This window comes from Scomber japonicus, chromosome 13, assembly GCF_027409825.1.
Source record: "Scomber japonicus isolate fScoJap1 chromosome 13, fScoJap1.pri, whole genome shotgun sequence".
Classification (NCBI taxonomy): domain Eukaryota; kingdom Metazoa; phylum Chordata; class Actinopteri; order Scombriformes; family Scombridae; genus Scomber; species Scomber japonicus.
This window is the reverse complement of record NC_070590.1, coordinates 16753614-16977636: the sequence shown is the minus strand read 5'-3', so window position 1 is coordinate 16977636 and position 224023 is coordinate 16753614. Positions and strand designations below refer to the sequence as shown.

General features: G+C 40.7%; 16 protein-coding genes and 139 non-coding genes across 155 annotated transcripts; 10 read left to right on the top strand and 145 right to left on the bottom strand.

Annotated features, from left to right (window-relative positions):
- Window positions 1–3166: 3166 nt before the first annotated feature.
- nectin1a (nectin cell adhesion molecule 1a) lies at window positions 3167–17940 on the top strand. Its single transcript, XM_053332199.1, has 10 exons — window positions 3167–3218; window positions 11498–11610; window positions 13741–13999; window positions 15122–15239; window positions 15565–15746; window positions 15875–15992; window positions 16165–16316; window positions 16430–16562; window positions 16677–16740; window positions 17613–17940. The coding sequence occupies exons 1-10, from the start codon at window positions 3167–3169 to the stop codon at window positions 17934–17936; spliced, it is 1515 nt and encodes a 504-aa protein (XP_053188174.1). The 3' UTR covers window positions 17937–17940.
- Window positions 17941–22610: 4670 nt separating this feature from the next.
- On the top strand, window positions 22611–30817 carry LOC128371816 (V-set and immunoglobulin domain-containing protein 10-like 2). The gene is made up of 12 exons (XM_053332193.1): window positions 22611–22684; window positions 23891–24267; window positions 24973–25248; window positions 26146–26421; window positions 27327–27614; window positions 27718–27975; window positions 28058–28348; window positions 28458–28817; window positions 29602–29724; window positions 29821–29845; window positions 29967–30067; window positions 30564–30817. The coding sequence occupies exons 1-12, from the start codon at window positions 22611–22613 to the stop codon at window positions 30707–30709; spliced, it is 2595 nt and encodes an 864-aa protein (XP_053188168.1). The 3' UTR covers window positions 30710–30817.
- A 506-nt stretch (window positions 30818–31323) lies between these two features.
- chek1 (checkpoint kinase 1) lies at window positions 31324–36079 on the bottom strand. The gene is made up of 14 exons (XM_053332198.1): window positions 36010–36079; window positions 35832–35897; window positions 35002–35116; window positions 34711–34819; window positions 34185–34249; window positions 34034–34103; window positions 33745–33933; window positions 33116–33220; window positions 32950–33033; window positions 32762–32846; window positions 32520–32688; window positions 32120–32251; window positions 31779–31880; window positions 31324–31502 (listed from the first exon to the last, which is right to left on the bottom strand). The coding sequence occupies exons 2-14, from the start codon at window positions 35894–35896 to the stop codon at window positions 31407–31409; spliced, it is 1386 nt and encodes a 461-aa protein (XP_053188173.1). The 5' UTR covers window position 35897; window positions 36010–36079; the 3' UTR covers window positions 31324–31406.
- Window positions 36080–38486: 2407 nt separating this feature from the next.
- LOC128371817 (complement factor B-like) lies at window positions 38487–47709 on the top strand. The gene is made up of 18 exons (XM_053332194.1): window positions 38487–38634; window positions 38884–39090; window positions 39172–39357; window positions 39475–39651; window positions 40216–40302; window positions 40611–40750; window positions 42211–42355; window positions 42446–42577; window positions 42864–42974; window positions 43082–43219; window positions 44111–44220; window positions 44743–44872; window positions 45078–45216; window positions 45414–45490; window positions 46299–46399; window positions 46554–46680; window positions 46861–46910; window positions 47053–47709. The coding sequence occupies exons 1-18, from the start codon at window positions 38577–38579 to the stop codon at window positions 47230–47232; spliced, it is 2295 nt and encodes a 764-aa protein (XP_053188169.1). The 5' UTR covers window positions 38487–38576; the 3' UTR covers window positions 47233–47709.
- Window positions 47710–47851: 142 nt separating this feature from the next.
- Window positions 47852–54778, top strand: layna (layilin a). Its single transcript, XM_053332197.1, has 8 exons — window positions 47852–50817; window positions 50957–50977; window positions 51223–51520; window positions 52243–52400; window positions 52486–52530; window positions 52644–52706; window positions 52825–52921; window positions 53850–54778. The coding sequence occupies exons 1-8, from the start codon at window positions 50739–50741 to the stop codon at window positions 54559–54561; spliced, it is 1473 nt and encodes a 490-aa protein (XP_053188172.1). The 5' UTR covers window positions 47852–50738; the 3' UTR covers window positions 54562–54778.
- Window positions 54779–55871: 1093 nt separating this feature from the next.
- Window positions 55872–67275, bottom strand: alg9 (ALG9 alpha-1,2-mannosyltransferase). The gene is made up of 15 exons (XM_053331642.1): window positions 67111–67275; window positions 63598–63733; window positions 63289–63423; window positions 63013–63083; window positions 62818–62906; window positions 62375–62510; window positions 62182–62269; window positions 61863–61968; window positions 61195–61317; window positions 60803–60957; window positions 60575–60704; window positions 60336–60483; window positions 59894–60023; window positions 57098–57228; window positions 55872–56680 (listed from the first exon to the last, which is right to left on the bottom strand). Exons 1-15 carry the CDS (start codon window positions 67248–67250, stop codon window positions 56557–56559), a joined length of 1842 nt encoding a protein of 613 aa, XP_053187617.1. The 5' UTR covers window positions 67251–67275; the 3' UTR covers window positions 55872–56556.
- Window positions 67276–68786: 1511 nt separating this feature from the next.
- On the bottom strand, window positions 68787–72349 carry fdxacb1 (ferredoxin-fold anticodon binding domain containing 1). Its single transcript, XM_053331639.1, has 6 exons — window positions 72281–72349; window positions 71835–72004; window positions 71588–71744; window positions 70697–70900; window positions 70376–70534; window positions 68787–70275 (listed from the first exon to the last, which is right to left on the bottom strand). The coding sequence occupies exons 2-6, from the start codon at window positions 71995–71997 to the stop codon at window positions 69027–69029; spliced, it is 1932 nt and encodes a 643-aa protein (XP_053187614.1). The 5' UTR covers window positions 71998–72004; window positions 72281–72349; the 3' UTR covers window positions 68787–69026.
- A 229-nt stretch (window positions 72350–72578) lies between these two features.
- Window positions 72579–77175, top strand: si:dkey-71l1.1 (uncharacterized protein LOC569883 homolog). Its single transcript, XM_053331616.1, has 10 exons — window positions 72579–72724; window positions 73678–73879; window positions 74847–74914; window positions 75018–75110; window positions 75249–75350; window positions 75436–75541; window positions 75811–75933; window positions 76051–76127; window positions 76216–76318; window positions 76406–77175. The coding sequence occupies exons 2-10, from the start codon at window positions 73696–73698 to the stop codon at window positions 76543–76545; spliced, it is 996 nt and encodes a 331-aa protein (XP_053187591.1). The 5' UTR covers window positions 72579–72724; window positions 73678–73695; the 3' UTR covers window positions 76546–77175.
- A 1365-nt stretch (window positions 77176–78540) lies between these two features.
- On the bottom strand, window positions 78541–83161 carry bicdl2 (BICD family like cargo adaptor 2). The gene is made up of 9 exons (XM_053331868.1): window positions 82759–83161; window positions 82132–82347; window positions 81778–81894; window positions 80470–80616; window positions 80140–80286; window positions 79837–79911; window positions 79095–79177; window positions 78889–79003; window positions 78541–78802 (listed from the first exon to the last, which is right to left on the bottom strand). Exons 1-9 carry the CDS (start codon window positions 83002–83004, stop codon window positions 78632–78634), a joined length of 1317 nt encoding a protein of 438 aa, XP_053187843.1. The 5' UTR covers window positions 83005–83161; the 3' UTR covers window positions 78541–78631.
- Window positions 83162–84627: 1466 nt separating this feature from the next.
- On the top strand, window positions 84628–85884 carry mia (MIA SH3 domain containing). Its single transcript, XM_053331936.1, has 4 exons — window positions 84628–84798; window positions 85052–85185; window positions 85360–85470; window positions 85774–85884. The coding sequence occupies exons 1-4, from the start codon at window positions 84681–84683 to the stop codon at window positions 85795–85797; spliced, it is 387 nt and encodes a 128-aa protein (XP_053187911.1). The 5' UTR covers window positions 84628–84680; the 3' UTR covers window positions 85798–85884.
- Window positions 85885–87483: 1599 nt separating this feature from the next.
- On the bottom strand, window positions 87484–88417 carry LOC128371484 (alpha-crystallin B chain-like). The gene is made up of 3 exons (XM_053331814.1): window positions 88181–88417; window positions 87755–87877; window positions 87484–87675 (listed from the first exon to the last, which is right to left on the bottom strand). The coding sequence occupies exons 1-3, from the start codon at window positions 88358–88360 to the stop codon at window positions 87484–87486; spliced, it is 495 nt and encodes a 164-aa protein (XP_053187789.1). The 5' UTR covers window positions 88361–88417.
- Window positions 88418–90785: 2368 nt separating this feature from the next.
- On the top strand, window positions 90786–162825 carry LOC128370906 (cilia- and flagella-associated protein 54-like). Its single transcript, XM_053331090.1, has 57 exons — window positions 90786–90931; window positions 91435–91540; window positions 91687–91836; window positions 92091–92256; window positions 92606–92664; window positions 93010–93153; window positions 93577–93690; window positions 94138–94239; window positions 94682–94874; window positions 94993–95085; window positions 95244–95356; window positions 95536–95650; window positions 95968–96053; window positions 96181–96306; window positions 96614–96761; window positions 96900–96952; window positions 97150–97278; window positions 97466–97616; window positions 97743–97876; window positions 98121–98318; window positions 98435–98527; window positions 98632–98820; window positions 98935–99047; window positions 99142–99289; window positions 99416–99571; window positions 99686–99808; window positions 100294–100416; window positions 100684–100750; window positions 101003–101092; window positions 101170–101296; window positions 101505–101607; window positions 102094–102182; window positions 102310–102507; window positions 102821–102993; window positions 103080–103231; window positions 103465–103674; window positions 103909–104108; window positions 104478–104613; window positions 104732–104849; window positions 105041–105196; window positions 105291–105500; window positions 105627–105714; window positions 105880–106050; window positions 108661–108727; window positions 108865–109050; window positions 109163–109249; window positions 109342–109461; window positions 109832–109879; window positions 110038–110179; window positions 110517–110653; window positions 110770–110924; window positions 111018–111141; window positions 111523–111682; window positions 112013–112170; window positions 161067–161213; window positions 161334–161454; window positions 162641–162825. The coding sequence occupies exons 1-57, from the start codon at window positions 90786–90788 to the stop codon at window positions 162823–162825; spliced, it is 7596 nt and encodes a 2531-aa protein (XP_053187065.1).
- On the bottom strand, window positions 114839–114911 carry trnar-ucg (transfer RNA arginine (anticodon UCG)). Its single transcript has one exon. It is a non-coding gene; the product is annotated as a tRNA-Arg (tRNA).
- trnah-gug (transfer RNA histidin (anticodon GUG)) lies at window positions 119759–119830 on the bottom strand. Its single transcript has one exon. It is a non-coding gene; the product is annotated as a tRNA-His (tRNA).
- trnar-acg (transfer RNA arginine (anticodon ACG)) lies at window positions 120112–120184 on the bottom strand. Its single transcript has one exon. It is a non-coding gene; the product is annotated as a tRNA-Arg (tRNA).
- On the bottom strand, window positions 120319–120390 carry trnah-gug (transfer RNA histidin (anticodon GUG)). Its single transcript has one exon. It is a non-coding gene; the product is annotated as a tRNA-His (tRNA).
- On the bottom strand, window positions 120672–120744 carry trnar-acg (transfer RNA arginine (anticodon ACG)). Its single transcript has one exon. It is a non-coding gene; the product is annotated as a tRNA-Arg (tRNA).
- trnah-gug (transfer RNA histidin (anticodon GUG)) lies at window positions 120871–120942 on the bottom strand. The gene has a single exon. It is a non-coding gene; the product is annotated as a tRNA-His (tRNA).
- On the bottom strand, window positions 121224–121296 carry trnar-acg (transfer RNA arginine (anticodon ACG)). The gene has a single exon. It is a non-coding gene; the product is annotated as a tRNA-Arg (tRNA).
- On the bottom strand, window positions 121423–121494 carry trnah-gug (transfer RNA histidin (anticodon GUG)). The gene has a single exon. It is a non-coding gene; the product is annotated as a tRNA-His (tRNA).
- Window positions 121776–121848, bottom strand: trnar-acg (transfer RNA arginine (anticodon ACG)). Its single transcript has one exon. It is a non-coding gene; the product is annotated as a tRNA-Arg (tRNA).
- On the bottom strand, window positions 121983–122054 carry trnah-gug (transfer RNA histidin (anticodon GUG)). Its single transcript has one exon. It is a non-coding gene; the product is annotated as a tRNA-His (tRNA).
- Window positions 122336–122408, bottom strand: trnar-acg (transfer RNA arginine (anticodon ACG)). Its single transcript has one exon. It is a non-coding gene; the product is annotated as a tRNA-Arg (tRNA).
- Window positions 122535–122606, bottom strand: trnah-gug (transfer RNA histidin (anticodon GUG)). The gene has a single exon. It is a non-coding gene; the product is annotated as a tRNA-His (tRNA).
- On the bottom strand, window positions 122888–122960 carry trnar-acg (transfer RNA arginine (anticodon ACG)). Its single transcript has one exon. It is a non-coding gene; the product is annotated as a tRNA-Arg (tRNA).
- Window positions 123095–123166, bottom strand: trnah-gug (transfer RNA histidin (anticodon GUG)). The gene has a single exon. It is a non-coding gene; the product is annotated as a tRNA-His (tRNA).
- trnar-acg (transfer RNA arginine (anticodon ACG)) lies at window positions 123448–123520 on the bottom strand. The gene has a single exon. It is a non-coding gene; the product is annotated as a tRNA-Arg (tRNA).
- trnah-gug (transfer RNA histidin (anticodon GUG)) lies at window positions 123647–123718 on the bottom strand. Its single transcript has one exon. It is a non-coding gene; the product is annotated as a tRNA-His (tRNA).
- On the bottom strand, window positions 124000–124072 carry trnar-acg (transfer RNA arginine (anticodon ACG)). The gene has a single exon. It is a non-coding gene; the product is annotated as a tRNA-Arg (tRNA).
- On the bottom strand, window positions 124199–124270 carry trnah-gug (transfer RNA histidin (anticodon GUG)). Its single transcript has one exon. It is a non-coding gene; the product is annotated as a tRNA-His (tRNA).
- trnar-acg (transfer RNA arginine (anticodon ACG)) lies at window positions 124552–124624 on the bottom strand. Its single transcript has one exon. It is a non-coding gene; the product is annotated as a tRNA-Arg (tRNA).
- Window positions 124751–124822, bottom strand: trnah-gug (transfer RNA histidin (anticodon GUG)). Its single transcript has one exon. It is a non-coding gene; the product is annotated as a tRNA-His (tRNA).
- On the bottom strand, window positions 125104–125176 carry trnac-aca (transfer RNA cysteine (anticodon ACA)). Its single transcript has one exon. It is a non-coding gene; the product is annotated as a tRNA-Cys (tRNA).
- Window positions 125311–125382, bottom strand: trnah-gug (transfer RNA histidin (anticodon GUG)). Its single transcript has one exon. It is a non-coding gene; the product is annotated as a tRNA-His (tRNA).
- trnar-acg (transfer RNA arginine (anticodon ACG)) lies at window positions 125664–125736 on the bottom strand. The gene has a single exon. It is a non-coding gene; the product is annotated as a tRNA-Arg (tRNA).
- trnah-gug (transfer RNA histidin (anticodon GUG)) lies at window positions 125871–125942 on the bottom strand. Its single transcript has one exon. It is a non-coding gene; the product is annotated as a tRNA-His (tRNA).
- Window positions 126224–126296, bottom strand: trnar-acg (transfer RNA arginine (anticodon ACG)). Its single transcript has one exon. It is a non-coding gene; the product is annotated as a tRNA-Arg (tRNA).
- trnah-gug (transfer RNA histidin (anticodon GUG)) lies at window positions 126423–126494 on the bottom strand. The gene has a single exon. It is a non-coding gene; the product is annotated as a tRNA-His (tRNA).
- On the bottom strand, window positions 126776–126848 carry trnar-acg (transfer RNA arginine (anticodon ACG)). The gene has a single exon. It is a non-coding gene; the product is annotated as a tRNA-Arg (tRNA).
- Window positions 126975–127046, bottom strand: trnah-gug (transfer RNA histidin (anticodon GUG)). Its single transcript has one exon. It is a non-coding gene; the product is annotated as a tRNA-His (tRNA).
- trnar-acg (transfer RNA arginine (anticodon ACG)) lies at window positions 127328–127400 on the bottom strand. The gene has a single exon. It is a non-coding gene; the product is annotated as a tRNA-Arg (tRNA).
- trnah-gug (transfer RNA histidin (anticodon GUG)) lies at window positions 127535–127606 on the bottom strand. Its single transcript has one exon. It is a non-coding gene; the product is annotated as a tRNA-His (tRNA).
- On the bottom strand, window positions 127888–127960 carry trnar-acg (transfer RNA arginine (anticodon ACG)). The gene has a single exon. It is a non-coding gene; the product is annotated as a tRNA-Arg (tRNA).
- On the bottom strand, window positions 128095–128166 carry trnah-gug (transfer RNA histidin (anticodon GUG)). Its single transcript has one exon. It is a non-coding gene; the product is annotated as a tRNA-His (tRNA).
- On the bottom strand, window positions 128448–128520 carry trnar-acg (transfer RNA arginine (anticodon ACG)). Its single transcript has one exon. It is a non-coding gene; the product is annotated as a tRNA-Arg (tRNA).
- On the bottom strand, window positions 128647–128718 carry trnah-gug (transfer RNA histidin (anticodon GUG)). The gene has a single exon. It is a non-coding gene; the product is annotated as a tRNA-His (tRNA).
- On the bottom strand, window positions 129000–129072 carry trnar-acg (transfer RNA arginine (anticodon ACG)). The gene has a single exon. It is a non-coding gene; the product is annotated as a tRNA-Arg (tRNA).
- trnah-gug (transfer RNA histidin (anticodon GUG)) lies at window positions 129207–129278 on the bottom strand. The gene has a single exon. It is a non-coding gene; the product is annotated as a tRNA-His (tRNA).
- trnar-acg (transfer RNA arginine (anticodon ACG)) lies at window positions 129560–129632 on the bottom strand. The gene has a single exon. It is a non-coding gene; the product is annotated as a tRNA-Arg (tRNA).
- On the bottom strand, window positions 129759–129830 carry trnah-gug (transfer RNA histidin (anticodon GUG)). Its single transcript has one exon. It is a non-coding gene; the product is annotated as a tRNA-His (tRNA).
- Window positions 130112–130184, bottom strand: trnar-acg (transfer RNA arginine (anticodon ACG)). The gene has a single exon. It is a non-coding gene; the product is annotated as a tRNA-Arg (tRNA).
- Window positions 130319–130390, bottom strand: trnah-gug (transfer RNA histidin (anticodon GUG)). The gene has a single exon. It is a non-coding gene; the product is annotated as a tRNA-His (tRNA).
- On the bottom strand, window positions 130672–130744 carry trnar-acg (transfer RNA arginine (anticodon ACG)). The gene has a single exon. It is a non-coding gene; the product is annotated as a tRNA-Arg (tRNA).
- Window positions 130879–130950, bottom strand: trnah-gug (transfer RNA histidin (anticodon GUG)). Its single transcript has one exon. It is a non-coding gene; the product is annotated as a tRNA-His (tRNA).
- On the bottom strand, window positions 131232–131304 carry trnar-acg (transfer RNA arginine (anticodon ACG)). Its single transcript has one exon. It is a non-coding gene; the product is annotated as a tRNA-Arg (tRNA).
- Window positions 131439–131510, bottom strand: trnah-gug (transfer RNA histidin (anticodon GUG)). Its single transcript has one exon. It is a non-coding gene; the product is annotated as a tRNA-His (tRNA).
- On the bottom strand, window positions 131792–131864 carry trnar-acg (transfer RNA arginine (anticodon ACG)). The gene has a single exon. It is a non-coding gene; the product is annotated as a tRNA-Arg (tRNA).
- On the bottom strand, window positions 131991–132062 carry trnah-gug (transfer RNA histidin (anticodon GUG)). The gene has a single exon. It is a non-coding gene; the product is annotated as a tRNA-His (tRNA).
- On the bottom strand, window positions 132551–132622 carry trnah-gug (transfer RNA histidin (anticodon GUG)). The gene has a single exon. It is a non-coding gene; the product is annotated as a tRNA-His (tRNA).
- trnar-acg (transfer RNA arginine (anticodon ACG)) lies at window positions 132904–132976 on the bottom strand. Its single transcript has one exon. It is a non-coding gene; the product is annotated as a tRNA-Arg (tRNA).
- Window positions 133103–133174, bottom strand: trnah-gug (transfer RNA histidin (anticodon GUG)). The gene has a single exon. It is a non-coding gene; the product is annotated as a tRNA-His (tRNA).
- On the bottom strand, window positions 133456–133528 carry trnar-acg (transfer RNA arginine (anticodon ACG)). The gene has a single exon. It is a non-coding gene; the product is annotated as a tRNA-Arg (tRNA).
- On the bottom strand, window positions 133663–133734 carry trnah-gug (transfer RNA histidin (anticodon GUG)). The gene has a single exon. It is a non-coding gene; the product is annotated as a tRNA-His (tRNA).
- On the bottom strand, window positions 134016–134088 carry trnar-acg (transfer RNA arginine (anticodon ACG)). Its single transcript has one exon. It is a non-coding gene; the product is annotated as a tRNA-Arg (tRNA).
- On the bottom strand, window positions 134223–134294 carry trnah-gug (transfer RNA histidin (anticodon GUG)). Its single transcript has one exon. It is a non-coding gene; the product is annotated as a tRNA-His (tRNA).
- Window positions 134576–134648, bottom strand: trnar-acg (transfer RNA arginine (anticodon ACG)). Its single transcript has one exon. It is a non-coding gene; the product is annotated as a tRNA-Arg (tRNA).
- trnah-gug (transfer RNA histidin (anticodon GUG)) lies at window positions 134775–134846 on the bottom strand. The gene has a single exon. It is a non-coding gene; the product is annotated as a tRNA-His (tRNA).
- trnar-acg (transfer RNA arginine (anticodon ACG)) lies at window positions 135128–135200 on the bottom strand. The gene has a single exon. It is a non-coding gene; the product is annotated as a tRNA-Arg (tRNA).
- Window positions 135335–135406, bottom strand: trnah-gug (transfer RNA histidin (anticodon GUG)). The gene has a single exon. It is a non-coding gene; the product is annotated as a tRNA-His (tRNA).
- trnar-acg (transfer RNA arginine (anticodon ACG)) lies at window positions 135688–135760 on the bottom strand. The gene has a single exon. It is a non-coding gene; the product is annotated as a tRNA-Arg (tRNA).
- trnah-gug (transfer RNA histidin (anticodon GUG)) lies at window positions 135887–135958 on the bottom strand. Its single transcript has one exon. It is a non-coding gene; the product is annotated as a tRNA-His (tRNA).
- trnah-gug (transfer RNA histidin (anticodon GUG)) lies at window positions 136439–136510 on the bottom strand. The gene has a single exon. It is a non-coding gene; the product is annotated as a tRNA-His (tRNA).
- Window positions 136792–136864, bottom strand: trnar-acg (transfer RNA arginine (anticodon ACG)). The gene has a single exon. It is a non-coding gene; the product is annotated as a tRNA-Arg (tRNA).
- Window positions 136999–137070, bottom strand: trnah-gug (transfer RNA histidin (anticodon GUG)). Its single transcript has one exon. It is a non-coding gene; the product is annotated as a tRNA-His (tRNA).
- On the bottom strand, window positions 137352–137424 carry trnar-acg (transfer RNA arginine (anticodon ACG)). The gene has a single exon. It is a non-coding gene; the product is annotated as a tRNA-Arg (tRNA).
- Window positions 137551–137622, bottom strand: trnah-gug (transfer RNA histidin (anticodon GUG)). Its single transcript has one exon. It is a non-coding gene; the product is annotated as a tRNA-His (tRNA).
- Window positions 137904–137976, bottom strand: trnar-acg (transfer RNA arginine (anticodon ACG)). Its single transcript has one exon. It is a non-coding gene; the product is annotated as a tRNA-Arg (tRNA).
- trnah-gug (transfer RNA histidin (anticodon GUG)) lies at window positions 138103–138174 on the bottom strand. Its single transcript has one exon. It is a non-coding gene; the product is annotated as a tRNA-His (tRNA).
- trnar-acg (transfer RNA arginine (anticodon ACG)) lies at window positions 138456–138528 on the bottom strand. Its single transcript has one exon. It is a non-coding gene; the product is annotated as a tRNA-Arg (tRNA).
- Window positions 138655–138726, bottom strand: trnah-gug (transfer RNA histidin (anticodon GUG)). The gene has a single exon. It is a non-coding gene; the product is annotated as a tRNA-His (tRNA).
- On the bottom strand, window positions 139207–139278 carry trnah-gug (transfer RNA histidin (anticodon GUG)). The gene has a single exon. It is a non-coding gene; the product is annotated as a tRNA-His (tRNA).
- Window positions 139560–139632, bottom strand: trnar-acg (transfer RNA arginine (anticodon ACG)). The gene has a single exon. It is a non-coding gene; the product is annotated as a tRNA-Arg (tRNA).
- trnah-gug (transfer RNA histidin (anticodon GUG)) lies at window positions 139759–139830 on the bottom strand. The gene has a single exon. It is a non-coding gene; the product is annotated as a tRNA-His (tRNA).
- trnah-aug (transfer RNA histidin (anticodon AUG)) lies at window positions 140112–140184 on the bottom strand. Its single transcript has one exon. It is a non-coding gene; the product is annotated as a tRNA-His (tRNA).
- On the bottom strand, window positions 140307–140378 carry trnah-gug (transfer RNA histidin (anticodon GUG)). The gene has a single exon. It is a non-coding gene; the product is annotated as a tRNA-His (tRNA).
- trnar-acg (transfer RNA arginine (anticodon ACG)) lies at window positions 140660–140732 on the bottom strand. Its single transcript has one exon. It is a non-coding gene; the product is annotated as a tRNA-Arg (tRNA).
- trnah-gug (transfer RNA histidin (anticodon GUG)) lies at window positions 140859–140930 on the bottom strand. Its single transcript has one exon. It is a non-coding gene; the product is annotated as a tRNA-His (tRNA).
- Window positions 141212–141284, bottom strand: trnar-acg (transfer RNA arginine (anticodon ACG)). The gene has a single exon. It is a non-coding gene; the product is annotated as a tRNA-Arg (tRNA).
- Window positions 141415–141486, bottom strand: trnah-gug (transfer RNA histidin (anticodon GUG)). Its single transcript has one exon. It is a non-coding gene; the product is annotated as a tRNA-His (tRNA).
- trnar-acg (transfer RNA arginine (anticodon ACG)) lies at window positions 141768–141840 on the bottom strand. The gene has a single exon. It is a non-coding gene; the product is annotated as a tRNA-Arg (tRNA).
- Window positions 141967–142038, bottom strand: trnah-gug (transfer RNA histidin (anticodon GUG)). The gene has a single exon. It is a non-coding gene; the product is annotated as a tRNA-His (tRNA).
- trnar-acg (transfer RNA arginine (anticodon ACG)) lies at window positions 142320–142392 on the bottom strand. The gene has a single exon. It is a non-coding gene; the product is annotated as a tRNA-Arg (tRNA).
- trnah-gug (transfer RNA histidin (anticodon GUG)) lies at window positions 142519–142590 on the bottom strand. The gene has a single exon. It is a non-coding gene; the product is annotated as a tRNA-His (tRNA).
- Window positions 142872–142944, bottom strand: trnar-acg (transfer RNA arginine (anticodon ACG)). Its single transcript has one exon. It is a non-coding gene; the product is annotated as a tRNA-Arg (tRNA).
- Window positions 143075–143146, bottom strand: trnah-gug (transfer RNA histidin (anticodon GUG)). The gene has a single exon. It is a non-coding gene; the product is annotated as a tRNA-His (tRNA).
- trnar-acg (transfer RNA arginine (anticodon ACG)) lies at window positions 143428–143500 on the bottom strand. The gene has a single exon. It is a non-coding gene; the product is annotated as a tRNA-Arg (tRNA).
- Window positions 143627–143698, bottom strand: trnah-gug (transfer RNA histidin (anticodon GUG)). The gene has a single exon. It is a non-coding gene; the product is annotated as a tRNA-His (tRNA).
- On the bottom strand, window positions 143980–144052 carry trnar-acg (transfer RNA arginine (anticodon ACG)). Its single transcript has one exon. It is a non-coding gene; the product is annotated as a tRNA-Arg (tRNA).
- Window positions 144179–144250, bottom strand: trnah-gug (transfer RNA histidin (anticodon GUG)). The gene has a single exon. It is a non-coding gene; the product is annotated as a tRNA-His (tRNA).
- On the bottom strand, window positions 144532–144604 carry trnar-acg (transfer RNA arginine (anticodon ACG)). The gene has a single exon. It is a non-coding gene; the product is annotated as a tRNA-Arg (tRNA).
- trnah-gug (transfer RNA histidin (anticodon GUG)) lies at window positions 144731–144802 on the bottom strand. The gene has a single exon. It is a non-coding gene; the product is annotated as a tRNA-His (tRNA).
- trnar-acg (transfer RNA arginine (anticodon ACG)) lies at window positions 145084–145156 on the bottom strand. The gene has a single exon. It is a non-coding gene; the product is annotated as a tRNA-Arg (tRNA).
- Window positions 145287–145358, bottom strand: trnah-gug (transfer RNA histidin (anticodon GUG)). Its single transcript has one exon. It is a non-coding gene; the product is annotated as a tRNA-His (tRNA).
- On the bottom strand, window positions 145640–145712 carry trnar-acg (transfer RNA arginine (anticodon ACG)). Its single transcript has one exon. It is a non-coding gene; the product is annotated as a tRNA-Arg (tRNA).
- trnah-gug (transfer RNA histidin (anticodon GUG)) lies at window positions 145839–145910 on the bottom strand. Its single transcript has one exon. It is a non-coding gene; the product is annotated as a tRNA-His (tRNA).
- trnar-acg (transfer RNA arginine (anticodon ACG)) lies at window positions 146192–146264 on the bottom strand. The gene has a single exon. It is a non-coding gene; the product is annotated as a tRNA-Arg (tRNA).
- Window positions 146391–146462, bottom strand: trnah-gug (transfer RNA histidin (anticodon GUG)). The gene has a single exon. It is a non-coding gene; the product is annotated as a tRNA-His (tRNA).
- On the bottom strand, window positions 146744–146816 carry trnar-acg (transfer RNA arginine (anticodon ACG)). Its single transcript has one exon. It is a non-coding gene; the product is annotated as a tRNA-Arg (tRNA).
- On the bottom strand, window positions 146943–147014 carry trnah-gug (transfer RNA histidin (anticodon GUG)). Its single transcript has one exon. It is a non-coding gene; the product is annotated as a tRNA-His (tRNA).
- trnar-acg (transfer RNA arginine (anticodon ACG)) lies at window positions 147296–147368 on the bottom strand. Its single transcript has one exon. It is a non-coding gene; the product is annotated as a tRNA-Arg (tRNA).
- Window positions 147495–147566, bottom strand: trnah-gug (transfer RNA histidin (anticodon GUG)). Its single transcript has one exon. It is a non-coding gene; the product is annotated as a tRNA-His (tRNA).
- Window positions 148047–148118, bottom strand: trnah-gug (transfer RNA histidin (anticodon GUG)). Its single transcript has one exon. It is a non-coding gene; the product is annotated as a tRNA-His (tRNA).
- Window positions 148400–148472, bottom strand: trnar-acg (transfer RNA arginine (anticodon ACG)). The gene has a single exon. It is a non-coding gene; the product is annotated as a tRNA-Arg (tRNA).
- trnah-gug (transfer RNA histidin (anticodon GUG)) lies at window positions 148599–148670 on the bottom strand. The gene has a single exon. It is a non-coding gene; the product is annotated as a tRNA-His (tRNA).
- Window positions 148952–149024, bottom strand: trnar-acg (transfer RNA arginine (anticodon ACG)). The gene has a single exon. It is a non-coding gene; the product is annotated as a tRNA-Arg (tRNA).
- trnah-gug (transfer RNA histidin (anticodon GUG)) lies at window positions 149151–149222 on the bottom strand. The gene has a single exon. It is a non-coding gene; the product is annotated as a tRNA-His (tRNA).
- trnar-acg (transfer RNA arginine (anticodon ACG)) lies at window positions 149504–149576 on the bottom strand. Its single transcript has one exon. It is a non-coding gene; the product is annotated as a tRNA-Arg (tRNA).
- trnah-gug (transfer RNA histidin (anticodon GUG)) lies at window positions 149703–149774 on the bottom strand. The gene has a single exon. It is a non-coding gene; the product is annotated as a tRNA-His (tRNA).
- trnar-acg (transfer RNA arginine (anticodon ACG)) lies at window positions 150056–150128 on the bottom strand. Its single transcript has one exon. It is a non-coding gene; the product is annotated as a tRNA-Arg (tRNA).
- trnah-gug (transfer RNA histidin (anticodon GUG)) lies at window positions 150255–150326 on the bottom strand. The gene has a single exon. It is a non-coding gene; the product is annotated as a tRNA-His (tRNA).
- trnac-aca (transfer RNA cysteine (anticodon ACA)) lies at window positions 150608–150680 on the bottom strand. The gene has a single exon. It is a non-coding gene; the product is annotated as a tRNA-Cys (tRNA).
- Window positions 150807–150878, bottom strand: trnah-gug (transfer RNA histidin (anticodon GUG)). The gene has a single exon. It is a non-coding gene; the product is annotated as a tRNA-His (tRNA).
- trnar-acg (transfer RNA arginine (anticodon ACG)) lies at window positions 151160–151232 on the bottom strand. The gene has a single exon. It is a non-coding gene; the product is annotated as a tRNA-Arg (tRNA).
- On the bottom strand, window positions 151716–151788 carry trnar-acg (transfer RNA arginine (anticodon ACG)). The gene has a single exon. It is a non-coding gene; the product is annotated as a tRNA-Arg (tRNA).
- On the bottom strand, window positions 151915–151986 carry trnah-gug (transfer RNA histidin (anticodon GUG)). The gene has a single exon. It is a non-coding gene; the product is annotated as a tRNA-His (tRNA).
- On the bottom strand, window positions 152268–152340 carry trnar-acg (transfer RNA arginine (anticodon ACG)). Its single transcript has one exon. It is a non-coding gene; the product is annotated as a tRNA-Arg (tRNA).
- On the bottom strand, window positions 152467–152538 carry trnah-gug (transfer RNA histidin (anticodon GUG)). The gene has a single exon. It is a non-coding gene; the product is annotated as a tRNA-His (tRNA).
- On the bottom strand, window positions 152820–152892 carry trnar-acg (transfer RNA arginine (anticodon ACG)). The gene has a single exon. It is a non-coding gene; the product is annotated as a tRNA-Arg (tRNA).
- trnah-gug (transfer RNA histidin (anticodon GUG)) lies at window positions 153019–153090 on the bottom strand. The gene has a single exon. It is a non-coding gene; the product is annotated as a tRNA-His (tRNA).
- On the bottom strand, window positions 153372–153444 carry trnar-acg (transfer RNA arginine (anticodon ACG)). The gene has a single exon. It is a non-coding gene; the product is annotated as a tRNA-Arg (tRNA).
- trnah-gug (transfer RNA histidin (anticodon GUG)) lies at window positions 153575–153646 on the bottom strand. Its single transcript has one exon. It is a non-coding gene; the product is annotated as a tRNA-His (tRNA).
- On the bottom strand, window positions 153928–154000 carry trnar-acg (transfer RNA arginine (anticodon ACG)). The gene has a single exon. It is a non-coding gene; the product is annotated as a tRNA-Arg (tRNA).
- trnah-gug (transfer RNA histidin (anticodon GUG)) lies at window positions 154127–154198 on the bottom strand. Its single transcript has one exon. It is a non-coding gene; the product is annotated as a tRNA-His (tRNA).
- trnar-acg (transfer RNA arginine (anticodon ACG)) lies at window positions 154480–154552 on the bottom strand. The gene has a single exon. It is a non-coding gene; the product is annotated as a tRNA-Arg (tRNA).
- On the bottom strand, window positions 154678–154749 carry trnah-gug (transfer RNA histidin (anticodon GUG)). The gene has a single exon. It is a non-coding gene; the product is annotated as a tRNA-His (tRNA).
- trnar-acg (transfer RNA arginine (anticodon ACG)) lies at window positions 155031–155103 on the bottom strand. The gene has a single exon. It is a non-coding gene; the product is annotated as a tRNA-Arg (tRNA).
- trnah-gug (transfer RNA histidin (anticodon GUG)) lies at window positions 155230–155301 on the bottom strand. Its single transcript has one exon. It is a non-coding gene; the product is annotated as a tRNA-His (tRNA).
- On the bottom strand, window positions 155583–155655 carry trnar-acg (transfer RNA arginine (anticodon ACG)). The gene has a single exon. It is a non-coding gene; the product is annotated as a tRNA-Arg (tRNA).
- On the bottom strand, window positions 155782–155853 carry trnah-gug (transfer RNA histidin (anticodon GUG)). Its single transcript has one exon. It is a non-coding gene; the product is annotated as a tRNA-His (tRNA).
- trnar-acg (transfer RNA arginine (anticodon ACG)) lies at window positions 156135–156207 on the bottom strand. The gene has a single exon. It is a non-coding gene; the product is annotated as a tRNA-Arg (tRNA).
- trnah-gug (transfer RNA histidin (anticodon GUG)) lies at window positions 156334–156405 on the bottom strand. Its single transcript has one exon. It is a non-coding gene; the product is annotated as a tRNA-His (tRNA).
- On the bottom strand, window positions 156687–156759 carry trnar-acg (transfer RNA arginine (anticodon ACG)). The gene has a single exon. It is a non-coding gene; the product is annotated as a tRNA-Arg (tRNA).
- On the bottom strand, window positions 156890–156961 carry trnah-gug (transfer RNA histidin (anticodon GUG)). The gene has a single exon. It is a non-coding gene; the product is annotated as a tRNA-His (tRNA).
- On the bottom strand, window positions 157243–157315 carry trnar-acg (transfer RNA arginine (anticodon ACG)). The gene has a single exon. It is a non-coding gene; the product is annotated as a tRNA-Arg (tRNA).
- trnah-gug (transfer RNA histidin (anticodon GUG)) lies at window positions 157442–157513 on the bottom strand. The gene has a single exon. It is a non-coding gene; the product is annotated as a tRNA-His (tRNA).
- trnar-acg (transfer RNA arginine (anticodon ACG)) lies at window positions 157795–157867 on the bottom strand. Its single transcript has one exon. It is a non-coding gene; the product is annotated as a tRNA-Arg (tRNA).
- trnah-gug (transfer RNA histidin (anticodon GUG)) lies at window positions 157994–158065 on the bottom strand. The gene has a single exon. It is a non-coding gene; the product is annotated as a tRNA-His (tRNA).
- trnar-acg (transfer RNA arginine (anticodon ACG)) lies at window positions 158347–158419 on the bottom strand. Its single transcript has one exon. It is a non-coding gene; the product is annotated as a tRNA-Arg (tRNA).
- trnar-acg (transfer RNA arginine (anticodon ACG)) lies at window positions 158903–158975 on the bottom strand. The gene has a single exon. It is a non-coding gene; the product is annotated as a tRNA-Arg (tRNA).
- trnah-gug (transfer RNA histidin (anticodon GUG)) lies at window positions 159098–159169 on the bottom strand. Its single transcript has one exon. It is a non-coding gene; the product is annotated as a tRNA-His (tRNA).
- Window positions 160504–160575, bottom strand: trnah-gug (transfer RNA histidin (anticodon GUG)). The gene has a single exon. It is a non-coding gene; the product is annotated as a tRNA-His (tRNA).
- A 2683-nt stretch (window positions 162826–165508) lies between the features above and the next one.
- LOC128371215 (dixin-like) lies at window positions 165509–177495 on the top strand. The gene is made up of 21 exons (XM_053331474.1): window positions 165509–165622; window positions 166405–166534; window positions 168246–168371; window positions 168732–168963; window positions 169243–169344; window positions 171309–171403; window positions 171494–171597; window positions 172141–172224; window positions 172585–172638; window positions 172794–172844; window positions 172950–173054; window positions 173183–173236; window positions 173369–173440; window positions 173716–173787; window positions 173906–173971; window positions 174365–174511; window positions 174930–174987; window positions 175082–175178; window positions 175450–175558; window positions 175643–175722; window positions 175810–177495. The coding sequence occupies exons 1-21, from the start codon at window positions 165560–165562 to the stop codon at window positions 175817–175819; spliced, it is 1911 nt and encodes a 636-aa protein (XP_053187449.1). The 5' UTR covers window positions 165509–165559; the 3' UTR covers window positions 175820–177495.
- An 825-nt stretch (window positions 177496–178320) lies between these two features.
- dlat (dihydrolipoamide S-acetyltransferase (E2 component of pyruvate dehydrogenase complex)) lies at window positions 178321–186920 on the top strand. The gene is made up of 14 exons (XM_053331704.1): window positions 178321–178713; window positions 180410–180511; window positions 180595–180719; window positions 181204–181354; window positions 182335–182461; window positions 182657–182847; window positions 183002–183140; window positions 183464–183531; window positions 184174–184281; window positions 184555–184662; window positions 184757–184875; window positions 185342–185504; window positions 185624–185760; window positions 185886–186920. Exons 1-14 carry the CDS (start codon window positions 178441–178443, stop codon window positions 186013–186015), a joined length of 1941 nt encoding a protein of 646 aa, XP_053187679.1. The 5' UTR covers window positions 178321–178440; the 3' UTR covers window positions 186016–186920.
- Window positions 186921–189111: 2191 nt separating this feature from the next.
- On the top strand, window positions 189112–193343 carry zgc:165604 (uncharacterized protein LOC792578 homolog). The gene is made up of 7 exons (XM_053331089.1): window positions 189112–189175; window positions 190188–190342; window positions 190658–190724; window positions 191166–191297; window positions 191889–192044; window positions 192904–193026; window positions 193144–193343. Exons 1-7 carry the CDS (start codon window positions 189112–189114, stop codon window positions 193341–193343), a joined length of 897 nt encoding a protein of 298 aa, XP_053187064.1.
- Window positions 193344–197384: 4041 nt separating this feature from the next.
- Window positions 197385–218929, bottom strand: LOC128371237 (pecanex-like protein 3). Its single transcript, XM_053331499.1, has 36 exons — window positions 218411–218929; window positions 217133–217616; window positions 216183–216391; window positions 215979–216084; window positions 215739–215778; window positions 215513–215608; window positions 213461–215206; window positions 209897–210026; window positions 209514–209683; window positions 209183–209240; window positions 208385–208526; window positions 208096–208253; window positions 207693–207846; window positions 207127–207159; window positions 206841–207012; window positions 206512–206622; window positions 206310–206401; window positions 206108–206217; window positions 205856–205961; window positions 205654–205746; window positions 205385–205535; window positions 204639–204783; window positions 204161–204338; window positions 203884–203992; window positions 203591–203720; window positions 203424–203482; window positions 203092–203307; window positions 202271–202524; window positions 201921–202151; window positions 201425–201528; window positions 201182–201329; window positions 200840–201070; window positions 200336–200610; window positions 200090–200259; window positions 199086–199492; window positions 197385–198652 (listed from the first exon to the last, which is right to left on the bottom strand). Exons 2-36 carry the CDS (start codon window positions 217283–217285, stop codon window positions 198500–198502), a joined length of 6840 nt encoding a protein of 2279 aa, XP_053187474.1. The 5' UTR covers window positions 217286–217616; window positions 218411–218929; the 3' UTR covers window positions 197385–198499.
- Window positions 218930–224023: the final 5094 nt, after the last annotated feature.

Below are 224023 nucleotides of genomic sequence, written 5' to 3'. Positions count from 1 at the left end.
CTCCCACTGAGATTAGAGTGATTCTTTCAACATGCTCTATTTAACAAACACATAACTGAGCACTGACTGTACTGAATAGAATGACTACATTTCACCATGTTCATGAGAAAAGTATAGTATTATAGTATAAATGCATATCATCATGGGGTAAATTTGTGTCACCCTAGAAATTTCTAGCATTGTCATACAAATGATGTGCAATGGAGGTGGAGTGTCTCCACCTAAAGGCCAATACAAGGAATTTCAAGTTGTTTGCTGGTTCATTGTCTGCATTACAAGAGGCCAGCTATTTGCTGTCTGTGACCAGGTATGACAGAAACTACTGAGATGACTGTTCATGTAGGATTTCACAACATGGAATCTATTTTCATCATCCAATGTGAATTTGATGAACATGAAGTGTATGAAGTGACGTGAGTGAAAGATGAACACTTGTGACAGCACAGATGGGAAAATGTGAAATATGAAAAAAATATACACACTGAAAAGTTAGGGTTAGGGTTAGAATTCTGTAGAAAAACATGTGGATACTTGTTCAATCTAGTTAACCGCTTCATGATCACAGAAGCATGATAATGCAGCATGAAGAATGCAAGAAAATGACTGGACAGGATGCAATACTTACTCACCACAGGGAAACACATCTTTTTGGTCTGTAGGGTAACCCAATGAAGCCAGAGCATCCCAAAAGAGAAATAAACTTAACACAGAAAGAACTGCAGCCGTACGTGCTGATTAAATATTTAATAGCAACATTCATATTTTAAAATATTGAGGACTGTTGGTTGGCAGGACAGCGCTGGTAACCAGGTGGCTCTGAACACTATGAGTGTGTAGTCAGACACAAGGAGCACAGCATGAAAGAATCCAATCCAACTGATTTGGTTTGAGCATTTAAGATGATTGTTACTTGACTGTTTAGACCTTATGAGGCCCAATCACTGAAGTCCATCTTTCTCCACAAACAAAGGCAAACAAAATATAGCTATACTATTTCAAAGCCAGAAATTGTGTGTGTCGTAAAATAAAATTGCTTAGTATTAGTGTCTTTATATGATATATTTCATAGGAATCATATTCATATGCATGAAACTATTTTACATTAGCACCATTCTTCAAATTATGAAATGCAATTTCCACTGAAGCAAATTCATATGTAATATAACAACAATAATATAAAGATGATGTTATTACATAAATAAACTATTGAATCCTATTGAATGAATGCTTCCTTGAGTACATTTCTCTGTCAGATGTGTCGCTGTGCCCCCTACATTATATCTTTCTGTTTCAGCTTCAAACAGAGCCTCAGACTCTTACTTCCTGTACTCACAGTTTGTTCTGTCATTTCCCAGATTCAGTGTCTGTCTTTTCTCACCTGCCCACATTGGCTGTCTCTGCAGAGCTTCCCTCCAATGACCTAACCCCTGCACATACAGGCCAAACCAGCATGCAATGTCCTTTCATCAGTAGTTTTCAGTGCATGTGGACTACACTCTTTCCTACACTTTAACTTGGAGTGTCCTACATTTTTAGAAAAATATGTGCATATTGATAGGTTCTGATTTTTCAATAAAGAGTGAGAAATACACTGTAAGATATTTGACTTTAGGTTCACAATAATTAACTAGCTACCAGTTGCATTATTTTCACAGCAAGTTAGTGTACCACTTTCACACTAAATTATAGTAAATTGACAACTGTACTGTGACTTCACATCAAATTACTGTGATATATAATTACATATTTTATAATTTACAGTGAATATGTGTTTTTAAGGAATTTAGTTTTTCAATAGGAAAAATACATGGTACAAAAGACTTTTAATAGCACAACTGACACATAGCTAAATGTCCCAATAAGGCCTGGAAACCCCCCATAAATTGGATGTCTGATAACTTTCTTCAACTAAATTCTGTTCATATCTGAGCTTGAGAAACACAGATTCCATAACACACGTTCATTTCCACATGTTTGGATTACTATAATGGTCTCTGTAGTAATCAAAGAATACTGGTGGTGATTGGCTGTGAGCAAAATTGTACAAATAGGGGTGTATTAAAGCTGGAATGTTTTTTTCTACTACTGCTGTGACTGTAAAACAGTAAATAGATTATTTTGAGTGTCACACAACCCCTGCTTAAAGAATTTCATCCACATAATTATATAATAATTATTTCATCCAGTAACATTTGGAAAGTCTAGAAGCTGCACAACTAAATTGTTTTGTCCCTTTTAAAGTCAGCAAAGAGCTAACAGGAAGTTAGCCGACTCAGGCATACAAATCTCTGGCTGTGCATTCAAACTGTGAGAGCGGGAATCAGATGTCAGCTTGACATGAGATTTAAAAACTTCTACACTTCTATACTGTGACACACAGAGAGATTTATCTGGCTGAATCGGCATTGTGTAAACGCATTTGGCAAAGGCTTGAATGTATCATAAATTCATTTAGACCACATGATGCCATAAGACACCCGTTACTCTACATGAGCTCTACATGTGTCAGCTTTATTATTTCTATTTATTCATGTATTATCCTTATTTATTGACCAATTCATGTATAAATCAACTATATTCCTTATTTAAATCATATATAAATCAACTAGCACAACAGATGAGGTGAGAACACAGTGGAGGGGGCGGGGGGTCAGGACAGCAGCACAGGATCACTGGGAGCTCTAGCTGCGCTCCTGTCTGGGCCCCTAATTGCGTCTATTGACTCTGCGCATTCAAAATAGCCTGACTGCGCCTTTTTTGTCAATGTACCGGCTGGTGGTTTGCTCAGCTCAGCCCTCACTGTGACAGATAGTTGTCGGTCGGGTCGGGACTGGGGGGGTAGGCTATCTCGGAAATAATCTGCCCACGCGTTAAGCTGCTTTATCCCCGCCAAGCCTCAGCCGGACGGAGACTGCAGCAGCCCCGGTGCGGGTCAGAGGGGAGACAGCAGGAAAAGTGCCACAAGGTGCGCAGACTAGTTTGAGGTGATAGTTTGTCAATCACAGAAAAGTGATTAAGGTGCGTACATGGAGACCTGACCGGATCCTGACACACAGTCCTGGAGCTGAACCCGCTGATGTGCGCTCAGTCTGGGAGGCAGGAGCCGTCAAACAAGTCCACACTGGGAATTTAACCACAACGAGAAGCTGGCAACGCTGGTTTGGACATGGAAAACGCCAGATTTTGGATATTCCTGATAACAACTGGTGTTATTTCAGGTAGGCTAACTTGCTTTTCTTAGCACCTGTTAAATAATAGTGATGCGTGATAATAAAGTTTCAATAAAAGCAAATAGCCTGTAGTAGTCTAATTGCAGATTATTCTGATCAGTGATTTGATATTTCTGATATTCTTTTATATAATGTGGTAATAGTGTATTATGTTTATTTTATATTGCTATAGTACACTATCATAATATCACTGTAATTGTAGTGTTTTAGAATGAAATGTAGTTCATAGTATATGGTAATTCAACATTACTCACACTTTTCACTTAAATGCATCAAACTCCTCTCATCTTTACATCCAAATGATTGAATCTCAAACACTATGTTGATTAACTCCCTTTGTTTCTTGAGAAGTCAGATCACAGTTTTGACAGGTTTTGGTGTTTTTACATATTTTCCAGCTATCTCACCTGATGTCAACAGGTGTGCTGCAAACGTGCATGTGGTCACCACTGCAGATGTCACTTCTACATCTTTATAGGGTGTGTCTGAATGAATGGGCTTACTCTTGCATCAGTGTAACAGGTGCAGCGGTGTAATCATACTAAGCTGGGGCCAAACATACAGCTGGCATCAGACTTGTGGTTGGGGAGCATGTGTGTGTGGGGGTGGGCGTCGGTACACACATGACGTGATGACAAAAGCAATTGTGGCAGCATACGGATGTGTTGAGCTGCTTTGACATCTGCTGTGATTGCTTTTTTCACTTGGTCAGTGATAAACCCCTATGTGCCGGTTGAGCAGTAATTTACTGGTGTGCATACATATGTATGTATGTGCTAACTGTGTGTAAGGCGGCGCCATGTGTGTGGGATTGTCATGTTGAAGGACAGGGCAGTGGATTAGAGCTGCACAGGGAGCAGGAAGGGTGTAACAACATGATCGCTGCCAAATCCCAGCCTACTGACTGTTGCCGTAGCGTGTCTGTCTTCTCCTAACTGGGCAGACACCTTGGCAGGCCTGTCAGGTGCTGTGCGGTGCTGTCACAGACTAATACTGATAGCTTTCCCCTTCATATTAAAGTTCCCCCAACGGTGGGAGACACAGAAAAGGCTGACGGGGACTGACAAGCAGACATCATCATGAATTTCAGCATAATCCACTGTCCACAGCTGGATCACACAGACTCTACCCTACAGAAATAATCCAGCACAAACACACAGCCCTTCTGTCCTCTTCCTCTTTTGTTTATCTATTTTGTGCACCCCCCACGCCTCTCCAGAGTTGGCCTGTTTGAAGCTTTTCTTTTTTTCCCCCTTTATTGTCTCTCTGTCAGTTGACCTTTCATTTTCTTAATTTCTCTCCATCTTCCCTGTCTCTCTCTTTCTCTGGGTGTATTCTCTTCTCATGTCCCAAAACGCAGATGCAGCCGCGACAGTCATCATAATCCTGTGAGCTGCCCGCTGAATGCCAGCCAAGCGCACACTCCACATTCCCACAGTGCCAGAGATTACACACCCACACAAACACCAACACGCAAACGTACACACAGGCCCCAATCAAAAACAATGAGAGATTGGAATCAATTTGAGGGAAAACAAGAGGAGAAGAAGAGTTTTCTGCATTTCAATCAGTCAAACATAATTTGGTAAAGTGGATTTAAAAAAGTCAGTTTTCATTGTTGGGAAAGATTTTGTTATTTGCTGTGTCGTCTGCTGGTTTTGAGAAATTAGGAGAGTTGCTTGAGCATGGTTTGTGTTTGTGTGTGTCAGCTGGTCTTCTTTCTGCCTCAGGTTTCTCTACGTACATAGTAAGTCACAAGGCCAAAGACACAAACACAGTGCATAATCCCCGATCAATCACAGATTTGATGGCCTGAAAGATTAAACAGTTAATCTGTCCTCTCTTCTTTCTCTCTCTGTGTGTTTTTCATTTTCTCGTCTGCTGCATGAGGTCAGTTTGTTAGTATTTGTTGCCAAGTGCGCAAGGCTGAAGATAGATGTAGTTTGTCTGCCAGTCATGCATAGAAACCCTGCAGTTTAATGCTGGGATCTTTATTATGAAGAGTACCACTGCAGATAAAAATGTCAGCCTGATATTTTTAATACATGTACTTCTAAATACCTCAAATAGTGACTTGGTGTCAATGTGACAGACCAGTTAACTTCATGATTTTCTCTCCACTTTCTTTTCCAGTTTTCTGTTGATTTAGGCCAAACACAGGCCTGTAAAAATGTTTTTAATCATAACTGTGCAGCATTTTCAGATGTAGTTGCCTCTGTTTGAAATTATGAACAGTAAATTAAATATTTTTAACAGATTTATGGCTGCTGAAGTTACAAGGTATTGCCATGTAACTATAACGTCTGCAGTTCAGTTGTATAAAACTTTTGTTTTAGGTTGATCTTAATTATGTCTCCATGGTGATGTCAGTCAGTCAATTCACACTGAAATGTCTCAATAACTGTTGGATGGATTACCTTAGAGGTGTGTACAGATGTCCACAGAACCTAGAGGATATATCTTAATTTGGTGACTTTTCTTCTAGCGTCAACATGAAATTGACATTTGTGTTTTTTTGTGAAATACCTCAACACTCTTTGGATGGACTGCTGTGAAATTTGGTTACAGACATTCATGTTAATTCATCTTCAGGATGAATATCTGCATTATTAATGACTTCTCATCAGCCTCTGCTGCACTTTGGATTAAGTGCTAATTCAGCTAATGTTAGTACAGCCCTGAATCAAAACAACAATGCAACTATCATTTGTAGCAATGATCAAGATGTAAGTAGTAGAAATACAAAGTTCATGTTATGCAGTAATCTAATAGAAATGTATGGTTGCAAGTAAGCGCAGGAGCTTGCTGGATTACATTCAGATGGATGACATTACTGTACATTGCTGCAAAAAAATTGAGCCTGGTTGAGCTGACAGTCAACCCCCATTCAAGTGAATAAGAACCTTGCCTTAGACTTATGGTTTTATAGCTCTTGGCTTGTTTTAAGGTGCCATTTAGGTTTATTCTTGAATGAAGTCCTTCATATGATTTGAATTTTATTTGGCATTTTGTATAATATTTTGTTGTGTATTGATCCATGTTTTATCCAGAACACACAAAAGGTTAAAATTTGAAATAGTATCACATCTTGTATTCGTATTGGTGTAAATCCAAAACTATGAACATAAGAATGAAATATTGGCCTGTCACATGATAAACATGATGATAATGATGGAGGATATGCACTCAGGATATAATGAAGTCCAGCATCATGCTGTGGTGGTCTTTATTTGAATATTTGTTGCACATTCAAGTATGAAACAATACTTCCATTGTGTTGTTAAGTTCCCATGGGCCCTCATTCCGGCGGGCTGCTGTTTATAGATTATTGTCATGCGGACAGCTGAGGCCATTTCCCATACTCTAAACAATAGAAGAATATGAATGGAAAAGGCGAGAGAAGAGGAAGGTGGGAGAGGGTGAGATTTGGGGCAAACAGGATATGAGGGTGTATGCATGTGAGACAGAGAGACAGAGAGAGAGGAAGGCTCTCTGTCCGCTCTGCCCTCACCTAAAGCCCCTAATCAGCTCAGCTACAGAGCTCAGTGGGGGGAACTCTCAGTGGGACATTTGTGTGTCCGTGTATGTGTGCATGAGGGATAGTATCAGGGTCCACAAGTGAAAGGTATTTTACCATCCTGATTTAAAGAACACCTGGAAGAAGTTACAAACTGACATGTATCAACTGAATGCAAGCTCCTAAACAAAAACCTTTGTGTGTGGACGGTAAATGAATGGACACTCATGTACCATTTCCTCCCATGGAATACCTTTTAAAGGTATAGTCCAACATTTTGGTTGTTAGATGAGACATTTTATACCACTCTAATATCTGTAAGGTAAATATGAAGCCATAGCCAGCAGCCTGGCTCTCCCCCGAGGCTACAAAATTAGCCTACTAGCACCTCTAAAGCTCACAAATGATCTCACTATATCTCACATGTTTAATGAGAGCAAATGCTGAAAAACTTTTGTTGGGGGTTACGTATCGTCACTGTGAAGCTTGCCAGGCAACCAGGGAGAGTGGTATTGATGATCTCATCTAACCCTCAGCAAAAATGCGGATGCACGGTTTTTCCAAAATGTGGAATTATTCCTTTGCCTGTGTCGCCTGACAGATTTGATCAAATATACAGTAAATGTAAAGCACTGAACATGTGTTGATCTCTTCTTCTTGTGATATTCATCACTACACTTTCTACTTAACAAACACTCTCTTTGCTGTTCTAGTGTTAGGACTGTTACATGTAATTAACTTTTAAAAGTTCCCCAGTGGATGGGATACTGTAGAGCTACAGAGGTTTTCGGCTTCTTTATCTATCACTTATTATATTGATTTATATCTGCTCATATGTTTTGGAGAAACTGTAATACAAGCAACAGTGAAAGCATAATAAGGTCAGTGGAGTGTTTTACATGTAATTTGACATTTCATGACATGGGTGGTTGAGATGAATCAACACAGACATGGTGCATTTTAATGTTTGCACAATAAAAAAGGTTGTTTGGTCTAAGAATTACACAATAGGAGACATGGCCTATTGTGATGGCCCCAAATTACTTTAAAAGTATGCTTATCAGCATGTGATGGCAAAATGAATATATGTATGTACAGCAGCATAGGGGCCATAAATTACATGATGTAGATTTTAATATCCTAAATGCTGTAATCTACTCCCACTGCTGGCCTTCGCTCTCACCATGACCCACATACACACAAAGAATGGATATAAAAGTGGGCATGTAAGGCATGGTTAACTCTTGGTCTCTAATACAAAACTATTAAACTTATTACTAGAACAAAATCCACAATGTATAGCTGAGGTTGCACTTGACATCATACTGTCTTTGTTTGATTGAGGTCAGTTGGGTCCTAACATCTGTATTTCTGAGCTTTTGTGTGCATGTTGCTAAATGCTTTTCAGCAGATTTATAATGAAAGCCGAGACCAAACAAATCTATTAAAGTAGGGAGTTAATACATTCTCTAATCATCATGATCTAATCGAGGCTTTGTGTTTGAATTTTGATCTTTCAGGTAAAACTGTAGTGGGAATACACTAACATGTCTTTTCTCAGTGAATCACTGCATTTTGTCTTTTATCTTCCTGATTTTAAATTCAAAGCCAGTTAAATCTGCACCATATTCTTTCAAATTGTGCAGGTTTGATGTGGCAGCAAAGCAAACTTGCTGCAGTTTGTAGCATTCAATTGTCTACAGCGTTTTCTTTGATTGTTATCAGATCGAAATTTTAAGACAGCATCAAGCTAGTTGGTAAAAAAAAAAAAAAAACTGTAATTCATTTAAATGTATCAGCCATACATGCAGTCCTGTCTTATGTGTTGTTTTAGGTCCAGAAGGTGACAGACTTCTACTGGTTTTTACCTCTCCTGAGTTATGAGAAGTTAGATGAGATGAATTCCTCTGCTCTGTGTTTCTTCATATTCATGAAATTGGAGGTTTTTTTAGGCTAGGTCACTTGTTAATTGTTATTCAGCTCATTGTTGAAGGATTTTCATATGTCATTCAAGAATATAATGCTATTTCTAACATTAGATTCCATTTACCAAGACTGCACTATCATAATGTTAATGTGATTTACAGTGATCGTCTGCTATTTTGCTACTTATTTTCCCACAAACTCTGTAGTTTGAGATCCCTGAGATTTTAAAGAAGGCTGTTCTGAACTTTGTACCTTGTCTAAATAAAACCAAAATCTATCCTAATCCTAACAGAAAGAGTAGTTGGCAAATGAGTGTGTGTTGGCTGAGACAAGTGAACAAGGTGTTTTCAATCAAGTTGAGATGTGATAAAAGCATGGAACGCTTTCCAAGGTTGAAGGAGAAACCTGAGACATAATCAACTATTGCAACTATTTTTTGCAGCAGATGTAACAGAACAGGGCTGGTTAAACAATTAGTCATATTGATGCGGGGGAAAACTTGGTGAAGTTTATTTTATTTCAGTTTTGATAAGAGACATAAAAACATGGAATTCTGTGGCCTGGAGGGATTAGGTACAAAGAGAACAGGATTGGGCCTAGAATTAACCCCTGGGGCACACCACACATGAAGCTTTGTCTAAGCCTGTCTGTAGAGCAAATATGGGATGATATTGACACTTCTCATGGATAGTGAGAGGGTGAACATGGGTTCAATGGAGGGAAGGAACTTTTTCTTTTTAATATGGCAGTAAGACGTTTTTGTTAATTTTACCTTACCCATATTCACTGAAGCAAACTACACATTACACCATCTCCTTGCCCACTTCAAATATTTCTGCAACACCCAGAAGGAAAATGAAGCAAGAGAGAGAAATAAACATTTAAAAAACTGAAGGAAAGAATGAGTCCCAGATATAAAATGTCTCAAAGAAAGAACCATGACCTCACATCTGCTTGATTTCAGTCAATTAAGACAAACAAAAAATTACGACATAAACCTTCAGCATGTAAAAACTACTGCTCATATTGTTTTATAGATATATTATTTAAATTAAATAAGTAGAGAATGTGCAATAATATTGGTGCCAGTGTCTCTATAATGTACCACAACACAAATATGTTGCAGTATTGATTATATATCCTCCTTTACTGATCACATTTTTGTCAAACTCCACCGTTGTTCAGTTATTGTGTTATAGCACATTACTAGAGAAGCACAAATACCAAAAAGTTCAGATCCCGAAATACCGTTTGTAGGTTATAGCATCATTCCATGAGTCACAAGAGGATGCTGTCAGAGCGAAGAAGAGCTGAATATACTTTTGATGTCTATGCTGTCAGCCTGGGGTGTTTTTAATTGGCTTCTTCTGTGACAGAGACTAGGCTCATCAATACTCTTCCATTAATAACATGGAAATATTGAATATGATGATGAACAATGAACTATGGCACTCCATTATATTTGTTACTTTAAAATACAATATTTTGAAATGTGGAAAACACTCCTGGGTACATATCGCACAGTCATATTTCTATAAAAAGATTTTCCAGTCATCTGGTTTGTAGCATTGGATGTTTGAGAAGTTATAGTTAGTTACCAGCTGAAGTAGTTTTGTGTGTACAGGAAATAATTATATCACATATTGAAAATCTGATTAAAATCCAATTTGTATGACTAAACCTCAGGTATTCTTTGCTGAAATTGATGTTTCTATAATGACACAGAAATGTTTGGCTGTACTGTCACATATAGAAGATATTAGTCTGTATTTCCAAGCCAGTGTGTTTCTTTTGATAGTGCCCTAAAAACCCATCCAAGCAGCACCAATATGAGATTTTTGGGGTGACCTTGGAGAGAAAAAAAGTACATGATCATTATGTTTGTGAGGATAATGTGTAACATTGATTATACTCTGTAGCTGTTGCAAAACTTATATTTTTACATTTTCCCCCTAGCCCAGCAAGTTCAAAGCACAAAGTAATCAAAATGAATACATTTATTAAGAATGACTGAGAATACTTAATATCTTCAGGGAGCTTCAGGGAAAGTAGCAAGTAAATAGTCAACAACTATTTTTCGATGTATTACCATCTTTTCAGCACTTGTGCTTTCTTAGTTTTCTTGGCTTGGTCATGTTAAGAAGAGGGAGAAGGGATTGTAAGTGGATTAACTATAAAAAATAAAATGATTTCATAATAGTAAAAGTCAGTAAATGCATTGGTAAATAAATAATGATTAGATTAAGGATATTTTAATCAAAGATGGCTGATAGTTACTGATTGAGATACAATGGGATACTTTAAGCACATTTGGTTATTGGCATGGATGTGTGTGTGGTGGTGGGGTTACTGTGTTGGTGTATGAGAATGAGAGCTGCTATTGTTTTGGATTGTTTTGTTCTGTGTACTATCATTGTTCTCTATGCTGCATCATGAACAATATGAGCCCACCAGATGAATTATGATGTTACTCACAGAATATCTGACCAACACAAGGGAACACACGTGACTGACGCACACTCGAGAAGTGGGAGGGGTTCTGCTGTGGATTTGTTAAAGGGGATCAGTAAGTCAGTGGGAACAGTCAAACAAATCACACTTATTTATACCTCGCTTTAATCCACCACCTTTGACCTCAGCTCACCCTCACGCTGCTAAATCATGTATCACCTTTGACAGCTCAGCGCACTTTATAAGCTCCACATGCTGTGCTGACTGCAAACAGCTTAGAGCATGCCTGTCTGACACTGCACGCTGTGTGTGTGTCCGCCAAGTGTGTAGATGAAAGTGTTTTATGCCTTTACTTCTTGTGTCTCAACTACAGGAGTGAATGGCCAGTCTGTGGAAATGGATGACGGGAAGTCGGGGTATGTGGGTTCAAAGGTGGATCTCCGCTGTCGGTTCATCAACAGCTCCCCGCCAGTGAAGATCTCTCAGGTACTCATCCACCTGTACAGGTGGATAGCACACAGCTGCATACACAAAATGGAAATCCCATTCCCATTGAGCACACACATCGATAAGGAAACCAGACTAGGGTCCAAATTGAACAACTGGACCGAGAGCAACTGAAAAAGCGGGTCTCCAATCAGGACATTTTGATAATAGATATGATTTTACCTTGAATTGAAAAGCTGAACGACTATTAAATCCATCAGCTGATCATAAACATTTGGTTATCTGGTACTGCAAAGAAAGCAGTACCCGATATGTGTAAGCGATATGGGCTATATCCTATAGAATATTATTGGTTACTCTGGTAACATGAACGTGTGTCACCATGTGAATATGAACATTTTTCCCTGATAAAACAGAAAGTGAAAAGGAGTTAAAGGACCAGTGTGTAGGATTAAGTGGCATGTAGTGATGAGGTTTCAGCTGGCTCATTCTAAGCTAACACAGACACGATTCTTATTTTTGGGTGATTATACACAAATTAAAAAACATACTTGTGAATATTATATTCCATTTCTGTCAAGTCTGTTCCATTAGATGCCAGTTACCCAATACAAATAATGTATGTTACCACACAGTAACTATCCTTTTGTAATATTATTACAGTACAAAATGCCTCTTCTTTCTCTGTTCTTTACTTGACTATCAATGCTCCATAATCAGTTAATTTTTTGTGATTTATTTACCTTAGTCAATTATGCTCTGATGATGCATCTGTTCAATGAAAGAGTCACCTGTCAGTCCACATGACGCTATGCCCAAAAGTTCATGATTCATTGATAAAAACCCTGTGTGAATACAAAACTAACCACAAGTAAAGGCCAATAATGAATACATTTTTATTTTCCTACCAAATGTCAGGTATTAAAAAAGAAGATTCTACAGCCAGACTAGCAGCTCTGTACTTAGGTACAGCTCTACTGTGAGCTAGATGCTAACATCAGCCTGCTGACATGTTCATAATAACAGTGCGAACATGCTGATGGTAAGCAGGCTCAAAGTCTACCATGTTTACCTTGTTAGATAAGCATGAAGCTAATGGGATTGTCGTTCATTTTACATGTATTTAATCATTTTGGACTATTTTAAATTTTGACCTGATGATGGCATTCGATGAAAATTCTGCATCTTTGGGTTGTTGCAGTTTTCCTGAGGGCAATATGACGTGTACCAACAGTCACAACAATGCATTCAAAAGTTGCTGAGACATTTCGCTTAAAACCACAAATGTGAACCTTTAGTGAAAACTCGGAGCTGCTAGTGGCGTGAGAGGAAAGGTCAGTTAAGTCAGTGGACTATTTCTGTCTCTCCAAATGCTCTAATCTCTCTCACCCACCCCTTAAAAAACAAAAAAAACATCATCATATCAAAAATAGGCCTTCTTTGGCTCAATCATGTGGTGGAAGGATCTGACTAAACATAATATTACATTGTATTAGTTACACAACTGCTTCAACAAAACATGCTTATTGGAGGAATGTCAGCACCTTCTATTTGTTGGTCAGTGCAAACAGAAAACACATTTAATTTGCATCAGATGTGGCACAGGAAAGAAAATCAATTACATTTTTTCACATTTAGAGGACATATAGAAATATTGGAGATGTGCATCATTGAGCAAATATTGAGCAAATATTGGGAAGTACATCAGGGACTTTTAAAGCAGTTTGTTTACTAGCTGCCTTTTCAAAGCATTAAAGATCTCAAGTCAGTCCCTGCTCTCAAATGGCATTAATAATGTAACTAGCAATTGTTTACTCCAACCATCTATTGAATGCATTAGTGAGCTGATCCACTACCTGCCAGGAAATTAATTTGTGGTATAAATAATATAATAACATAAATAATAATAATAATAATATAGTATATATAATAAATAATATGCAGTGTAATGGGCTAGAGTCACCAGTGCGGTTTGGTGGAACTGGCACATTGTGGATACTTATTTCACATTCATTTTGTTTCTTTATTGTAAGCAAACTCTTATATAATAAATAATATCTATTACTCATAAACATAGAAATATTAATTTGTCTGTGGTTTAGGTCAGAGAGCTTTTCCCTGTTCTCCATCAATAACTGTTTCCATTTCCATCGATCCTTCCCTCCCAAGGTAACATGGCAGAAACTAGTGAACGGCACAAAGCAGAATGTGGCGATCGCCAACCCATCCCTGGGTGTGTCTGTTGCCCCACCCTATAGGGACCGTGTCACCTTCAAGAATGCAGCAGTGAGGCGCCGAACTCCAACTCTTGATGACACCACCATCACTTTCTCCTCACTACGCCTCTCTGATGAGGCCAGCTACATCTGTGAATACACCACATTCCCTGCAGGGAACAGAGAAAACACAGTAAACCTCACCGTCTACGGTAAGACAGACGTCGGATTATCTGAGCTTTACGTGTGAGAAACCTCAGATAGCACCCTCAGATAGATCTGTCAGAGGATGCTTTATGAACATCTGTTGTTTTGGGGGTTTCTTGAGTGCAAAAGTTCATCCTCAACCTTGGAAACTGACCTATGACCCCCCCCCCCCCCCCCAAAAAAAAAAAACATTGTAACTCACTGAGACTTTAAAGTGCACTTGTCTCTGTTCAGTGGTGATTTTGATGTTTCTTTGGCCATCTACTGATGACTTTCAGTAGACACTTTGATCAGTAATGGTCACAGCACTTTTGTTCAGTGCACAAGTACAGATATTAAGGGAATAGTTGGACATTTTAGGAGAGTCTTGCCGTTATCATGAGGTTGTCAAACAATAAGCAGACAATCCAGAAAGTCACTGCTCACAGCCAAGAATGAATCCCCCCATAAAACACAACTTTACTCTAGTTTTTTTTTATACAAATTAAACAAACGAAATATAATGTGTTAATTAGTTAGTGTTAGAGGTGCAGGTAGATTACATTACCTTCAGACAGAGCTGAGCTAGCTGTTTCCCCTTTTTCAGGCTTTTATGCTAGGCTAAGCCAAACAGCTAAGCCATTTAATGGACAGGGTAGATATGAGAGTGGTCTCCAATGAAAGCAAATGAGCATATTTCCCAAATGTTGAGTCATTCCTTTAAGGTGTTGAATGGCACATAATTCAGTTTTACCGGTGGTCCACAATAGTTTTGCAGTCTGGCAGATTATTTGAAGATTACATTTTTGTCAAACTACTGTTTCCCAAATCAAGAATGAACTTTGACATTGAAAAATACTGTATTCTGTTTTCTGAAGGCAATTGAATACCTGTACATTATAGAGCTCTAGCTAGCAATGTGAAAATGTAATATCTGACATTTTTTATTTTCTATTTTACTTTATATCCTAATATAAATATTAAGTACCAAGTGCATGGATACCACTTTACATATAGATCTAAATTGAGGGGGTACAACTTTTACCTGTCAACACCTTGAATAAGCTGTAATAATTTCAACATTACACTAAATTATCATGCTTTAAAAGAATACAACTCAGTGCTTATGCTTATTTTTATTGGTTCAGTTCGCCCAACAACCCAGATGAGTCTGTCCTCGCCAACACTGGTGGCTCGCGCATCCAACCTGAAAACACCGGTGGCCACCTGCGTCTCTGCCAATGGAAAACCACCTGGTACCATCAGGTGTGTGTGTGTGTGTGTGTGTGTGTGTGTGTGTGTTTTGTGTGTCTAAAGGAGTATTTTCCCTCTTGCCCTTCATTTTTAAAAGCTGAGTTTTACTACAGGAAGTGTTGTGGCTTGCTTTGTGACAACACCCTCCTAGTTATTTTAATCCTACCTAAAACCACCCTCTTTCTTATATCTGCATGCTTCTACTTGATCAATTTCATGTCTTCTGCTTCTTCTTTTCATATGTAGCTTTCCTAAATTAAACCTTTGTCCCTTTGCTATGCACATGCACAGTCTGTATCTACTCTGTGCCATGACACTGATTTCTTAACGTATGCAGGTGGGAGACGAGGGTGCCAGGAGAAGTGACCACCCGGGAGTACAAAAACTCAGATGGGACATTCACCATTCAGAGTGACTACATTTTGGTGCCCAGCAGAGACACACACAAGGAAACGCTCACCTGCGTCACCACTTACAACGAGGAGGTCTACACTGACAGTGTCACCCTTGATATTCAGTGTAAGTCTCTCTTTCATAACATCGCAGGTAGACAGAAGGACAGATGTTTTGTGTTGTGTCATGTGTGCCACAACACTATTACAAGCTTTATTTTCTCTTTTTTTAATGTGTGTGCGTGTGTCTACCAGACGAGCCAGATGTTTCGGTGGATGGCTTTGATGGAAACTGGTATCTGAACCGAGAAAACGTCCAACTGAGCTGCCAAGCTGATGCCAACCCAGCTGTCTCTCTGTATCAGTGGAGAGTGTGAGTACAGTTTGTTTTTGTTTCACTCAAATCCACTATCTAAAGGGAATTTAGTCGGGATACACATGATTTTCAAAACAAACCTCAAAAACTGATTTATTAACTTTGATAAAAATGTTATTTTGAAGAGTTTTGGTTTCTATTTTTGATTCATTTTTCCTGTTTTCTGCAGGATAAATGGCTCCATACCGAGCAATGCAGAGATCCGAGACAATGTTCTTACATTTAAAGGGCCGGCCACATACGATCTGCAAGGTACCTATGTGTGTGATGCAACTAACAGCATTGGCACGAGATCAGCCTCCGTGGAAATCAGCATTATAGGTACGGTTATCTGGAGTCAGTTCATCAGTTTTTCCCTGCCATGACACTGTAAATGACGATGCATGTTTGTTCTAATATTTACTGATACATGCTTATGTGTATTTTCTTTGTAGAAAAGCCATTACCGCAGATCGCAACTGGTGATGTGATCAGTGTAGTCGCCTTATTACTGGCTGCTGGAGTACTTATGGGCATTACCATCACAGTCCTGGTGCTCAAAATAAGAAGTAGAAAAAGCGAGTCCTCGTACGTAAACAGTCCATTTATCCATCTATCCCTTTAGGTCATGTGCATGTTTGTACGAAAAGGCTGTGTATCCTTGAATCGTGTATCTCATACTTTCTCTTTCTTTATGATCAGAAATGACTCTCCGTCCAGAAAACTGTCCCAGCCAATAAGGAAAAGACCAGCAGATGATATTCAGGTACACTATGTGTTGTAATTTATATATCACATGTTAAAGTAAAGCATACTTATGCTATAGCTTACATATTTCATAAAACTGTATACATGGTATTCCTGAAAGTACATTACAATAGTAGAATAACAACAGAATTAATGCTATATTGATACTAATGCTTATATAATATTCTATATTACATTAAAAACATAATATTATGCATTAAAAACATACATAATGGAACTGTTACCAACATAAAAAAAACAGCAATCATATCAGTCATCACAAAAATAATGAAATAAAAACTTCCAAAGCACAAAAGTAAAACTGAATATACTGTATGTTTTATGTTTGGTGATATTTGTGTATCTTCACTAATATTTCTGCTATGATTTGAATTTATGTGTATATACACACATATATATATATATATATATATATATTTATTTATTTTTTGGAAAAGTTTAGTATTTATCAGGAAAACAGTTGTAGACGCAGAGTGTAAGGTCCACCACCATTTATAATAGGAACATTATGGATCTTAATCACTTCATTTTAGTGGAGTTTGTGTTATCAGTGGATTTTACTAGTGATGGAAAAGTAATAAGGCCTCTCATAAAGTTCAGCTTTGTGAATTTTCTTTCATCTTAAGAGTGGTGACCTTTGAGAGAACAGAAAGGCAGAAATGGAGAAAGATGTTAGATTAGTTGATTAGTAGTGGTGTCTCAAAACCTGGTTTTTCTTCTCCTTCCTCTTGTATTATATCACACCAAAACAGACATAACTAATTTTTTCTTTTTCTTTTTTCACATCACAAATTACTAGTCTTAAATGTCAACTTCCACCACTGTTCTTAAGATGCACTTTATTTCTGATTTCCTCCCACCTCTCCACAGCATTCAGCACGATTTTATGAAGAGCTTCCAAACACAGCAGACTATGTGAGCTACAGACTGGCCTGTAACAAGGAGGACTACCCAGAGCCCTACTCCCCTCCCATTAACCCCCCTCTCTCATTTCTGCCCCAACACCCCTACCACTCCTCACAACCCACTAATGCAACCACCAGCAGCAGCAGCAGCAGCACCGCCACATCAAAAAACACCTTCTCCCCTCCCTCACACACCACAGCCATCTTTAAGTACCCCTCCGTGCCGGGCCTGGCTTCTCCTCCCCCTGGGATGGCAGCGTACACTTTCCCCAAAGAGCAGTACGTCTGATTGGACGCCTCCTCACAGACTCAAACCTTGCCCTGATTCAAATTTGACCCTTTCCCAAGAGGACGCTGGAAACTTGTGTCTCACTCCGGACTGCTAGGCAGTTTGTCTGCCCTGTTTTTGCCATTTGAGGCGGCTCTGAAGGGCAAAAGACAATGCAGCTTTTGTTTATGGACTTATGAGATTATGTCCACTTTTAAAACATTTTCTCTCTTTTGTCTTTTACTGTGTTATATATTGTTTGAAAAAAAGGGAAGATTATTGAACCATGATTCAAATGCTTGTCTGCAAAGTTAAGTTTTAGGTTAGAGGAAGTTTATATTGCATGAATGTATTACATTTCACTGGTAAATACTCCAAACTGAATGGATGGGATTATCTCTTGATGTCAGATGTGGTTGACCCCTTACTTTATCCTCTGTGCTATGATTTTATAAAAAAAAAATGCAACAAATGAAAATGAAAAAAAAAAAATCCTACTCTATGTCTAATGCTCACTCTCTCTATCCTGTAAACACTGACCTCACCTTCTTCCTTCTTCTTCTACTTTGTCCCGATGTAATACTCTCACTGTGCTTGTATTTTGTATTATTTACATTTTTATTTACTGAAGACGATGACTTTATGAACTTGATGTTTTTATTCGTGGTATCTGTCAGTTTTAGTACTCATTGACACTGGCTGTCTGATGAACCTTACATTTTCAGCATTTAAATAAAAATGATCATGTAAACTTGTATCGGCGGTGGACTGTCAAACCACTACAAGAAAACCACAAAATCATCTTCTCTTTCTCTCTTATTCTAAACAGTCAATCAATCAATCAGTGCAATGCAGCCTGAATCATAGGAGAAACTTTCTTTGTGACTTTTTAAATAAGCACAAAGAAAAGGTCACATCCTGAAATTCATGAATGAAGAAGGATATGACGTAATAATCCTTTCCACTATCTCAGGAGAGCAGCACTTACTGTATATAGAAATCTTAGCTCGTAAATTCAAGTAAGAGGTGAGTGGGCACTTTCAGTCACACTTGTTTCATTGAATTAATCCCCTCCCCTGCCCCACACAAAGACGTCCACTTAGGCTTAACCTCTTACAGCTTTAGTCAATTATTTATAAGTTCAGTGTTGGTCTCAACAACAACAAGAACATAAGACAGCTGACCCTTAGAGAAGACAGGATGGCTGATCCTTGACAACACAAAGGAACAGCAGCTTTGAACCAAAGATTCTACGCTTACACTTATGCACAGAATTACATAGTGTTGAACTATTGGTTATCTGTCTGCTGCTATTATTGGTTACAGCGTACATGATGAGGAGCCAACAAGTTAATAATAATAATAATAATAATAGGGATAAACTTTACCGTTTGACGCTCCTGATTGCTCACAGTTGACAAACTACTTCATATAAGCCAGGTTTTTTCCTAAGAGGTACATAAAGTTAATTAATTAAATAAGCAATGTTGGTTTGTCAGCCACTTTGGACTAAACTGAAATATCTCAACAACTATTGACTGGATTGTCTTGAAATTTTGTACAGACATTCATGGTCCCCAGGGCATGAATCCTAATGACCAATATACCAATTGAAAAATAATCATTAGTTCCAGTCCTGCACCAACATAAGATTTAGATTTGGACTTTTGAGTAAAATGTCTCAACGATTGCCATAAACTTTGGTATAGATATTAATGTCTCCCTCTGGCTGAACTGTAATAACCAGGTTGCCAAGTTTTGACTTTAGCTTGGAGTCAGATTTGTTCCTATTATTTTTGTTGATAATAAAATGAGAATTATTTGTGGTGAATTGACCCATTACACTCCAGATATTACACATATTTTTCTTCAAAACATAAGTAAGATCTATGCATCTCAGTAAGTCACTCCTATCATCCAACGCTTTAGTCTCTCAGGTCTGTCAAATTAGAATTAATATCTGAATAAATGATTAGCTCCACTGTTATGCACATCACAATCATTTGTAGTTATATGCTTTTGGTCCAAACAGATGACACTGACAATCCATGAAAGATGCTGCCTTAACCTTGTTATGATCTGCACATCAGCCAGTGAAAAAATAATCCTGTTGTTCCATCAAAAGAAGCAAAGATGAAAATTAAGCGTGAGAAAAGGCATGTGTGGTGTGAGGTTGTGAGATCTGTGCCAGTTGTGTGAGTCCCACAGACAAAGCATGAGACTTTGGAGCTAATAATCGCTTTTGATGTCGCCCCATCATCAGTTCAAATTTTGAATGTGTCCAAAACTTTGATTTGTCACTGAACCTTTAAAAACCTGACAACATTCTCATCAGTGTCAGCTGTACTGTGTGTTTAGTACTCATTTGCAAATGTTAGCGTGCTAACATGCTAAACTAAGATCATGAGCACGGTAAACATTACATCAAAGAGACACTGCAGTTTACCAAAGAGCCGCTGACTGAGATTACTCTAAACAGCATGCATGGGAATAATATACAATCTGATAGATTTGCATGTATTTCTGGCTTTGCCCCGCTGTTGGTGTGCTGTGCTGCTCTGTCTTGTCTATCTGTGTGCATCTTTTCATGCTGCAACAACTGAGAAAATGGATGTGTGGCATGAGTGTGTGTGAAAAGTATCAGTTGTGTGAGTGTCACAGTCAATGTGTGACAGTTGGCAGGTCTCATACAGTATGTGACTTAGATTCTGGTATTATAGTTTCAGTCAGTCACCAGGTTGCCCTTTAAAGCTGCTTTTGTGTGTCACTGAAATCCCTGACAATGAATCCCTAACTCTCCACGTAAGCTACTAGCCATAAATCCACTGTGTCCAACTCCCATGGGGTGTTCATTGACTTTACAACTTTAATATTCAGCTTTTAGTTTAGCCCTCATATCCTCTTTTCTTCAGCTGTGTTGAGACAGAGAGACAGAGAGAGAGAGAGAGAGAGAGAGAGAGAGAGAGAGAGAGAGAGAGTGTGTCTTCTGGTCTTTTCCTCTCATGCTTTGCTAACTAACTTCCTGCTTTTTATTGCATGATTTTTACTTACTTACTTCCACTCCATTAAACAGATAAACATGTCTGAGGCCAACCAACTTGTTAGCTGGGGTCATTTTACTCGATGCTGAGATGTATCACCACCTGATGGTGAGAGACTGAAACACAGTGTCTGTCTCTGACAGTCCCGCTCTCCAGGAAGGAATTTTCTGTTATATAGGTCACACATTAAATAGTTTAATGTCAAATTAATTTTATATATTTTTCATGTATTTTATTTATTGTTTCACTTTGAACACACGGTATTCTTATAACATAGTTTATTCATGTCTATGTTAAAATATTGGCTCAACACACAGCATATCTTCCTATTTCCAGCTCTTATTATAATGTTCTTTTTATTTCACTTGATCGCTGTGTCACAACTTTCTAAATGTCTCTTCAGGTTCTGCTGCAATTCAGTCTTCATCTCTGCCAAGTCAGGAAAACTGATCACTGTACTACATTCATTCATGACACACATCTCCCATTACACACTCGCAGTTCCACCTAACAAGCCCCCACTCTTCCCTCTTTTATAAACACATAAACTCACACTGACTTTAAAAGCACAGAATAAGAACAAATCTCACAGAGATAAAAGATGTGTATGTGTAGGATTTGCACCTTATTAAGTGCATACAGCAGCTTTACATCTTTGAACGGTGACCTGCAGCATGTCGAGGTCACGGCATTGTTTTGAGGAAACACAGAGCATTGCTGCAAAATGCCAGATTGCTTCATCTATTTTAATCCTAATGTCATCAGTGCCCTATGCACTTCACATGACCCCTGGAATAAAATAAAAAAAGACTTACTTTTACAGTTACCCAATATGTCTGGGGAAATATGGGAAAATGACCTGATGCATAATAGATGATTGTTTTTACTGAGTTCCCAAATCAATTTTGAATTTGGCTGTTTGTTCAGCATATAAGATCTTTTTGTCTTTAAGCTTGCACTGAAACAGACAAAGGGCAAAGAAAATCTAAGATATAAATCCCCTTTTAATCCTTCTTTTTAGATCATGTGTGCATCCACTGTAGAGTTGGCTGGCTGCATAACACTCATTTTGTCCCAAAATACCACAGGAAAAGTAGAAAAGTAGAATTTTGTACACTGCAAATCTGAAAATGTTTGTGAGATCAGTGTTAGTTATTTTCAGTGTTTCTCTGCTTAATCAGAGGATTTAAGTGCAGATTAACATGAAAGGCCTGTGTGGAGGAATGTCCATGTTGAGACCCTGTGTGTCAGCTATTGGTTAATGTGCAGGTGTGTGCATACGTGCATTTGTGTGTTTGTGTGTGGAAGGCTAACCTGTCCATCTCTGAGCCTGTCGTGTATAATAGATGAGTTCAGTATCACCATGTTATTCTAACCCTGCTGGACAAAGAAAGAGGGATAGAGGGATGGAGAGAAAGGAAAAACAAATGAATAATTGAACTCCAAATCAGTTTAGTGACCCTTCGTCTCCTTCCTACTCTCAGTCTAATGAAGCCAGTGCTTGCAACTGGATTCTCCAAGAAACTACTGGATGAGAGAGAGACCTCAAGTCTTTCAGAGTCAGTTTTTGTGGCGTAAAAGTTTTACTTTTCAATAATCTCAACCACATTTTTCAGGGTGAAGAGCTTGTTGGACTCAGGATCATCATGATACCATGGTGGCCCAACTGCTAGGGCTGGCCTTTCCATTCCTGCTTACCATCCTGTTTGACCTAACTTATGGTAAGGCTTTTCCAGTGTGAATGAATTTTCTATAGAACATGCTTTGAATGGTTGCTGAAGACTTCATGACAAATTAATATTACTGCTATGGCTGCATAGCTGAACCATAAAAAAACAATGTTACCTTTTATAGACTTGAAGTAGAACTGTGTTATCATTTTATGGTCATATTTTTTATTTTATTTCTTTTTCTTTTTACTAAACTCTGTTGTGTAAAGGAGACACAAATTCTAAATGACCATATCTTCAGCAGAGTGCTACCTCAGCCACCCTACAGGTCATTTGCACACAAAAAAACAACAACAACAAAGCAGGTAGTAGTTGATGGATAAATATAAATATTTGTTACATTTTCTTGCTAAAATGTCTCATTACTTATTGGTCAACATACATACTAATTATATGTGATGAGCTAGTATTGGCATGGTTGGGCTTTAATTGTAAGCACATTTTAAGAAAATGTAGCAATGTTCCAGACCTCTGGATTGGTGCCTACATGTTGAATTTGTTCAGTATCTGTATATGTGAACGATGAAGTGCAACAGAATGACAGTGAAAATAGCAATAACACAGTAAACTAGTACACTACCATACACTAGTAATAACTAACAGTAACAAACAATAACTTGTAACTAGTTGTGAGATAAAAGTAACGGAGTAAAAAGTACCATACTCCCCTCTGCAATGTAATCAAGTAAAAGTTTAAAGTATAATTGAAATTGAAATCAAAATCAAATAACTCAATAATTAGATCAAAATTGTACATAAATACAATATCTTAGTTAATGTTCTTTCATCTTTTGTCTGATGTAACTGTTCATTACACTTAATGTCAATTTGAATATTTTATGTGTGAATTTATGTAAGGTGAAAAAATACTATTATAATTATATTCATGTTGTGATACATTTATTTTAACTAAATCAATTTTTCCTAACTGCTAATCTTGCATGGTGAGTAATACGGGAATGGAGAGACAGAGTATGCAAGGAAGCAAAGATGATAGATAGTTTTACTGTGGATGGAAAAATCATTTGAGTAATCCGGTTAACTCTTTTGAAATGCCCCCATTAAACTATTAGAGTGTGCCTGAAACTCACAGTGTAATCAATCCTGTAACTGAACACTGGCACGGTAAATGACACCACCATCACCTCATCTTCACACACACACACACACACACACACACACACACACACACTTATGTGCATTTTGTATACCCTCTCCCTCCTCCAGCGGTGGAGGTCAATCCCAGCTGGGAGGTGGTGTACCAGGACACCAATGTTTACGGTGTGGTGAACAAAGCTGTGATCCTGGAGTGTGGTTCCACCTCACCTGACATGTACATATGGAGCTTCACTAAGCCCGGTACTGAAGCTATAAAAGCAGTGGTGTATGATTTGGGGCGAGGACCAAGGATCCAGCAGCTCTCCCAGAAGCTTGGAAAGCTGTCAATCATCTCAAACAGTGCTGCCGTGAGCATCGAGAAACTGCCTCTAGCTGCACAGGGCCTGTTCACCTGCCAGGCCTTTTATGACATAGACAAGGAGCCCAAAGTCTACTACTACTACGTGCACCTCACTGTCCGAGGTAAGACCTCCTCCAAAGGGGTCATTTTTTGAATTTGTTTTTCAAAGTCACATTGGTCAACATATGGTTATAATATATGGTTACGTCTGTGATCAAATCCAGAGCAAAAGTCATCAAATAGAAAGATTACTGTTGTGACTGAGTAGTATCAGAAAGCAAAGCAAAAATAAAATATTTGTTATATTGCAACTGAAATTCTCTTTAAGACACATCAAATTCCTGCAAATACATCAACTGTAGGTGGCTGCATTGAATCAATAGATGAAGTAGGGACAGATCAGATGGCTCTCTTGCTGCTAAAAGATTTTTTTAGTTTGACATTTTGGGATATATGAGTATTTGCTATCTTATAGAGAATTAGATGACTACATCTACTAGCATATCTAAAGCTCATTATTAACTTGATATATATTTTGTCTTAATCCGTACAAAAGACAGTATAAAAATGTCGTGTTGTGGTTTTAGGGGCAATTATGTGAGGGACTATTTCTTGGCCAGGAGCAGTGCCAACAAGGCTTATTGTGGTTTAGTCTGATGATATTGATGTTAATTCCAGAGTAAAAATCAAACCAGAGTCAAATTTAACTAAAATGTGAAATTATTTCTTTGCAGGCTACAGTTGAAGTAACATGTATGTGTATACAAGACACTGATCTGCATTAAAAAACAGTAAACATACATGTTGTGTGACTTTGTCTTCAACAGTCCCAGTCACGAAGCCCTACCTCCTGGTGAATGATGTATCTCCAGTGGAAGGATCCACCATGTGGATGCGTTGTAATCTTGAAAATGGGACTGGACCGATCCAGTATGTGTGGCAACATGAAACCCGCAGTGGAAACATCTCAACCTTTGCACAGAGCAACACCAGCGTGGTCAACGTGACTGATGTCAACCGCAACCACACCGGCTGGTACCGCTGCGTGGTCAGCAACGCAGTCAACAGTGAGCGCTCTGACCGCATATGGATGGACATCATCTGTGAGTAGAGGGGATTTAGGGAGTTATTTGGGGTTTTTATAATTAAATGTTTTTTTAATGGGACTAATGAGTATTTACAAGTTAGGTAAACACTTTTGAGGCAGCTGGATTCATGAGATCACACGAGAAGCCATCTTGTCAGTTCAATTTATGCGCTTGCGTTCAAACCACAGATAGTTTGGACCAATCTGCTTTCTATGCAGATCCTCACGTGATCTCACGAGTCCACCTGCCTCGCAAGGTAAGACAGTGATAGACAGATAGTTCATCCAATCACCTGCCAAGTATTTTTTGGACATTCTGGACCTTTTCCAAACAGTTTCCAAGGATGATTTGTCAGGTGGCTCTGTGTAACAACCCATCTGGTGCTGTCAGGTTAGTTAAATTAAATCAAATAAATACAAAAAAAGATACAAGGTGAAACTTTTTATCATTACAGACTGAAATAATAATAATAAGAGTTTCCTATGTTTCAAATCCATGGAAACATTTAGCCAAATTTCTTTTTAAAAACCCTGAAATACCTAAACCATGGCAAGAGTTTAAGGCTGCAGTCCTCTAAAAGCACTTTTTGTGGATGAGCAATGGACTTTTCATGTTTTGTCCTTTCCATCTGCTGTGAATCTTTTCTATTGTTTGGCATTTGATGTATGAGTAATCAGTAGTTTGTGAGTAAAGCATCTTCGGCATTTGTCATCTTCAGAGAAAATGTCACCATGTAATCTTGCTTTGAATGACAGCCTTGACAAATCATTACTGGTTCATGTTTTAGTCATAGGTCCGCTTTTGTGGACCTTCTTTTCTCTTGGCATTTGAAAAACATCTATTGTTTCTGCTTTGGCTTATAAATAACCGGTCCATCATAACTTGTTGAGTGTCCATGTTCTTTCTCTCCAGTTGGTCCGGACATTCCTCAGATAGATGTGACTCCATACACTCTGACAGAGCGGGGCTACTCAGCCCTGGAGAGAGAGACTGTTTCTTTACTGTGTCAAGCCCAGTCCAACCCGCCTAGTCAGTACGTCTGGTTCTACAACAACTCGCAGGTCTACACGGGGCCGCAGCTCACCATCACCAAAATCCTCCGCATGCACACCGGCGACTACGCCTGCTTGGCACAGAACACCTACCTCAATACGCGCTCCAAAAAAACCATCAGCCTGACTGTTTACTGTGAGTGTGATCTCTGACCTTTGACCTTGGATGATGCCATGAGCCCTCTTTTGTTGAACTTAAACACTCCTCACCTGTGGTCCTCTGTCTTGATACTACAAATGGCAAGGAGTGTAAAAAAAACAGGATGACGTTTACAGTACAAGACAAATACAGGATCTTAATCACCTTTGATTCTATCTTTATTAACACCAAATCTTTTAAATACAACTTCCCAGTTATTTCAATTTCAGTTGAACTTCTCCTGTTTTCAGCAGAAAGCTCCTTCATCTCATCTGTTTTCCTGTGTTAAATGTTCTCGCTTCATTCATTACATCATCTCTTAAATTTCCAGCACTTTATACTCACTAAGACTTCCAAAACAAACCAAGAGCTTGCAAATGCACACATAGGCTTACACACACACACACACACACACACACACACACACACACACACACACACATACACAGCAGACTGTGGAAGTGCTCCAGACCAATTCTCCTGTTTGGATCGTCGGAGAAGTTGATGGGACTCTTTGGCAGGTACCCCGCTGTGACATCACAGCCATGGCAAGCGTTGGTTGGCAAGAAGGCCAGTGCTTGTCATTCTGATTTCCTGTTTGGTTTTGCTGAGTTTGAGCATTTCTGCCAGTTCATGTGTCAAATCCCAAAAAGGATATAGAGTGCCTACATTAGATAAGACGTTAACATTGTAGTTCTGATTTGACAATCATCTGTTACCCAGCTATCATAAGAAAAGGCTGCAAATTAAAGATGAAGATTTTAAAGCATATTTCTTTTTCTATAATTTGATGATAATTTATACCCAACATCCAGAAAACTGCAGCCACAGACACTTTCTCTGGTCCTGATGACCTCCCGTAACCCCACTTTGCCTCGTTACGCTGTATCCTATCCCCACAGATCCACCTGATGGCTCTCCTTCCTGCTCTGTGGAACCGGCTTTGAATCACACCTCTCTGAGACTGCTCTGCTCTTGGTCTGGTGGATTCCCCTCCGCCTCCCTCCACTGGACTGGAGACCTGAAACATGTAGGACAAAATGTGGCCGACATGGGCAACCAAGCAAATCCACTGAGCGACACTGCCCTCTTGCTGCCGTCTGAAGGCCTGACTTCCAGCAACAGCCTGTATACATGCATGGGCTCCCACCCTGCACTCAAACGGCCAACAGAGTGCAGCACACGCACATGTGAGGGTGGAATTAAAGCAAAACACAGTTAATAAAAACAGACAGTTTCATATGCTGCTATCCAAAATTCTCATATTCAATTCAATCTCCTCTCCTCCACCAGATGTTCCCCCTGCAGAGCCAGAGTGTTTTGCCTATGTGACTAATAACAAGCAATACCTGATGCTGTCCTGCTCGTGGGATGGAGGGGAACCGAAAGCCTTGGTGTGGTGGGAGGGTCCGGGTGGCCAGGGCAAAGGTGGTGAAGAGAACTCCAACATCCTCGTCCTTCACTATGGCACCGCCCGCAGTGAGAAACCCTACACCTGCCATGCTAAACATCCACTTCTGGTCCAAACCAAGACCTGCAAACTCTCACTGGGTCAGTGCATATCGAACAAACAAACTTAACAAGAAGTAGCAGATATTATTTGCTCATTTAACCTTTCACTTGTCACCTGCAGAGGCCCCTGTGTTGCTGACACAGCGCAGAGTTGTGTCTGTATATGAGGGCAGTGATGTCCAGCTGACGTGCAACCTGCGAGCCAACTATCTTCCTGTCAGTGAAATAACCTGGTTCAACAATCATGGCACAGGCGTGGAGGATACATCCAAGTACAAGTTGCTGCGAACATCTGCCTGGGCCAATCTGACTGTGCGAGACACAGAGGAGACTCAAGACAGTGGCGAGTATAGGTGCTCCACTTCCAACGCAGTGGGTGGAACTGAAATCAATGTCACATTAGTAGTGAAGAGTAAGAAACTGATTTATTTTCCATCCTCATATCTATTGTGTTCTGACCAGAACAGATTGTTTAGCTCATGCACAAGCACATCTTTCTATTTGGCCTTCTCTTTTCTCAGGGCACCCCATGCCACCCAACGCTAGCCTGGTCAGAGTGACATACAACAACCGAATGCGTAACGAGGTGGAGCTTGAGTGGCAGATAGACAGTGAAGCAGAGAAAGAAGGCGGCTGGACAGGTTTCATCCTGGAGCACATATGGGTGTCAGAGCGGCCAGGAAGGAGAGACAGCAGCAACGTTTCGAAGGAGGAGGCGGAGGGAAGGATCGGCCCCCCAATCTGGTACCAAAACATCATCCGGGACCCAGAAGTCAGAAGTCATACAATAGGGAGCCTGACACCCACCGTTACCTACCAGTTCCGGGTCACATCTCTCAACTATCGCACTGTCGGACACCCTTCAGCAGCAAGGTCTCCAGGTACAGTAAGTGAACGGAGTGAGCAACATGTGGGTAGATATGCAGCTGTTGAAAGAGAGGGGCTTAAGTGAGGGATGTCTAATCAAACAGATTGATTGAAAGATTAGAAAAGGCAGGAGAAACAATATTGTAAAATTTCAAGGTGAGTCAGGTGATTATTCAAACATTGCTGATGCCAGTGCTTTGCTGTGATTGCTGATACAATCATTGATACTCTGGTGACAGTCTAACATATTTGTTTTTCTTTTTTTTTGTTATCCACTTAGGTGAAAGACACACACACACTCAAAATGCACACAAACATACACACACACCTCACCGCTTCACACTTTTCGTTCATTTCCTCTTTACCTTTCTTCCCTGTGCCTTATCTTTCTCTAACTTGCCCTCTGTGCTTCTTTTTGTAAATGATCGTGTCAGCTGTACTATGTGTAGTAGGATTTGACTGCTCTAAATCCAAGTGATTGTTCAAGGTGCAGAAAGGCTTGTAGGTCAAGGGTCAGGATAGGATAATGGTCAGACCAGTGCTTCTCAACCTGTGTACTGTCAAAGTAGTGCACAGAAGCTCATGTTAAAAGGATTTAACTATACCAGACCAAGAAAGGCTGAAGCAGTAAAACCACTGACCGTATTGAATTGAGCATTTTAATGCTTATGTATTCAACTTTTTGTTTGGAAGAGGAAGAATGTATTGGGTTGAGAATCACTGTGAGACACTAAATGTAACAGTTGTGTGTTGTTAGAGGTGTACTATTTTGCAATGTGTAACTGTGATGTGTTGCAGCCGAACCACGCTTCAATGCCTACCCCGCTGTGATTGGAGCAGCTATAGGGGGGATGCTCTTTGCGGCCATCGTCACAGCGCTGTTGCTCATGTACATAATCCGCAACCGCAACAACAACCCTCGTGAGTCTTGCACACCAGCACCAACATCCTATTGACTGGTACAACTGAACCACTGTCACATGACGTGGCATTAATGTTCTCTGTTGTTTCCCACAGGGCTACATGACATGCTGTTTGGCTCGTGAGTATATCTGTGTATAGAACCAACACAGAAAAACTAAGCAGGTTGTAATAATGTTAAATTAGAGCTTATTATGTGAATAGATATGCCACTAAAATGTTTCTTCTCTTGTTGCACCCAGGCAGCACAGCCAGTCCAGGGAAAACATTAACTTCCCAGAGGACGAGGTAGTTGCTGAGTCTGAGGGAGGAATAGAGGAGATTGGTGGATTGTCTAGTCCAGGTAAGATGAACCCACATTCACACAAACCTTAAGATGAACATGAGCATTTTAACATTAATATTTAGGACAATTCCGTGTCTTTAAAGTTGGTGTTTTAAAGTAGAGTTTGGAGTGTTGGGTGAAGCCCTGTGGTTTGAATTAGAACAAATATCTACTGAGAATGTCTGTGTTCATGATGAAAGGATACCAATGTTTCTAGCTCTGGTTGATTAGACCTCTACTCAGGTTGCAGTTGGGCAGAGCATGGTGTGTGGGAAAAAAAAAGATGTCAATCAAGGCGTTTGTACACACCCACACAGTCCTTAGAAAAGGGCTAATCAGGCAAAATAAGCACCACCTGTGGAAGTGTACCTTTGTTGTAATAGAGATGGTGGCTTTCCACATCTTTTGATTTAAAAGAAAAACTGCCAATTTTAACATTCCTGATCTAAAAATCATATCACTTAAAAAAAAAAAAAAAAAATCTGATTCTGAACATTAATACTTGTCCTTCCAGGTCCAACTCTTGCTTTACCCAGGGCATCTTCACCCCTAACCACCTCAACCCCGAGTGCCCCTCCCACCATTGGCCAAGACCCTCCCCCTGGAGATGATAACGAGCCTGTCAGCGTCACCATCACTGTTAAAGCCACAGGCTCCTAGTTGCATATAATATTCATCATCAGACTCTATTCAGCTAAATGTTTTTGTAAGTGGTTTCAAAGTTTTACATCATCAAGTACAGCCTCTAACTTGGATCTTTATGTAACTACAGTAACAGTTCAAAGCTCTACTTTACAGATCCTTACCTACATAATAAAAAGGGATTCATTGATTTCTACATTAAATGTTTACTGTCCAGCCAACATGAGCTTTTTACATTTTTTATAGAAAATCTTTTTGATAGCTTCTAGTATTTCCTTGTTTTTGTTGAGGTGAATTTAAACAGGAACAGACACTTGCAAAAGTTCATCTCACCTTATACGTAAGCCTAAAATGAGTGTTGAATTCTCCATTATGTACATAACTTGACTTTTCACATACGATGTTGGTCTTTTAATAATTGATTCATGACTTTGGACTGTATCATGTTGAGCATAATCAGAACAAATCAGCTTCCTTAAAAAAGGTAGAACATGGACAGACAGACACACAGACACACTTAACATAATTATATGAAAGAGACATAACATGAGCACCAACTTAAGAAGTCAGCCCTCGTGACATCGAACACTGAACATTCTCACAAGGACACAAATACAAGGAACTTATTGTTGAATTTAAAAGTAACAGCTAAATATATACAGTTTTTCAGCTCATGATCGTTCGTAGACACCAGAGGCTGAGAAGATGTGGCAGTTCATGTGATGGGGAGTAAAATCTTCTGGGTGCTGATGATGTCACCGAGCTTCTGCTTTATCTTCACGAAGAGACGTTTAAACTCCAGACCGTCACCCTGGAAACGCACAGATAGCAGTCAGCATCTCCATCAATACCACATCTTCTCACATAATGAGCTAAATGTGCTCTAATCATCAGGTGTTCAGCAAAGGGATGACTCACAGCTTAACATCAGCTTTATGGGCTTTTCAAATCAATCTCTGTCTGTGCCGTAGAGCACTTCAGATGCACAGGAAGTGCCGATCATTGTGCCAACTGTATTAGTGGTTAGTGGGGATGGTTTATTCATGTAAAAACACAACATATACAATATTCAGGTGCAAAAACCCACCTTAGACAGTCTGAAGTCCAGCAGTACTCTCTGATTCATCTCTAGCAAATGGACTTTGAAGATGAGTTTGTTGTTGCGTTTGTCAAGTGTGCTCACCGTCACCTGTCATCGTCAAGGATACAATTAAACAACTTGCATGAAATTCCCTACTTGTAATTTATATTTGGGATGAACTTAACTGCAAACACATACTCGTTCAGCATCATTAGAAATTACAATCTTTAAGATCTCATCAGTAGTAAACCATTTTAAAAGGCTAATGATTCAAAAATAGTTCTTCATGAGAGTCCCCAAATATTTGAAGGCCCAGGATAACCCTGTATACCTGAGTGCAGACGTACCTGTTTGGTGCAGCTGAGTTTGAAGACAAGTGCCAGGCCCTCGCAGACTTCTTTGAGGGCAGTGAGGGAGGAATCAGCATTTACAGTGGTGAAGAAACGAGTCATTCTCCGCACTAATCTCTGCCATGGTGTCTACACAAAGGGGTTAAGGTGTGAAAAAAAAGCATGACTTGCACTGGTGTAGCAATTAAGGGTCAATGGGAAGAAAAAGAAGTTTGGATTAAAAGACATTTTGAAATAACTATTAAAAAAAAAAAAAAAATTGATATGAGGACAAAAAGAAAATATATTCATGGCTGCTCTTTTGTAAAACTGAGAAAGCATTGCAGAAAATGAACACATATTGCTAGATTTATTATTAAACACAAAATAACAGCAGGTATGTGAAGATGTGAATTACCTGACTGGCTCCCGGTGTTGCCAGTAGCTGACTACCCAGCAACATGTGCTCAGGCTTGGTCGGCTGGGAGAAGCTGACTTGACCGTCAGTTTGACCTATTAACAACATGGCCTCCCAGCCGCCTGCTGCAAGATCAGGCTGGGAGCTGGAGAACTGCATCCTGTCATCACTACAGAGAGAGGAAGGTGTGTTACACAGGCACAAAAACACCAGTGAGTTTAAAACGGACACAAAGCTGTCACCTGTTGGCTCGGGATATGACTCCTACATCAGATTTGAGCTGTTTGTTCCCTGCTGAGCTCAGAGAGGTCGGAGGTTGCTTTACGCCTGCAGGAACACACACACACACACACATACACACATACATACATATCAGTCCAGTGAACACTAAACTTAATGTTGAATTCCAATAACTGATTTTGTGACTTGCCTTGAGTGAACCAGCGGTCTTTCTGTATTGCTGCAATGTCGATGCGTGCGTCTGGACTGGCCAGTAGTAATTTAGACAACAAACCTGGAAGGAGAAGTTGAGAGAGATTTTTATTAAAGCTTTACGACATGGGTGGAAAATGCAGTACTTAACCTCTGGGACCTACTAAGAGGCATTGGCTGTATTTTCTTCCAAGGAGGTAAATACGTTATCTTCTGGAGCCAATCAGAATACTCCTGACAGCTTTCAGAGGGCTGGTCCCATGGCAATTCTAAAAAAGAAGCATCATAAAACATATACAGACTTTATTTATCAGTGTCTGACACATGAAAACGCTGCTGAAATACATGAAGGCACTAAATGAAAAAACAGCAACAAACAATCAACTAGCATCCTAATAATAATAATAATAATAATAATAATAATAATAATAATAATAATACATGATATATTTTTTACAATAATTCTTCCCCTTTGTACTATCTCTAATCTAGTTCTAAAACAAATTCAGGGTTATTTCCTCACATATCAGTAAAGAGGTAGGTCTAAGATACCTCCTTGAAAAGACAGCAGTCTGGTGAAATAAGTGGTGAACAAGATTTTAAATGTTTATAGTCCGCAGTACTCATAAAATAAGCAGTATATATTTCACAACACACTCACAAAGAAACCCCTCAAAAGTTTATGGAATCTGTCTGACAATCTCAGCAAAAATTGAGCATATTAACCATCATAGTACCAAGGATGTTATATTGTATTGTATTCACACCCTGTGAACAGGTTTTGAGATCTTACCTCCAGCCAACATGGCAGTGAGGACGATCCCACAAGCCCAGATGTCTGCAGGCTGAGCTTTGTACTCTGTTTGGCTGAGAAGCTCCGGGGCCACGTAGGGAAGAGTCCCACAGAGTCGATTCAGAAGACGCTCCTGCCCTTTGAACCGAAACATAGTCGCCAGGCCGAAATCCGTCAGCTTCAGGTTATCTAAAAAAAGTAAAAGAACAAATGCCAAAAATGGTTATAATAAATTCAATCCAACGTTATTCCTCCAACACCTTAATATCCCTACATGGTATTCTGTCACCTTTGTCATCCAACAAAATGTTCTCTGGCTTTATGTCTCTGTGGGTGATGCCAGAATTGTGGAGGTACTCCTGCAAGAGGTGAAACCGAGAAATCAATAAGAGCAGAAGCAGGAGCGAGAAGTTAAATCCACACAGAGTTGCTTCACTCACCACAGCCCCGATTAGCTGCTGGAAAAATTTGTGAGCATCTTTCTCTGCCATCCCCACATCAGGCTCTAAAAAGGAGGAGAAGATTACTTTAAAAAAAAAAGAACTGACAATATCAGTTATTAACAGGACACATCATTCACTGCAAATGTTACTTTTCCACTGTGTAATCAATTTGTATTTAAAGAGCAAAACACAAAGAGGACACACAGAGGAAAATCAGAGTCTATGTTTCCATCCAATAGTCAAGTGAATTTCAAATGATATGCAAAAATAACTGAATATCTTCCATCCACCTTTCTAATCCTCTTTTATATGTTGTCATTGTACAGAGAGACTTTTTTGTAAGTTTGTCATTGGTGAGTTTAAGATTTATATATCAGTCCAAAAAATGAACACTTGTGATTAACTGTCACATTTAAAGAGAAGATTGAAAGATGAAGTCATACATTTTGTGATTTCAATCATTGCTGGTTACAGCCTGTTAGAGAGAAGTCTTGTGTTTGCTGCTTGCTGTCGAGCATCTCACCGATTCGGTCGAACAGCTCTCCTCCTGTGCAGTACTCCAGGAAGAGGTACACAGTCTGTCCTTCTTTCCGATGGCCAAAAAAGCGTACAATGTTGCGGTGGTTGAGCATCTACCAAAAAGAAGCAAACAATACAAACATCAATATACAAGTGTGTTCTCAGCCATGTGTTGGTGTAAATGTAACATGTATAAATGAAACACTGAAAAGCTATTTAAAAAGCCATAAATGATGATGAAGCACAGCTAGGCAGCTTCAGGTTATATTAACTGTACTGAAGGTGGGTGACCAACCTTATGGATGAGGATCTCCTTCTTGACATTGTCAGCGCATTCTTTAGCCTGCGAGCTATCAATCACCTTCACTGCTACCGCCTCCTCCGTCTGTCTGTTCACCAGCAGCCTCACTCTGACAACATGAACAGACGGATTAGAGCAAAGAAAAGAAAAGTGAGAAGAGGCTGTTATGAAGGAATAATAATAATAATAATAATAATAATAATAATAATAATAGTATAATCTGTTCAAGCTATTTTTGACCAAAAATTGGGAAAGAAATTCACTGGTCCCAGCTTTCATAAACTGATCATTCTTGGCTTTGTGACTAAACAAGACCATTTGAAGATCAATGACAGGCTCTGGGAACTTAAGATGAACAATAATCACATTTATCTGATATTTTACAATCTACACAAATAGTCAATTTATTGAGAAAATAAAGATTTTTTACAGCCCTAGCTATGAGACCGGTGAAGCTTTTTAAAGATGTTAAATGTTTGAGTTTAATGTCTCATTACACTTGCACACACAGTTTTAGTCGTGACATGTGACATTTTTTTTCCCATTAATCTATGCATTATTGTGTCTATATAATGTCAGTTATAATTTCCCACGTCCAAGGTGAGGTATTTAAATGTCTATTTTGTCCAACCAAAAGATCAAAACATAATATTGAGTTCACTGTCATGTATGGCAAAGGAAAAAAATCCGATCTTCAGATTTGAGAAGCTAAAACCAGACAATTTGTCACATGTTTGCTTAAAGAAGTGACCAAAACCATGTTTAAAATAGTTGTTGATTAAATATAAGTTGATCAACTAATGAACAAATCATTGCATTCATACTCTCCATAAGCTCCTTCTCCCAAAGTCTGTACCAGGTCCCAGTCCTGCACGAAAGGCACCGCCATGCTAAAGACAGAAAAACAGTGTCGTAGTAAAACAACAAAACAACATTTACTCACACATCTTAAAAACTAAAAGAAGCAGTGAAAAGCAGATTGTAGTTAGTTATTTATCTTACCTACACTGCCTTCCTCAGCCCGCAAAAACTAGTTCAACTTCTACATATATTTGACGAAGCGACTGCAAGATGTTTGGCACACATTTGGCGCGTTAACTTCAAACTCGTCATTTCCGCCCTCTGTGCGTCTTACGTCACCGCGTCCTGCATCATCGTCTCCTGTTGCCAAACATGTTAAAAATCATTATTTTTGTAAAAGGAAGGAGCATTTGAATTGTCATCCGTTTCTAAAATAAAAAGAGAATGTTGTTTCTTTATTTATTTTGTAATTGCTCATATTTTGTTGTATTTTGGAAAGTATTTATTTATTTATTTTTTACTTCACATTGGATTTGTATTGATTTGTACGGCATGGAAGCTGTGGTATTCACATAATTTCTCTCCACACAAATCAATAATTTGGAACAATTATATATTATCAGTGGAGCAAATCTTTATTTACAAAATTGGAGTGTTTATTGTTTTATGTACAAAAATATCAATATTTGTAGCACTGTAAACCTTTTTTATTTTGTTAGATAAGTTTCATATCCACAAAGCCAACATATCAAAAAGAACCCCATCATCTAAGTCATTTTTAATTGATATAAAATATTATTTTGAATAAGAATAAGTCATCAAAATCTGTTTGAATGTTTTATTGAAGATGTCGATCACTCACGACGAATGACTTATAAAATGATATATCTGATTTTTGCCTCTGTTGATTTTTTTATTAATTTTGTGTTTCATTCCGTTTCCTTTTTTCATCGTTTTATTATTAGACTGTTTAAAAATCTAATAAAATAAATCTGTTTTATTTTTGTCTGTAGCATATGTTTGTCTTGATCACATTGTTCACTACAGTGTTACAAAAAACACCCCTTCACTTCAGCCTCCCTCCTGTTGCTATTTATTGTACCTTGTCAAATTATAAGGACACTAAACTCATGAGTGTGCACTATGTAGGCCTCATAAAAATGTAATAAATACTCAAAAGCTATAACATCCATTTTCACAATCCTATACACTTGTTATTTTATCAATAGAAAATGTTTCATGCAAACACAAATTTCTAATTACAGCAAAATGTCTTGTAATTATAGGTATATTAAATAAAATATATGTTCATCCTCCTTTTGAGTTACCCTGCCAAAAGCTTTTACTGGCAGCTCCTACATGCTACAGGAATTTTGGATGGAACAAATTCTGAGGATTTTGCAAGTCTTACCAGTAGTGGGACTTGTCCAGTGGGTGACAGAGGAGAGGCGCTGAGGTCAAAAGATTTAGTACTACTACTTAGTTCAGTAAATTTCACAGTAATCAGTTACATTATTATGTGTGTGTGTGAAAATGAGATTTTGGACAGTGTTCAAAAAAAAGTTTATTTTTTATTTTTTAGAAAGTGACTATACTTAATAAATTACATATAATACATAGAGTAAATAACCACTGTTGCAGACCTAAGCAGTACAATTTTTTCAAGTTAAATTGTAAAAATAGTGGTAATGTCCTGCCAACACAGGCCAACTGCCCAGCTGTTACTGACCTACTTATCTTTATTGCTTGTTTAGGACCTGCCTTCTCTCCCACTTTGTTACATTTCAAAATGTAATCCACAAACCTTTTTTCAAGGTGCAGCTATGTAACATATTGCATCTGGATCAATGTATCAATGAGTCAGCCCTTTGAGAAGCTAGAGTGAAACAAAAAGGTCAAATTGAAAAGCTGTTAAATGATCAGCTGTGTTTGCAGGTTTGAAAATATGAAGAGGAAAGGTTTTGATAACGTTCAGCACTATTTAAATGCAAAAGCACTATGACCAATATAACCAACATTGTGTGTGTGTGTGTGTGTGTGTGTGTGTGTGTGTGTGTGTGTGTGTGTGTGTGTGTGTGTGTGTAGGCGCACAAGCACAATCAATAACTGAGTCAACATGTCAACAAGCAATGCCTCTGTGTTTTGGGAAATGATGAAGCAAGGGTTTGTACTTTGTCTTGTTTTCACAATTACTTACTTGTTTTTCTACCTGGACAGTTGACAATTTGTTGAGACATGGTGGGAAATCCTGGATCAAAAAAGGAGCAGCCATGGCCTACTTCAGGTCAGGACACATAAAACATAGTCATTTGGACTATACAGTAGCATTAAAAAGGGACAGATGATTAAAAAAACATATTGGATTTATTTAAACATCTTTCATGATAAGAATCTATGGTCTTCTTCTTCTTCTCCTTTTTTGTTTTTTCACATTGTAAGAGTTTTAATATTTTATTTATTTATTTAGTTTAATTTTAATAGAGTAAGTAATAAATATAGTTAGTTAAAAGCACCCTGCTTATTTCCATATTACTAAAACTGATGATGATCTACCTGACATTTAATGCAATTATAATTTTGTTGAGGGACACACACTATTGATCTGCCTTTATTTGTCCTGAAGTTAATTAGTAACAGGATGGTCTTAGGTTGTACAGCCCCTCTTTCTGACACATCACTGTGCACTCTGAAATAAAAGTATAGCCCAAGCAAAATATTCTCATTTTGTGTTGTTCCCCAGTTTTAGCTGGGCAGTTTCAAGGTTCAACATGGGATTTTATAAGCACTGGACTTGGTTTGCTGCTCTTTTATGTCTCCACTATATGGGTAAGCTCCTGTTTTAACTTCAGATAAATGAAATTTAGTATCATTTTTGAATTTCTAAATTCAGGCTTCAAAGCATGGTTTTGCCAATATATACATATATTTCTATTTCTTGTGGAGGAGGTACTACTCTACTTTTTGATAAATAGTTGGACATAATATTGTTCATTTTATATATTCATATTTTTTTAATTTATTCAATATTAAATCATAGGAGTACATTAACACCTAATTAGTGTCTTTCCTTTTCAGGTGGAGAAGTCTGGTGTAATTGCACAGACAGTAATATGCAAATTGAGGGAGGTCATTATACACTGACCAAGAATCTACAGATAGGCACCATGTTGGTCTACCACTGTCCTGAGGGTTACTATCCGTACCCTGCTCTGACCCGTCTGTGTCAGCTCGACAGCACCTGGATACCAAGACCCAAAAAGTTTCTTCCACAGAGATGCAGGTGTAAGTAAAGTGTAACACCTTGCCTCAGGCCAATCTCTCTACATGATAATATTAATCAGATCATTATATGTTGTTTTGCAGTGGTTGAATGCCCAGACCCCAACGTGATGGAGAATGGAAACGTCTCCCCTCCTCAAGAGAAGTACTTTGTGAGCAACGAGACCACGTATGAGTGCTACTCTGGATACAAACTACGTGGCTCAGCCAGACGTACCTGTGGATTAAATGCTAAATGGACCGGCTCTACTCCCATATGTAGCCGTGATGGTAAATCCTGAGCAGCAATCTTCTGCTCCCTCCCCCTTTGTTTCATTCAGGTTTCAGATACATCCAAATGTATGACTATTTTATGACTTATTTGTTTTGTTTTTATTCTCATTGCAGGAGGAGATACTTGTGCTGATCCTGGCATCCCAGCTGGTGCCACAAGAATAGGGCATGTGTTTGACATTGGTGACAAAGTGAATTACATCTGCAATGGCAATCTCTTTTTGGTGGGGTCAAAAGAAAGAATCTGTCTTGAGAACGGCCAGTGGACTGGCATAGAACCAGCATGCTACTGTAAGAAATATACCTTCAAGTACTGTTGACTTTTTGTGTTATTTGACCAATGTTTTGCCATGAAAATGTCTCCTGCATGAAAGACACAACATCCAAAAGCAATGAACAAGCTTGTCAAGTTAATTTAGAGGCGTTAAAGTGACATTTTCTTATATTCTTATATTTACAAATTTCACAGTCTTCATGCCAGTAAGTAAAAGGTACTGGATGATTGTGTCCATATCTGTGGTAGCAGAAAGCAAGCAATGCATTTTGTCTGCTTACGTGAAAGTGAGAGGCCTTGTTAACTGGTGGGAAGCCAATGAGCGATTGTGGTTGGTGAGGGTGCCTGAAACAGAGGCAGGTAAAATCTACACAGAAATGCATTCACTTGAACATGATCCCTCACCAACTTCCCACCCATGGTTTTGTGTTCATTTATGTTCACAGTAGCTTTTTATAAAGCTATAGTTAGTTTATAGTAGTTTATAGTTTTGTGTCTGCAGAACTTTATCTTTTCTTTCATTTTGTCTTGTTATAAAATGTTTCCAACTCCCTGTTTATTTGTTATTTTGCCTCTTACAGACAGACACACCTTTGACACTCCAATGGAGGTTTCAAAGGCATTCGGTGGTTCACTCAAAGACAGCCTCACTACTCATGACCCCACGGGTAAGGTCATAGACCTACTGATATTATTATCATTATTTAATAGAAATTCTATTGTGATATTTTTTATTACAGTGCAATTGGGGCTGATTACATTTTGTTGTGTTCTTCATTTGTGATCATTTATCCTCTTTTTTTTGTCAATTGCATCGAAACTCACCACTCGATTATTTGGTCCGCACCAGGCAGTAGTTTAGTAACAAAAAAAAGAAGAATTTTGGCACTAAAAAGACTGTAACACTGACAGAATTATAGGGAATTATAAGACATTGTGTGCGGCACAGTAACAATATTTGTTGTTGATGGTTTAGATGACACACAGGAGGGGAGAAAAATCAGGATTTCAAAAAATGGGACACTGAACATCTATATTGGTGTGGATATTTCTGAAAGCATCAGTGAAGACCACATCGAAGATGCAAAAGATGCTGTGACATCACTCATTACAAAGGTGAGGAACAAACAGCTTTTCTCTTGATTAAAAATGATTCACATAAACTAGAGTATGTTTTATCCAAAATAATACATACATGTATATATACAAGAGTATATATTCAAATTACAGTGTTTTTTTAATGCAAAGGGTGGCTGCCACAGGACTCTCTCACTTTCGATATGCTTAATTTTCTAACAGTCAGCAACACTGTGCTGGAAGTAGAGATGCGAGTTAGGCTGTGATTGTTAAGCTGATTGTTGGCTCAATTTAAAGTATACACATGAGGTGAAAGTACAGATTGCTGTTGATGGATGCTGGCAATATATTTGCTGAGTTGTTAAAAGATGTTAGAAATACAGCAGTTAGTGTGACTAGTCTGGACATTCAATTAGTTACTTGATATAATAAAGAATAAAATTACATATTAGAATTTGTATTGAGCTCGGCAGAGTAACACAAAAAAAGTATTATTAATGTTAAAATATTATTGATTGGCCTGAAAGTAGTAGTAGTAGTTTATATTTACTTTACTTGCAAACACAAACACATGATTTTGCACTTGGACCAGTTGGTATGGACAGTCTCATTTAGACCAAACCATATATAAATAATATTTATATGCAGTCAATGGAACAAACCAATAACCATCACATGACTGGCTCTTCACTGATTGACAAAGACATCTTGCTAAAAAGTTTCATATTTTAAAAAAAAGTTCATTGGGGACACTGGTATGGTGAAAAAAAACAGACGTTTTTAGATTTACCCGCAATAAACTGTATTAAAAGACAAGCTCTTTTAATACAGTTTATTGCTGGTCTAAAACATATTTTTTACTGTTTTATTTTTTTCATAATGTCTTTTTTATTTTTTATTCAATTTTGAACACTTTTGGTTTCTGTTTTATACATTTTTTGCACAAACTTTTAGTGTTTAAGTGATGCATGGAAATGAACAGTTTGCTTCATGTTGTATCACAATCATAAAAATATTTAAGGCTCTACAGAGAGACCAGCTGTAAATACTGCTTCCATAAGTGGATTTTTACCACAAAGTCATATATTGTACAGTAGTTTTTGTGTGAGCTGACTTTTGAAGCTGTTCACTTTAAATGACACACTTTTATGGCACATTTGGCACACTGTGCACATTAACATGTACAAAAATAATCTCATCCCATTTGGCAATCAGGGCCATCATAATTTCATGATGAATTACACATCATAATGTCCTTGGCACGGATCCCTTGGCTTGTTGTAAATGCACAATGCGGGATACTCTTTCTGCTGATAAATGGATCAATTGCTCAAAAAAATGACCATAAGCAGTTTGATACATGAGGAGGTGTTGCATTAACAAAACATTTCACAGCAGTTCCACAAGACTGCATGTTTTAACACACTTGTGTCAAAACTTTGTAAGATGCTAAAGATCATCCACCTTGTATTTAACTGATATTCTTTGTGTCTCCACAGATTTCATCTTTTGCTGTGACTCCAAACTATGACATCCGCTTTTTCTCCTCTATACCACATAAAGTTGTCAGCATTCTTGATTTTTTGGATGGTAGAGAAACACTAAGCTCCTTGAAAACTAAAATGGACAATTTTAAAGTAGACGGTAAGTCAAATATATTGGACACATTGCTATGAAAAAAGAACAAGGTTGATCCTAAAGTTATGGTAACCTGTCTGTGTGTTTTGACTCCAGAGGACAAAACCTCTGGAACAGATCTAAACCTCGTCTTTGAGACCTTCCTGGAACAAATGGCTGTGATAAAGCAACGAGTTCAAGATGATGGATTTAAAGAACATCGTCATGTCATCATCATTTTTACAGATGGTCATTTCCTTTCCCCTTTGATATATTTTATGTATATATTTTATGTGTATACTTATTTCCTTAATGTAGCTTTCACTGAAGGCAAATTATGGATTTAACGTCACATTCACTGAATTTGTGAAAAATGCTTGAATTCCCTCTAGAAGTTTTATTACAACTGTCATTGAACTAGCACAGATTTAAAGATGAATCAAGCTTTTGTAAAGTATTAATGACACAGTTGAATGATGTTTGTGTAAGACTAAAGGTTAAAGCAGGAAAAACACACTGTTTTATGTCATTGCAGGTGCTTACAATATGGGCGGTTCACCTTTACCAACTGTGGCAAAAATAAAGAACCTGGTGTACATGAACCACACTTCTAAAGGGCACGTTCAACCCCGAGAAGACTATCTTGGTGAGTTTCTATTTGATCTGTTGACAATTGAATTGAATTGAGCTTGAGTTTCTGTGTTTCTGTGTCTTAACTCAACGATGATCAAGCTACTTTTTATTCTGTTACAGACATTTACATTTTTGGTATTGGCGCTGAGATCTACGATGACGACCTGAAGCCCCTCGTAGTAGGCACTGGTGGACAGCATTACTTCAGAATGCAAAATATAATTGGGAACTTGGAGAAGACCTTTGATAATATTATTGGTAAGTCACCAAAGTGACAGCAGAGGGATGAATGAATCTGGTAAAACATTTTGGTAATTTCCACTTCAATTATTCATTGCTACGCCTTGTGTGTGCTTTTGGTTTAAAGTCCCCCTCCACTCAAATATGGGGTTTTCTTTGCACACATTACAGTTAGTTTCAGGTCAATCTTGGTCCAGTATACAACTTACACAACTGTGAAGTGCACAAACACTGAGAATGGATTTTACAATGGAGTGAACTTTTGAAATTACAAATATTTGTATATTCATAGATTCTGGGTTTTGAATAAAGGAGAAGGAGAAGAAGTACATGGGATATCATGTATATCATTATATACAGTATACATCTTAAAACATTGAGGGGGGGGGGGGGGGGGGGGTTCCAAGTCTCATAACAAATGCATTTATGTGTCACTGTTTACCTATAAGCATTCATCTCCAACCTCTAATTCGACACTAAGGAGATATATGTTCATAACTGGAGGGTAAAACTTGATTCTCTTGTTTCCTTAAGTACTTAAGAGCAGGAAGAAGCATCACTCCTGATCTTATGGTGTCTCTAAATGATACGTAGCCCTGCACCACTGATGTTGAAGTGGACAGATAATGAAGGGGGGAAGTCAGATATCCCATTGTAGATACATTTCATAAAGGCATCGTATTTCTGCCTCCATTAGGAGAGCAGACCAGTAAAAACATAGATTTAACAAGAACAGAGCTTAGGAAGAATCACACGAGTAAATAATGCATATTCATAAAAGAAACTATAAGATATCAACATTTCAACAAATATCTTAAACACTACATAGTTGCCAGATCTATCATCCCAGATACTCTGTAACGATGACTTTGTTGTTTTAATCACCATGGATTTTTTTCTTTTATGTAGATGCAGACGAAGTTGTGGGTTTATGTGGTCTTCACAATGCAACAACTGAAGGAAAAGACAAAGATGTGGCAAAGAAAAAGTATCCATGGGTGGTTTTCATTATTGTCCAGGTGAATATTTCAGTATTTCAATTAAATGTGCAGTATGTAGACTTTTGTGGCCTCTAGCATTTGCTCTAGAAAAGGGGTTTTGTGTTCTTTGCAAATTTTGCAGCCACTAAAGGTTCCCCTACACACTTGTAGGTTACGGGGGAGGGGAGGTTTATTAATTTAGTTGCAATCTGCAACCTCACCACTAGATGCCACTAAATATTTCTAAATTATACTAATTAATAAATATAACTATTACTAAATGACATATCTTTAACTTTTTTATTAATGTGTGAAATACGATTGCAAAAGTGAATACAATCAAATTGAAGCATTATACTTTTCACAATGGAGAATAACTGTGACTTTGTGGGAAAACAGCTTTTTAATTATCTACCAGCCATGCTGTCCTTGTTGTCTTTGCAGTGGTGCCAGATCTTGTGCTGAGTAACCACAGAAACAGAATATTAATTCTTACTTCAGCATAATATATAGCTATGAAATGACATTGTTTATTCATTCATTTATCATTTCAATTCAAAGAATGAAGGTCTAAGAAAGTGCCTTGGCTCTCTGGTGACCCCCAAGTTTGTCTTGACTGCTGCTCACTGCTTCAAATTTGGGGATGCACCGGAACACATCACCGTTGAAATTGAAGATGCAGGGTTCAAAGGTAAGATAACCAAACATATTGGCATTTTAGCACTTTGTTATACAAAAATGTGTGTATGTGTTATGTTATCCAGTGAAGTTATTTTATTGGTAATGGATATTTTTAAGTTTTGAATTTGCTAGTCATGTATTTTGATTTTAAAGATATTCATTTCCCATTCCTGATGACAGCAACTTTAATACATTTGATTGTGTCTCTTTTACAGTTAAAAAAGTGAAAAAATTCACGTTACACCCAAATTACAATGTCAATGCTAAAGTGAATGAAGGAGTGAAGGAATTCTATGACTACGACGTGGCTCTCATTGAACTGGTGGACTATGTTGATATCTCCTATTTCGTCAGGTAAGAACTACTGTTGAAATCACTTCGGCTGCATGAGGATTATAAATGAATGCTTCTTACTGTAAAGTTAATCTTAACACACAGACTCATCCACAGAGATAATAGATTAATCACAAATTCTGAAGTATGCTTTGTAAAAGTTGTTTACTTGGAACATCATCTCCAATGTTATGTTGGTTTTTTGGTGTCTCGTTCAGACCTATTTGCATACCTTGCACCCTGGAGACCAGCGATGCTCTAAGACTGCCTCGTGGTTCCAAATGCAAGGAGCAAGGTGATGTAACTACACCAACTAGCTATAACACCAAGACACAGGCAGGGGTCATGAATACTAAAAATTGCTTTTCTTTATAGAGAAGTGGGCGATTTGACCTAAATGGACCCTGTTTACAATCTTAAGCTGCAATACATTATAGTGACATTTGAGTCAATCTGATATTTCTAGCTAAATTAACCACAATGAATCATCTGCTGAGCCTCACTTCCCTCAGTTGCTGATGCCGCCTTTCAAGCTTTTTTTCTCTCACTGGACATATATATTTTCAATTTGTTTGTTTTTTTATATTGAACGTGAATATCTTCAAATGATCCCATCAATCGTACTGTCATATCATAACAGTAAAACTAGTTTAACATTTGTAATCACTAAATTAACACTCAATTAATTGTAAAAACACACTATAATGTAGTTGTAAGCCGATATAAGACAAACTGAGATGCCATTTGAATTAAGAAGTCATACTTAATAAACATTTGCTATAAATGAATAATTAATAAGTACATCTACATAAATAATATGTAGATGTATTAGTTTATGTGATTACATGTTATATTATTTTGTCAGTCATGTGTTATCTGTTGCACATGCTTCACAGGGATTACAATTGTTGACAAATACTGTACATTAATAAATTACTAAATAAGCAATAAATCATGTCCTCTCCTCACAACTAGGTTCAAGCTCTAGGTTAGTTTAGCAAAAAACAACAACAACAAAACAATACTTCTTATAAAATTAAATGAGGTGGGTTAAAATACTGCAATTAATTTAATTAACAGTATTTTTCTGTTCTCTTTTGTAGAGGATCTCTTGTTAAAGACTCATAAAGAAAAACTGTATTTCCTGACCAAGACAGACCCCCTGGTGGCTGCAAAAAGTGTCTTTGCTAAGCTTGGTGATAATGTAAGTTTTTAGTGACTGAGCTATGTTGTGTCTCGTGTGTGTGTGTGTGTGTGTGTGTGTGTGCGTGTGTGTGTGTGTGTGCGTGTGTGTGCGTGTGTGTGTGAGTGTGTGTCAAAACCCAAAAGCCAACTTAAACTGCTACTTCTTTTCACAGAGGGATGCATGCATCAGACATGCGCTAACTGCACAAGGTATAACAACAAAAAATCCAAAGGATGCTGTGACTGATAACTTCCTGTGCACTGGCAGTAAGACTGATAGAGATCATATAGCATGTACAGGTATGTTTTCCTATATGTCATTCAGTTCCCAAATGATTTTGCCTGACAAGCCTCAGTTATCAAGTAAGGTGTCATTCAGTCTGAGCAACAGTGGTGCAGATCTGGAACTGAGGCCAGTTATTTTGTGTGTAACCGTGTGTGTGTGTGTGTGTGTGTGTGTGTGTGTCTTTATTGGTACAGGCGACTCTGGAGGTGCAGTGTTCAAAGACTATGAGTATCGCACAATACAGGTAAACAGTTGCTCTTTTCCTGTGGTGGTAAATATTTCTCAAAAATATAAAAAGAAAACACTAAAATGATGTAATAAGTTCATACAGTAGATGTCATAAGTTCCTGTTGATCGTGTAAAGTAACCAGCAATTGATTTCACAGGTTGCATTGGTCAGCTGGGGAACTGAGAATCTATGTGAAGCAGGTGGTATGGTCGAGTCAAGCGAAACTTCCAGAGATTTCCATATTAATCTTTTCAGAGTTGTTCCTTTCCTCAAATCAATCCTTGGCGACGAGGCACAGGATGACTACGCGCCACTTCAGTTTTTGGACTATGAATGAATTTCTTATGATTTGTTTCAGCATTTTAGTAATGTGATTTGTGTGGACTTTGTGTTTAAAAACTGTATGTTATTGTTTGCTGATTGATGCACACATTCAAAATAAATTTGGCATTACTCACTCTCAAAATCCACACTTACAGTGATGCAAATAGCTATGCTGTTCTGTACCAGTCTGTACATGCAATTACTCATCAATTATTCAGCATTCAACCAGTATACTGTATACAGAAGTTAATAAATGAGCATTAATCTGTGTCTTGATGCAAATGATTAACACACCATGGATTAGTCTTGGCTATGTGACTGTATATAGAGTGAGACGATATAAATTTGAGATTCACTATTTGTCCATTTATGGCTTTCCCTTATGGAGTATTTATGATTTTTGTATAATTGTGATAATTTCCTGTTTTTGTTGACATGTAAGAAATTAACTGTCATATGTTGATTTTATCAATGAACAAACTTTACAGTATCTGTGTGATATACTGAGTACCAATAACTCAATGTAGAATTACCCATATTGCAACAGAGACTTTTTGCTTATTGCTGCAATACCAGCAAAGCCAAACACTGTGTTTAGCTGCTTTGTAACAGATTAAAAGTTTGACTTTGACCAAATGAAACACAGTTCACAAATTTGACAAACAAACAAATCAACCTGCTATCAGCTTCCGTAAATGACAAAATGACAAACACCCACTGATGTCACAATTCTCTTGAGTGTGGAAAAGACTCAATATGAGAAGCAGTCCTGAGAGAAGAGGGCAGCTGCTCCACTGCTGGCTTTGCTTACAGGTCAAGATCTTGTCATATAACCAATGACAGCATGAAGTGAGAAATATTTATATGTAACATTTGCTAATAAAATGAATCAAATAATGCAGACCTATGCATTATTAAGCTGTAAATTCTCTGCTCTATTAGAGCGCTGTTTTAAAAAGAAATTACATTGTTTATACATTGACAATCACAGATTATTAATTTACTTTTCTCATGCTTTCTCTAAAACTGCATTAAAAAAAGAATGACTAAATTGATTACTACATCACTTTAAAGGTTTCATCAAAACTCTTTTATGGCTGCTCAGCCCTGCTGATAGAGCATCCAGCTCCCCCCCAGGTCAGTGAATCAGGGCCCTCTTCCAGTTCTCTGTGCAGGCCTACGCAATGCGGACACTCAGGCTGGCAGCTTGCCATCTCAGATCAGTCACATTTCATTTAGTGGGGGATTAAGTTCTTTTTTCGTGGAGTAATTAAGTTTTTTCTTTTTCTTTTTGGCTTTCAGATGGAAATCAACTGAGTTTGTCATTCATTGCTGTGTTTTTACAGTCCACAAACAAGCGAGGCTATTGCATTACAAATGATTTGTTGTGGTCAAAGGAAGTTTATGGCTTCAAATCATGTTTAACTATGATCTGTTGACCATTACGCTGTCGGGGCTCGCCTCAGTGAAAATGTACATTTAGCAATTCTCTTTATTAATGTATATTGGCTAAATGTCCAACATCAAAGTGCAGTGGTGAATTTTCAAAATCCATGTTAGGTTTCTCTGACATGGTGAACCCTCCACCGAGTTTGTGAGGGAGTATCTGCGTGGGTGCGTTTGATCAGTGATGTACACGCTTCCCGTGGGAGCATTCATCTGGTTTCCCTTTAACTAATTGGGGAAGATGGAGGAGGTCAGTGGGATGAGAGGAGGAGGAGGAGGCGTAGATGGAGGAAGACAGGCTGTGTGAGAGGAGGGATGAATAGGAGAGGGTTAATTGAATGAAACCCTCTTCTGGTCTCAGATGCCATAAACAAGGAGGGATTTTAAAATTCCTTATTCAATCCCTCTGGAGAACTTTGTTACTTCTCTGTCATCTCTTTTATTGTTCAGAGCACCACCTGCTCACCCCAACATCCTGTACTTCACCTTCATTTTAAATAGAGCTGAAACATTTTGGTTGAAATCAATCTCTTAGACCTAAACTGATTAGCAGTGTTTGGATAGAGCGGCATGCATGCAGACAGGGCAGCCCCCCTTCAAACCCTCCGCCCACCCGCGCTCCCTTATTCAACACTAGCACACACAGCATATTCTTGATGAAGCATCCTGCTGTTCAAACTCCGACTGATCTGTCTCTCTGTGAGCCCTAAATCAACCTTATGGGCCATTTTAGAAATTAACACCATTAAGAACTGCATACATACACTTTTACACCCATTTATGCTCAGAAAAGCATGAGCACATGCACCCATGTCTTCTGATGATCCTAAAGCTTGAATCATAAAATCATAACGATGGCAGAGGAAATCTCCTTTAACTGTAATGTTAAATATTCCTCAGAATAACTTAACTAATAATAATAAACTTTTGTGCTTTCAGGTACAAAATTATGTATTTTTAAGTTAAAGGAATACTCTGTAATTTTCGTCGGCATAATTGGCTTAATTAACGAAATTTAGATGTCAAGATCAATAACACTCTCCTGTTTGCACAGTTAATATAGAGCTACACCAGAAGCTTTAGCTTAGCTTAGCACAAAGGCTGGAAACTGCAGACTGCAGCTAAATGTTTGACCTGTAGACAATAAAACCTTTCTTATTCTGATTTATGGATTCCTACATAAAGACAACATTTTCTGTCAAAGTTAGGAAGAGTTTGGTTATTTTGCAAGAGAGATTTTCTGCATTGTGCTTTTTCTCTGCGCTTTTCTCGCTTGCGTGAAGTGGGCAGGGCTCAGTTGGAAATAGATGATGTCATCCATTTCCTTGCACCAATTAGGGTCCAGCAACATTTCACTCAAAACATGATGACTGTTGTGGTCTTTTTGTCTTGCTTGTGTTGCTTAAATCACACTCCTGATGAAGATTAGCTGACGTATTTTTTTTGTGTAACAATCGTAATAAATAACAACTATGGATTTTTATTCCTGAACTTTATTTTTTATTGTTGCTTACTTTATCTAAAATATATTTCAAGAAATGTACACTTTACACTGTCCCTCTTCCTGGAGATGTATATATCTATATATATGTATGTATGATATCCCTAATCGAGTTAGGGGATATCATTTTCATGTAACACTTTTGTAATGATAATATCCAAAGCTTAAGTAATAAAGGAAGGAGTGAAATCTGCCTCCTGTCAGCGTTTACAATGAGAAGCACTTGCATGATTAGATGTCTTGCGATCGATGCAGCTTCTTCTCCCAATCATTAAGACTGCTCTTAACAGATTACAACCCCCTCCCAAACACGCACAGTCTTCTCTCCCCCTCTTCTTGCTCCTCCTTCTGTCTCACATGCACGCTCTTTCAGCCTTGAACACACGGAATAGGAGACTTGCCTCTCTATTTTTGTTTTTGTGCATTTTCTTACACCTGAAGCTTTTTCAGTTCTGGATGAAACTGATTAGTTGAACCTAACCTCCACTGACGGCCAGATGAACAGACAGCGGAATGATAAAAGCTAAACTAAAATACAAGAGGTGGTGGTGAACGTACAGTAACTGGCAGAGATGGACCTGCATACAATCTTCTGCTTTTACCTCCTGCTTTTATGTTTTGATCTTTCAGGAGCTGCGAGCCTCATTACAGGTAAGTCTGCATACATTACACAAAGACAACATAGTACAAACACAATCACTTAGTTCACTTGATTGTGGATGTCTCTTTGGTTTCCTTCTCCCGACCTGCCTTCTCCATCCCTCTACGCTGGACGTTGGGACTTCTGAAGCGGATATATTTGAAGCCAGGGGTAAGCAACACACTTCTTCTTAGAATACTGTTTAATGAAGTCTTCCACAACTGTCTCTATCTCTGTATTTGTCAGTTACACACCTACAAAATTCCCACATTATAGTAGTTCCTAGTAGTCAATGCTCTAACATTGTCTATTTAGCACATGCTTGTGATATTTGAGGGAACACAATTTATTGAACATCTGGTAGTGGCACAATCAGGTGAATGTGTGTGTGCGTGTGTGCGTGTGTGTTTGTTCAGGTCAACGTGTGTGTAAGGCAGGAAAAGGGAGGCCGTGTTACAAGCTGGCCTACTTCTCTGAGTTCCGGCGCCGGCTGAACTTTGTGGAGGCCGAGCTCGCCTGCCAGAGGGATGGAGGGCAGCTGCTGAGCGTGGATTCGCCATCGGAGCAGAAGATTGTAGAGCAGCTTATTACAGAGCTACGCCCAACTGATGGAGACTTCTGGATCGGGCTCCGCCGTAACCATGGAGATGGTGACAGCAGCAGTGACTGCTCCTCACAGTACTACTGGCTGGATGGCAGCAAGTCTACATTTAGGTGGGTGGAAGTTATTTTAGAGGGCCAAGGGGCTGAAAATTAGGACAGGATGTGTATTAATTTAAACTTTTTTTAGAATTTTAGAGCATTGAAGTGTAATGTCAGCGTGTCTTGCAATAATTAATTTCACTGGTTAGTTGATGAGGAATGTGTGTTGAAGAGAGGTGTTGCTTCATTTGTGTGGTTTCAAGTCTGGCTGGGTATCATTTAAAAATTGTGATACTACAATACTTGAGTTTTCTTTTTCTTTGTTTTTTTTCCATGTATCACTGACCTGTTTCAAAGGCCTTTTTCCACTGGTTGTTGAGGATATTTAGACTAAAACTCCTCACTGAAATTTTGTATAACGTATTGGTAAACAAAGCATATGTCAATACATATATAGTGTAAAAGCAAGTCAACCGGCCAATATCTCGGTGTATCTCTCGATGTAAGCTTTGACCAAATAACATAGACTGACAAAATTTGGATTACGTTAGGAATTATCTACTCAAGAAATACTTAAAAATGATTATGAAATCTGACCGCACATAGAACTTGAGTTTTCGATACTAAATACTACTTAATACTACAGACACTTTTCAGTACCAATGAGGTATTGCGTTTGACACACAGCCTTAATTGCATCAGTACTGGACTGCATTTTCATTTACATTCATTTTTTTTACAGATTTGGTTAAGTCACCTTTGAGAAAAAGTGATTTTGTACATTGTGTGTGTAGGAAGTGGCACATAGATGAGCCATCATGCGGTTATGAGGTATGTGTGGTGATGTACCACCAACCATCTGCTCCCCCTGGTCAGGGAGGGCCCTACATGTTCCAGTGGAATGATGACAACTGCGAAACCAAGAACAACTTCATCTGCAAATACACTGCAGGTACTGCTGCACGTACTAATTCAATAACCTTTAACTATTACTAAAATACAGCAACACTGTTCACTGTCGTTTATCTTGTCTGCAGAGTATCCAGTGGATCCTTCTCCTTCCCCGAACACCACACAAACAGGTAAAACATACTAAAAGAAAATGTGATTCAGCAGATGTTTTGGACAGTTTGAGAGTGAGTGTGTTTAATACAAAGTGAGACAGTCTGAATGTCATAGGTGCCTTTCATTACAGACATCATCCCCTCATCTGTGCTGCCGTGGCATCCAAGTGACCACAACCAAGACAGAAGTACAGGTTGACTAAACCATTTATTCATATTAATAAACTACAATAATAACTAATGTAGCTGTATCCTAATCGCAAAATGACAATCACTAAATATGTTCATCTGCTGTGTGTTTCTCTCTTTTAGCTCTGAATTTGGTTTACATCTTCATTCCCACCATTCCTCTGTTACTGCTGTTACTGACAGTGATCGGAGTCTGTTGCTTTAAACTGCTTGTCAGACGGTGAGGATCCAAAACAAAGACAAAAACTTAATACTGAAGACTGATGAAAGTTTTACTTCACTGGAAAATAAAGATTTGAAACACTTCCTGCATCACCTGTTATACACCTTTGATTGAATGTAATTGTGTTCATCCCTGAGCAGCTTGTTCTGTAAGGCAAATAGTACGAGTAAACAGTGAAAAACCAAGGCTCTACACTAATATTTACTGATGTTAATATCCTTACTAGTATCACTACTGTCATAAAAACAGTTAACCTTTTCACAGGAATATCTATTAACTACCACCTTCAAGAGGAAATATTTTCTTTATCTACCATTTCCAATAAACAGAAGGATCATTTTCTATTCTGGTTAAATCCAGTGAAGAAACCAAAATGTTTTGTGTTTTTTTTTTTTTTTGTCAGTAGTTTCTGACTTCCTTAACCTGTCTGCGGCACTGAAGGCTAAACCTTTAAAAACAGCTCAGAAATATGATTTCCTAGTTTCCTCATAAAACTAAGAAATTTCCTACAACAGGTGGGCACTGTAATTGTAACCAAATGTTACTAAAACAGTAGTAAGTAATGTATTTGCTGTGAACTATTTTCATTGGTGGACTAATACATGCTAGTGAGAATTTGCAGCAGCAGGATGAAACTACAATGCTAATGGTAATAAAGGAACATGCCGCACAAGTGTAACTGTTTGACACACTGGTGTTTTTGGTTAACAATTAAAGTCTATGACACCTATTTTCTCAAACAATATTACTTAAAAATAATTATCAAATTAAATCTACATCTCAGAATCAATTAAGATTATTCAGAAACTATTCCTCAAATAAAGTTGGTGTGTTATATCTTGCACACTGGCGAACAGTGCAGTCTCGTTTCATTCTGTGTTAACGTTTGAGATGTCTTCTTTGTGCTCCTGTTTATGTGAGACAGAAGGAGCAAAGAGCAGAAATCAGAAGTATGCCAGACAGACCCAGGTCTCTGCCCCAGCCCAATTCCAACCGATGTCTACAATGTCATTCGCTCCCAGAAGGACGATGACCTGGTTTCCACTCGGCCGCAAACCAAAAACACCTCTTTTGTATGCTCCTCCCCTGACACACCAACAGGTGATTATGACAACCTGGGCGGCCGGGACACAGAGAGCGGCTTTGTGACACTTGCCAGCACAGAGAGCTGCTTCCTCAACTTTGACCTCAATGACCTCAGCCTCGGGCGTCGTGCCACCCGCGACTTCTACGACACCAGCTTAGGCCGGTCAGGAAAGAGGGACTTGAATGACAGCAGTCTGGGTCGCTCTGGCCACAGAGAGTTTTATGACAGGAGTCTTGGTCGTCGCACAACAAAGAGTGAACATTACGGCAGCAGTGTGTATGGAGACCATGGATTGTATGATGGCAGTATCAGAGGAGGGAGTGACCTTTATGACCCCAAACTGAGGCCTGGAGGTCACACAATAAAGGCTGACCTTTATCAGACATACATCACCAATGGCAAGGAGGACACTTACCAAACCAGCCTGGGAACGTACGGAAACCGCAAATCCTACCAATCAAATCTGGATTACTACAGAAATGGCCTGACTCTTGACAGCGGAAAGAGATACTTCAATGAACAAGAATGGATCAACAGAGAAAACTACTGATCCTCCCGATGGTTCCTCAAGTGTGTGTACAGCAGCGTGTGTCATTGTGGATGAGGACGAGGGAATGGTAAACACTGTGCATGTGTTTGGTTGTAATTGTGCAGTATGTTTCTGAAGCCATTTAAGGTCATGAAAATCAAATTCAAATGAAACCTGTAGTCCATTACTGAACTATACTCTGGGTTGTAGTTATTTTATAGTAATATAAACCATATAAACACTGCATCATTTGAAAAACCCAAACACTTATTTCTAGTTGTATAGAGCCATGCAGATAGTTTGGGCTTCATTCGGTCAAGTTTTGAGAGATGGAGATGAATTGAATTTAGTCTGCGGTGCTCACAGCATTTAAGAAAGATTAGTTTAAAGGATTAAACAGTAACATATCTTCCGAAAACAATGTCCACGTCACTCTGGATAATACACACATCTTGTGGTAACTGCTTTTTCTGTAGCTAAAAAATGAAGAAGAGTAGCCATGAAAGCTGTTGATAGTAAAGTCTTATTTCAGGGGGTATCACTCATTATTGGAGACACTGTTGAATTTTGCAGTACTATGAGCACCAAAACCACATTCTTTTCACTTTTATTGTATTGCAGTGGCAGCAGAAATAATATTTTGAAGTCTGGATAATATTACCAATATATAATATTATCATTATCTCTCTAAAGTACCTGCACGGAGTGTCTCAGATTTGACTGAGAAATTATGAATGACTTTGAGTTTGTGTGTGTGTGTGTGTGTGTGTGTGTAGCATCCTGTTTGCATGGCCTGTCATGCTTGGTAACTACTGAGGCCTTGTGTTTGCAGTGCCTGAAGATGCTGTTTTTGTTGTTTTTTTAATCACAACCACATTTACCTGATATAAATAGGTTACCTCGAATAGATTGTGTTTTGACATGGCCTTAAAATGTTTGTTGTCAAGAAACAGCTGAATATCATTTACACACTTGTTCCCTTGTTTATTAATGGCCTTCTTTCTGTCTCCTATTGAGTCAATCAATAGTAGTCAATCAATAGGAGACAGTCATAGAGAATGATAGCAAGTGGAAAGGTAGCTCATATAGTGAATTCAGCTCGAGTGCCTGCAGCCTGACCACAGGAATGGCATGATATCAAAGAGAATGATCAAATATAGCATCATCTGTATTGTTAATCAGAATGTATAATGTCTTGACATCTCTCCTGTAAGTGAGAGTGGTTTGTATGTTTGTTATATAAAGAAATCTTCAAATAAAATGAGATTAGAACTGAATTTGTTGTGTGTGGAACAGTGACATATTTTACCATCCAAACAAACAAAGAAGGATTGTGTTCGCGGTCATATCATCATATTTTTATTAATATTTCAAGTTAAGTTAATCACGCAACCGTACTTTCAGTCATTCTCACCACTCACACCCAACATAATGCACAACGAGATACTGTTCAAGTGCAGACGCGTGAACGCTACGAGATTTCTTACATGAATTAATCAGGAATATTCTTTCATTCAGGCCACATTTTTAAGTTAAGTATGAAAGGGAAACACTTCTTTTTTTCCTCAGTAATGGCCTGTCCTGCATTTAAAACATGTAAAATCTTGTAGTTTTCATCCACTGTAAGACATTCATTTAGACACAGACAAACACATGAGATGAACAAAAAAATAATGTTTGACATCCACATCTAGCTGATCCCTGCCAAGCACACCTGGGTACTGTACACACAGTTTTGTCTTCACCCTCACTCACTCACACACACACACGCCCATAAAGCAGACCTTAAGTCTCAAAATCATGCACACATAGGTACACACACACACACACACACACACACACACACACACACACACACACACACACACACACACACACACACACACACACACACACACACACACACACACACACACACACACACACACACACACACACACACAAGCTGTTTTGAGGGGAAGTGATTGATTTCTGGTGTTAGGATTTTGTTCTTGAGGCCAGGTTGAGGTTTAATGGTCAGCCGTGGGTCCGTTTACGAGGCTGCTTTTGCCGCCGTGCTTTCAAGATGACGTAGCGCCTGTAGGTGGTGTGATGGTCCGATATGAATGGGATGTAAAATGCTCTGAAGAGAGGCGAAGACCTGAGAGGAAATATGTATATTTTATAAAAAAGCTAAATAAATGTCCTACAAGTCTGAAAATAAAGGAGCTTTTCAAATGTTCAGTTGTGTAAAGAAATTTGCATTGGCTTTTGTTTTGATGAAACTGGAATATATTTTTACAACATAATACCTTTTATTTGTTTATATTTTATCTGCTATTTTCTTTGGAGAAGTTACAGATTTGACCTGTGACGAAGTAACACATAATTCTTAGATCTGCTTTCTGACTTCATTAGGTGTTTTATTTCTAATACTGATTGCTATTGTAATAGTAATAGATCAATTCAACCTTTCAGTGTTCCCTGGAGGTGACACTGTTACCTCAGACCTGGTTTGACATTTCTGTGCTGCAATTTCTTGTTACTTATGAATTATCCGTGTACCATCAAGAAATACCTTGATGCTTGAAGGAAAGGCTTAAAAGCGATGATGCTCCACTCCTCTTTGTTGGATGAATAACGGGGCTCATTTGGCGTCTCTTCATCAGTGTCTAGGTCTACCAGGTAGTGACACTGCCGTAAATCCACCTGCATACAGCAGACATTTCACAATTAAAATGCAGCTGCTATTACCAACAGTCGCGTTCAACATAACATTTTTCCCCCACTGGCCCACATGGCCAATAGATCAGAGTTTTACTGGCCTTTTGTATATTCTTAGCAGTCCAGCAGCCTAAAAATTAAGTCAACATAATTTTGGTGATTTATTCATTGTTTACACAATACCAACAACAGTGAAAGTCCCTTTAGATATTGTTGTTTTCCTTTAGTTATGGATATGTAATGATGACATACAAATATAAAATAAGGCACATATTGGATCAGTAAATGAATGGTGTATAAATGTAGATTTTTCCATATTTTCTCCTCCTCCCTCTGCTGCTGCTGCTCAGGTACTGCTGGTAGAGAGGAGCGGCAGGCTGGTGTCTGCCTAAAGTCTACAAGAACCCAACTAATCGTTAGATACAATGAACGTCCGTTAAAGCTGTTGTATTTATGTTCTGCTTGTTCAACAGTTGTTGTTTTTTGGGGGGGGGGGGTCTTCAATTTTGGCAAGTACATTCTTCAATTATTTGTTCGTTGCCCTTTCAAGGCTTTTTTTTTTTTTTAAACAATAGGGCATAGTTAACTATATATAGTTGAACATGGGAAGCTATTCACTCCATGGATCACCAGAGTTCTATGGTAAGGAATGTAAACAACCACATACACATGCATATGTACATGTATAATCTACATACACATATCTACATATAGCCACACTCATGTATACATAAAATAAGATCAAACAGAAACTTATTTATTAATTGTTTCTTATTGATGTCCATACCTACATTTCCTATTATATCTAATGCATAAATCCGTTTATCTTGTCAACATCTTTTCAAACTTATTGTCAAGTCAATTAAAATCTGATCAAACTGGTACTATGTATTCATTCCACTTGGTCCAAATCAGGTAAAATGTTTCTTTTTGGAACCTGAGGGTAAATGACAGTCGCTCCATAATATAAATTTCATGTATTGTTTCTATCCACTCTTCAATAGTTGGTGGGTCTGATTTTAGCCATCTCCTTGTGACAACCTTTTTGCTTGCTGCCAGAAGTATATGAGCAAGTTTCTTGTCATTATTACTCCATCTATCTAATTGGATATCACCCATGTAAATAGTTTCACATCTGAGAGGAATACTACTACCAAACACATTATTGACATGTTTATGTATTTATTGCCAGTAAGAGACAAGAACCTGGCAGCTCAAGAATATGTGGAAGTGGTTGGCATTGTTTTCCCCCACAGAGCCTCCAACCACTGCTGCCATCCCCAGAATGTGCTTTCTGCTGTGGAATAATAAAGAATCGTACAATATTTTTCCAGCAGAATTCAGGCCATGTAGATGAACTAGTTGAACTCCATTGTATTGCACACATTCTTTGCCAACTCTCCTTGGAGATGTTAAAATTACCCTCTTTCTCCCATTTCTGTTTTATATAGAGAGAGTTATCTGATTTACATTGAAGAATACCTTTATACAATTTGGAGATGATCTTGCTGCACGTTGTGGATTTAGATGCTGACAAACTGAAACTCTTCTGTTTTCAAAGCTGTGTTCAAGTTCTGACAGAAATAGTGTCAAACTTTAAGGTATCTAAAGAAATCCAGGTCATGTTTTTCCTGTAGGGATCCAAAATTTTGGAACGCCCCCTTGTGGACAAATGTGTTGTAGTTAATAAGGCCTTTTGTGGTCCATTTTCTGAATCTATCATCAGATCTATTCAGCAAAAAGTTTGAACCGTAGGTACACCATCTTAACAATTTTGCAGGAACTTCTAACCTGCATAGTTTTATAGTTTCCTGCCATGTTTTTAGTGATAAGTTGAACCACTGGTTACCCTTGCTAACAGCTTTTTTTTGTAGGTCCTCATCTGCTAAAATTGCTTCCAGTGGGATCCCTTCTGCCAATAGATTTCCAATCTCCTTCCACCTTGCTGAGTATGCCTGAGTACATAAACAAAGTAAGGGCCTTAATTGAGCCACATAATAATATATTTGTAAACATGGGAGGCCCATTCCACCACAAGCCTTCTTTAATTGCAGGGTTTTATACTTTATTATAGGTTTTTTCCCTTGCCACAATTACCTGGATATCAGTCTGTCCCAACAGTTGTTTGATAAACTGCTTATTCCCTCTCCCTGACAGCAAGCAGTTGTAGTCAACTCAAAAACAGTATAATCTACAGTCTGTTTTATCCTCTCTGCAGTGGACTTAGTGCTCTGCTGTCTGCTCTGTGTGTGTGTGTGTGTGTGTGTGTGTGCGTGTGTGTGTGTGTGTGTCTCAGCTCCACCCTCTGACAAAGAGCAGAGCAATGGAGAGGCAAACATCTCACTCTGTCCCCCACTATTTCCAATCAGCTGCTTGAAGCAGAGAAAGTGTGCTTGGTTTGTGTTCATCTAACAATGTACAATGTGAAATTTGAGCAGTGGTGTTCATCATTAAGCAGCTATGTAAACATGTCCCTATATGCTGTGAGTACAAATTATTTATCACCCTCCTGGCTGGTGACCCTCATTTATTTGTTAGCTTTGACTCTGATTGGCCTGCATACATTTTTACTGGCACTAGATCACTGGTTATGTCAGCCTTGTTGAGTATTCCTGAATCAAAAAAACATGCACGTGTCTTAATCACTCACATATCTGGTTGGCTCCTCAAGGTTCTGGTCGTTCATATTAGCTGGAATGATCTGTGTGGCCAGAGGACCAGAGGCGTATGGCTGAGGTAGCTGCCCCTTAAACTCAGACTGAATGAAGTGCAGTTGCCAGCTGGAGATTAGGAAGAGTAAAAATCAGTTAATGACACAGTCAGACTCATTTAAGTGTATCTGGCATGTCAAGTGTAATCTTGGCTTAGAGATGTTTGAAAATAATTCATATACTAATTCACAACACAGAGGAATCACTAATACTTCAGATTTCTGCACAGATATAAATAAGATTTGAAGACTTTGAAGACTATACTCTGACATTTGCTTACTGACAACCAAGCAAACAAGTGAACATAAACATGGAAATGACAAAATACACTTTCCATATTTTATTACACTGAAGACCTGTGTAGGGATCATGAATACTGACTTGTGGGGTAGAAGAAAGCTGCTGGGGAAGCGATACCACTCCTTGCCCACACACACGCTAACAGGCCGGCCTTCAGGAACTGAGTGCAGAGTTGGATCCTTGGCGATGGTGTGAAACTCTGGGTACAAGTCCAGAGGGGCGTGGTAGGCTGTAGAAAGAGAAAACAAAAATTTCTTGGTCAATCCTGAATGGTCACATTTGTTATAAAGCCTGACACTCGTTCCTGTCTGTACACACACCTCTGAAGAGGGCCACAGAGCGAGACAGTGACAGTGCCGTGAAGACAACAACTGCACTAAGAGCCAACCAGTTGGAGGAGACCGTGTAGTGTTCCAAACGGTATCGCTGGAAAAGGAAGTGGTAGCATTTCTGCAGGAAAAGAAACGAATAACACAAATCAAACCAACTTAAACAAATTGCTACTTTAATTTAAAGGCTAATAATTGATGTAAAAAGGCAAAACCCACTTGCAGTGAGGAGAGGGCTACAGCCCCGCTGAGGCAGATCAGAGGATAGATGGGAAAGAGAAACCTTTCTTCTTTATGAGGTCTGGTGAAGAAAACCAGCATCCACAAATACATGGGAGACAGAGTCAACCAGTATGGACGACCCAGGTTCTGCACTGTAGAAAACAAATGAGTGCATAAGCACATGAAATCAAAAGAACAGCTGGTCTGAAAACTAAAATTACAAGACAAATAAACTCCTTACACAAGATCTGATTGACTACATTATTTTTTTGTTTTTGCTACAACCTTATGATAATAAATATATACCTAAACTTAAGGGGATTTCTCTCCATGTCTTGCCCCCAAATAGGGCAAGACACGACAAGATTTAGCTATTTCTTAGTGCTCACCATTGAACCTGTGTAACAGTGTTTCCATGAGAGCAGTGAGAGGCAGAGAAAACAGTGCCAGAGCAAACACCAGGTTAAAGTTCAGGAGTCCATTGACAAAGTAGAAATGCCACGGCTCTGTACCTGAAAAACCAAATACAAAACATAAATAAATATTACAACTCATGTACAGAATATTACAATAAAACATTATGACAGTATAGTTATTGCAGGAATTACTTTAAGGGAAAATTAAAACAGGAGATTACACAAGATAAAACACTTAATATTGAGGGTGAGGACAAAAGCTAAGAAGTTCTATATATGCATATATATGTCTATTATTGTACTTAAGCCAATTTCTGCCAACTTAACAGAGAGAAATACATCTTATTAACACACATTGAAATGGTCGGATGTGATGGGCTCATATGCCCTCTAGAGTCCAATAAAAATAATAATAAACGTGACATATTTTCTCGATGATCAATCTGCTCAATTCTGTCACTAAATGAATATACCAACTTACAATTGCTATGACAACAACCTCCAAACATGAGATCATCACTTCCGGTATATAAATTTAATAGCTAAAAAAAATGGACATGGCCCCATGTTAAAGGTCATTATTCTGTTTTCATGTGTGATCTTAATTAAATAAAATGAAACATTAATGATGTGTAAATTACCATACAAATCGGGCCCATGCGGTGTGAAGACATTATACAGTAGGATATTGAGAGGAGCAATGACCATTTTGCCATAAAAGAAAGTGTCCACTGCCACCAAGGGTACCTGAAGAAGACACACTGGTAAGTTAGCCCATCGTCTGTGTGGTACATGACAGAGAACAGTAAAAATATCCTATTACATTCTTGTGTTAATTATTAACTCTCCTCCCACTGACACACACGGCAGCTGTGACATCGTAAAAACTCATTTACATGCATCTTTGTCCTGTTATCTGTAAATTTAAAATGTTTTACATATATTTGTGAGTATTCTCACCAGCAGCAGCAGCAGAGCTACAGCTGACCACGTGATAAAACTTTTCCACTCCCTCTTTAACACCAGCAGATCGAAGGCAATGGGAAGCCTGCAGAGAGTAAAAAAACAAAGCAATATTGAGAGTAATGCATTTTGACAAGTCAGTCTTCGACGGGTATTGCCAAAAGAGAGCTATTTTAGTTCATGACCCTACCCAACCAGAGAAGAGAATGGCCATCCAATGATGGCACCAGCAGCCACGCCCATTACAGCTAGTGGCGTTGAGTCCTGAAACCACCCGGTCATGGCAACCAGCGTTGTGTACATGCAGAAAGAGGAAGGCAGGAATGCTGTAGAGAAAAAACAATATAGGATCATTAATCACAGAAATTGCAAACATGAATCTCTAAGAGAAATACAATCAGCCACAGTGTCTATGGAACATCCCCTTGTTCTTCCAACCTCTAGAAGAATAAATTCACTATCAAGGGTGCCGAAATATGATGAACTTACATCGCAGAAAAGTATCAAAAATATGAAATCCTCCTTTGTTCAGTGCGGTGATTTCAGAATTAAGAGGTCTGGGCTACACTGAGAAAAATTGAGGCTCAGTTGTAAAGAAAGCTGGAAAAAATTATGTGAATAAATATGACCAACCTGCAGACGAACAGAACATTCCAGTGCTAAGGACAAGAAATGCCAACATCAGGCGGCCCACGTGTAAGCCAAACTTCTTACAAACTGCCCTGTGTCACACACAGACAGACAAATCCATATCATATACTGTATGTACGTTATCACACAAAGTTTTGTAAGTCAATCTGCTTGCATTTAAGAGGAGGGTAAACTCACTTGTAGAAATAGAGTTCACAGACACAGCAGGAGAATGCTAAGACACATCGCACAAAGTAGAACACCAACATCTGCAACACAATCAGGAAAGACACCTGTAACTCCTGCACATGTTCCAGTGTGAGGTTATAAAATATGTGTGTGTTAATTCATAAATGGTGTTGGGTGACTCTGCATTGCAAAGAGCTTCCAGTTATGCTGCAGGTCAGCTAATGTAAATATAAATGCCAAACATAACAACAGTCTTTGAAAAGACAGTGATGTTACAATAGTTACCTTGTTTGTCTGTAGTACATGGGCATGCAAACAAGCAGGAAGGGCGTGTAGCCATAAGTATGCGTAAGACCTGATGGCGTACAATGGAGAATATTCCCATGTTTGCATTCCTGTGCCATAAAGCAGGTAGTGCATCTGTCAAAACAAGTAATCCGGAAAATTACAAAGATGAACAGTTAAAGACAAACAATAAGTAACACGCATAAACAAAAAAGAGATAAATGCTTCTGACATAGAAAGAAAGTCCCTACATGGTTCATAAATGACATCATGAAGCGCTTTAGGATTTCTGATAGTGGTGGCACTCACTGGCTCCCAGTAGTTGAAGGTCTCATCGCAGTCTGAGATGTTGCTGAGCAAAGCCGCACAGAACCGTGCGGAAAGCAGGCATTTAAATGCAGTAGAACCTTCAGGAGCCCAAACCTGCCCTCCACGACTTACTGACCTGTTAAAAAATACACAAATGCACAATTGCTATATAATATCCACATTATTTTTTAAGATCTACTGTAACATCAGAAGGTATTAAACAGCACAATAATTGTGGGTTCTTCTACATTACACTTCAAAGTGCTAAAATAGTGCATGGTGTCTGCTTTGTGCGTATTTTAAAAGGAAATGACCTAGATCTTGAGTAACCTAATTAGTCATCTGAAGCAGACAACATAATGAGCCTGTCTAACGTAAAAATGGTTTGGTGGTCCTCCAATTTGATAAGATTCACTGTTTTCACTGTTTATCTCACGACCTATTTGTCATACCTACATTAAATATTCTGTCCTAGTTCTTAAATCAACCTTCTGCCTGGCTTTACTTGACCAACTTTATTAGGATTATTCTGATAATCATTTTTACTATTATTATTAGTAAGAGTGTCTTGAACAATTTTTATATTCCAAAAAAAAAAAAAGTGAAAGGCAGCAGGCCCTGATGGCATCACACCTAGGATCCTGAAGACCTGTGCCAGCCAGCTGTCTCCTTTACTGAGACATCTGTACAACCTGAGTCTGAGTCAGGAGAAAGTCCTGATGCTGTGGAGGACGTCCTGCCTGGTTCCAGTCCCCAAGAAGTCGATGCCATCTGACCCAGCTGACTATAAACCAATCGCCCTCACATCCCATGTGATGAAAGTCCTGGATAGACTGGTCTTAGCCCAGCTGAGGCCACAGGTGAGGACGTTTCTGTACCCCTTGCAGTTTGCAGTCAGCCCCACTTAGGAGTCGATGACGCTGTCATTTACCTGCTGCAACGAGCCCATATGCATCTGGATGGTGGAGGAAGCACTGTGAGGAACACATTCTTTGATTTCTCCAGTGCTTTCAACACCATTCAGCCTCTGCTACTGGGTGAGAAGCTGCGAGTGATGGGTGTTAACGACGCAGTGATCTCCTGGATAACTGACTACTTAACAGGCAGGCCACAGTTTGTCCGTCTGGGCGGTGTCCTGTCTGATGTGGTGGCCAGTGATACAGGAGCTCCACAAGGGACTGTGCTTTCTCCCTTCCTCTTCACCTTATACACCACTGACTTTAAGTTCAACTCTGAGTCATGTCACCTGCAGAAGTTCTCTGATGACTCAGCTGTTGTCAGGTGTATAAAAGAGGGAGAGCTCCCCTCTCCCTACAGTACAGGACACTGATAGACAACTTTGTAGAGTGGTCCGAACAGAATCACCTGAGGTTGAACGTCAACAAGACCAAGAGAGATGGAGATCGACTTCAGGAGGAAGAAGACACCTTCGCAGCCACTATGGATCAGAGGGGAGGTGGTTGAGAAGGTGGAGGAATACAAATACCTAGGAGTGGTGATTGACAACAGACTGGACTGGAAATCTAACACAGAGGCTGTGTACAAGAAGGGAATGAGCAAACTCTACTTCCTGAGGAAGCTGAGATCCTTCAACGTGTGCAGCAAGATGTTGGAGATCTTCTACCAGTCTGTTGTTGCCAGCGACATTTTCTTTGCTGTTGTGTGTTGGGGCAGCAGCATCAGAGCCAGCGACACTAACAGACTTAATAAGATCATCAAGAAGGCTGGCTCTGTACTGGGTCTCAGGCAGGAGCCTTTTGAGATGGTGGTGGAGAGGAGGACGTTGAATAAACTGTTATCCATCATGGACAATGACCAGCACCCTCTCCATCACACACTGGACGGACAGCGGAGCACCTTCTCACACAGGCTGCTACAGCTCCGCTGTCGAAGGGACAGATACAAGAACTCTGCCACATGCCATCACACTGTATAATAACAGCTAAACAACTCTGCTCATAACTTACAGTCACTACGCACTTTATTTTCTACACACAGTTACACACATCGCACATTTTTTACTTTGCACTAAAATCAACACTGCCAATTAGTTGTATATACTTTTGTACATTACATTTTATTTAATTTTATTTGCTATTGCTATTTTATTATGTATAGTTTGTTCTTTATAGTCTTATACTATATGTTAAAGTTATCGTCACTGTGTGTAATGCTGCCGCTGCACTGTAATTTCCCAGCTTGGGATCAATAAAGTATATCTAGTGATTTCACTGTTCATTATATTTTCTTTTAAAATGTCACATTTCTTTGGGGGAAAGCATATATTCTACTAGCAAATTATTATGAATATTACTATACAAATATGTGGCCAGTGCTTGCATCAACTGTAAGACAAACACACATCATGTTGTCTAAAGACATTCACAGACAGAGAGATTTTCCTCTAGCTGGTCAAGTCAGCTGTCTCAACTGTCACAAACGTTACCTGCAATCGATCCTTTTTGCACCCAGAGCTACAAAATATGACTATTTGTTTGGACTTGCTCATAGCCAATCAATGCGTTTCAGTGTTCCTTCATTAATACATTTTAATCATTTGAAGACTTTAGAATTTTTTTTTTGTGTGAGGAGTGGTAGCATTTTATGCTATTTCATGTCTCTATTCACATAATAGGTATCAAACAAAGTACTCAATTGGTATTGGTATCACTTTAAGGGTACTTGTACTTCTACTGGTATTGTAACAATACTCAGCCATAGTGACAAATAAACCTCTGAATCTTTGAATTCTGAGCCCATATATATAGTATTATTCCAGTTGTGTATTTAGAAAAATAATTGATTGCTTAAAATCTATGTCCCCTTTCCACTTCCACGAAACCCATGGCAATAAGATCCCAGATGTGGACAGCTGTGTAGTTGTTCATCACTGTTTAGGTATCAGCTGACAGGTGGTTATATAGTGGCATTGATGTCCTGCAGTGTCCCCGCAACCCGTTCACGCCCACCATCATTGGATTAGTTAAATAAGTTAGCTCAGCATTGATCCTCACGTTAGGTTTATTTGTGACACGTCACCTTAAAAACTGTCAAAAATGTCGTACGAGCGACTTCAGCGACGTGTCAGTAACATCACCCACTGAACAGACACCTCTCAACCTTTCTGTCCATGCTGAGTATGAATTGAGCCACTCCCGGAAGCTACATGGTGGTCAGCTATCATGAACCTGATGGTGGGCAGCAGAAGTGAATGAATGAAGCTGACCAGGTGGTAACTCTTCATTACGTTGCTGTTAAACAGAAATGACGCAAGCTTTCATTAGAGCGCAAACACAAGCGGACAGACAATATATTGTAAAGCAGTGCAAATATATAGCCATATTTTGCAGTGAGGAGTGCGTTATTAGTTGCTGTTATCGTGTCCTGAACAAAAACTTGCTGAACGTATGTAAGTAGCTAGCCCGCTAGCTCAGGCTGCCCCGGCTGTCAGAGCCGCTGATGGAGCTGACAGCGCCGGTGGAACTAGCGTCTCTCCTCCACGTTCATACTCACTCTTGCCGGGTCTCTGCGACTTTACTGTCATCGACGCCTTTCTCCTCTTTCGGGGGCCGAGCTTCGGTGGACAGGTTGACGTTGTTTGCATCTTGTCGGCTGCCTCGCCTGGTTCGCTGCCGAAGCGCCTTGGCCGCCATGTTTACCGACGGTGCTCCGAGTTATGCTTCGGTCATTTTCGGCGCTGCTCGGTTAATGACAGCTCTCATTATTGACACTGCCTACTAGAGAGCTATGCTAGAGAGCCGCTGAAAACATAGTGACGAATAAAAAGTAGCCTCTGGTTATCTTCACTCAGCTTCCCTTTAATTTCGTTCTTTATACGTTATACATTTGTCCATAAAGTTACAACTTCGCCCCGTATTTGTTCCTTTTATGAAACGGTTATAATAAATATGTCAAATAAATAAAGATGAAGTATTCAGATCTCTTACTTAAAAAAAGCACCAATACAGCAATGTAATAGTCCAACACAAGTAAAACGTCCGTCGTGAAAAAACTACTTACAGTGCATAGGAATTAGAAGCAAAATGTAGTTAAAGATCCACTGCAGGTATGTATTAAAATATATAAAAATTCTTTGGAATAATATTGTCTTATATGATTTTCCACACAAAAGTATAATTACCATGTTAAACTCTTTCAAATTACATCTACTGCTCCCTCATTAAAAATGAGTATCAATATAGGATATTATATATCCTATATAATTATTCTAACTTTGCCCCTCTGGTTGGGGCTCTGACCACATGCCATTATATTAATTATTATTATCATCCAATTAATGTGGAGTACAAAGATGCACTGAACATAGATATGTTACATACAGACTGAAATAAAATGTTTACCATTACAACACTAAATTGAAATTGATACTGTAGGCTACATAAACCATCTATGGTATATATACTAACAATATTTATTCCAGCACTCCTGCACTTTGTATCTGTTTACAATTCACGTTTAGGAGTTTGACCTGTTAATAAACACTGTATGTATGTTTCTTCACCTACTTGCTTGGTTTTGTTCGTTTGTTTGTCTTTGTCATCCTGAATGTTAATCAGGGAATTGTGTGTAAGTGCATTTAGAGCCACCAGATACCAAATTCCTTGTATGTGGAAACATAATCGGGAATAAAGTGGATTTTATAGTTTATTTATCTAAATAAAACCTCTGAAGAGGAATAGGCTGTGAATCCTACAATTTACCAGCTGTGCTGGAATTCTTATATTAGCTGTTTGAATTCATTCAAAATACTCTTCAGGTGGATGGATTATTCACTCGCACCAATGCACAGGGCTGTTTTTTAACTCAACAAAACTAATTTAATACTAACAATTTCATCATTTCATCACTTTTCCTCCTTGCTCTCTACAAAATTACATAGTTATTTTAAAGAAATGTCAGAGGAAATGGACAGAAAATGGACAAGCAAAATGTTACCAAATGTATAAAACATAAGAGCATGTTGTCCACACCTTTTGAGTTTATAAAGTATCTAATATAATAATAAATGCAGGGTATCATATGCTCCAGTAATAATCAGATTTGAACTGATACAAAAATAACTTCATTTTACTATACCTTACATAAGTCAAAAGTACAACGTGAGCTTTGTCAATGTGTACTCCAGGTGAATTAACTATTTAACAATGAATCTCGATAGGCCACAAATGTAACATTAAATAACAGGTTTATTGTATGATGATAAAAACACACACTGATACACAGAATCACAGTTCAGAGATGTACAATAGCAAGCAATGCCCCAACTACTGTAAACACTATTCAACTACACTTATTACAGCCGATTATAAGCTTATAATTAGCAGTTGCAAACAGACTGGTAACTGAGATGCCTGTGAAAAAGAAGGTTATATCCTTTTTCCTACTAAAGTTTTGAATGTGAATGCCAGCTACCTGATGGTGACTTGCAGCCGAGAGGAAAGTAAGGACTCTAAGTCTTTGTGAAACTGGAGGGCTTGTGTGTGTGACAAAGCGTGGGTGTTTGAGTGGTAGATGAGTCGGTAGCAGTAACTGGTCTGACTCAGGTCGGGATGTGAGAACATATCAATGAGTTTAACTTGCTCCACGGTCCAACAGCTGGCCTCTCGGATCACAGCGTAAAACTTCTTTTCCTCCCAGCTCGGCCCTGTCCAGAAGCTGATATCAAAGTTAAAGAGCTCGGGGAACAAGGAGTATGGGAGGAAAGATGTCCCTAGTGGTGGGCGGAGTGCAAACTGTTCTGAGAAGCGTGGGTCATGTGACCAAAGCAGTCGCCAGTCAGGGATTGAGAACAGGAGCGTGGCGAGGAGGTCCAAATTTAAGGAGACAGTGACGCTTACATGGCTCGTGTCATCAGCTGGAGTACTTGTGAACACTTGACCAACCAAACCCATCGGCTGTGCTGTCAGACGCAGACCTCCTTGCTCTGTAACCAGGGAAACCCCATAGGGAGCAAGCAGTGTTTCAAGCCTTTGTCCAAGCAATTTGATTGGGTCACTCTCTGAGGGGAAAACACCTCTGAGGACAAGTTCATGAAAGACAGGCAGAGCCCAGATGTTGATGGGCACATTCCTGAACACAATGCCACTAATGCCAAACAGTGAGTTTGTGAAACCATTACAGCTCCCACAGGGCTCCTCCTCCTTGTTTCCTTCATCTTCAACATTTTCATGAGTCCCCTCTGTCTCCCCACGACTCCCAGCACTGTTTATCAACTCTTCTTTTCTAGTTAGAAGCTCTTCCATCTGAGGGCGTAGCGATGGACGCAGCATATAAAGACCACTTTCCTCTTCAGGATCAACATCAAGAGAACAACAGAACCTTAAGCTCTCAGCTCCTTTGCACCTCACCCTGTCTACTTTCTCACATGTGGCTGACAATGTGTTTTGTGTGCCTGTGTGTTCCTGACTATCCGAAGACGTCAACTGATCTTTATCTGTAGCGGTATGATTGTCAGAGTTGAGGTCTTTCTGAAGCAGGTGAATCCAAAAGCAGTGTGTACTCTCTATGTCATGGCAGCACGTCTGCAGTTGTTTGGCCGTGAGGAGGAAGGGGAGAGTCTCTGTCGTCATGGAGACTGACCATTTCTCTGTTAGTCCTTCAAGAAGAAAATCTTGTACTAACCTGACAGGGTGGACAGAACCTGAAGAAAGAAATCCCCTGATGAAAGAAAAGAGAGGACACAGTTACCATGAGGTTATATAATTTTTTTTTTTTTACATTGTTGGCCTGTTACGCAAACACCTCTGTGCTTCTCTACCTGAATATGTAATCACTGAGCTCAGCCTGTATGTTGTACTGGACTTTCTCTCCTTCAACAGCCTCCTCCACTCTGAGCATCTGAGAAGAGCTGTAGGGGAGGCTGCGCGTAAACACGTGGAGCAAAGCGTTCTCCACATGAAAACCCTTATCCTGGCTCCTGTAAAACAGTAAAAACCATCATTAAACAGTCTCCTTGTGCAAACACATACACTTACACACAGAAACACACATATATACACACACACACACACAGAAAAACAAACAGGGACACAAAGGGTGCATCTAATTGCACACTGTAACACTCACCTTTACTTCTTACCTGTATCCAGTGCACTTGTAGCTCCGGTATTTCTCACTTTCAAAAGGTTGGACGTCACTGAGGATAAGGTGTGCTTCTGCTGCCATGGCAGCAACCTGCCAGCTGTTGTGCCACTCTCGCCTCGGCTGGTCCATTGGTGTCCCACCCTGACCGTTGCACAAGCAAACATGAACCTCCCCGTCTTCAGCCAAAACCTGAACACAACTGGAGGCACAGGAAAAAAAGATGAGTATTCCATATATATCGTAATAGAAGATGAAAGTGGGAACTTTTTCAATATACTGTTATACAGTAATACCTCATAAAGTATAATTGTGCTTTTCTACAAAGCCTTTTTATTTTCATTTGACAAAAGTTGGTACTGAAAGGCCCAGTTGTAAATAATAAGCTTTTCCTACTCTGACAAGTGAAACAGTCAACTGTTCAAAAGATCTGTGGACAAAACCACTCACAAATAATAAAAAGAAACGTTGGACACAATGAATGAATTATCTTAATCTAGTTCTTTGATGTATAAAATGTAAGAAAATCATGAAAATGTTGTTCACAGTTTTGCAATGCCAAAGATACAAAGATGCATTGAGGCATACACATTTAAGATGCTGTAACCATGTAAGAATCTGATGAGTATGTGACCATTTTCCTTAAAAAATGATTCTTGATTCATTTCCTGTTGGTCCACCTTACCACTTATTATTGCAGCTCTAAAGTGGAGCCCGATGTAACTAAATAGAATTTACTAAGCCATAATTCATGGTACAAACTGGCCAAAGTCTGTCAACTTTAAGTACTTAACTGTCATAAATAATGCTGTAACTGAATTGAAGATGTCTGCAGATTTTGGTGATGGATACTGAGAAATCAACCTGCTGCATCCTCATGGAGTTATACCTGAGGAAGAAATTTTTGAGAAGTTGTCGGTTCTTCTTCACCCCACTCTTCCTCCCGCAGTGAGGAAAGTTAAACATCACTCGATCAAACACTCTTCCCTGCAGAGAGGTACAGTCCCCGAGCTTTGTACAGTCCACTTCAAAAAGCACAGCTCCGCCTGAACAACACAGATTGAATTTAAAAAATGTACTAAAGAAAAAAGAAACACAATCTAACAACATACAGCTCAGCCCAATAAATAAAGTACCTGAGTCCTTGATGATGTGGATGTTATCGGCTGCTCCCTCCTGCCGCAGTGCCTCCTCTTGATGCTGCAGACAAGTGGCCGTCACGAAGTTAAACTGGCTTATGGAGGCAGAAAAAGAGAAGTTCCCTTCTCCCACCAGCAAAATGGACCGTGAAGGAGACATGACCAGTCTGGTTTGGAAATCACAAAAAACTCAATTCAGTAATAAAATAATTTCCTCCCAGCTTTACAGCCTTTAAAAAGGAAGAGACGCGACAACCACCAGCTCCAGTCTTTTTCACGCTCTAATTTGAACGTTTTAACTGCTTATGTTTTGTAAAGCAGCGTCCGCACTTTCTGTTTAAAGCTGGTTCAGCTAAACATAAACTAATTTAATTAATTATATTGTTGAATAAAGCATGTTAACCTTCTGCTGTTGCTGCGGTACATGAATAATGTCATCTCACCTGTAGCCGCTTTGCGTGGATCGATGAGTCGCCGGCTAAGTGGTCCGACTGGAAACACAACACGTTTGCTGTTTACCCGGGCCGAAATCAGCAAACACTCACTTTACACTGAATGGCTATAGGTAGGTGAATATGTATAGTTTGTATCTTCCTAATACTACCCCTGAGCCATTACCAGTTTAACACGTGGGAGTGTACTGCCGGACATTTTCAGACCACAAAATTAAATTCCCGTCATATTTTCAAGGGGGACATATTTGCAGGGTGGCGCATCACACATCTGGAGGAGGGAGCTATTTGCAGCATCAGATGATCCGAACATCATCAGCAGCTTTCCTCTGTCAGTTCACCTCTATAAAGACAGTTCATTCTGACAATTTTCCCTGATGTGCGATTGTCAGTTTCGCTCGAGGTTTTAAGGTGTTTTGATCATATCGGAGGCAGGTAGCCAAACACGTAGCACATACATACACACGACTGTGTCTGCTGAAGCTAAGGTCATGCTAGGATGCTAACAGGACTGACTGCTGCACCTGCACATCAAAACATCACACAGCCTGTTACAACATGTTCATAGTCCTAAACCATCCCTACAATTCAGGTTTTTATGTAAAATAATTAAAACTAAAGTAACAGCAAAATAAATGTAGTAATATAACTTATTTTTAATGCTGATGTTGTATTAATTAGTTATTGCACTCTGTTCCACTATCTGAGTGAAGATGCAATAGCATGACCTATATTTCAGATGCTCATGATGTTTGCACACCATGTAGACACTGTGTTAGAGATGTCAGGCTCAAATATGTTGTTTTATGGTGTTTCTCCTTATCTTTAAAAATTCCCTCCATGCAAAAATGTTTCTTCTTATTCTTTTTGTTCCTTCAGTTAGATGTTTGAGCTTCACTGTACAGAATGATACATGTGCAGAGTTTGATACTAAAAGGTTGTTTACTAAAAGTAGGAAGTTCAAAATATGAACTTTGAAAAATGTGAACTAGTTTATAAGTGTAGAAGTGTGATGTAGAAACTAGGCGTCAACAGTGCTTAAACATTGAGAATGAACTTTACTGTGAAGTAGGAGTAATCTTGGTACTTAAACTTTGAGATGAAATATATTTTTATGTTTACAGATTATGAAATTTTACATTAGGGAGAGGGGGGATAATTTTTTTTGGTGGAAAAACTATATCAATTTAAAATAGCGTATTTACATAGATCCTAAAACATGTCTGTAGGGGATCTTGAAATTGTATTTCTGGCCAGTTTTATGTTGTCCCTCTTTTTATTTAATGTTAAGACAGAGTCCAATTTTAAAAAGATTTAGGTACAGGATGCAGGTGGGATTAGTAAATGGCTCATTGCATCATTGTAATCCATTCCCTTGTGTCCTGCAGGAAGTGTTTTGCGCCCACATGGGCAGTGTTCTGGCTTTGTCTTCCGGTCCAGGCCACCAGAACTGGCCTTTCTCTACGGACTCTCCTCCTTCCCGCTGGGACACTCATCCTGCTCACTGGGACAGTCCACCACGCTGGGAGAGGAGAGATGGACGCCTACCTAACCCAGGCAGCTTTCACTCTCTCCACAGGAGCTGCAAAGGTACATAAGCTTTACCAACTTGATGTTACACTATCACACAGTCAGAACCTCATTCAGAACACCATGTTGTTGCTAAACTTTATGGCACAATTAACTATAAATAAAACACAAAATAACACAAATCTATTCTAACATGTAAAGAAAGAATAATAGCAAATATAAGCATAAACTTAATGTAGTCCACCTATAATACATTATTCAAAATATACATTGTTGTATGAATATATAGAATATTAGAACACAATACAATATACAGTATAACAAACAATTCACCCAATAAAATGATGTGTTTATGTTGCTCTTACATTTGATTCAGACTGAAACAATAGTCTGATTGCTCCAGAATCAAAGCTTACATGTTGTTGCACCAAAATTAATATATAAAAGTGTATTTTTTATGACTCAGTAATAACATTTGTAAGTTGAAATCAATCTTTGTGCACTGAGTTATGGTGCAGACACACTGAATCCATTGACATATGTTAAGTCGACAGATCCCATTCATTTTCTATGGAGAGCAGAAGATCCTTCTGAGTGGTGCATGATGGACACAGCACAGCGAGTTGATGGACCAGTTGCCATATCTGAATTTGCATGATCACGGCTCAACCTCAACTTTATGCAAATGAGGACCGTCCAGTGATATATGGTCGGCTTGTGAAACTCAGATCAAACTGTGAAACTAGGCAGTGCTGATCAAATATGAATCAGTATTCTGTTAGTGAATAGCTTATTCTCTCCATCATTGAGGGAGTCTTTTTGTCTGCACCATTACACATTTTCCCTAAACCTGAAAAAAAAAGTTTTTATCTATATTTCTGAACTCATTTACTATAAATGGTGGTGAACAATCAGACAATTACAAAGCATGTAAACACAGTAAATATGTTATTTTAGAAGTAATGAGTTTTGTCATCTATATGTTTTTCTTTTATCTGACTCTTTTTTTTTCTTTCCTCCTCCCCAGACGTGTTTCCTCAGCAGATTGAGGGAGTCAAGATGATCATCAATAAAACTTTGAGCAGCTTCTTCAAGGTGATTCTTCTGTCCAAATACTGTAACTGAGGGTGTAAATCCTTTCATCTTAAACATTTTCATTTTTCCTGGTCTTTACCCTCAAGTGTGTGTTTGCTTTCAGGTCAGTCATACACTCCACCTCAGTGCTGTCAGTCCTTCGTACTATCGTTTCCACGTGGAGCATTTGCAGTCTGATGATTACAGCAAGGACAAGGTCAAGTACAAATCATCGGATGACAAATGTGCCGTCACTGTTTTATCATTAACAGCTGTATGGAACATTGGAAAACAAATGAAGCTGCTCCCTTTTTTGAGTTGACAGGTTGCATCTTTATCTTGCCTCATATCACAGGATGCCCCAGCGTTGATTGGTGAGATGGATTCTTCAGGCAGTCTGAACGCTCACGCTCTGCTGCATCTCTCTGAGCGTGTACGAGCCAGAACAGTGTACCAGGTCAGATCCAAGTATCCCCCTATATTCATACACTGTCTAAAGTCATTTTGTTTACTTAAAATGAATGCTTGATTGTGTTTTTTAGACCCAGCAGTCTCAATTTGTAACATGGCAATTTGAAACTGAGTACAGAGGGAGCGACTTCACAGCTGCAGTGACAGTAGCTAACCCGGACGTCCTCAGAGAGTCGGGTAAGAAAAGGACAGGCCCAATGATAAGAGCATGACCTAGGAGCATTACTCAGTTTTACAATCTGCAGGAGTATCTGATAAAGATGCATCAGTATATTGGTATATATCCACTGATATCAGAAAAAAGGTATTGCAAACAGTTAAAAATATTTTTTCCAGTCTCATATTTTTTAGATTGTTTTTCCTCTAGGGTTTTTCCACTGAAAACATGTCATGTTACATCTGTTGATTTAATCTGTTCTGTATCTCTGTGTGTTTATCTTGGACAGTTATACTAGTGGCACACTTCCTGCAGAGCGTTTCCTCTGGTTTGGTGTTAGGAGGGGAGCTGGTCTACCACCGAGGCCGAGCAGAAGAGGGAGGAATTCTTACTTTAGCTGGACAGTACTCTAGTAGGACCTTTGTTTTTTTTGTGTGTGTGTGAATCTGATTTATTTTATTGAGCATACTTCTTTATCTGTTTTGGTTTATTTAGAAGCAGCAATTTCACTTTTTTCTCCTGTTTTTAGGACCAAACTGGGTGGCAACACTGAATGCAGGGAAAGGAGGTGCCCATGCCAGCTACTATCACCGAGCCAACAAACAGGTACAGGAAATATCAACATACTGTTTATAACACACCATTTGCTTTAGGTGCATATAACATATAATGCATGTGTGTGTCTGTTCACCAGATCCAAGTTGGGGTTGAGTTTGAAGCCAGTACCAGGACGCAGGAGACCACAACCTCATTTGGGTACCAGATGGAACTCCCAGAAGCAAACATGGTCTTTCGAGGTAAATGGCCATTTCTTACTCAAACCTCATGTTTGTTGAAAACTATTTAGAAAGCATACATGACACCTTTTCTGTGTGTGTACCCAGGTATGATAAACAGTCGGTGCATAATAGGAGGAGTGTTGGAGAAGCGTCTGACGCCGCTCCCTGCCACTCTGATTATGGGCGCATTTGTAAATCACCGTGGTGACAAGTTGCAAGTGGGCCTAGGTGTCAACGTGGGATAATACTCCACTGGAGTTACAACTGACTTACAACTGACTGTCAGGACATCCATCCAGAGATCTTACAAAAACACCTCCTGTTAACCTTTGCATTGTTTGGGTCTCAAATCCCAACATGTTTCCTAAAATGAATGCATCTCATCTTTCAACCTACCTCTCAAAAACGGAGGTGACGGATGAAAAGGGAAGAATGGGTGAACATTTTGAGGGGCTCATCTACTGGGACTGGATATATTTTACTGCCCCCATGATGTTGACTCTGCACATGGCCTTCAGGACAATGGAAACAATAAAGGATAAGAGGCAGAAAATAATAGTTTTATACTGTAGGTACATAGACACTTAATGTAAATAGATTATATTAGAAGATTACAGTGTTTTTCATGTTTTTTCCCATTAACTAGAATACTTGTATACTTGACCTTTCTGCCATTTCTAAACTAATGAGTTCTGCCATCTTACAAGCAGCCACTGATATACATATTTGAAAATCAACTTCACGAAACAGAAACTTGCTTTGGATTGGTAATACAAATCACTAAACTCACATTATTCTCTTCATGTTGTCCCTATTGGCTTCCCTCTGTCTCCTACATATTGAATTTTTGAGACTTCCCAGTGCTTAAATGCACAGATGAGGTTTAAAACAGCGTTTGGTTTTGGATAGCAATACAACACTAACTGAGAATGAATGCCAAAAGGATCTAACAACATAGATGTTGGCAATGCTTTGTGCAAGTTCCAGTAAATGGGTGAAATCATGCTAAAACACCAATATGATCCTTAAAAGTGTGTGTACTGTATGAGTAAGTGACTGTGTGTTTGATTGGGCACCTTTCTTCTCCACTATATAAAAAGATGGATGAGCTCCACACACTAACAAATAATAACCCTTTGACTCAAACAGAAAAGGTGCTGCCCCATAAACTGTACACTAACCTCCACCTGAAGGATGCTAGAGTGGCTGCAAGTCCTCTGAGCCACAGTTACTACTACTGTATGTAAATAGACAGCAGTGTGTGGAAACACTGATCTGTATGCAACCTGCACTACTCATGCTGCTTTAAGGGAATATCTGGTCCTACTTAACATATGAAATGTTGCATATGTATTATTTATACATCATGTACACATGCCTGTACACAAGGAAAGAAGTAGAAAGGAGTGACTGTCTTTTGAACTTAATTTATTAAAGATGTTATTTCTGTCAGAGTTACTGTTTGTTTGTTTTTTTTTACCATGTGTATGAACTCCGACAGCATCATGGTGCTTTTTAGCCTTCTATAGCTGATTGTTTTTGTTGTGTGTACATAGCTGAGCTGCAAGCTTAAGGCTTGGACTTTTTTGACAGCTCCAGTCCTGTCGTTTTTTGGCCCATTTTGGAGAATCCTTCACAATTTTCACATAATGCCCCCACTGAGCTTCATTTTGCTCATTTTTCATTCAGCACGCCCCCCTGCCCCCTTTTAGCAAATTTTGGGACAATCCACCACCCTTCCCCATTTTGGACTTTTTTGACTGTCGTTTTTTTTTTTTTTAATTTTTCCCGTTTTGGAAAATCCTTCACCATTTTCATACAAAGCCCCCACTGTGATTAATTTTACTCATTTTACATTCAGCCCGCCCCCCTGGCCCCTTTTAGCAAGTTTTGATGTGTTTTTCAGGATTAAATATTAGGCATTAAACAGGTGGCTAGAAACGCCACTCTTAAATTATTGCTTATATTGATCCATGTCTGTCTGATATTTATATAGCTGCTAAAAATGTTCACCATAACATTTTATAAGGCCAAAGTATGTCAGGGTTGTCCCTCCGAGAGAGAGAAAAAAAAATGCAGCCTCAAGATACTGTGATGAAATGTAAAGCCTAAACACTCGAGGGAGGCTAATTATATTTTTAATACAATAAAGTTATAAAAACATACATAAAGTACATACATAAATATACAAATATATTAACATTTATTCAAATATGAGGTTTGTAAACATTTCACTTTTTGATGCTTATAAGACATCAAGGCATACATCTTCTGTGAGCTGATAGTACTGGAAAGCATAAAGGCTGATACTCTGTCCATTTATTTGCCCAGTTATTTGTCTCTGAAAAAGGAAGAGAAGAATCCTTTCCCTCCTTCTCCCTTCACTTTCAAAGACTTGCTTCTTTGGAGTCCTACTGAACTGTTTTTCTCTCGCTGCTGTTCCTTCTGTCTCTCGTCCTCTCTTTGCTGCACCTGTTGATTGATCACCAGTCGCATGTCCTCCTGCAACAAGAAAAAAGGTTCAGATGGAAAAATAATGCTGCTTGTACACTGTATCCAAAATGTGTTAGCATTGCACGCAGACTCACCTGCCAGGCATCCAGCTCCTGGGACAGCGCCACTTTGTGTTTGATGGTGTTGAGAAGCTGTTGGGTCAGCGAGTCTTTCTCCTGACGCACTGTGGCCAGTTCACTCTCTAAAGAACTGAGAGTTAATATGAAATTAGCCAAACATAATGACCTTCAAAGGTTCAAATGAACTGAAATGATTTCAATATGTTGTTGTGTAGCATTACCTGTAGCTTGGCTTTTTAGAACTGCCTCTAAACGGTTCTATTTCTTCCCTCAAAGCCTCCAGCTCTTTTTGTTTAGATTGCAGCTGCAGAATATAAAATTGAAAGGCACATATAATGATCATTTAACATTTATTCTACTTATCTAAAACATTCACATTTTCATAGTCTCTATAAAGTTTAAAGATTCCCTCCAGAAATGTTTGAAGACATATAAAAAGTCTTTCCATAACTAGCTAAACATTTTTCCGGAATCTATTAGTCTACATCTCCTTCTTCTCAAGCCCAAAGTTTCCACACCAAGTCAAGTTGCATTAAAGTGTCAAACTCTGCACATAAACATCATTCTGCACAGTGAAGGACAAAACATATTTTCGAGTGGAGGGCAACTTTAACTTTAGCAAAATGTGGTAAAACTAGAATATGTCTTATTTCATTAATTAAAAGATACAATACAATGTTGTCAGCTACATAGACTACATAGGCTCTGTTATTCTATTTAACCTGCATTTTTATTGAATTTAAACGAATAAGCCATATCTTACAGAAAGTAGCATACTAGTTTGTACAGCAAATAATTATATTCCTAACATAGTTGCAAAGGATTTTTATTTATTTCAGACTTTCTTAACCCACTGAAATTGAAATTAGCAACAAATAAGTGTCGCCTCTGCTTAAGCAAATCAAGTTTTTTGTTCATATTATGTAAAATAAACAGTTGTTTGTGAAAAGTGTGTCAACAGACCTCTTCTTTGAGTGCTTGTATCTCTTCATTTCTTGCTTGGAGGATGGTGGAGTGAGCTAGCAGTGCCTCTTTAGCCTGGTTATCATTGGAAGCACACACAAAAACGTATTACACAAAGCCACAACACTTGTTATCACATGTTTGTGCTTTCACTGCAAAGAGTGGAACATGCTTAGTATCAGATTTTCAAAAGAAGGATGTCAGTACAGCGTAAGAATTAGTACACACTAGCCAAGTTAGACTGTAAAGGTATGAGTGCAGTTGCTCAGTGTATACTGTGTGTGTGTGTGTCTCTGTGTGTACCTGTGATTGTTGAATTTCACTAAGTAGAGACAGAGGTGGTGTGTGTGTACTGTCCAGGATGCTCTCTTCTCCCAGGTTCAGAGCTTTTTGCTGTAGAGAGCGATTCAAGGTGCGCAACTCAAACACCACTCCCTGTTCCTGCTCTATCTACACACACACACACACACACACACACACAGAGACCGAAAGCTGCAGTCAGATCATTGTAAGTAGCCGTGTTAGTGACTTCTGTTAGTGACGAGTTATATCTCCTGCAGTCATGTTCCCCTCAGGCTTCATCTCTCATTGATACATTTTCATCATCATTAGCAGTTGGCCATTGATCCTCACCTCTGCTTCTTTCTCTCTCAGCTTCACCTGCAGTTCTGACAGTCTGTCTCTCAGGCCATCTCTCTCCATGCGGACTCTATCGCTGTCCTCCTGTGTGGCTTTTAGCTGTGTCTCCATGTGTGACAGCCGCTCCAGCAAAACTCTGTTCTGTATGTGAAGGCAAAGACAGACAGAGGAAGGAGAGGTGGATGGTCACAAAATTCTTTATAAGTGTAGATGAAGATATAGAAATGTAGATAAGAATGCCACACTTATATCATGAAATGAGTAATTTGGCATACCAAACATTTAAATCAAAGGCTACTTTCACATTTTTTAAAGTGCATCTCAAAATAAATGCCAGGTGCCTATATGAACATTGAAATAGATTTTGCTTACTGTAATTATTCAGCCCAGTTCATTCTGGTCATTAAAATATCCATTCTTAATGTGCTTTCAAGGTCCACAGTCCTCATTTTGTGCAAAATTGAATTTAAAAGTTTATCTAAAGCTAACATGAAGCCTCTGTCATCTATATTAGTCAAATCAAGTAGATATCTTTCAAAGTTAAAACCTTTTTAGCACAAATTTCCGTCTTTATGTTGTTATGGTCTCTTTAACTATCTATCTTTAACTTGTGAAGATATCCACTTGACTTGACACATTTGAATGGTGGATGAAGCCTCAAAAAAAGCTTCAGATTGCACTTTTAAATATTTAAGGACTGTGGATTTTGTCCCCCATCAATTACATTGAAAGTCAGATCTTCTAATGGTCAGTTTGAACAGGAGGAATGATCACAAAAAGCAAAACCCCTTTCAATGTTCATATGAGCCCCTTGTTATTGTTTTACAGAGTTTAACAATTGGGACCCTGTCCTTTAATTTTATTCGTATCAGTACAACACGATTATAAACTACTTTTGATGGGTTTAGATATGGATACTTATCCTCCAAAGTTAAGCTGTTAAGGGTTAAGCAGCAGAACTGTTGGCTTGTGACAGACTCAGGTCACTAAAACAAGCCTTGAGATTCAACTTCGATCTGACTGCTGTGAATTGTGACTCTTTGACCTTCAATAAAGCCAGTTTAATTAGATTACAGTGTCTAATTATAATTAGACTACAGTGTGTGGCTACAATAGTCACACACTTTGAATATTTAATTATTACAACACATTCTCTGATAAGACTATTGTTGCCTATTGTGTTATATTAAATGTCCCCCTATCACTAGAGTATTTTAGATGGTATAATATGTTTAAGACTGTCAACTATGGCATTGATTTACTCTCGCAAAACACTTGAAAGCTAATAATTTGTCAGTATACCTCTGCCTGTATGCTCTCTATTTGTGTGAAACTGATATTTCGGCTGAAAGATGATTCTTCCATCTCTTCTCTGAGGGAACGAAGCTCAGTCCTCAAGGAGTGCTCCAGTGTAACAGCCTGGGCAGGAGGGAGAAGGAAAAGTTGAGAAGGTTCTTTTGTTCAATGGTAGACTCCCTAAACCTGCTAGTCTGCATTGTTACTGTCTGCATAACTGTTACCCATACACACACATACACACACAGACAATTCCCACACACGTCTGATCTTTTTTTAGCATTATAACATCATCAGAATATTTTCTTTTGTGGGTTAGGGGTAAAGAAACCTGCCTGTTCATTAGCTGTACAAACTCACCTCTGCAAGCTGCTCCACCAAGCGCTGGTTGTGATTGGCTAACTGAGTGAGCTGCTCACTCTCATCTTTTCGCCGGTCTCGCCCCTGGCTGTGATATCGCTCCAGTTCAGACTTTAATGCCACTAAATCTGCCATCAGTTCTGCCTCTTTCTGTCCAGATGCCAGTTCATTCATGTCCAACTTCCTATGAAGAACGTGTTTCTCCTGCTGTAAAGCCTGAGACATTAAATACAAAATTAATGTAATCTATATGCCAATAAATGAATCAGATACTGAACTACATGGAACATTCATTTCTATGCTCTTGTGTATATATTGAAACTTTTTTTTTCTTTTCTTTGTATTCTTTTCATTATTAATTATTTTTTCCCTCAGTGTTGGTTTTATCTTTACTGTTTTAAGAAAATCCATGTTTTCATTGCTATTATCTGTTACACAGTGTTCATACATTGAGTGATTTCAGGTGTAAGAAGGGAATCAAGTGTAGATGTGAAAATGATCCTGTATGCAAAGTGTTCATAATAGTAAATAATAGTAAGTAAAGTTAGTAGTTTTTCTGTTCTTTCCTCCTAACTAAAGTGGTGTTAATAAAGTCTGCATAATAACAAGAAACAGCTTCATCCTCACTTCCACCTCCCTCTCCCTCTGCTCCAGAGAGGCTGCCAGCTCCTCATTCTTCTCCAGTAAAGCCTGGCCCAATTCCGCAGCCAGTATCAGGTCTGTTTCTATCCCGCCTCCGCCATCAATGCCACCAGGAGAGGATGTGGATGAGGGCAGAGAAAAGGCGAGCGATACAGAGGAAGATGAAGAGAGAGGGAAGAAGGAGTCCTCTAGGCTGGGAGAGGGAAGACTGTTTTTCCTTGGGGTAAACATTGTTGACAGTTGTGGGTTTAACCCCCACGTCTTGTCATGGGCATGCAATCCGGACTCACAGAGGCATGTGATCAGTCACAAATTTTAAAAAAAATAAAAAAATCCTTAAATAATATCTTTAAAAACAAAATTGTAGTCCTTTTTGGTCTGAAGTGGTTTGATCAGTTTATTTTTCAGTTTTGTAATCCAGAGTGTGTCCCTGCCAGTCTTGTTCTTCACTGCGGTGCCAATGATCTTAATGTTGGTATCATTCAAGTCTTCTCATCTCTGCTTCACAGATAATCCTGAAGGCAATAAAAGAGACTGTCAACAATATGGAAAACCACTGTGGAACAAATATTGACTGTAAGTGTGAAATTCAGGCCATGTATTAGGAATCGTGTGAGTATCAGACTTGTTGTGTTCCAGTAATATAATCTTACATGGCCTTTAAGGAGGCTTTTTGTCTGACAGGGGCTTTTGTCACTCTGACCGAAATACCAGCCCCGCTATTATCTTTGCTCTGCTCCCCTCCCTGAATTCCAGAGGCATTGTAGTCCGCTATTTGCTACAAATACAATATGTTCATAAACCTGTCTCTAAACGGATCCCTCTTTGCCAAATTATTAGAAAACATACCTTTATGTATGTTTCTTCCCCCAAATAAGTGTAAGTGAGATGCTGCTTCTACATTTCCAGACACTGCATGATCAAGTCCATCTAAATACTGTCATTGTTAATTACATTTAGGTCACAGAAATGTGCTATTAAACTCACAGCCTCAGTCTCTCCTGTCATGTCTGTCTTTAAGTATGATGTCACCATCTGCCATCTCAACTGTTGATACCATGAAACCATGCTGCCATCCTATTTACCATCATTTAAAAGCAAAGTAAACAACTAATTCTTACTTTCACATGGTTTGTTTTCCATTATGAGAACTGGCAGAATCTGTATTAATCCATGTTGTACCTGACTTCGAATGAACAAAAATTAAGTCTGACTTACCGGACAGTTCCCAGCCAACTCACGCCAAACAGGTATAGTCTTCCTGTTTGGTGAGTGTGTGTATGTGTGTGAGCATGTTTGTACAAGAGAAGCTCAGCTGGTTTCCCTGGCAGTGGAAACATACAGTATGTAAATACAGTCGTTGGCTCCACCTCCTGAGTTTAACAAGGTGAAGAAGGGAGGAAAACAAAGAAAGAGGAGGGAGGATGGTGTATTCAGATAGCCCCTGACCTGACATCTAGTGGCTAAACAAGGTAGAGAAAACATTGATTAACTCAGAGGAATGTGTTGCTTTCAAAGTAGAGCACACTCTTGTTTGAATGGGGGTGACACAGGGTGAGAGACGGAGAGAGGAGAAGGTCAGGACACAAGGAGGGGTCTGTCTAATCTGGCCCTCCTCCTCCTCATCCCCCATCCTGTTTACCTGTGAAGGGTTTGAAAGGAGCACTGTGTGTGTGTGTATGTGTGTGTGTGTGTGTGTGTGTGTGTGTGTGTGTGTGTGTGTGTGTGTGTGTGTGAGTGTGTGTGTGTGTGTGTGTGTGTGTGTGTGTGTGTGTGTAAGGAAGAGGGGGTTGGCAGTATTAGATAAAAGGGGCTGCCATTACTACACCTCCTTCTTAGAGAGGGCACACGACATTCACTGAGCATTAAACAAGGCCATTTGGATCAGTAGGTGCACACATACAGACATGCCTTCTAAACTCTGGCTAGCTCTTTCTATGTGTCTTTTGCTACCAACCTCTGATGCTGGAAGACAGATGCCTAAACTTTCTGACAAGAAACTCTGCGCTGACTCTGAATGCAGCCGTAAGTAGCACACTCACCATCTTGTTTTTGCTGCTAGTGATTGCTGTGCTATAGTAGTTCACTAAATATGTTGTGGTCATATTATATACACTAAAGGCAGAAGAGTTGAACTGATAAGACACAGGCAGAACCTTTAAATTTGATTAATGAAATATTGTAAAATGATGCTTCTTTTCTTTCCCCAACTCTGAATTTACTGTGCATCACTCTCTCTCTCTCTCTCTCTCTCTCTCTCTGTTTCATTCCTGCACAGACCCTATCTTGATAGCTCGTGCGCTGCAGGATTACTACCCTGGAGACTGCAGGTTCATTCCCATCAGACAGGGGCAGCTCGTCTATGTCTATGCAATGCTGAAGGACAGAGGGAACCTTTTCTGGGCGGGCAGTGTGAGTGAAAAAAAAGTGACAATATGTTTGTTTGACGTACCTCTTAACCACAAAATCTTACATAGGACTTGATGCATCTTTGTTACAGATCATGAGGACATGACATATCCATGTGCAGCACTCACATTCATCTCTGAAAATTGTTTTATTTTTGTCTGTATTATCTATTTTCAGATACAGGACTCTTATTATGGACAACAGGAGGCTCGTGTTGGCCACTTCCCCAGCAGTGTAGTGGAGGAGACGCATGCTCTCATGCCAGCCACCACTGAAGTCAAGACGACTGTGAGTTAACACACACACACACACACACACACACACACACACACATCAAACCAGCGTCACTTTTGGACATTATATGGACTTACATTCATACATTCATTTTCTAGATTTAGCCTATCCATTACCATAACCACTGACCCAACAATCAGCTTTTTTCCAATTGGGGACACAGCCTTTGTCAAGTTCCCAATTAACTGGTCCTAAGTCTGAAATTTGTCCCCAAAGGTAGTCTATGAAAGAGCACGCACACATGCATAATGCAATACTTTCTCTTTACCATATACCTATGTATCTTCTTATTTCCAGAAATGGGACTTCTACTGTTACTGAACTGGCTTTCACCAATGAAGAGAATTACCTTCTTGACATCACAAGATAACTGAAACATGATTGCATATCCACACTGCTGATTTAGGGAGATAAGGCCAACAGCTCTATTAGATTGTAATCAGATTTAAACACAAACTCTTTAATAAGAAATCAGAAAATCTGAAGAAAGAACTGTTGCTGCTTGTAACTTTCTACATTTGACTCCTAACGTCTGTTTTATTGATTGATAGAAGTCTTGTTGCCTGCACTCTGTTCTTTGTTTTGCAGATATTTCAAGTATTTTTTTGTTGCCAAAGTAAACATTAAATACAGTGTTGAAGGAAGAAACACATGTAAATGGTGTCTTTTTTCTCATTCCTGGCAACAAACAATGTAATCTACATCCAGCAATAAAACAAATGGCAGTACTGGTGCAGAAAACTAAAGTAGGATAGTTTTGCAGTACTGACTACTAAAAGAGTAGTGACCTGACAAAATAGAAATAAAGACCTTTCTGAGCTAATTAAACATTTCCTGATTTGTCACCTTCTTGTCCCCAGTTCCACTGAATGAAAAAAGGAAGTCTCTGGATATAATAAAAAAAACACAACAAGCCTATAAATGTCATATTTCATCATTTATTCTATTTGATATTTTCTGTGTTAATATGCCAGGGGGTTGTAAACCAATATGAAAGAATGATAAAGCTGTAATTCTTGCATCTACAAGCACATGTGTACTCACTCTCTTATGAAACTCTCTCTCTCTCTCGTTCGCTCTTTCTCTCTCTCTCACAAACACACAACACGCACACACACACACACACATACACTTTCCATAGCAGCTCAGAGGCCATGCTCCCCAGTGGAAAGGAGCCCAGTGATAAAAGCTGTCCGTCTCCAAATACAAGTTCTCTCCTTATCCACTACTTCCCCTCCCCCTGCGCATTCACCCTCACACACCTGGTCCCAAGTCCTTCGGTAGCTTTTTTGTGAACACACAACTAAAAAAAATGACAGTATATGCCTCCAGAGAACTCCCTCCTCCTAACACATACAGGAACCAACACTATCCTGTTCCAACAAGTAAACAAAGCACAGCTGTCATCTTACTCATACCCATCCAGACAGTACTGTGCACTGTAGATACAACAATATTAACATTTTTTTATGTTATTACCTTAGGAGGGCAATTTTGAGTCTTTCTGAAACAAATATGTGCTGCAGGCTAGTTTGTGATTAAAAGTACTGAACATGTTCAATCAACAACAGCTTACAATTTAGTCACTTACAGGGGCCAGTACAGATATCATATAACATTCAATGACTGCTGATTGGAAAATAAACAAGTCAAATTCAAAATATGATTATACCTTAAATGTGCCTTTTACATACATGGTGTTGTGACTATCTTTGGCAGAGAGGTATGGTTTTAAGACTTGTGAGAATCAACTCTTTGGAGCTCATTATCCTGCACTGTTAGACATATTAGTCTGTGAATTTAAAGCACCATTGTCTTGCAGAAATATGAGTAATGGTGAGTTAGGAGTTAGATACTGGTTTGTAATAAGGCACTTGCCCTTGTAAATGTCTAGATACTGTATGCATGCTCTTCCTATATGTGTACTGAACTGTAACAGGTTAAATATAAAAACAGGCAGTAGTTTAGGTTAGTCATGAAACAGGGTCTAGGTCGTCCGACTCTGCTCTACATTTTCTGTTTCGCTGTTCCATCATCACTGGCTATGGGAATGCTGCGCTCTGGTCCAGGAGTTGACCGAGGTGCAGTGATTGTCAGGACACCATCAGATGACAGACTGGAGGTGATGTCAGCGCATGACACGCTGGCGGGAAGCTTGTACTTCCTCATAAACTCTCTTGACACAAAGCCATGGTCATCCTGGAAACAGAATTAATCAGTATGTCAGTTAACTGTTAACAAATTGGTCATTTCTGCAGATCTGTACAGTCCCTCCAACCTGTCTTTCTTCATGTTTGCCGTGTATTGTGATGAATTCATCATTGACGTTGACGCACAGCTCATCAGGTGAGAAATGCTTCACATCCAGATAAATGATGTAGCGATCCTTTTCCACGCGCATCTATACAGACAGCACACCTGTTAGCAATAGCACTGAGAAATTTTGTTGCATGCCTGCAGCCTGGAGTAGGCTGGGCACATAAACACAAAATAGCTGTAATTTCAGGGCAAGAAACTTGTGACTCAGCAAGTGCAAATCTCAAATGAAACATTTCTGGCAGCCTAGCACATATTTTACACGCTGCAATGTATTAGTTATCATGGCTGATGTTACGGTTAATACTATTAGAAGTGATACTAGTAATACATCTTCAGTTAGCAGTCAAGTTGTAGAAGTCAAGCACAAATGTGAATTTTACTTTACCTCACTGAATCCATTTTCGGGCCAGTTCAACCAGCGCATGAATGAAGGGCGCATCCAGGGGAAGGACCAGGAGAAAGGCCACATCATTGGCCAATCTGTGAGAGGTTCTGTCATGGACATGTCAGAGAGTCGGTGTGGGAAGGCACGGCGGTACCAGGGATACTGGATGGGGATTTCCATGATGAGATTCCAGAAAAATTATGGATGTGAAGGAGGATGACTCTTAGTTTCAGTGGGTCTGAGGTGGGTTCTGCTGTGCTCCCCTGCAGCACATTTATAGGCCTTTCCCTCCCCTCCCACCCCAGTTCTGTCCATGCATCCCCCCTCCCCTCCACACCCCCCACCCCATGCACTCTTGCATAGTGACCCTGCCAACAGGCTGATCTTTCTGGAACAATGATGTCAACTGTTTATCCCTCCATTGCCCTCATTGTTTCATCTGTCTGACTGTGACTGGTTGTCTCTCCCTCTTTCTCTTTAACTCTATGTCTCTCCCTTCTCCCAGTCATGAGGGGACTCTGGCTAGGAATACTGCTGATGCCCTGATGCTCTTTCCCAAAGGAAATGCCCCCGTCTGGATCTGCGTGTGTGTGTTTGTTTGAGGAATAGCTGCCAGAGCATTAGCCAGCTGTGCTCTGAGTGCCAGAAGCTTTAGGTTTGTGTGCGGAGTGGAAGTGTGGTTGAATGGGAAATGATGAGTTTGTATGGGACAGAATTAGGTGACACTCTAAGCGTGTATAATTTTGCAATGAGCTCAGATGAAAAATATGAAGTCCTCTCCAACTGTCTAATAGTTGTGTCAACCAAATTTATATTTCTTTCAGGCCCTGCTTTATCCTCCAAGTCATTTTGTGGCTTGTGCATGAGAATGATGCACATTAAATTTGTATTATCTACAAGCACTCAGATTTTACAGAAACATTTAAACCATCATGCAACAACTGATAGAGTGCAATCCTTTCCTTTTTCATCGCCAAGCCATGGCATTAAGCCTGACTAACACATCTTATCTATTTTCTAATACTGAAAACCAGGGAATCATCCAAGGAAAATAATTAATTCTGTTATTTTTTTGTGCTTTGTACAATGACAATAAAGACTTTCTATTCTATTCTATTCTATTCTATTCAGATTGTACTGTACATAATCATTTCATATTAAAGTATGGTGACCGTGTTGTCATTTGGACGGGCCAAGATGAGTGTGGTGACAGAAGAAGAAACTATGTAACAATTACAGGATAACATCATAATTAATGCTAAAATATTGTGAACAAGTAAGAGTCATCATATCTGTGAAGGGCCTTACTAATGTCTACTCTACAGTAACAGCCTATCTATTTAAAGTTTCTTATCATTACCCAAGCCACCATTGCCAAGAAAGGCAAACATGGTCATGCATTTATTCTAACTTTATTTGTAAATACTCTGCTAAATTAACTATTTTTTAAAACAAATTCAGGTGTATAGCTATATGATTTTATGTTTCTAAGTGTTTAATGTGGTGGCTGATTGTTGTCCTTAAAATATGACCGCCTGGGGAGTAGCAGGACTAAACAGCCAGAATGAACTGAACAATGTCTCTTTAATAAAGATCCAGGTATGCTGGCACCACAAAACAGAACAGAACCAGGCAGAAGAAGGTAGAACAGAACTGAACAATGCAGAGTACAGGATCCAACAAGACTGAACTGACTGAAATGCAGGGCTTAAATTAAAAAAAACCTTGAACCAACAAGTAGATGAGGTGCAGTTGGGGAATGAGGATATTAATCAGGAGAATAGGAAAAAGTTAGGTTTGGGGAAACACTAGGGCAGGGCTAACAAGGATGATGCAGGGCAGGTATGGAAGGAAAAGCAGAACAGACACAGAAATAAAAACACAAGCAGTAGAAAACCCAATCCTCTTCATAATGAACCTACATACATAAACCCATCTAAGAATATACACTACAACCTGCAAACCCTTAATTACATCATGATGATCCAGTTATTCTAGCATGCTATTAAAACAAGAGAACACGTTATTAATTTTAACAAATTTGTTTTTTCATAATGTTTGGAGGATGAATTACAGAGAGTCCAGCCACTGAGCAAACACAGTCAGTCTCTGGATAAAGATGTGTGCTAAATGCCCTGAGTGTAGAGGACATGTAGAATGGACTATAAATTGCTGCATCTTTAACTAAAGTGTCAAACTCCACAGTCACATTTCACAAGTAGTGCCAAACAATAGTCTATCAGTTTTCAATATCAGGCCAACTCAACAAGCAATAAGGGAAAACTCTGAAGACGTGTGGTGGATTGGTGGGGACACAGAGCCAGACTAGGACAGATATGTATCTATGTAACGTAACCCTGGTTAAATGTGTTTTAGCCAGCTGTCCTTTTGCTAATTAAAAGTACACGTGCATGAGCCAGTCACCTTTGGTGAAGCCATTGTTACTGTTAGGTTGCTTTCCGTCTCATTATCGTCGTTACCATGGTGACGTGCTTGCTTGCCTCGGTCGCTTTGAGCAGCTTGTTGTTGGATTTAAACTAGTTAGTTTACAGAAGGAGGAGACGAAATACGTTATTTGGTTAAAATTACAGCTGTGACCACTGGAATGGACTTTCCAGCATCTTATTATGGGAAACTTGACAAAAGAAACCCAGTTATTTCAGCTTTTGAACGAGATATTAGCTCGTTTATAACGCTGATGAGACGTGTAGCGTCCTCCACCAGCAACGACAACAGCTTGTATGCTAAAGGGTAACGTTAACTGCTTGTTAATTTAGCTGGCTTTTAGTTTGCTAGTTTATCTTTATTCTGCAGTCACAGTTAAGGTTTCAGTTTTACAACTTTAACGTAGCGTTAGGTCATACAAATGTAGTTTAGACGGGTAGAAGAAAGGTTAATGCACATAATGTTAGTAGAAAAGAATATTTTTATTACAAGAATAATCCTGTTGACGTGATGTTTACCCCGGGGCCCAAGATGTCTTTAAACCCCACAATCTCATCTCAGCAATGACTCAGGAGCTTGTTTGTGATTGTAATCTTTTTTGCCAAATGAGCAAGCAGAATTAGTATTAATTTAATGTCATTTGTCAATGATAAGTCAAATTGATTGCTAAGGGTGCTTGATAGTCAACGTACAGCCAGGAGAACACTACTACTACTACAACTTTAGATTTCATATTCATTTGTCCTCTTGCCAGTCTGGTTACATTATACATTTTAACAGTATCCTGTTTTTAACTTTTGATCTTGAAGGATCAAAATCCTGGTGGAGATATGGAGAAACTACAAACATCGACTGCCTTTAAAGTTATACCAGGAGCGCATGTTGCAGATTGCAGATTTTCTCTGTGGAATTAAGGTAAATGACAGAACCCTAGATACAAATGTAACAGCTTTTAATTAAACACTTATTAAGCAGTTATTACAGTACATTCAGGCTGGTGAAATGTCAAATTAAATCACAACCATTATTTTGTCTTTCTTCCCTGTCTTCTTTGTGTGTAGCTGTACCAGCTGGCTCTGTGGCAGGGCTACAGTCCCCACCTGCTGCAGTTCAGCTCAGTAAATATAACTGACATCACGGATGTGGACCACTTAATGGCTTGCTTCTTCCCTGAAGGTTTTGATACAGACCAAGATACCCTTGACATGAAGGTATTGTGCCTGTTTAAGGTCTCCTTGATAGGCCGTAAAGTGAACCCTGTTATTGTTTACTTGAAGTGGAAAGCAATCTATGCTTGTTGTCTTTTGTATTACTAAAACATGTTGTCAAATTATATGTTGAGATGACATTACAATATACAGTGTCTATATATTTATACTGTGTGTGTGTGTGTGTGTGTGTGTGTGTGTGTGTGTGTGCGTGTGTGTGCATGTGCGATATGTGTGCGGTATGTGTGCATGTGTAGATCTGTGCAATGCTGGGCTGTGTGCAGTGTGTATTTGAGCTGGAGAAAGGGCACAGCATCCTCGGCCAGAAGGGACTCTGTAAACTGCTGCAAGTGCTGAACTTCATCAGGATCATGATGCAGGCTTTTCAGCAACATGAGCACCTCTGTTGGCATATATACAATGGTATATTATTACCAGTGTTTTTCAATATTTGTTTTTTGTCCAACAGAAATTTTCAGCAGAATAAACTGAGTAGTCAAAGTGACAGACAAGACCAGAGGAGAATTTGAACATCAGCTAACAAGGGAGGGTAGCTAGAATAACTTTGTGAGCAAAGTCAGTGTTCACAAACCCTAACATTCCCAGAAATATGTTGGCACTATGGTGAAGATTACATACAAGTAGCATGCATCACCTAAATGACGATTTGTTGGTTATTTTAAGTAAGAAGGTGTACTATATTTGATATTACATTTCATATTATATTGTAGGTCTAATATCCTACTATATTTATTTTTTCATTGTGTTCCAGGTTCGTTACTCATCTACAATATCTGCCGTTACCTGATGACCATGAATTGTAGCGCACAGGTACTTACATGTAAAATGAAGCTTTTAAATGAAATGATCTCGTACAGACTACACATCTTATAAACATCCTTTTCAAAAGATTGCTTTTTGATGTTTAGTGCACTCCCTATATGTGATGCTGGCTGTGAATCAGACTGGAACTCATATTAACTTCTGATCACTGATGCATTGGAAGATGTGTAAAAACATATGACCTTACCATCCCTCTGGTGTGCAAATATGGTGAATTAGAGGGACAGCATGCAACTCCTAAAATTGAGTGATACTTTTACTCAGTGAATGATGTGATTACTTTAACATATAATGTAAATATGTCTGTGTTACTGTTGTTTCTGTCCTGTCCAGGCACTGGAGTACCTTTTGTGGGCAAGCATCAGTTTAGAGCTGTCGGTCCCTCTGATGACTGCTAAGTATCTGCCATGGATTGTTACACTCTACTGTGCTGTCTGCCACTGTTTCTATGACAACCTTGCTACAGTGCAGGCAGAGGTGAAACACACGTCATCAACATCCCGACACCTGCAAACACATAATCTCTGTGATGTCAAAAACTAGGCTCATTTAATGAGTCACAAATACCACCTGTTGTTGGTCTGTGTGCAGATTTCTGTTAGCCAGCCCGGCAGGCAGCAGTTTATTTGGTGTTCATTAGTTTCAGAGAAGATTACTGAAGATCTATATAATAAAATTCTGCTCTGATGTTTATCTATCTGCTTTATCGAGATACCACTGCTCTCAACACAGGTTTAATTATTCATTCCTTGCTTTCAGAGTGTTAAAAGAAAAATAATGGTGACATGTTTATTATGTATGGAAATTTTGTATGAAATTGAATCCACATATTGAATTCACATATAGAAATGTCCTTTTCTGAATTTGTGGGTTTGTTTGTGTGTCTTTAAATGCTTTCAGGAATTTGCCAGGAGAGCCCTTGGAAAAATCAATGACCTTGCAGAGCTGGAGCAGCAGAGCGGAGTTCCCGCCACCAGAGAGACTCAGAGAGCTTTCAAAGAAGCCTCTATCAAGGCAGGAGAATCCTCTCATCAAAATACCTTCAATACTGTAACAGTGATTAAATATGACAGATAATTCATACTTCCCAGTATGACAGTGTGTTTCACTGTCAGCAGAGAAAAACATCAAAAAGGAGTACATTCAAATATAAAACCATAAGCGGTCTACATATCTAATCAATTTAACTGCCATTTAAAGTTCAGTCCACACTGCCTAAGCATGAAAAATCATCACTCATGCCTTATCAGAAAAAATAATTCTGCATTCGTAACATGTTTCAGTGTTTTAAGACTACAATAGCCACCATGACACAGTATGAATGAATCGACAAACTGAAGATTTATTGTCTTTCTTGTGGCTTTCTGTACCCATGTAAACAGGTTGCTTTTGTTTTTCCTTTACAATGCTGATGCACTCTTCTTTGGAAATTAAAGCTGATTCAGGGCTTTCTTTTTTCAGCTGGCAGCCATGATGTTCAAGCGAGCAGTGTTTGAGGCCAGGAAGAGACCCAAAACCATGTTCAGAGTCAAAACCAAAAGCACCCTGAAAGACATACCCAATGTAATGAGAACTGCTTAAATGCTGTATCATTATTATGTTAAATCTCATACTTAAGCGTACCGTCACTTTTACATCTTAAATTGGTAAATTATGTAATATAATATTGTTCTCTACTTCTTAAGCCTTACTTAACTGACTTTATTATAATGGACTTATTAGTGTGGATTTTGGTTAATAATTGAATTTGTTGTTGTTGTTGTTGTTGTAATGGATAATCAATTTAATTGTTTAACTTTTGTATATTTTTGTACATAATTGGTATTTCCCACGTACAGTATGGTTCCTTATTGCAACCACACTGGTCTCTCCCAGAGATCTCTCTTTTAATTGTGTATTGGTTGTGGATGGCTTTTTGTGTTCATGGTCAACACATTTTTTGACTAAATGTAATTATTGTAACATTCCCTAAATGCTATGCCTGCCTGTACATATTGTATTGTAGGTGCCATGGCCTCGTAACACAACAGAGCGCATGCTAATGGGCCTATTTGACAGTAAGGCAGCACAATTCTTGGCAATCTTGGAGGCACTCTGGGACAGCAACAAACGCCCTCTGCACACAAGGGTGTCAGATGAACCAGAGCTGCAGGAACTTGTCCTGGAGCTCCTGTCAGCTGGCATCAGTATATTATCTGGTTAGTAAATCAAACACAAAACATACAGTTGTTGCAAATGCTTTAAAATGCTTAAAATGTATTTAAGTTCAGGAATACCCCCTTTTTGAATGAATGTTTTATGTTCCTGTTGATTAAGGAACGGCAAGTGAGCAAAAGCGTGATGACCCCCCATGTATGTCTCTAAGTGCAATGACATCAACATCCACTCTAATGGATTTAGCCATCACAGGTTAGTTACAGTTTTGCTTGTCCTCTTTTTTTGACATCACAATCAACATATTGTTAAGTAGTTTATGGTGTGTGATGCATAAGTTGCAAGGCATGTGTTTTGCACAGTGGTTTGGAAATCAGTGTTTGTTGCAGTAATATGTTCTGTTGTGTTTCTAGGAGAAAACAAAGTATCCTTCATGTCTGCAGTGAGGTTCATTAAGCTTTTGTTTCAGTACAAACAGCCAGATGCATTCACCCAACTTGCTGGAGCGATGCTGCAGGTTTTGTCTGTGAGTGGCACACAAGCATCCATTGTTATTTCCATTATGCAGAAAAGGAGAATACATTCCACTTGTTGTGTTTCTGATTTGAGGTTAATCTGTGCTGTGTTTCTGAATGATCTGGACAGTGAGTGTCTCTTTGCGTCTCTTTGTGTCTCTTTGTGTCTCTTTGTGTCTCTTTGTGTCAGGGCGCGGAAGGTCAGTCATACAGGAAGGCAGAAACGGAGCTTGCTGTGCTTTACAGTTTCAACAGTCTGCAGTCCTCTCAGAGAAGTCATCCTAGAGACGGCAGCATAATCAATGGTAGTAATAAAATAATTGTGCCACATATGGACTGATGTAGATCTTTAGGCATGTAAACTTTAGATAAAAAGGTTAATAGACAAAGGATTTCTTTTTTTACAAAGGACTGTCATAAACCATGTATTGCTTTTGACCAGACACTGATCCTTGAACGGCCCTCTTGCTTCTTTTCCTTGATTCTGTTTCTTTACATTCAAAGCAAAAATAGTTTAAATGAGCAATATGATGAAGGCTATTATTTATTTTTCCACTATGTTTCCAAGCTGCTATCAGCTATCACTTTGAATTATAACGTGGTTGTTTGATGTTTCTAACAGACAGACACAAGTCTTCAGTCTCAATGAGTGATGAGTTCATTGGCCTGGTAGATGCCTTGCACAAATCTGTTTGTGACTCTGCTCCTGTAAGTTTCCATGTTGTGTGTGTGTTGGGATTACTCTGTCAATAATTAGGGTTCAGATTAAAGATGCGGAGTTCAGATGAGGACTTTACAGTGTGTATTTACATACTGTTTGTGTGTGTTTGTGTAGGAGGTACAACCAGATGGGGACCTGGTTTTGGAAGTTGTGTTATTTCTGTGGGGTAAGGTGAAGGTGGTGATGCAGAAGGATCAGCTCCAAAACTCAAACTTTGAGAAGGTTGATATTTACCACAAGGTATGTATTTAAAAAGGTAAACATTACTAAAACTGTTTTTTGTAATGAGTGAACAGGGGCACATTGTTGGGAAATTGAAAACTGCTACTTTTATCCTATACAGTGAGCATAGTGTTTTTTTTTGTTTTTGTTTTTTTTTTACATATATATATAATTGTAATTTGTGAAGTTTAGAGTTGAGTGACGTTTTGGCAGGAAACATGTAAACGACTTCATAATTAAATACAATTTCACATTATGTTGAATGTGTGCATTCATCTTATATCTGTTTACATGTATACTGGTTTATTTGTGGACATGCTTGCAGTGGGTGTGGTGCCTGTATATGCTGTGTGAGGTGGCCTTTGCCTTTGACCTGGCAACTGTTGACTGCATAATGACAGCAGAGATGATCCACACATTGGCCATACTGCTAGAGAGTGCAGCTGAACGCAATAAACAAACACACTGTTCAGGTGAGAGAGTTCTACCATTTGTCTTGTTTCAGACATCTGATCATCCAGACTCCAGTATTTGGGTTCTGGTAAAAAGTCACATATACCCTCTTGAACATTACACCATACATTAGTATTCTCATGTCTTATGTCCAGCAGCTCTTGAAGCAGATGATGATGGTGTGAAGCCAAGCTCTTTCACTCTTCTCCAGGTATGTGAATGGATGGAATTCCAATGAATTACATAAAATAATATTTTTGTATATTCTAAGATAAGTGTAAAAGTATGCATGTTGTGATAAAAAAGTCCCTTGACTTTTTGGGAATGTGCTGCAAAAATAATTTGCTCTCCTCAGCACAGTGGTAATTAGCAAACATAATGTGTTGTACCATATGTGTGTGTTTGCAGAGGTCGAGTACAGAGCTGCTCCAGAAGGTGTGTGAGGTGGTTAAAAGGGGCCTTGAAGCTCTGGCGAAGGGTGTAGCTACACTTATGCCCCAAAATTGCTCTTCAATCACTGACTTTGCCTTCATGCAGGTAGGCAGTCAACCTGAACAACACTTGTGTCAAAGGGATTGGTAATTAGTATGGATTGAGAAAATTCAAAAAAACATTGAGTGTTTTCCTTTTGTTCTGATAGAAATTTAGTCCCATTCCTCTGTTGACTTCCTCCCCACGTCCTTCATCAGAAGATGGAAATGGAGGAGATGAAACAAGTAAGAAGGAAAAAGAAGTTGAAACCAAGGCAGAATCAGATCTCAAAAGCTCTGGACACACTCAGTCCACATGTGTGTCCCTGCTGGCGACAGACCTCCATCTGGAACTACACATAATCCACTGCAGGGCATTTCTCAAGTTACTGCAGCTAAATGCAGGTTCGACCCACTGCCACAAAGACAAATGTACTCATTGAAGTCTTATCAGTGTTATTATGAATGGAAATGGTCAGACAGTAAAAATTCAAGTTTGATGATTTATCCTGATTTTCTTTGTTATTCTAGTTGTCGAGTCTGATATGTTGGATCAGATCAAGAAGAACAAGGTGTCCAAAGCTCTTTTCCTGATGCAGAAAGCCTTGCTGGTGTACAACAGCATGGAACCAAATAAAAACAGCAAAACCAAGTTTCTGCTAGAGGTTACACAAACATTCACACTTTTCTAAACACACCCACAAAAATGCCTTTAACGTTAAATACATGACTTATCTCATGCTGTACTTCAATGGCATATTTAATTTCCAGGAATACTATGTAAGTATAAGGACTAAGGGTGTTGCCACTTTCTGACTTTTACTTCTAACCAGTGATTCAGAACCAGTGATTCAGGTGAGCTCTCAGGGAGATGTAATGAATATGTTTTTTTCCATTTGGTTTTGCCAGGAGGCCTCCACCCTGATAGAGAAAGCAGGTGTAGAAGAGAGAAAACTGTATATGTCCACCATCCCGAAGACTCCAGCTGAAAATCAAGACAACGGGGTGAAGGAGGAAAAAGAAAACCCTCCACCTCCCCCCATCCTACTCTCACGCACTGAGCACTCCTTAACCTTTACCCCAGCACCTTACTACATGGAGGGACAAGTGAGATTTTCTTTTAATTTTGTCATGAAGTTGTTAATAATGACTAAATAATGCGCCACAGCTTCTATACTTTTCATGTTCCTATTGATTTTTTTTCAACTATTGTTTCTTTCCAGGTGTGCTGGTACCAGCTCTGCGGTCGAGCAGCTGAGGGCATTAACAGGAAAGTCCGCCTTGGAGACTGCAGCCTGCCAGGAACTGGAAATCTGGTATTGTTTGTCTCTTTCACGGAGGAGTGTCCTTTCTAGCAGGACACATTTTTGTCATCTTATGAGTGCCAGTGATATGAGGCCGGACTTTTGTGTGTTTCCAGGTACCAGCAGTATCTGGTGAGTGTGTGCTGAGAGTGGAGGGCCTGGAACCCAACCAGAAGTATATGTTTGCTGTAGCAGCCTACAACAGCCAGGGCAAGCTACTGGGCAACTCCATCGGAGAGACAACATTCCCGCTGCTAGCATCCATGCCAACATCACTGCTCTCCACATGGGCTCACTTGGCACAGGTACAGTACACATGTGTCCAACACCTCACCACTCTCCTCACTTGCTGGGACAATGTCCTTTTCCTGGAGAAAGCAAGATCATGGCTGAAGCTTTTTTTAAAACTCTGTCCTCAGATGGCATTTCAAACAGAGCAGTACGATGTAGCAAAGAGAGCCTGCAGGGAACTGTGGAGCCACTATACCTTCTCCGATCTACACAGCACACGTGATAGACTTGCTACCACAGGGTGAGGAGGAAATACATATGTGTACATGCATACATTTTTATTTCCTTTCATTTGCTTATCTCATTTTACCCCATTCCCAATGACCATGTTGAAGGCTGCATATCCAGACCCTGCAACACTCCTCTCCTCTCCTGTGTCAGTTGTTCCTCACTTCCATCTTCATTGAGACAGAGATCAACATTCAGCAGGGATTGCTCTATTGTGATACAAGCAGTGACAGTGGACTGTTTATCTGGGAGCAGGTAATTTATCTATGTAGAAAAGTGTAATCAGTGTTAGCCACACAGTAATGTTATGTTTTGATTTTATTGATAATAAAAAATGTATATGTACATGAACATAAATGTTGTATATGCGTGCGTATGCAGGAAGCCAGACTGACAGAATGTGAAAGAATGCTGGTGGCCATAGACGTGGCGATGTGGTTAAGTGACAGCAGTGCTGCCTTGCAAGCTGTAGTAAGCTGTTACAGCCTATTGGCCCCTCTAATCTTCCATCAGATCGCTTGCGACCCTGTAGTACAAGTATGCAAAAAGTCTTTATTTTCTGTGTTTGCTTTGTTCACAGTGTAACATTATACAAACTACAAATCATTTATTAACGTATGTGTGTGTTTATGCTTGTGTTCTATTGCTTAGGTGCTTACAAAATGTCTGATAGTTTTGGAAGAGAATTCAGCTCTTCTCAAACAAGAATGGACAGGAAACACTTCAGAGTCACTGATACACATGATAGCTTGTATCACCTACTACCTGTCTAAGGTTTGTATGCATGTGTATGTGTAAAATGTATACTCTTTGTACAGTGTAGATTTCAGTGGTCACAAAATATTTTTGTGAGCTACATGACAGAAATCAACTCATCCAAAAAAAACCCCAACTTGTTCAAGATTTGTGGCTTCACATTTAAGAACAGGCATAATACCATCAACACAAAACTTACGCTGTTGCAAATGACTATGTTCTTTGCCAAAATTACTTCAATACATTTTGCTACAATCTTTTTGGGATATTTGGATATATATGTACTTTATACTGTAATATTCTTAATATTCTCTTAATATACCATATATTTCACATTTTTACATAGTATACTAGTACTTGTTATGCATTACATACTGTATTTGATGATTAGCAGACACACTCATCCACAGTGACATACGATGATTGCAACTAGAATAAGCTTTGATTCCCAGGTCACCCAAATAATAAGCAACATAATTTATCATCTTATCCTCTTTGGCCAGGCATTACGTGTCCTAAAGGAGCCTCAGAGGGCATCTGCACTGATGGACTGTGGTCGTACACTGCTCCAGGATGTCTTTGATGCCCAGCTGCAGATCAGTAGAGTTGCCAACAAAGCTGTGGGTGTAAGACACAGTGGGGAAGTGTCGATTTATTTAATGATTTATATTACTCCTAGAATGATGAGAGATAATGAAATGAAAGTAATATATATATATAGTTTTGCAAAAGAAATATTACATTATATTTTATATTACAGAATTTTAATATACACCAAATGAAGAATATTCTTTTCCTCATTTCTAGTGTTTGTGTTTTCTGTGTGTGCATGTGTGTAGTCTAAGAGAGTAGATGCTGCTGCCATAAAGGATGAAATGAATATAAGTCTTCAGCTTAAGGCACTGCATGGGAAGAACAAGAAAAGGTTGACATCTGAGGCTGCTGTTTGTCCAGACCATGGTAACACACACAAACAGACATCTCATTGACTTTTTAAAATGATATGCATGATTCCACCTTTGTAACCTTATTCACTGAAACTAACTAACACTGGCATGTCACATGTCTCTGTATGAATATCCAATCCAAACGTTTTATTCAATTTTTATTTTTTATTGTCATTCAATAGAATCGGAGAGTGTTTGCAAACATTGACTGGTATTGTAGATCCAAATATTACTTGTCTGTACTGAATAGTTTTTGTTTCTGTAGAGATTTCACGCCCACTGACTGGCTGTGAGGATCCTGCTGTACTGTACGATCGGTTCTCCAGCAGCACATTAAAGGATGCCTATCAAGACGGTAAGTGGCATGCACTCTTAAATTTTTATGACTAATCAGTTCATTCACTCGTGTTTTTGTGTGTGCATTCTTGATAGTGATGAAGCTCAGACGCAAGGCATATTTCATTGAGTTTGCTGCACTACTAATCCAGAGAACCATGGAAGAAGGCCATACAGACCTTGTGTTAAAGTGGGGGCAAACCATACTCGAATTTCTTTCCAGGTACGTTGTTACTGTACACCTGATTTAAAAAAAAGACAAAACTGAAAATTTCAGCTTTAAAAAAATGCATTACTGTCTTCTTACTTGTGAATCTTACCTCAGTTTGTCATTTACTTATTATGGATATTAGCTGCTTATATTAGTATCAGATAAAGACGTGACTGCATTCACTGCATTCACTGCATGTGAATGGTTCTGTCTTTGTCAGACGTGATGAGGTGATGGGACTGTCCACAAAGTGTTTGGAGGGAAACGGTCAGAGTAAAAGAAAGAGCAGTGTTCAGACTCTGAAAGGAAATGAACCACCCCAGGTAACAATAACATGCACATAAATACACAACACATACAAAGACATAAAATATCCTGAACATCTATTCCATATTGAACACAAGTGCCTGTGTTATTTGTATGTCACTTTATAGATGATGATTTAATAGGCAGCCTGTGTTGGCATCTCTCCAGGTTGCAGATGATGTCCCTCTGGCATCATTACCAAACCTTGCCAAGTTTACATTCTCTTGAATTTACAATAATTATCTATTTGTTTTGCTGTTTGTTTAAGCACAAATAAAATCAGTCCTTTTATATGGGGAAAGGTGCGTTTTTGACATTGTAAAGTTGTCACAACCTACTGTGCCACCATATGGGCAACAAATTCTTTCTGGATTTTAAAAAAGCATAAAAATGAATGAGCTATTAAATTATATTTGAATTATTCAGTATTGTTGTCCCTTTGTCTTAAATACTTACTATGCTATTTTAAATAATATTAATACTTCTGTTGTTTTTTGTAACAGAACAAGAACACATCTTCTCATGATGATGTGAGAAAAAGACTAAAGCAGAAAATGCCACCCAGCATGCTTCAGAGAGTGAGAACTAACAGGTACTTTGTGTGTGTGTGTGTGTGTGTGTGTGTGTGTGTGTGTGTGTGTGTGTGTTTGTTATGTGTGTGTTGGGGATGTCAGTGTTTTTGTGTAATTATACATATGGGTTGACATCTCTCTGTGTAGGGAGATGCAGGCTGTGGAGAACCTGCTGACCTTGATGTCGTCTGTGGTGCAACGCCACAAGAAGCAGTGTCAGCTCAGGAAAATGTGCTGTGAGGAGAGAGTATGGAAGTCACACCTCAACTACAACTTGGCTCATGCACATTTAGCAGTGTTTTATCAGGCACTGAACCAGCTGCTTGGAGGAGACCTACAGCACAGGTTCGCACACAAGATAGTGGACACTTAAATTCACTTTCTCTGTGTTTTTCCAGGAACTATTGATTAAATCCATCACCATTCGTATCTGTCACACTTATAGCTAAATCTGCACTTAAAAGATTTTTTGGACAGATATGGGATACATTAACTGGCTCAAGACATTTCTATGATCATGTTAGGACTAAGAGACATATATTAATTGATTGGTTATTTTTAGTCATTATTGTCATGATTTGTTTTCAAAATATGAATCATTCAACATACACGGTGTATCTATGCCTATAATATTATATGCGTATATGCTTTGTCTCAGGTACAGCCAGTTAAATCCATTGTGTTTCTCTCTGGCCTACACTGGTATCCTTGTGCAGCGGAGGAACTCACAACAACAGTCATGTTGTGAGGTTGTCTCTGAGAGAGACTCCTCTCACTCCGTTGTCAGGGATTATGTGATGACTGCACACAAAGACAGAAACAAAAAGGAGGGTGAGGGATATGACACTGACATATTTGAAGAAAAGTTCTTATCTGGTCTGTTTTTCATTACTTGTCTTCCCCCTTTCTTACAGAAGCTAGAGTTCATGACTCTCCCACAGATAAGAGTTTTGAGCAGGGAGAGGACCCCTCTCAGTCTGTTCACCAGCAGCTGGAGATTCAGAAACGCACTTCTGCCTTGCTGCTGGACTCACTTAAAAATGCTGCTATACATCTTCGAAGGGCCATGGTACCATACACACATGCACAGATATACACTCATACACAGATACACAAATGGTGAAATTACATGTGACCAGGCAATCTACATTCAGACTTGTTAACTGTAGGTATCTTTGTATAAAAAACACAAATCTATTATTTGTATTAATTCTGTTGTTCAGTCACAGTCAGTGCTAACTTATTTTATTAAATTGTGTGTGATGTATTGTGTTTTATGCATCTATTATTAATCTTTTTCAGGTGTTGGCCCACCGTGGCAGCCACTGGACCACTCTGCAGACTGTGTGTCAGACTGCATGGGATCAAAGCTGCAGAATTGCTCTATTTGTACAGAGAGCTGCTCAGGTTAAACCTCCATTCCTGCTTACATCAGACCAACTGCACACCACTTTCAACCCGCTACTTGTGCTGTCTACTGACTTAATCATGGACATGCTAAACAGACTCGGGGTAAGTGCTACTTACAGTTATATGCACAAAAATAGCTGCTTTTTTCAGAACCTCCACTCAAGGCAAGATAATTCCAGACAAAACCACTATAATACAAAGTGTGCTGTGATCTCTAGGCTGCCACTGATTGCTATGTTCACTGCAGTTTGCATCTTGTCATCTGCACAAATAAAAGGTAAAGATGATACAGTCCTGTTTATTAGTCTCATTTCATTTTTTCGCTGTCTCTTCCAGCTGTGGAGTTTGTATGATAGCGACTTAACTGAGGAGGAGCTAGAGTCCAGTCTTCACTTCTCAGCCCCACTGGATGACAGCACACAGGTGGACCTGCGTTGGGTCCGCACCTTGGTGTTGCACACACTGGAGTGGCTCCATGACAGTGGCAAATGGGAAAGTCTGGCCCACTTTGCCTTACTTTTCAACTCATACACACAGTAAATAATAAACATTTTTTATTTCTATTTCTATAAACCACTGATTATCGTGGATATAATAAAGAAATAGTAGTATGTAATTATAAATACATTTTTTGTGGGAACTTTCAAGAGAGAGGGATGAAAAATGAGAAATTCATATCATGAAATTAAATGTGACCTTTTCAATTTTAAGACTTTATTAAAGAAAAGGAAAGAACAGAAACATGCTGTCAGTATAGGAAGCCATGAAAAGACAGGCACATACTCATGTATATTGGTATAATATACAGAAATCTTTCAAAACACACACTGAATCTCTCAGGTATTCATAGAAAACATTGTTCTTTTTATGACTTAAAATTGACATATTATGTATGTCTATCCTAGGGAGCGTTATGCCTTGATAGTAACTCCCCTACTAGTCCTCGCTCAGAGGAGACTGCTTGAAAGGATTCGCTGTTTTGGTGGGCCTGCAGTCCCACAACCTCACCATATCAAGACAGAGAAGGCCACTGGCAAGCAGGTAGTGTATACATCCACACACAAACATGTTCAAGCTTTTTATAAATGATCAAAAGGCATACTCAATTCCAAATCATCCCAATCTGTATGTGCATGTGGTGCTTTCTTGTCTTTTTCAGGTAACTTACAGGAGCTATGTAGACTGCCAGCTGCTCAGTGGGTGGACCCCTCAATCTTTGAGCGGCAAAAAAGCACCACTCACAAACCTTACGCCTAGAGACACAATTGAGCTTAAAGGTTTGAACACCTAGATTCAACTAAATTAACAAATAATATTGGAATGGTGGAAGATACTACATAAGGAGAAATAATATGAGATATTAAGAATTGAGCAAACTGACTCAAACAGATTAAAATATATACAAAGATCAGAGGGCGGACACATTGTTTGTTATGATGTATGATGTTTTCAATGTGCATGTGTGCAGGGATGCAACACTCCATGTCCCTTGTGTGTGTTCCTTTGGATGTGGAAGACACACTGTGCTGTTACCGTCAAGCTCTTGAGAGGAGACCTCATTGTCTTCACGTCTTCCAGCATAGCCGCTCATTACTGCTGCTGCTTCTAGCATACACACAGTCTTGTGAGTTCAATGCTGATAGAGTATACACACAAAAGTAGTGAGACAGCAACTGTTTTAAACTCACACTGTTTTCACTGTATGTGTCTCTTTCCAGGCTTTGCGGCACATTTGCGGCACTGTCAAAGCAGAAGTGTCAGCCATTCTGCAAGCCTGGTTGATTTCAGTCCTATGGTTATGCCAACTCCAAACATCGAACCTGGTGACCTGATGGAGGAGGGCTACTCTACTCCAAAGGCTCTCTACAGCCTCCCTGTCAGCCCTGACCATATGCCCACTGTCATTGCTGCATACTCCACATCAATTAGTAAGAACAAAAAATACAGCCAAGCTAAATGACAAGATAGCATGAAATAACTGTATGAAGTAGTCATGCGGTCAGGGTCTCAAAGGTCTTACTTTTCGTTCCCATCTCAATCCAACTTTCCTTTAGAGTATCTCCAGGCCAACAGCCACGACTCCCTCAGAGTTTTGGCACTGCATGAAATGGGAAACCTGCACTTCTATAATGGAAACACGCGGTAGGAAATCTATTTTATCTCTGGAGCGTGTATGTGTGTGTTGAAGCAAGTCTGTAGCCTGTTACTGAATACATTTTTACCAATTATACAACAACAAACCAAGATAAACAGATGGAATTTATTTACATTCTCACAATATTTTTGTTTGTTCCGTTTTATCTCCAGGGCAGCATATTCATACTGGAGCAAAGCTGTAGATTCTGCTTTACAGAACTCAGGTGTGGTAGAGAAATGGGATGGTGTGTCCTTTGGTGGTGGCCCCCTGCAACAAGTCCTGAAACAGGCTGGCATCTGGGGATGTCTACAGGCTGCTGGGCTCACTGCTAAGATTGCACAGTAGGTTCCAGTGATATCATACCACCCCAATTCCAATGAAGCTGGGACGTTGTGTAAAACATAAATAAAAACAAAATACAATGATTTGCAAATCCTTTTCAACCTATTTTCAATTGAATATACTACAAAGACAATATGTTTAAGGTCAAACTGATAAACATTATTGGTTTTTTTGCAAATATTCACTCACTTTGAATTTGATGCCTGCAACACAACAACCTCCAAAAAAGCTGGGACAGGGGCATGTTTACCACTGTCTTTTATCACCTTTCCTTTTAACAACACTCAATAAGCGTTTGGGAACTGAGGACACAAATTGTTGAAGCTTTGTAGGAGGAATTCTTTCCCATTCTTGCTTGATGTACAACTTCAGTTGCTCAACAGTCTGGGGTCTCCGTTGTCGTATTTTGAATGGGAGACAGGTCTGGACTGCAGGCAGGACAGTCTAGTACCCGCACTCTTTTACTACGAAGCCACACTGTTGTAACACGTGCAGAATGTGGCTTGGCATTGTCTTGCTGAAATAAGCAGGGAGGTCTCTGAAAAAGACGTTGCTTGGATGGCAGCATATGTTGCTCCAAAACCTGTATATTAATGGTGCCTTCACAGATGTGCAACTTACCCATGCCATGGGCACTAACACACCCCCACACTAGGGGTGTAGAAAATAATCGATTCAAAGATGCATCGAGATGCTTAATGGGACGATTCTGAATCGATGCAGTAACTTCACATAATCGATTTTTAATTTCAAAATAAAACATGGACGATTGTTGTTGCATTTCTGCTGGACAATAAAGTTGTATTGTGAGGGACGGACGGACGGACGGACGTGTGCACAGGAAACCAGACATCTAAACATGGCGGAGGAAAGCAGTAGCGCGATAAAAAACCCCACACAACTTAAAAGCGGACATCTGGGAACATTTCGGATTTTATGAAATTCCTGGGATGCGACGACAACTGGACAAGACCCATGCTATTTATAAAACTCGCCATGCTAAAATCAAATACGTCGGTAACACCACTAATATGAGGAACCACATTAGCCGGTGGCAGGCTGAGCTAATGTTAGCCTCTGGTCACAACGACGGAAAGAAAACTACTGACCCAGCCCAGCCAAAGATCGGAGGAGGAGATGTGAAAGGGAAGTGCAGAGCATCATTCAAGTGTTGCAGACAATGTGTCTGCTGTGTTCAGACGCCGAAAGTCATGTTTGTCACATTCAGAGTGCGCTTGGATCTGCTGTGTGGTGGAAAAATGTTTTTTTTTTTTTAATTTGCACTTTAATTTAACACTATTTTTTTTCCACACACATGTTGGTAGATTTCGCCTAGAATAATTTTTCTTTACAACTTAATGTAACAAAACGTGACATTTGTTTACATCTTAATTTTAAAGCAACTTTCTAAATAAAGACTGCATATTTATCTGACTGTTTGTGTTAATTGATGAAAAAGCCATGTGTGGTAATATAGAAAATTGAGGTAATATAGAAAATTGAGGATGTAATGCATCGGGATGCATCGTATAATCGAATCGTATTGTAGACTGGTGAATCGTAATCGAATTGAATCGTGGGGGCAGTGAAGATGCACACCTCTACCCCACACCATCACAGATGCTGGCTTTTGAACTTTGCGCTGATAACAATCTGGATGGTCCTTTTCCTCTTTGGCCCGGAGGACACACGATGTCCGTAATTTCCAAAAACAATTTGAAATGTGGACTCGTCAGACCACAGCACACTTTTCCACTTTGTGTCAGTCCATCTCAGATGAGCTTGGGCCCAGAGAAGCCGGTGGCGTTTCTGGGTGTTGTTGATATATGGCTTTCGCTTTGCATGGTACAGTTTTAACTTGCACTTGTAGATGTAGTGACGAACTGTGTTAACTGACAATGGTTTTCTGAAGTGTTCCTGAGCCCATATGGTAATATCCTTTACACATTGATGTTGGTTTTTAATGCAGTGCCACCTGAGGGATCGAAGGTCACGGGCATTCAATGTTGGTTTTCGGCCTTGCCGCTTACGTGCAGAGATTTCTCCAGATTCTCTTAATCTTTTGATGATATTATGGACCGTAGATGATGAAATCCCTAAATTCCTTGCAATTGTACGTTGAGAAACGTTGTTGTTAAACTGTTGGGCTATTTGCTCACACAGTTGTTCACAAAGTGGTGAACCTCACCCCATCCTTGCTTGTGAATGACTGAGCCTTTCGGGGATGCTCCTTTTATACCCAATCATGACACTCACCTGTTTCCAATTAACCTGTTCACCTGTGGAATGTTCCAAACAGGTGTTTTTTGAGCATTCCTCAACTTTCCCAGTCCCTTTTGTTGCCCCTGTCCCAGCTTTTTTGGAACATTTTGCAGGCATCAAATTCAAAATGAGTGAATATTTGCAAAAAAACAACACAGTTTATCAGTTTAAACATTAAATATCTTGTCTTTGTAGTGTATTCAATTGAATATAGGCTGAAAAGCAACGTCCCAACTTCATTGGAAATGGGGTTGTAGATTTGGTGTTTTTGTGTGTGTGTGTTGCATTCATATTTTATGCCATTACAGCCCACTTTCACTTTCATGAGGGATGTGTTTGATCTTCAGGTATATCTTAACTTCTGATATCAGCCAGCGGACCAAGTGCTGTCTCTTGTCTGCTCACCTCTTTAAGGTAATATCTTTAATATCTCTCTCACAAACATGATTTTTACTTTTGTTGCTGAATGCACTATTAAGTAATGGTGATAGGAGGTGGTTTTGCTGTTCTGATTGTAAACCATGTGGTTTATTGTGTAATCATTTCCCTAGTGTGTGCTGTGTTGCTCCCTGGCTCAGCCCCAGGCCGACCTACAGTACGCTTCCCACAGCATTGGAGATGAACTGCTCCCTGGAGTCGACCTTTTCTCGGAACCCCACAGGGTTCACCTCGGCACCACTGTAACCAGCCTCAATTTTATCTGTCACTGGCTTTTCACCACAGGCTACCACATTACGGTACACACATAAACACATGTAGTTAAGCTTTGTCTGTCTCTCTGTCTTCATGTTAAGCTGCAATGCCCAGGATAAATAATTGACTGAGTATTTAATATGTCTGCAATTTCAGCTTCTGCCCGTGCTGGCCCTTTACCTATATTTTGTGGGGACTGTGTGCAGGGATGTACAACACTTTGTTGAGGGCAAAATACTTAAGGTCAGCATCTGTGTCTCCAATGTGCACATTTAAATGTTTTTCCTCTTATATTTTCCTCTGGAGTTTTTAATCTGGGTTTGTGTTTTCTGCAGATACAAGCTCTTACTGAACTGTGTCTGTTCACTGAAGCTGTAAAAGAGGCAGTTCAGGTAATACATGGAACAGGGGTTTGTCTGCCAAATGGACACTACATCAACCAAGACAATCTCCAAGTATGTACACACACCCTTTTGCTTCTCTAACCCTGTTTAAACTGGTAATGTAAGACCTTCATCTGGCTATTGTTGACAGTGTGTAACTTTAGGGTGCACGTTTAGGCCTTGTAGATTTGATTCTTTAATGGAATATGTGGAATATGGTTGTGTGTGTGCAACCATATTGGAGAGATAAGGTTGTCTGTTTCGTCTGTTCAAATTTGAACATTACTGGACTGTATTGCTGGATTTGTTTAGCAAAATATTTGCAATAATAATACAGTATTGCAGATATTGTCATGGTGTTTGTTTATTCATGCCGTAATTTAAGCAGCTATCACAGATTCATTGCTGTAAACAGTTCTAACACATTGTACTTGTTGTGCAGCCTCTGAAGACGTTCCACTGCAGCAAGTCTCTCTTGGATAACACTGAGGTACTTTCTGTAGAGGATTTCTTTAGTTTTTTTGAAGACGATAAGGGATTATTTCACCAGTATGATTCGGTGGAAATATTCTAATTCAAGCTATAGATATTCCCAAAAATATACTTCCTAAATGTGGATTTCTTGTGTATGTGGTTCTTGGTGGTTAGGCTTTGGAAGAACTTGTGAACTGTGACATTGCTCCAGAGGTTGGCACGGTGTATGGATCCACATTGTGCCTTCGTTTCAACCTTGCCCGTATTCAACTAGTGCTTGCTCTCAGTAACACTGTATATGGCCCTCCTCTGCCAGGTCTGTAAACAAGAGTACAGTGCATTCTTCTTTGTTGTTATATGTTGCCGTTATTGATTGGATCATGTGACATCTCTCGTAGAATCTCCAGATATCTGGTTTCCAAAAGGTCTGCATTTTCTTGAGAAAAACATGCCACTACTATACCACCTCTAATCTCACTAGGCTAAATGAGATTCTGTCATTGCATCACAAAAATGCACACACTGGCTTTTAAGACTAACTTTCTTCCATTACATACATCATTTTTATCATACTATGCTATATGTGTGTACTAAAGCTTTCACAATAACTTTACATTGTAACTAATTTGATTTAATTCTGAATTATTTCGAAGAAGAAGCTTGTTCAGTGACCTCAGAACACCATGAACAGGAAAGACTGGGCTGTGAGGGCTCCTGCCTAAAGACAGAGGAGCCAAAAGTGCTGGCTCTTGATTCAGAGAAGGAGAAACTCACTCCAGGAAGGATTAAGGTAATACTTGTGGGGGATTTAGACCTTTAGACCTTTACTTCAGGTATTTGTCCACTTAGAAAGCTTTTTTCCAGCTTTTTTTAACTCGCCCATATCTCTCATCTCTTCTGTTGTAGTTCCTTTTGCTAGAAGCAGCATCCTCCTTGCTGCCCTCCATTGCGCAGAAGCTCACATCTCAGCCCTGTAGTGAAACTGAGAACCTGGAATTAGCAATTGAGTTCAAACTTCTAAAGGCCAACCTCTTCCTTCAACAAGGACATGCTGCACTTAGGTATGACAACGTTGCATGTGTACTGTTTGTGTGTTCACAAGCCTTTTTTTGTCTATCTTCATTTTCCCTACCATTTTAAAAAACAACCTTCAGTTCTGAGATGGCAGTTTCATCATTGATGCTGCTGCACATGTCACCTTTAATGATGAGTGGATCCATGCCTGGCTCTGAGAAACCTGCGTCTGGGCTCCCATATGCCATGGCTAAAAGTGAACAGGTAGCATGTTTACATCAATAAGTCTGGGATAAAATGCTGAATCACATTAGTTAAATTTTGAACAAATCTCATGCATATGAAATTCCTATCTATGTATTGTGTTGTAAATAGCATCACAACACAACCAACAGTACCACACAACAGAAACATAAATGTGGTCCTGATATAATATTCCTTTTACTATATCCATTGATTCTGATAATGAGGTTACTGGAAAAGGTAAAGCATGACAAAATGTTAACCCTTTAACCTAAAGTTCAGTGGTGTGTGAATAAGTTGCAGGATTAAAATCACACCTGTGCCTGTCAATTTACTTATCCTAACTTTAGCAGCTGAAATGTGTCAATGCATATGACTATATGTTTTATATTCTGTCTACAGAGTACTAAAGATTGCACTCTGTCAAGTCCCTTGCATGTAGACTGTTCCAGAGCAGTTGAGGCCAATGAGAGAATTGGAGTTGCTCTGTGGCTACGTTGCCGCCTGGCTCTGTTCCGCAGCCTGGCTGCACAGATCCCTGACGCTACTGTGCATTCCCCAGGTCTGGCCATGTGTTGTGCTTCTCTCTCTATACACAGACTAGTACTGGATGTATGTTTGAAAAGTAGATGGAGTATTTCGCTTTACATACAGAAGATGGTTCAATATATTGTGCCCACTAGTGTAAAATGTCACCACAAGATTTAGGAGTATTACAAAGTTGAAAAGTGAAAGTATGATCAGCACCTAAAATGGATAACTAAAGTAATAAAAACCCTGTTTTCCATTAGTTGCATTAGCTGCAGGTGAATAATAGAATGATTAATATTAGATTTTGAATCAATATCTGTGTGCATTTTAACTGTGTGTATATGGGGATTGTCTTTTAAAGGTAAGAACATTAATCAGGGAGCAGCTCGGATGTTACAGGAGGGTCTTGATGAATGTGCACTATGGGGAGATGTTGACATTCGAGCCCTTTTGATGGTGGAAGGTGCGAAATTAGACGAACACAGAGGCAAGACTGATGACAGCATGGCACTACTTCAGGTACCAACACAAACACAGACATGATTACATCCAAGGAATGGTAACAATTATGGCGCTTTTCCACTATATAATTCTAGCACTACTCGACTTGACTCGGCTTGACTCCTTTTTTTTGCGTTTCCACTAGGGATGGTACCTGGTACCTGGTACTTTTTTAGTACCTGCTGTTCTGAGGCTCCAAGTGAGCCGAGACTAAATGTGACATCAACAGACTGCTGGCCACTGATTGGTCTCTTCACTGGAAGAGTCATGAGCCATCCCACACAAGAATCAAACCCAGCATTTTAAATACCGGCAACAGCGTTACAGCCATACGGCTCAATGTTCTTGCTTTGTGTGTGACAAAAGCCACATACAGCAGCAAGTGCACCACTGCCTCCAAGTCCTCCATTGTTTATGTGTTTGTGTTGCGTATAAAATGAAGTGATGGCAGTTTCGTGGAGCCGTACTATGACGACCTCGCCTACATTGAGTAGGTACTTTTTTGTAGTGGAAAAGCGCCATAAGGTAAAGGGTACGCTTAAGACCAAATCCACAAAGAATGGATTGCACCGTGGATTGCGCAGTATTTGCACCTGCAGTCTGCCCCGTTTTGAGGTCCTATCCACAAAAAATGTTGTGCTAGTGCAAATAGCTGTTCGAGTGAGCAGTGCAGTTTCTAGTGTTTCAGCCTTTTCTCCACATTTCAGCACACAGATGATAACGATAACAGAGATGCAGAGAGCTGAAAATGCTCATATTTTGTGTCTGAGATGCACACACAGAGCTCTCTAAAATCATAAACCAATTTTCATGTATTTTCCTTCTTTTAATTCTCCAGTAATGTGACTCAGACAGGTTTGAACTATGTTAGATTAATGTATTTATCTTACAGTAATGTTATTCAGGTGTCACTGAATACAATACCAATCAAGCATCACAAGTAGGAAGATATGAAGTGACAGAGAGAGAGAGTGTGAGTGAAGAGTGAGTGTGCACCAACTCTTGGCAGACTTCCAACATGGATGCATTACAAGGTAAGGCTGGATACAGTGCCACCATTCAGCCTTGCAGTCAATTTTCCCCAGTGGCCATTCACGGTATTGCACCGAAAAATACCCCTGCGGCTCATGAAACATTTTCTCCATAGTCTACCATTGTTAAAGAGATGTCTGTTGGCAGGAAACGTTGCACTGCTAATGAGGTCAATTATGAAGGTTTTATATTATGGCGCTTTTCCACTACACAGTTCCAGCACGACTCGACTTGACTCGACTCGTTTTTTTTGCGTCTCCACTAGGGATAGTACCTGGTACATGGTACTTTTTTAGTACCTGCTTTGTCGAGGTTCCGAGTGAGCCGAGCCGATACTAAATGTGATGTCAACAGACTGCCGGCCACTGATTGGTCAGAGGAGTTGTCGCTGTAAGGGTCATGAGCCATCCCACACAAGAATCAAACCCAGCATTTTTAAATACTGGCAACAGTGTTACAGCCATACGGCTCAAATTTCTTGCTTTGTGTGTGACAAAAGCCACATACAGCAGCAAGTACACCATTGCCTCCATGTCCTCCATTGTTTATGTGTTTGTCTCACGTATAAAACGAAGTCACTGCAGTTTCGCGGAGCCGTGCACTTACGACCCCGCCCATGTTGAGTAGGTACCTTTTGTAATGGAAAAGGTCGTTCCTGGAACCGAGTCGGGTCGAGCCGAGTAGTGCTGGAACTGTGTAGTGGAAAAACGCCATTAGTAAACTTTTCCCTGAGGCGAGAAAAGGGATTTATTAAGTCTATTGGCCTATGGAGGGACTTGCTGGCAGGGCCAGCGTAAGAAACACTACTGTGCCTATTTAGTGGGAGCAGAAGCAAACCTGGAAGCGAGAAACTTTTTGGCGTGTGCGCCAACCAAGTAATTCTTATTCGACTTAATAGGTGCCATTTTTGGTCCGCTATCCATGAATTCCACCCAAATTGTGTGGGGCAATTTGCACTGGTGAATTAGACTGTTTTCGCAAAGAGGCTTATTTGTATAGAAACGGGTCCATTTTGCACCAAATGTATGAATATTATCTAATATGCAAATAACATAGACGCACCATGATTTGCATTGAATTTCAACCTTCGCAGTTGCTTAGTGAATAACACTCTATGTTATTGTCTCATTTGCTCTGATTTAGCTTCCCGAAAAGCAGAGCAATCCTTTTGTGGATTTGGCCATTAGTATTATGTTATACTGATGACAAAATGTGAAAAACAAAGCTGCTACAACAACACAGAGTATACCACGATCATCAATCGGCCAATTCCTCAATGGTTTGCCAGAAAAGATACTTGTTTCTATAATGGTTGAACTAATATTGTTCGTTTTGTCCTTCAGGTCAAAGTTATATTTTTTTAAGAAAACCTGATGAATATATAAATGACTGTTAAAAAAATAATTAAATTGTCGTTTTCAAGGTATAGTGCTGAGAAATATGATCCGCCGTGTGTATTTTATTTTGAAAACCGGATCCGGCATCCGGCAAAAACAGAAACACTGCGTATGTCCTCCAGAAGCCTCTGGACGGCTGGAGCCGTTCCGCAACCGGTGGAAGTACACACATTAACTAGAATGGAATTTAGGGGTTAGCATGTAGTGGGTTGACTGTGGAAACGAAGAACATTCGACTTTCAAGCTAAAGTTGAGAGCGAGCTAGCCAGGAGTCGAACCTAGAATCTTCTGATCCGAAGTCAGACGCGTTACCCGTTGCGCCACTAGCCCTACATAGAGACTGAGGTCATGGGGCCTCAAACAGGAAGGTATGCCTGTTTAGTTGTTCTGTTGGTTGGTCGGTCGGTTGGACTAAATGAAAGCGGCTAGGGCTGGGCGATATGGCCTAAAAAAAAAATCCCCGATTTTTTCACAAAAAATCCGATTTACGATTTAAATCGATTTTCTCAACAGCCCCCAAATTCAGATGCAGATGACAAAGAAATAGTTCCAAAAAATACTTGTTTATTTTTATTTCTCCCTTGGAGTTAAAGTGCAATCAACAACAACTAGCCAAAAAGGCAATATGGCAGGCCCTGCCATTGTAAACTGTGAAAATGTAACATGATATGTAACCGTACATAACATTCAACAGCATCAGTTATCTGTACATGACAGCATAGGGTGCTTTTTTCTAAACATTTCTAAACATTCTTAGCCAGGAAGACAAGCCTATCTACCACCTCTGGCTTTAGACATGCCCGGTGGCATGTAACAATGCCCCCCCCCACACTGAAAACCCTCTCTGAGGGTGCACTTGTTGCTGGGATTGAGAGGTATCTTTTTGCCAGGACACTTAGCCTAGGAAAATTTGGTTGGTGGCGCTTCCACCACTCAAGAGGATTGGTGTCTGGGTCCACTTCAGGGGTCAATAGGTAAGATTTCAGCTCAGTCTCTATCTTTTCTGCCTCTGACTGGTTGGGAGATGACACTGCATTCTGTTTGAAGAAGGCCGCTAAAGTCATCTTTTTCTTGGGTGGAGGCTGTGCATCTTCTTGGCGCACCTGCACAGCTGTGCCAGGCTGCTGTGGTGTACTGTTGTTGGCAGGAGCAGGTAGAGCCATCAGCTCAGCAACAACTCTTTTTTTGACTTCTTCCACCTTGTCTGGGTCAATGTAGGTTGTGCGGAATCTTGGGTCAACCAGTGAGGCCATGTCCAAGAGCTCATCTTTTACAGGGTCACTGTATTTGTCGTCAAGGTACCGCATTATGTTCCCTTTTATTGTTTTGGTGAGCTCTGTGTCTTCCTCCCCTGGCTCTAGGAGACTGGTTTTGAAAAGATGGAGCACTGGTTTAATGTATGAAACACTGACATAGGACTCCCCAGAGAGTGCATCAGTGAATTCTTGGAGTGGTTTCACAGCTTTATTTATCGACTCCAACACATCCAAATCTTGCCAAGTGGGCACAAGATGGCGACTTCTCTTGTCCGAACCCAGGACACGGACTAGAGCCTTCTCCTGTTCGAGAAATCTCTCTATCATCCTTTGGCGTGAACCCCATCTGGTCGGGGACTCGGTTATCAGCTGATGAGTGGGTAGACCAAGCTCTGCCTGTACTTCGCTCATGTCTCTTCTTCTTTTCCAGCTGTAAGAAAAGGCAGACACAGCCTTTTTACATACCCCAATAGCACGATTGATCCGTGGGTCCTCCTTCACACCATTCTCTGTAGTAAATGAAAAATACATAGGCCTAATCAAAACACATTTTAGGGGAACATACCACTACATTCACAAACTTGTCTTGCTTCAATTTCTGTACAATATGAATGCACATGCACAAAGGGCACACACTCATTCACACACACATAGTGTTGTTTTTGGCGGCCTATTTTACTTTTAGTTTTAGTCTAGTCTTTGTGTCAAGCGGTCGTTTTAGTTTTTATTAGTTTTAGTCATGTTCATACTCCTTTTAGTCTAGTCAAGTTTTAGTCGACGAAAAGTCTGAGCATTTTAGTCTAGTTTTAGTCAGAATTGTCCCTGACTATTTTAGTCTAGTTTTAGTCAAAGAAAACTGTATTAATCTCTTTTCAGTAATGTTATTCTATCTAACCCCGTCAATATAGTATAAGTACCTAGTGGTAGAGAGATGAAACTGTAACCTCCTGGAGGTGTTATTTTAAGACTTGTTGTCACAAATAACAACAAAAACAATAGTCCAGAGAGGTATTACATAAAAGTGGTTAAGTGACAAACCTGGGTTAGTTAACCTAGAGGGAGAAGTAAATCTGATAATAGAAGACCCCCATGGCTTCAATATATTAGCTAAACAAAGCCAAAGGGTTCATCTATTAGTGAATTTACCCCTTCTCACGAGTTTACTTAGCCAGGTGCCAAACACACCTCATACTGCGCTCCCGGAACACCGGGACACAACCATATATGGTCAGCACGTGCATATTAATTAGCCATGTGCCCTCTGTGGAGCGGCTACAAAGTGACAACAAAGACGCGGGGGGGGGAGGGACACACACACACACACACACACACACACACATTGTATACCATTATGATTAGATAGATAGATAGATAGATAGATAGATTGATTCTGGGGACATTTCAAAATGTATTAATTCATACATTTTGTCATAATATTGTCTTGATGCATTAATTACATGATGCATTACTTAGATTGTGTTGCTAATGTAAAAAAATGTCACTTGATGGATAGCCATTAGACTTACCGATAGCATTGTGCAATCTGTGTCCAAAGCACTGCAGGTTAGGCCACGCATTGTCCTTCAGAGCTTTAATCATGTTGCTGCCGCTGTCAGTAGTCATACAAATGAGTCGGTCTTCGGCAAGGTTCCATGAGTTGAGGGCATCTCTTAGCCCCTGGGCTACAATTTCACCCGTGTGATCCTCTGGGAAGTATGCTGTTTGAAGGCAGACGCTCCGCAGAGTCCAGTCGTTGTTGACAAAGTGCACTGTGAGACTCATATAGGGTTGCATCGTCCGACTTGACCACAAATCGGTGGTGGCGGAGTAAAAGGACACTTCTTCTTGTAACTCTTTTGCGACCCGTTGTCTTGTGCTATTGTATAAATTGGGCAAGGCAACGTCGGAGAAGAACTTTCGGCTAGGTAGCACATACCTGGGGTCCAAAACTTTGATCATGTTAATGAACCCCGGCTTTTCCACCGTATATATTGGCACCATATCCTTTGCTATATACATAGCGACTGCATCTGTTATGGCTTTCCAGCGGGCCGAACTCTTGTCATATGGGATGCAGTTTGAAAATGTTTGTGGTACGGTGGACTGTATTTTGGCGGCTGTGCGTGTGGTGCTTGGGGTGCTGCTGTCTTTTTCATTTCGCTGCGCGCAACATTTCACCCATTCGACAGGATGCCTTTGTTTGAGGTGCTGCAGTAAATTTGTCGTACTGCTGCCTTTGCTAGCAACAGACTTCATACATACTTTGCAGCGGGGTGTTGTCTGGTCTAAATCTGACCTCGCGAACGCGAACCAATTCCAAATAACGGATGACACAGTGCCTTTCTTCGGAACGAGTTCTTCCCTGCTTGCTGCCATGTTGTCACTCACTACTATCTCTATCACTCACTATTTGGTAAATGCGCGCTCTGTGCGGGGGGAGGGAGGGGCGAGCTCATTCTACGGCAGGCCAAAGGGAAGCGTTAGCGGATGTTAAAGAGAAAAAACGATTTTCATTCAAACAAGTCGACGTGAACTACACACTCGAGTTAATCGATAAAATCCGTGACCCGGATTCGAACCGGGGTTGCTGCGGCCACAACGCAGAGTACTAACCACTATACGATCACGGCAACTTGGCTTTCTCAGTGCTTTGTCGTTGTAGTCAAACGTTTAGAGCTCAAGATAAGTTGAGGGTCAAATTGTTTTCATTTAAATGGAAATGAAAAGTATCTGGTTAAAAGCAGTGAGGCATTGTGATTTCTTTACTGAGTGAAAGTTAAGGGTTTGGATGTCTTAACAGCATTTATGTGCTGTTTGGCTCTTGCCGTATGTAAACCTCCTTTGGCAGTGGTGGACAGTAACGAAGTACAAGTAATTCGTTACTGTACTTAAGTAACTTTTTAGCGGATCTGTACTTTACTTGAGTATCATTGTTTTGTGAGACTTTATACTTTGACTCAACTACATTTGGAAGAGGAAAATCTTACTTTTTACTCAACTACTTTCCAAAAACCTGTCGTTCCTTTCAATGTTCCTTTCCACAACATGCATGCGTGACCAGCTGCTGTGACAGGTCCAAATGAACGTGCACCGCAAGTGTACCAATCAGAACACATCGTGTGTCGAGCAGTTTTGGCCCGGCCCCCTACCTGGCTACTTGTCCCAACTTGCCTTCTCCTCCATCCATATCTCTATTAGCATTCATTTGACAAAGTTTCGCTGTCCAGTAGCCTGCCCTGCCAACACATGGAAGTTAAAGAAATATGTGTCTAGTGTGGTTTTCCCCCTCCCTATTAATTCCTAATCAGGTGATTTCCATTTAGTATGATGTGCTTATGATAATTTCAAAAGATATCAATACCAGATATCACAAATGGAAAACATTTTGTTTTCAGGGTGGTGTTAGTGGGCTTTTTAACCTTAAATGACTTGATTGAGTGTATAAAGGACATACCAAGACATTGGAACTACATTACACCAAATTACTTTTACTTTTGATACTTAAGTACATTTGAAGCCAAGTACTTTTATACTTTTACTCAAGTCGACATTTAAAGGGAGCACTTTCACTTTTACTGGAGTAATATTTTACACTAGGTATCTCAACTTCTACTCAAGTACGTGGTCTGTGTACTTCGTCCACCACTGTCCTTTGGTACATAGCATGTAGTGGATTGACTGTGGAAATGAAGAACATGTGACTTTCAAGCTAAAGTTGAGAGTGAGCGAGCCAGGAGTCGAACCTAGAATCTTCTGATCCGTAGTCAGACGCGTTATCCATTGCACCACTAGCCCTACAGAGATGGAGGTCATGGGGCTTCAAACAGGAAGGTATGCCTGTTTAGTTGTGTAGTTGGTTGGTCGGTCGGTTGGTTGGACTAAATGAAAGCGGCGACGAAAAACAGTAACGCTTCCAGCTACTGCCGTGACCCGGATTCGAACCGGGGTTGCTGCGGCCACAACGCAGAGTACTAACCACTATACGATCACGGCAACTTGGCTTTCTCAGTGCTTTGCCGTTGTAGTCAAACGTTTTGAGCTCAAGATAAGTTGAGGGTCAAATTGTTTTCATTTAAATGGAAATGAAAAGTATCTGGTTAAAAGCAGTGAGGCATTGTGATTTCTTTACTGAGTGAAAGTTAAGGGTTTGGATGTCTTAACAGCATTTATGTGCTGTTTGGCTCTTGCCGTATGTAAACCTCCTTTGGTACATAGCATGTAGTGGATTGACTGTGGAAACGAAGAACATGTGACTTTCAAGCTAAAGTTGAGAGCGAGCTAGCCAGGAGTCGAACCTAGAATCTTCTGATCCGTAGTCAGACGCGTTATCCATTGCGCCACTAGCCCTACAGAGAGGGAAGTCATGGGGCCTCAAACAGGAAGGTATGCCTGTTTAGTTGTTTAGTTGTGTAGTTGGTTGGTCGGTCGGTTGGTTGGACTAAATGAAAGCGGCGACGAAAAATAGTAACGCTTCCAGCTACTGCCGTGACCCGGATTCGAACCGGGGTTGCTGCGGCCACAACGCAGAGTACTAACCACTATACGATCACGGCAACTTGGCTTTCTCAGTGCTTTGTCGTTGTAGTCAAACGTTTTGAGCTCAAGATAAGTTGAGGGTCAAATTGTTTTCATTTAAATGGAAATGAAAAGTATCTGGTTAAAAGCAGTGAGGCATTGTGATTTCTTTACTGAGTGAAAGTTAAGGGTTTGGATGTCTTAACAGCATTTATGTGCTGTTTGGCTCTTGCCGTATGTAAACCTCCTTTGGTACATAGCATGTAGTGGATTGACTGTGGAAACGAAGAACATGTGACTTTCAAGCTAAAGTTGAGAGCGAGCTAGCCAGGAGTCGAACCTAGAATCTTCTGATCCGTAGTCAGACGCGTTATCCATTGCGCCACTAGCCCTACAGAGAGGGAGGTCATGGGGCCTCAAACAGGAAGGTATGCCTGTTTAGTTGTGTAGTTGGTTGGTCGGTCGGTTGGTTGGACTAAATGAAAGCGGCGACGAAAAACAGTAACGCTTCCAGCTACTGCCGTGACCCGGATTCGAACCGGGGTTGCTGCGGCCACAACGCAGAGTACTAACCACTATACGATCACGGCAACTTGGCTTTCTCAGTGCTTTGCCGTTGTAGTCAAACGTTTTGAGCTCAAGATAAGTTGAGGGTCAAATTGTTTTCATTTAAATGGAAATGAAAAGTATCTGGTTAAAAGCAGTGAGGCATTGTGATTTCTTTACTGAGTGAAAGTTAAGGGTTTGGATGTCTTAACAGCATTTATGTGCTGTTTGGCTCTTGCCGTATGTAAACCTCCTTTGGTACATAACATGTAGTGGATTGACTGTGGAAACGAAGAACATGTGACTTTCAAGCTAAAGTTGAGAGCGAGCTAGCCAGGAGTCGAACCTAGAATCTTCTGATCCGTAGTCAGACGCGTTATCCATTGCGCCACTAGCCCTATAGAGAGGGAGGTCATGGGGCCTCAAACAGGAAGGTATGCCTGTTTAGTTGTGTAGTTGGTTGGTCGGTCGGTTGGTTGGACTAAATGAAAGCGGCGACGAAAAACAGTAACGCTTCCAGCTACTGCCGTGACCCGGATTCGAACCGGGGTTGCTGCGGCCACAACGCAGAGTACTAACCACTATACGATCACGGCAACTTGGCTTTCTCAGTGCTTTGCCGTTGTAGTCAAACGTTTTGAGCTCAAGATAAGTTGAGGGTCAAATTGTTTTCATTTAAATGGAAATGAAAAGTATCTGGTTAAAAGCAGTGAGGCATTGTGATTTCTTTACTGAGTGAAAGTTAAGGGTTTGGATGTCTTAACAGCATTTATGTGCTGTTTGGCTCTTGCCGTATGTAAACCTCCTTTGGTACATAGCATGTAGTGGATTGACTGTGGAAACGAAGAACATGTGACTTTCAAGCTAAAGTTGAGAGCGAGCTAGCCAGGAGTCGAACCTAGAATCTTCTGATCCGTAGTCAGACGCGTTATCCATTGCGCCACTAGCCCTACAGAGAGGGAGGTCATGGGGCCTCAAACAGGAAGGTATGCCTGTTTAGTTGTTTAGTTGTGTAGTTGGTCGGTCGGTCGGTTGGTTGGACTAAATGAAAGCGACGACGAAAAATAGTAACGCTTCCAGCTACTGCCGTGACCCGGATTCGAACCGGGGTTGCTGCGGCCACAACGCAGAGTACTAACCACTATACGATCACGGCAACTTGGCTTTCTCAGTGCTTTGTCGTTGTAGTCAAACGTTTTGAGCTCAAGATAAGTTGAGGGTCAAATTGTTTTCATTTAAATGGAAATGAAAAGTATCTGGTTAAAAGCAGTGAGGCATTGTGATTTCTTTACTGAGTGAAAGTTAAGGGTTTGGATGTCTTAACAGCATTTATGTGCTGTTTGGCTCTTGCCGTATGTAAACCTCCTTTGGTACATAGCATGTAGTGGATTGACTGTGGAAACGAAGAACATGTGACTTTCAAGCTAAAGTTGAGAGCGAGCTAGCCAGGAGTCGAACCTAGAATCTTCTGATCCGTAGTCAGACGCGTTATCCATTGCGCCACTAGCCCTACAGAGAGGGAGGTCATGGGGCCTCAAACAGGAAGGTATGCCTGTTTAGTTGTGTAGTTGGTTGGTCGGTCGGTTGGTTGGACTAAATGAAAGCGGCGACGAAAAACAGTAACGCTTCCAGCTACTGCCGTGACCCGGATTCGAACCGGGGTTGCTGCGGCCACAACGCAGAGTACTAACCACTATACGATCACGGCAACTTGGCTTTCTCAGTGCTTTGCCGTTGTAGTCAAACGTTTTGAGCTCAAGATAAGTTGAGGGTCAAATTGTTTTCATTTAAATGGAAATGAAAAGTATCTGGTTAAAAGCAGTGAGGCATTGTGATTTCTTTACTGAGTGAAAGTTAAGGGTTTGGATGTCTTAACAGCATTTATGTGCTGTTTGGCTCTTGCCGTATGTAAACCTCCTTTGGTACATAGCATGTAGTGGATTGACTGTGGAAACGAAGAACATGTGACTTTCAAGCTAAAGTTGAGAGCGAGCTAGCCAGGAGTCGAACCTAGAATCTTCTGATCCGTAGTCAGACGCGTTATCCATTGCGCCACTAGCCCTACAGAGAGGGAGGTCATGGGGCCTCAAACAGGAAGGTATGCCTGTTTAGTTGTTTAGTTGTGTAGTTGGTTGGTCGGTCGGTTGGTTGGACTAAATGAAAGCGGCGACGAAAAATAGTAACGCTTCCAGCTACTGCCGTGACCCGGATTCGAACCGGGGTTGCTGCGGCCACAACGCAGAGTACTAACCACTATACGATCACGGCAACTTGGCTTTCTCAGTGCTTTGTCGTTGTAGTCAAACGTTTTGAGCTCAAGATAAGTTGAGGGTCAAATTGTTTTCATTTAAATGGAAATGAAAAGTATCTGGTTAAAAGCAGTGAGGCATTGTGATTTCTTTACTGAGTGAAAGTTAAGGGTTTGGATGTCTTAACAGCATTTATGTGCTGTTTGGCTCTTGCCGTATGTAAACCTCCTTTGGTACATAGCATGTAGTGGATTGACTGTGGAAACGAAGAACATGTGACTTTCAAGCTAAAGTTGAGAGCGAGCTAGCCAGGAGTCGAACCTAGAATCTTCTGATCCGTAGTCAGACGCGTTATCCATTGCGCCACTAGCCCTACAGAGAGGGAGGTCATGGGGCCTCAAACAGGAAGGTATGCCTGTTTAGTTGTGTAGTTGGTTGGTCGGTCGGTTGGTTGGACTAAATGAAAGCGGCGACGAAAAACAGTAACGCTTCCAGCTACTGCCGTGACCCGGATTCGAACCGGGGTTGCTGCGGCCACAACGCAGAGTACTAACCACTATACGATCACGGCAACTTGGCTTTCTCAGTGCTTTGTCGTTGTAGTCAAATGTTTTGAGCTCAAGATAAGTTGAGGGTCAAATTGTTTTCATTTAAATGGAAATGAAAAGTATCTGGTTAAAAGCAGTGAGGCATTGTGATTTCTTTACTGAGTGAAAGATAAGGGTTTGGATGTCTTAACAGCATTTATGTGCTGTTTGGCTCTTGCCGTATGTAAACCTCCTTTGGTACATAGCATGTAGTGGATTGACTGTGGAAACGAAGAACATGTGACTTTCAAGCTAAAGTTGAGAGCGAGCTAGCCAGGAGTCGAACCTAGAATCTTCTGATCCGTAGTCAGACGCGTTATCCATTGCACCACTAGCCCTACAGAGAGGGAGGTCATGGGGCCTCAAACAGGAAGGTATGCCTGTTTAGTTGTGTAGTTGGTTGGTCGGTCGGTTGGTTGGACTAAATGAAAGCGGCGACGAAAAACAGTAACGCTTCCAGCTACTGCCGTGACCCGGATTCGAACCGGGGTTGCTGCGGCCACAACGCAGAGTACTAACCACTATACGATCACGGCAACTTGGCTTTCTCAGTGCTTTGTCGTTGTAGTCAAACGTTTTGAGCTCAAGATAAGTTGAGGGTCAAATTGTTTTCATTTAAATGGAAATGAAAAGTATCTGGTTAAAAGCAGTGAGGCATTGTGATTTCTTTACTGAGTGAAAGTTAAGGGTTTGGATGTCTTAACAGCATTTATGTGCTGTTTGGCTCTTGCCGTATGTAAACCTCCTTTGGTACATAGCATGTAGTGGATTGACTGTGGAAACGAAGAACATGTGACTTTCAAGCTAAAGTTGAGAGCGAGCTAGCCAGGAGTCGAACCTAGAATCTTCTGATCCGTAGTCAGACGCGTTATCCATTGCGCCACTAGCCCTACAGAGAGGAAGGTCATGGGGCCTCAAACAGGAAGGTATGCCTGTTTAGTTGTGTAGTTGGTTGGTCGGTCGGTTGGTTGGACTAAATGAAAGCGGCGACGAAAAACAGTAACGCTTCCAGCTACTGCCGTGACCCGGATTCGAACCGGGGTTGCTGCGGCCACAACGCAGAGTACTAACCACTATACGATCACGGCAACTTGGCTTTCTCAGTGCTTTGCCGTTGTAGTCAAACGTTTTGAGCTCAAGATAAGTTGAGGGTCAAATTGTTTTCATTTAAATGGAAATGAAAAGTATCTGGTTAAAAGCAGTGAGGCATTGTGATTTCTTTACTGAGTGAAAGTTAAGGGTTTGGATGTCTTAACAGCATTTATGTGCTGTTTGGCTCTTGCCGTATGTAAACCTCCTTTGGTACATAACATGTAGTGGATTGACTGTGGAAACGAAGAACATGTGACTTTCAAGCTAAAGTTGAGAGCGAGCTAGCCAGGAGTCGAACCTAGAATCTTCTGATCTGTAGTCAGACGCGTTATCCATTGCGCCACTAGCCCTACAGAGAGGGAGGTCATGGGGCCTCAAACAGGAAGGTATGCCTGTTTAGTTGTTTAGTTGTGTAGTTGGTTGGTCGGTCGGTTGGTTGGACTAAATGAAAGCGGCGACGAAAAATAGTAACGCTTCCAGCTACTGCCGTGACCCGGATTCGAACCGGGGTTGCTGCGGCCACAACGCAGAGTACTAACCACTATACGATCACGGCAACTTGGCTTTCTCAGTGCTTTGTCGTTGTAGTCAAACGTTTTGAGCTCAAGATAAGTTGAGGGTCAAATTGTTTTCATTTAAATGGAAATGAAAAGTATCTGGTTAAAAGCAGTGAGGCATTGTGATTTCTTTACTGAGTGAAAGTTAAGGGTTTGGATGTCTTAACAGCATTTATGTGCTGTTTGGCTCTTGCCGTATGTAAACCTCCTTTGGTACATAGCATGTAGTGGATTGACTGTGGAAACGAAGAACATGTGACTTTCAAGCTAAAGTTGAGAGCGAGCTAGCCAGGAGTCGAACCTAGAATCTTCTGATCCGTAGTCAGACGCGTTATCCATTGCGCCACTAGCCCTACAGAGAGGGAGGTCATGGGGCCTCAAACAGGAAGGTATGCCTGTTTAGTTGTTTAGTTGTGTAGTTGGTCGGTCGGTCGGTTGGTTGGACTAAATGAAAGCGACGACGAAAAATAGTAACGCTTCCAGCTACTGCCGTGACCCGGATTCGAACCGGGGTTGCTGCGGCCACAACGCAGAGTACTAACCACTATACGATCACGGCAACTTGGCTTTCTCAGTGCTTTGTCGTTGTAGTCAAACGTTTTGAGCTCAAGATAAGTTGAGGGTCAAATTGTTTTCATTTAAATGGAAATGAAAAGTATCTGGTTAAAAGCAGTGAGGCATTGTGATTTCTTTACTGAGTGAAAGTTAAGGGTTTGGATGTCTTAACAGCATTTATGTGCTGTTTGGCTCTTGCCGTATGTAAACCTCCTTTGGTACATAGCATGTAGTGGATTGACTGTGGAAACGAAGAACATGTGACTTTCAAGCTAAAGTTGAGAGCGAGCTAGCCAGGAGTCGAACCTAGAATCTTCTGATCCGTAGTCAGACGCGTTATCCATTGCGCCACTAGCCCTACAGAGAGGGAGGTCATGGGGCCTCAAACAGGAAGGTATGCCTGTTTAGTTGTGTAGTTGGTTGGTCGGTCGGTTGGTTGGACTAAATGAAAGCGACGACGAAAAATAGTAACGCTTCCAGCTACTGCCGTGACCCGGATTCGAACCGGGGTTGCTGCGGCCACAACGCAGAGTACTAACCACTATACGATCACGGCAACTTGGCTTTCTCAGTGCTTTGTCGTTGTAGTCAAACGTTTTGAGCTCAAGATAAGTTGAGGGTCAAATTGTTTTCATTTAAATGGAAATGAAAAGTATCTGGTTAAAAGCAGTGAGGCATTGTGATTTCTTTACTGAGTGAAAGTTAAGGGTTTGGATGTCTTAACAGCATTTATGTGCTGTTTGGCTCTTGCCGTATGTAAACCTCCTTTGGTACATAGCATGTAGTGGATTGACTGTGGAAACGAAGAACATGTGACTTTCAAGCTAAAGTTGAGAGCGAGCTAGCCAGGAGTCGAACCTAGAATCTTCTGATCCGTAGTCAGACGCGTTATCCATTGCGCCACTAGCCCTACAGAGAGGGAGGTCATGGGGCCTCAAACAGGAAGGTATGCCTGTTTAGTTGTGTAGTTGGTTGGTCGGTCGGTTGGTTGGACTAAATGAAAGCGGCGACGAAAAACAGTAACGCTTCCAGCTACTGCCGTGACCCGGATTCGAACCGGGGTTGCTGCGGCCACAACGCAGAGTACTAACCACTATACAATCACGGCAACTTGGCTTTCTCAGTGCTTTGCCGTTGTAGTCAAACGTTTTGAGCTCAAGATAAGTTGAGGGTCAAATTGTTTTCATTTAAATGGAAATGAAAAGTATCTGGTTAAAAGCAGTGAGGCATTGTGATTTCTTTACTGAGTGAAAGTTAAGGGTTTGGATGTCTTAACAGCATTTATGTGCTGTTTGGCTCTTGCCGTATGTAAACCTCCTTTGGTACATAGCATGTAGTGGATTGACTGTGGAAACGAAGAACATGTGACTTTCAAGCTAAAGTTGAGAGCGAGCTAGCCAGGAGTCGAACCTAGAATCTTCTGATCCGTAGTCAGACGCGTTATCCATTGCGCCACTAGCCCTACAGAGAGGGAGGTCATGGGGCCTCAAACAGGAAGGTATGCCTGTTTAGTTGTTTAGTTGTGTAGTTGGTTGGTCGGTCGGTTGGTTGGACTAAATGAAAGCGGCGACGAAAAATAGTAACGCTTCCAGCTACTGCCGTGACCCGGATTCGAACCGGGGTTGCTGCGGCCACAACGCAGAGTACTAACCACTATACGATCACGGCAACTTGGCTTTCTCAGTGCTTTGTCGTTGTAGTCAAACGTTTTGAGCTCAAGATAAGTTGAGGGTCAAATTGTTTTCATTTAAATGGAAATGAAAAGTATCTGGTTAAAAGCAGTGAGGCATTGTGATTTCTTTACTGAGTGAAAGTTAAGGGTTTGGATGTCTTAACAGCATTTATGTGCTGTTTGGCTCTTGCCGTATGTAAACCTCCTTTGGTACATAGCATGTAGTGGATTGACTGTGGAAACGAAGAACATGTGACTTTCAAGCTAAAGTTGAGAGCGAGCTAGCCAGGAGTCGAACCTAGAATCTTCTGATCCGTAGTCAGACGCGTTATCCATTGCGCCACTAGCCCTACAGAGAGGGAGGTCATGGGGCCTCAAACAGGAAGGTATGCCTGTTTAGTTGTTTAGTTGTGTAGTTGGTCGGTCGGTCGGTTGGTTGGACTAAATGAAAGCGACGACGAAAAATAGTAACGCTTCCAGCTACTGCCGTGACCCGGATTCGAACCGGGGTTGCTGCGGCCACAACGCAGAGTACTAACCACTATACGATCACGGCAACTTGGCTTTCTCAGTGCTTTGTCGTTGTAGTCAAACGTTTTGAGCTCAAGATAAGTTGAGGGTCAAATTGTTTTCATTTAAATGGAAATGAAAAGTATCTGGTTAAAAGCAGTGAGGCATTGTGATTTCTTTACTGAGTGAAAGTTAAGGGTTTGGATGTCTTAACAGCATTTATGTGCTGTTTGGCTCTTGCCGTATGTAAACCTCCTTTGGTACATAGCATGTAGTGGATTGACTGTGGAAACGAAGAACATGTGACTTTCAAGCTAAAGTTGAGAGCGAGCTAGCCAGGAGTCGAACCTAGAATCTTCTGATCCGTAGTCAGACGCGTTATCCATTGCGCCACTAGCCCTACAGAGAGGGAGGTCATGGGGCCTCAAACAGGAAGGTATGCCTGTTTAGTTGTGTAGTTGGTTGGTCGGTCGGTTGGTTGGACTAAATGAAAGCGGCGACGAAAAACAGTAACGCTTCCAGCTACTGCCGTGACCCGGATTCGAACCGGGGTTGCTGCGGCCACAACGCAGAGTACTAACCACTATACGATCACGGCAACTTGGCTTTCTCAGTGCTTTGCCGTTGTAGTCAAACGTTTTGAGCTCAAGATAAGTTGAGGGTCAAATTGTTTTCATTTAAATGGAAATGAAAAGTATCTGGTTAAAAGCAGTGAGGCATTGTGATTTCTTTACTGAGTGAAAGTTAAGGGTTTGGATGTCTTAACAGCATTTATGTGCTGTTTGGCTCTTGCCGTATGTAAACCTCCTTTGGTACATAGCATGTAGTGGATTGACTGTGGAAACGAAGAACATGTGACTTTCAAGCTAAAGTTGAGAGCGAGCTAGCCAGGAGTCGAACCTAGAATCTTCTGATCCGTAGTCAGACGCGTTATCCATTGCGCCACTAGCCCTACAGAGAGGGAGGTCATGGGGCCTCAAACAGGAAGGTATGCCTGTTTAGTTGTTTAGTTGTGTAGTTGGTTGGTCGGTCGGTTGGTTGGACTAAATGAAAGCGGCGACGAAAAACAGTAACGCTTCCAGCTACTGCCGTGACCCGGATTCGAACCGGGGTTGCTGCGGCCACAACGCAGAGTACTAACCACTATACGATCACGGCAACTTGGCTTTCTCAGTGCTTTGTCGTTGTAGTCAAATGTTTTGAGCTCAAGATAAGTTGAGGGTCAAATTGTTTTCATTTAAATGGAAATGAAAAGTATCTGGTTAAAAGCAGTGAGGCATTGTGATTTCTTTACTGAGTGAAAGATAAGGGTTTGGATGTCTTAACAGCATTTATGTGCTGTTTGGCTCTTGCCGTATGTAAACCTCCTTTGGTACATAGCATGTAGTGGATTGACTGTGGAAACGAAGAACATGTGACTTTCAAGCTAAAGTTGAGAGCGAGCTAGCCAGGAGTCGAACCTAGAATCTTCTGATCCGTAGTCAGACGCGTTATCCATTGCGCCACTAGCCCTACAGAGAGGGAGGTCATGGGGCCTCAAACAGGAAGGTATGCCTGTTTAGTTGTGTAGTTGGTTGGTTGGTCGGTTGGTTGGACTAAATGAAAGCGGCGACGAAAAACAGTAACGCTTCCAGCTACTGCCGTGACCCGGATTCGAACCGGGGTTGCTGCGGCCACAACGCAGAGTACTAACCACTATACGATCACGGCAACTTGGCTTTCTCAGTGCTTTGTCGTTGTAGTCAAATGTTTTGAGCTCAAGATAAGTTGAGGGTCAAATTGTTTTCATTTAAATGGAAATGAAAAGTATCTGGTTAAAAGCAGTGAGGCATTGTGATTTCTTTACTGAGTGAAAGATAAGGGTTTGGATGTCTTAACAGCATTTATGTGCTGTTTGGCTCTTGCCGTATGTAAACCTCCTTTGGTACATAGCATGTAGTGGATTGACTGTGGAAACGAAGAACATGTGACTTTCAAGCTAAAGTTGAGAGCGAGCTAGCCAGGAGTCGAACCTAGAATCTTCTGATCCGTAGTCAGACGCGTTATCCATTGCGCCACTAGCCCTACAGAGAGGGAGGTCATGGGGCCTCAAACAGGAAGGTATGCCTGTTTAGTTGTTTAGTTGTGTAGTTGGTTGGTCGGTCGGTTGGTTGGACTAAATGAAAGCGGCGACGAAAAACAGTAACGCTTCCAGCTACTGCCGTGACCCGGATTCGAACCGGGGTTGCTGCGGCCACAACGCAGAGTACTAACCACTATACGATCACGGCAACTTGGCTTTCTCAGTGCTTTGTCGTTGTAGTCAAACGTTTTGAGCTCAAGATAAGTTGAGGGTCAAATTGTTTTCATTTAAATGGAAATGAAAAGTATCTGGTTAAAAGCAGTGAGGCATTGTGATTTCTTTACTGAGTGAAAGTTAAGGGTTTGGATGTCTTAACAGCATTTATGTGCTGTTTGGCTCTTGCCGTATGTAAACCTCCTTTGGTACATAGCATGTAGTGGATTGACTGTGGAAACGAAGAACATGTGACTTTCAAGCTAAAGTTGAGAGCGAGCTAGCCAGGAGTCGAACCTAGAATCTTCTGATCCGTAGTCAGACGCGTTATCCATTGCGCCACTAGCCCTACAGAGAGGGAGGTCATGGGGCCTCAAACAGGAAGGTATGCCTGTTTAGTTGTTTAGTTGTGTAGTTGGTCGGTCGGTCGGTTGGTTGGACTAAATGAAAGCGACGACGAAAAATAGTAACGCTTCCAGCTACTGCCGTGACCCGGATTCGAACCGGGGTTGCTGCGGCCACAACGCAGAGTACTAACCACTATACGATCACGGCAACTTGGCTTTCTCAGTGCTTTGTCGTTGTAGTCAAACGTTTTGAGCTCAAGATAAGTTGAGGGTCAAATTGTTTTCATTTAAATGGAAATGAAAAGTATCTGGTTAAAAGCAATGAGGCATTGTGATTTCTTTACTGAGTGAAAGTTAAGGGTTTGGATGTCTTAACAGCATTTATGTGCTGTTTGGCTCTTGCCGTATGTAAACCTCCTTTGGTACATAGCATGTAGTGGATTGACTGTGGAAACGAAGAACATGTGACTTTCAAGCTAAAGTTGAGAGCGAGCTAGCCAGGAGTCGAACCTAGAATCTTCTGATCCGTAGTCAGACGCGTTATCCATTGCGCCACTAGCCCTACAGAGAGGGAGGTCATGGGGCCTCAAACAGGAAGGTATGCCTGTTTAGTTGTTTAGTTGTGTAGTTGGTCGGTCGGTCGGTTGGTTGGACTAAATGAAAGCGGCGACGAAAAATAGTAACGCTTCCAGCTACTGCCGTGACCCGGATTCGAACCGGGGTTGCTGCGGCCACAACGCAGAGTACTAACCACTATACGATCACGGCAACTTGGCTTTCTCAGTGCTTTGTCGTTGTAGTCAAACGTTTTGAGCTCAAGATAAGTTGAGGGTCAAATTGTTTTCATTTAAATGGAAATGAAAAGTATCTGGTTAAAAGCAGTGAGGCATTGTGATTTCTTTACTGAGTGAAAGTTAAGGGTTTGGATGTCTTAACAGCATTTATGTGCTGTTTGGCTCTTGCCGTATGTAAACCTCCTTTGGTACATAGCATGTAGTGGATTGACTGTGGAAACGAAGAACATGTGACTTTCAAGCTAAAGTTGAGAGCGAGCTAGCCAGGAGTCGAACCTAGAATCTTCTGATCCGTAGTCAGACGCGTTATCCATTGCGCCACTAGCCCTACAGAGAGGGAGGTCATGGGGCCTCAAACAGGAAGGTATGCCTGTTTAGTTGTGTAGTTGGTTGGTCGGTCGGTTGGTTGGACTAAATGAAAGCGGCGACGAAAAACAGTAACGCTTCCAGCTACTGCCGTGACCCGGATTCGAACCGGGGTTGCTGCGGCCACAACGCAGAGTACTAACCACTATACGATCACGGCAACTTGGCTTTCTCAGTGCTTTGCCGTTGTAGTCAAACGTTTTGAGCTCAAGATAAGTTGAGGGTCAAATTGTTTTCATTTAAATGGAAATGAAAAGTATCTGGTTAAAAGCAGTGAGGCATTGTGATTTCTTTACTGAGTGAAAGTTAAGGGTTTGGATGTCTTAACAGCATTTATGTGCTGTTTGGCTCTTGCCGTATGTAAACCTCCTTTGGTACATAGCATGTAGTGGATTGACTGTGGAAACGAAGAACATGTGACTTTCAAGCTAAAGTTGAGAGCGAGCTAGCCAGGAGTCGAACCTAGAATCTGCTGATCCGTAGTCAGACGCGTTATCCATTGCGCCACTAGCCCTACAGAGAGGGAGGTCATGGGGCCTCAAACAGGAAGGTATGCCTGTTTAGTTGTTTAGTTGTGTAGTTGGTTGGTCGGTCGGTTGGTTGGACTAAATGAAAGCGGCGACGAAAAACAGTAACGCTTCCAGCTACTGCCGTGACCCGGATTCGAACCGGGGTTGCTGCGGCCACAACGCAGAGTACTAACCACTATACGATCACGGCAACTTGGCTTTCTCAGTGCTTTGTCGTTGTAGTCAAATGTTTTGAGCTCAAGATAAGTTGAGGGTCAAATTGTTTTCATTTAAATGGAAATGAAAAGTATCTGGTTAAAAGCAGTGAGGCATTGTGATTTCTTTACTGAGTGAAAGATAAGGGTTTGGATGTCTTAACAGCATTTATGTGCTGTTTGGCTCTTGCCGTATGTAAACCTCCTTTGGTACATAGCATGTAGTGGATTGACTGTGGAAACGAAGAACATGTGACTTTCAAGCTAAAGTTGAGAGCGAGCTAGCCAGGAGTCGAACCTAGAATCTTCTGATCCGTAGTCAGACGCATTATCCATTGCGCCACTAGCCCTACAGAGAGGGAGGTCATGGGGCCTCAAACAGGAAGGTATGCCTGTTTAGTTGTGTAGTTGGTTGGTCGGTCGGTTGGTTGGACTAAATGAAAGCGGCGACGAAAAACAGTAACGCTTCCAGCTACTGCCGTGACCCGGATTCGAACCGGGGTTGCTGCGGCCACAACGCAGAGTACTAACCACTATACGATCACGGCAACTTGGCTTTCTCAGTGCTTTGCCGTTGTAGTCAAACGTTTTGAGCTCAAGATAAGTTGAGGGTCAAATTGTTTTCATTTAAATGGAAATGAAAAGTATCTGGTTAAAAGCAGTGAGGCATTGTGATTTCTTTACTGAGTGAAAGTTAAGGGTTTGGATGTCTTAACAGCATTTATGTGCTGTTTGGCTCTTGCCGTATGTAAACCTCCTTTGGTACATAGCATGTAGTGGATTGACTGTGGAAACGAAGAACATGTGACTTTCAAGCTAAAGTTGAGAGCGAGCTAGCCAGGAGTCGAACCTAGAATCTTCTGATCCGTAGTCAGACGCGTTATCCATTGCGCCACTAGCCCTACAGAGAGGGAGGTCATGGGGCCTCAAACAGGAAGGTATGCCTGTTTAGTTGTTTAGTTGTGTAGTTGGTTGGTCGGTCGGTTGGTTGGACTAAATGAAAGCGGCGACGAAAAATAGTAACGCTTCCAGCTACTGCCGTGACCCGGATTCGAACCGGGGTTGCTGCGGCCACAACGCAGAGTACTAACCACTATACGATCACGGCAACTTGGCTTTCTCAGTGCTTTGTCGTTGTAGTCAAACGTTTTGAGCTCAAGATAAGTTGAGGGTCAAATTGTTTTCATTTAAATGGAAATGAAAAGTATCTGGTTAAAAGCAGTGAGGCATTGTGATTTCTTTACTGAGTGAAAGTTAAGGGTTTGGATGTCTTAACAGCATTTATGTGCTGTTTGGCTCTTGCCGTATGTAAACCTCCTTTGGTACATAGCATGTAGTGGATTGACTGTGGAAACGAAGAACATGTGACTTTCAAGCTAAAGTTGAGAGCGAGCTAGCCAGGAGTCGAACCTAGAATCTTCTGATCCGTAGTCAGACGCGTTATCCATTGCGCCACTAGCCCTACAGAGAGGGAGGTCATGGGGCCTCAAACAGGAAGGTATGCCTGTTTAGTTGTTTAGTTGTGTAGTTGGTCGGTCGGTCGGTTGGTTGGACTAAATGAAAGCGACGACGAAAAATAGTAACGCTTCGAGCTACTGCCGTGACCCGGATTCGAACCGGGGTTGCTGCGGCCACAACGCAGAGTACTAACCACTATACGATCACAGCAACTTGGCTTTCTCAGTGCTTTGTCGTTGTAGTCAAACGTTTTGAGCTCAAGATAAGTTGAGGGTCAAATTGTTTTCATTTAAATGGAAATGAAAAGTATCTGGTTAAAAGCAGTGAGGCATTGTGATTTCTTTACTGAGTGAAAGTTAAGGGTTTGGATGTCTTAACAGCATTTATGTGCTGTTTGGCTCTTGCCGTATGTAAACCTCCTTTGGTACATAGCATGTAGTGGATTGACTGTGGAAACGAAGAACATGTGACTTTCAAGCTAAAGTTGAGAGCGAGCTAGCCAGGAGTCGAACCTAGAATCTTCTGATCCGTAGTCAGACGCGTTATCCATTGCGCCACTAGCCCTACAGAGAGGGAGGTCATGGGGCCTCAAACAGGAAGGTATGCCTGTTTAGTTGTGTAGTTGGTTGGTCGGTCGGTTGGTTGGACTAAATGAAAGCGGCGACGAAAAACAGTAACGCTTCCAGCTACTGCCGTGACCCGGATTCGAACCGGGGTTGCTGCGGCCACAACGCAGAGTACTAACCACTATACGATCACGGCAACTTGGCTTTCTCAGTGCTTTGCCGTTGTAGTCAAACGTTTTGAGCTCAAGATAAGTTGAGGGTCAAATTGTTTTCATTTAAATGGAAATGAAAAGTATCTGGTTAAAAGCAGTGAGGCATTGTGATTTCTTTACTGAGTGAAAGTTAAGGGTTTGGATGTCTTAACAGCATTTATGTGCTGTTTGGCTCTTGCCGTATGTAAACCTCCTTTGGTACATAGCATGTAGTGGATTGACTGTGGAAACGAAGAACATGTGACTTTCAAGCTAAAGTTGAGAGCGAGCTAGCCAGGAGTCGAACCTAGAATCTTCTGATCCGTAGTCAGACGCGTTATCCATTGCGCCACTAGCCCTACAGAGAGGGAGGTCATGGGGCCTCAAACAGGAAGGTATGCCTGTTTAGTTGTTTAGTTGTGTAGTTGGTTGGTCGGTCGGTTGGTTGGACTAAATGAAAGCGGCGACGAAAAATAGTAACGCTTCCAGCTACTGCCGTGACCCGGATTCGAACCGGGGTTGCTGCGGCCACAACGCAGAGTACTAACCACTATACGATCACGGCAACTTGGCTTTCTCAGTGCTTTGTCGTTGTAGTCAAACGTTTTGAGCTCAAGATAAGTTGAGGGTCAAATTGTTTTCATTTAAATGGAAATGAAAAGTATCTGGTTAAAAGCAGTGAGGCATTGTGATTTCTTTACTGAGTGAAAGTTAAGGGTTTGGATGTCTTAACAGCATTTATGTGCTGTTTGGCTCTTGCCGTATGTAAACCTCCTTTGGTACATAGCATGTAGTGGATTGACTGTGGAAACGAAGAACATGTGACTTTCAAGCTAAAGTTGAGAGCGAGCTAGCCAGGAGTCGAACCTAGAATCTTCTGATCCGTAGTCAGACGCGTTATCCATTGCGCCACTAGCCCTACAGAGAGGGAGGTCATGGGGCCTCAAACAGGAAGGTATGCCTGTTTAGTTGTGTAGTTGGTTGGTCGGTCGGTTGGTTGGACTAAATGAAAGCGGCGACGAAAAATAGTAACGCTTCCAGCTACTGCCGTGACCCGGATTCGAACCGGGGTTGCTGCGGCCACAACGCAGAGTACTAACCACTATACGATCACGGCAACTTGGCTTTCTCAGTGCTTTGTCGTTGTAGTCAAACGTTTTGAGCTCAAGATAAGTTGAGGGTCAAATTGTTTTCATTTAAATGGAAATGAAAAGTATCTGGTTAAAAGCAGTGAGGCATTGTGATTTCTTTACTGAGCGAAAGTTAAGGGTTTGGATGTCTTAACAGCATTTATGTGCTGTTTGGCTCTTGCCGTATGTAAACCTCCTTTGGTACATAGCATGTAGTGGATTGACTGTGGAAACGAAGAACATGTGACTTTCAAGCTAAAGTTGAGAGCGAGCTAGCCAGGAGTCGTACCTAGAATCTTCTGATCCGTAGTCAGACGCGTTATCCATTGCGCCACTAGCCCTACAGAGAGGGAGGTCATGGGGCCTCAAACAGGAAGGTATGCCTGTTTAGTTGTGTAGTTGGTTGGTCGGTCGGTTGGTTGGACTAAATGAAAGCGGCGACGAAAAACAGTAACGCTTCCAGCTACTGCCGTGACCCGGATTCGAACCGGGGTTGCTGCGGCCACAACGCAGAGTACTAACCACTATACGATCACGGCAACTTGGCTTTCTCAGTGCTTTGCCGTTGTAGTCAAACGTTTTGAGCTCAAGATAAGTTGAGGGTCAAATTGTTTTCATTTAAATGGAAATGAAAAGTATCTGGTTAAAAGCAGTGAGGCATTGTGATTTCTTTACTGAGTGAAAGTTAAGGGTTTGGATGTCTTAACAGCATTTATGTGCTGTTTGGCTCTTGCCGTATGTAAACCTCCTTTGGTACATAGCATGTAGTGGATTGACTGTGGAAACGAAGAACATGTGACTTTCAAGCTAAAGTTGAGAGCGAGCTAGCCAGGAGTCGAACCTAGAATCTTCTGATCCGTAGTCAGACGCGTTATCCATTGCGCCACTAGCCCTACAGAGAGGGAGGTCATGGGGCCTCAAACAGGAAGGTATGCCTGTTTAGTTGTTTAGTTGTGTAGTTGGTTGGTCGGTCGGTTGGTTGGACTAAATGAAAGCGGCGACGAAAAATAGTAACGCTTCCAGCTACTGCCGTGACCCGGATTCGAACCGGGGTTGCTGCGGCCACAACGCAGAGTACTAACCACTATACGATCACGGCAACTTGGCTTTCTCAGTGCTTTGTCGTTGTAGTCAAACGTTTTGAGCTCAAGATAAGTTGAGGGTCAAATTGTTTTCATTTAAATGGAAATGAAAAGTATCTGGTTAAAAGCAGTGAGGCATTGTGATTTCTTTACTGAGTGAAAGTTAAGGGTTTGGATGTCTTAACAGCATTTATGTGCTGTTTGGCTCTTGCCGTATGTAAACCTCCTTTGGTACATAGCATGTAGTGGATTGACTGTGGAAACGAAGAACATGTGACTTTCAAGCTAAAATTGAGAGCGAGCTAGCCAGGAGTCGAACCTAGAATCTTCTGATCCGTAGTCAGACGCGTTATCCATTGCGCCACTAGCCCTACAGAGAGGGAGGTCATGGGGCCTCAAACAGGAAGGTATGCCTGTTTAGTTGTGTAGTTGGTTGGTCGGTCGGTTGGTTGGACTAAATGAAAGTGGCGACGAAAAACAGTAACGCTTCCAGCTACTGCCGTGACCCGGATTCGAACCGGGGTTGCTGCGGCCACAACGCAGAGTACTAACCACTATACGATCACGGCAACTTGGCTTTCTCAGTGCTTTGTCGTTGTAGTCAAACGTTTTGAGCTCAAGATAAGTTGAGGGTCAAATTGTTTTCATTTAAATGGAAATGAAAAGTATCTGGTTAAAAGCAGTGAGGCATTGTGATTTCTTTACTGAGTGAAAGTTAAGGGTTTGGATGTCTTAACAGCATTTATGTGCTGTTTGGCTCTTGCCGTATGTAAACCTCCTTTGGTACATAGCATGTAGTGGATTGACTGTGGAAACGAAGAACATGTGACTTTCAAGCTAAAGTTGAGAGCGAGCTAGCCAGGAGTCGAACCTAGAATCTTCTGATCCGTAGTCAGACGCGTTATCCATTGCGCCACTAGCCCTACAGAGACGGAGGTCATGGGGCCTCAAACAGGAAGGTATGCCTGTTTAGTTGTGTAGTTGGTTGGTCGGTCGGTTGGTTGGACTAAATGAAAGCGGCGACGAAAAACAGTAACGCTTCCAGCTACTGCCGTGACCCGGATTCGAACCGGGGTTGCTGCGGCCACAACGCAGAGTACTAACCACTATACGATCACGGCAACTTGGCTTTCTCAGTGCTTTGTCGTTGTAGTCAAACGTTTTGAGCTCAAGATAAGTTGAGGGTCAAATTGTTTTCATTTAAATGGAAATGAAAAGTATCTGGTTAAAAGCAGTGAGGCATTGTGATTTCTTTACTGAGTGAAAGTTAAGGGTTTGGATGTCTTAACAGCATTTATGTGCTGTTTGGCTCTTGCCGTATGTAAACCTCCTTTGGTACATAGCATGTAGTGGATTGACTGTGGAAACGAAGAACATGTGACTTTCAAGCTAAAGTTGAGAGCGAGCTAGCCAGGAGTCGAACCTAGAATCTTCTGATCCGTAGTCAGACGCGTTATCCATTGCGCCACTAGCCCTACAGAGAGGGAGGTCATGGGGCCTCAAACAGGAAGGTATGCCTGTTTAGTTGTGTAGTTGGTTGGTCGGTCGGTTGGTTGGACTAAATGAAAGCGGCGACGAAAAACAGTAACGCTTCCAGCTACTGCCGTGACCCGGATTCGAACCGGGGTTGCTGCGGCCACAACGCAGAGTACTAACCACTATACGATCACGGCAACTTGGCTTTCTCAGTGCTTTGCCGTTGTAGTCAAACGTTTTGAGCTCAAGATAAGTTGAGGGTCAAATTGTTTTCATTTAAATGGAAATGAAAAGTATCTGGTTAAAAGCAGTGAGGCATTGTGATTTCTTTACTGAGTGAAAGTTAAGGGTTTGGATGTCTTAACAGCATTTATGTGCTGTTTGGCTCTTGCCGTATGTAAACCTCCTTTGGTACATAGCATGTAGTGGATTGACTGTGGAAACGAAGAACATGTGACTTTCAAGCTAAAGTTGAGAGCGAGCTAGCCAGGAGTCGAACCTAGAATCTTCTGATCCGTAGTCAGACGCTTTATCCATTGCTCCACTAGCCCTACAGAGAGGGAGGTCATGGGGCCTCAAACAGGAAGGTATGCCTGTTTAGTTGTGTAGTTGGTTGGTCGGTCGGTTGGTTGGACTAAATGAAAGCGGCGACGAAAAACAGTAACGCTTCCAGCTACTGCCGTGACCCGGATTCGAACCGGGGTTGCTGCGGCCACAACGCAGAGTACTAACCACTATACGATCACGGCAACTTGGCTTTCTCAGTGCTTTGTCGTTGTAGTCAAACGTTTTGAGCTCAAGATAAGTTGAGGGTCAAATTGTTTTCATTTAAATGGAAATGAAAAGTATCTGGTTAAAAGCAGTGAGGCATTGTGATTTCTTTACTGAGTGAAAGTTAAGGGTTTGGATGTCTTAACAGCATTTATGTGCTGTTTGGCTCTTGCCGTATGTAAACCTCCTTTGGTACATAGCATGTAGTGGATTGACTGTGGAAACGAAAAACATGTGACTTTCAAGCTAAAGTTGAGAGCGAGCTAGCCAGGAGTCGAACCTAGAATCTTCTGATCCGTAGTCAGACGCGTTATCCATTGCGCCACTAGCCCTACAGAGACGGAGGTCATGGGGCCTCAAACAGGAAGGTATGCCTGTTTAGTTGTGTAGTTGGTTGGTCGGTCGGTTGGTTGGACTAAATGAAAGCGGCGACGAAAAACAGTAACGCTTCCAGCTACTGCCGTGACCCGGATTCGAACCGGGGTTGCTGCGGCCACAACGCAGAGTACTAACCACTATACGATCACGGCAACTTGGCTTTCTCAGTGCTTTGTCGTTGTAGTCAAATGTTTTGAGCTCAAGATAAGTTGAGGGTCAAATTGTTTTCATTTAAATGGAAATGAAAAGTATCTGGTTAAAAGCAGTGAGGCATTGTGATTTCTTTACTGAGTGAAAGTTAAGGGTTTGGATGTCTTAACAGCATTTATGTGCTGTTTGGCTCTTGCCGTATGTAAACCTCCTTTGGTACATAGCATGTAGTGGATTGACTGTGGAAACGAAGAACATGTGACTTCCAAGCTAATGTTGAGAGCGAGCTAGCCAGGAGTCGAACCTAGAATCTTCTGATCCATAGTCAGACGCGTTATCCATTGCGCCACTAGCCCTACAGAGAGGGAGGTCATGGGGCCTCAAACAGGAAGGTATGCCTGTTTAGTTGTGTAGTTGGTTGGTCGGTTGGTTGGACTAAATGAAAGCGGCGACGAAAAACAGTAACGCTTCCAGCTACTGCCGTGACCCGGATTCGAACCGGGGTTGCTGCGGCCACAACGCAGAGTACTAACCACTATACGATCACGGCAACTTGGCTTTCTCAGTGCTTTGTCGTTGTAGTCAAACGTTTTGAGCTCAAGATAAGTTGAGGGTCAAATTGTTTTCATTTAAATGGAAATGAAAAGTATCTGGTTAAAAGCAGTGAGGCATTGTGATTTCTTTACTGAGTGAAAGTTAAGGGTTTGGATGTCTTAACAGCATTTATGTGCTGTTTGGCTCTTGCCGTATGTAAACCTCCTTTGGTACATAGCATGTAGTGGATTGACTGTGGAAACGAAGAACATGTGACTTTCAAGCTAAAGTTGAGAGCGAGCTAGCCAGGAGTCGAACCTAGAATCTTCTGATCCGTAGTCAGACGCGTTATCCATTGCGCCACTAGCCCTACAGAGAGGGAGGTCATGGGGCCTCAAACAGGAAGGTATGCCTGTTTAGTTGTGTAGTTGGTTGGTCGGTCGGTTGGTTGGACTAAATGAAAGCGGCGACGAAAAATAGTAACGCTTCCAGCTACTGCCGTGACCCGGATTCGAACCGGGGTTGCTGCGGCCACAACGCAGAGTACTAACCACTATACGATCACGGCAACTTGGCTTTCTCAGTGCTTTGTCGTTGTAGTCAAACGTTTTGAGCTCAAGATAAGTTGAGGGTCAAATTGTTTTCATTTAAATGGAAATGAAAAGTATCTGGTTAAAAGCAGTGAGGCATTGTGATTTCTTTACTGAGTGAAAGTTAAGGGTTTGGATGTCTTAACAGCATTTATGTGCTGTTTGGCTCTTGCCGTATGTAAACCTCCTTTGGTACATAGCATGTAGTGGATTGACTGTGGAAACGAAGAACATGTGACTTTCAAGCTAAAGTTGAGAGCGAGCTAGCCAGGAGTCGAACCTAGAATCTTCTGATCCGTAGTCAGACGCGTTATCCATTGCGCCACTAGCCCTACAGAGAGGGAGGTCATGGGGCCTCAAACAGGAAGGTATGCCTGTTTAGTTGTGTAGTTGGTTGGTCGGTCGGTCGGTTGGTTGGACTAAATGAAAGCGGCGACGAAAAACAGTAACGCTTCCAGCTACTGCCGTGACCCGGATTCGAACCGGGGTTGCTGCGGCCACAACGCAGAGTACTAACCACTATACGATCACGGCAACTTGGCTTTCTCAGTGCTTTGTCGTTGTAGTCAAACGTTTTGAGCTCAAAATAAGTTGAGGGTCAAATTGTTTTCATTTAAATGGAAATGAAAAGTATCTGGTTAAAAGCAGTGAGGCATTGTGATTTCTTTACTGAGTGAAAGTTAAGGGTTTGGATGTCTTAACAGCATTTATGTGCTGTTTGGCTCTTGCCGTATGTAAACCTCCTTTGGTACATAGCATGTAGTGGATTGACTGTGGAAACAAAGAACATGTGACTTTCAAGCTAAAGTTGAGAGCGAGCTAGCCAGGAGTCGAACCTAGAATCTTCTGATCCGTAGTCAGACGCGTTATCCATTGCGCCACTAGCCCTACAGAGAGGGAGGTCATGGGGCCTCAAACAGGAAGGTATGCCTGTTTAGTTGTGTAGTTGGTTGGTCGGTCGGTTGGTTGGACTAAATGAAAGCGGCGACGAAAAACAGTAACGCTTCCAGCTACTGCCGTGACCCGGATTCGAACCGGGGTTGCTGCGGCCACAACGCAGAGTACTAACCACTATACGATCACGGCAACTTGGCTTTCTCAGTGCTTTGTCGTTGTAGTCAAACGTTTTGAGCTCAAGATAAGTTGAGGGTCAAATTGTTTTCATTTAAATGGAAATGAAAAGTATCTGGTTAAAAGCAGTGAGGCATTGTGATTTCTTTACTGAGTGAAAGTTAAGGGTTTGGATGTCTTAACAGCATTTATGTGCTGTTTGGCTCTTGCCGTATGTAAACCTCCTTTGGTACATAGCATGTAGTGGATTGACTGTGGAAACGAAGAACATGTGACTTTCAAGCTAAAGTTGAGAGCGAGCTAGCCAGGAGTCGAACCTAGAATCTTCTGATCCGTAGTCAGACGCGTTATCCATTGCGCCACTAGCCCTACAGAGAGGGAGGTCATGGGGCCTCAAACAGGAAGGTATGCCTGTTTAGTTGTGTAGTTGGTTGGTCGGTCGGTTGGTTGGACTAAATGAAAGCGGCGACGAAAAATAGTAACGCTTCCAGCTACTGCCGTGACCCGGATTCGAACCGGGGTTGCTGCGGCCACAACGCAGAGTACTAACCACTATACGATCACGGCAACTTGGCTTTCTCAGTGCTTTGTCGTTGTAGTCAAACGTTTTGAGCTCAAGATAAGTTGAGGGTCAAATTGTTTTCATTTAAATGGAAATGAAAAGTATCTGGTTAAAAGCAGTGAGGCATTGTGATTTCTTTACTGAGTGAAAGTTAAGGGTTTGGATGTCTTAACAGCATTTATGTGCTGTTTGGCTCTTGCCGTATGTAAACCTCCTTTGGTACATAGCATGTAGTGGATTGACTGTGGAAACGAAGAACATGTGACTTTCAAGCTAAAGTTGAGAGCGAGCTAGCCAGGAGTCGAACCTAGAATCTTCTGATCCGTAGTCAGACGCGTTATCCATTGCGCCACTAGCCCTACAGAGAGGGAGGTCATGGGGCCTCAAACAGGAAGGTATGCCTGTTTAGTTGTGTAGTTGGTTGGTCGGTCGGTCGGTTGGTTGGACTAAATGAAAGCGGCGACGAAAAACAGTAACGCTTCCAGCTACTGCCGTGACCCGGATTCGAACCGGGGTTGCTGCGGCCACAACGCAGAGTACTAACCACTATACGATCACGGCAACTTGGCTTTCTCAGTGCTTTGTCGTTGTAGTCAAACGTTTTGAGCTCAAAATAAGTTGAGGGTCAAATTGTTTTCATTTAAATGGAAATGAAAAGTATCTGGTTAAAAGCAGTGAGGCATTGTGATTTCTTTACTGAGTGAAAGTTAAGGGTTTGGATGTCTTAACAGCATTTATGTGCTGTTTGGCTCTTGCCGTATGTAAACCTCCTTTGGTACATAGCATGTAGTGGATTGACTGTGGAAACAAAGAACATGTGACTTTCAAGCTAAAGTTGAGAGCGAGCTAGCCAGGAGTCGAACCTAGAATCTTCTGATCCGTAGTCAGACGCGTTATCCATTGCGCCACTAGCCCTACAGAGAGGGAGGTCATGGGGCCTCAAACAGGAAGGTATGCCTGTTTAGTTGTGTAGTTGGTTGGTCGGTCGGTTGGTTGGACTAAATGAAAGCGGCGACGAAAAACAGTAACGCTTCCAGCTACTGCCGTGACCCGGATTCGAACCGGGGTTGCTGCGGCCACAACGCAGAGTACTAACCACTATACGATCACGGCAACTTGGCTTTCTCAGTGCTTTGTCGTTGTAGTCAAACGTTTTGAGCTCAAGATAAGTTGAGGGTCAAATTGTTTTCATTTAAATGGAAATGAAAAGTATCTGGTTAAAAGCAGTGAGGCATTGTGATTTCTTTACTGAGTGAAAGTTAAGGGTTTGGATGTCTTACCAGCATTCATGTGCTGTTTGGCTCTTGCCGTATGTAAACCTCCTTTGGTACATAGCATGTAGTGGATTGACTGTGGAAACAAAGAACATGTGACTTTCAAGCTAAAGTTGAGAGCGAGCTAGCCAGGAGTCGAACCTAGAATCTTCTGATCCGTAGTCAGACGCGTTATCCATTGCGCCACTAGCCCTACAGATACGGAAGTCATGGGGCCTCAAACAGGAAGGTATGCCTGTTTAGTTGTGTAGTTGGTTGGTCGGTCGGTTGGTTGGACTAAATGAAAGCGGCGACGAAAAACAGTAACACTTCCAGCTACTGCCGTGACCCGGATTCGAACCGGGGTTGCTGCGGCCACAACGCAGAGTACTAACCACTATACGATCACGGCAACTTGGCTTTCTCAGTGCTTTGTCGTTGTAGTCAAACGTTTTGAGCTCAAGATAAGTTGAGGGTCAAATTGTTTTCATTTAAATGGAAATGAAAAGTATCTGGTTAAAAGCAGTGAGGCATTGTGATTTCTTTACTGAGTGAAAGTTAAGGGTTTGGATGTCTTAACAGCATTTATGTGCTGTTTGGCTCTTGCCGTATGTAAACCTCCTTTGGTACATAGCATGTAGTGGATTGACTGTGGAAACGAAGAACATGTGACTTTCAAGCTAAAGTTGAGAGCGAGCTAGCCAGGAGTCGAACCTAGAATCTTCTGATCCGTAGTCAGACGCGTTATCCATTGCGCCACTAGCCCTACAGAGACGGAGGTCATGGGGCCTCAAACAGGAAGGTATGCCTGTTTAGTTGTGTAGTTGGTTGGTCGGTCGGTTGGTTGGACTAAATGAAAGCGGCGACGAAAAACAGTAACGCTTCCAGCTACTGCCGTGACCCGGATTCGAACCGGGGTTGCTGCGGCCACAACGCAGAGTACTAACCACTATACGATCACGGCAACTTGGCTTTCTCAGTGCTTTGTCGTTGTAGTCAAACGTTTTGAGCTCAAGATAAGTTGAGGGTCAAATTGTTTTCATTTAAATGGAAATGAAAAGTATCTGGTTAAAAGCAGTGAGGCATTGTGATTTCTTTACTGAGTGAAAGTTAAGGGTTTGGATGTCTTAACAGCATTTATGTGCTGTTTGGCTCTTGCCGTATGTAAACCTCCTTTGGTACATAGCATGTAGTGGATTGACTGTGGAAACGAAGAACATGTGACTTTCAAGCTAAAGTTGAGAGCGAGCTAGCCAGGAGTCGAACCTAGAATCTTCTGATCCGTAGTCAGACGCGTTATCCATTGCGCCACTAGCCCTACAGAGAGGGAGGTCATGGGGCCTCAAACAGGAAGGTATGCCTGTTTAGTTGTGTAGTTGGTTGGTCGGTCGGTCGGTTGGTTGGACTAAATGAAAGCGGCGACGAAAAACAGTAACGCTTCCAGCTACTGCCGTGACCCGGATTCGAACCGGGGTTGCTGCGGCCACAACGCAGAGTACTAACCACTATACGATCACGGCAACTTGGCTTTCTCAGTGCTTTGTCGTTGTAGTCAAACGTTTTGAGCTCAAAATAAGTTGAGGGTCAAATTGTTTTCATTTAAATGGAAATGAAAAGTATCTGGTTAAAAGCAGTGAGGCATTGTGATTTCTTTACTGAGTGAAAGTTAAGGGTTTGGATGTCTTAACAGCATTTATGTGCTGTTTGGCTCTTGCCGTATGTAAACCTCCTTTGGTACATAGCATGTAGTGGATTGACTGTGGAAACAAAGAACATGTGACTTTCAAGCTAAAGTTGAGAGCGAGCTAGCCAGGAGTCGAACCTAGAATCTTCTGATCCGTAGTCAGACGCGTTATCCATTGCGCCACTAGCCCTACAGAGAGGGAGGTCATGGGGCCTCAAACAGGAAGGTATGCCTGTTTAGTTGTGTAGTTGGTTGGTCGGTCGGTTGGTTGGACTAAATGAAAGCGGCGACGAAAAACAGTAACGCTTCCAGCTACTGCCGTGACCCGGATTCGAACCGGGGTTGCTGCGGCCACAACGCAGAGTACTAACCACTATACGATCACGGCAACTTGGCTTTCTCAGTGCTTTGTCGTTGTAGTCAAACGTTTTGAGCTCAAGATAAGTTGAGGGTCAAATTGTTTTCATTTAAATGGAAATGAAAAGTATCTGGTTAAAAGCAGTGAGGCATTGTGATTTCTTTACTGAGTGAAAGTTAAGGGTTTGGATGTCTTACCAGCATTCATGTGCTGTTTGGCTCTTGCCGTATGTAAACCTCCTTTGGTACATAGCATGTAGTGGATTGACTGTGGAAACAAAGAACATGTGACTTTCAAGCTAAAGTTGAGAGCGAGCTAGCCAGGAGTCGAACCTAGAATCTTCTGATCCGTAGTCAGACGCGTTATCCATTGCGCCACTAGCCCTACAGATACGGAAGTCATGGGGCCTCAAACAGGAAGGTATGCCTGTTTAGTTGTGTAGTTGGTTGGTCGGTCGGTTGGTTGGACTAAATGAAAGCGGCGACGAAAAACAGTAACACTTCCAGCTACTGCCGTGACCCGGATTCGAACCGGGGTTGCTGCGGCCACAACGCAGAGTACTAACCACTATACGATCACGGCAACTTGGCTTTCTCAGTGCTTTGTCGTTGTAGTCAAACGTTTTGAGCTCAAGATAAGTTGAGGGTCAAATTGTTTTCATTTAAATGGAAATGAAAAGTATCTGGTTAAAAGCAGTGAGGCATTGTGATTTCTTTACTGAGTGAAAGTTAAGGGTTTGGATGTCTTAACAGCATTTATGTGCTGTTTGGCTCTTGCCGTATGTAAACCTCCTTTGGTACATAGCATGTAGTGGATTGACTGTGGAAACGAAGAACATGTGACTTTCAAGCTAAAGTTGAGAGCGAGCTAGCCAGGAGTCGAACCTAGAATCTTCTGATCCGTAGTCAGACGCGTTATCCATTGCGCCACTAGCCCTACAGAGACGGAGGTCATGGGGCCTCAAACAGGAAGGTATGCCTGTTTAGTTGTGTAGTTGGTTGGTCGGTCGGTTGGTTGGACTAAATGAAAGCGGCGACGAAAAACAGTAACGCTTCCAGCTACTGCCGTGACCCGGATTCGAACCGGGGTTGCTGCGGCCACAACGCAGAGTACTAACCACTATACGATCACGGCAACTTGGCTTTCTCAGTGCTTTGTCGTTGTAGTCAAACGTTTTGAGCTCAAGATAAGTTGAGGGTCAAATTGTTTTCATTTAAATGGAAATGAAAAGTATCTGGTTAAAAGCAGTGAGGCATTGTGATTTCTTTACTGAGTGAAAGTTAAGGGTTTGGATGTCTTAACAGCATTTATGTGCTGTTTGGCTCTTGCCGTATGTAAACCTCCTTTGGTACATAGCATGTAGTGGATTGACTGTGGAAACGAAGAACATGTGACTTTCAAGCTAAAGTTGAGAGCGAGCTAGCCAGGAGTCGAACCTAGAATCTTCTGATCCGTAGTCAGACGCGTTATCCATTGCGCCACTAGCCCTACAGAGAGGGAGGTCATGGGGCCTCAAACAGGAAGGTATGCCTGTTTAGTTGTGTAGTTGGTTGGTCGGTCGGTTGGTTGGACTAAATGAAAGCGGCGACGAAAAACAGTAACGCTTCCAGCTACTGCCGTGACCCGGATTCGAACCGGGGTTGCTGCGGCCACAACGCAGAGTACTAACCACTATACGATCACGGCAACTTGGCTTTCTCAGTGCTTTGCCGTTGTAGTCAAACGTTTTGAGCTCAAGATAAGTTGAGGGTCAAATTGTTTTCATTTAAATGGAAATGAAAAGTATCTGGTTAAAAGCAGTGAGGCATTGTGATTTCTTTACTGAGTGAAAGTTAAGGGTTTGGATGTCTTAACAGCATTTATGTGCTGTTTGGCTCTTGCCGTATGTAAACCTCCTTTGGTACATAGCATGTAGTGGATTGACTGTGGAAACGAAGAACATGTGACTTTCAAGCTAAAGTTGAGAGCGAGCTAGCCAGGAGTCGAACCTAGAATCTTCTGATCCGTAGTCAGACGCGTTATCCATTGCTCCACTAGCCCTACAGAGAGGGAGGTCATGGGGCCTCAAACAGGAAGGTATGCCTGTTTAGTTGTGTAGTTGGTTGGTCGGTCGGTTGGTTGGACTAAATGAAAGCGGCGACGAAAAACAGTAACGCTTCCAGCTACTGCCGTGACCCGGATTCGAACCGGGGTTGCTGCGGCCACAACGCAGAGTACTAACCACTATACGATCACGGCAACTTGGCTTTCTCAGTGCTTTGTCGTTGTAGTCAAATGTTTTGAGCTCAAGATAAGTTGAGGGTCAAATTGTTTTCATTTAAATGGAAATGAAAAGTATCTGGTTAAAAGCAGTGAGGCATTGTGATTTCTTTACTGAGTGAAAGATAAGGGTTTGGATGTCTTAACAGCATTTATGTGCTGTTTGGCTCTTGCCGTATGTAAACCTCCTTTGGTACATAGCATGTAGTGGATTGACTGTGGAAACGAAGAACATGTGACTTTCAAGCTAAAGTTGAGAGCGAGCTAGCCAGGAGTCGAACCTAGAATCTTCTGATCCGTAGTCAGACGCGTTATCCATTGCACCACTAGCCCTACAGAGAGGGAGGTCATGGGGCCTCAAACAGGAAGGTATGCCTGTTTAGTTGTGTAGTTGGTTGGTCGGTCGGTTGGTTGGACTAAATGAAAGCGGCGACGAAAAACAGTAACGCTTCCAGCTACTGCCGTGACCCGGATTCGAACCGGGGTTGCTGCGGCCACAACGCAGAGTACTAACCACTATACGATCACGGCAACTTGGCTTTCTCAGTGCTTTGTCGTTGTAGTCAAACGTTTTGAGCTCAAGATAAGTTGAGGGTCAAATTGTTTTCATTTAAATGGAAATGAAAAGTATCTGGTTAAAAGCAGTGAGGCATTGTGATTTCTTTACTGAGTGAAAGTTAAGGGTTTGGATGTCTTAACAGCATTTATGTGCTGTTTGGCTCTTGCCGTATGTAAACCTCCTTTGGTACATAGCATGTAGTGGATTGACTGTGGAAACGAAGAACATGTGACTTTCAAGCTAAAGTTGAGAGCGAGCTAGCCAGGAGTCGAACCTAGAATCTTCTGATCCGTAGTCAGACGCGTTATCCATTGCGCCACTAGCCCTACAGAGAGGAAGGTCATGGGGCCTCAAACAGGAAGGTATGCCTGTTTAGTTGTGTAGTTGGTTGGTCGGTCGGTTGGTTGGACTAAATGAAAGCGGCGACGAAAAACAGTAACGCTTCCAGCTACTGCCGTGACCCGGATTCGAACCGGGGTTGCTGCGGCCACAACGCAGAGTACTAACCACTATACGATCACGGCAACTTGGCTTTCTCAGTGCTTTGCCGTTGTAGTCAAACGTTTTGAGCTCAAGATAAGTTGAGGGTCAAATTGTTTTCATTTAAATGGAAATGAAAAGTATCTGGTTAAAAGCAGTGAGGCATTGTGATTTCTTTACTGAGTGAAAGATAAGGGTTTGGATGTCTTAACAGCATTTATGTGCTGTTTGGCTCTTGCCGTATGTAAACCTCCTTTGGTACATAGCATGTAGTGGATTGACTGTGGAAACGAAGAACATGTGACTTTCAAGCTAAAGTTGAGAGCGAGCTAGCCAGGAGTCGAACCTAGAATCTTCTGATCCGTAGTCAGACGCGTTATCCATTGCACCACTAGCCCTACAGAGAGGGAGGTCATGGGGCCTCAAACAGGAAGGTATGCCTGTTTAGTTGTGTAGTTGGTTGGTCGGTCGGTTGGTTGGACTAAATGAAAGCGGCGACGAAAAACAGTAACGCTTCCAGCTACTGCCGTGACCCGGATTCGAACCGGGGTTGCTGCGGCCACAACGCAGAGTACTAACCACTATACGATCACGGCAACTTGGCTTTCTCAGTGCTTTGTCGTTGTAGTCAAACGTTTTGAGCTCAAGATAAGTTGAGGGTCAAATTGTTTTCATTTAAATGGAAATGAAAAGTATCTGGTTAAAAGCAGTGAGGCATTGTGATTTCTTTACTGAGTGAAAGTTAAGGGTTTGGATGTCTTAACAGCATTTATGTGCTGTTTGGCTCTTGCCGTATGTAAACCTCCTTTGGTACATAGCATGTAGTGGATTGACTGTGGAAACGAAGAACATGTGACTTTCAAGCTAAAGTTGAGAGCGAGCTAGCCAGGAGTCGAACCTAGAATCTTCTGATCCGTAGTCAGACGCGTTATCCATTGCGCCACTAGCCCTACAGAGAGGAAGGTCATGGGGCCTCAAACAGGAAGGTATGCCTGTTTAGTTGTGTAGTTGGTTGGTCGGTCGGTTGGTTGGACTAAATGAAAGCGGCGACGAAAAACAGTAACGCTTCCAGCTACTGCCGTGACCCGGATTCGAACCGGGGTTGCTGCGGCCACAACGCAGAGTACTAACCACTATACGATCACGGCAACTTGGCTTTCTCAGTGCTTTGCCGTTGTAGTCAAACGTTTTGAGCTCAAGATAAGTTGAGGGTCAAATTGTTTTCATTTAAATGGAAATGAAAAGTATCTGGTTAAAAGCAGTGAGGCATTGTGATTTCTTTACTGAGTGAAAGTTAAGGGTTTGGATGTCTTAACAGCATTTATGTGCTGTTTGGCTCTTGCCGTATGTAAACCTCCTTTGGTACATAACATGTAGTGGATTGACTGTGGAAACGAAGAACATGTGACTTTCAAGCTAAAGTTGAGAGCGAGCTAGCCAGGAGTCGAACCTAGAATCTTCTGATCTGTAGTCAGACGCGTTATCCATTGCGCCACTAGCCCTACAGAGAGGGAGGTCATGGGGCCTCAAACAGGAAGGTATGCCTGTTTAGTTGTGTAGTTGGTTGGTCGGTCGGTTGGTTGGACTAAATGAAAGCGGCGACGAAAAACAGTAACGCTTCCAGCTACTGCCGTGACCCGGATTCGAACCGGGGTTGCTGCGGCCACAACGCAGAGTACTAACCACTATACGATCACGGCAACTTGGCTTTCTCAGTGCTTTGTCGTTGTAGTCAAACGTTTTGAGCTCAAGATAAGTTGAGGGTCAAATTGTTTTCATTTAAATGGAAATGAAAAGTATCTGGTTAAAAGCAGTGAGGCATTGTGATTTCTTTACTGAGTGAAAGTTAAGGGTTTGGATGTCTTAACAGCATTTATGTGCTGTTTGGCTCTTGCCGTATGTAAACCTCCTTTGGTACATAGCATGAGGTGGATTGACTGTGGAAACGAAGAACATGTGACTTTCAAGCTAAAGTTGAGAGCGAGCTAGCCAGAAGTCGAACCTAGAATCTTCTGATCCGTAGTCAGACGCGTTATCCATTGCGCTACTAGCCCTACAGAGAGGGAGGTCATGGGGCCTCAAACAGGAAGGTATGCCTGTTTAGTTGTGTAGTTGGTTGGTCGGTCGGTCGGTTGGTTGGACTAAATGAAAACGGCGACGAAAAACAGTAACGCTTCCAGCTACTGCCGTGACCCGGATTCGGACCGGGGTTGCTGCGGCCACAACGCAGAGTACTAACCACTATACGATCACGGCAACTTGGCTTTCTCAGTGCTTTGTCGTTGTAGTCAAACGTTTTGAGCTCAAGATAAGTTGAGGGTCAAATTGTTTTCATTTAAATGGAAATGAAAAGTATCTGGTTAAAAGCAGTGAGGCATTGTGATTTCTTTACTGAGTGAAAGTTAAGGGTTTGGATGTCTTAACAGCATTTATGTGCTGTTTGGCTCTTGCCGTATGTAAACCTCCTTTGGTACATAGCATGTAGTGGATTGACTGTGGAAACGAAGAACATGTGACTTTCAAGCTAAAGTTGAGAGCGAGCTAGCCAGGAGTCGAACCTAGAATCTTCTGATCCGTAGTCAGACGCGTTATCCATTGCGCCACTAGCCCTACAGAGATGGAGGTCATGGGGCCTCAAACAGGAAGGTATGCCTGTTTAGTTGTGTAGTTGGTTGGTCGGTCGGTTGGTTGGACTAAATGAAAGCGGCGACGAAAAACAGTAACGCTTCCAGCTACTGCCGTGACCCGGATTCGAACCGGGGTTGCTGCGGCCACAACGCAGAGTACTAACCACTATACGATCACGGCAACTTGGCTTTCTCAGTGCTTTGTCGTTGTAGTCAAACGTTTTGAGCTCAAGATAAGTTGAGGGTCAAATTGTTTTCATTTAAATGGAAATGAAAAGTATCTGGTTAAAAGCAGTGAGGCATTGTGATTTCTTTACTGAGTGAAAGTTAAGGGTTTGGATGTCTTAACAGCATTTATGTGCTGTTTGGCTCTTGCCGTATGTAAACCTCCTTTGGTACATAGCATGTAGTGGATTGACTGTGGAAACGAAGAACATGTGACTTTCAAGCTAAAGTTGAGAGCGAGCTAGCCAGGAGTCAAACCTAGAATCTTCTGATCCGTAGTCAGACGCGTTATCCATTGCGCCACTAGCCCTACAGAGAGGGAGGTCATGGGGCCTCAAACAGGAAGGTATGCCTGTTTAGTTGTGTAGTTGGTTGGTTGGTCGGTTGGTTGGACTAAATGAAAGCGGCGACGAAAAACAGTAACGCTTCCAGCTACTGCCGTGACCCGGATTCGAACCGGGGTTGCTGCGGCCACAACGCAGAGTACTAACCACTATACGATCACGGCAACTTGGCTTTCTCAGTGCTTTGTCGTTGTAGTCAAACGTTTTGAGCTCAAGATAAGTTGAGGGTCAAATTGTTTTCATTTAAATGGAAATGAAAAGTATCTGGTTAAAAGCAGTGAGGCATTGTGATTTCTTTACTGAGTGAAAGATAAGGGTTTGGATGTCTTAACAGCATTTATGTGCTGTTTGGCTCTTGCCGTATGTAAACCTCCTTTGGTACATAGCATGTAGTGGATTGACTGTGGAAACGAAGAACATGTGACTTTCAAGCTAAAGTTGAGAGCGAGCTAGCCAGGAGTCGAACCTAGAATCTTCTGATCCGTAGTCAGACGCGTTATCCATTGCGCCACTAGCCCTACAGAGAGGGAGGTCATGGGGCCTCAAACAGGAAGGTATGCCTGTTTAGTTGTGTAGTTGGTTGGTCGGTCGGTTGGTTGGACTAAATGAAAGCGGCGACGAAAAACAGTAACGCTTCCAGCTACTGCCGTGACCCGGACTCGAACCGGGGTTGCTGCGGCCACAACGCAGAGTACTAACCACTATACGATCACGGCAACTTGGCTTTCTCAGTGCTTTGTCGTTGTAGTCAAACGTTTTGAGCTCAAGATAAGTTGAGGGTCAAATTGTTTTCATTTAAATGGAAATGAAAAGTATCTGGTTAAAAGCAGTGAGGCATTGTGATTTCTTTACTGAGTGAAAGTTAAGGGTTTGGATGTCTTAACAGCATTTATGTGCTGTTTGGCTCTTGCCGTATGTAAACCTCCTTTGGTACATAGCATGTAGTGGATTGACTGTGGAAACAAAGAACATGTGACTTTCAAGCTAAAGTTGAGAGCGAGCTAGCCAGGAGTCGAACCTAGAATCTTCTGATCCGTAGTCAGACGCGTTATCCATTGCGCCACTAGCCCTACAGAGAGGGAGGTCATGGGGCCTCAAACAGGAAGGTATGCCTGTTTAGTTGTGTAGTTGGCTGGTCGGTCGGTCGGTTGGTTGGACTAAATGAAAACGGCGACGAAAAACAGTAACGCTTCCAGCTACTGCCGTGACCCGGATTCAAACCGGGGTTGCTGCGGCCACAACGCAGAGTACTAACCACTATACGATCACGGCAACTTGGCTTTCTCAGTGCTTTGTCGTTGTAGTCAAACGTTTTGAGCTCAAGATAAGTTGAGGGTCAAATTGTTTTCATTTAAATGGAAATGAAAAGTATCTGGTTAAAAGCAGTGAGGCATTGTGATTTCTTTACTGAGTGAAAGTTAAGGGTTTGGATGTCTTAACAGCATTTATGTGCTGTTTGGCTCTTGCCGTATGTAAACCTCCTTTGGTACATAGCATGTAGTGGATTGACTGTGGAAACGAAGAACATGTGACTTTCAAGCTAAAGTTGAGAGCGAGCTAGCCAGGAGTCGAACCTAGAATCTTCTGATTCGTAGTCAGACGCATTATCCATTGCGCCACTAGCCCTACAGAGAGGGAGGTCATGGGGCCTCAAACAGGAAGGTATGCCTGTTTAGTTGTGTAGTTGGTTGGTCGGTCGGTTGGTTGGACTAAATGAAAGCGGCGACGAAAAACAGTAACGCTTCCAGCTACTGCCGTGACCCGGATTCGAACCGGGGTTGCTGCGGCCACAACGCAGAGTACTAACCACTATACGATCACGGCAACTTGGCTTTCTCAGTGCTTTGTCGTTGTAGTCAAACGTTTTGAGCTCAAGATAAGTTGAGGGTCAAATTGTTTTCATTTAAATGGAAATGAAAAGTATCTGGTTAAAAGCAGTGAGGCATTGTGATTTCTTTACTGAGTGAAAGATAAGGGTTTGGATGTCTTAACAGCATTTATGTGCTGTTTGGCTCTTGCCGTATGTAAACCTCCTTTGGTACATAGCATGTAGTGGATTGACTGTGGAAACGAAGAACATGTGACTTTCAAGCTAAAGTTGAGAGCGAGCTAGCCAGGAGTCGAACCTAGAATCTTCTGATCCGTAGTCAGACGCGTTATCCATTGCGCCACTAGCCCTACCAGATGGAGGTCATGGGGCCTCAAACAGGAAGGTATGCCTGTTTAGTTGTGTAGTTGGTTGGTCGGTCGGTTGGTTGGACTAAATGAAAGCGGCGACGAAAAACAGTAACGCTTCCAGCTACTGCCGTGACCCGGATTCGAACCGGGGTTGCTGCGGCCACAACGCAGAGTACTAACCACTATACGATCACGGCAACTTGGCTTTCTCAGTGCTTTGTCGTTGTAGTCAAACGTTTTGAGCTCAAGATAAGTTGAGGGTCAAATTGTTTTCATTTAAATGGAAATGAAAAGTATCTGGTTAAAAGCAGTGAGGCATTGTGATTTCTTTACTGAGTGAAAGTTAAGGGTTTGGATGTCTTAACAGCATTTATGTGCTGTTTGGCTCTTGCCGTATGTAAACCTCCTTTGGTACATAGCATGTAGTGGATTGACTGTGGAAACGAAGAACATGTGACTTTCAAGCTAAAGTTGAGAGCGAGCTAGCCAGGAGTCGAACCTAGAATCTTCTGATCCGTAGTCAGACGCGTTATCCATTGCGCCACTAGCCCTACAGAGATGGAGGTCATGGGGCCTCAAACAGGAAGGTATGCCTGTTTAGTTGTGTAGTTGGTTGGTCGGTCGGTTGGTTGGACTAAATGAAAGCGGCGACGAAAAACAGTAACGCTTCCAGCTACTGCCGTGACCCGGATTCGAACCGGGGTTGCTGCGGCCACAACGCAGAGTACTAACCACTATACGATCACGGCAACTTGGCTTTCTCAGTGCTTTGTCGTTGTAGTCAAACGTTTTGAGCTCAAGATAAGTTGAGGGTCAAATTGTTTTCATTTAAATGGAAATGAAAAGTATCTGGTTAAAAGCAGTGAGGCATTGTGATTTCTTTACTGAGTGAAAGTTAAGGGTTTGGATGTCTTAACAGCATTTATGTGCTGTTTGGCTCTTGCCGTATGTAAACCTCCTTTGGTACATAGCATGTAGTGGATTGACTGTGGAAACGAAGAACATGTGACTTTCAAGCTAAAGTTGAGAGCGAGCTAGCCAGGAGTCAAACCTAGAATCTTCTGATCCGTAGTCAGACGCGTTATCCATTGCGCCACTAGCCCTACAGAGAGGGAGGTCATGGGGCCTCAAACAGGAAGGTATGCCTGTTTAGTTGTGTAGTTGGTTGGTTGGTCGGTTGGTTGGACTAAATGAAAGCGGCGACGAAAAACAGTAACGCTTCCAGCTACTGCCGTGACCCGGATTCGAACCGGGGTTGCTGCGGCCACAACGCAGAGTACTAACCACTATACGATCACGGCAACTTGGCTTTCTCAGTGCTTTGTCGTTGTAGTCAAACGTTTTGAGCTCAAGATAAGTTGAGGGTCAAATTGTTTTCATTTAAATGGAAATGAAAAGTATCTGGTTAAAAGCAGTGAGGCATTGTGATTTCTTTACTGAGTGAAAGATAAGGGTTTGGATGTCTTAACAGCATTTATGTGCTGTTTGGCTCTTGCCGTATGTAAACCTCCTTTGGTACATAGCATGTAGTGGATTGACTGTGGAAACGAAGAACATGTGACTTTCAAGCTAAAGTTGAGAGCGAGCTAGCCAGGAGTCGAACCTAGAATCTTCTGATCCGTAGTCAGACGCGTTATCCATTGCGCCACTAGCCCTACAGAGAGGGAGGTCATGGGGCCTCAAACAGGAAGGTATGCCTGTTTAGTTGTGTAGTTGGTTGGTCGGTCGGTTGGTTGGACTAAATGAAAGCGGCGACGAAAAACAGTAACGCTTCCAGCTACTGCCGTGACCCGGATTCGAACCGGGGTTGCTGCGGCCACAACGCAGAGTACTAACCACTATACGATCACGGCAACTTGGCTTTCTCAGTGCTTTGTCGTTGTAGTCAAACGTTTTGAGCTCAAGATAAGTTGAGGGTCAAATTGTTTTCATTTAAATGGAAATGAAAAGTATCTGGTTAAAAGCAGTGAGGCATTGTGATTTCTTTACTGAGTGAAAGTTAAGGGTTTGGATGTCTTAACAGCATTTATGTGCTGTTTGGCTCTTGCCGTATGTAAACCTCCTTTGGTACATAGCATGTAGTGGATTGACTGTGGAAACAAAGAACATGTGACTTTCAAGCTAAAGTTGAGAGCGAGCTAGCCAGGAGTCGAACCTAGAATCTTCTGATCCGTAGTCAGACGCGTTATCCATTGCGCCACTAGCCCTACAGAGAGGGAGGTCATGGGGCCTCAAACAGGAAGGTATGCCTGTTTAGTTGTGTAGTTGGCTGGTCGGTCGGTCGGTTGGTTGGACTAAATGAAAACGGCGACGAAAAACAGTAACGCTTCCAGCTACTGCCGTGACCCGGATTCAAACCGGGGTTGCTGCGGCCACAACGCAGAGTACTAACCACTATACGATCACGGCAACTTGGCTTTCTCAGTGCTTTGTCGTTGTAGTCAAACGTTTTGAGCTCAAGATAAGTTGAGGGTCAAATTGTTTTCATTTAAATGGAAATGAAAAGTATCTGGTTAAAAGCAGTGAGGCATTGTGATTTCTTTACTGAGTGAAAGTTAAGGGTTTGGATGTCTTAACAGCATTTATGTGCTGTTTGGCTCTTGCCGTATGTAAACCTCCTTTGGTACATAGCATGTAGTGGATTGACTGTGGAAACGAAGAACATGTGACTTTCAAGCTAAAGTTGAGAGCGAGCTAGCCAGGAGTCGAACCTAGAATCTTCTGATCCGTAGTCAGACGCGTTATCCATTGCGCCACTAGCCCTACAGAGAGGGAGGTCATGGGGCCTCAAACAGGAAGGTATGCCTGTTTAGTTGTGTAGTTGGTTGGTCGGTCGGTTGGTTGGACTAAATGAAAGCGGCGACGAAAAACAGTAACGCTTCCAGCTACTGCCGTGACCCGGATTCGAACCGGGGTTGCTGCGGCCACAACGCAGAGTACTAACCACTATACGATCACGGCAACTTGGCTTTCTCAGTGCTTTGTCGTTGTAGTCAAACGTTTTGAGCTCAAGATAAGTTGAGGGTCAAATTGTTTTCATTTAAATGGAAATGAAAAGTATCTGGTTAAAAGCAGTGAGGCATTGTGATTTCTTTACTGAGTGAAAGTTAAGGGTTTGGATGTCTTAACAGCATTTATGTGCTGTTTGGCTCTTGCCGTATGTAAACCTCCTTTGGTACATAGCATGTAGTGGATTGACTGTGGAAACGAAGAACATGTGACTTTCAAGCTAAAGTTGAGAGCGAGCTAGCCAGGAGTCGAACCTAGAATCTTCTGATCCGTAGTCAGACGCGTTATCCATTGCGCCACTAGCCCTACAGAGATGGAGGTCATGGGGCCTCAAACAGGAAGGTATGCCTGTTTAGTTGTGTAGTTGGTTGGTCGGTCGGTTGGTTGGACTAAATGAAAGCGGCGACGAAAAACAGTAACGCTTCCAGCTACTGCCGTGACCCGGATTCGAACCGGGGTTGCTGCGGCCACAACGCAGAGTACTAACCACTATACGATCACGGCAACTTGGCTTTCTCAGTGCTTTGTCGTTGTAGTCAAACGTTTTGAGCTCAAGATAAGTTGAGGGTCAAATTGTTTTCATTTAAATGGAAATGAAAAGTATCTGGTTAAAAGCAGTGAGGCATTGTGATTTCTTTACTGAGTGAAAGTTAAGGGTTTGGATGTCTTAACAGCATTTATGTGCTGTTTGGCTCTTGCCGTATGTAAACCTCCTTTGGTACATAGCATGAGGTGGATTGACTGTGGAAACGAAGAACATGTGACTTTCAAGCTAAAGTTGAGAGCGAGCTAGCCAGAAGTCGAACCTAGAATCTTCTGATCCGTAGTCAGACGCGTTATCCATTGCGCTACTAGCCCTACAGAGAGGGAGGTCATGGGGCCTCAAACAGGAAGGTATGCCTGTTTAGTTGTGTAGTTGGTTGGTCGGTCGGTCGGTTGGTTGGACTAAATGAAAACGGCGACGAAAAACAGTAACGCCTCCAGCTACTGCCGTGACTCGGATTCGAACCGGGGTTGCTGCGGCCACAACGCAGAGTACTAACCACTATACGATCACGGCAACTTGGCTTTCTCAGTGCTTTGTCGTTGTAGTCAAACGTTTTGAGCTCAAGATAAGTTGAGGGTCAAATTGTTTTCATTTAAATGGAAATGAAAAGTATCTGGTTAAAAGCAGTGAGGCATTGTGATTTCTTTACTGAGTGAAAGTTAAGGGTTTGGATGTCTTAACAGCATTTATGTGCTGTTTGGCTCTTGCCGTATGTAAACCTCCTTTGGTACATAGCATGTAGTGGATTGACTGTGGAAACGAAGAACATGTGACTTTCAAGCTGAAGTTGAGAGCGAGCTAGCCAGGAGTCGAACCTAGAATCTTCTGATCCGTAGTCAGACGCGTTATCCATTGCGCCACTAGCCCTACAGAGAGGGAGGTCATGGGGCCTCAAACAGGAAGGTATGCCTGTTTAGTTGTGTAGTTGGTTGGTCGGTCGGTTGGACTAAATGAAAGCGGCGACGAAAAACAGTAACGCTTCCATCTACTGCCGTGACCCGGATTCGAACCGGGGTTGCTGCGGCCACAACGCAGAGTACTAACCACTATACGATCACGGCAGTGACGTGCGGTGAGGTTCATGTCTGGTGAGGCACTGACTTCATCACAATCAGATTTACAAACATATGAACCCTACAGAGAAGCTTATTCACCATTTGATTGGCAGCAGTTAACAGGTTATGTTTAAAATCTCATATCAGCTTTCTCTACACATACAAACTGTAGCACACAAAAAAAACACATTTAATATAAAAAACGTTATTATGGTCTAACCTTTACTTATAAATGGTACTCCCTCTGAACAAAAGCATCGATAACTTGTTTGTAAAAGTTGCTCACTGTAGTTGTAACTTACTGTCACTTATTCTGCAGCTAATGAGTCGTAATAAGAATCACTGGGATCAGGAGCGCCCCCTGCCATGAGGCCGGAGAACTGCGTGCCTCACTTAGTGACTTTTTGCAGACGTTTTATGGGTTAGGGTTCGGCTCAGCACACGAAACACACTACAAACACTGTACATTATATCATCAGCTAAACTATGGAAATTTAGTTCATATAGTAAAAGTGTTTGAACATGTTAATAGCGACATACAGAGAGACAGCTGTACAGCTGTACTGTCTCACTGCATAGCATGCCAGCGCAGTAAACCGAGTCATTGCGCAATCCATGGTGAGGCTCGTCTCGCTGCTGCCTCACTGCGTCTCTTTTCAGTGTTTGATCAGTATATGTGAAAATTCAGCGATTTTGAATTAAAAATAATCCGAAACTGGTAAAGTTAGATAGAAAATAACGTTATAGTGCAAATCACTGGACAAATATAACCATTTATTATTTTTTTCATTTTTAAGTCTTTTTCCATGATAACAGGTGAGGCACGGCCTCACCTGCCTCCCCTGACCGCACGTCACTGGATCACGGCAACTTGGCTTTCTCAGTGCTTTGTCGTTGCAGTCAAACGTTTTGAGCTCAAGATAAGTTGAGGGTCAAATTGTTTTCATTTAAATGGAAATGAAAAGTATCTGGTTAAAAGCAGTGAGGCATTGTGATTTCTTTATTGAATGAAAGTTAAGGGTTTGGATGTCTTAACAGCATTCATGTGCTGTTTGGCTCTTGCCGTATGTAAACCTCCTTTGGTACATAGCATGTAGTGGATTGACTGTGGAAACGAAGAACATGTGACTTTCAAGCTAAAGTTGAGAGTGAGCTAACCAAGAGTTGAACCTAGAATCTTCTGATCCGTAATCAGACACTTTATCCATTACGCCACTAGCCCTACAGAGACGGAGGTCATGGGGCCTCAAACAGGAAGGTATGCCTGTTTAGTTGTGTAGTTGGTCGATCGGTTGGACTAAATGAATGCGGCGACGAAAAACAGTAACGCTTCCAGCTACTGCCGCGACCCGGATTCGAACCGGGGTTGCTGCGGCCACAACGCAGAGTACTAACCACTATACGATCACGGCAACTTGGCTTTCTCAGTGCTTTGTAGTTGTAGTCAAAAGTTTTGAGCTCAAGATAAGTTGAGGGTCAAATTGTTTTCATTTAAATGGGAATGAAAAGTATCTGGTTAAAAGCAGTGAGGCATTGTGATTTCTTTACTCAGTGAAAGTTAAGGGTTTGGATGTCTTAACAGCATTTATGTGCCAAACGTTTTGAGCTCAAGATAAGTTGAGGGACCACATGTTTTCACATCTATGTCATTAGCTTGCAGTTTACTATGGCATATTGCTGTGTTTGCTGCTGCATTACTTCATGTAGATCAGTGAAGTAGTGTGAAACAATTGACAGGATTCGTCCCAATGAATCGTGAAGTCTAGAAAGCTTTTTGATCTCAAGAGTTTTACATTTTTAATGTCCATCACATTGGCTGATATAACTGTTTAATGCATTGTATTTATTTAAAGTGCCAATTTGTTAAATTTCTGTCATGTTGCTTTTGTATGCATGTCTGTAGGAAGCAGTGAGACTGCTGTCAGGAAGGACGTGCATGCCACCGGGGTCAAGTGTAACTCTGGCACAGGCAACTCTGCTGCTCAGTGACCTGAGAGGAACACAAAGTACCACACTTCTACAACTGACACAGAAACTACTACAAAAGCAGGTATCCATATATTGAAGCCAACATACGCACACATGATGTAGACATATTGGTACCAGTCAGTATTCAAAAAGAAGTTAAAACTTACATTAATATTTAGTTGTCTTTCTCCATTTGTTTCAGCTGTCTGTTTTTGGTGAGAGTGTGGTGTTGGATGATGGGAAAATGTATTTTTCTCCTCCTGGACCAAGCAACATATACCTCCCTTACCTCCACATACTGGATGAGACCACTTTACGAATTGGTAAATAAAGAACCTTTAGTACAGTGCTTTTGCCATCCATATTTGAATATTGGTAGGTTTTTTAAAGGACCAATGTGTAGAATCTAGTGGCATCTATCAGTAAACGTGCAGATTACAACCAGGATTATTCCCCTCGCCCTACCCAAGCATGTAGGAGAACCTGCAGTGCCCGCAAAACATTCGAAAAATGCAAAAGGTTCTCTCTAAAGCCAGTGTTTGGTTTTCCATTCTGGCCTACAATAGATGGTGGGCTCTGTGGAAGAGAACCTATGCTCCCTATGTGGATATAAATGGATCATTGTAAGGTAACAAAAACAGAATGATTCTTATTTCCATGGGATTATACACTCATTTAAACATAATTATGAATATTATATTTCATTTCTGCTAAGTCTGTTCCACCAGATGGTCTTAAATTCTACACACTGCGCCTTTTAAGCCTAAAAAGCACTGAATTTAGCTCCCTTAAAAAAAACTCATATTTAATTTACAAAGGCCTTGAAGGTTTTTTTCTTGCCTGTCATAACCAGTGACATTATTTTTCAATTTTATACATCTATAACATACAGGTGAGACTGGTTTGACAATGGTTATGCATGCAGGGAACTGCACACTTTTTGGAGCTTAATAGATTATTTTGTACTTAATCTATCCTTCAATTTCCTGGGTCCGGGTCCTGTTAATCAATAAGTTTTAGATTTATTTTATATACAGCTGGGAAATAATGTGAAATAAATATAAATCAACTGCTGTACTTAATAAATAATTCCTTGACCTCCTGTTCATTTGTTGACCAGTATGACTGTGAAACAGGTATTAAATTGTATTCTATGTAGTACTAAAAATACTGAACACTGAGCTCGTTATTTATTAATCTGACAATTATTTACTCAGTTATGTGAATCATTTCCTGTAAAATTTCACAGAAGTCATATTTTCCCAGAGCCCAATATGATATCTTCTCATTCCTTGTTGTCTGAAAAAACAAAAACAAATTACAAAACAATTAATCAACAATCAGAAATGTTGCTGATGAACTTTCAATTTATTAATTTCATAAATGACTAATTGGCTCTGCTCTGTGCTTAGAAAAGCAGCTTCTCAGCTCTAAACTGCTTGCAGTGCTTTCATGTAAAGTCAATATCCAGTTCTTATCACATTAGTCTGTCTTGCACTCTTTCTGCAGGTCGCATCCTGGATCTCAGTGCCATGGAAACACTTGTCCCTGCCCAATCATCACAATCCATTTCCACGCAGCATTTACTCCAGTCAAGCCAGATTGAGAGAGACTCTGAGGCACCAATTCCCTTGCTAAGCACCTCAAGCACCTCCAGTCCTACAAGTCCTCCATACTCAGCTGCTTTGAGATAGCTAGAATATAATGACACCTATAATATAATGCAGGCTATTGTCCTGTGTGTGCTGAGAGATATTCAGTAAAAGTTTAGACTCACTCTCTCATTCAAGGGAATAAGGTGTGTTTAAACTTTTGACTGGTACTGTAGCTGGATGCTGAAGTGAATATGTGGCCACATGCATGCGTCTTTGTCTCTGCTCCTGAAGTTTTTGATTTGTGGGTGCAATTAAACTTTTCATGATGAACAACAATGTACTGTAGGATGTATATGTTATGGCTGTTTTCAGGTACTACACATTCTCATGATCTAGAAGTGAAAATGATGATGTTGAATATTTATAGGTGTATGTATGTAGTTTTTTATCTTCACATTCTTCATTCCCAATCTCAGTGTGTGCTTCCTGCAACATAGCACTACATGGAGATAAAACAATTGAAGTTGGGATTGGGAATAAACAACTAGTTAGATACCTCTTGAACTGCAGGGCACATTGGCCTTTACCCATATTATCTATGGCATCTTTAATTTATATATTTTCAAGTAAAATAAAATCTAGTGATCCACAATATAAAATAATCTCAACTGATACACTTTATGAATAAACAACTCTGTGAAGATACTGTAGTTCTTGAACAGAGGAGGAAACAAGAAAAAAACATGATTGCAGCATGGGAATCAAACTGCAGAAAAGACAAATACAAGGATTTAGAGTGATTAATATGCACGACAATTGTAATATAATATACATGATGATCACAATAAAGTCACTTTTAGTAAAAGTGCTGAGATTTTACCAAGTCTAGGTTTCTGTTATTTTCATGTCAGAGAAGTAATACTTCACATATAATACAGTTGAGTGAGAAACTATGTTATGCTCACGAGTAAAATATACATGGTGTTTATGTTAAAGCCAAAAAAATAAATTTAAATGGAAACTGATTTTGTGGGTATTGACATTGTACAGTGAAGCCCAGACAAGATCAGAAATGTTTGCACTATGTTTTAAATTACACCTAATGCCATATTCAAATAATATTAACCCTCACTAAATGCCTAAATGCCCTATGCTCCCTATGTGGATATAAATGGATCAGTAAGGTAACAAAAACAGAATGACTCTTATTTCCATGGAATTATACACTCATTTAAACATAATTATAAATATTATATTTCATTTCTGCTAAGTCTGTTCCACTAGAATAGATGGCCTTAAATTCTACACACTGCGCCTTTTAAGCCTAAAAGGCACTGAATTTAGCTCCCTTAAAAAAGACATTATCAGTTTTATACATCTATAAAATACAGGTGAGAATATGGCATTACACCTAATGCTATATTCAAATAATATTAACTCTTCACAAAATTCACTGTTGCCTATAATGGTGGATTTGAAGGTTATTATTATATCTTTAAAGAATCTGAAAACAATTTTTTAAATGGGGTTTAGTGGCTATCCAGTGTTAATCCTTTTGTTAAAGGACCCATGAAAACCAGGTCAGGATAATCTTGATGGGGCCTCATTTTTGTTTACTTTAAGGGGACAGATTTTAGCTGAATATGGATTCCTTTTTAATGATAGAAAATTAGATAGATGTTAACAGATAGGTTCACAATTTTTCAAGTCTGTTGTATATCAGTGGGTGCACAAATAAAGAGTGAAATAGATTTTTCTTTCCATAATCTTTCCTCTTGTTTATATGAACCATTGTTTAGCGCATACATCAGTGTGATGGTGTGGAGACCCTTATTTATGTAGACAGCATGGTCTTACAGTATATGCACAGAGATAGAAAGATACGGAAGAAGCTGCTGCCAAATTGTCATTAACAATAGAAAAAGTTATGTGGCTCAGCTACTCATGTCTTACTCTGAATATTGAGAAAACAGTGACCATGTTGTTTTTGAATAAACAAAAATAATTTTTCAAAATATTTTAGAGGTGGGCTAATCTAAAATGTTGAGTTTAAATACTATTTTCTCCAATGAAGTCAAAAAATATGTAATATTTGTATTCAGCTGTATTTTGAACATGGTTCCTTATATACAAATTATAATACATTCATTAAACTAAACTAAACCATTAGAAGATTCCTTCATAATGCACTTACAATGTAAGTGATGGGAGCCAAAGGACACAACAGGCCTCCTGTGGAAAATGTACTAGTAGGTTCGAAGGAGTGCCAAAGTATCTTTTTGCTATATTTCTCAACAAGAAAACACATGTCCAAACACAAAGGGGACATTTGATGCTAATAAGAAAGTAAATGTGGCAGATATCCACTTGATATAGCTAACTCAGACTGCTGAAGCCTCACATAAGCTTATAAATGCATTTTTGCGCAAAATGACAGTGTGGATACACTATTTCATTGGAAGGGGGTCTTTATACAGTCAGTATGAACAGGAGGGATGATTACAGCGAGGAAAACCTGCCACACTGTTCATATCGACACCTGACTGTTGACAGCAATCCAGTTCAAAGGTGAGCTGCAGAAGCCAGACACTCTGAATGGAGATATTACTTGCTATACATCCCCCAGTTTGTCATCTGTTGTTGTGAAAAATGAACCGGAAGTGGTGTATGCTACTGCGGTGCAGTGACTTGACTCCGGTGTCCCCGGCAGACATAACGGTAGCATCCGTCGATTGACGTCCCGTGGAGTACCACAGTACTTCAGTAACGGGGGAGTCTGTCCGTTGTTTCAGGCGAGCAGTGTGAGAGGCGATGAAGCTTTTCCAGTTAAAAGATGATCGCCTCACTTTCTAGAGGAAGTTTGCTGGATGAAGTTCTGCATGGAGGTTTTAACGAGGTAACGATTACCAGCGTTACAAGTGTTCACGGTTGTTAGGTCCGCTGTATTTTAGCAGGCGGAAGATAGTTAAAAGTGCTACCCAGCTGGTAGACAAGGAAACACTATAAACCTTACTATTGCAGATGATAACAACGATTTTTTTATTGCCTTTTTATCCAACTAATGTTAACGTTATATTTGTTAACTCGCTAACGTTAAAATGTAGTTTGGACAAAATAACAATAACCTGATATGATTTCTAACTTGCTTTTGTTAACACTAGCAATAACATTGAGTGTAATGGTTTTCAGCTATCTTTTATATGAGTTTAAAAAGGTATACATAAGCCAAACAGATTGAATTTAAAGCGAAATAGTGTGTGTTGTGTTCAGCGTTGGGTCGGTTCATTGTAATGTATCCCGGACGACCGGCTGTCACGTGACTGAAAGGGACCGGTGAAAGGTGGAGTGAAGCGTGTGAAAAGCACGGTGTCAGGGTGCTGCTACAGCTCGAAACTGCTAAATTAGCGAGCATGTGCGGTCTTCACGAGTAAAGTAACATTTAACTTACTGAGCGGTGGGACAGCAGGGTGACACCGCTCCCCGCCCCTCTGTCCCAACATTATAAACAAAGGAGCTCGTTTGTTACGCCGTGGTCTCAGCCTTTTGTGTCCCTTCATGAACATGTCTTCCTTGCTCTAAGCTGTGGTGTGTTTTTTGTGTCTGTGTCTGTCTGTGGTTTGTTGGATTCGTGTGTGTGTGTGTGTGTGTGTGTGTGTGTGTGTGTGTGTGTGTCTGCAGCAACAGCTGGCAGCCTATGTTTCCTGGGTGAACTCTCAGCTGAAGAGGAAACCAGGGCTGAACCCCATCACGGACCTCAGGCATGATCTACAGGATGGGGTGGTGCTCACACAGCTCATAGAGATAGTTGGTAAATACACACTTTCACATACACACAGGGTTTTGAAGGTTACTTTGGAAATGTAATAGGTTACAGATTACTAATTACCCTATGTAAAATGCAATCAATTATGTAACTATTTCAGTTCTTTAATCAAAGTAATGTAACTTATTACATTTGATTACTTTTCTAATTTAGTAATACCCCAATAAGCTGTTAGGGTAAGTGTACTCATTGAACCCACCAAAATCTGTGTTCAGTTTTTCATAAAGCAAGATTTATCTCTCCTTTGAAAATGTATTCATTAATTTTTGTAGATTTTGGAATATAAAATGTAAAGGCATGTGCCTAATTGGTACTGTGACATCATTTAAGCCCATGTGTGCTCCAAATAAGGTCCATGTCATGATTTATTAACAAAATATAAATATATATTGATTCCAAATAGTTAACAACAACTATTCAGTAGCATGTTTAGTTTAGTTTAGTTTATTTATTTAAAAGGGGACAGTGTACATTCATGAACATTTCAAATTAAAATGTAAATGCACCGAATTAACTAAAATAGCTTGTTTTCATCTGTTAATGAGGGGAAAAAAACAAAATCTTAAAACAAAATCTTAAAGGTCTGATTTCAGATGTATCTCTTTGTAATCATCAATATTTTAATAAGTAATTGTAATTTAATTACACATTTCTTCTCAGTAACTGTAACAGATTACAGTTACATTACATTCATTATTCACAACTAAACAACATAACACTGTTAAATGTTACTAGTTACTCCACAACACTGCATACACATTGATTGATTGATTTGATTTAACACACACATACATAAATGTCTCAGACACAGTGCAAGGTTTTGTGTCCACATGGCTAAAACCTGATGTAATAAATGTGGAGGGCAAACAAGTGAAAAATAGTTGTGTCAACAATTTTTTACTTTAACAACTGGCTTATTTACATGCTTGTGAATGACATTTCAACTCTAGGTGAAGACAATTTGAGATAGTTTGTCTTTTAAAATTGTGTCACTAATGAAAAAAGAAACAAAAATAAAACTTCACAATGTTTGATTTCAGACTTTAATAAAAAACACTCTCAGGTTTGTCCATGCATTTCTATAAGTAGCATATAAATAAAAAAGAAAAAAAATATATATACCTAAAAAAATGCCCTCAGATACCCACAATATTTAAGTTTGTAGTGTAATGCAGTGTACCAAAACATGTGTCCTGACTGGTCACAGATTAAGCGTCTTTACAACCAAAAAGTTCCAGGAACTGTGAAAACAGAAGAGCTCATCTCAAGGATTGAGACAGTTTGTGGTAATCCACTGTAAGGATTCATCGTAAGGCCTAACTGAAAGTGAGATCAGTAGTGAGATCATCAGCCTAAAATGCAATAATTTACAGGCAGATGACATATTGTGGGATTCTGCATTTTTACCCTATTTAATACTTAACATTATAGTTATTTCACTCCCATGCTGCAGTTTGAACAAACAAACTAAACCAACCAACTACACCCTTGTGACTTTTCTTAAAAACTCAGATTACTACAGTATGGGATTAATTTGGAAATATCACATTACTCATCATTTCACCTGATTGTTTTTTTGGCGCAGATTATATTGTTTCATCAATGTTGGAAGAAAATCAATGAACTGATCAGTACCACCCAATCTGTTTTATAAAATAGTTTTTTTTTCTCCATCAAATCTCCTTCAAATTGGCAGCTGAGGAAGTTCTTGAAGGAGTGTACGTATATCCTCAAAGCAAAGAGGAAAGCAGGAAGAATGTGGAGCAAGTCTTACAGTTCATTTCCTCCAGGCACATACGCATGCCGCACATATCAGCTAGAGGTAAACAAAAAAGTGTTTCATTTTCTCACTCTCTTTCTCTTCCTTTCGAGGGCAGTTGTTCCTAATGTTTTCTGTTGCTAACCCTATGTTGTAGTCTGACTATTTTATCAACCCTTAAAAGGTTTAAGCACATGTTTACGTTGTAGCGTACATATTTCTTCATGTGTGTCTCATTTGTAAGGAAAAAACTATCATGTGCATGACAGCTTTATTTCATAGTAGATTCTATGCTATCTATAAAAATCCATCCAGCTATTTCACTTATATCAGAATTATTATTTGGATGTAATGTCAATAGTGTACATTGTAAATGTTCTACATGTTTAATTCATCACTGAGAACCATGTGTTTCTTCTTCAGATATTGTGGATGGGAATCTGAAATCTGTTATGAGGATCATTCTGGCGCTGGCTGCCCACTTCAAACCTTCAGCCAATCACAGGGCTGCTTCTGCAAATGGGAGGGGCTTGACACGAGGCTCTTCCAGCCACAACCCTCTCTCCACTGTTGCACTAGCACAAGGTGCAGCTGCTGCACTGGCGTCAGCACGACATGACGCCTCACAGCCTGCAAGTGCCACACGCATCCACTGGTATGCTGTCTGCAAATAATCATAATAGTAAATAATATAACCATACACATACACGCAAACCCATGTCAGTATCTTTCTTTAACACCCACACTTTTTCTAACAGCAACCATTTATCAGATGCATGTACAGTCTTTGCTGGCCTCTGCTGGACAAACACACATTTATAAAATACAAACTCGACTGCTGAGATCAAGGTCATTGCTGTGTATCTGCTATCAAAACCGTATGTAAGTCCTTATTTCTACATACATTAAATCTGCTATGTCTGTCATCTTTCAGTGGCTGGGGGTTGGATGCGGACAAGAGTGTGTGTGTTCGTGCACTGGTTGAGCAGTATGAGAGAGGATCTCCAGAGGAGCAGGACAGTCTAAAATTGAGCAGGTAATCTGCTTTTACTTAAGTTGAAGTTTCTCAAAATAATTAAATAATCATGCCACGACTCCTTTAAATGTAGCAATTAGAATCAAAACTTGTCAGTAGCAACTGTGCTTGTTGTATATCTGTGTATATCTGTGATTCATACTTCTGCGTCGGAACACGGCGTACCTACGGCGTACGCATAGCTCTCTGCGTCGACGCAGACCCCTACGCCGTAGCCTGGTCCGGTCAAAGCGTCAGTTCCTCCGGCAGTTACGTTATTTATTAAAAATGAACAAAAGGTATGTTTTCTGTTATTAGAGCACATAGTGCAATGCTACATGCTACTGTGGCCGGAAGATAAACAAGGATACAGATAGAGACTCCTCTGAAACCACACACACACACAGACACACCCCCAAGCAACATGTTCCCTCGATGCAGAACTTCGAAAGTACAACGACTGCGTCGCTCCAACGGCGTAGCAACGGCGTCGCTCCGACACAGAAGTATAAATCTGCCTTAACAATTTTCTATTATTATAAATAAACTAAATAATAAACTTTAAAGTATGTTGATGTGAATGAATGGTTAAAGGAGAAATATAAAATGTAATAGACTTGCCTTTTCTGGCCTAAATTCATGAAAGAGTGCCTAAAGATAAGCAGTATAAATTGTTGCTATTTATACTTTACGATTAAGACCGTTCATTTCAGTCTTTGTACAGATTTTTGCCAGCGGTTCATTTTATGCAACTTCTTTGGTTATCTGCCATCTTTAACACCTACTTTTCCACAGCTGGGGAACAGTGGACTGCATTCTTTGGTTTCTGTGTGTGTGTGTGTGTTTGTGTGTGTGTGCGCACACATCTCACTGCCTGACGGAGCACATGACTTTTGTTTTATTTCTCGCGAAATTCACCCTGCCGTGTGTGTGTGTGGCAGATGATGGAGAAAAGTAATAATCAGTCTTTATCTTCTCCAATCACATGTCTGACTTAACGTTATGTTGTGGTTTTCTGTTTGACCTTCCTTGTGTGTGTGTGTGTGTGTGCCTGTGTGTTTAATGTGAGTGCAGACGTGTGTGTATTTGCACTGATAGTAAGAAAAAAGCATGCATTGAGTATTCATAGAATGAAGATGTTTGCAGACAAATTTCAATAAAACCTGCAGCGACTCAATGCGGCCTTGACATATGTGTCATTATCAAGTGAGAGATGGTAATCAGGAACTGCTGTGCTGGTTGCCATGGTGATGCTAAGATACAGTAGCTGGAGGGAGAGGGGCGGGTTGTGTCAGAGTGAGGAAAATCACAAACTGTCATGAGTTTGTTGAGATGCTGATGTCGGAGAGCCACATGCAGGGTGAAACTCTGTTTTCTTTGGAAGTATTATGCACACCTGTAGCCCACTATGGGGGGGACGCAGATTAAATGGTAAGACCAGATTCAGCAGTCGTGTATGTGTATTCATGTGCAAGTGTGTGTGCGAGTTTCTGCTTCTTTTACTGCATTCCTTACTATTGTACAGTGTTGGAGACTGAAGATGAAGTGTGTAGTCTGTATACATTTGTTGTTTGTAAGTGCTTTAATTTCATGCAGGATTTAGGAAAAAGGGTTTCTCTTGGCAAGTTAGGATTTGAGAAATGATGTTTTGTTCTTACGTGTTGCTTCTGTCTCCATTTATTTTAATCTCTTATAAACCTTCTGTCCAAATATGAGTCAGAATTCCAACCAAACATTTCCACAGTATAACCGTTTCCATTTAGTGGCACATTTCAGTGACAATTTTACTCAGTTTGCCACTTACACACCACAGAAAGTGTATTTTACTACAAACTTTACAACAAATTGAGCCAGGTGAAAATAGTATGTAGTAGCAGTACATAAACATATCGTATTTGCACTTCATGTTTGTGTGTGTTTTACATACGCACAACCCCATGCTTCTCTGGAATAAATCGATTAATCAGTGTTTTGTCCTCCTCGAGCCTCAGCTCAGTCAGTCCGCTGTCATCTCCAAGAGCTCCGCCCAGCATCCACTCAGACAGACAGCAGGAAGATCGCCAACAACAGGAGAGCAGCGGTGAGTTCTGTCCGCATGCTGTATGATGAATAAACGTTGAGTTTTATCGTTTGATATTTGTGTAACTTGTTTTTTTGTGTCTGCATGTAGCCGATTCATCTCATGGTATAGTGGAGACAGCTTGGGAGGACTCTGTCAGTGAAACTTTGGAGAAGGAGGTGCAGGAGACACGTAAAATGGTTTCTGCTCTACAGGTACATGCATAATACGGTTTAAGTTTGATTCTGATGATCATTTTGTAACCTTGTTTTTTTTTTTTTTTGTCAGAATTACTTTTTGTTGGTTTCAGTATTGAAGTTTGAGTGCTGCTGAATGTAGCATCCACATTAAGTCCCATTTGTCTTTGCAGCAAAGGAGACGTGGGATGTAAAGCTGGGAAATTAACAAAAAACACCAGCACTGACATTGTAACTCACTGAGTGATTTAATTTTACTTAAGTTTGGCTAAGGTTGTGTTCAGGTGCTTTTGCAGGCTGGGTAATACTACATTGGTAAATAAAATATAATATTACACCACCGAGAGAGACTGGGGTTACATTCCTGGCAGTACTGTTTTCTGTCTTGACTGAGCCAGAACCTACTCTGTATTGTTTTTGGATGGGAAGCTGATGCAACAAACTGTATACAAGCTTATGTTTAATCATGTTGCTGCTTTAACAGGTCGGAGCTTTGTGTACACTTCTTCTTCACTTCAAAGTACAAACTGGTGTCACATGTTGTGCCCTTTGTGTTTTAAGGCTCTGCTGCTGCATGGTTCACTGCCTGAGGATGAGCAGGATGTTTCATTAACTTTGGAACAAGGCAACACTGAACAGCAACTGGTAATAGTCTCTCCTTTCATTTTTGTATTTTTTTCATCCAGATTTTTATTTTTTCAATGTTGATGTTCATTTTCTGTCTGCTCTCTCGCTATTTTTTTGTGTCAGTCTCTTCTTTGCTCTATTTCACCAGCTCTTTGTATCCAACACAGATCGCGTTTCTTTTTCTTAACTGTGGGTATGTGTGTTTGTGCGTGCTTATGTGTGTGTCAGAGGGTGACACGGGTATCAGTTTCTCTGCGTTCTCAGTCCATTGTACTTCTCACACATCTCTTTTCTCTCTCTCTCTCTCTCTCTCTCTCGCTCGCTCTCTCTCTCTCTCTCTCTCTCTCTCTCTCTCTCTCTCTCTCTCTCTCTCTCCAGGTTGTCATTCGCAGTCGCTTGGACCAGAGTATGGAGGAGGCTCAGGAGCTGAAGGTATTTTTTGTTTTGTTTTCAAGCTTTATGGAATATATTCTTTTTCTTCTCTTTTTAGGACAGAAGAAAAACTTGTCAAATTGCTGGTAGAATAAAGTTTTGGGATACACACTGATTAGTATTTAATTCAGTCTGTTGCTTACTCTTTGGTTTAGAGGGAACTGTTGCGCTGTAAGCAGGAGATGAGAAACCTGCAGGGAGTCAAGGTAAGACTCAGCCAGACCTTATTACTGAGTTGAATATCATTGTCATTTTGTAGTATTGAAGTAAAGTTTCTGGCTAAGGTATTGACTGGGACATATTTTCTTCAGGAGGCCCAGCAGCAGAGGCTCTGTACTCAGGAGGCATCGATACTGCAGATGAAACAAGAACTTCTCAGAGCCAGCATGACCAAGGATGAACTCAACAACCAGAAGGTACGAAACATATGAACGTTTGAAATCAAGTAAAAATCTCAAATGAAAGTAAATTTTATTTATGTGAGAGGAAAATCTTCAGAACACTATGTATATAATGCAAATGTGCAAAATGTGTTGTGCTGTAGGCAGAGCTGCAGTGGAAGCTGGAGGAGTGTACCAGACTGTGGGGTGAAGGCAAGGTAATATACGCCTTCTCTTTTAATGGTCTACTGTAATTTAGTAAATACAGCAACTTTAAATCTGTTTATTGAGTTTGAACAAAAAAAAAAAAAAAGAACTCTACCTTCTCTTTCCTTCATGTGTTGGTGCAGAAGGAAATAGGACAGAAGGACAGACTACTGCAGCAACTGAAACACAAGCTTGAGGAAAGCCAAAAACAGCAGGTATGTTAGCAGGCTCAGTGGTGTGTATGAATATATGAAACAAAAAGTTAATCATTGACACATAATTAAACAAATGCATTTTAAAAGCCCTTTACAGTTTTTTATTAGCATGTTAATACCAAAACTTACTTTGACACAAGAGAATATGACTAAAGCACAAGTGTAAATTCCTCCTTCACTTAAAATTTCAATCATTTTGTAATTTTGAAAGCCTGATGCATCAGCAAGATATATTTCATACAAGAGTCAGCGTCTAACTGGTGTCTCTTTGGCAGAGTGAATTGCAAAAAGAGGTGGAGCATAAAAACAACATGTTGCATGAGCTAATGAACCGAGATCTGCAACAGGTAGTCATGTTTCTATAATAAATACCATCTTTCAGTTTCAGGTTTAATGTTCAGTCTGCACCAGGCAATTCATATGAAGAGGTACCTTGCATAGTTGATCCTATTTTTCTTTTTTCAGATTTCCACTAGCACAGAAAACAATGGATATTCTCACTCAGGAAATCCAGCTTCCTCTGTGTCAAGTGTAAGTATTATTACAAGTGTAACTTGTAGACCTATTGCTATTTTTGTACTTGCAGAGGTGCTAACAAAACCTCAAACAGCTATTCTCTTGTATTATATTTATTTTGTTGTCTTGCTATATGAAGGCTTTATACTATAATGTGACCACATAAAACAGTAGAGCTACCATTCTAACTTTCCAGAATAATAAATTATGATTGGACCTTTGTGAGCTGTAAATAATCTGTACAAAATTGCTTTCAAAATACAGTATTTGTAGGCCATAACATGGGACAGAACATGATTGTTTTCTGTGCCTAACATACACAAAATCTACCTCTGCAGAACATTGTTTTATGTTCAACAAGCACTCAGCTGTTAAAATGTGTTTTTTGTGTTGGTGCTCTGTTTACAGGCAGAGGAGGTTCAGCTCCTCAGAGATGCACTCAGGAGTTTGAGGAACAACTTCAGAGACCACGACCCGCAGCACCATACACTGGACACCCTGGAGCAGGGCATTGTGTCACTCATAGACAGACTGCATGTTTTACATGCACACCGGGTAAGAAGCATAAACACACCTGAGTCTAAATACCGTTTTGTTTTTGTTCAAACTGAACACATAACCAGCAACCTTAATTTTAGACTCTTTTGTGGATAAACAGCCAAATCTGTGTGGTGTCACATGAACTGTTGGTTGAGGCTGCTGTGTTACCAAGATCATTCTTCAGGCTATGACAAAGATTGGATTAATAACGGCTGACTTGTTTAATAACTGGCTGAGGGCCACTTTAAAATCAGATTTGACTGTATAATAGAATTTTAAACAGTAATAAAACCATTAAATCTTCTTAGATAAATCTTCTTAGATAGCGTTAACTTGTGACTAAGTGCAGAGATCTAAAATCACAAGGGACTGTGAAACATGACATGAAAAGGTTTTGTAATAATCAAAGTTAACATTTATCCAAATATTGCAGGGAAGAGGAAAATCTCCAAGACGCAAAAGTCAGCACACTGACTCTGACTTGTGGCCAAGTAAGTGATTACAACATGTACCCCTCAACTACACGCTTACACATACACAGAATATTTATGTATTTACTTACTGTATTTCTGTTGTTCATCACAGAGGTTTCTCAACCCCACAGCAGTTCAGCTGCCTCCACTAAAATCCTTTATTTCACCGGAAAATCCCCAACACCTTCCATGATCAATATACCGAAGAGGTTAGTGTGTGTGTTTGTGTGTATGTGTGTGTGTGTGTGTGTCTGTGTGTGTGACACTACATTGAGGTACTTTTTCATTTATTGTTACACGTTAAAAAAGTAAATTTGGCCACAGACCTTATTGGTTGCCAGTCAGCAGTGATGCTCATCATACCAACACATGATTTTAGGTTAGTTTAAGGCCGAAGGTAGATAATAGAATACAAAAGAAATACAATATTATATTTTTGACAGTCAAATGTGAGTGACTCTCTTTGTACATGTAATGCAGGCTGGGCGAAGTGACTCTCAAAGATGTTAAGGCAGCTGTGGCTCGAGAGGGAAACTACAGGTACCACTTCAAGGCCCTGGACCCTGAGTTTGGCACTGTGAAAGAAGAGGTAAGAGAAGGCTTGGGAAGACTTCCATGTGGATAATGAATACTGTTATAATATACTGTAATACGTCCTGATGTCTGTGGGCAGGTGTTCATGGATGGAGCAATTGTTCCTGGCTGGGAAGGTAAAATAGTGGCCTGGGTTGAGGAGGACCGTGGCGAGGAAAGGTAACAAGTTGATTCTGTATCTTTCTGTTTATTCTCTGCCTACCTGACTCTCAGTGGTAATAAGAATATTGTTGTTTTATGTCTTAGGCCATTGTAGGTTAGCAGAGGAGCCACAACCATTTTTTGTTTTTGCTCCTGATCCCAGAAGCTCATCAGGACAGTTGTTCAGACAGAAGGCACAAGTGGACACTTACTGAGATTTGACTTATTAAAAAAATATTTGTCAGCAAGAGATTTGGATTGATCAGATGGTACTAAACCCTCGTGATAACCCTACTCACCTTGAAAACAGTGAATCTGTGACTGATGTTTGTAATATCGTAGAACTCAGTGCCTTGCAAAGGAAAGTCATTTCCATCATGTGGTTATTAGAGCCAGGCTGTAACTGTAGCATCTAAATTGGACTCAAAAGTAGCCAGAAGCATAATGTTTGATTAACAGTAGTGATGTTTCATATGTTTGTATGAGGAACTGTAAATAATTACAAAGTCATTTTCAAGTGTTGGGTATAGTTTTTCATTCCTGTGCAGCAATATTGTCTTAAAAACCAATACCACCATTTAAAATGTTAGAGATATGTGTCGTCCATTGTTCTTGATTGTGAATGTAAAATGAATATACAGTATTGTCTATAGTAGCAGTGAACAGGAAAATAATTTTGCTGGGTTAGAAAAATACCATTTCTATAATTGTATAATACTATTATATATATTATTAATACAAGGACAGAAAATAATAGAGCAACATTATAAAACATTAACTTTGATTAGTGGTGCACACAGTTTCTCCCAACGGCTGACAAAATACACAGATTAGATACCAGCTACTATTCATATGATTATGTTTTATATTAGTTACATTTGCTGGCAGAAAGACGGAAGATGATGGTCATGTGGAGATGTCCAAAAAGAAAGGTCCATTGCAAAAAAAAAACCTGAATGTATTTTAGACAAGAAGGACCCAGATTTAATTTAAATCTCAGACTGTAGCACACCTGCATGCATGTTCACGGACATGCTCAACATGAACTGCTGTCAACGAATAGAAATGATGCTTGGATGTTCATGTTCATGTGGGATGAAAAAAAGCACTGCTATTTTGTTTACTTTATGAAATTGTTTTGTACATTTGTGTTAAGTATTTTCATCATATCCTTAAATATTTGAAGTTTATGAGGTTTTTTGTTTGTTTAAAGAGAGGTTCTTATACAATTAGAGCGCTTCTGCTCCTGTTTAAAAGATGATGTGGATGTGAATTTGACTTGAGATTTAAAGGATAGACTTTTGAGCTGGAGTAACGGACCATCCCAGTATTTATAGTTTGTGTGTGTATGTGTGTATGTGGACTCAGGATGGACCTTTGACAGCTAAATATCAGAACAACTGTAAAGCAAAAAGTGATGATGTGATGCAGTAAAACCTGTACAGGAACACAGTCTGTACTGAAAACACACACTGGTAGAGACTGAAACTGACTATCACACACTTTTTCCTTCACTGTGCTTCTATCTTCCCATCGGGATCATTGTGTTTGCCTTCTCTAACAAGCCAATAGAAATATGCATCAGTCTTATGTTTAACTAAGACCTGTGTGAATGCCATAACTGCCTGAACTGTAAAATGTACAATGTACTGGTGAGATGGTTATTTTCTTTAGAATATGTTTGCTGATTTTATTTTATTTTTTACAAACTATGTTTAAAAAAAATAAATACATAAAGAATGGCTTTTGTTGATTGCTCAAAAAGACTGAAATTGTGAAATAAAATCTGAGGTTTGTTTTAAAAAGGTGTAATTGTTGCAGGTTTTATTGGGGTTGTCAAGGGGACAGGGAGGAGCCGCTGAGGTGATGGTTAGTCTTCTTGACTGCATAAATCAGGGTTACTAATAAATGGCTAAAGATAGTTTGTTAGTTTTATAGTTGTATTTCATCTGTTGTCACAATAGGACAATTCTATACAATTGAAGTTAACTTTGTTGGTAAAATGACACATCTGAACCACTCCAGGGCTAAAAAATGAACACGTCTTTGTTTAGAAATTATATGTATATGCTCAATGTCTTTAAAGAAGCAGCCTTTTCACCACTGAGGGGTTTTTGAAAGCAAGTTACTGACATACAATTACCCCACCCCCTTCCAATTTCAACAGGAATGAGACACTGACATAGTATGATACAGTTTGTTGTAAAATGTCATGTTACATTCTATTTGAATGTGGGTTGCTATAATTTAACAGGTTATACTGTAAATTATATTGGTGTTTTAAATGTCTCTTTAGAAACACACATCAAATACCAGAACGGGCAGAGGGGGCTGAAACATGACACTGGCTGGTGTAAAACGCATCTGTGGTGAGGCAGAAACAGTCACTCATATTTTGAAAGAAGCCTCATGCAGAAATTACACATCATTCATTCATTCAAATCAACTATTTCCTCCGTCGCGTTGGACTTAACATTAGGAGTTAACTCTACAGATGACCTGTGGAGGGCAGCAACGCGACTGTGCTGCCTCTCGTCTGCCGTAAAATTCATCAGAAGAAATTTGTTTGACATCGTTTACGACACTTACGGATAGACGGCAGGGCAAGAAGGAGAGCCGTAAAGCGTCGTGTTTTGGACTGGAGGAGGTCATTAGAAAGTGAGCAGCAGGCTGTCGGGGCTCCGGTGGAAAAGATATTTAATTGATAGCTCTGTATAGTTTTAAAACAGCTGCGAGATGCTGCGTCTCATCCTGCGGCTCAGGCCGTCCGCCGGGCTCCCCTGTCCCCGTGTCCTCCCGACCGGGCCTGGCGCCGCCACCGTTGCGCTCGGCTCCAGCTCCCGCTCTGTGCCCGGAACCGGCTGCCTGCGCCGGCTGCACGGCGGGGCCGGGTCCCGGGCCGTGATCTTGGGCTCCGGCTTCAGCCACAGACGGGCTCTGCTGCGGTGTCCCCAGCTGTCAGGCGGCGTTAACAGCACCCGTTTCTACAGCCTGCCTCCGCACCAGAAGGTACTGTCAGCTCCCGGAGCAGGTTTCAGGTTGTCATAGCAGCGAAGTTCACGGTTATAGAGAACATGACCTCCATAGCTAGCATGAGGTAGCATCGACATGTACCGAGCAGCTTCTGACACTCATGCAAGGGTTAAGATCAGCTGATTCAACAGATTAGGACACTATTTAATCACACCTTGAATCAGTGTAAATTCAGAGCATCCAGACTTTATTCATGATTGATGTCATCAGGTGGGAGATGTGTCCAGAGATATTTCAGGTTTACATCACAGGTTTACAAGAGTTAGATCAGTATTTCTTTTACATTGAGAGCATTCGTTTATGAGTTAGGGAGTGTCACCGTATGGATGCTGTCATATGTATTGTTTTATCATTCAGTGTTGGAGCAGCTCCAGGATTTGTCAGCTGTGGTGATACCTGTTTGAAGGTGTGCTTCCCCTCAATAATGAGACTGCTGCGTCTGACTAAATTCTGGTAAAATGTGAAAGTTATTGGTACATTTCAGACACTAAACAATGAATTTAACATTTATCTGTCAGTGACTGGTAGATGTTCACACCCTGCTTTGCTGTCAAATCTGTCAGAATTACAATTACATTGCAACCAACAATTATTGTCCTTATTGATTCTTCTGTCGATTATATTTTTTTTATATAAAAAGTTTATACAGTTTTTAATTAATCAAGTAGTTGTTTGGTCTATACATTGTCAGAAAAGCTGGAAGCAGAGACATTTAGCATTTTTTCTTTTAAGAATGACTCAATATGACTCACTGATGATCAAATATTTACTAATGTATTGTCTGTCAAACTATTAGACAAGTAGTCCACTACTTTTTGCAGTTCCTTCTGCAGCAGATGTTACTTCTGTGAGTGATTTGCTCTTTCTGTATAATGCATACATACAGGTTTTGGGTATATAGGGTGTTCGGGCTGGAAAAGAAGATTAAGTATACTTAAAAAAAAGAAAGCTGGCATACTAGAATAATACCTTAGTTTAGTGCTGTTAATGTGCACTGTTGTCCCACAATGCAGCACACAAAGGAATTGAACAAATTAAATTAGAAAAGGTAACAAATGACAGATGGTGGTGAATCAGCTCCAGGAACATAATTTCATTAGTTTGAGTGATAGTGACACGCAGTGCAAAGTCTCAGTTTGATTGACTTGTGTTAGATTATCATTTGCTGTTAGTGTAAAATTATTTTAATTTTTAAAAATAATATTTCCAAAAACATTAGATAGTGAAACTTGCTATATAGCACAAACTTGATATAAGTACAATGCAGTGTGGAATTGGGATACATTTCTGTTAATACACCTTGTATTAACAGAAACCTCCTTAGATGTGAGTCCTGAGAGATGTTGCTTTTTCTCTGGTTTAATGCAGATTGAATTTGAGACCTAATACCTGTCTCACCACTAGATGTACTCACGAATCATCATCAGATGTTATACGGCCTTGAAAGCTGCTGTTAAACATGCCAGATGTGATGAAACACAGCTGTATGTGGGTCAATTCTTAAGCAAGAGGATGAGGTGATGATGATGTAGAAACTGCTGTTACAACACCTGACTTTGGCCAGTGTTTGTGGGGCCTTATCATGAAGCCCCAGTGGGGACACTGTAAAGTGGCACTGGTCATCTGTGGGCATTCATTCAAATTAAATGCAATCTGTGTCTTTGTTCAACAGGTGGAGCTGCCTGCGCTGTCGCCCACCATGCAGACTGGAACCATCGCTCGCTGGGAGAAGAAGGAAGGAGAAAAAATCAGCGAGGGTGAACTTATAGCTGAGGTTAGTAGTATGTGTGTGTTTCTGTATTAATTTAAGGAATCATCACTATAAACTCAGTTTTTTAAACGTTCCTATCTGTGTAGGTGGAGACTGATAAGGCCACTGTAGGGTTTGAGATACTGGAGGAGTGCTATCTGGCTAAGATTCTTGTTCCTGAAGGGACCAGAGATGTCAGCATTGGAGCAGTAATCTGCATCACAGTTGACAGGTAGGTATCTTTGCAATGACACTGTCAAATACAGGCTGGAATCCAAGGTCCAAAATCTTATTAGCCTGCAATAATTCTCTCCTAACCATTGCATAACAACTCTCCTGTGACTTCCTTATTCTCCCAGATGCTGGAAACATGTTGGCACTGTGTTCCTTTTAATGATAATAAAATAAGAAATCAGGCTATAACAAGGATATTCTCAAAGTCATTCAGTCTTGAAACAGAAAAAACAGAGGATGAGTAGACCACACACAAAAATTAGTGTCATTGATTTCACACCATTAAACGTTGCAGCCGGCGTTTCTGCACTTTGTAGTCTGTGAATTCCAAATAACGCAAAGAACGTTGTAGTTTTGAAAATTGAATAGTTTTGACACTTTTCTTCCTTTTTTTCAGCACCTGTTTTTGCTTCATCAGCATCTGGTATGTGTGTTATAAGTGCGTTTCTAATTTCTTTGTGTGTATGTTTTTTCCCCTACAGTCCTGACCTCATTGCAGCTTTTAAGGACGTAACGTTGGACTCTCTTAAAGCAACTGGTGCAGCCCCGTCCTCAGCTGCCTCTGCTTCTCCTCCTCCCGCTGCTGCTGCTCCTCCCGCAGCCCCAGGAAGCTCTTACCCCTCACACATGAAGGTAGGCGTGTTCTTATATAAACAAAGGACAGTCAGATATGTCAGACAAAGTAGAGCAGAGTAATAAGAGTTTGTGTACAGTCAGTGTTCAGCAGCCACACTGATGCAGCCTTATGAGGGTTGTTCAGTCTGACAGTCTGTGTGTGACGGTTCATTGTGCATTCTGTGCAATCTAGACTTTTCTTTTAATTTATCAGTCTCAGTTGCAAACTCTTTAAGTCATAAAAATGGCAACCATTATGTGATGAAGAGATCTGACTGAGGCACACTGAGATGAATGGAATGAAAGAAATACAAAGACAACATCAGTTTTCACCAGGAAAACCCAAAATTGTGTGGCATCAGAATAACATGAAAGATGTGACAGTCACACACAGGCTTTAAATGCAATTTGTGAAAAACGTTAAAAACATCATTTGAGACCTTTTGTACAGAGTATGTCATTTTAGATTTTATGCTGAATTAATTGAGATTGTAAAATGTTTCGTTTGAGCTCTATTGAAGAGCTCGGAGAGCAAGTTAGAAGTCCGTTTATGTAGCTCTTGTCAATTGTCAAGGAAGCAAATCAAATAAAATTGCAGCTCTCTTTGTAACTCCATGTTTTCTATTTCTGAATTCATTATGTCATTCGTATTGACACAAAGCTTTAACTACACATTCTCATTTATAATGCTGCATTTGTATTCAATTTTAAATTGTGTGTAAATAGCTGTCATGGTAGTCAGTGATGTGTCTCTGTTTCAACAGCAAATGACAATTTGTGTCATTGCTCAATCAGAGCAGCTTTAATTTGTTAGAGGCTGCTCTTATAAAACACAGCCACACTTGACTTAAGGATGCTGCTGTTGTAGGATTTAAAGTTTAGAGCTTTATTAAAGACACATTATCTGGCTGCCTGAAGTGGTCAAACTGGAAGCTGCAGAAATGACATCCCCCTGACGTGACATGTGTTGCTCAAATTGACGTGTGGGTATGTTGCAGATCACACTTCCTGCCCTCTCTCCCACCATGACGATGGGAACAGTGCAGCGCTGGGAGAAGAAGGTTGGAGAGAAGCTGAGTGAGGGAGATCTGCTGGCTGAGATTGAGACTGACAAGGCAACCATTGGTAAAGTGACTCAAACACCTCAGCCATGACATATTTACTCTTTTGGTGCCTTTTTTTTTACCCCAAGTGCAAAACAGTATTACAGTTCTGATTAGTATTTCCTTTACATGAAATAAAGCTTACCACAGTCTTGTATTTTGATGTACAGCGTGACAGGAAAAGCTTACCTGTCTCCGTCTTATGTTGTTTGTTTAGGCTTTGAGGTGCAGGAGGAGGGATACTTGGCCAAAATCATGGTGCCAGAGGGAACACGTGACGTCCCCCTGGGAAAACCACTCTGCATCATTGTAGAGAAAGAAAGTGACATCGCTGCCTTCAAGGATTATGTAGAGACTGATGTGGCAGAGGTTTCCTCTCCACCTCCTCCAGCTCCAGCACCAGTAGCGGTGAGACACACACACACACACACACACACAGACACAGACACACACACACACAAAGCCTTTCTTCTTACATATATCTGTAACAGACACCTGTCCATTCAGTTCTGCCCTGGGATAGTTGCTGCTGTTACCTAATTTGTGGCTGTTGATGTTACAGGCTGCACCTGCTGCTGCTGTGCCCACTCATGCTCCAGCAGCCGCTGCCCCAGCCGGACCCAGGAAGGGCCGTGTGTTCGTCAGCCCTCTGGCCAAGAAACTTGCTGCTGAAAAAGGAATTAACCTGGCGCAGGTTAGCGGTAAGTCATGAAGACATACAGGGTCACAAAGATGCAAATTGATAAGATAAGATATTCCTTTATTAGTCCCACAATGGGGAAAATTAGCATTATTACACAGCAGGTGGACAGTAAAATATAAGAGCAGCAATAAGAAAAACAACAAGAACAATAATAGTAAAAAATGTATAATAAAATAATCTTGACATTATTTACATTATGTACAAGAGTAATATTGGTATTGAATGATAATATAATATATATAATAATTGTGAAAGTGTAAATGCAGAAGTGAAAAAGGAATGGTAAAATATTTGTCTAACTCTGAGCTGTTTTGTGTTCAGGTTCTGGTCCTGACGGACGCATTACCAGAAAAGACATTGAGAGTTTTGTTCCATCAAAGGTTGCTCCTGTAAGTGACAGTTCCACTCATTTCCATATTCATCACTCCCACTTAGTAATACATTTCCTTTTACTGTCATTCCGCACATATACCAGACAGGTACAAAGTGGAACGAAATGTATTAAATATTTATAGATTTATATTTATCTGTAATCATAAGTAATGACTTCCTTTTTCATAATAGGTGCCTAAAAAAGAATCTTTGATTATGAATTGATTTGTTGATGAGTTGATCATGGTGTTATTCATTATTATTAACTAAATGATTGGTTTCTAGTTTTTAAAATGAAATGACTTGCTGCTTTTCTCTGTTTTGTATCTTTTTTCTGTTTTTATATTGTTTCAATACCATTTCTTTGGATTGTGGACTGTTTAATCAAAATTAGCATTTTGAAGATGTGGCTGTGTAAAATTGACATTTTTCACTATTTTCAGAAAGGTTTTTTAAGGAATTTGTGACCTGACATTGTATTATGTTACAGTATGCTGTAAGATTTTGATCTACACTGGCAAAGTAATCAGGAATGTCATTTTTACCATACTTTTGTTGTTTGTTTGTCTGTCTTGTTTCCAATCAAACTGTAGTGCTGAATATGCTTCAGTGTTTTGTTGTATTTAGTTTAGATGTAAATTAAATCATCTCCTCAGCAGGCTGCTGCTGCTGCTCCCACTCCAGCTGCAGCTGCTCCTGCACCTGCTGCAGCTCCTGCTGCACCAGCTGGGACCTTCACTGACATCCCTATCAGCAATATCCGCAAGGTGAGACAAAAACACACACGTGAACAGACACACAAACACACACCTGTCTTTTGGTGATCTGCTGTGTTTTATAATGACTTCATGGTATTGAATGCTGCAAGGCAAACCTCCTGAGGGGTCTTCACAGCGTAGCTCTGTTATCTCTGACCCGTGTTTCCACATTTTGCCCTTCAGACAGGCGCTACATTTATCAACACAGACTCGACCTCACCTCACTTCTGTCTGATGAATTATGGATCAAAGCTGAAGTGCATATATTTGTCTCTCCTGCAGGTCATCGCTCAGAGGTTGATGCAGTCTAAGCAAACTATCCCCCACTATTATCTGTCTGTAGACGTCAACATGGACCAAGTGCTGGAGCTTCGGAAAGAACTCAATGCTGTGAGTGTTTGCTTGTAAATAGTAGTAAAACAGAATGAAAGCAAGGTAGACAAAAGAGACTGTCTATCAGTACCTTCTGCTCTCCTCTCTGCAGGAGGTGAAAGCCCAGAATATCAAGCTTAGTGTGAATGACTTCATCATCAAAGCCAGCGCTCTGGCCTGCCTCAAGGTTCCTGAGGCCAACTCCTCTTGGTTGGACACGGTTATTCGCCAGTGAGTAAACACATAAACAGCCATATCCGAACACATGTTAATATACAGTACACAGGAAAATGCTCTCTTTTTGTACATCTACTAATCTTCAGTTTACAGATATGACTTGGTCAACGCACCAAAACGTGAATTTACCAGAAGTCGTTGAAACAGTTTGTGGGGAAGCTCAGTGAAAGAACGTGACAAAATATTACATTAGTTTGATTTGGTTCAGAGATACAGTAGTTTTGAGGAATCTTATTTTCCTGGAATCAGAAACTAATAAATACCTTAGTACAGGCTTTTTATGTATTTGGTGTAGTCTACAGTATGTCAAACAGCAATATCAGGATTTTGTCAGATAATAATCTCTAATAGTGTAGCTGCATTATTTTGCCAGTAGAGGGCACTCAGGCATTTTAAAAATCTTCCCTGCTTGAAGTCACATTGTGCTGTCATCAGTATTGACTTATTTTAACTTTTCCAGGAATCATGTGGTAGATGTGAGCGTAGCAGTGAGCACCCCCAGTGGTCTCATTACACCCATAGTGTTTAACGCTCACACTAAAGGACTGGCTGGCATCAGCTCTGACGTGTCAGCTCTTGCTGCCAAAGCGAGAGACGGCAAACTGCAGCCACATGAGTTCCAGGTACGACACATAGTCTGATCCTGTGGGTATATGTCATTTGACTGTGTGACAGTTTTATCATTAGAAAACTAGCATATTGAGATATTCCTTTTCAATGTGTGTGTGTTTTTTTCCACCAGGGAGGCACGTTCACCATCTCTAATTTGGGGATGTTTGGTGTCAAGAACTTCTCAGCGATAATCAACCCTCCTCAGGCCTGTATCCTCGCCGTTGGAGGCTCAGAGAAACGCCTGTTGCCTGCTGATAATGAGAAAGGGTCAGTGTAATGACAAATAAGTTAAATGCATCCACAATACTGTAACAAGTCTGACATATTGCCTTTCAAAACTCAAATCTTTGGCTTGTGTTGGCACTGACGCAGCGTGTTTTTGGGTTTTGCAGATTTGACGTAGCCAGTATGATGTCTGTGACACTGAGCTGTGATCACCGGGTGGTGGACGGGGCAGTCGGTGCTCAGTGGCTCGTCGAGTTCCGCAAGTTCCTGGAGAAGCCCGTCACCATGCTGTTGTGATCGGACTTTACTATCATTAAACTGCAGCAACTGGCCAAGGCCTTTCACTGAAGTGATCTGATTGATCTAAACCAGTCTTATCCTACTGTGATTGGCCAGCCTGTCACCAGGTCACTCCCAGTTATCCTGAGGGGGAAGAGGCAGAACTCACTCCGCTTACCTGTCTGTCTCGCTGTTTCTCCCATCTCTCTTTCTCTCCTCTCGTTCTCTCACTCATATTCTATTTATTGAGGCTCCATCTCACGAGAGACCAGAATTAGATGTAATTTATCCTAGAATAGAGACTGGCCATAAGTCACTAAAACATTGCTAATGTTTTACAAAGGGAAGTGTTACATGTCCAACCAAGCGAACATATTTATCCCCAAAATTTGTGTGTGTGTGTGCTTCTACACAATTTTATCTGTGAGTTTTGTGTGAATATGATAAAGACGATGGGAAGTGGAGCTATCTGTGGGTTCCAGTCTTTTGAGTAAAGGCTTGTGATTTTTGTCTGCTTGCAGGCAAGAGAAGGACAAATGTATGTTAACTTGGAGACACAATGAATCCAGATCTACACACTCAAACCTGTTCCTGTGAAGTGATCATGTACACACACACACACACACACACACAAAACTAAAATATTCAGTGTGTTTTTTGTGGATTGATACTACAGAGTGTATATTCTTCACTGTGGGATAAACACAGTTGTGTACATGGTGGTTGAGCCCCGAATGAAAACAAAGAATCTTTAAAAAAGTACTGAGCAGTTTTGCCAATTCTCTCTCTTCTCTTCTGTGGGGATGTATATTTTGTAGTCTGAGTAAAACACTCACCCTGGAAATATTCTGTATTTCACAGCTGAAACGCACAAAAATGGTGCTGAATGTTATTTGTTATTTGAATAAATTGGGAGAAGTCAACATTGTGCCATAGGATCTTTGGTTTGGGATTTTATAACTAGACCTCAGGTAAAAACCCAAATTTAAACGGTTAACAACATTTATTTATAATATGATGACAAAAAACTTTCAAAGTGTTTGAAAAATTATGAAACATTTATGAGTCCAGAAGATGTTACTGACTTTTTTTGTTTTGTTGCTAAGTCTTAATCTGCACTCAACCTTTTTCCTGTAATGGAGCCATTTCCATACATATCTTTTTCCCAATAAATCTTGGTCAGCTTCATGTAGGCCAGTGTGTGTGTGTGTGCGTGCACTAAAACATAACACACACACACACACAGTCATGAAAATAAAAAATCCACAGCACGTGCAAACAGGTTCAGACTGCCTCCTCATTCATTTACTTTGTTTTTAATTTGAGCTACAAAAAAGGAGCACGTTAATGCTGTCATAATCTGTTTAGTCTTGTTTTCATATCAGAAAGAAATAGTATCACATAACATGTGACATATCACGTAACATGTATTTAAATGAAAGAGGGGAAGGAGAAAGATGATCCATGTCCAAATGAACTGCAGGTGAGAAAGCAAACCAGCTTGTATCAGTAACAGGAAGATGCTGACCTCACTGAGTTGACAGAATAAAAGATCACACATGGCTTTGCTGCTTTTTTGGTCAAGTCCTCGAATCTTTAGCCTTTGTGATATTTTTATGTTTTTAAAGCTACTTAAAAGCATTAACAATCTAATTTGTTTGGGTAAATTACATTAGTTGATCAATTATGTGATTATTATATATATGTCCATTAAGTCATTTTTTTTTTCAGAAGAACTTTAACATTTTTCTCAGTAGGCCTACTACATCAAATTAAACTCCATGTCTGAAACTCTCAAAATCCTCGCAATGCTCTTAAGTGTAAAAAGTGAACTCCTATGGGATTAAATCTGACAAATGTTTTGACTGGTTTGAATTTCAGCCATTGTGGCGTGTTTGAGTGTTGGCTGTGACTGGTGAAGAGCACTCAGATGTTCACTATGGAGAACTTGGTAGGCACATCCACTTCCTTGATTGATGAATAACAAATTAATTTCATGTAAATCTGTCAAAATGTGGTGTTGAGTTTAGCCCATAAAGTAGGTCATATGATGTCTTGATCACTGGATCACTTGGACCACATGTCAAAAACTAATCTGAACATTTCCTCACAGCAATGACAGCCATGGATCTCGGACTACCTTGAATCTGTGAATCACCCTATACATTGTTACTGAAACAGAATTCAAACTTATGTTTTATGTGATCCCAGTGTAAAACTACTCAGGCTTGTTTTTCAAGGAAGAAATGATTGATTTTGTGGAAGAATTGTACTTTTCCACAGATTTGTATATCTCATTTAGATCCCTATTTGAGTAAAAGGCCTTATCTGTTCTGTAGGCTTTTAACTTTCACACTAACTCAGAGAAAGGCAGGCTGCTGACATGGAGGATCAGGAGGCTGCAGGTTTTTGCTCAAATCAAAGCAGCAGCTGACCCCATCAGCTACATATGAGAAAATGAAAAATATATTCATTCATCAATTAAAGTTTCACTTGAAATAATTATTTACTTTATAAAATACATGAAAAATACTGACAGTAACTTCCCAGATGCCATAGTGAGATTTTCAATTTGATCCAAACACTCCAAATACTGATTACACAGTGATGTAAAAACAGATAAAAACAGCAAATCCACATGTTTAAGAAGCTAGACTTAGAAAATATTTGGCAGTTTTGCTTAATACATGACTTCAAAATAATTGTCATTCTTAAATCTTGTAAATGAAATACAAGTTTCTCCTCAGAAACAAACAAATATGTACACAGTTCTATGTTATCAGCATGGAAGTTGAATTTGCAGTGGCTGTCTGGAAGGAAAACCTGCTTCCATGGCAACAGCAGCTTCTATGTCACCTTGCTGCATTACGGGAGGTTGTCTCATGGCCACTAGGTTACTGTCACTTATCTGACAAAAATAATGATAAATCACCTTTTTCCTTGCAAACAGACATTGGGAGGTGAAGGGAGACAGAGAGAATGAAGTGAGTGTGAAAATAAGGGAGGGTGGGGCTGATTGTATTACTCAATAGATTAATCATGCATGCCTGGTTTTTTTGGCCTCCAGTTTGTAGACGGAGAGAGAGGGCAGCCTCTCAGGGTCTCCTCTCAACTATGGGTTTTTCTGGACGATGGACGCTCTGGATCCTGTGTGTGTGTTTCAGCGCTCTGGAGTGTGGTGAGTAGGCCTGACAAGCTTTAATACAGAGCCAGTAAAACATGACAAAATGAAAGTAATTAAGAATAAACAATATTGATGGTTTTGTGCACCCCAGTGCAACTTTGAGATGTTTTGATGCTCTTGCAAAGCTTCAAGAGTTGCTTTTTTCTATCTAAGAACTTTGGTGTAGTTTATTCATTTAATGATGTTAAATACAGGAAAATAGCCACTCACAATCTACAGTGTAGAAAACTGTCATGACTTAACTCTAAAGCTCACACAGTATTTGGACAGATATGTTTGATGGTTGTAATCTTGTATTTTTTAAATTTGAGTTAAGACAATGATCACGATTTTTAAAAGAAAACATAGTAGAAATGACTTGTATATTAACAATCTAATTAAAATGCTTTTTTTTTTTGCAGCCAGAAATGAAAGATAGTATTTAAAAAAGGCTTAAATCATCATTAATCAGTGATAATGAGCCTCTTCAAACATATCAACTAATGCATTTAGTGCAGTCATGAGTTTATTGACTCAATTAAAAATAGCCTTTAGGAAAGTAGCATCTTTTAATATAGTAATTGCTTATATTTATCATAATGAGAGTGTTTGAAAGGACTGATTTGGACATTTCAGGAAGCAGTGCTCTACATAGAAACAATGCAGTGAATCGACAGTATGTTTTCAGGAGGTCATCCCAGTGAAGTGGGCTGTTGTTCCACTCAGTCTGTGATCAGTTTGGCTCACCGTCAGAGCTGTCAAGTGTAATTAACAACTAATATGTGCACTGAATTCCCACACAGACACACACACACACACACACAAAAGGCCTGGGGATGACGGGGAGGAGGGGGAAGGGTTCATTATTTCAGTAATGAAGGAGGCGAGGGAGGACCGGTACACGTCAACAGGGAAACTATGGGAGTTTAAACTAGAACAATATAACATTCATATAAATCTGAAGAGTAAATCCTCTCGTTTCTTATTTTTATTTATCCTTTCCTGTCTTACTGATCGACTGACACAGCCGCACTCCGGGTCACCATGAGGGAATCCAGTCTCGAGGTGGTTCGAGGGGATTTTGTCGTCCTGCCCTGCTCCTTCTTCACCTCCAGCCCCCTCTCCAGACTCAACATTATCTGGACTCTGGCTCCCTTGTCCAGTCCGGAAACCCCAATGCAGGTCTGCATCCCACACCAACACACAGAGACCTCTAATAGGCTGCAGCCTCACAAACTGATCTCATGTTTCAGGCATCAAGAACTCAGTACATTCTTCATGGGTGTATGAGCTGGTGAAAGTCATTCTGAAATTCTTCATCTCTCACCTTTTAATTATCTTTAAAATCATTGCTATCAGAGTTGGTAGAAGTAGCTTTCCAAAGAGAAACTTTGTCCACATTAAACCCACAATCACAGTCTCTATTAAAACACCACTGATGCTTGTTTATGTTGCTTTAGAGTCTAAAATGACCCATTAACGGCTGCTCTCACTCAGGTGATTGTGTACGACCACGGACAGGTGATTGAAGACCCCTCCCTCATTGGCAGGGTGGGTTTTACAGGTATAACTAACTAACCTTTTCTATCAGAATTGTTTTATTTATTTAGGGCTGTAACTAACAAGTATTTACTTGATTAATCAATTAGTTGTTTGGTCTATAAAATGTCATGTAAAATGCAAACAACAACAACCAACAACCCATAGACATTCAGTTTACTCACACAAACCAAAAAATATTCACATTTTGGAGGAGAAGGAACCAGATGATTTAGATTTTTTTTTTTTACAGAATGACTAAATGATTAATCATTTATCAAAAATAATTGGTGATGAATTTAACAGTTAGCAGATAATTGAACATTTGACAAATTGTTGCTGCTCACTTTTGTAGTTTAAAATTAAGTGAGTACACGTTTCTCCTCTTCAGCTACACAAGAAATTCTGCTTTTTTAAAAATGATGACAGAATAACAAGATGACTCTTTCATGTAAATCAACTGCAGGTATTCCCTGGACTGCAGATATCATCCTGAATGACACACGTGTATCAGATGCTGGCGTTTACCGCTGCATGGTCAATAACCCACCAGAGACAGCAGACCCTGGCATAGGAGAGCTGGAGCTTGGTGTTCTGGGTAAGCGTGTCACATATTGTCCAACACTACCTGAGTGAGCTTCTCTATATTTGAAGCAAACACCATTCAATACACAGTGAATTAGGGATACATCCATGTATTTATCTCAAGCTGGTACTCCCATTAAATCAAGTCATCTTTAGCAATTTGTTAAAATCAATCTCCAAATAGTTTTACAGTAAAGTGAAAATACTATTGCTTTTTAAATCTAATATTGGTCAATAAAGGCAATAGTCTTCTATTACTGTATATTGGAGTTGTTATTAAGTAAACAACAATCCCACCCACCCACTCACTCAGAGGGTTTTAAGAATGCAAATATTTGTTAAGGAGGGTAAAGACTCTTGGCCTGTTGACCAGAACTTAGCAGCAGCGGGTAACATAAATACGCCACTGACTCACTCACAAAATTAAAAAATGTCTAGCTCTGAAGACATGATAAAGGAGAAAAAAAGTGACATGACATAAGTGAAATGATCCTGAAAGAATAAAAAAAAAACCCTTACTCATAAATAGACTGAAATGTTATCATCTATCTGTAAACGTTGCATTACTTTCTTTTAAAAATGAATTGGCTGATTCATTTTGCAGCGCCGCCCTCGCTGCCCATGTGCCAGTGGGATGGAGATATTGATGTGGGAGGAAGTGTCACATTGTTCTGCACAGTGACAGAGGGCGTCCCCACTCCAGAGATCCACTGGGACAAACTGAATCCAGAGGAAATCTCACTTCCCATCAACATGGAGGGTCAGACACACAGATACACAGACACACACACAGACAGACAGACACACACACACACACACACACACACACACACACACACACACACACACACACACACACACACACACACACACACACACACACACACACACACACACACTGCTTCTGCACATTATGTTACAACGTTATGTTATATTGTCTTAATTGAGAATGTGATTCAGATAATCCTGAATCCTTTCACAGAATCATTATCCTCTTGTGCAGAGATGAATATTTGATTTCAAACTTTACTGAAGATCCCAAATATGGCAAAAAGTGTCAGAGAATTGTTTGTAAAAGAAGACAACTTGAATATAATAGTGTGAGGAAAAGATCTGAGTGTGATAAAGCCTCAGTGAAACATTAAGCAAGTTTGTATGTAAATAACAAAACACAAAGGTACTTAAAGAAAACTTCAATGAGAATATTGGGAACATGCATATCTGCAGGAGACAGTTAAAAGATCACAGTGATTTAATATCACACTTCCATAAAGTCTGAGGACTCACAAGACAGATTTAAAAAATGAGATGGTCACAATCAAAGCTGCAGAGGCCAAGATATCTAGATTTTTGGGCTAAGCTCCAGAAAACATTGGCTCCTACATTTCCCATAATTCTACTGGATAGCATCCTTCATTAGACCCTCAATTTTAGTTTGTAAATCACGCTTTCTGTTAAAAACGTGAAAGTTTCATGACCAACATGAGATCTGAGAAGACAATCCTGATGATGTCATGTAATTATTAACTGTAAGCTGTTTTCTATTTACTCTTCTCTTCTGATTGGTTCTCTCGTTATCTCAGTGTCATTAGTGTGACTGTATCTCTTCTCTCTCTCAGGAGATTTCTTGGGCTCCGTCCAAATTGTCAATGTGTCCTCTCAGACCTCAGGCCTGTATCGCTGCTCTGCCACCAACCTCCTGGGAACGGAGAACTGTTACGTCAACCTGTCTGTCTACAGCCGTAAGAGACTCATAATCCTCTCCAACTTCTTCCACATGCAGCTGTTCAAATGATTGTTTCCAAATAAGTGTATTTGTCAAATCCCTTCCATAACTGTGTTTATCTCTCTCTCTGTAGCTCCGGACAGTTCCTCTGGGATCCTGCAGGCCATGCTGCTGACCTTGTCCATGAGCCTGCTGCTACTGGCTCTGCTGGTGCTTATACTGTGGCTCCATCGCACGGGGCAGGACGGGTGTTGGAGGGAGGGGAAAGAAGAGGAGGAGTGTTACAACGAGATACCCTATACTCCGTCTCTGATGAAGCGCTCGTTTGTTTGATTTGTCAACAAGACAAGATTGACAAAAAAGAGAAAAGCTCCATCCAGGCATCAAACAATGGACTCGTTTCATCTACATCTTTTCTTTTTTACTACCTAGTCAGTTCTTGTATACTAGTGCATCTGTACAGCGTCATATATTCCCAAGATATTTTGTTGTCAACTATCTTCAGCTATACTGCATGTGACATATTTAAGTACATGTTGAATTGTGTCTTTGTCTCTTCTCTTCAAAGACTAATATGGTCTCTATCTTTGAACAAGCAAAGAAAACAGAAATAGTTCACTATGGTTGCACTTACATATTGGAATATGTAATAAAATATATATTTGGATAAGCACACACACGGACACACACAAACACAGCATCACATGACTTAGTACCGGATGTCAACTGTGTGTTCACAAGTACTGCAAGGACCTGAAATGTTTTCACAGCGCTCAGCCTGGAGAGGAAACTAAATCCACTGAGCTGAAGCATAAGGCTACTGACCCACACACTTGGCCTGCTGTGCTGCGGTGGGAAAGAGCTCGGCGTCAAGAGGGAACAGCTTGAAGAAGGCCATCAAGTCTGATCCCTGTGAGAGAAACCACATCCCTCTGCCAGCAGAGCCAGTCTGCAGAGAAAAACACAAGGTTCAAACGCAGCCAACAGACTGTAACCGTTGAAATGTGAGGAGGTGTGATCAGTCAGTAAATCTGTAGTTTCCTGTCATGACTTCATCACTTATTTCAGTATTATTTTCAAGTTGGTTTTTGTTCATCACATTAAGATGTTTGAATGTTTAAGACTGAAAATGCAAAGTGCATGTATGAAATGTCTTCTTAACTACACTTGGGGTTTATATTTCTGTTTGTTGTGTTTTTGATCAGATTATATAGTTTAATCAAAGTAGAGCTCTTTCACAGCAGGCATTTTATGTCATTAGAAACACAAGTGTTTCTAATGACATTAAAGCCACCTGTTCAGGTGCATCAGTCAGCCGTGACAGTGAGTACAATACCAGCACCCTGAAACCAAATTCAGCCATCATTTATTTTATACTGTGACACGTCCATAAGGCCCACATAGGTGTTTTCAGACAACAGCTGCGCTCCATTTAGCTGTGTAGATGTGACGCTTTAGGGACCAGAAAGATGCTGAATCTCTATCAGCTGATTTTCAGGCAGCAGCTGCAGCTGGTGGAGATGCTGTAGGTGGTGGAGATGCTGTGAGATGCTTTACTTTCAAATCTTCACAGCTTTAAAAGTGTTGCCAGAGACGCTACAGAACCTTTTCTATTTGGATCAAGCAACTGCAAGCTGTTAAATGTGTTTTATGTTACTGTAAGCAGTATGTGTCCAGTGGAGATTGAGTGTCCTGCCCCGACAAATGCAACAATAAAATTAACAGAAGGGTAAGATGGCTGTCAATCAAGAACTGTTGGTAGGCTACACGCCCACAGACTCACCAGTGAACTAGAGCACTTGATTAGTGGTATTATAATGATACTAAATATGTTGCCACTGAAGGCTCAGTGCTTCATAAAAGCTGCTGTAAACTGAGTCAGAGGTTAAAGGACAGGTTCACAATTTCAGTCAAGTGTCGATATAAACACTGAACAAGGTTTTCCTCACTCCTCTTGTTCATACTGGTTGTTAAAGATCTCCTTCAAATGTGCTTTCAATGTAAGTGATGGAGGTCAAAATCCACAGTGTGTCCACACACTCATTTTGAGTAAAAATGCATTTAAAATGTAATCGGCTCCAGCAGTCTGAGTTAGTCCCATCAAGTGGATATCTGCCAGAAGCTTCATATATGAAGAGATCTTCTAAGAGGAATGATTATGATAAGAAAAACCTATTTCCATGTTCATGTGGGTCTCTATTGTTTTAAGACAGACTTCAAAAACAGTGAACTTGTCCTTCAAGAGGGCCGACTGTTTGCTAAACAGCAAGTTCATTTTCTGGCCTTTAACCAGCTTTTTTCCCTCTTGTTTAGCAGCACACAGACTATTACTAAGAAAATGCACTTTAGCACTACCGTAGGTTGTAAAAATCAACCAACCAATAGGACAAGAGGAAGGGAAATTAAATTACTCATTGCGGTTAATTTGCAAACAAAGACACAAAAACCTTTAATTTAAATAGGAGGAAAAAAAATTACATAAAAAACTGTACAGAACATTTAACATCGACTTAAAGTTCTTAAATAAAAGACCCCCCCCCCTTTCAAAAATAACTAAAATAATAAAACAATAACAAAGTGGGATGGTGTATGATACATCTGTGCAAAAGAAGTACTAACTGATTCTTCCTAAACTGCACATTTCAATGTGAAGAGTGCCTCTCCACTCAGCTCTCCCCTCTGACGGGTAAACACAAGAGTCCCTCCCCTAAACCTCAACATAGTGTCTTTAATGTAAAAGAACCCAAAAAAATCCAATAATAATAAAATAGATTTATATTTTAAATATATATTTATATACGAAACATGCTGTACATAATTTCAGAGATTAAGAAATCCCTTTTTATTGACACCCAGGTCTGTCCATTAACTTGTGCTTTCCTCACTCCCAGCAAAGTAAAAATGAAATTAAAAAATGAGCATGACTCCCTGTTGCTTTGGATAAAAGATGAATGAGGAGAAAAAGAAAAACAGAAAACAGCACTGATCAGAAAGTCTCTGTTTTTCCTGAGTCGAGGGAGTAACTAAAGTGTTTCGAGAGGGTTACAGACGCACTTTTCACCTGTCGTAGCTTCTTCACAGCAGAGACTGACAGAAGTCTCAGGGCTGCTCAACAGCTTTGTAAAAAAAGAAAAGAAAAACCCCATAAAGCTGGCTGTGTACTGTATGTTTATGTCCCTTGTTCAGATGTTGAAGGAACTGAAAGCGAGGGAGAAAAAATAACGCTGCAAAGAGAGTGATTTAAGAAAGATGTGGCTTTACCAGCATGCAGTGTGCACAATGTGTTTTAACCAAGAAAAAAGAAAATGTCAAAGGAGACGTCTTTAGTAACGTCAGTGGGACCCTGTACTCCTAATCGTGACACCTTTACAACTTATCTTCAATCCCCCCCTTTCAGTTTTCTCCCTTTGAACAATAAAAATTCTTCCCGCTGAAGACAGCAAGTCAATTTCTTTCCCGTTAAAGACAACGAGAATGCTGGCTGCTTTTCAAATTTCCTACAGAGGAAATGCCATGTCAGAGATGATTTTTTTGAGAAAACTAGCATTAAGAGAAAGTCTTCTGGTCCAAGAATGACCACTATGGCACAAAGTTATTTCAGATTATTAATAATAAAAAAAAAACAAAAAAAAACAAGACCTGGGGAGTGAATTTGGTCAGACTGCCAGCATTTCATGTTCTATTTTAACTCAGTGTTTTTAAATTTGCTTTTCACAGTGGTGGAACACAACGAGTGCAAGAGTGGGAAAGAAGCCAACTTTATGTGACTTCTCAGGAGAACTTCCAGTTATACACTTTTTTTTTTTAAAAAAAGGAAAAAAAAGACAGGTATTGGTGAGATGATACAAATGTGATGACACCAAACAAATTGAGAGGGGAGGAGGGGCAGGGGGGAGTAATGAGAGGGGAGGAGGGGCAGGGGGAGTAATGGGGGGGGGGTACAGTTGACAAAAGGCAGATTGCCAATTTGATATATCAGCACATCATATAAACAAACCCCGTTAAAGATATCTGTAAGACAATATTCATCAAATAAATATTCCACCTTTGCTTTCAGTATTTATTCAGCTTTGTTTCTTTCCAACTAAAACGCTGGATTTAACTGTTGGAGGAACAGCAGTAGTAGTGGGTATATTAGTAGTAGCAGGAGATGCAGAAGCAGTAGTATAGTAACAGGAGGGGCCGTACTGCAGGCAAAGAAAACAGAGCTCCCCGGACAAAGCAGCCTGGGTTCCTGCTATTGAGAAAGTCATGAGCTGACTGGATCTGATCTGAGAGGGCGTTATTGATCGGCCATCCAAAGAAAACAAGCTCCTTAAACACAAAGGAACTCTTCAAGTAGAGAAAAATAAAAACAAAAAAAGGACATTCCTCTCACCAGAACAGAAAAGGCTTTAATTTATAAACACTCCCAGTTTGTAGGTTTGTGATCAACACAATTTTCACAGATTGGAATCACCCTCCGCTTGATCCTGATCCATGGGCGCCAGCTCTGTCCAAAGCCATCCCACAGTCAGATTCAGGACTTGCGTCCAGGCCTAAATGGACTGTAAACTAGCGGTAAAAGCACCACATGTTGGCTGGGATGGAAGGGAGTTTGTTTTTTTCCCTGAAACTTGCCAGTAGACAGAACTGTTGAGTGTTGATGTTGTGAGGCACCTCTGTAGGAGTTAGGTCAGAGGATGAAGATGACATCATGGTGGGATGTGTGTTTTTTTTCTCCTTGTTGAATATGTTTCATGTGCAGGGGAGAGGAAGTGGAGAGCACTGAAACTGGTCAATATGTAGTATTGTTTGACACGCGTTTGTAGGTCTAGTAAGGATGGTAAAAGGGGGAAAAACGAAACAAGGCTTATCATGGTATCCACAAATCCTTCACCTGCACATACAGCAACATACTGTAGGATCTGTTTTCTTATTGGTTATGCAAAAAAAACAAAACAAAACAAAAAAACCCTGCTGCTGCAGACGTCAAGTGAGAGAAAGTTAGAGGCAATACTCCATTCTCCAGTATAGAAAAATAAACAATCCTCAAGCAAAATATCCCTTATAATTGCACTGGCCTTTCTGGCCTGTCACTACTGTTACAACCAAAAGGTTGTCCATAGAGACACTGAGTGCCTATGTCAGAAAAAAACACATTAAGAATGAGTATATCTGAGTCAGGATGACAGCAGACTTTGGAATAAACCAGTTCATGATGTGACGTGCATCAGCTCAGCATGCAATCAGATGTTGAACTCTTTTAGCTGAGAAGGAGGAGTGATGTCATAACTGAATCTATTTAGTATTGCAGTAAAATATCAGGTTGAATTTTCCGTCAGAGGATTTACAAGTCGCGTCACTTCGAGTTGACAAAACAAGGGTTGATGGAATGAGTCTCGAAGGCTGGAATGAATCCGGTCTGGATGGGCCAGGCTCCATCCAGACTCAACCGCGGTGTGCTTTCACTGCAGAGAAAGTCACTTGGGGGGTCTCCCGGTATAGACTCAGCGCAGGTGCTCAAGTAAAGGCAGCTCTGTGGATTCCTCTCGGGGGGTGGGGGGGTCCCCTGCATTCAGCAAGGTCGGATCCAACGTCTGAGTGGCTCCCAGAGGATCTTGTGTCAGACTGGCCTCTTGTAGGGGAGTGGGAGGAGTAGGCTGTACAAGATAAGGCAGGTTTTGTTTTTTAAAATCCTAAAAATCAGTACTGTCAATGCAAAGCACAACTCTGTAAGAACAACGTATTTACAATATTTTATGCCAACAGTCAACAAAACAACATGATGTAAAACAACCACATGCAGTATTAACTAATAAAAGTGCACAAAGCAAGCCATGTTAATTCAGGTCAGTAGGTGAACAAGATTTAAGACTGATGATGCTGATTACTGTCCAGCTCTAGCTTATACTCAGAAGCATTTAAAGTGGTATTATTATTGTATTAATAACATATAACAAAAAATGTCTTCAAAGGAAAAATGTGTTGAACAATTTACAGACCAAATGTGAGCTAAACTTTAACTGATGGTCATCCCACAGAAGTGTCAACCCTAAAAGTGTGTGCAAGTGTGAGTGAGTGCAGCTTCCTCACCTGTGTGCGTATGGTCTGTACTGTTCCTCCCTCCCCCTCTGCTGCAGCTGGTCCGTTAAAGCCCTTCCTGCTTGAAAAACTCCACTTGCCAAAGTGGCTCTCATAGTGGAGGCTGCTGCCCTGGCCGAGGCCAGCCCGCTGGCTTGCTCTGTGCCCCGAGTTCTCCAGGAGGCTCGCTGGGCAGAAGCGCTCTGGGCCGGGCAGAGCAGGCGGAGCCACAGAGCTGCTGAAGGAGAGCTGGGAGCTGGACAGTTGCTGGCCCAGCAGCCCCTGGATGGACGATGTGCGCTGTAGGGATGAGAGCAGCCCTGCCTCCATCCTCCCCTCTGATTGGCTAAGCAGAGCTAATGGTAGAGGTTGGGGGTGGTGAGGCCAGTTCTGGGTAGGACCTACGGGGTTGTCTGTGCCTGAAATACACAAAAAGCCATTTCATTTATTCAATTTCACCGTAATACATTCAATGTCATAACACATAAGTACACAGGTAAAGTAAAGCAAGTCACCAAGTATAAAAAGATATAGGGATATTAATGATTAATCATTTACCAATAAATTGCCATTAATAATTTAACTAATTAAGAGTATATTAACCAGTAATGCAAAAAACGAGGGACATGTGGTGTAACAGCAGTATGCTTTTGTGCCACTAGGGGGAGTGTCTTACACTTTAATAAGATTACAGGTGTTTTTTGTGACCGCCCATAAGGGGGCACACTACTTATAAAACAAACACACCTGCCTGTGCCCAAGGAAGAAAATAAAGTCTCAATCTGCAGATGAGCTCTGAAGAATAAAGTTGTGAAAATTCCACTGAGATGTTTTTTGGCAGATGTGCAGTTTAGCTGAGGCTCATGCTAATGCTAAACTAGCGTCTTCAACGAAAGAAGCTACTTGTTTAACAGGCTGAGAGCTGAGTGTCAGACAGCAGACAAACAAACAAAATAAATCTCTATTCATAAAGTTCAGGCAGGCTAAGGGAAGCAGAGGATGGTCTTCCATCTTACCCATGGAGGGCTGGACAGTGGTGATATGTGGCTGGGGAAGGCTGGAGGCTGGTGTACTCTGAGTGGTGTGAACAGCAGGGTTGGTAGAGATGGAGGTGGAGCCGCCTCCACAGTCCGAGTCCTCAATGTTTCCTCCGCTGTTACAACCAGCGCCACAGCCCTTCTGTAACCTGCACAGACACATAAAGTAGCGTCACGCTCACGTCTCTGTTCAGTTGTGTGTCACCTGAAGTTTAGACTACATACCTGTCCCAGCTGCTGATGAGCCAGGTGTAAATGTTGTGCGGGCTGACAGGTCCTCCCCACACAGACCGGAGCTGGCTGTGCCCCCCAGCGTATGAGGTGGTGAGGGGGGACACGTAGATGGGGTAGCCGATGGGCTGGTCGCACGAGGAGTTTATCATATTCCTTAGGGCCTGTTTGGCGTTTTGAATGCTGCCACGCTCTGGGTTGCGATTGCGCAGGAAGACCAGCTCCTGCTGTTGCCCCGCCCACAGCCCACGCACACACTCTCTGTTCACCTGCAGGGGGAAGCACACACACACACAGTTGAGCATTGTGCTGCAGGAAAGCACATTCAAACTACTTCTGTTTTTAAGACTTCTCTGAAGTGAAACATCTTTTCTTAATACAAATCACTGAGACAGGAAATAATGGAGAATAGAGCAATGACCAATAAAACTATTCAATAATTAACAGAAAACAAACCAGAGTAAAAATACAAAGTAGTAAAACAGTAAGAACTGTGACCTTGATGACTCGGAAGCTGAGGAACCTCTTGTTAAGCATGATGATCTTGTATTCGTCGCTGCCATCGTCCATGATGTGCCTCAGTGCCAGCAGTGAAGGCATGTTTGCTAGAATAGCGCTGCGCCACACAGGGTCACCCTCGTGCGATATCAACATCTTCTCCTCGTTGGCAGTGATGGCGTCATAAAGAACCATAGGATCTTCATACTCGTCTGGAGATGTGAAGTGATCCTGGAGAAAACGCACATTACAGGGTTAGTCAGTTCAGTGACATTAACGGTAATTATTTAAACCTACAAGCTATTTTTTTTCTTCTTTACAGTCTGCTCTGAAAAATGCTACCTGATGCAATTTTAGGGACATGCGCACTCCTGGTGCCACAACACGATTCAACAACTCCATATCTGCAAACACCCACTCGTCCCTTGGAGATGTGATGCGAAAGTCTCCCTTGAAGAGTGCATGGAGGCCATAGAGGAATGGCTCCAAGCTGTCAAAAAAAACACAAGGTGTCAGCTGTTACATCTTGCTGACACACATACATGGGTAGTAATGGATGGTTTCAGTCGCAGTTAGAGACCTTACCTTGCAGACATGCTGTGAGAGGCTGTGCCCAGAGCTCTTCTTCCCAGGATACACAACCCAAAACACAGACTGACAAGTGGAGAATCTCTCTCACTGGTCACAGGCTACAACACAAAGACAGATGGAGTTCAGGTGAATGATAGGACAATGCACATTTTTTAACTTTTACTCAGGTTGGACCAGTATAAAATTTCAAATATGGATTGTCATTGTTCAAAAGTTTGTCTTTTACATAACCAGTGTAACATATTTGTCATTTCTTGTAGGATTTTCTTTAATTTTGTTCATACTAAAGACAAACTAAGCACAAAGAATGAAAATGGTACTAGGTGCGATATTAGTTTTCAGCAAAGCTGAAAAGGGAAAATATATCAGGGTTAGTGTTCACGTCTTTTTGAACAAATGAGGCAGAGCTATGTTTTTTTACAGCTCATCCAAGGTCAGAATATGAGTAGCTAGTAAACGGGAAAAAGACAACAAATAGTCATATTCTGACCGTTTGACGCCTGCTGTTGCAATACTGAATCCAGTCCAGGTAAACCAAGCAGAATGAGGAGGGGGTGATGCCGGAGGTCCTGTGGTCATAATCCTCATCGATGTTTAGGTTGAAGGTGGGGTCGCCGTCTACATAGTTAGGCCCGAGACAAGGTCGCAGAGCCTCCTGAATCGTCTCATTGGTAAGCCACTCTTCCAACTTAGGAGACCGACTGACATAGAAGATGATGCTCTGTTCAAGGGAACAAACGAATGATCTAAATTATTCATCCATCAAGCTACTGGATGTTTAAAAACAAAAACAAAAAGTCACAACAACTGTGACTGGTAAAAAAAATAACCGACATGTACCTTGACATAATATGTGATGAGGATCTTACGAAGGTCGAACACTTGTAACATGGAGGCTGCATTGTTGTCACTGATGCTGTAGCCCTCTAGTACATACTTGGTGGCGGCCACCTCCCAGGCCAACCAGCGCTGTCCAAAGGCAGCGTTGAATGACAACATGTGTGGCAGGTGACCGGGTTCACAGCAGCAGCAGCCCTCATCCTCCTCCACTCCCTCTGTGATGGCCTCTACCTCCCTCTGCTGACAGTAGGTGCCTGGACAGATGGAAGAAGTTGACGATCAGTTACTTGAAAACGACTTCAGCATATAAACCATCAGTTTGTGACACATTAGGTTAGGTTGAATAAACAATTGATATATATTTATATACTTATTCATCTGAATTTACAGGAGAAATACAAGACTACAAGAATAAAGATGCACTGTTTAAGACAGTGTGTGCCTACAAATTTAAATTCAAATTATTTTGAGATTATTCAGATTATAAAGTAAAAAACTCTCCAGAGATTCACAAACAATATTTATCTTTCTTAGTCATCAACAACCTTACAAACCTGGAATTAGTGCTAGAAGAAATTCAAATTTTATAATACAATAAAAAAATGAATGGCAGCATTTTTTAGAGGAGTTGCAGGCGTGCAGGTTGAGTGTCTTTTTACATGAATACCATCAGCTGAGCTGTAACAGGCTGATTTCTGCACATAACTGCTATTCTGTGAACACTTCACAGGTACCTAATCGATATGTTCAAACCAGCAGGTAACCAACTGAATCTGAGCTTTTTCCACAAGCTTCAAACATTATCATCCCTTGCTGCTGACCTCTGAACTCCAGACCCCTCAGCTGAAAGGTGACCAGTCCGTTGCCAATCTCGATGATGTGCACCAGAGCGTTGAGGTAGTCTGAGGCGAGGATGAAGCAGTCGCCCGTGGTGTAGTTGCCCCAGCGACCGAGCAGCAGGTCTCCACACAGGCTGTGCTGCAGAGAGCGTGTTAAGTGCTCGTAGAAAATCGAGTTCAAATTGTTGTCATCAGCACCTGTGAGGAAAGACAATGCCGCCGCCGCCACCCCCATCACCATCATAGTTTCAGAACACAATTGAATACAAATGAACAAAGTTGATAATCAGGTGGTGAGGGAATGCTGTGGCTACCTGGGTTGCGGTCTAACTGGGTTGCCAGTCTGGTGTTGGAATGATCGACCCGCTTGGTGCTGTAAATATGATGATCATTAGAACTGAATATACTGTATATGCATACTGTATTATGGCCTTTAAGATGTCGTTTTACTTTTCACGGAGAATTTAAATCAAAAACATACTTGTAGTCTCTCTCCCAGAATTTAACTGGTCTGGTATACGAGGTGACGAACACAGCACTGCCTAGGACAGGATTGAGAGGGGTGGAAAAGATGGCAGAAAAGATGGCCTGGACAAAAAGCACAGCAGAGTCTGAAGTGACATGAGTTAAGGACATCAACTAGTGAAATGTCTCTAATCCCTATAACACTGTGCCAGATGTTTGAAGCTACAGATTGAGGTGTTGTTGTATTATACTGTAAGTTAAGCACTAACACCTAATTATTGTCTCAAAATCAAACAAAGTGAAGGATACGTGGCACAGCGAAGGGCTGAGCAAAGGCGTGGAAGGCTGAGCCCCAGGTGATCTGCCAGGGGGCGATGTAAGTCAACACAAAGCGCAGCTTGTACAGCAGGTCCCACATCTGGGGATTGAAAGCACACTTCACCAACTGTACACAATACTGTTGATACAACCATGATTAACATACGCTGTGCACAAGAAACTGCCATTAAAGTAGCATCAAATTAAACTAATTAATATTATTTGTAATCAAAACTCTGGTCAGATGATATGATGTGTGTGTCTGAACCTTGCTGAAGAGAATGGACATGAAGTAGTAGTCGATGAGAAAGGTCTCGGAGAAGTGCGGGTAGTCGAAGTGGAAGAAGAGTGTGGTGAAGCACAGTGTGACGTACTGCTGCGACGGCGCACAGAAGGATGAACGCAGCAGCTTCATGCCTGCTACGGAGATGAAGAGAGCTCGGCTGCTGGAAGGGTTGAGATGGACACAGAGAGAGAGGTCATCAGTGCCACATATTGAGTTAAGAATGACATAAGATCTCCAAAACCACACAGACTGCTGTACAGACTGGCTGGTCTATGGGTTGAAGTGGGTACAAAAAGTGAAAAAAGTGTGTCTTGAGCAAGAAGCACAACCTACGGGTCGGGACGTATTTTCATGTTATGTTCTCTGGTTTCAACACACAGCTAACAGCACATAATCCCCCAGGGAGCATACACAGATAACAGTGTCATATGTGAATGTGAAAGAGTTAGGAAAGGCTTACTAGATGTCCAGCTCTTTATGATTCTGGCCAACAGCTCGAGCCTCCGTTGTCAGGGAGTTAAGCACTACAGCTGGGTAGATGAAATATTTCTCCACACACTGCAGCCATGCATACAGCTTCTCAAACCACATCAGCTGAGCAGCATCTGGGGCAAACAAAGAGCAAAACAATCTGCACACTTGTTGAGGAAATCTACAGCACAAACTCACCCCCCCCCATGTTCCCCTTGAAGCTTTCTGCAGCTGTGAATTAAATCTAGTGGAAAATTATTTAAACTGAAAAAAAGAAGAAGATATTTCTGACATCCCTAACTGTTGGGTATTCTCAAGAAGACAAATAATGCCTGGAGGGAGGATGTGCAGACCGCAGTATGACATTGGTGGTGTGTGGCTATTTCACACAAAGACCCCTTAAAAAAACTAAAAAATCTATTGTAGGTCTTTTAGTCTTAATTCAGCTATGTAAATAATAGAGTTCATTTGTTGATTTTTCGTCTATTAATATAATCAAAAAAATGTCATGCTGTTTGTTTAAAAAAGAATTGCAGTTTGGTGCTGTTGCACTCTGTTAAGCTCCCTTGGAGATATTTGAGGTTACAAGTTCTTCATTTAATTCAAACTGATTTTTCCAGAGGGGAGACTGTTCCAGTTGTTCATGGCTTACATTTTCTTCCTATACTTTTCAGCTTTCCACATGCTATGTTTCTGTGTATCTGAGCGAAGATTAGACAGCAATCAGACACTCACCTCGGACCTCAAACTGACTGTACTCTCTGGAACGCAGCACAGGGTGAGCCAGGCAGAACCACGGCAGCTGTTTGCGGAGCTGAGGCAGGAGATAGTGTGTAATAAAGCCTACAACTCCAGCCAGGATGTACAAAACAAAGCTAAGTGCAGGCTGTGGGTCAAGAGAGAAAAAAAAAGGAAAGGAAAATGAGCATGAAAAATCTGTTTGTCACAAAAACCTTTTTTGAGAAATGTATTAGAACAGGATCATAAACTCTACTCAAACTAACTTGAAGAGCGATGAAAACTGTGCTGGCACTGATGGCAAAGGTAATCACAGCCATGAGGGGACACATGACGAGGTCTGAATGAAGAATCTCTTTCTACAAAGAGAAGGCACAAGGACAAGTCTTTAAAATTAATGACACTATGAAATTAAGCATGAAACTGTCCCGAGCGTAAAACTGGAGGCGAGTGAGCAGTGATCTTTACCACAGAGTTACGCAGCTTCTCAGGAAGAGGGTCCTTGATCTCCATAGGGGGTTCTTCTGGTGTTCGGTTCTCCAGCTCTGGGAATAATTTAGACCTCACCAGTGACCTGATGAGTGGTAAAAAAACATATAGGTATAAGAAAAAACTTTAAAAAGTTAGGAAGGGGCTGGTAGCTTCTTCAGGTGTGCTCACTGACTTTTTCGGCCTTGACATCTCAGGCCATTACTGACAATGTGAAAAAAATATACTGACCAAAGGATGGTGGGATCGCTGCTTTGGCGGCTGAGGTGGTAGGATAAGGCCAGGAGTAGGCCGCAAAACACAGAGAACAGTACTGGCACATGGGCATCCCCCCACGGTGCCTACAGCAAAAAAAAAACTGAATTAATTTCTGAACCAGAAATACCAAACCACAACCACTTTGATGTTCTGTCAGCATCTCTGCTCCGCTTACATTGATAGCACCGAGGCTAAATCCATACAGCAGAGCTGCCACCAACATGCTGCGTATGAGGCTGAACAGAGATGAGAGGGGGCTGGTAGTGGCTGAGGAGAAAGATGCACAGATCAGGAGGAAGCTAAACACAAGTTTCTAAACAGACAGTTTTCAGATGCTGTAACACTTCCATAATTTCCTGTGTTGACATGTTACTTACCAGTTCCACCAAAAATGTGCATGTCGATCTGCTCCAGCAGACACATCACAAAGGTATTGACCTGAGGTAGCAACCCAAACAGGAAAATGACCGGGAAACACAAGGCAAACACTGTTGGACAAAAGAGAGAGAGAAAAAAAAGACAATAAGTGAAGCTGGTGGAAATAAAACACACCCCTGAGTAAGCTGGGGAAGTTCACCCATCACTCTAACACATGGCTCCTATTTTTACACACACACACACACACACACACACACACACACACACAATGTGCTTTATCTTACAGAGTACAATGCCAATAAGTAAACAGTCATGAACAAAGACTGACCAACAAGCATATCCCTGACACAGAGCAGGAAGTGTGCAGAGAAGAAGGTGACGCCATAGAGGGAGAATGGCTGCAGGCTGCTAGAGCGCCCAGACAGGTCGAAGATCCAGATCATCACACAGCACAGGCAGAAGTAAACCGGCCGACTGTACACAATGATCCAGTTATGACCCTGTTAGGTAAAAGAGAAAGAGACACTCAAACTAGAGCAAACTCCAATAAAAAGGGTGACGTGGCTAATTTTACAATTTTACACTTGGCACATGAAGGTGAACACAGTACTCACATGCATGGGAGAGGCTGCATCTGGTTGTACACTCTGAAACAAAGAGGCGGGGGATTAAGGTTTCACAGATTGAATAAAAAAAAAAAAAAAGGCAGGAACAGTAGTTTATATTTTACATGGGATACATAAGATAATTTGATGTTTATCGTGTATTTTATTTGGTGTACATTATACAAAATTTGTTTTAGATAATCAGATGCAATTCTGGCAATACAGAAAAACTGGTTGGATGTTGTGCAGTTTGGGTGTTTTCATGTTTTCATGATTTCCCACATGGTTGCTGTTAAGAGATGTGCAGAGCGCCAAATTAAACACTAATAGAATATGGATTAAACACGTGGATAAAGCTATAGTCTTGATTGAGACTGTGCTGTGATAAAAGCCCATACCCTCCTTCCCGTTCTCCCTTCTTGCTTTCTTTTCAAAGTACACTTGCACAAACTGACAGAGCTGTTTTTTTTGTCACCATTTTTAAGGATGCAGCAAGCTTGTGTGAACAAACTTTAATGGCTTTATCAATGACAAAAACTGGATTCAATGTTTAATGAAATCCAGAGAAAAGGTACCTTCAGTAAGGAGTACTGGCAGCTAGCAATGACCAGGCAGAACTGGAAGACCCAGATGTCCCTGAAAAAGCCCTGGAGTAGCAGTAGGAACCCCAGGAAGGCCACCAGACTGGCCAGCACCACAGCAAACACGTTTTCTCCCACACGGCGGTTTCTGACAACACAGAGCAGAAAAATCAACATTTGGACAATTTAGTTTTTCTCTGAGTAAGAAGAAATGTAATTTTTATCTTTAAATAATACAGAAGAGAAAAACCAAAAAGGGTCAAATGGGATTAAATGATGACTCAAATGCAGTCATGTACATTATTCATGGCATATTAGCGATAATCGATTGCAAAATGCTTTCCTTCACTTTACCAAATAGGTATCATCTCTCCACAACTCCAACAGTCTGGCTTACCTGTCCAATAAAGCCAGAAGAGCCAATCGATCATATCGAACTCTCAGCCACTTCCCCGGCAGCACCCAAAAGCGATAGTACTGTTTGGGTTTAGCCTTCTCCTCAATCATCAGTGTGTTTTCCTGGGACTCTTGTAGAGACTCATGATCCAGATCAAACTGGAGACCGTGCAAGAAATAAATGATCAGTTAAGAGAGAGAAACAAGAAAAGTGTATTTCCTCTGCGATAGAGAGAGTGCTGACATATTTAAATGAGCATCTGCAGCATGAAACATCAAAGACTGCTAACCTCAGGCATTTCCAGAGGCACACTGCGCACCTGCATGCCCTGTAAGGCCACAGGTCTAGGCTGGAGCACTGACAGGACTGGTGCCCCTTCCTGGACCTCAGTGGAGGTGAAGCTTGAGGACTGGGACTGTCTCTCCCTTTCCCTGCAAGTGTGAAATTTCATCACAGCTATCAGCCATGCCTTAAACACAAAATTATCTCTAATAGTCTTGGAAAAAAGTCAACATGGTAGTGATGCACGGATCACCTCTGACGTCATTCAAATCATCTACGCATGAATCATCCACCCACCACCCACCAGAACAAATTACTTTCTCTAATTTAGAGACCCGCACCTGATCACACTCTACCATAATTTCTCCATGGGATAGATGCAGGTCTGATGATATGGTAACATATTACACTGAGGAATGCTGGTTTTAAAATAAACATTTAATTTGGTGTTGTAGTGTGTTCGGGAAAAACTGAGCCTTGCAGAAATGTTATCGTATTGGTGACAAAACAGATGATGGCAGTAGCGCTGCGTTTCATTTGAAGAGAAAGAAGAAACACAAGAACAACAAAAGCAGACGGCCTCATGCGAGTGTTGTTCTTAGTCTACTAATATTATTACTATTATTATTATTAATATTAATATGTTCCTCGTTAATAATAATGTATTATTTTACTAACCCACAATCCATCTGCTGTTAATCAGAATATTCATTTTTGTGACCAGGCCCACCCGATCCACAGATACCCGCTGATATAACTGATCTGCATATCATTACAACCTGGTGATAAAAGCTTTGTAACTTACTGAACTGGGTCCTCATAACCACCTCCAGCAGGTCCAAATGTGTAGGACCTTTTCACTCCTGTTACACAACAGAAAGAAAACTGAAATGAAATACATTTCAACAGGGAATAATCTACAATAATCTGCAGACATCTGTAGCTCCAGGTGCTATACATATATTTATTTCAATGACCCTGTTTTGGCGTCATCTTTAGATATCAGCAGCTCTTCACCCTGCTTCCACACTTAAAGGTAAGTTAAGATAACCAACCCCTCTTCATATTTAACTGATAGACATGATGCATCGATCTTTTCTAAATGTTGAACTACTCCTTTAAAGACACTGACTCACCACTCTCATCATAGAAATAGTGCACTGCCCCCTCTGATGTGTCGTCAAAGGTGGAGGCCTCGTGGATACCGCTGCGGGGCAGTAGGAGTGAGGAGGCAAACTGTAAGGCTGAGGGAAGCGTGCGGGTCCGCGAGTGGGAGGAGGTCCGAACCCGCTGGAGGTCCTGGAGGCTACAGGAACAAATCACACATCAGCTTTAAAATATCATTTCAGCAGTTTTAACTTATTTAATGCTTTATTATTGATTTCCCCAAAAGCTGCTGAATATAACATATGTAACATCCACCATACGACAGTCAGTCCTACAGTAAACTACTTGGACTACTGCACACTTGGTAGAAATTTTTTTGGGGAAAAAAGGTGTGTTAGTTTAGTGGACTGACCTGGGAGGGGATCCCATGGTGGACGGGGGCGGTGTAGGGTTGCTGCCAGCATTGTGTCTCCTGCGGATGGCCTGGGTCCTCTTAACACTGCTGACGGAGTCATGTTTGCCTCCATCCTCTGAAGCCATGACTGGAAAAGGGTTATCAGTTACATCAATGCAATGGTTTATGTTACAGTGTCAGCATATATGATACAAGGCAGGGAACCAATGCCTCACATTATTCTAGGCAATACTGGATTTTGCCTTTATAATATCTGCATTTAAAATGTGACATTGACAAAAACAAAACAAAATGTGGATTACTCATTTATTCTCGTACAGTGTGCAATTTAATATACTGAATAAAGCTGAACTACCCATCACACTGTGTTTCATTTTTCCATGCATGGCAGCTCCCACTGAGTAGCAACAATATGGCTTAATGACACATTAATGATGATGGTCAACTGTGGTGTAAAAGAATAAGCTGTGTTAGTGAATAGCTAAACCCAATAGAGGCACAACAGCAATAGATTTTAATTAATACATTCAGGGTTTACCCCAGGAAATTGGTTGGTGGATGTGGTGAACCATAGAGAAGCTTAATATTATGTTTCATGAAATGAATTCATTTCTCCTGATGTCAACATTGGGAATTTTTAATTTGAGGAGCTGCACTATAATAAACTGTGGGAAACCATCAATACAGTGTTTCCCCTACCGCTGCCAGATAGATTATCATCCTACAATGTGTTGCATTTAAAACTTGCATCAGTGCAGATGGATTAATCAACAACAACACTGACCTTGTAAGTTGAACATTTAATATATTTGTACTTCTGTGGTGCTATAATGGAGACAGCACCATCTGTAGCATGTTGTTGAGGAAAATCAAGAGCTATTACCAAAGCAACAGATATTCTTCCTGAGTTCCAGTGTAGTGTGTATGTGCTTCTTTGTATTGTAAATAGCTCATATATAATAGTAAATACATTTATGTATGTGCTATAAGTAAATATTAATAGTTATTTACATAATGTATGTGTACTTTTATTTCACCTCAGTGTAGAGAAATACAAAGACACGCAAAGGCACCGTACTGCGCGTGTCTATGATGACACGGTCGACAGCATGTATCTGTAATGCACCTGTAGTACCACTACCAGCCCCCTGAAGAAAATCCTTGGGGAAATACTGCAATATACACACATATGAACGCACTACTTGAAAACAGTCCAGTTTTGGCAAAAAGTAACTTGATTTGGTCTCATTTGATTTGATTTGAGGGAAGAAAAGTCTTAAGTGTTGTTTAATCTTGTTTCTATCTGCTAAATACACCCTGGATCATGACAAATTCAATCAGGGTCCCATTTCATCCTTTATTGTCTTTAGTTTCTCACTGCTTACTGGCCTCCAAACAAAACTACAATTATAACTTTGCAATGGCTGCATGTTTATTTATGAATGAAATTATCTAAAGATTTTGTTCATTTCTTACAAATCACTGCTTTATCATTGCAAGAACATAAGCACATTTTAGATTAGTGGACAAAGTTGACGGCCCCTTGGTCCAGGTTGAAGTCAAGAGGTGATAGGTATCAGATTACAGAGACTTTAACGCTGTGAAACAAATATTCATGACAATTTACAATCTTGAATTAGACTGTAAATTTATTTTTGTCTCTTTTGTTTCATTTTCTGTTTTTTACAATTATATATTTTCCTTGCTCTGGGTTTTGGCTTATTTTTAAAAACAGAGCTACTGCATATTTGAGCAACTGAATTCATGTACCAACTCTTTAAGCACATGTTGATGTACTGATTTACTTTGAGGCAACACTCGCAAGAGCTCACAGTTCATGGATTTCATTCTTAAACTACTTCCTTCACGATGCTTTCCTTTGATCACTGCTTTCTAGAGGCACGCAGGCCTGTGTGGTCTAATTATATATCAAAGGAAATGTCACCCAGAGCAATGCAAGCTTGGGGTAGAGTCTACCAAGAGCTTGGTAGAGGGGTGGTGGGGGGGGCATGACTAATATGTGAAGTAGCAATGCAATTCCTTTTCCTTATCTTGAAATCGACTTTCAGTTTATTTAACGGTTTGTAAACTACAACATTAGTGTTGAAATTAGGTTAGTCAGTGAGATGTTTACTTTCACATTCATGAATCAGATCAACTTGGAAGTAGTTGTGATGGTAAATCACAGTAAATAAAATAGTTTGTAAAGAAGTAATGTCTAAGTAGGAAGTTTATACTTGTGCTAAATGTTTACTTTCTTTATATACCACCTCTTGATACGTGTCAAATTTAAACTTTTATAAACCTGTCACATTTTGAAACTTCAACTTGTTTTTTCCAATTTGTCTTCTACTATATTTCAATTATCACGAGTTATATGAATTATTTTTCCACAATCGTGATGACGTTATACAAAGGTACAATGGAAACCTAAAGTGCAGTGCTCAACTAAAAGCTTGAGTGAGTATGGTGAAACCTTTTTGAGTACTCATAATACAGTAACAGACATACTTTCTTTAGTATTAAATTGTTTGTAGACAAAAAAAATCATTACCAGCAAATATTCTATAATGGTTAATAAATTATTTAAAGTTAACACTGTCAGCCAGAATGTGTGGATGCCTCACAACTTGGCTTCAAACCTTTTGGCAAATTAAATACTAGAAAGCTTCAGAAAGTGCTAAACTCAATGCCAAAGCCAGAAAGAAATCTCCTGAGCATTGCCCCAGGACTCCTTAGGCTGAATGCTTTCCTTAATTAGCAGAATAAGCCAAAACATACTGAAAACAAACCAACAAACATATTGTAACACTTCCACCAGAGGAAGCCTTCACCTGCGCCAACAAGACTAGGTCTAATCCTTGTATATGTCTGGACTGCGTACGGTCAATGTTACAGGAATAGTCAGTGGTAGTGTCGATAATGTGAAATGTTTATGTGCAATTTTCTGTAGTGGTACCAGTAATATTTGCTTGTAAAATGTACTGTGTGTGTAAAGTGTATGTGGTTAAATGCAGTTGCAAGAACAATATTTTCACATTTCACATATCTTGTGATGTTTGATTTGAAAGAGAACTTATATTCATTCTAATTATAACTATTCTAAATTGTCTGTGAACTCCACCTGCGCTCTCATCTATTTCACTCTGCAGACGTCTCTCATTTTTCGCTCTGTATTGACAGTTTTGTCAGAGTGATTGTTATCTGGGCTGCTTTAATTGTGCGCTCTCCTTTGCTCCTTTTTCCTGTGTCCTTCCCGGCATTATAAATAAAAGTTTTAGCAGCATTTTGGGTGCAAATTCAGGAGGCTCATCTCTGCCCAGTTACCGCAGTCACAGTCAAATCAAGCGCACCTATAAAGCAATCTCTCCACTCTGAAGTGATTTAACAGTTACATGAGTCACATGTTTTACCTGCAAGACCTGTGTTTTAATGCTATTGTTCATATGCAGTTACAGGGCTGATCCGTGGCCGATCCAGCCAAAAACTAGAGGGGTTTATCCTGAAAACACACATATACAATATACAATATATAACAAATATTGTGTCAAACCAACTCACCTCCTCCCACAGCTCCCTCTTCAGCCAGCTCTCCAGCCCTCCAGCCCATCTGGTTGCCAGTCCAAGAGCCCCCAAGAGAATCCAGCCGATGATGAGTTCCTGGAAAGCTATCAGTGTGAATAGTGCGAGCCTCCAGGTCAGACTTAGAGATGGTGAGAGTGCGAGGTGCAGGGGTGGAAGTGGAGGGCATTGTAAGCAGAGTAGAAGGCAGAGCTGTCGTGTTGCTCTGGCCTCCACCTGCTCCATCCATACTTAGCACTCTTGCATGAGTCTTAGCACTAGCTGTGCTAGAAGAGCGCTGAGCAGCACGAGAATGCGAGGGGCCAGCAGTTTCAGGTAAATCCCCATCCCTTGGAGTGGGCAGTTGAGCAGCAGGGGGGTGTGGGGATGTAATGCCAGTGTTGGCGAGGTCTGGGGAGTAGCAGGAGGTAGAGGAACTTGAGTCGTCATCGTCGTCATCATCATCATCTGAGCTGTATCGGCGCTGAGAGCCCAGGCTAGAGCCAGCGCTCATGTCACTGCCGTCATCCTCGTCGCTGGAGTCCTCAAACAGACTTTCACTGTAAGCCTTGGCGCCAAGTCGGTTACGCACTGGGATGTAATCTCTGTGCTGTCTATGATTGTGGTGACGCCTGTAAGAGCCACAGTCAAAACTACTGCTTCCAGCTCCAGCTCGCCTCCTTGGGGCTTTCCTTCGGCCTGGCCTGTGCCCCACACTGCTGCCACTGGCCCGCAGTAGCTTCAAGTCTTTAGGGCGTACAACCTGCTGGGCTTGCAGAGCAGGCTGATCAGACAGTAAGAAGGGGGTAGAGGATATGGGCAAAGCAGGCTCAGAACACACTAGACCCAGGGCCAGCCCTGAGGGCACTGAATTGGCTTGCCGAGGTGGGGGTAGAGGAGGAATTGGGACATTTCTGTCTAAATCACAAACCTCTGAGTGGCCACTACTTGAAGGGGAAGAGCTGTGAAAAGGAGGGGGCAGTGCAATCTCACAGGGTACAGAGGGCAAATCCTCTCCTTCAACAAGTGTCCTGTCTAGCCCCTGGCTGAGCGAGAACTCTTTGGAAGGGGAGCGCAGTAGCACACTGTCTGACAGGTTGTCAGTATCACTGCCACCTTGTCCTGCTGGATCCTCTCTGGGCTCATGGATGTTAGAGCCCACAGCGGGTGCTGAAGCAGACGCCTGTCCATCTGTGGGCCGAGGATGGCTGAACGAAGGACTTTCCAGCTGAGTGGAATCTGTTTTTTCGCTGCGGTAGCTACTAACCGTGCTCAGTGTCTCACGGTCTGTGGTGCCTCCACCTGCACTGAAACAGCTGTCCGTGGATCCAGCAGCTAGTGCTACCCCGCTGCGGCTGCCTGGGTGTTCAGTCCCAGGTGCAAACGCAACAGGGTCCAGGCCCAATCCTAGGAGATTTTCACTCAGCTCTTCGCTTAAGCTGCTCTTAATAAGGGGGCTGAGGGGAGTATCCCCCAAGCTCTCAGACTCAGCAGAGGGGCCGAGCGGATAATAAGCCCCAAGCCCATTGTCCTCAGGACTTTTTTGAGACAGCTGTTCTGGTAGCTCCTCGACTTCATGCAACTGCTCTTTCTCTCCCCCATCTTCCTGGCTGGAGGGTGAAGGGGGTATAGACAAGCAGTCTCCAGGTTCCCCGAACCCAGCAGACATTACAGATACTCCCATAAGACCTGGGAAATCGCCTCCTAGAGCAGCAGCAATGCAGGACTGGACCACACCAGGAGTCCCTGTACAGTAAGACATACCAGAATCAGATTGAAATACACTTATGTGGACTGGATGTTATACAGAGACTGTGAATCCTGCTTCTCTGGACCAAAGTGTTTTTTAATTATTTTGTTATATATTTGGACACATGCACTACTGTTAGTCACAATGGGCAGGATTAAGATCCATGCTTACAATAAAATGTGCACAGTACTCATATGCTTGTAGCCAAGGCTCCTGAGTGTGACTTGTTTTTCACATAATAAGACAGTGTTCAGAGAATATGATGATGCTTGTTTCTGGTCTCTGAATTGTAGCAGACTTACTAATAGTGTCCTGGGAACTCTGGCGTAAGATATCACGATGAGCTGAAGTAACAATCACATTATTGCTTCCTTGTTCCCGCATTAGCTCCTTGATATCTGAGGTAAAAGAAAATAAGAGGCTCAAAAAGCACCAGTACACACATAACAAGGACTACACTCACTATGATCAGGCTCATGAGTAATTTGTACAAGGACAGGGTACATAAAAGAAACTGTACAGACTTACCCCTAGCTCCCCCTGTATCCTCAAGCTGAGGCAAGAACTCCTGGAGTATAAGGACAATTAAGAAAACACAAAAAAAGACACAGTCAGTGCATTAAAATGGTTAAACCATTGCAATATACTGTATAGTGTTTTTTTGATAAAGGTCAAAATTAAACATTTTCTAACACCAAGAATTGCTGTGATGACGGAGGGAGAAGAATGAGAGGGCTACAAGTTACTATAAAGTATGGTAATCCTCACCGACACCTGGTTCAGTCCAAACAGAGAGTGCTGGGAGCTACAGCGCACCGGGGGTGTTGAGTTGACCTTCCGAAACACAGTCATCTCTACACCAACATGGCTATCCCTGTGAGGAAGTTACACATACAGAACGATTTAAAATAAGTCAGCATCTCATAGCATCATGATTACATAACTTTTTTGTCAAATAAAACTTCCTCTTACCTGTGCTGATTGCCATCATGGGCACCTGAACCGTCATCTCCTTCTTCTGTCCTTGGGGCATCAGCTGTGAGTGAGGCCTGCTTCTTCTCTACAATCTCCCCAAGGTCGAACATAGCATGAAGCCGATAGTTTACCACTTTAATGGCTGTGAAAAAGACAGCCACCACAGCGGAGTACACACCTGCGACCACCAAGCTAGGAGGAAGAGCCTAAAAGAGAGTGAAATGACAGCAATTATGACTAAATATGGAAATGAGACGGTGCAGTCCAAATCAGGAATGAGCGCCAGGAATTATTTGACATGTAACACATTCTAAATCCTCAAAAAACACATCATCAATATATTAAACATAGTGATTGGTACGTACATTTCATAATCAAAGAAACTTCTCATTGTTCATATCAACAGGGAAGCTTATAGTCAAGTAGAGTTTCTTACCAAAGAGTGTAGAAATGATAGAAAATGGGCAGTTATTGAGTTGACATTCAAACATTTAGTATACGTGCTTATACATTGTAAAAGGCAACTTCTGTTTTTAAAATTGTCTTATTTAGGAAGATTTGGTTTTTCCTACAGTTTCCCAATCTCATTTAACCACTAACTTGCAAATGAATTAGAAGGCAAATGTTAAAGGTGTTACACACACTGAGTTGAGAACGTTCTTGAGATTTTGTAGACTTTCTGATTCATCTATGATCAGTTTTACAGTGAAAATCTAAAAAGTGTTTATTTTTAAATGTATGTCTAATCTATAATACAGTTTGCATGAGACCATATGTCAGTCATGTATTGTGTAAATGTCCTTGTTCAGCTGTCATGTCTGCTAAAAAAAAAGCAGTTATGGTACAAAGTTAAAAAAAGCTTTCAATTATGAATTCTAGAATTTAGTGGCTCTGTCTCATACACTTTGGATAAACCGGCAGTTAGCTTGCCGTGAAAATGTGCTTACCATGTACAACAGAAAGGGGAAGGCCAGGAGAAATATCCAAAGGTAGAGGTGGAAGCAGTTGGAGAACGTGCTCTGATGTGGGTCCACATACCACCCTCCTGTGAGTGAAGCCCACACACCCTGCCGTAATATTTGAAGAGCTTGGGAACCCATCTCCGCTTCAGGTTCAACCCAATGCCGAAACGGATCCTCCAAGGCTGTAGCTCAAAAGACTGTGCAGTTCGAGCCACAGTGTCTTGTGTCTATGATGGCACTTCCATTGGGGATGGCAGGTTAACCAAGACTGTTTCATCAAGGACAATTGTTCTGTGTCTTGGATATGTATACTTCAGTTGTGGTCAACAGTCCTTGCATATTCTTGTGCCAGTATGTGCTCCCTCCCTGCACAGATGATGCCAAACTCTAGCCTAATCCTTGTTGGGTAATCAGGTGAGTGACTTTTTGGCACATTGGTAACCCACAGAACGTATGAAAAAACATTCATCTGTAAGAAAGATCAAAACTGGTTTGTTTCCTTATACAAAACTACAAATCAACATCCCATTGAGTGGGAAAAAAGTATACTGTACAATTAAACCAACTGATGAAATTACAGTGAAAATTGTATACACGTCTTCCTACTTTGACTTCCTTAAATTAAACATGATAAAGCTACAGTTTCCTCTTGATTTATAGCTCATGTCGAGCAATCAGCAAAAGATCAAAAGAAAAATCAGGTCTGTTTTGGTACTGAGTCGCCATTAAACTTCATCATTTAACATGGATCACTCATAATAACATTTACGTTTGTTCACCACAGCAATTTGGAACTAGCTTCTAAAATGTACATTTTAAGCTGTTGTTTTTTGTTTGTTTGTTTATGTTTGTTTTTTTTTTACTTAAAGCAAAACTGACACTGACAAAAATGATTAAATAAAATTAGAGTAACGTGTGTCAGTAGGTGTTTTCTTACAAACAATCCAAAGAAACGGGAAAACTACAAAACATAGTTAATACATTTAAAACAGGATGACAGAGATTTAAACTCCCTATTTTAATGTCCAAGCCAGTGTTGTCCCAGCTATAGATTAAGTTTTCTGATTGACATTAGCAAGCTAACACACAGTTTAGCCTTGCTAACGATCACTATGTATTTATTATGATCGCTAAAAGCAGATCAGCCACCATCAACGCCTTCAATCAACTCGGTGTGTATGAAAACATAATCGATAGCTGGAGTAAAGTCCAGCACTGTGGCTGACAAAGGCTAACATGATTAGATTGATTAACGCTGGTTACCGGCTCCTGCTAGGCCTCATATCAGCACTTCAGCCCGGGTGATATCTCTGTCGATAGCTGGGTGAGTGTTCAGCCTACAACAACAAGTTAGCCCAGTCGCTGCTCGTCATTACTTCATGTTAGCTTCGTTTAGCTTGATACATTTGGTAATTGCTCTCACAGTGAAATGTTTCCCACATTTTGGATCCCAGCACAGCTTACAATTAGCTTTAGCTGTCCAGCTTGACTCATATCCTCCTTCCGCATCCAGTCCTTGCAAAAAAAAATCTCAGAGCTTTCCCTTCTCAGGATGCTAGCGTAAAAACTGTAGCTGTAGCCTGACTTTTCGTTTGGCGTTGGCTAACTTATCGTTGTTTCCTGAAAGTCCCTCATCTTCTTTGGCATTAATGGTTGACAGGCATGTAGTTGGAGCGTAGGCCTTCTCTCATGGTGAACGACAGCTGTGTCTTGGCATAAACTGTGTTAGAAATGTTTCAACCATTAAGCTAGCTTGCTGAGTAGCTAGCACTAGCTAACAACTAGTTGACACACACGCACGCATGCACGCACGCACAGAGCGATCAACGGAGAGAGAGATTCCCATGACTCTGATTGGTCATGTGCAATGACGTCACGGGGAGGGGATTTTTCTTTTATTTAAAAAATATCAAAATACATATTTATTTGTATACATTTTAATAAATGACAAGAGCGAAACACTTTAAGACAATACATAAATATAACAATGAATGCATACGTGCTAGGGTCATTATAGTTTTGAAAATTTCATTTGTTTTTAATATTTTTTTTCAGTTTTGTTTTTTTTTAAATTTAAGTTTAGTTTTAGTGATTTAGTAGTTTTATTTTTATTTTGAGGAATTTACTAGTTTTAGTTAAGTTTTATCTTTAGTTTGAGTTTTTTAGGAACTAGGATTTGATTTGTAGAAGCTGAAAAGGATGAAAGAATGCATGACACCAAATATGGTTTATCAAGTCATTGTTTATTAAAGGTACCATGTTGTGAAAAGCCATTTTATTATTTTATTCTTTAACCATTAACAACAAAAAACCCACAGCAGAGCTCAGTAATTATCACATGGCACTAAATCATAATCAACATTTTAAATTGTGTGCAACATTAATAGCTAGAATGAAGTTGTGGAAAAACCAGAAAACGAAAACAAAGCTGATTTGATCTGCAATTCTGTTTCATTGTAATTCGTTTTGCATTGTTCATTGTATTTTTTTAACAGAATTATTTTTTCACTGCTAGTTTTAGTCTATAATATAGTTTATACTATAATAACCCTTGACTACCTCACAGACAGACCCCAGTATGTGAGTTTGCAGAACTGCGTGTCTGATGTGGTGGTCTGCAGCACAGGGGCCCCTCAGGGTACAGTACTCTCGCCTTTCCTCTTCACCCTGTATACAGCAGACTTCTGTTACTCCACGGACAGTTGTCACCTCCAGAAGTTCTCTGATGACACTGCCATTGTGGAATGTGTGTCAGAGGGGATCGACTGTGAGTACAGGAAGGTCATCATGGACTTTGTCGACTGGTGTGAGCAGAACCACCTACAAGTCAACACCAGCAAGACCAGGGAGATGGTGGTTGACTTCCACCGAAAACTCTCAAAAATTGCACCGGTGAACATCCAGGGACTTGACATCTAGAGAGTGAGGACATACAAGTACCTGGGTGCTCACTTAAACAGAAATCTGGACTGGTCAGACAACACTGACTCCATTTACAAGAAGGGTCAGTGTCGTTTACACCTGCTGAGGAGGCTGGCATCGTTTGGTGTGTGTAGGCCACTGCTGAGATCCTTCTTTGACTCTGTGGTGGCATCAGTGGTCTCATATGCAGTGGTGTGTTGGGTAGGGGGATGTTCTGAGTGGGACAAGAACAGACTCAAAAGACTGATAAAAAGAGCCAGCTTCTAACTGAAGGTTACTGACTCCACACAAGCCCCCAAATAAGTTTGAAGTCTAAGTATAGTATTATTGTTTCTTTTGTGTTCATTGTGTCTGTTGGATTTCTGGTTATTTATTTGCTCCTCTTATGTTTAATGGTTGCATTCCTCTGTTCCTGGGAGAAGTCATGGAAAGTTTCAGGAATCACAAAAAACAATGGAGCCACCATGAGATTAGATGTCCACATGCACAAATTCACCTTTGACTGTTTTACACATGGGAAACGAGTTAACATAAAGTGTTATAATCATATGAACCTTTTTGTCACTGAAAAAAAAACAACCAAACTTCTAAGGGTAAGAAGCTACAACACTTCTCATATCTTGCATAAAAACAAGTCAAACTTATTATTATTATTATATATATATATATATATATATATATATATATATATATTATAATTGAATTAACATTTAACCTTAAGTTTTGTGTTCAGCATTACATAGGCTCTGATGTGATTTTTAAACTACAAGGAAAATACTTACACTATGAAAAAAAACCTGGCTTGGATATTAGAGGAACAAAGGGAGGTCAGAGTAGATATGTCACGGTGGTCGTCATGGGCTTCTCTTGTCAAAGCTGTTTTGTTCAATCAGGCGTGAAACATCTCAGCAATGCTCAGCAGTTGTTTATCATATCCTGTAACCACCCTCCTTGATGCCTAATGTCAGCTCAAATCAGTCCTCACCTATGCTAGACCTGTACTGACACCACACCTAGCTTTGCCCTAAGGGTCATTCTCCATCAGTCACAGCAGCTCAAACAAATAAATGGGACGAGTGACCATGTTGGATTGAAATATAATCCTTATAAACTCTTGTCTTTTGTAATAAACCTCACATGCTCTCATAGAGATACTGATGGCTGCTTTGGTGCTTCACATGACTGGTCTTCAGTGATGTGGACCACTCAATCCTACAGTTCCTTATCCTCTCAGCAGGGGGTAGTCAAACAACACAGAACATGTTCCTGCTGTTGAGCTTACAGCAGACTTTTGTTTTTATCCAAAATGGTTGAAGATGTTTCAGACAGTGCTTTAATAAGCAAGTCAGGAGTTGGACCAACCAGGACTCATGAATTACTCCAATACTTTTAGACATTTGGATATTACTACTCTTATCAAACAATACATTTACCATAGTGAACCACAAGCACTTATGAAAGAAATGATGAATGTGCTATAGACTGAAGCTACATAATACTAATTGTCAGCATCATTATTTGTATTGTAAGTCACGCTATATGATGACTGAGGTACAGTATAGATACAGTATATTCATACCCTTTGTGGTAGAATAATAATCTAGTAAAATAATTAACTGCTGAAATGCTAAAAACTGAAATATTATGACTTCCAGTCCCTGAAAACATTGACTGCTACTCTTCCACAGTGCAAGTTTCTCCTGCCTGAAAATCTGTAGTCTCCAAGCTCAGGCCTGGTTACAAATGATGTCATTTGCAACAAAAGGCAATGAGCTAGAGCTGAACCTGTCTCCCTGTGTGGTGTGAATCACCAGCAACCCTAAAAGGAATTAAACTGGTTAAATATTTTCTGATGTGTCTACGTCAGCCTCATTGAAATCATGGAGATCTATTTTTATGCAACCCTGAACTAGACAGCTACAGTAAGGTGCACAAAACCCCCCCACTTTCTTCTTATAATAAATATTGGACATTCAGACCATAACGCGCCAGAATAAGGCAGCACCCGAAAGAGAGAGAGAGAGAGAACGTGAGAGAGTGAGCAAGAGCGGAAAGAGAACGAGAGTAGATGATGATGAAACTCAAGTGTAAGAGGCATTTTTAAAACATATCATGACCTGCAATTTGTGTGAAATGCTGTTTCTTCATATTTAACATGTTAGCTTATCTTGTTAGCAAAGTGTGACCTTTGTAAAATTACATCATTGTGAATTAATTGTGTCTTTTCATCCCAAAAGATTCCTAACTCTCAAAGCTTAACCGCCAATAGTTAGATGAGTGCCATCAGTACAGTATGTTACATTATTAATTGAAACTGGTGTGACTATGAGAGTGTCACTTGTGTTCACATAATTTATACCCTGATTTAGATTATAATTGCTACCTGTAATCCTAATTAATGTCAGTCTTCTTCATTTTGAATTCTTCTGACATAGAAATTACAGTGTGTATGTCTGTGGACCCACAGGCCAGTCTCTAAACGGGAAGATCTCTGATGTCTGGTATCGCAAGACTAGTATGACTATAATGTCTGCAACCAATCATAAAAGTCAATAAAGTGCATATGCGTTGTGAATCTACAAGAAGCAACACACAAAACAGGTGTGTACAAAGTATATAATCAAGTGTATTTTCATCTTTATCCACGTTCTGTACACATATTAAGATCCATTTCACATGAACACTATACAATAGCAATGAGTGAGGAATGGAATATTTTCTGAGCGCTGAGTAGCTCATGTTGAATGGCACTTTCATAAAAAATAACATGAAATCACAGACATGAATAAGTAAATGTAGACATAACTCAACAGAGAAAAATGGCTTTATATTATCAGATCCATTGAGTAACAGATTCAGCACATATAAAATGCACAATGCAACAAAACAAAACATTTGTTTGTTCCATCCTTGTGTTTTTCTCTGCATAATCTGAACTGTAAATAATGCAAAAACAAAAGATATTTGCAGCTATCAGAGGAAAGAGTGTGCTTCTTGTCTGGATTTAAGTAAAAGGCGATCTAAAATGTAACGTGTTAAGAGTAGTGGTAACAAGATACATCGAAATATCAGAGAAATATCAATACAATTCACAAATCTTCAATTATTCATCTCATAGAATAGTCTTTTAGTAACTGATAGAAAAAACAATACATGTTTGGCTGCTTTACAAGGAATATCTATGTCTCAAAGATATGTTTACATTTCTGTGTGCTTTTGAATAATCCCATGACAGTTTCAAGGAAGGGAAAGATCAGGAGTGAGAGCGGCCTCTGGTGAGGTGAGTTGGTTCTCCCTTTCCAAGAAGCAATCAGAAATTCTTCCTCAAACGTGACTCTGTGTTTCCAAAAAATCCTGTGAAGTTTGGGCTGCAGCGTTTTGGATGTTGTGAAATATGTGGGGGGGAGGAGGGCAGAACATCTTGGGTGTTGATTCTTCTTCGTACCCGTTCTTCCTCACTGCATACACAGTGCTTCTTCAATCTGCTAACCTCTATATGTACATACAAGCAATGTTTACAGAGAAATACCTTCACTGGTGTAGACTGACCTTTTCACAATTATTCCTACTTGGAATGGCATGGCACACTGACTGTGATATCTCACATTTAAAAAAACATTTCTGATCCATCATACTATGAGGTCACTGGCTCAGAGTATGCTGAGTGATTTTATAATCCCTTTAAAATCCTGTATTTTTCACCGGGAGAGCTAAATATCATGCTTCATTTGTGATACTGCAACAGCAACATAATACCATCTCCTGTGGACAGAGGCAGAGTGACTGGGGAGCTATTAACCCACATAACACAATATGGAGGCTGCAGAGATGATGTCTTATCCAAATAAAGGCTTTCGTTTTGAGTGTAGTCAGAATTACTCGGGTGCTCTCCGCTCATTTACCATAAAAATTCAATAAGTGGCCTGTTCTGCCTCATATATCATAATGGGAACA

What these genes read in the sequence shown, in the direction of transcription:
- nectin1a (XM_053332199.1), top strand. Translation starts at nt 3,167, where the DNA reads ATGGAAAACGCCAGATTTTGGATATTCCTGATAACAACTGGTGTTATT. An exon ending in CGCCAGTGAAGATCTCTCAG is followed by an intron (nt 11,611 to 13,740) that starts GTACTCATCCAC and finishes TTCCCTCCCAAG; the next exon opens with GTAACATGGCAGAAACTAGT. An exon ending in TGTCACCCTTGATATTCAGT is followed by an intron (nt 15,747 to 15,874) that starts GTAAGTCTCTCT and finishes TGTGTCTACCAG; the next exon opens with ACGAGCCAGATGTTTCGGTG.
- LOC128371816 (XM_053332193.1), top strand. Translation starts at nt 22,611, where the DNA reads ATGGTGGCCCAACTGCTAGGGCTGGCCTTTCCATTCCTGCTTACCATC. An exon ending in AGAGTGCAGCACACGCACAT is followed by an intron (nt 27,615 to 27,717) that starts GTGAGGGTGGAA and finishes CTCCTCCACCAG; the next exon opens with ATGTTCCCCCTGCAGAGCCA. An exon ending in CATGACATGCTGTTTGGCTC is followed by an intron (nt 29,846 to 29,966) that starts GTGAGTATATCT and finishes TGTTGCACCCAG; the next exon opens with GCAGCACAGCCAGTCCAGGG.
- chek1 (XM_053332198.1), bottom strand. Translation starts at nt 35,896, where the DNA reads ATGGCGGTGCCTTTCGTGCAGGACTGGGACCTGGTACAGACTTTGGGA. An exon ending in AGCAGCTAATCGGGGCTGTG is followed by an intron (nt 34,104 to 34,184) that starts GTGAGTGAAGCA and finishes CACCTCTTGCAG; the next exon opens with GAGTACCTCCACAATTCTGG. An exon ending in CACTGCCATGTTGGCTGGAG is followed by an intron (nt 33,221 to 33,744) that starts GTAAGATCTCAA and finishes CTTCTTTTTTAG; the next exon opens with AATTGCCATGGGACCAGCCC.
- LOC128371817 (XM_053332194.1), top strand. Translation starts at nt 38,577, where the DNA reads ATGGGATTTTATAAGCACTGGACTTGGTTTGCTGCTCTTTTATGTCTC. An exon ending in TCCCATATGTAGCCGTGATG is followed by an intron (nt 39,358 to 39,474) that starts GTAAATCCTGAG and finishes TTCTCATTGCAG; the next exon opens with GAGGAGATACTTGTGCTGAT. An exon ending in TTGCTAAGCTTGGTGATAAT is followed by an intron (nt 46,400 to 46,553) that starts GTAAGTTTTTAG and finishes TTCTTTTCACAG; the next exon opens with AGGGATGCATGCATCAGACA.
- layna (XM_053332197.1), top strand. Translation starts at nt 50,739, where the DNA reads ATGGACCTGCATACAATCTTCTGCTTTTACCTCCTGCTTTTATGTTTT. An exon ending in AGCTGCGAGCCTCATTACAG is followed by an intron (nt 50,818 to 50,956) that starts GTAAGTCTGCAT and finishes GGACTTCTGAAG; the next exon opens with CGGATATATTTGAAGCCAGG. An exon ending in TTTAAACTGCTTGTCAGACG is followed by an intron (nt 52,922 to 53,849) that starts GTGAGGATCCAA and finishes TATGTGAGACAG; the next exon opens with AAGGAGCAAAGAGCAGAAAT.
- alg9 (XM_053331642.1), bottom strand. Translation starts at nt 67,250, where the DNA reads ATGGCGGCCAAGGCGCTTCGGCAGCGAACCAGGCGAGGCAGCCGACAA. An exon ending in ATGTACTACAGACAAACAAG is followed by an intron (nt 63,084 to 63,288) that starts GTAACTATTGTA and finishes ATTGTGTTGCAG; the next exon opens with ATGTTGGTGTTCTACTTTGT. An exon ending in AGCTTTCTTCTACCCCACAA is followed by an intron (nt 60,024 to 60,335) that starts GTCAGTATTCAT and finishes CCTAATCTCCAG; the next exon opens with CTGGCAACTGCACTTCATTC.
- fdxacb1 (XM_053331639.1), bottom strand. Translation starts at nt 71,997, where the DNA reads ATGTCTCCTTCACGGTCCATTTTGCTGGTGGGAGAAGGGAACTTCTCT. An exon ending in CCACATCATCAAGGACTCAG is followed by an intron (nt 71,745 to 71,834) that starts GTACTTTATTTA and finishes TGTGTTGTTCAG; the next exon opens with GCGGAGCTGTGCTTTTTGAA. An exon ending in CTCAGTGATTACATATTCAG is followed by an intron (nt 70,276 to 70,375) that starts GTAGAGAAGCAC and finishes TTCTTTCATCAG; the next exon opens with GGGATTTCTTTCTTCAGGTT.
- si:dkey-71l1.1 (XM_053331616.1), top strand. Translation starts at nt 73,696, where the DNA reads ATGGGCAGTGTTCTGGCTTTGTCTTCCGGTCCAGGCCACCAGAACTGG. An exon ending in TCTCCACAGGAGCTGCAAAG is followed by an intron (nt 73,880 to 74,846) that starts GTACATAAGCTT and finishes CCTCCTCCCCAG; the next exon opens with ACGTGTTTCCTCAGCAGATT. An exon ending in ATCACCGAGCCAACAAACAG is followed by an intron (nt 76,128 to 76,215) that starts GTACAGGAAATA and finishes TCTGTTCACCAG; the next exon opens with ATCCAAGTTGGGGTTGAGTT.
- bicdl2 (XM_053331868.1), bottom strand. Translation starts at nt 83,004, where the DNA reads ATGTTTACCCCAAGGAAAAACAGTCTTCCCTCTCCCAGCCTAGAGGAC. An exon ending in AGAGGGAGAGGGAGGTGGAA is followed by an intron (nt 82,348 to 82,758) that starts GTGAGGATGAAG and finishes TTAATGTCTCAG; the next exon opens with GCTTTACAGCAGGAGAAACA. An exon ending in TGGTGGAGCAGCTTGCAGAG is followed by an intron (nt 81,895 to 82,131) that starts GTGAGTTTGTAC and finishes CCTCCTGCCCAG; the next exon opens with GCTGTTACACTGGAGCACTC.
- mia (XM_053331936.1), top strand. Translation starts at nt 84,681, where the DNA reads ATGCCTTCTAAACTCTGGCTAGCTCTTTCTATGTGTCTTTTGCTACCA. An exon ending in CGCTGACTCTGAATGCAGCC is followed by an intron (nt 84,799 to 85,051) that starts GTAAGTAGCACA and finishes ATTCCTGCACAG; the next exon opens with ACCCTATCTTGATAGCTCGT. An exon ending in CCACTGAAGTCAAGACGACT is followed by an intron (nt 85,471 to 85,773) that starts GTGAGTTAACAC and finishes TCTTATTTCCAG; the next exon opens with AAATGGGACTTCTACTGTTA.
- LOC128371484 (XM_053331814.1), bottom strand. Translation starts at nt 88,360, where the DNA reads ATGGAAATCCCCATCCAGTATCCCTGGTACCGCCGTGCCTTCCCACAC. An exon ending in CCGAAAATGGATTCAGTGAG is followed by an intron (nt 87,878 to 88,180) that starts GTAAAGTAAAAT and finishes CTGTCTGTATAG; the next exon opens with ATGCGCGTGGAAAAGGATCG. An exon ending in GCAAACATGAAGAAAGACAG is followed by an intron (nt 87,676 to 87,754) that starts GTTGGAGGGACT and finishes TTCTGTTTCCAG; the next exon opens with GATGACCATGGCTTTGTGTC.
- LOC128370906 (XM_053331090.1), top strand. Translation starts at nt 90,786, where the DNA reads ATGGACTTTCCAGCATCTTATTATGGGAAACTTGACAAAAGAAACCCA. An exon ending in AGACGGCAGCATAATCAATG is followed by an intron (nt 95,651 to 95,967) that starts GTAGTAATAAAA and finishes TGTTTCTAACAG; the next exon opens with ACAGACACAAGTCTTCAGTC. An exon ending in CAGAGAGTGAGAACTAACAG is followed by an intron (nt 102,183 to 102,309) that starts GTACTTTGTGTG and finishes CTCTCTGTGTAG; the next exon opens with GGAGATGCAGGCTGTGGAGA.
- LOC128371215 (XM_053331474.1), top strand. Translation starts at nt 165,560, where the DNA reads ATGATCGCCTCACTTTCTAGAGGAAGTTTGCTGGATGAAGTTCTGCAT. An exon ending in AAATGGTTTCTGCTCTACAG is followed by an intron (nt 171,598 to 172,140) that starts GTACATGCATAA and finishes TTGTGTTTTAAG; the next exon opens with GCTCTGCTGCTGCATGGTTC. An exon ending in AGGAAAGCCAAAAACAGCAG is followed by an intron (nt 173,441 to 173,715) that starts GTATGTTAGCAG and finishes TCTCTTTGGCAG; the next exon opens with AGTGAATTGCAAAAAGAGGT.
- dlat (XM_053331704.1), top strand. Translation starts at nt 178,441, where the DNA reads ATGCTGCGTCTCATCCTGCGGCTCAGGCCGTCCGCCGGGCTCCCCTGT. An exon ending in GCCTGCCTCCGCACCAGAAG is followed by an intron (nt 178,714 to 180,409) that starts GTACTGTCAGCT and finishes TTTGTTCAACAG; the next exon opens with GTGGAGCTGCCTGCGCTGTC. An exon ending in TTGGACACGGTTATTCGCCA is followed by an intron (nt 184,876 to 185,341) that starts GTGAGTAAACAC and finishes TAACTTTTCCAG; the next exon opens with GAATCATGTGGTAGATGTGA.
- zgc:165604 (XM_053331089.1), top strand. Translation starts at nt 189,112, where the DNA reads ATGGGTTTTTCTGGACGATGGACGCTCTGGATCCTGTGTGTGTGTTTC. An exon ending in GTCCGGAAACCCCAATGCAG is followed by an intron (nt 190,343 to 190,657) that starts GTCTGCATCCCA and finishes GCTCTCACTCAG; the next exon opens with GTGATTGTGTACGACCACGG. An exon ending in ACTTCCCATCAACATGGAGG is followed by an intron (nt 192,045 to 192,903) that starts GTCAGACACACA and finishes TCTCTCTCTCAG; the next exon opens with GAGATTTCTTGGGCTCCGTC.
- LOC128371237 (XM_053331499.1), bottom strand. Translation starts at nt 217,285, where the DNA reads ATGGGTTCCCAAGCTCTTCAAATATTACGGCAGGGTGTGTGGGCTTCA. An exon ending in TGCCTCTGGAAATGCCTGAG is followed by an intron (nt 208,254 to 208,384) that starts GTTAGCAGTCTT and finishes CACGGTCTCCAG; the next exon opens with TTTGATCTGGATCATGAGTC. An exon ending in TCTCACAGCATGTCTGCAAG is followed by an intron (nt 201,330 to 201,424) that starts GTAAGGTCTCTA and finishes TTTTTTTGACAG; the next exon opens with CTTGGAGCCATTCCTCTATG.